The sequence below is a fragment of the Panthera pardus genome, unplaced genomic scaffold, assembly GCF_024362965.1.
Source record: "Panthera pardus isolate Hobbes unplaced genomic scaffold, ASM2436296v1 HiC_scaffold_18, whole genome shotgun sequence".
NCBI lineage: Eukaryota > Metazoa > Chordata > Mammalia > Carnivora > Felidae > Panthera > Panthera pardus.
The window spans coordinates 28,588,906-28,870,836 of NW_026526743.1; the positions used below are offsets into that span (position 1 = coordinate 28,588,906).

General features: G+C 47.9%; 3 protein-coding genes across 11 annotated transcripts; 2 read left to right on the top strand and 1 right to left on the bottom strand.

The window, feature by feature from the left end:
• Positions 1-4,965: 4,965 nt before the first annotated feature.
• SNX20 (sorting nexin 20) lies at positions 4,966-14,602 on the bottom strand. 4 transcript variants are annotated; one of them, XM_053906088.1, is made up of 5 exons: positions 14,480-14,602; positions 10,698-10,838; positions 9,817-9,896; positions 9,111-9,262; positions 4,966-7,030 (listed from the first exon to the last, which is right to left on the bottom strand). In XM_053906088.1, the coding sequence occupies exons 2-5, from the start codon at positions 10,826-10,828 to the stop codon at positions 6,362-6,364; spliced, it is 1,032 nt and encodes a 343-aa protein (XP_053762063.1). In that variant the 5' UTR covers positions 10,829-10,838; positions 14,480-14,602; the 3' UTR covers positions 4,966-6,361. The 4 variants fall into 4 exon arrangements, with proteins under 4 accessions (XP_053762063.1, XP_053762064.1, XP_053762065.1 ...); XM_053906089.1 differs by having other exon boundaries at positions 10,698-10,841; positions 14,480-14,598; XM_053906090.1 differs by lacking the exon at positions 9,817-9,896 and having other exon boundaries at positions 10,699-10,838.
• Positions 14,603-27,701: 13,099 nt separating this feature from the next.
• NOD2 (nucleotide binding oligomerization domain containing 2) lies at positions 27,702-59,986 on the top strand. The gene is given in 17 exon segments (XM_019455970.2): positions 27,702-28,769; positions 30,081-30,547; positions 36,353-36,458; positions 39,776-40,521; positions 40,524-40,640; positions 40,642-41,085; positions 41,087-41,248; positions 41,250-41,312; positions 41,314-41,600; positions 45,572-45,655; positions 45,866-45,949; positions 48,412-48,495; positions 50,359-50,442; positions 51,184-51,267; positions 53,470-53,553; positions 56,900-56,983; positions 58,654-59,986. Coding segments are annotated over 17 exon segments (3,063 nt in total). The 5' UTR covers positions 27,702-28,759; the 3' UTR covers positions 58,727-59,986.
• Positions 59,987-67,697: 7,711 nt separating this feature from the next.
• Positions 67,698-136,751, top strand: CYLD (CYLD lysine 63 deubiquitinase). 6 transcript variants are annotated; one of them, XM_053906093.1, is made up of 18 exons: positions 67,698-67,747; positions 68,395-68,472; positions 74,028-74,679; positions 75,901-76,203; positions 77,392-77,510; positions 104,843-104,937; positions 106,518-106,634; positions 113,761-114,140; positions 115,028-115,193; positions 116,575-116,716; positions 117,973-118,095; positions 120,844-120,935; positions 121,817-121,883; positions 126,675-126,807; positions 128,031-128,139; positions 129,619-129,737; positions 130,010-130,226; positions 131,507-136,751. In XM_053906093.1, the coding sequence occupies exons 3-18, from the start codon at positions 74,176-74,178 to the stop codon at positions 131,689-131,691; spliced, it is 2,871 nt and encodes a 956-aa protein (XP_053762068.1). In that variant the 5' UTR covers positions 67,698-67,747; positions 68,395-68,472; positions 74,028-74,175; the 3' UTR covers positions 131,692-136,751. The 6 variants fall into 6 exon arrangements, with proteins under 6 accessions (XP_053762068.1, XP_053762067.1, XP_019311509.1 ...); XM_053906092.1 differs by having other exon boundaries at positions 67,728-67,839; XM_019455964.2 differs by having other exon boundaries at positions 67,728-67,839; positions 77,392-77,497; positions 104,839-104,937.
• Positions 136,752-281,931: the final 145,180 nt, after the last annotated feature.

Here is a 281,931-nt window from a genome sequence, read left to right on the forward strand (position 1 = left end):
CCCTGGGGGTACCTGCGCCCCCTCCCTCGATACTTGTGAAAGGGCCCTGCCCCCATACCGAGGGAGACTGACTCCAGCCCCCTCTCCCTCAGAAGCCAGCAGGTTAAAGGTCCGACCACAGGAGGCAGGACCCTGGGCCCGCCAGCTCCTGGAGCTTCTTCATGCCCGCCCTTTATTTCGTGCGCCTTATTTTGTTTGCAGTTACTGTGTTTGCCTGCTTCCTTCTGATAGCCCCTGGAGGTGGGGGGTGGGGGGTGGGGGGATGTGGCTACAAGTAGACCTCCTTCCGCCCCTATGCGTCTCGGTGCTGCGGGAAGAGGATGCGGGAACAGAAACGAGAAGTGAGGTCCTGAACTCCAAGTGGGGGGCCCCTCGGGGGACCCCCCAACAAACATCGGCAGAGCGGGGCAGGGGGGGGGGCAGTAAAGGAGGCAGCGAAACGTCGGCGCCTTCCCAGCACACCACTTGCTTAGCATTATTTCAAGCCCCTTTGAACAGTTTTTCAAAGTTTTTTTTTTTCTTTTTTCTTTTTGGAGAAATGCTCAATTTCTCTTTGGTTTCATTCCTCTTCTCCAGCACCGCGCGGAAGCTCTCGGAGCTGTCAGGGTGGCAGCGCCATCTGCCGGCCGCTTTGTAAATTGCGGGATTCGGTCCCGCCTCCCTCCGGAAGGGTGTGATGCAAAGCGGGGGAAAGAACATTTCAATAACCTCCAGTACAATACGAGTGACCAATAAGCCCATGAAAAGTGTTCATACTTACTAAGAACAATTAAGCCACGGATACCACTTCTCATCTTTCACACCGGAAATAGTTTAAAACTGCTAACGTCCCAACGCTGTGCGGAGTGCGTTAGCACAGACTCCCTGGAGGGAATGTACTATTATCAAAACCATTAAAAGTGCTTATGATTCAGAAACGCCAGAGTCAGAAATTGCCTTAGGAGCGTACAAATACGAAAAGACATTGGACCCGGGCACTTGCTGCAGTATTGCCTTTAGTGAGGAAAATTTGGAACATTACAAGATGGTTAAAATAAATTAAAAATAACATGGAAGAATATGATATATTACAGGAAAATGCTCATGATAGATCGACAAAATTTAATCATACTGCAATCATGCTTTAATTTTATTACACTCGGTATGATACTCTAATGGTAGATACATGTCCATGGTGGTTACATTTGTCTCACCCCCTAGAAAGCGCAACACCAAGAGTGAGCCCTGACGAAAACTGTGGGCTCTGGGTGATCATGATGTGTTCATGCAGGTTCATCAGTTGTCACACATGTACCACCCTGGTGAAGGATGTGACCACGGGGGAGGCTCTGCGTGTGTGGGGACAGGGGCTCTATGGAAAATCTCTGTATCTGCCACTCAGTTTTGCTGTGAAAAGAAAACTGATCTAAAAAAAAACAAAGTCTATTTTAAATTTTGGAAAACAGATTACAAAACAATATGTTAAGACTTATTTCTGTTGAAGGCTGGGCAAGCTAATTGTGGTCGCGGCACTTGGGGACAGGATCTGCCCTGCCTGGCTCCTCAGGAAAGGACATGTGGGTGTTTCGTCCATATCCTACCAGCCAGGGACTTCACAAGGCCCTGGAGGGGGATCCACTGGGATTGCCCAGAGGGAAGCATATGAGCCTGGTGTGGCTCCAGCCATCCTGTCACCAGGAGGAGAGCCCGAGGGAGAGGCAAAGCAGGGGAAGCAGAAGGAAGAGAGACAGAAAGTGAAAGTTAGAGAGAGACCAGATGACGAGGTTTGATTGTTGGGATCCAACTTGGCTTGAAGCTAGTCTATTCCTGGATTTTTTGGATAATAAATTCCTCCCCTGCTAAATTACCCAGGGTTTCTGTTGCTTGTAACCAAAAGGGTCTGTGCGTCCTAAACACAAGCTCCCAGCTTGTCCACTTTGCAATGAGCCAGTCACTGGAGGTGGATAATGGCACAGATGTGGCTTGCCAGGCATATTTGTCAGCACTTGGAGCCCTTCCTCGAAGTGGGTACCACCAGGGTGGTGCATCGGGGAAAGGGCATCTCGGGCCCTTTCTGGGCCCAGGCCTCAACCAAGGGTCCCCAGGGATGGAGTTTCCTGCCTCGAGAGTGCTTCTGCTTTTCTTCTGCCTAAAATTCTCCCCTCCCTACCCTGTAGTGCCTCCTTAGCTTCTCCTGTGGCTCCCTTAAATACCTCTTCCTCTGAGAAGCCTTCCCTGACTAGCTGGCTGAGGGAGACTATTTGGTCTCAGGCTCCATTTGCTCTGTGAGTGACTCCCTTCTAACCTCAGTGTGCTCAGAGACTGGGGCTGTGCCCTTCACTGCTGTGTCCCCAGGTCTCGGCAGGGTCTGGCAAATAGTGGGAGCATTGTCAATCGCTGTTTACTGAGAAAATGAGAATGTGCACAGATAGATGGATAAGGCTGGTAGGAACCTATTCTGGGAGCAGACGATGAGGCCAGGGCTCTGTGCAGGGCCTCTTTGGGGGAACAGCATTTTCTTGCTCATACTGGGGGGCAGGGCACAGCGACACGAACCAGAGGACGTGTTGCAGATCTGAGTTTTGACCGAGCTAGAATTTTCCTTCCAATTGAGGGTCTTACCTGAAATCAGGTATGAAGCCAGGACCTGGAGCCTAGCTACCACCTCCCAAGTGGGGTGTTGAAAGCCAAGGATGTCAACCAAAGTCAAAACCAGGCCCACGACTGAGTTGCTGGGGAGCCAGCAGGGCTGAATACAGGGCTGAGGGTGGGGGACCAAGGCCATGGGCCAGGCAGCGGGGAGTAGGATCCCAGATGGTAGGGGACCATGCACAGACAACGTCGAACGATCCAGCCTACGTGGTCGGAAACTTATTTCCGTTGGCAGGATTTTCCAGTCCTTCTGAGTAAATCGAAGAGAAGTCTCAACTTGGTGTCTCTGTCTCTTTTCACAAAGAGCCTCTGGCGGCCTCACATTCAAGGCCTGTCTCAGACAAAGGCCTGTGAAGTGTATTAACAGCAATAGGTTTCACTGTGTTTATTTTTACGCTACCTTTCTAATTATAGCAAGCGATTCTGATTTTCCATTTATAGCGGTAATAAGAAGTTTCTTTTTCAGGCAAATTTACATAAGTAAAAGGAGACTGCTAAAAGGAAAATGGTAAGTGAATGTTAGAACAGGTGGTGGCATTGTGGGGCCCCAAAGAGGGGGGTGTGTGGGGCCGAGCAGGAGGATTCTGGGAAGGCAGCTCTTTGCAGTTGCTGCAGGAAGGACAGGAAGCATCTGGAGAGCCCCTGAGCAGGTGCCCCTCCCCCACCAGCAGGTGGCATGGGAACTGGCCTTGCAGCTCCAGGACAGAGTTGCAGCCAAGGGGACATCCAGAGCCAAGGCCACGTGGACCAGAGCCTACTCTGACCTGAGCCTCCCGGCCGGCCGGCCCCCGGCCCAAGCCTCAAGACTGGCCCTGCGCCCCCAGGTTCAGCTGGGTGTCCCCCAAGGGCCTCTTCGAAGGGATCATTCTCTCTGCCCTGCCTGCCAGACCATAGGACTTTGATGTGGACACCCCAGGTCTGGTCCCGGAGCTATCTCTGTCTCACTGTGTGACCTTGAGTGAGTTTCTTCTCCAGGTTGTGTCCCACCTAGAAACAGAGGTGAGTGAAATGACCTTTAAGGGTCCTTAAGGATAAGAGGACCAGGGACATATCCCTACAGTCTCTTCTCACTGCTCCCCTCTGAAGTAGGGCTCAGTGGGGAACAGGTCTGAGTTTCATTTCCTGCTGTGCCTGTCATTAGTGGTGGGACCTTGGGCAAGTCACTTAAGCTATGTGTCTGTGTGCTTATGTGTAAAATGGGATAAGAATATCTCCGGGGCAGAGCTGGACCGGCAGTGCTGAGGAAAGCCCTGGACACACAGTCGGGCTCCAAAAATGCTCTGGTTTTTAGCCCACAGGCAGCCATTAGAGATGCCATCTTCCCAGCCTGGCTTGGGGCAGGGTAAGACACCTGCTGCCTTCCTAAGCAGCCTGACCCCTGCGGATGGGAGGGAGGGGCTGCTGGAGCAGGCTTCCGTGGGAATGAGCCCCCAGCCCACTCAGGCTTAGGGGCCGAGTGCCCAGAATGGGTTCCTGGGTGTGGGTGAGGCTGGCATGATGCTCCCACCGGGAGCTCCTTGAGTCTTGGGACTGTGTCCAGGGGGAAGACAGGTGGGGTTCATGGTCTTGTAAGTTCCTTCCACCCCATATAGGCTTTAGAAAAATTTGCGGGGCACCTGGGTGGCTCAGTCGGTGAAGGGTCCGACTTCAGCTCTGGTCACGATCTCACGGTTCGTGGGTTCGAGTCCCACGTCGGGCTCTGTGCTGACAGCTCGGAGCCTGGAGCCTGCTTCGGATTCTGCATCTCCCTCTCTCTCTCTGCCCCTCCCCCATTGCTCTCTGTCTCTCTCTGTCTCTCAAATATAAATAAAACGTTAAAAAAATTTTTTTTAATTTCTCCGTCTATACTACACACATATATATGTGATTTTGAGACACATTCTGCCCCCCATCCCACATTTCAGCACCTCTGGTCAATGGCGCCTTACACTCTCTGTTGGCCTGACTCGATGTTGACTTCCCTCAGAGAGAACCTGCTTTCTGAGGTGTCAGGGACCCAGAGCACCTGCCTCTGAGGCCACTTCACGGTGACCTCTCTGCATGAAGTATTTTGGACCACACTGTATGCGTTCAGACCCTAACGCTCACAGTTCAAGTTCTAGGAGGAAGACTGCCACCCCCCACCTGGTGCCAAATTTGATTCTCGCATTTCCTGATCGTCCTTTCTCCCTAGCAGGTTTCTTACCTTGGGAGCTAAGTCTTTGCTCTCCCAGCTTCTTGCTGGAAACTCCTATCACACTCCCTGTGTTGGCCATATTTTCCTTCTGAGTGAATACCTGGTGCACCTTATAGTTGATGGCATTTCCCATTGGACGAAGTGACTCACGACCTCGGTACGGTCTTCTTCACCATGACAAGTAGAGTCACGGCCCTTTGTATTTCCACTTAACACTGTAATTTCCCACACGCCCAGGTTTTCAAGAAGCCCGGCATCTCCCATTCAAAGTGTCCTCCCTGCGTAAATTGAGGGGCTTGAAGCTTTCTCTGTCCCAAGGTATCATCAGATGTTTCTAGCCTCGAGGCCAGAGCCTGAGCGGGCCGCTACAGCTGCCGCCACACGGTGTCGCGGTTGAACACATTCCGGTGCAGCTTGGCGGATGCCCGTCCACGGCCACTGTGATCCCCGTGCTGAGCCAGATCCTCGCACAGGCCAGGCTGGTGCCCCACATTACGGGTCCAGGTTACGGCCTCTTTATTTTGCTCTGATAAGTTCAAGCAGATGGTTTAGGTCTCCAGGGACTTCTAGCCTCAAACACACATTGGCCCAAACCAGCCTGTACTATCAGCTTCAGGACCAGTGTCGAGCCTGGGTTATGGGTCCAGACTCCCCTCCACTCTGGGCTCTCGGTGTCCTTTCCTGAAAGCAGACTTCAGCCAAGGGCATCCCCATCCGGCACAGAGGTTCCAAGAACATTGTTCCTCAATGGGGAGGTGTTAAGCATTCAATCAGTGTCCTACTCAGAGGTCCCACTGTGTATCACCCCACCTCCCTTCAGGGCTGTGTCTACGTAACTCAGGGAGCCTATTTGGGGGCCAGTTGCCCATAAATGAAAACCCGACCTGGCAATGAGTTGCGTAATCCTAACCAGAGAATCGTGGGCAACTTCCCTTCCTAAAAATGCCTCGTTTCACAGAATCTTATGACATGATTATGTTCTAGCCCAGTGTCCCTCCGCCCTTCAAAGGCTCCCATACACCCCATCTTAGGGACAAAGTTGGCCTTGAGGAGCAGTGGATGAGCTTTTGTTTTGCCGAGTCAGGTTTACACGCTAAGAGGGAAGAGCTGGAATATTTAGGATAACGGTGGGGATATTTGCAGGCAAGGTCAAGGGAGAAGGAGCAGAGAGGAAAGAGGACAGCTGGAGAGAGCTGTCTGTACGAGATGGGTTAAGCTTTGTCCGTGGCGTGCAATGTCAACCTCCCCTCCAGCTACCTGCAAAAGCACCAGAAAGATGGATCTCACTCTCTGGCATTTTGGCAGTTGGGTTCATGGTTTTGAGATGAGGTGAACCTGGCATCGAAGGGACACAGGACTCGAGCGGAGGCTCCCAAGGATGCCCCGAGGGACCTCTGTTCAACAGAGATGGGGAAACGGAGGGCCAGAGGAAGGACTTGTCCAAGGTCACCCAGCAACCTAGGGTCCAACGTGGCTCTGCCCACTAAACGTGAACCCCAAACCACCCACCGAGCAGCGGTGACCCCAAGTCTCCAGCCCGCCTGCCAGAGGGGCTCAGTACAGATATTCCCGCACGGTGAGTTCCTTCAGGGTAAGGCCCCAGGGGGTGGGCTTCCGGAGCTGGCTCTCCTGCAGCCTTTTCTGCAGCGAAATGAAGTCTCTGCCCAGCGTGTAGGCCAGGCGGATCATGGCGTCCAGCAGGGGGGCGTAGTAGCGATGGCCCTCCCGGGCTTGCAGGCACTGGAGGGCCCTCTCACCCACCGCAAAGGCTTCAGCAGGGCGTTCAAGGTCACGGTGGCACACCAGCATGGCACAGAGGGTGGGGACCACCATTACGGGGCAGTGGGCCGTCAGTTTCTCCTGCAGGGGCACCACGCGCACCAGGATGTCCAGGGCCCTGGTGTACTGGCCGCCTCGCAGGCAGCCAAAGGCCTCCCTGAGCTCCGGCCGGGTTAGGAAATCGATGAACTCGCGGGACCGCCGCACACAGCGGATGGCGTAGAGCAGGCTCAGGTACTCCTTGAAGGCCAACTTGCGCTCGGAGATCATCTCCTCCGTGAAGTTGCCCATCAGGTGCTTCTTGGGGAAGACGACATCCTCGATCTCTTCCCTGAACGTCTTGAGGAGGTTTTTCTGGAGCGTCTCAAAGTCTGAATAGCGCCGCTCCAGCACGGCTTTGTTGCTGTCAAAACTCCCTGTCTGGATGACGACGATTTGGTACATCTACGGCGCAAAGAGAGAGAGCGTTTGACTACCTCCGAACAGGAGGTTTTAACTGACAGAGTGAGCCCCGGCAAATAAAAAATAATGATGATCACAATTTCAAGCATACCCTGAAAATGGGTTATCGTTATACGCAATTCTGTTTTAAATTGCCATCAGCATCTGCTGAGCTATAAAAGCGAATCATGACAAGAGTCAACCCGAGAATAACAAACACGGCAGCATGGAGGCGTCTCGTGGGACAAAGAGCACAGGAAACGGGGGGGTGGGGGGGACAGGGAGCCTGGGGGTGCTCCCCACCCATATCGTCAAAACCCGGCCCCGGGTTCCTAAACTGGGGAGCCTGGATTAGATCCACTTGAGCGGTGGTTCCAGGTGGTATGCTGGCGGTGACGTTATATGGTAAGAAAATTACTGCTTCTCGATTCTTGTTCAGCTAGAGCATACTGATTAAGGGCACAGGCTGCCTGGGTTGCAAATCCAGCTCCACCGCGCTCTAGCTGTGTGGTCTTAGGTAGGTACTTGACCTTCTCTCTCCAAGCCTCAGTTTTCCCGTGCATGAAACGAGGATGGTGGTAGCGCCTCCCTCGCTGGGTGAGGATGAAATGAGTTAATGCACTGCAGGGACGGGGGACTGTGTTCAACACGCGGTCAGCGCTCAGTGTCCCCGTTGTTATTATCCCAGTCCCAATTAAGGGGGCAAGGCAGGGAGAAGGGTTGAATATGGCTCCTACTTGGACACTAACGTAGCCCCCAACACAGGCTAAAACTCCATTTTATTTATTTATTTATTTATTTATCTATTAAAACATTTTTTTCTTAATGTTTATTCATCTTTTGCCAGACAGAGAGAGACAGAGCGAGAGTGGGGGAGGGGCAGAGAGAGAGGGAGACACAGAATCCGAAGCAGGCTCCAGGCTCTGAGCCGTCGGCACAGAGCCTGATGTGGGTCTCAAACTCGTGAACCGTGAGATCATGACCTGAGCCAAAGTCGGACGCTTAACCAACTGAGCCACCCAGGCGCCCCTTATTTATCTAGTTTAATGTTTTATTTTATTTTTGAGAGAGAGAGACAGAGTGTGTGTGTGTGTGTGTGTGTGTGTGTGTAGGTGCAAATGGGGGAGGGGCAGAAAGAGGGGGGCAGAGGATCCCAAGCAGGCTCTGTACTGACAGCAGTGAACCTGATGTGGGAGTCGAACTCAGCAACCTTGAGATCGTGACCCGAGCTAAAGTCGGACACTTAACCGACTGAGCCACCCAGGCGCCCCTAAAATTCCATTTTAACAAAAAGAGCAACAACCCCTAACCCCAGAGCCTCCCGCCAGCCATGGCATGACCAGCTAGAATCTAATAATAGCACTTAGCTCTCCTTGTAATTACTTTTATAATTATCTTTTCTTTATGCTATGTGATATTGGTTCCCCTTTGAAAGCTATTTAGTGGTTTTTTTAAAAAAATTAAATTTATTTTAGAGAGAGAGAGAGAGAGAGAGAGCAAGCGCAAGCAGAGAAGGGCAGAGAGAGAAGGAGGGAGAGAATCCCAAGCAGGTTCCACACTCAGTGCAGAGCCCTACGGGGGGGCTTGATCCCAGAACTCTGGATCATGATCTGAGCTGCAATCAAGAGCCGGGCCACCCAGGCGCCCCTTGTTTAGTGTTTTTAAAAAGTAATCTAATTTAAAGAAAATAGAGTAATTATGATGATGATATATCATTATTTTATAGGATATATAATTATTAAGAATACGCCTAGTTATTAATAATAACATAAGTGACGGGGGTGGGGAGCAAAAACTGTGGCCAAGAGACACAGGTGGTTAGTTGTGGGCGACACGGCCTTTATCTGGGCCAGTTCCTCCTCAGGATCAGGAACCGTGACTCACACAGCTACAGTTCTCACAGTTCTGAGCACCATGCTGAGCGCAAGATCTGGCTTTTTGCCCCCCCTTAGAACCCTGTGAGGCAAAGTGCGCGGGCCCATCTCATCCTTGGGAGAGTTGAGGCCCCACCGACTTGCGCGGGGGCCGGGAAGGAGGTGGTGAAAGGCGGGCCGTCGCTGCCGGATCTCGGAGGCCCACTTACCACGAACTTGGAGACTTTTCTCTCCTCGATGCGGGCCGACGCGACCTCAAAGAGCAGCTTGACGCGCCTCCAGCCGCGCTTCTCCTTCCGCCAGTACTCCTGCAGCTCCCCGGTGGTCATGCTGGAGTTGGGGCTGGGGCCGCCAGGGTTGCCTGGAGGGACGGCACCCTTAAGCACTTGCACCGGCTCGGTGCACTGTGGGGAGATGGCTGGGTCTGTCTGGGGTGGGATGTCCGAATCCGGAAGAGCCCTGCGCATCCCCCTCCCCGCCCCCACCCTGCCCAGACTCCGGGCCCACCCGGGCCGCGTCCAGCCCGCCCCCCCCCCCCACGACAGCCTGACATGGCACCCCTCCTCCTCCCCCCACCCGCACCGCCAGCTGGTGTCTCCGTTGTGAAACGCTTCCGTTGCACCATCCACTTCCAGCCTGCAGGTTGGCCACGGGCGCCCGAGGCCCATGCTCCTGACAAGCAGGGACGGTGGCTTGTTGGCTTCTGCACTCCCTACAGCGCTGACGCCCGTGCGGTTGCCCCGGCCCCTGAGCTCACACTGGGCGACCAGCGGAGGGAGCGATTGAGGATGCCGGGCTCCGGGCTCAGCCCGGTGGGCCGCTCCAGACTCTTCCCTCTCTGGCTTCCCACATTCCCCGCCTTTGCTTGCACCGGCCACTCCTTCCGCCTGACATGCAACCCTCCTGTTTGCCTACCTGCAAACCGAACGGTGTGTCTTCGACCTCCCTTGGGCGGTGAGCCCTTCTGAGGATCTCGGGAACGATGAGAATCCTTCCCCGCGGAGATGCACAGACCGCTGTGCATTTTATTTCAAGGGATATGGGGCTCCGGTGCCCTTCAAGACCCAGCCCAGGTGTCACTTCAACTGTCCCCTTGCATCAGAGTAAGAGCCTCCCACCTCGTCCCTACAGCCTATTTTGGTGACATCTCAAATTATTTTTCACAGATCTGTTTCCCTACCACACTGGAGGGCCTGCGGTGCTTGATTTGCTCTTGTTTTCCCCAGGGCCCGGCACAAGGCCAAGGACAGAGCAGACGGTCCATAGGCGCATACTGAAGGAATGCACGAATGAGTAAATAAATTCGCTCCAGGACATGACACTATAGCAGACACTGTCAGTGCTGGGCACTCACTGTTCTGGAATGTCCCACTGGCTTCTACTGGAAGCACCTAGGACTCTCACACTGAGGGCTTCCTTGAGCTAAAGCGGTATGTTCTGGAACTTTCCTTGGCTGATGAAGGATGGGACTGGTCCCCTCACCTCTTGGATGGGATGACTCTGAGATGTGTTCCTTATGTCTTGCAGAGGACCTCCTCTGGGACTGAGCCCAGTTGCCTCCAGCAGTAATCTCTCCATCAACATCCTGTCCTGGCTTCCTGCCCTTCCTTTCCTCGATTTACCACTCCCCTGCTATGACTCCTGGAACCTTCTCCCAGAAAGATGACTGGCACCTAATTCTTGTGTCAACCTAGGACAGCTGCCCCCTCTCCCGCGGCATCTGTTGAAGGGCCCACATTTGTATTTCAGATGTCTTCAGACCTCTATCTCTGATCAAGCCCCAAGCCTCAAGCTCACCTAAGTGTTCATCGGGTCCTGGACATGGGAGGTCTGGGCCGGTGGCTGCTGCTTCCTGCTTGGTCCCTGTCGCGCACTGGGCAATGGGTCCCATCCATCCAGGGCTTCCAGGGTGCTCAGGACTGGCCATGACTCCGAGGCTGCTAGGGGGACAAAGAGGGCAGTGAGTTCCCACTTGTGTTGGGGTTCCTAGTGGGCCCCAGGGTGCTACGGGGTGCCCCTAGTGGGCCCCGGGGTTCCTAGCGCACCCCCGGGGTGCAGTGGCATAGTCCCCACTGCCCACCCAGCTGTCCCCCCAGCTGCCACATGCAAGGCCTGGGTCTGCCCCTTTGCTGAACTGATCGGTCCAAGCCCTCTCTTGTTGTCACGATGCTTCCATTATCGAGTTGCTCTGAATCTGATTTCAAGCAAAGTCAGGATTACTTGGGAGCAAGATGCTGTCTTGTCCGGAAGCACATCCCCATACTCCATTTTCTGTTCATTTGTAAATAGAATTGCAGCGTCCAAAGCAGGGATACTGGTATGTATCCCTCCCATCTCTCTCTCCCTCCGTCTCTAGACAGACACTTAGGACTTACGGAACACGCTTCGTATGCTCCTGACTTCTTCACATCCACTTATTTAACGCCCACAAAAATCTGTCGTGACTCCCAGTAACAGAAGAGGAAACTGAGGTTTAGCCCAAGGTTCTGCGGCTGGTGAGCGTACCCAACGAGCAAAGCTGAATGTTTTGTGACGTGCCAGGTCGAGTGCTCTGTGCTCAACACCCACTCTCTCACTTAACTGATTCTGTGTGCAGAAGGAGTTTAAGCTGCATTTTCTGATAAAGGAACTGAGAGAGTTGCCTACGATCAAGGCTAGTATGTGGTGGGCAGGACCCAGATGCCTCTCCACCTTCCTCAGGGTGTGGGGGCGGGCAGACAGTGGGAGTGCTGGGGGCTAGTTTACGCAGTAAGATCTGTGACTCAGATCAGTGAACAAGATGACCTCGTGCCTGGACTTCTCTGTGCCTCAGTTTCCTATAAATCGGGTATAAGAACGGAGCTTGGCTTCACGATGCTGGTGTGAGGGTTAAGTCAACAGCTCAGGGCTCCCCACATACCTGGCCCTGTATAATAGTCCCTGTTATTTATTATTATTATCATTTTAGAGTTTATTTATTTGAGAGAGAGAGAGAGCACACATGTGAGCAGGGGAGGGGCAGAGAGAGGGAGAGAGGGAATCCTAAGCAGGCTCCGCACGGTCCGTGCAGATGCGGGGCTCCAGCTCACAAACCGTGAGATCATGACCTGAGCCAAAACCAAGAGTCAGCCGCTCAACCACCTGAGCCATCCAGGTGCCCCTATTTTTTTAAAGATTAAAAAAAATTTTTTTTTAACATTTATTTATTTTTGAGAGACAGAGACAGAGCATGAGTGGAGGAGGGGCAGAGAGAGAGGGAACCACAATCCGAAGCAGGCTCCAGGCTCTGAGCTGTCAGCACAGACGGGGGGCCTGAACTCACGAACTGTGAGCCGAAGTCAGACGCTTAACTGAGCCCCCCAGGTGCCCCTGAAGATTTTATTTTTAAGTAATCTCTACATCCAACATGGGGCTCGAACTCATGACCCTGAGATCAAGAGACATACGCTGTACCAACTGAGCCAGCCAGGCACCCAAGTCCCTGTTATTAATATCTGACACATGATAATACTTTGAAAAATGTTTGGAAAGTCAATGACTCTAAATTGAAGTATAAGTTGGAATAGAATTTAACATGTCTGAGACAAATTAGAAAAAAGATGACTGAAACATTAGCTCAGATGGAGCGAGGAGCTGGGCCGCCACTTTGGCACAGAGATCCAAAATCAGAAGGGTGCAAGTAACCTTACCTCCTTCTTCCCAAGATCTGAGGGAGCTGTAAGGGGCACATGGGGACGAGACTCTAGTCTGCGTTCCGGGCCCTGTGTCTGAATCCTCACACAGATTATGGCCTAGAGAGGGGTGGGGTTACAGCTTTTTCCCCCGCAAGTGGCCAGAGCCCATCCTGACTCCAGGGCTGAAGGCCTTCTGGAAAGGCCTGGCCTGGGGAGACCTGAGGTCATCTGGGGCCGGGGTGGGGGGCCCTCCTTCGGGGGGCAGCTCTTCTCCAGTTAGATGGAAGGAATTCTGGTCCATTCTCCAGGTGGCTCTGTGCAGTTGCCCAGTGAATGTCTCCCCAAGACCCTCTGTCCAACCTTACCTTATATGGTGGGAAACTGAGGCACAGAGCAAGGGCATGGCTTGAGTCTGCCAGAGCCTGCACACCTCATTTTCCTCTTCTCCCCTTAAGGAGACAGGCCTTCTATCCTGACCAATTGTGGGTCTGAATGCAAATTGTTTAGTATCTCTAGGCCTCAGTTTCCCCACCTCAGAAGTGTGGCCACAAGGCCTGTCCTGCTGACAAGAACACCAATGGTGAAGGACAGACTCTCTATATTCTGGCAGGTGCCCGGGCAAGGTGGTGAGTGGTCTCCATGTTTTCTTAGTGGACTCTGGGTCCACCCTGGGAAGCCCAGTGTTTCCTGTGGGCGCTCCTACGTACCTGCCTCAGCTCCTCTGTAAAGCGGGTGATGGCAAGCCTCAATGGCTCCAGCCCTTCCAGCCCTGCTGTCCTGATCAGGCAGCTGGCACCAGGTCAAAAGCAGGACACGATTTGCCCAGAGACCCTGTGAGAGCCCAGAAATAATGGCCTTGGCTGAACACGTCAATGAAGACCCGGGAAAGCTGAGCATGAACCCAGGGCTTTGAATAAAAATCAAATTCAGCAGGCAAAGCCAGTTCCCTTATGTTTTCTCTTATAGGGTTGGCTGGGAGTCACTATGAGAGGAGTGAGAAGGAGAAAGTCAGGCATTGGTGCATGTGCAAGGAGTCTTGGACAGCTTCCCGGTTCCTCTCCAGGCCTCAGTTTCCTCATCTGTGAAATGGGGAAAGCAGCCTGTCACTCCCAAAGCTCTGTGGGGACAACCACGCATGGGGTTCTCTGGGGGCTTCTCTCCCGTCCCCATCCCCTGTCTAGCAAAGATTTCTCGATTTTATAAGAAACCCTTGCAAATGCTGATGCCGGTGGCTTGGGGTCCTGTGCTTGGCTGAGGGGAGCAGAACAGCTTCCAAGCCCCCGCCCCGTCCAGCTGTGTGTGCAGCCATTCTCCTGCATCCCTCCCAGGCGCTGAGTACCACTCCTCCCTCCGAGGGCTGCCCCGTCCTATCCAGGCCTTCTTTTGCTGGCTACAGTGGGCCACCTTCAGAGCCCGTGCTGCCTCCCTGAGGAGCTGCAGAGGACTTTCCATCGGACTGAGGCTCCAATACAGCAGGGTAAAGCCCGACCCAGGGGACAGAAGGTCCTGGACGTTGGGTGGGCACACTCACTTTTGGCAATCTCCCAGGGGGACGGGTGGGGGTCCAGGGAGCCTGTAACAGCAGGTTTCCTGGTTCTTCCCATCAGAGAGTCCCTTCCGGCAGGCTTGGCGGTAGGCCCTGGCTTCTGCATTTTGCCCCAGTCCCCAAGGTCGCCTGGCACCACTTTCTGTGTGGTGACTTATTCTCCAGGCTCAAGACGGGCTGTAGAGGTACCTCAAAAGAATGGGGGTGATGGAGGGCTGGGGATCTGCTTCCTGTTCTACCCCAATGAGCTAAGGGGAGCCCCACACGTAGAGGCTCTGCCCCACACTGCCCCCAGCAGGTACTGGGGGAGGCCCATAGGAGGAGGGGGCTCAGGCCACAGGAGGGCAGAGCCCCACCGAGGTGGGGATCAAGCACTCACCTGAGGCCTCTGGTTCCTGTGTGGCTCCAGGGGGGGGGCCAGGAGGAGTGTCACATGGTCCCCTTCAGCTCTCCTCTGTTCTGGGCTCTAGCGAGGCTGCCGCATCTGAGTTCCCCCTTAGAAAACAGGAAATAGGCTGTGTGACCTACTCCTGGTAGCCCCAGCCCATTGGCTGATGACAGATAGTGTATTGAACCCCGCTGACAGGCAGCCCGGCGGGGAAGGGGCGAGCAGGACAAGGCGAGGCAGGGCCAGCCCTGAGGGCTCTACTTCTGAGGGATCTCGCTGGGCCTCACACAGCCTGCAGCGGGCTGGGCTGTCCCTCAGAGCCCCAGATAATCTCTGGCATTCAAGCAGCACTTCCCAATTAACATTCCTTGTTCTAGCCTATGAGCCAGGCCTGGTGGGGGCCACTGTGCCCCATTAACAGGTGGGGAAAGTGAGGCTTGGAGCACAGAGCTGGTGGGATGCAGGGCCAATGCCTGACATGGAAGGGAAATGGGGTAAACTCACAGTTCCGTCTGGGGCCTTCCTCTGGGCAAAGCTGCATCCGACACTCCCGACAGAAAGTACGGGGGAAGGCAGACCTGTGGCTGTGATGTGATTCATGGCCACTAGCACTTGTGGCCTCGAGGGCAAGAGACGGGGACAAAACCAAGAGAATAGAGCCTCACCAGTCCCCAAGGAGGCCACCACGTGTCTCTTCCCAGCTACGATCCCCTCCTTCCCCATTAGAAATCGTCACACTCCTAATTCTGAGGAGGGTCACTTCTTTGCTTTTCTTTGCAAATTTAGCACCTATGAATAGACCCCAAGACAATAGAGCTTCATTTTACCTACTTTGGAATTTTATGTAAATCGAGCCATGCGCCGCGCAGTTTGTCTGCTTTGGTGTTTTGCTTCCTTTATTCAACATGTCTGTGTATCGCAGTCATCCATTTGTGTGTGTGTAGCTGCAGCCTTTTCATTTTTTGTTGTTGTGTCGCTACATTATTTGAATAGCTCATTGTTTCTCTCTCTCTCTCTCTCTTTTTTATCTGTCAACACACATTGAGGGTTGTTTCTAGTTTGGGCCACTGTGGCCCGTGCGGCTGGGCATATTCTTGCACATTCACCCAAGTGCACACGCGCACGTGAGATGAAATCCCCGGGTTTTAGAGAACGAACAGCCGAAGAGCTTCATCTGGGCTGGATTATAGCAAACATGCCCCCAGTGGCTGTGTCTCTTTGTGCCCCCACCCGCCACCCGCAGGGCGCGCGAGTCCTAGGTCCATTGTCGCTCACTTCATGCGGTTGGTATATTTTTATTGCCATCATTCCAGTGGGTGGGGAGCGGGCTCTCATGGTTTTACAATGCATTTCCTAAGGAGAAGTGATGTGGAGCATCTTTTCATGGGATGATTTTCTACCCGTATAGCCTCCGTTCAAGTCCATTGCTTGTTTTTTTGTTTGTTTGTTTTTTTGTTTATTTTTTTGATTGGCTTATTTTCTGAGTGGTTTGTAGGTGTTCTTCATGAGTTCGTTTGGGTCTTTGTGCTTTCCAATATTCTTTCCCACCCTGCGGTTTGCATTGTACTCCCTAAAAATAGGGTGTTCGGGGGGGCGCTGGGGTCTCTCAGTCGGTTAAGTGCCCGACTTCAGCTTAGGACATGATCTTGCAGTCCGTGAGTTCAAGCCTCGCATCGGGCTCTGTGCTGATGGCTCAGAACCTGGAGCCTGCTTGAGATTCTATGTCTCCCTCTGTCTCTCTGCCCCTCCTCTGCTCATGCTCCGTCTCTCTGAAAAGTAAATAAACTTTAAAAAAATTAAAAAAAATAAAAATAGGGTGCTTGGATGAATAGAAGTTGCCAAGCTTAAAGTAGTCAACCCTATCAATCTTGGTTTTCACAGCCCATGTCGTACCTTAAGACCACAGAGATTTCTCTGTTACTGTTCTTTCTCGCTGCTTCTGCAACAACTTTGCCGGCCACTGTGAGGCTGAAACTGAGTTAACATGTGCAAAACACGTAGAACAGCGCTGGTCCCTCATAAGCACTGCACAAGTGCTGGCAGTTCCCACTGTTCTCAACACCTTTCCAGTTTGCCATTCTTCTCTGGGATTCTCTAATGCCCTTACAGTCGATTTTCACATATGGTGTGAGGTAGGGGACCCGGTGTTTTCTCCCTAAGTGTCTGCCTACTGGCCTTGTTTATTGAAGTGGTCATCCAATGCCACGGCACAGTCATGCTGTCATCGTTAAAAGAGAATGTCAGGGTCTTGGGACCTTGAGGGGAACACCCCAAACAGTGTGCTTCTGGCCTGCCGGCCGGTGAGAACCCATAACCCATTCACCTCCACCCCACACTGCCCTGCAGAGGGCCTGGCATGGCTGGAGATGCTGGCTCTATGTTGAGCGAGGCTGGAAGTCCCCCTCCCATCCTTTCCCTAGGTCCCTTCTGCAGCTTTCCAGTTTTCTCCCTGTCTCTATCTAGGCCTGGAGTCTTTGAGACACCGGTGTAGACTCTATGCCTCTCACCCAGCAGCCAGCGCATGGGGGGGATGGGTACGTGGAAGCTACTGCTTCCTCTTCTGGGGGTAGGAGGTGATCTTTGGAAACCCCCGATCATGCAGGGGTGTCTAGCTGGTGTGGGAAGGACCTAGATGGACCAGAGTGGCTATGGATGGCCACCTGCCAGGGCTTGGCTTTTCTTCGCAGCACAGAGCTGTGTATGGTAGGAGAGAACAGGCGAGGACAGGCAAGGCCCCGCTGACACGGGAGGCACAGGCTGGGTGTCCCTATGTTGCCAGGCTGAAACCACAGGGTGAGCGGTGGGCACCAAGAGGCCTCGGAGAGTCAGAAAGGGAAATGTTGGCATCTTTGAGTCTGGGTGTCTGTTCTAGAATTCAAATGGCTGGGACCTTTCAGTGACTTCCTCCTTCTCCTCCTGCCCCCAGCACAGTCAGAGTAAGTCCAGACTCCCTCGGGAGGCCTCCTGTCCAGCCGCCAGCTGCCTCCCTCACCTCACTCTTGGACTCGCCCGCCAGCCTGGGCTGCTTTCTATGCCTCCGCCTGCCTCACGGCCTGTGCTCACAGTCTCTTCAACCAGCAACGCCCTTCCCTTGGTTCTTTCCACAACTGGCTCTCTCTCATCCTGCAGCTTGGCTATCTGTGCTCGGTGTGGCCCTCCCCGGCCCCTCTGTTGACACCTATCATGGTTTTGCTTACTTGTTTACTTGTTCGCTGCCAGTCTCAAATGCCGCCACGACAGGGACCTTGCCTGGGTCAGCATTCTGTCCCCGTTGCCTACCACCGTACCTGCCCCAGAGCGGGTGCTCGGCAATCGTGTGGTGCGCTAGTGAGGGGATGAACGCAGAAGAAGTGCCGATTGGGCCCACGACTCACTGTGTGACCTGGGCAGGCCGCCGCCCCTCTCTGAATCTTGGTTTCCCCAATTGCAACATGAGACTAAGTCAAGGATCCTCCGAGCACCCCCAGGCAAATAGCTGAACGCTGCAAACGACCGCTCACCGCCACTCTGGGTGTCTTTCAAGCCTGAGACTCCAACGCTGCCACACTTCCTGTGTTACATTCAAGAATTGATCACTCACAGGTATGTCGCCACAAGGGTGGCAAAGAAAACCCAAACTGGCGAGGTGTGTTTGATCGTAGGTGATGCAAAACCTGGCCGTTGTCGATCTTGTTTTTCCACAGCTGGGGGTACACACATAAACCTTTTAAAACTCTCAAAGGTCCTGCTATGGTATGATCTAGCAAGCCCACTCCTGGGTATTTATCTGAAGACAGTGCAAACACGGGCTTGAAAAAATATTTGAACCCCCGTGTTCACCGCAGCATTAACTACAATGCCCGAGACATGGAAACAGCCTAGGTACCCACGATGGATGAATGTAAAGGAAATGTGATGTCTAGGTAGGATGGACTACTACTCAGCCACAAAAAAAGAATGACATCTTGCCATTTGCGACAATACGGGTGGACCTTTCACATGCCGCGTGAAATAAGCCAGACAACACTGCGCGAGCTCGCTTATATGTGGAATTAACAAGGGAAAAAAAAAAAAAGCTCCTGGATACAGACAATGGATTGGTGGTTACCAGAGCCGGGGGTTGGGAGGGTGGGTGAAATGAGTGAAGGGGGCCAGAAGGTACAAACTTCCAGTTATAACACAAATAAATCATGAGGTTGTAACGTACAGCCTGGCGACTGCAGGTAATAATACTGTAGTGTATATTTGAAAGTGGCTAAGAGAGTAGATCTTAAAAGTTTCTCATCACAAGAAAAACAAGTCTTTGTGTTCTGTGACTATTGTGTTCTGTGACTGGTCTTATTGGGGTATATATTATATATATGTATATATTATATATATATTATATATATATAAATATTATATTATTTCATAATATATACAAGCATTGAATCATTATGTTGCACACCTGAAACTAATCTTGATATAAAAAATTAAAAAAAAAACTCCCGAAGTTTCTTATTGGGATTTTAAAGTTTATTTATTTTTTTAGTAATCTCTACATCCACTGTGGGGCTTGAACTCATGACTAGGAGATCAGGAGTCACATGCTCCTCTGACTGAGCCCGCCAGGCACCCCAATACTGTGGGATTTAAAAAAAAAATTTTTTTAATGTTTATTTTTTTTTGAGACAGAGAGAGACAGAGCATGAACAGGGGAGGAGCAGAGAGCGAGGGAGACACAGAATCAGAAGCAGGCTCCAGGCTCTGAGCCATCAGCTCAGAGCCTGACGCGGGGCTCGAACTCACGGGCTGCGAGATTGTGACCTGAGCTGAAGTCGGACGCTTAACCGACTGAGCCACCCAGGCGCCACTGTGGGATTTTAAAACTGGGGCCACAGACAGAATACGCTGAGGGCACTGCTGTGGTTGTACAGAGATATAACAGATCATGAAGATTCACGCCTATACTTGCAAGAGATTTATATTTTAGGTCTTATTTTTAGGTCTTTGATCCATTTTGAATTAATTTTTGTATATATGAGGGAGGGTACCAAATTTATTCTTTTGCACGTGGCTATCCAATTTTCCCAGCGCCATTTGGTGAAAAGACATTTCCCCCTTAACTTGTCTTGGCATTCTTGTTGAAAGGCAACCTACTTTTGAAATTTAGCCATATGTTACGGGGTCTTACCAGGCTAAAAAGCATACCTCTGGAGCATCTTTTAAAAATAAATTTCTAGGGACGCCTGGGTGGCTCAGTCGGTTAAGCGGCTGACTTCGGCTCAGGTCATGATCTCACGGTCCGTGAGTTCGAGCCCCGCATCAGGCTCTGTGCTGACAGCTCAGAGCCTGGAGCCTGTTTCAGATTCTGTGTCTCCCTCTCTCTCTGCCCCTCCCCTGTTCATGCTCTGTCTCTGTCTGTCTCAAAAATAAATAAACGTTAAAAAAAAAATTTCTATTGATAATATAACAAGCGTAAAGGAAAATGCAAATATCATAGGTGTTTAGTTTGATCAGTTTTCACAGAGTATTCACACCCATGTAACCACCACTCAGATAAAAAATTAGAACATTACTAGCACCCTAGAAATCCCCTTTGTCCCCTGTCCAGGTCACAACCTCCAACCTCTTTCCCAGTTGTAACCTCTATCCTGGCTCCTATCACTGGCACTTAAGTTTTTCCTGCTTTTGAACTTTATACAAATGACATCAGACAGTATTAAGCTTTTGTATCCGGATTCTTTCACCCAACACGATGTTTATGAGACTGTGATTCTTGTGGACTATGGTAGTTCATTCATTTTCCTTGCTTATTAGAATTATGGTGTCATTTTTGGTACACTCACTTGACAAATATTTATTGCATTTTGGGTCCCGTTCTAGGCCCTGGGATAAGACAGGAGCCAAGACAGGTTTCTGTTGCCTTGGAGCTTGTGTTCTTTGGGGTGAGAGACTGACATCAAAGACAATAAATAAGGAAATATATACAGTACGTGGTATACAGGTAAGTGCACTCTAGAAAAATACAAAATAAAACAGGGAAAAGGATGCCGGGGGAGGGGCACAGTTGTACATAGGATGGTCAGGGAAGGCCTCACTGAGAAAGTCCCATTTAAATTAAAAAATTTTTCTTTAAATGTTTTATTTATTTCTGAGAGACAGAGACTGAACGTGAGCGAGGGAGGGGCAGAGAGAGAGGGAGACCCAGAATCCGAAGCAGGCTCCAGGCTCTGAGCTGTCAGCACAGAGCCTGACAAGGGGCTCGAACTCACAAGCAGTTGAGATCATGACCCGTGTCGAAGTCAGTCGCTTAACTGACTGAACCACCCAGGTGCCCCCTCTGAACATTTTTTTTAATGTTTATTTACTGTTCAGAGAGACAGGGTGCGAATGGGGGAGGGGAAGACAGAGACAGAGACATAGAATCTGAAGCAGGCTCCACGCTCTGAGCTGTCAGCATAGAGCCCGACCCAGGGCCCCAACTCACGGACCGTGAGATCATGACCTGAGCCGAAGTCGGACGCTCAACTGACTGAACCACCCAGGTGCCCCGGTAAGTTTCATTTAAGCAAAGGCCAATGGATAAAGAAATTGTGGTTTATATACACAATGGAGTACTACATGGCAATGAGGAAGAATGAAATATGGCCTTTTGTAGCAACATGGATGGAACTGGAGAGGGTTATGCTAAGTGAAATAAGCCATACAAAGACAGATACCATATGTTTTCACTCTTATGTGGATCCTGAGAAACTTAACAGAAGACCATGGGGGAGGGGAAGGGAGAGAAAAAAAAAAAAAAGAGGTTGGAGAGGGAGGGAGCCAAAACATAAGAGACTCCTAAAAACTGAGAACAAACTGAGGGTTGATGGGGGGTGTGGGGGGGGTGATGGGTACTGAGGAGGGCACCTGTTGGGATGAGCACTGGGTGTTGTATGGAAACCAATTTGACAATAAATTTCATATTTTTTTTTCAACGTTTTTTTTTTTTTTTATTTTTATTTTTGGGACAGAGAGAGACAGAGCATGAACGGGGGAGGGGCAGAGAGAGAGGGAGACACAGAATCAGAAACAGGCTCCAGGCTCCGAGCCATCAGCCCAGAGCCCGACGCGGGGCTCGAACTCACGGACCGCGAGATCGTGACCTGGCTGAAGTCAGCCGCTTAACCGACTGCGCCACCCAGGCGCCCCAATAAATTTCATATTTAAAAAAAGTAATAAAAAATAAAAATAAAAAAATAAGCAAAGGCCTGAAAGAGGTGAAGGAGGGAGCCATGTAGATTTCTAGAGGAAAAGCATTCCAGGTGGAAGGAATAGCAAATGCAAAGGCTGCAGGCCTTGCATATTCCAGGAACAGCCAGGAGACCAGTGTGGTCAGTGCAGAATGAATGAGGGGATAGCTTGGAGAGGGCACTGGGTGCAAACAGCATTTGTAAGGGCCTCCTGGCTCTTACTCTGAAATGGGCCTCATTGCGGGGGTTTTAGCAGAGAAGTGATATAATTGGACTCTAAAAATTTTTTTAGTTTATTTTTTATTTTTTTTTAACAGACTCGCTGCTGTTGCCGTGTTGAAGACTGTAGCTGGAAAATCATGGAGAAAGGCTGGGAGCTGTTGCCATAACCCAGGTGAGACACGATGGTGATTTGGACCTGGGTGGTCATGGTGGATATGGTAAGAAGTGGCTGCATTCTGAATATATTTTGAAGGTCAAGCTGGAAAGTTTGCTCCCAGGTTGGATATGGGGTATGAGAGAAGATGAGTCCGTTCAGTTTTTCAAGTTCAGTTGCTCTGTCAGTTTTCTCAAGTAATCTGCTATTACGGGGCATTAGGAAGCTTCCAGCTTTTCACTCTTACAGAGAAAATGGTGGCCAACCTTCCTCTAGATAGATCTGTGCCCCATCTGGAATGATTTCCCTGGGGTAGAGGCAGTCTGTCTAATAACTCAGCATCGCAGGTATTTACCTGGAGGCAGTGTGGTCCAGTGGGTAGAGCCACAACTTTGGTGCCAGACGCCTGGGGGGCAAATCTTGGTTCTTCTGTCACTGCTTGGATAGGTTAGTTAACGTTTCTGTGCCTCAGTTTCTCCCCCTATAAATTGGAAATCATAACCAATACCCAATAGCTGGGATGACTTGGGTTAATGTGTGTAAAGCCTGGCACACAGTAAGCGCCATGTGAATGTCCGTTATTTTCTTTTACGTTAAAAAATGTCCAAATACCAGTGTTTTAAAAGGAACGTTTATATTAATACCTTCAATGGAAAACCAGTGTCACCTGCTCAGACGAATAGGAAACCATACAGTAAAATAAATTTACTGTACTGGAAACAACAACAGTACCGTTAAATTCTGGTTAGGTATGGTGGCAGAACCAAGTAGAGCGGGCAGTGTTAGAGAGGCTCAAGCCCCATTAGTACCAAACAGAGCCGGCTTGCCTCAACTGAAACGGAAGGCTGGCAAGACAAAGGAAAAAGAGGAATTTAAATGCCCTGTCCACGCTCACCTGACAGGTAACCCATCACACTCTGGAAAACACTCTTCTGGGACTTCTCAATATTAAGGCCTTAGATGACTGTGGACACAAAGGGCGCATACCGGCTGAGACAGCTTTCTTAGCTTTTCCTGCCGCAGGATATCTGGGGCGGTGTGTCTGGAGGGGGCCTTGTCCTGAGAGCTCTCTGGTTCCCTGTTGTAGAAAGTTGGTTCACTGGGCACTTGCGGGGATGAGCACTGGGTGTGACACATAAGTGATGAATCACTAAATTCTACTCCTGAAACCATTATTACACTATGTGTTAACTAACTTGGATTTAAATTGAAAATTTTAAAAAAAGGAAAAAAAAAAAGAAAGAAAGACGGCTCACTCAGTAGGAGACACTTGGCGGGGGTCCCGTTCCTGCCCGCCCACCTGCCCAGTCCCGGTAGAGCTCTGAGCGCTCCGAGGTGGGAGCCGGCGGGAGGGTGGTGGGGGGGCGAGAGCCTGGACCGGAGGGGCGGGGCCCACCAGGCAGGGTGGGTGGGCAGGGCGCAGGGGCGGGGCGTCCGGACCGGAGGGGCGGGGCCCACCAGGCAGGGTGGGTGGGCAGGGCGCAGGGGCGGGGCGTCCGGACCGGAGGGGCGGGGCCCACCAGGCAGGGTGGGTGGGCAGGGCGCAGGGGCGGAGCGTCCCGGCTGGAGGGGCGGGGCCCGCCGGGTAGGGTGGTGAGGGAGAGTGCGGGGGGGTGGGGCACCCGGACCGGAGGGACGGGGCGAGCGGAAGGGGTGTACGAGTCAGAGCCTGGAGTTTTGGGCCAGACCGCGGGGAGGAACTGGGGCGCAGGTGACTGCGCGGTGAGTGTTCCCCGATCCGGCACCTGAGCGCGGGGAGGGGCTGGACGCCCAGAGTCCGGTCCCTCGGACTCGGACATCTGGCTTCCCAGCCGGACTTGGGGAGGCCTTGCCCTGGTTTTCCGCTCGGGTGTCCCGGCCACTAAATAGGAGGTAGAAGGAAAGGGGGCTTCTGGAGGTAGGGGAGCCCCCTGGCGGGCAGTGTCTACAGAGGATAGGGAGGTTTGGGGGGCGTGAGCAGAACTTCCGGGCCCCGGGCCCAGGAGCCTTTGCTGTCTGGAGAGAAGTTGTGTCTGGCCTTCCTGGTGGGTGTGGAGGGAGAACTTGCAGGATGAGAAGTCCTGAGGCGCAGGGCTGGCCTGGGAATTAGGAGGCCAGATTTCGGGTCTTAAAGGAGGCTACCCTCTCTCCGGGCCTCAGTTTCCCCGTCTTCAGCATGCCTGTGAGGGGGTGGGTGTAGGTGAGAGAGGGCCGGGGTGATCTCTAACCCTGCTTGGGGACTTGAAACTCTTAGGGGAGCCTTCTGCCTCCTCCCCTCCCTTGGTGGGTGTGGAGACCCCTGCTCATCCCCAGCCCTTCCCACCCAGGCCCCCACACCAGGGCCTGCCCAGCCTTACATCCTGTGTGCCTTCCGCCTTCTCCTTTAGTCCTCATGTTGGGGAGCAGCCATCTGGTCCTACTTGCTTTTGAGCAAACTAAAAAGCCTCCCCAAATCTTCTCTGGGAGGGCCTCCCCCATCTGGACCCCAGGCTGTGTGTCAGCTCTTGGCTTCTTCCCCTCTTTCTGAGCCCTTAGGCTTGTCCCTCTTGTGGCCTCCGTCTCCCCATGGGCTGGTCTTGTCTGCCTAGTCCTGTCCCCTTGGTAAAGACCAGAGTGACATTCCCATTGCCTCTGCTCTCAGATTCTCTTTGCCAATTTGGGATCTGAGGCTGGGAGGGACCCCTATCTGGCCCAGCCACCTCCCACTGAGTGCAAGATCCCTCTGCTGGGTACGCCCAGTGACAGTGACTTACGAGGTGCCCGTTCAGTGTCCTACGGCTCTTGTTCCAATTAGCTAAAATCTATGACTTGCAGATTTCCCCTGCTTGGTTCCACTTCTGCCTCCTGGAACCATGCAGAGTAAATGCATTCTTTTTTATTTTGAAAGAGAGAGAGAGGGAGAGAGAGAGAGAGAGAGAGAGAGAGAGAGAGAGAGAGACAGCGTGAGTTGGGGAGGGGCAGAGAGCGAGGGAAAGAGAGAATCCCAAGCAGACTCTGCCCTGTCAGCGCAGAGCCCTGTGCGGGGCTTGAACCCATGAACCACGAGATCATGACCTGAGCCGAAATCAAGAGTTGGATGCTTAACCAACTAAGCCACCCAGGCGCCCCAGAGTAAATTCATTCTTTTCTCCCTGCCCTCATGGAGTTGGTATTCTAGAAAGGAGGAGGACAGCAATCAAATAAGTACATACGTGATATGTCAGGCGGTGAGAGGTGCTGCGGAGAAAAACAAAGCAGGCATGGGGGATGAGGGCTGGGGTTGGGTATTGCAATTTTATATAGCATAATCAGGGAGGGCCTCCCTGAGGTGGTGACAATTGAGCAAAGCCTTGAAGGAGGTGAAGGGTGAGCTATGTGAATATCTGACGGGAAGGACAGTTCACCTATAGAGGGAAGAGCATGTGCAAAGGCCCTCAGGTAGAGGCATGCCTGGTGGGAGCAGGTCCAGCTTGTTCTGGGAACAAGGAAGAAGTCTGTGTGGCTGGAGCAGGGTGGGTGAGGTGCCCGTGGGGGATTAGTAGGACATGAGTACAGAGAGGTAAGGGGTGAGGAGGTGGGTGTCTGTTGCATGGGGCCTTGAAGGCCACTGTGAGGACTCTGGTTTTTACTCTGAGTGCATTGGGATCCACTGGAGGACTTTGAAGGCAGGAGTCACCTGCTCTGACTCAGGAGTTAGCAGACTAAGTCAGACTGTAGAGAGGTGAGGGCAGAAAGCGTGGAGTGGGGGGACGGCGAGGGGACCACTGTTGTCATTCTGGGAAGAGGCCCTGGGGGCTTGTACCCATGATATAGAGGCCGTGGGGAAATACCAGATTTTCCAATTTGAGGTATAGTTTGAAGGTAGAGTCAGGGAGATCTGGATGGGAGCGAAAGGTAGAGTCAAGGATGGGTCGGAGGTTTTTGGCTGGTGAGTCTGGAAATTTGGCCCTGCTGTCACCCGAGATGGGGGCTGTTTAGGGGATCTGGAGTGTTATGCTTTTTAAGTGTGAGATGCCCATTAGGCAGTCAGATAAGTTTAGTGGGGAGGTTGGAGCCAGGAAGAAAGTTGGGGGCTGGCATTTCAAGTCAGAAGAGCAGGTGAGCTCACCTAGGGAGGGAGACGCAACTCTGGGGCTCCCAGCATCAGGAACTAGCCAAGGAGACAGAAGGAGCAGCCGGTAGGATGGGAGGAGAAGTCAGAGTTGGGGGAGTGTTTCAAGGAGAGAGAGAGAGAGAGAGCATTCTGATAGATGCCTTTGCAGAGCTAGCCAGTCCAGAGCTGAGAGCCCAGCAATGTGCACGTCACTGGTGGCCATCTGGGGGGCCCAGGAGGACATGCCCAGAGGGCATGGGAGGGGAGGACTGGAGGAGAGCAGTACAGGCAAGAGACAAGGGCTCCTGCTTTGAAGGGAGTCACAGAATTGGGGTGGGAGCCGGCAGAGGAAGAGAAGGCTCTTATTCTCCTGATGGAGAGACTGCAGTCTGTGTGCGGGAGGGAAATGGTCTCCCAGAGAGAAGCTCGGGGAAGGGGGCAGAATACAAGAGGGTTGCAGGAGGGGCGGGGCTGGGTCCAAGGCCCCAGGGAAGGCCTGGGCCCCCCTGAGATAAAGGAGCCAAGGTTCCCTGGGCCTCCCTCCTTCTCTGGCCTGCATGGGCCCAGGGGGCTGAAATTTCAGCCCTTAAGCAAATCAGCGGGCTCAGAGGTCTGGAGAAAGTCGGCTGGCTGTGGTCTCAGGAAGGAAGGAGGTGTCAGGGCCTGGGCCTGGGCCCCGGGCCGGAGGGTCAGGGGAGGCCCACGTGGGTTGCCCCTTTTACTTGACTCTGTTTCATGCCTCTTTCTTTTCATGGGCCTCACCTTCCTCAAGAGAAGACTGTGAAGGACTCCAAACTTGCAGTAACTCAAGTAGAGAAGAAAAGACAGTAGAGAGTCTGAAGGGGAAGTCTGAACAGGTGATAAGGAGGCAAGAAGCTGGATTTTTGGGACGGTTTTTATGAAATAAGGGTTGACTGGTCATCTGTTTTCTCTTGCTCCCAATTTAAGCTAAAGCAGGAGAAACTTAAGTTGGACATGATGAAGAAATTCCTGAGCTGGCAGCAAGGCCAGGTTTTCCCCCCGGATATTTACAAGGATGTTACGAGAACAATGCCTGCTCAGAGGCAGGGGTCTGACCAAATTGGTCCTTGGGGATTCCGCCTGCTCTGAGGTTTCTGGAAGGAGGCCAGGGAAGAGTTGGGACTTTCCAGCTGCTGGTGGGGGACCAGAGCCCCAACCCTTAGGGCTGGGGCCTGTCTCTCCCTGCAGGTGTCCACAAATCCTTGATATCACCAGTTGGGTGTGTGTGGCTCAAGCATTGTTGGTATGTTTGGGAAGGGCCCCTGCTTGTCCCCTTGTGGGTGAGCACAGTTGTGGGTGTGTCTCAGGTCGGGGGGAGGGGGTCTGTCAGTGCAGGTCATGGTGGACGCACAGGGCTTTCCACCAGGATGGATGAAAATTACCTACTTCTGCACAGTGGCTTGGCCAGCTCTGGCCTCCAGACAATCCTTTCAGGATTTCCCCGGGAGCTGGGGTCTGTGGGGAAATCTAGACCCGCCGGTCCTGTGTCACTCAGCCTTTGCCTTCATGCCCAAGGCCTGCCCCCAGGGGACTTGGCCATGCCCACCAAGCCTAATGATCTCTGCAGGGGGAGAGGGTGACCCAGGCTCTCCCGAAGCAGAGAAGTGGGCTGCTGTTCATTCCCACGCATCCTCTGGGTAAGAGGATGTCAGCAAGGAATGTCAGGTCTCCTGTTTTCGATTCCTGGCTGCACACATACCCGCCAGGCATTGGGTCAGAGGGAGAGCGCCCACCCCATCTCTGGGCTGTTCCCAGAGGGAGGTGGTTCTTTGCCCCAGGTCCTGGACAGGTGTGGCGGCGGGTCTGGCGTTTCTACAGCTGAGAGCTGTGCCAGGGCCAAGCCCAGACCTCTTCCTACCTGTCCTGTTCTCTCCTTTCCCCGCGCCCCATCTCTACCCTCCTGACTCCTCTGCTTGGCAGTGGACACAGGGCGGAGGCCTGCTTGTCCAGAGAGATCTATTTCAGCTCCTGACTTACAGCAGCCGCTGCACGGGGGATGCCCTCGCAAGCTGCCAGAACTGCAGGTAACCTTGCTGCCTCAGTTTCCTCATGTGGAGCCCAAGGATTTCCATCCTAAGTGTTGGCAGCAGTCTGGGTTGGAGACGTCTCCTGTCCCTTCCTTTGGCTGGCATATGTGGACCGGCGTAGAATGTTCCAGCCCCTCCCCTTCCTCGGTGGAGTTTTGATTCATAAGCATTCCCCCCACCGTCCCCCGCGCCTCCCCGGGGCTCAGCCCTGTGCCAAGCTTATGGATGCCAGGATGAGTAAGACCCAGGCTTCTGCTTGGGCCAAGAAGGACGGGAGACACATAAACAGTAACGAGGAAAGTTGCAAAATCTCTAGGCACCTTGGCATCTGCTCCCTTGAGTATCTCAGAATGTCTCTGTTTTGTAAAAACAAGGAGGTGTTGCCCTTCCTTTTCCCTTTCCCTTTCCCTTTCACTTTCTCTGGGCACTGTACCAGTCCGCGTCCCTGGTCCCTGTGACAGTCGCACAATGGAGCCCGCTGAGAGATTTTCTCTGCTGCTTGGGGACCCTCCCAGGGCTTGGAGCTCAGAGAAATCTCTTCCCCTCAGATTCCCAGAACCCAGAGTCTGAAGGCGGAGCCCAGAGCAAGCCACTGACAGAGGCATGACAGCATGTAATGTGTGGTGCGGTGGCGGGAGTGAAAGGGAAGGGAGGGCCTGGGGGCAGTTGGGAAGGAGGCGGTGGTAAGTGGGGTCCGTGCTCTCCTAGGCTTTGAAATGACTTAGTTTGCGCTATGATTTTTGCTTCACCTGGGGCTGAGATTTTTTTTTAATGTTTGTTTATTTTTTAGAGAGAAAGAGAGACAGAGTGCTAGTGGGGGAGGGGCAGAGAGAGAGGGGGACACAGAATCTGAAGCAGGTTCCAGGCTCCGAGCTGTCAGCACAGAGCCTGATGCGGGGCTTGAACTTATCATAAATGGTGTGAGATAATGACCTGAGCTGAAGTCGGACACTTAACCACCTGAGCCACCCAGGTGCCCCTGAGATTGTTTTTTAAGTTTATTTATTTTGAAAGAGACAGACAGAGTAAGCACGCATGCGTGAGCAGGGGAGGGGCAGAGAGAGAGGGAGTCCCGAGCAGGCTCCGCTCTGTCAGCACAGAGCTCGATGCCAGGCTTGAACTCACGAACCCATGAGATCATGACCTGAGCCGAAATCGAGTAGGACATTTAACCGACTGAGCCACCCAGGTGTCCCTGGGTTGGGATCTTTATAGCAGTATTCTGTTCTGTCCCTTGGAATCGCAGTGGGTTACCTACCAGGCATGGGCTCGGGCCCCTGTGTGGAACCCAAATATGGAGGGGATTGAAGGCATGCTTTCTGGAATTGCACTGCTTACGTTCAAACCCCAGCCCCACCTCATCTGTCTGAATTCTTGTATAAGTCACTTGGCCTTCCCGCACCTCAATTTCTTCATCTGTAAAACGGGGCCGACATAGCATCTACTTCAGAGTGCTGACGAATTCACATGTGAAAGCATTTAGTATGGTGCCAGCATTTTGCCTGTGCTTAGTAGCTATTAGCTGTCATTGGAGAGAGTGCTGCTGTCCGCCTGAATCCAGCCGGCAGGGCATAGCCCTCTCCTAAGATCTCAAAGAGTGTTCATTTCCAGGTTCCTTGGGAACATTGCTCATAATATCAGCGCAAGCCTTACTAAACTTCTTAAGGCAGGGAGGAAGGCAGATGTGGAAACCAGGGGTCTTGATTTAACTCCTGGCTGCTTCGAACTCTCTGTGGGACCTTGGACCAATTTTTTGCCTTCTCTGGGCCCCAGTCTGTACATCTGTATAATGGAGAGTGTGGACTGGGTGATATCCGAGTAGATCTGTGGCCTCTCCGGACTTCGGGTGGGGCCGAATTGCCCCCTCCACTGCCCCCTGCCTGCCTCCAGAGGAGTCCTGTGCTGATCTCACTCTCCTTCCCAGGTTATGAGATGTGCACACAGGAGGCTCTCCAGGCGCAGAGGAGCCAGCTGGTGGAGCTGCTGGTCTCGGGGTCCCTGGAGGGCTTCGAGAGCATCCTGGACTGGCTGCTTTCCTGGGAAGTCCTCTCCTGGGAAGACTACGAGGGCCTCAGCCTCCTGGGCCAACCCCTCTCCCAGTTGGCCAGGCGCCTCCTGGACACTGTCTGGAATAAGGGTGCTTGGGGCTGTGAACAGCTCATTGCAGCTGTCCGGGAGGCCCAGACCGGCTGTCAGGCTCCGGAGCTTTCCTGCCGCTGGGATCCCCACTCACCCCACCCAGCGCATGACCTGCAGAGTCACCGGCCCGCCATCGTCAGGAGACTCTACAGCCACGTGGAGGGCGTGCTGGACCTGGCACAGGAGCGGGGTTTCATCAGCCGGTATGAATGTGATGAAATCAGGCTGCCTGTTTTCACGTCATCCCAGCGGGTAAGGCACTTCCGTTTTGGGCGATCAGAATTCATAGGAAAAGAGTGTTTAGTCACCGAGACTAAGTTGCCTTTGTGGAGTCAGCCCTCTGGGGAGAAAGGTGATGGGATGCTCCCTAACAAGGCAGCCAGGCAGGTAAAAGTTGTTCAGGGCCTGCTTTGTGCGACTTTGGGCTTCTCTCTGGGGACTCTCCATCCTTAATCTCCCCTGTCTCCTTTCCTCATCTGTAAAGCATCAGTAAAGCTCTCGGGAGAAGTCACTGAGTTCATGTGCATGATGCTTAGAACGGTGTCTACCAGATTCACTGCTCGTTTCCATTGGCTGCTCTCAGCTCTGTTCTCAATGCTATTCTGTACTCGTATGCTTTTTGGCTCTCTTGAATTAACAGCTCAACAGATCATGAAAATTCGTTGGATTGTATCTGTATTTAATAATTTTTACGTTGCACTTAGTACATCATTTAACTTAATAGTTAATCGTTAATTATTAGTAAGAGCCTGCTATGGACTAATGTAGCCTAAATGTCCACATTGGATTTCTGATATGGACTTGCATTGGCTCGTGGACCTTCAGAGCTGGGGTGCAACTCCCTCCGAGGATGCCATTCCACGAGACCAGAAAAGTGTCTTGGAAACTCTTTATTCACTTTTCCCCAGACAGTGACCCTCAGGGCTCTTGTGATACAGATGGAACAGTAGCTGACATCCCATTTTATATATTGGAAAATTGATGCCCAGAAAAGGGGTTTGGTGGCATGAGAGTGCCATGTTGGACCAAGTAACTTGACTCGTTTGTTCATTGTTAATTTATTCATTCATTTATTTGGCCAGAATATAGGTAGATGCCTATTATGTGCCAGATTCTTGAATCTTATTGGGCTCGATAAGCAGGCATTCAATAAATACTTGTTGACGAAGCACATGGATTATTGAATGAATTACAGCTAAATTGCAGCATTAGGATGGGCTGAATTGGGGGACTTTCTAGTTTTTATTTGACTATTTAAAAAAGTGTATTTGGCATTTAGGTAAGTGGTTGAGACTGATAGGATAAGCCAGTCTGTCCTCAAGACTGTTTTAAAGCTAGCTCAAGGTGGCTGAGTATTTACAGAGCAGATGTGATGTGGTCCCCTCTCGTTACTCCTTAGTTCACATGAAACCTACAATTGTCCCCTGAGTACTAGCTCCTTGATCCTGGCCCTGTGGGGATTACAGAAGACATGTTAGTTGTTGCACCTACCTTGGTGTCTTTTGTGATCTGTTGAGGGGATCAAATCAGCCCACACGGGAAGTTAAAGAATTGTGTCTTGTCATTTTTGATGGCGTGTTCAACAATGTGGTCTGGTCTGGATGCTCTGATGGGTTTAGTGAAGGTGGCCTCGGGTCTAGAGAAAACAGGGCACTAAGAGAGGAGGTAATTGGGTTGATGAAAAAAGAAAATAGGAGAACTCATGGGCCAAAGAAGAAATCATAATGGAAATCAGAAAATATTCGGAACCAAACAATAATGAGAACCTGGTTTATAAACATTTATGGGGGACAGTGAAAGCAGAACATTGAAGGAAATTTGTAACCTTAAATACCGATATTAGGAAAGAAGAAAGGCTGCATTTTAACAAGCCAAGAATCCATCTGAAGAAAGGGCTCTGTGGGCAGCAGAAGCAGGGAGGGCTGGGACTGAGCTGAGTAGCTGACAAGAGATCTGCAGGTGGTAGGAGTTTACAAAGGGACTGGGCTGCCTGAGGTTGAAGTTTTTAGAATCCAGTTCTCTCTGAGCCTGTTTTGAGCTCTGGAATGCTATTGTTCTCGAACTTGGTGGCTTTCCTCCAGTGGCTGCATTTCTGACAAGTGTGGGTGGCTCTTGTGGTGTGTCCCACTAACCTTATCTTCCCAATCCAGGACTGCCTTGTATACTCTCATATACTGACCTTATAATTTCCTGTAAAGAGGTGGTTGTCATAGATTGCAGGTTGGGGGCTGAAAAATGCTATGGAACAAATCAAAATGTAAGGTAAAGAACCATATCCTTAAATACCCAATGCTACTATTCACCGAGTGCCTACCATGTGCCGGGCACTGTCCTTAGCCTCTATATTTATTGTCTCTAAGCCACACTGCTACCTTCCAAGGGTGTAGTGTTGGCTATACTGTTTCTTAACAGTGAACACTACTACCCAAACTACCCATTTGAGAAGTGGCCCAGCTAGAGTTCAAATCCAGGCCTGACTGTCTCCAGAGCTTATGATCTTTACTCTCTGACATGAAATATGGGGCTTCGTGGTGTGAACTCGCACAGGTGAGCATAACAGTTGCTAGCAAACCTGAGGCTGTAATACCAGCTGTCCATCTGACTCGTGCACCTGCTAAGGTGGCTAGGGCCAGGGTGTCAGACTGAATCGCTTGACTCTTTTACAATATTAACTCCAACACCTTTAACTTGGGAAATGTAGCATGCCAACAGAGAAACGTATAATGCCCTATATGGTGGTATAAACATGTTCCCATTCACCCATGCGAAGGCATAGAATGTTACTAGTACTTTCCTCGATCGCAACCGCTAGCCTGACTTCTGTGTTAAATCAATTCTTTGCTTTTCTTTATAGTTTTAATACCTTATGCAATGATTCTCCGAGCAATGTGTTTTGTTTTGAAAAACACGTAGCAAGCACAAGCATAGCGGTGTCTGGAAAGGGTAGTGCTGCCTCACTTTCTTGGATGCAGGCTCCCAGGAGCAGGGATGCTGAACAGGGTCTCAGGGACATGGTCTGGCTTCACCTTCTCAAGTTTGTATGGGCTCCTGCTGAGAAGTCAGTGGGCAAAGTCATGAGTGAGTCCTGAGAAATATAGGATTCACTACAGCTGGAGGATCTGGTAGGGCAGATATGAGTCAGGGGCCGGATGTCCAGCAGGAATATGGTCAGAGGAAGTGGGCTCTCTGTGTGTTCGGTTGTAAGCTTGTCAACGGCTCTTCCAGCTCCCAGGAATAGGGCCAGGCCAAACACTTCTGTGGGGTGAAATGGGTGTCCTCAGCTGACCCAGGCAACAGAGGGCGAGAGAAAGAATGACATTAGCCTGTGGCGCAGACACACCAAATATAGACAAGGATTAGAGCCAGGCCTACCTGGACATTTAGGATATAATTACCCTCAACACATCTGAGTCTTGAGTCACACTGCTCCAATCTTCCTCGACTAGTGGTCTTCTGCTTGCAGTGCGGAGCCGTCATCCCAAGATTTCCCTTTATGGTCCTCTTGTGTTGGTTTTCCTAAATCCTGATTACTATGTCTTCCTTTTCATGGTTTGTTCTATTCTGGGAGATCAGGTCTCACCTCTGCTTTAAAATGAGTATATAGGAGTTAAATTTTAAGCTCTTCTATATCGCAGACTTTCCTCGTATTTGGTCAGTAATTTGGCTGGGTATAGAATTCTGGGTTGGTCATCATTTTTCTTCAGAATTTGAAGATGATCACTCCCTTATCTGCTGTCTTCCAGAGAAGAATTGCTAGAATTCCAAAACTATTTTATAGCTCGTTCTGGAAGCATGTAAAATTTTCTTTTGGCCCTTAACATTCTGAAATTTCACAATGATGTGCCTTAGTGTTTTTCCATTGTGCTGGACACTCAAGGGGCACTTTGAACCGAAAACTCATGTCTTTATTGTCTGGAAAATTTTCTTGGTTACTTCATTGGTGATTTCTTTCTGTTTTCTCTCTTCTCTCTTTATGGAACTACTATTTGAATTTTAGGACTCCTGGACTGATCCCCTAATTTTCTTCTCCTTCTTTTCTGTTTTCCATCTCTGTGTCCTTTTGTACTGCTTCCCCTATGATATCTTCAACTTATCTTTAAAACCTTGCATTTTTCATTTTTGCTATCACTTTTAATTTCCAAGAGCTATTTAAAAATGTTTCTTATTATAGCATCCTGTTTTTGTTTTACGGATGCAATTTCTTGTCTTACTTAAGGATCATGATGATACGGTGTGGGTTTTTTGGTGTTGTTGTTACTGTCATTGTTTGTTTGTTTTGTGGGGGGGGGGGGCAGATTTTATTTTTTCACCCTGCATCACCTTTTTATCCTACAAGTTGCTTTTCCCTTCTCCACTTATTTGGGCTCAGTCTCCCATAGTAGATGCTTTCTTTGGGCATATGATGATCCTTAGTTGTCTTCTCATGACTGAAATAGACTCTCTAAAACTTACTGGAAACTCAGAGGCTGCAGGTGATACTTGTCTACCTTGAGTTTCACTGTAGACATTTTGGGAAGTGGTTCTTTTTGTATCTTGAGACCTTTCCTAGGCTGGTCAAGTTACCAGTGTAGACGTCACAGACCTCCTGCCTGGAAGTAAAGGTCTGACCGCCAGAGTTGTGGGAACCCAGTGAGTAAGAGGGCTGAGGGCTGGGTGGTTATAGTGTTGGGGAGAGGTATCAGCATTCAATACTCATTTTGCACGTGGTCATTTAAACCTTCTTTTAGGGTATGACACCCACTTCCATTATTGTACCTGGTGCCTCCCAGTCCAGGGACCCTGTTTGAGCCTTTCCAGAATGCAAATCTCCGCACTTTGCCATGGCAGGGCAGGGACGGTTGCTGTTGACTTGGAGTGGGTAAAGGAAACTGGAGATCTATTTTATAAACAACTTTGACTTAGCCCTCCTTAATTTGACCATTTCCTTTGGTTCTCAAGGTACCTGATGCTTTTTTTTTTTTTTTTTACATGAAAAGATTTTTTAAAGTTCGTCATTTCTTTCTTTTTATTTATTTTTTTTGACAGAGAGATAGCAAGCAGGGAAGGGGCAGAGAGAGAGGGAGAAAAAGTCCCAAGCAGGCCCCACCCTGCCAGTGCAGAGCCCTATGCGGGGCTGGAACTCACGAACTGCAAGATCACGACCTGATCCAAAATCAAAAGTCAGATGCTTAACCGACTGAGCCACCCAAGTGTCCCTGTACCTGATGCTTTTAATTCCAGAGACCTTTATAGATTCTGAGATGTACATTGTGTGCTTTTCAACCTGCCCATTGTTGGATGAGGATTTGGCCTTCGGGGCTCTTCTAAGTCTATTACTATTTATTCATTTGGCAAGTCCTTAAGTTCATGCTCTGTGCCAGGCACTGTTCTAGGTGTTGAGGATATATCGGTGAACAAAACAGACAAAAACCCTTGTCCTGGAAATACTCACATTCCAGTGCAGGGAGACGGGCAATAAGCAAAAGGAGGAAATGGCAGAACATCCTGGGAGGTGATATGTGCTGTGGAAGAGAAGTAGAATGTGTCTGAGGGTTCAGAGTTACAGAGTTGCACCTGTAGGTGTGGGGGTGGGTGTAGATTAGGGGTTTTGTTTTGGGTATCTTAAGCCGGAGGTGTTTACGGAACATGTAAGTGGAGACAGCAGGGAGGTAGTTTGAGATGTGCCCAGCGAAGGTTCAGGGGAGCAGTTCGGGTTGGCGATGAAAATGTGGGAGGTCGTACTCAGAGATGGGATTTCAAGCCTCAGGGCTCCATGAAATCACCTCTCTTCCAAATGATTTGCAGCTTCCAGAACTGTTTTTCCTATCCTTGCAGGTTTATAGATTTATATCTTTTTTTTTTCTTTCCTTTTTTTATGTTATTCACTCTTACTCGGGGCCAGATTGGCTGTGTGTTCACTCTGCCACGTAATACCATGTCTTGCTGTTGTGGCTGTTTTACTGGCGTTTTATTGGGGTGGGGGGAGAGACGTCTATGAAATTGGAGTAATCCGCGGAAACCTTCACACACCCGTCCGTCGGCTTTCTGGAAAGACACCGACTTTTGCTTTCCCCACAGGCAAGAAGGCTGCTGGATCTTGCGACCGTGAAGGCGAATGGGTTGGCCGCCTTCCTTCTACGACATGTTCAGGAATTGCCAGTCCCGGTGGCCCTGCCTTTCAGTGGTATGTATATGTTCTTCTCAGTTCATCAGAAAGGGAAAGAAAGGCTGTACAGATTGAAGGTTAAGAGCGAAACTCCAGAGCGAGACATCCGTTAGATTTCTCCTCACTGGCTGTGCAGGCCTCCCTCAGGCTCAGTTTCCTGATTTCAAGGATAACACCACCACCGACTCACTGGGCTAGTGGGAAGATCGAAAGGGTTCCCATGTGTAATATTAGGGTTAGCTTTTATTCGTGAGCTGCACCATGAAAACTGGAGCTACCACGCGTTGACGCTAAAAACAGGTGTCCCATACTGGCCAAACTCTGATTATCTGCACAGAAAAGGAGACACTTTTGAGATAGGGCTGTTATCTCTTGATTTCTGCAGTCACTATCAGAAACCCCAGGACCGAGTGGACTTAGATAATGTGGTATCTCTCATTGCACACGTTCACCGACCCATCTCTGGAACGGGAGGGGGCTCGGATAACTCAGCTGCAACAGCTCAGGCGTCCTCCCGGGTGCTCTGTTTGCGACAGTCTTAAGAAATGGCTGTTATTTTTTCCACTTTACAGAGGTGAAAACTGGGGCAGGGAGGGCGAGTGACGGGCTGGGGAGCACAGTGCTCCGATTGGCCCTTGGTTAATGTGTGCCATTGACATCATCAAGCACAGCTGGCTTTCATGCGTTTTACCACTATGACATGGTGCAAGATCCCCCAGGGTGACAATTCCGAAGTTGATGATGGACATGTATTTGGGTTTAAAATGAGAGAGGGGAGCCTGGGTGGCTCAGTCGGTTAAGCGTCCGACTTCAGCTCAGGTCACGATCTCGCGGTCCGTGAGTTCGAGCCCCGCGTCGGGCTCTGGGCTGACGGCTCAGAGCCTGGAGCCTGCTTCCAATTCTGTGTCTCCCTCTCTCTCTGCCCCTCCCCCGTTCATGCTCTGTCTCTCTCTGTCTCAAAAATAAAATAAACGTTAAAAAAATTTTTTTAAATGAGAGATACCTTTTTTTTTTTTTTTTCCTTTCTCCCCCTGGAGAATTTTATATTGTTGGTGGCTGGAAAACCTGCCTTAGAAATCAGGGTATTAGAGGGGCGCCTGGGTGGCTCAGTCGGTTGAGCGTCTGACTTCGGCTCAGGTCACGATCTCACAGTTCTTGGGTTCGAGCCCCGCGTCGGGCTCTGTGCTGACAGCTCAGAGCCTGGAGCCTGCTTTAGGTTCTGGGTCTCCTCTTCCTCTGACCCTCCCCTGTTTGCGCTCTGTCTCTCTCTCTTTCAAAAATAAACATTAAAAAAAAAAAAAAAACGAAATCAGGATATTAGAGAAAAAGGTGTATATCTTCTGGTATTCGTTCAGGGCTCCTGGTATATCCAGAGGGCATTAAGAGCGGTGATAATCATCAGCTCTGGGAGCAGAAGAGGAGACACAAACACAGGGCATCTCCTTCGGATGCATAAATACAGCTTTGGTATTCCAAGGGTGCTCTGTGAGAATTTCTTGTTCCCTTCTGAGTTGAGAACAAATGGGCCAGTATTTGGTTGGGAGCAGTGAGGCCATGATGCTCTAAGGTCCCCCAACCCTGGGGCCTCTGGACCAGCACTTCCTCATTCCCTAAAAGGGAACTACCCCCTGACACAGGAAGTGGTTTGTTCGCATTGGCTACTGGGCTAATAAAGGAAAAGCAGCAGTCCTGTGGGCACACCCTGTGTTGCAGAGGGCCGGCGAAGAAGATGGGGAAGTGAGTCTTGATTAAAGAATCTCGTCCACATGCTTGACCCAGGCACCCTAGTGACGCTGAGACCATTCAGTGTCAGGTCCACTTAGATCATCCAGGATAATCTCCCCATCTCGGTGTCTTTAGTTCAGTCACATTTATCGAGTCCTTCTTAAATTTAATTTGATTTGTTTTAATTTATGTTTTTATTTGAGAGAGAGAGAGAGAGTGGGGGAGAGAGAGAATATCTCAGGCAGGCTCCATGCTTAGCAGGGCTCCATCCCATGACTCTGGGATCATGATCCGAGCTGAAATCAAGAGTTGGACGCTCAACCAACTGAGCCACCGAGGCACCCCCGGCTAGTCCCTTTTTTTTATTATTAAAAAAAAAAATTAGGGGTGCCTGGGTGGCTCAGTCGGTTAAGCGTCCGACTTCAGCTCAGGTCATGATCTCGCGGTCCGTGGGTTCGAGCCCCACGTCGGGCTCTGTGCTGACAGCTCAGAGCCTGGAGCCTGTTTCAGATTCTGTGTCTCCCTCTTTCTCTGACCCTCCCCTGTTCATACTCTCTCTTTCTCTCTGTCTCAACAATAAATAAATGTTAAAAAAAATGTTTAAAAAATTAATGTTTATTTATTTTTGAGAGAGAGAGAGAGATACAGAGCATGATGGGGGGGGGGGGTGGCGAGCAGAGAAAGAGGGAGACCCAGAATCTGAAGAAAGCTTCAGGCTCTGAGCTGTCAGCACAGATCCCGATGTGGGGCTCAAACCCCACGAACCGTGAGACCGTGACCCGAGCTGAAGGCGGACGCCCAACCGACTGAGCCACCCAGGTGCCCCTCTGGCTAGTCCCTTTTTAGCAAGTCCAGTAACGTGTTCGTAGATCATACGGATTAGGACATGGGTGCTGCTGGTGTGCCTACCAAATCCTTTAGTAATAATGATAATAAATACCATCTTCTGAGAATTTGTCATATGTCAGACATTCTTCCAAACTATTTTATCTCATTTCCTCCTGTAACAATCCTTCAAGGTGTGGATTGTCCCTAATTCTGGGGATAAGTATACTGAGGCCAGAAAGGTTGAGTGGCTTGTGCAAGCTAATGGTGGACCCAGCTTTCAAAGTCAGGTGTATCTGACTTTAGAAACTGCGCTCCTAGGCTCTTACACCGTTTGTCTTTAGAAAGACACAACCGAGGTTGAGTGGTGAAGGCTACCTGACCAGTATGGCGGGACAGGCATTGGAATGCCGGTCTTCTGATCCCAGCCCAATGCTCCTTCTAATCTACAGATCTTCCCGATGTCAGTAATAATAATACCACTCGCTAATATCCTTTGAGCATTTTGTGTTGGGCACTGAATGGAAGCACTTGACTTGAATTATCTTAATTGGTCCGTGTAAACCCTATAAGGTAGGGACCACCATTTTCCCCCTTCACAGGGGAGGAGACCCAGGTTAAGGAAGGTTACGTGACTATCATCAAAGCCCGTAGCTTGCAAGGGGACAGCCAGGACTGGCCCGCGCCGGCTAGTGTCTCCACACAGAACATCACATTCTCCCATGCACCTGCTCTGTCAGATGGCGTCTTCCCCACGATCCTGCCTCATTTGCCTCTTCTTCCAGATGCTGCGTGTGAGAAGTACATGTCCAAGCTGAGGACCACGCTATCTGCTCAGTCTCGTTTCCTGAGCACCTATGATGGGGCAGACAATCTTTGCCTGGAGGAAGTGTACACAGAGAATGTTCTGGAAATCCGGACAGAGCTGGGCGTGGCCGGCCCCCCACCGAAAAGCCCCGCCACCCTGGGCCTGGAGGAACTCTTCAGCACCTGTGGCCACCTCAACGACGACGCTGACACCGTGCTGGTGGTGGGCGAGGCGGGCAGCGGCAAGAGCACTTTGCTGCAGCGGGTGCACTTGCTGTGGGCCACGGGGCGCCACTTCCGGGAATTCCTCTTCGTCTTCCCATTCAGCTGCCGGCAGCTGCAGCGTGTGGCAAAGCCGCTGTCCGTGCAGACGCTGCTCTTTGAACACTGCTGTTGGCCCGACGTCGGCCGCCAGGACGTCTTCCAGTTCCTCCTTGACCACCCCAACCGCGTCCTCTTAACCTTCGACGGCTTCGACGAGTTCAGGTTCAGGTTCACGGATCGCGGCGAGCGCCACTGCTCTCCGACCGACCCCACGTCGGTCCAGAATCTGCTGTTCAACCTACTGCAGGGCAACCTGCTGAAGAACGCCCGCAAGGTGTTGACCAGCCGTCCGGACGCGGTGTCGGCTTTCCTCAGGAAGTACCTGCGCGTGGAACTCAACCTGAAGGGCTTCTCGGAAGAGGGCATCGAACTGTACCTGAGGAAGCGCCACCGCGAGCCGGGGGGGTGGCCGACCGCCTCATCCGCATGCTCCGAGCGACCTCAGCCCTGCACGGCTTGTGCCACCTTCCCGTCATCACGTGGATGGTGTCCAAATGCCACCAGGAACTGTTGCTGCAGGGCGGGGGGGTCCCCAAGGACCACCACGGATATGTACGTGCTGATCGTGCAGCATTTTCTGCTGCGCGCCTCCCCGCCCGACGCGGCCCCCCGCAGCCCGGGGTCCGGGCTGCTTCGAGGCAGGCTCCCCGCCCTTCTGCACCTCGGCTGGCTGGCCCTCTGGGGCCTGGGCATGTGCTGCTACGTGTTCTCCTCCAGGCAGCTCCAGGCGGCACACGTCGACGGCGACGACGTCTCTCTCGGCTTCCTGGTGCGCGCCAAGAGCGTCGCGCCCGGGAGCGTCGCCCCCCTGGAATTCCTGCACATCACCTTCCAGTGCTTCTTCGCCGCCTTCTACCTCGTGCTCAGCGCCGACGTGCCACCGTCCTCGCTCAGACGCCTCTTCCGCTGTCACACGCCGGGCGGCTCGCTCCTGGCCAGGCTGCTGCCCGCGGCGTGCGTGCGGCGCCCGGGGCGCGAGGAGGGGCGGCGTGGCGGCGTTGCTCCAGGAGGCCGAGCCGCACAACCTCCAGATCACGGCGGCCTTCCTGGCGGGGCTGCTGTCCCGGGAGCACAGGGGCCTGCTGGCCGAGGGCCAGGCGTCTGAGAAGGCCCTGCTCCGGCGCCGGGGTCTGCGCCCGGTGGTGTCTGTCGCGCAGCCTCCACAAGCACTTTCACGCCATCCCCCCGGCCGTGCCCGGGGGAGGCCAAGAGCATGCACGCCATGCCCGGGTTCGTCTGGCTCAGCCGGAGCCTGTACGAGATGCAGGAGGAGCGACTGGCGCGGGAGGCCGTGCGAGGCCTGAAGGTCGGGCACCTCAAGCTGACCTTTTGCGGCGTGGGCCCCGCGGAATGTGCCGCCCTGGCGTTTGTGCTGCGGCACCTGCGGCGGCCCGTGGCCCTGCAGCTGGACCACAACTCTGTAGGTGACGTTGGTGTGGAGCAGCTGCTGCCTTGTCTCGACGTGTGCAAGGCTCTTTAGTGAGTGTTGCTGGGCGCTGCCCGCTGTGCACGGGTTGGCGGGGGGGGGGGGGGGGGGGGGGGGGGCGGGGGGGGAGGGATGCCACCCCGGAGATGCCGGTGTGGGGAGCACCAGGCTGGGACCCAGGAGTCGGGGCCCAGCGCCAGCTCCGCCACGCCTTCTGTGCAACCCCCAGCCCAGCCCCTTCCTGGTCCGAGCCTTCGTTACAACGTAGGAGAATGACAGCCGTGCTTATTGAATGTCCTGGGTGTCAGGCACTGTGTTACACGCTTCCTGGAATTAATTCCTTTAATCTCCGTGACCACCCTGGGCTGTAGGCAGGGACGTTATTATTCCCCTTATCCTCAAAATTTTTTAATGTTTACTAATTTTTGAGAGAGAGAGAGAGAGAGAGCATGAGCGGGGGACTGATAGAGGGTCTGAAGCAGGCTGTGTGATCCAAGACTCAGCTCACGAACTGTGAGATCGTGACCTAAGCTGAAGTTGGACGCTCAACCCCCTGAGCCACCCAGACGCTCCCCATTATCCTCAAATCGAGGCTCAGAGAAGCAAAGTGACTGGTCTCGAGTGACCCAGGAAATGGTAGAGCTGGGGTTCACAGATCACACCTTTCCGGGGACAGGTCTGTGCTCCCCACAAGCAGCCTATCTATGGACAGCGTTCAGGGGCTCCATGAGAACCTTGAAGTGATGTGCAAAGTTTTGTGTGCTAAGTGTCTGTATTAGGAACGAGCCGAAATTTAGAAGTGACTTGTGCCCCATGAGAGATTTTAAAATCCCAATGAGATGAGGATTTCATGATCCGAGAGCTGGAAAGTGGCCACGGACTGCCACCTGCCCTCGTAGCCCGCATGCTGTGCAGGGTCCAGATGAGATTTTCGCCACCACCCGTACTGCTCCCAGCACCCTCCCCCCGCCCCCTCTGAGGGCGGGAGCTTTCCCCCTTGGGAATGTCTGTTCCAGCACCCGTGGGCCAGGTGAGAGCAGAGGGCATGCCCAGGTCTCGTGGCCAGCGTTCTGCAGACTCCCCAACTTCTCTTCCGTCCTTGAAAGGGGATATCCTGTGCCCTGTTTAAAACCGCTGAAAAAGCAGAAGGTAGCTTCAAGTTAAAAATCGACTCACGGCCTTCCAGGGCTTTTGGTCTATCCCAGGTGACTTTATTTGCCCCGAAGCAAGGGACAAGCCTCTCCTTGAATATATTATGATGGCCTACTTCCTCTGGGCTACAGCATTAAGACTTTTTTTTTCTCTTTGGAGCAAACATATGGATATCTCTTAGAAATTGTAGGGTGGCCTGTGTTATCCTTTCCATAGGGACCATGGTCATAAGTTTGTTCGCATAATGTAATAATAATATAACGTTAGCATATTTTATGCAGCTCACGTGTGCATTATAGGTAATGTATGTTGTGAATATATCAGGAGGAAACAGATGACACATTGAAATTGGGTGGTTTGCGGACTGTTTAGAAGGGACTGGGCAGCAGTTAGGAAGAGCGAGAAGGGAAAGTGCAGGGTCCTGGGGCCAGTGACTGTGGCGGTGGGGGTGGGGACGGGGCTGTCACCGTCCTCAAGCCTGGAGGGGCAGGGCTGGGGGAGAGGTGTGGAGAAGGCTGCCTGATAGAAACTGAGGCTACAGAAAGCTGGAAGGGTGGGGTCTGGGGGAATAAACCCTGGCTCTTCCTCCCCTTCTTGCTCTTGCCTTGACCCCCAGACAGAAAGCCAACACAGGGTGCCTGCTGCTGTAGTCCATGGGCATCAGCCCCTCAGGACCGAGAGCCAGGTAGAAAGAGGAAAGCGGATCTGGCCAGGGAAATGGAAAGATGGCCAGCACAATACTCGATCTCCCCAGGAAGGAGGAACCGCCATATTTTCACTCAAGAAGTCCGAGACCTATCTGTGGGAGTCATTTACCTGATAGAATTATGAGTCCATTCTTGTGGATACTGAGCCCATAGTTCTCAAAGGGGTCCTCGAGCCCTGGGAGGTCAGGAACCGCTGGCTGGGATGATCCTTCTAGACCAGTCCATCCCTAGAATGAATGGATCCTCTCTCCTCAGGAAAGCCTTGCCACTCCCAGGATGTGTCCAAGGGCTGAGGGGGGGGCTAGAGGTCTCTCTCCGTTTTCGGAGGAAGATGAGGATGCTCATCTTCCATGCTCAGCCTAGAGGTGCAGAGAAGCATGTAGAAATGCAGATTCGGAAGCCTACCCCCAGCGATTCTCGCTCCCTCGGTCGGGGCGGGGGGGGGGGTGCGTCCAGGGATCGATGTTTTCTAACTGACATCCCTGGTGATACTGCTCCAAGGAGTCCAGAGCCACCCTGTGAAAACAGCTGGTCTGTGGGAACCAGCTTGATTTTCCATGAGCAATAAAAGACCTTGACTAAGTTCTACTGCTCTTTACTCTCCACACAGAAATTGCCAGCATTATGTGGGAGGGGAAATGATCTGGAGGTCAGGTATTTCCTGTGTGTGTGTGTGTGTGTGTGTGTGTGTGTGTGTGAGAGAGAGAGAGAGAGAGAGAGAGAGAGAGAGAGACAGAGAGACAGAGAGACAGAGACAGACAGAGAGAGACAGAGGCTGGCGAGGTGCTCCTCTCCCCCAGAGCCATACTGTATCTCTCCCACTTGAAATGTTTCCATGCCAACAGAAACAAACCCTCAGCCTCCAGGAAGCCTGTCTACAAAGTGCCCCCATATAGCTTTCTTTAGGCCCTGGATCTGACTCTAGGGTTCTGGCTTTCAAAATTTTTTGGCTGCAGGGGGCCTTGGGACAGAGGCGTACAAGGTCATGCTTAACGGTGGGCTTTAAAGAGCCAGACCGCCTGGGGCCCAGATCCTTTAGGTGCTGTGCAGCCTTGGCAAAGTCACTTCACTTGTCTGTGCCTCAACTGCCTTCCCTCTAACGGACATCATAATGGTACCTACGTCGTGGGCTTTTGTGAGGATTAAACACCTTTACTATTGGGAAGCGCTTGGGTCGGTGCTGGCACATCAGATGCCCCATGTGTGCGAGCAGCCGTGATTACAGCTACCTTCTGCCTGCGCCAGGCACTCACAGGGCTTTGTGTGTGCTGTCTCTTTAAATCCTCTCTCAGCCAGGTGAGGCTGGGAATACCATCTTCCCCCCCCCCTTTTTTTTTTACAGCAAATAGCTAGTAAGTGGCTGCTGAGGATGAGAGTTTCCACGGAGGGAAGATTCCAGATCCCCAAGCTGTTAGCCTTTAAGTCAGGGTCTCCCAGATCTGCCCGAGGATGAAGAATCCTAGGCACGGTTGTTAATATACACAGATCCCTGGGCCCCAACCCCGCACCCCACCCCCACTCCCAGAATTGCCAGCTCCAGGGGAGGGGCCCCAGAGTCTGTATTTTAGGGATGCTTTCTGAAGATCTTGTGATCAGGTGAGTTTGGGGGCGCCACCCCGAGAGGAGTGTCAGAGGGGGCTTTCTGGGCAGGGTCTGACGACAGGAGTGATGTCACTGGGGTGAAGTGCTGGACGGCAGGGCCTCCCTGACCACGGCTCACTTGCTGGTGTTCCAGAGTCTTGGCCACTCTTGTCTGACTGGTCTGCCGTCTGGTACCCACCGTCACCCCCAGGGTGGCCTGGCTAGTTCCCGACACACCCTCCCAGCTAGGAACCTTCTGTGAGGCTGCTATGGTGATCATTTCTGTTTTACAACATGGAAACAGTGCCTCAGCCTAGGACTCCAGTGACCCGCCGGGACTCCAGCGTTCTTTAGCAGGAACTCTGGGGCCCCACCTCCTGAGCGGTCCCCCACATGGTGCATGACGTCAGCACCCTGACCAGGGATGGGGGCGTCTCCTCTTTCTTGGGGTGCTCAGCCCTTGCGGTGTTTCCCAGAAACACAGATGCTGGCACTTTGGGCACGAGCAGAAGTCTCTTTTGGGGTCTTGTTTATTTCTCTTTTCTCAGCTCCATTTTCCAAATCTATTTGTCTTTTTTTCTTAGCTTGCGAGATAACAATATCTCAGACCGAGGCATCTGCAAGCTCGTCGAACATGCTCTTCACTGTGAGCAGCTGCAGAAGTTAGCGTAAGTCGGGCTCGAGTGGTGGACATCGTGTCCCCGGCCACGCTCTGGGTCCTGCCGTTTGGGCAGCAGCCGTGAGCTGCGGCGAGGGTGTTGGCATATTTGGAGGGTGCAGGTGACTCCTGGGTCGCGGGAACGGGCTACCCTGGGCTTGGGGTGGTCCCTGACTGCTGTGCTAGGTCTCCATGTCTCCTCTCCTTTGGAACGTTCCAGTCTCTTCAACAACAAACTGACCGATGGCTGTGCACACTCCGTGGCGAGGCTCCTTGCGTGCAGGCAGAACTTCTTGGCTTTGAGGTGAGCCCAGGGCTTTCCTATTCTGTGGAAATTGTTTTTCTTCTTCAGAGCTGAGTCAGTTCGGTCTGGTCCTGGCCCTGGTTCGGCCCCTACTGGGCTCGTGATCTGCTGACTGAATCAGGGGCAGTGTCTCCTTTGAGCAGGGTTTCGCTAATGCTGTGACCTCCCCAGCAAACCCAAGATTGGCTCTGCTGAGGGCTGCCTGCCCTTTGACCTTTGGGCCCCAGGGCTGAAGATGGTTTCTGGGACCCTTTCCTTCCCTGTGTCTAAGAGTGTCACAAGCTGGGGTTACCGGGTTCCCTAGTGTTCATTGAGCACGTGTTGCGGGGGGAGGCACGTGGAGTCACCTGCCACCACAGCTGTGACAGCCAGTTGCTGAAAAGCTCTCAGAAGGTCCTTGCCCAGCTCGGTGGGTGCCGGCTTTGCACTCCAGTCTTTGATGTCTGCCTTTCTGCTGCTCCTGACCTTCCTGGCTCAGTGGGGGTCTCTCTCCCATCTGACGCCATTCAGTCACCTGTCCTGCTGGCCCCCGGGTCAGCCTGGCTTCTCTTTCTCCCTGGGGTCTTCTTGCTTCCTGGATTTATGTGACAGTAAAAGAAGACAGAGTAAACCATCGCTTTTGTCCATTCTTCGTACCTGCTGGGCTGGGTTTGGGGTTCGAAGCCGCCATGTTAAAATTACTAACCATGTGGCCCAGTCTCAGGCAGGGCTGCTGAAGCCAGCCCCAGTGGCGCTGTTCTGTACAAAGGACTCTCTTCTTCTTTTTGTTTTAACTTTTTAAAACTTAATTCCTTTTGAGAGAAAGAGAGCGAGCAGGGGAGGGGCAGAGAGAGAGGGAGACAGAATCCCAAGCAGGTTCCGCGCTGTCAGCACAGAGCCTGATACGGGGCTTGAACTCACGAACTGCGAGATCATGGCCTGAGCCCAAGTCAAGATTTGGTCGCCCGGGCTCCCCACAAAGGACTCTCTTCTGTTGCTACCACCTGCTCCCCCAGACTCAGGATGCTGAGAGTGGCTGTGGCCAGAGCGGGGGGCTGGCCTATCCCCCAGGGAAGGCTGTGGGGTAGTATGCTCAGAATTTGAAGCCTGGGTTTTGGGCTGGTATAGCAGAATAGTTGAGAGAGCATGGGGTTCTGGGGCCAGACCAACTGAGGTTTGGATCTAGGATCCCTGAGATTTGAATCCTCATTTGCTATGTGACCTTGGGTCAGCCCAATGTCTCTGTGACTCTGTTTCCCCTTCTGTAAAATGTAGATAATAATTACAGCTTCCTCCTAGGTTGTTGTAACGGTTAAATGAGTTAGGATACATAGAAAGCTGGCGCGATATGGTCAGTGCTTTATGGAGGGAGCTTAGTGGCTAAAAGGTGGTGGGTAATCATGTAAATTCTCAGCGTGTTTATCTGTTTATCCTAGGTAGTTCAGCCCTCCCAGAAGGGATTAGATGCGGAACTATTTGTTGGGGAAAATGCCTCCGAGGGGAAACGGGGAAGGGGGCTGGAGGAGGCTGGGAGAGTCAGCTCACTACAGCGCAAGTCTGACCCTGAGAGACGGGAGAGGGAAGGAAGGAAGGCTGGGAGGAAGCCTCTAGACCTTGGGGCAGTTCTGAGAGCACAGAAGGCTGTGGGGGAGTCCTCCAGCCAGATTTGCCCAGCAGAGTCTTGTGTTTCCCAGTCACTGGCTGGGAGCAGCCTGTGGGAAGCGACCTTGAATTTCCCGGCACAGCAGCCTGTGGTCAGAGGTGTGGGAGGGCACCCTGCCCCTTCTCAAAGAGGATAATAGTGCCTGCTTTGCAGGGTAGTTGTCAGCCAGAGTGGCTTCAAGGGCGTGAAAGTTCTCTAAAAAGAGGAAAAGTGTGTTATTAATTCCAGGAAGCCTGGGGTCGTGAGTAAGAGTTCTGGGGACCTCTCCAAAGTTCTCTGAGGTATCTGGATACGGCTGAACCCTCCCTCCTCCAACCTCCCAACCCCCCTGCAGAATCCCTTGCCCTTTCCCAGCAGCTTTGGCGGAACAGGTGAAAGCCACCTGCAGCAACGAGGGACCCAGGAAAGCTGCAGGGGGCACGGAGTCTGGCACCAGCTGGTGGCTGAGACAGGAGGAAAAGGTGTGACAGTGGGTCACCCTCCCTCCCCTGGGGAAACCACCTCGTAGGACAGCTGACAATAGTGCCTCCTGCCCATACCTGTCACACTGCTTTGCAAAACAAGTTTCTCCCCACTTTTTCCCCTTTGCAGCTGGAGAATGAACTAGCGGGAGTCACGGTTGAGTAAGGTTGGCCAAGCAGGAATAGACTAGCACCCGGGCAGTCTGCTTGACAGGCAGGAAGAAGTCGGGCTGCCTCAAAGCTTTTCTCCACGTTTCTGTGTCTGGGACACACTTCCTCCACCAGCCCCGGGTGCTTCTGGGCACTAACACCCCCACGTCCGTCCCACACTCCTTCAGCCTCCCTGCCTTCTTTTCCAGGCTGGGCAATAACCACATCACTGCCTCGGGAGCCCAGGTGCTGGCTGAGGGGCTCAGAGCCAACGCCTCCTTGCAGTTCTTGGGGTAGGTTGGATTCTGGGGCAGAGGGGCCCCCGTGGGGGCGGGTTGGGGGACTTAGCAGGTGCAATTTTTCAGCTGGAAGGCCCCAGAGGCAGCGGGAGAGAGCGGGTGGCCCCTGGCTGCCTCAGTACTTGCCTTTCACTCAATAAACAGGAAGTTCAGGATGTGGGGGGTGGGCAGTGCCCCTGAGTGGGTGGCAGGAAGCCCTCTGGTCCTCACTGGTGCTAGGGCTGTGCCTCTCACCTTTGGGAGCTTCTGAAGAGTGCCATTGCCTGGGCCCCACCCAAGGGGTGAGAATCAAGGGAAGAGAAGTAAGTGGACCAGGCTGGAGACGGGACCCAGGACAGGAGGGGGCTTTGCCGGGTCCTTCTGAGCGTTTGCGGCTGCAGGGTCATGCCGAGCCTTCCAGTGAGGGGAGAGGAGTCAGGCACAGGCTGGGAGGGCAGTCCCACAGACCACAGGTCCCCAGAGTATGTGTGTGTGGGGGAGGGGCTTCCTCTGGTGGCTGAGTGACTACCCCCCCCCACCCCCGCCCCTAAAGTTGCAACCGGGCAGTGCCCTGTAGCCCTGCTGCTGTCCTGCCTTACCTGGTGTGAGCTGGCATCCATTTGATGAGAAATGGGAGTCTGAGAACCCAAGACTGTAGGAAGGGACACTAATCTTAGGGCCCAACCCATTTCCTCGGCCGGCAAGCTGCCCACAAGCTCAGCCGGAGCTAAGGGCGGAACCGGGTTGCTTGAGAGATCAGCACCTTTTCCACGCTGCATTACCAGGAGCACAGAGTCCAGTACAAGGGTGGCCCCAGCCCCACCAAGCTCTCTCCTGCTCGAGGTCACAACCAGCGTATGCGGGCTGTTCTCTTTCAACACCTCTTTGTTAAGGCACCTGTCTGCACCAAGCACTGTGCTAACCCCCCTGCCCGCCCCCCCCCCACCAGATACTATCATATGACACAAACCGTTCTGAATATTGGTTTTTGGTTTTTTTGTGTGTTTTTTTTTGCCTGCTTAACAACATATCTTTTGTACCATAACGACTTCATTTTTAAAACACTAGCTGGTTGGTATTCCACTGGCTGGATGCCTGTAATCTATGTAACTGGCCCCATGTTGGTGCGCCCTTACGTTATTCCAGGTTTTTCGCTATGACGTAGTTTTTTGCTCTCTCCCCAGGGGCGCAGAGCAGTGCTGGCACACAGCCAGAGCTCAATAAATATTAACCAGATGAATGAAAGCGTGGTGAACATCCTAGCTCGGCTAGCTTTGCTCACATGTGCACAGACAGGTCTGGGCTAGCTTCCCATATGTAAAACAGCCAAGTCATAAGGAACGAGTTGGGCTCCACCTTTGAAAAGGGAAGTTTCTCAATTTCTGTGGGCCTGAGGGGGATGACCCAGGAGGTGAAGGAGTATGACACCGTGAGGAAATGGGGGACATTAGGGAAGAACAAGAGAGAGAGCTGGCTTGCGGGAGAAGAGTGAGATTTGTTTTGGGTGCTCCCAGAGGGTAGTTGAGGACCTGTGGGTGGCAGGCACCAGGAAGCAGATCTGACCTACATATCAGGAAAAATGTCGCCATGCTATGAATTGACTTTGAGAGTGAGTGACTGAGTTCCTTATCCCTGAGGACGTGTGCTGGGTGGGCCTCTACTATTCTGTAAGTCTGACTGAAAAATGAATTCAGTTTCACCATCCCTCCCAAAAGGTGGAGGCAGATCCACTTTGCTGGGGCCTAGGAGCCCCTCTCAGATCTTTCTGGAAGGTCCCAGAGAGGCAGAACCATGGAGAGGAAGGACACTGTTCACGCATGTCTAGAACACATAGTAGTTACTCCCTGACCAAATGACAAAATCTGTTGGCCTTTTTAGGTTCTGGGGCAACAAGGTGGGTGACGAAGGGGCCCAGGCCTTGGCTGAAGCCTTGGGTGATCACCAGAGCTTGAGGTGGCTCAGGTAAGCTTTGGGGTCTGCATGGTCACAGGGAGCCAGAATGAGGAAGGGAGGGGCCTGGGCCAGTTTTGAGGGTCCTTCATTTGATTGAACTTTGTTCTTAGCCCCCTGTGTTAGGCAGTGAGATGCGAAGAAAAGACCCTTGGGTTTGGAGTCAGGACACTTGAGTCTTTCTGGGTGACTTTGGAGGTGTTCCTTCTCCCCTTAAGGGTCTTGATTCCTATCTGTTAATTGAAGGTTTGGGGCTGAATCAGATATATTTAAAAATTTCTTTTTAGGTTTATTTTGAGAGAGAGAGAGAGTGTGTGTGCATACACGTGCGCATGAGCAGGGGAAGGGGAGAGAGGGAGGGAGGGAGAATTCCGAGCAGGCTGCACGCTTACACAGCGCAGAGCCCCCCATCACAGGGCTTGAACCCACGAACTGTGAGATCGTGACCTGAGCCGAAATCAAGTCTGATGTCCCAATGACTGAGCCACCAAGGCGCCCCTGGATCAGATATATTTTATCTCAAGGACCAACTGCAGTCCATGAGTAATGGCTACCCAGGACATCACGTTGGAAAGAGTTCTAAGGCTGCTTCTTAGCTTAATGAAAATGAGCACTGTAGTCAGTTGGTAATGTCTGAACAAAGCAGACCAGGATGTGGGGCTATGTGCGTCGTGCATTTTGCCCTTCCTGGGTTACCTTATCTCTGAGGTCCCTCCCTGCTCTGATGTGTTTTTGTTCCTTGATTCCGTCCAGCCTGGTGGGAAACAACATCGGCAGTGTGGGGGCTCAAGCCTTAGCCTTAATGTTGGAAAAGAACGTGACACTGGAAGAACTCTGGTGAGTTGAGGGGTTCCCTGCTTTGAGGAGGCCTCATTCATTCCCTGGCCTCCTCCATGGAAGTCGGTAAAACAGAGGTGGATAACCGAGTGGTTGGGCTGTTGGGTTTGTCCTTCTATGTGCTGGGTGCGTGAAGCTGATAGAGCCTGGCACGTAGGTGCTTTCTTTTAATGGAATTATATTTCCTGGTTTGTCGGCTTGTATACTGCCTCCGTGTGGCCTAATGGTTGAGGCCCGAGACTCTGGAGTCAAGCAGACTGAGCTTCAAGGCCTGCTGTGATCTCAGGCAAGTTAAATAATAAGCTCTGAATCCCAGGTTTCTTACCTGGAAAATGAGGGGCTGACTGCTTCCAACTGTGAAGCGTATATGGTTATATGCATAAAGTCTTTTTTAAACACAGGTGTTCCTTTCCCAGGTTGTATTTTATTTTTAAAAAATGTTTATTTTTGAGAGAGAGAGCGCGTGCGCGGGAGAGGGGCAGAGGGAGGGAGACAGAGGCTCGGGAGCGGGCTGTGCACAGTGCAGAGCCCGACGTGGGGCGTGAACTCACAAACCTCGAGATCGTGCCTTGAGCCAAAGTCAGAAGCTTAACCAAATGAGCCACCGAGGCACCCCACGTTTTGTGGATTCTAAGGGAGGCTGAGTGCCTAAGAACGCGGGAGAAGTAGAGTAAAGGTCTCCCTGGAAGGTGGAGTGGGGTTTGGGGCAAGTTAAAACGTGAGCCATAAACTGTGCTCACACTGTTGACCTGAAGCTGATTCTAAGTCTCCCGTCCTTTAGATGCCACTAGCTTGGACTTCTTATGACATGTTCTGGGCAGTTCCCAATTCTATCAGGGAGATAAATATGCTGATTTCTCCAGGAAGCAGAAGGCCTTTGAAACCCATGATCACCGTCACAAAGTGGATATTGTGGTGGGATAGCTCTGCCGGTGTCCCATTGATTATATCCTGAGTGGACTTTGCCACTTGGAAATTCTTGTTAGAGGCATGCCTCGCCATTGAGTGTATCAGTTATGACTACACTAGGCTGCAAGTGAGGGAAGAACTCTAGGTACAGTGGCTCAAACCAGTAAAGGGTTTCTTTATTCCGTGTCCAACCGGTCTGGAGGTAGGTGGCGTAGGGCTGGTGTAATGGCTCCATGAGGCCAGCAGGGGTCCCCAGTCGGTGGCTTCGCCTGAAGCCGTGGTTGGTTGCCTCATGGTCAGCAGATGGCTGCTGTACCTGCGACACTGCTTCCGTGTCCCCAGATTCAGTCTGTGTATCCAGGAAGGGCAGGAGGCCCAGGCCACCTCTCCCTTTTATTTTATTTTTACTTTTGTTGTTGTTTTTATTTTTAAAGTTTATTTTGAGAGAGAGAGAACACAAGCAGGGGAGGGGCAGGGTGAGCGGGAGAGAGAGAATCCCAAGCAGGCTTCGCACTGTCAGCACACAGCCCGACGCAGGGCTCAAACCCAAGAACCGTGACATCATGACCCGAGCTGAAACCAAGAGTCGGATGCTTCACCGACTGAGTCACCCAGGTGCCCCAAGCTCTCCATTTTAAAGAGAATTTCCTGGAGCCCCATCTGTCAACCTCCCCTTATGTGTTCATGGCCGTGTGGATGTCACTGGCTGTAGTGGAGAGTCAAAATGTAGTTTTTTCACCAAGCGCATGCACATGGTTGCCCAAACCGAAGGAGGCTTCCATTAATAAGAAAGGGAAAAGGATATTAGATCACTGGGGCATGAGGGTACCTTTTATATAGAGGAGCCCTGGGGTGAATTCTCTCCCAGAGACATCCCTGGAGTTGAAAACCCTCATACTCTTACTATATCTTTTCTTACTTCATCTGCTAAATATAGATTTTCAGATGTCGGATTTTTTTTTCAAAGTTTTTTTTTTAATGTTTTAATTTCTTTATTATTTTTTTGAGACAGAAACAGTATGAGCAGGGGAGGGGCGGAGAGAGAGGGAGACACAGAATCCGAAGCAGGCTCCAGGCTCTGAGCTATCAGCACAGAGCCTGACGCGGGGCTCAAACCCACGGACCGCGAGATCATGACCTGAGCCGAAGTCGGAGGCTTAACCGACTGAGCCACCCAGGCGCCCCAGATGTTGGATTTTCTAACTGGGGGGCAAGCAGGCTAATCCTTATCGACATCGTCTTCCGTAACAAATGTTACCATATGAACAGGATTTTCTCTCTTTTTCTTGCCAGCCTGGAGGAGAACCATCTCCAGGATGAAGGTGTGTGTTCTCTTGCCAAAGGACTTCAGAGGAATTCAAGTTTGAAAGTCCTAAAGTAAGGAACCTGTAAGGAGCCGGGATGATAATGACAGGCCTTATAGGGGGCAGCGTCGGGGGAGAGGGGGGACAAGGGGTGGACATGGGCAGCTTCCCACCTCTCTAACTCATGCAAACGTGGCCTGGCAGAAAACGGCTGGTAGAGTCAGGGTTCCCCCAAACACAGACTGGGATCCCAGGGCAAGTTGTTTACTTGGGAGGTGGTTCCAGCAAACCCTGGTGAGGGGTCAGGGAAATGAAGCAGGGGAGGGAAGGGAACCCATGGCAAGTGGCCAAGCCTGTTATGGCCCTGGTCGTCCCCGAGGGCAACCGCCTCAGACTTGCTGTGGGGCTCCAGGAGCCCCTACCCAACAGAGAAGCGAGGCAGCAGGGGTATTTATCTGCCAACTGCCTGTCCTTCATTTGCGTGCTTGTGGGGATATTAATTTTCCGGCACTTCTGGCTTGCCCTGCGCGAGGACCCTCCTGGGGTCAGGAGAAAGGCCTCAGGCAGAGAGGGGAGGTCTTCCCAGCAGGCAGCCCTCAGAGTTAGAGGTGAAAGCTGAGGGCGTTTGGGTGGGTTGCCGACAGCATCCCTCTCGCGGGGCCATCTTTGGCTCAGGCAGGAGCCAAAGGGAGACCTGTTCTAACGGTCATCGTTAGTGGTTTCTCTTGGGTTATGCAGGCAGGCGTGCTTGCATTTATTCATGTGTGCATTCATTCATTTCGTTGTTGTGCATTCATGCATATATTCACCCACTTATGTATCGATGCAAGAAATATTTCTGGAGCACCTGCTGTGCCAAGTGCTGTTGGAGGCTAGAGGATAGAGCGGTGGAAAGAACAGAGCAGGCCTCAGCCCCCTTAGCTCTTGGATTCTAATGGGAGAGGCATATAATGAACAAGCAGTCCAATACACAAGATTATATATAATAAAGGCTCTAAAGAGTATTCAAGAGGAGATGTGCCAAGGAGTGGCTGGAGAGGGCAGGGTCGCAGCTGCCTGGGGAGAGCCTCTCTGAGAAGGTGGCATTGGAGCTGAAACCTGGATAATGAGGAAGGTTACTGTTCTTGCAGTGCTGAGGTCTCAGGAATGCACATTCCAAGAAGACCGAACAGCAAGTGCAAAGGCCCTGTGGCAGAAACAAGCTCGGTTGTTTTGAGAACAGAGGGCAGGGCCAGCGTGGTTGGACTGTAGGGGAAGGTACAGGGGGAAAGAGGCAGGGTGAGGGGGCCACGTAGGTCTCAGAGCCATGGGGAGGATTTAGGGCTTTATTCTAGGGGCAATGAGAAACCTTTGGAGGAGTTTAATTAGGACAGTAACATCTGATTTACATCATAACAAGATTGTGCCGGCTGCTCTGTGCGGAACAGATGGAAGACGGGTCAGGGGGAATTAAGGTCCTGCTGTCTTCCAGGTGGGAGATGGAGGGGTCCTGGATCAGGCCGATGGCAGTGGAGAAGGCGGGTGAAAGCGAGCAGGCAGTGGTGGAGGTCCTGCGGAGCATCCAGGACCTGGAGGGCTGGACAGCAGCAGTGGTGGGTGGCTGGAGGCGATGGGGACCACTGGTGGCGGGCTCGGCGGGCAGGCTCCCACTCTGCGTGGACAGGGAGAGTGGATGCGAGCAGGAGCCCAGCTCGCGATCATCACGACCCTGTGCCGGTGCTCTCCGAGGCTGGTGCCGCGCTGCCGGGGGGCGCCAGAGGTCTCACTGGAGAGGGACGTCCGGGCATCATCAGATGGCTCCTTGTGCTACAGGACGGGGTGGCATCCGCCCTGGCAAATGTGGCCCGTGGAAAACACTCGCCTTCAGAGGCAGGCAGACAGCTGCCTTCGGGAGAGTGTGTGCTTCGCTGCCAGCCCGCCATCCACTCTGGCAACACTTGTTTGTGTTGCTTTGCAGGGGCGAGCAAGTTGCCAAATGTTTGGGGGAAACACTTCCACTCGTCACTTGGGTGAAACCGGGCTGGGAGGCCCCGGTGATGCCTGGGTGGTCTAAGCTGGGACGCCAGGCTTTGCACGGTACCTGGTTTCGCATTAACCGGGTGTGGCTGTGGCACATTTGTCCCCCCTCGTTGTCATGCATTTACCCCAGCCAACCCCAGGGGCTGCAGGGGTTTGTCCCACGCTGCCTCGGCGAGTCTTATAGTTAAGTGCCACCGATCTACATCATCCCTCACTGTTTCCCCATAAAAAGCGAGCTTCTTATGTATCTTTTTAAAAAAAGCTAGCATCCTTCTTTTTCTGGGCATAGTGACTGCCAAATGCTGCTTCAGTGTGTGGGCTCAGGCACCTGACAGCCTAGGTTTGGACCCCAGTTCCACCGTTACCCGCCGTTTCTCCTTGGCTTTGGGCTCCTGTAGCCTTGGGTGTAAACAGGGGTACGAGGCGGACCCCCTCTCAGGGCCATGAGCATTACTGGCGTGATGGAGGTGTTGAGCAGGCTCATGGTAAGAGCCCAGCAGATACTGGCCGTTGTTATCACTGGCACTGCCTTAGGGTCGGCTTCCTGGATGTTCCTTACTCCGTGGAGGTGGCAGACAGGTGGTGATGTCTCGAAGGCCATGCTGTGAGCAAAAGAGCAGCATGGGCCGGTGGCTCTTTCCCTGCTGTCCCTGACGGTGTGAGTTCTCCCCTCTCAATTCCCAACCTTGTATTTTCTCGATTCCACGCCCCTCCCCTGCCCACCGCCATACGAAAATATTACTGTTCGTTGATTATTTCCTATCAGTTGGGTATGGTGCCAACTGCACCACAGAATATGCCATTCTTTTCATTCTTATGTTTCATGAGGCAGGTGCTCTTTTAGGTCTGCCTTTACAGATGAGGAAATTGGGACTGATTTGCCCGAGATTAAAACGGAAGTGGTGTAAGCTGGATTGGGACCCAGGAAGTAAAATGTACATACTTAAAAAAAAAATTTTTTTTTAATGCTTATTTATTCTTGAGAGAGAAGGGGGGGGGTGGGCAGAGAGGGAGGGAGGCACAGAATCCAAAGCAGGCTCCAGACTCTGAGCTGTCAGCACAGAGCCCGATGCGAGCCTTGAACTCCCGAACTGTGAGATCGTGACCTGAGTTGAAGTCGGACGCCTAACCGACTGAGCCACCCAGGTGCCCCTAAAATGCACATACTTAACCACCATGCGATATCGCCTTCGTAAGGGAGTAGCTGCTTCATTACACAAACACATCTGGTGAACAGAGGAGAGAGGGGTGCCTTTCTCTTTAGGCACTGAGGCTCACTGGGAATCGCAGACAAGAGAGGGACATGTCGAGGGGGCCAACTCCCAAAGCCTCTTTTCATTGGACAGGCCCGAGAGGAGAACCAACATTCCTGAAGCTCACCTTTCTGTCTTCCTCTCCAGGCTGTCCAACAACCACATCACCTACCTTGGAGCTGAAGTCCTTCTGCAGGCCCTGGAAAGGAATGATACCATCCTGGAAGTCTGGTAAGGCCCCCTCGGTGGGCCTCGTTATGTCTCTGAGCCTCACTTGTCCAATCTGTAAAATGGGGCCCAGAGGGAGGGGAACTGGGTAATTTTTCCTCCTGGCTCTGACGTTCAGTGGCATTCTGTCTACAGTGGATCTGATTTCTCTCTGGGAAAGATGTTTTCACGTCTCCAAGCATGGACCAAGTCATTCATTTTTAAATCCCGGGTATTCAGAAAGGTCTTAGTTTCAGGTAATAGTGTAGGAGGATGAAGAATGAAATACACACAAGAACTCAGGGGCCTTACACCTGCCTTCCCAGGTCGAGGATGTTATATCAGAGCCTCTGGGTGGAGGCTACATTGGCGGTGGGGGGGTGGGTACTGTTGCCTAGTGTTTCCAGACCTTTATAATTAAAAGCCACATTCCTTCATGTTTTGTAAAAAGCATCGAGTCACAACTACAGAGATTTATCCTCCTTCTTTCCAGGGATGTATTTATAACTCATATAATAAGTACAAAAGCTTCCCCTGACTTTACACGTCATGAGTGAATGTCACTATAGTGTTTCAGGCACTGGTCTAGAAGCCAATCTTTATCTGTCTATCTATCTATCTATCTATCTATCTATCTATCTATCTATCTATTGCACAAGCAGGGGAGGGGCAGAGTAAGAGAGAGAGAAAGAATCCCAAGCAGGCTCTGCTCTGTCAGTGCACAGTCCCATGCAGGGCTCGATCTCATGAACCATGAGATCATAACTTGAGCTGAAATCAAGAGTTGGATGCTTAACTGACTGAGCCATCCAGGTGCCCTGAAGCCAATCTTTTAAAACTAGCAGATCCCCCCATGAAAATCTATATTTCCAAGTTTTCTACCGAAACTTCCCTCTCTGGGCCCCCCCACACAAAATGCCAGGAAGTAAGCAGAGTAGAGAAGGGCTGATCGCACTCTCTGTCAGCTGGGCGGATGGGCTCAGGCTGACTGCACCCCCTGCCCCAAGCCTGCTGTTTTGGACCAGGCCCCCTGTCTCACCCCTGCAAACTTGTGGCCCCTGCTTTACATACGCAAACTGACTGGTTACGCCCTCAAAAATCATATCAAGGCAGCAGCACTAATACATATCCAATGATGAGGTTTAAAATAAAGATGTCTAGGAATCTGTCCTGTGATGAAGAGCTTTTCCTTTCTGTATGGTTGTGTAATCCCTATAGGCAGTGAGATCCTCAGGCCCCTGGCAGAGTGTGAGTTTTTGTTTTAAACCCTTACACGGTCAGAGGAAATGTCACATTCTGTGTCCGGGAGGAGGAGGCCAGCATCAGGTTGATATTTTAAGGGTTCTGATGTTATTTGCCGCCCGTTGGCAGGACTTGGGAGGGTATCAGGGCTTGCTCATTGCATTCTTGACAGATTCTGCTGTTGCCTTAAAAAGAATCGCCTGCCTTGGGGAGTCAGGGCTGGCTGGGTCCGGTGTGGATTCTCTCTGCAGAGTCACGGAGGCTTGCTTTGTCACACACAGTGACTCATGAGCTGCCCTGGTGGACAGAGGCTAACACCAGCACAGGAGGGCTGCAGCGGGGCCTTGGGGCCAGGCCGTTTAGGCGCAGGTTTGGAAAGGAGCAGCCTCCAGTTAAAAGCACCGCTCTGGCTCAGCGTTCGCCCAGACCTCTCTTTGCTTTATCCCCTTTAGGCTCCGAGGCAACACTCTCTCTCCAGAGGAGACTGAGAGGCTCAGCCAGAGGGACACCAGACTCTTGCTCTGAAGCCCGGAGGCCAACGTTCATCTCAGTTTGTTTGTGAACAGACCGTGGGTTTGGATCCCAGAAGCTGGATTCCATCTGGCAGCAGTCCATTCACCCAGAGCCGAGTCCTGCCCGGGACAAGCACAATAGGTCACCTTTGTTCTGGTAGAAGAAGGAGCAACCGTGCCCTTTAGAGTAACTCTTCTGCAGCCTGTTTTGCATCCCGTTCTTCCCAAGAGTCGATCTGTGGAACGTAGAAGAGGAGCAGCTCCCCGCCGCCTCTGGCTGATCCGACGTGGGTCAGTGGGGCCCATGGAGGTTACTGCGTGCCTGGTGCTGTAGAGACCTGGACCCACAGGAGCGGCCCCCCTTCCCACCTGCCTCACAGTGAGGAGGGGGGATTCAGGGAGCAGCTTTCTGCCATGTTTTAACTCACGGGTTGTCGCCCATCCAGAAGTTCCCCACATCTGGTCCCTCCCCCCATCCTGGATCCTTGCACGTGGCACTTCCTCTGAGGGTAAAGTTTCAGAATACAGTTGTTCTCAGCTTTGGTATTCATAGCCTCCCCCCCCCTCCCCCCCCAACAAGCCCAGGGTGGGAAGGGCTGCAATTCACCTGCTCTCCTTCCTGATACTTAACACATGATCGAAAGGGGACACATGACAGCCGTTCGTTCCCTAAGATGGGCTAGATTTTCCAAAAAATAAGACGACACTACGGCAAATATCACACGCACCATTTTTTTTTTTTTTTTTCAGCAAAGTCAATTACTCTTCAGTTAAGCCTTTGGAAACAACTCCCCACCCAAATGCAGCTTTTTAGAATCAGAATTTTGAATAGTCCCACCAGGTCTCTGGTTGATGCCTGTGAGTTGTGACAGCAGACCCCCGACATGGTTCAGTGTTACGTGATACAGAGTTATGGATCAAAAGTTTACAGGGGCAAAATCAAAGACTTTTCCTTATAAGGCAGATGTTTTTCTGGATTTTTCAAAATGATGCATTGTTGAAGCCTCCTTAAACCATCAGGTGCTGGTCCAAGTGTTATTACTTAAATGTTACTTTTTGTGCAAACTGGTTACTATTTATAAACCACTTGGTTTGATTCTCTCCAGTTTGTTTTTGTAAAAAACACGACCATGAATTTTATGCTGTAAATAGTCACAGGGAAGGAGAACTGTTGAGTCCTCAAAGCTGTGGGGGTCTCAATAGATGGTGACCAGAATGTTTAAAAGATATTCGTGAATGTTGTCAAATATTAAAGCACAATTTTCTACTTGGAGGGGCAAAAATGATGTTTTGACTAGATAATTTATTGTTTAGGGCAAAAGCAATTCATAGAAATAGGCTTGCAATCAAAGCCCTTTGGGCTTTGGTTTACAAAGGTCTAACCAGCGTGAAGTTTTTTTTTTTTTAATTTTTATTTTTTTTACATTTATTCATTTTTGAGAGAGAGAGAGACAGAGCACAAGCAGGGGAGGGGCAGAGGGAGACCCAGAGTCTGAAGCAGGCTCCAGGCTCTGAGCTGTCAGCACAGAGCCTAACACAGGGCTCCAACTCAAAAACCGCGAGATCATGACCTGAGCCGAAGTTGGACGCTTAACCGACTGAGCCACCCAGGCTCCCCACCCAATGTGAAGTTTTAAGCTGTGTTGGCGCCTCCTGGTGCCCCTCGTGGCTGAAAGGCAAATGTGAGGAGGCCCCTGGGCCTCCCTTGATTCTCTCCCAGTGGCTCCAGGAGTCTTTACCAGGAAAAGGATGGAGAAGGTTCGGGAACAGCTCTCCTCAGCAAGCAGCCTCCTTGTTGAAATCCTCCTCAGCGGCATTTAATGAACAAGGGCTCAGGTGCTTCCTCACCGAAGTGACATCCGCCTCCTTGAAATGTTTTGTGTGGGCCTGGCTCGCTAAATGCTGCGGCCTCTCCGTGGGCTCCTGTCTGTGAGCGTGCTCGTGGGCTCTCCGTTGGTGGCGTTAGGTTCTGTCCAGACCACTGTTCTGATACAGAAGATCAGGAGGAGAGTGGACACCGATGGGCCTGCTTTCTCTGAGGCGTAAACATGGCAATGCATTTGTGTGGCGGCGTCTTGGATTGGAAAAATCAGAAAATTTCATTTTCCTTAAACCCATTCGGCGATTATTTACCAGCCAGATACGTTAGGACAATCGGTGGATGAACAAAACACACACGATCCTTGTCGTCAGGGCAGTTGGGTTGAGGGGGCAGGAGAGGTGGGCAGAAAACTAGTGAACTGGAAGTTATATAAAAATAGAGCCCACTGTAGTAAGCGCTAGGAAGGAAGTAAAGGTTCAGGATGGGGGGGGGACCTTCAGATTGGTCAGAGATGGAGAGGCTGGGACCCCAAGAATGAGAGGGGGCTTATTCACAGAGAACAAGTTGTCTGAAGACCCTGTCATGGGAAAGGGCTTGGTGCGTGTAGTGGGCTGAATAATGGCCCCAAATACTTAGCTCCTAATTCCTTGAGCCTGTGAATATTGCCTTATGTGGCAAAAGGGACTGAATTTAAGTGATTATGATGAGGATCTTGGGTTGGGGAGATGGTCCTCGATTAGCTAGCTAGGCCCTAATCACAACCATGCGTGTCTTTGTAGGAGCGAGGCTGAGGGAGGCTTGACACAGGAGAAGGTGTGACCACTGAAGTAAGATACTAGATTCCTGGCTTTGGAGGTGGAGGAAAGGGCCCCGTGGGTCCAGGAGTGCAGCTCTGGAAGCTGGAAAAAGCCAGGGCACAGATTTTCCCCGAGAACCTCTGGAAGGAGCACAGGTCTGCTCCTGCTTTGGTTGCAGCCCATTTTGGAATCTGGCCTCCTGGCCTCCAGGACCGTAGGAGAATTAATTGGTGTCATTTAAGCTATGAAGACTGTGGTGATTTGTCACAGCAGCCGCAGAAAACAAATATGGTATGTTGAGGGCAAGCTAAGAGGAGAGCATCACCACGTGGGTTTACGGAGGTAGGTAGGGTCAGGTCACGAAGGACCTAGTGGACCGTGGTCAAGGGTTTGGGTTTGATCTTGGAATAATAGCAAGCCAGAGGAGAGTTTTCCAGAAACATTCTAGGAGTCGATTCCCGAAGGTTTAAAATGGAATGGATGAGAGAAGAGGGGGAGGGAAGACTCAAGGCTGGCTCCTCGAATTTTGGCTGGGACATGCCATCCTGGAGCTCAGGTGGGAAGACAGGTGGGAAACAAGTTTGGAAGCAGGAGGGACCTTGTTTTGGATTGTCACGTTTGGGACACCTAAGTGAAGTCAAGGGAAGACGTCAAGTTATGCCGTGAGTCTAACTTTCCAAAGTCTAGCAGATCCACCAAAAACATTCTAAGCCGGGGCAGGTAACTTGCGAACAAGTCCGCAGACTTCCAGAAATCACTTTGCAGATTTCAGAAGTCGCTTCTAGAATAGGAGCAGACAAGATCTCAGATTTGTGGCCAAGAATACCTAATTTTTATATGCAGAAAGAAAAAAAGAGGGGGGTACCAGAGCAAGAGAATTTTTTTTAAAGAGCTGTAGTCTTTCATTATATTCAGCATCATCCTAGAAGGGGAAAAAAAATGTCAATCTGAGTGTTCCCCCCACCCCTACCCCCCCCCCGCCGCCGCCGCCACCCCCCCCTCCCACCCCCAGCCGCCGCCCCACAATTGCGCCCAAACCAGATACTGGAATGAATACACCTCGCAGAAGTGTGGGAGGTGGAATCACATTCTAAGCAGGCTGAGTTGAGACTACATACAGCATCATTTCATTATTGTGCCAACACACCTTCACGCTTCCATCCCACCCAGGAGACCGGTGCAGCCCAGGGGTGACGCACACAGCAGTGGGGGGTGCACACTCTGGCAAGGCCCACACGCCAGGGAACATAGGCTCGGGCCCTGGGGGGCAGGTTTTAGGTGAAGAGCAAGGTCACGAACGACATCGGGACCATCCTGAGCCATTCCCCTTGGAGAATGACATCGGGAGAGACTGCAGCTGTACAGGCTGACAATCCAAGATTTTTGGAGTCCCCAAGATTCCTTTTTCTTGCTCTAAATTTTTTAAATATTTTTTTAAGCTTATTTAATTTGAGAGAGAGAGAGAGAGAGAGATAGAGAATCCCAAGCAGGTTCCATGCTGTCAGTGCAGGGCTTGATGGCAGGCTCGAACTCACAAACCATGAGATCAAGAGTCAGACGTTTAACTGACTGAGCCACCCAGGCGCCCCTTTTTGCTCTAAATTTAATCTCATGTATCATTGCTTCTGGAATAGTCCACAAACCCAATCTCCTAAGTATCACCCTTCCCTTATCAATCACCCTGAAAATCCCTGGTCTCCCTTTTTCACTTGGAACAATTTCTTTCTTGACATCTTCCGTTCCACATCCTCCTCCCCCTCCCCCGCTCTCCCCTGTGCCTTCCGGGAAACAAGGGCCTCCTTAGGGGCCCACCCTTGCCCGGATTACCTCACCAGGGGGATAGCCGGCCCCCCTGCTTCTGCCCTTGACTCATGGTGTGAGCCTGTTAAAAGGGAAGTCAGGTGAGCTGTGCTCTGATCGAAATTCTCCAGAACTTCTCAATCTAATGCAGAGTGAAAGTCAAGGTCTGCTCCCGACCCGGCCCACCCCTGTGTTTTCACTGGCCTCCCCTTTGCCACTCATACTCCCATTCGCTGCCCTCCAGCCACACCGCTTCTTGGCCGTTCCTTGACAATGCTAACTGCTTCCAGGAGGAAATGCCTATTTCCTCCTCCAGGAACACTCTTCCCTAGGCAGTGGCATGGCTGGCTTCCTCATTTATTGCAGGTCTTTGTTCAGGTGTCAGCTCATCAAGGGCGTCCTTCCTGAACAATCCACCCAAAATAGCAGTCCCCAACCACTCTCTTCTCCGCTGCCGTGCTTAATATTGGCTTCTCAGCACATACCGCCTGATGTACGTGTGTTTCTTCCTTTCCCTAGAATGCCAGCTCCATGAGAACAAGAGCCATGCTCGCTGTAGAGTCCACGGAGTCTAGAATGGTACCTAGCGCATAGCAGATGTTCAAATACTTGTTAAATGAATGGAGAATCTACCTGCCTAAAGGAGGCAGAATATAGAAGTTGCGGAAGATTATCAAAACGAATCACCTTTTTCCTCTCACCATTAGTGTCTCCTCCCTAAGGGAGGGAGGTTTCCTGCATCATGGGATCATTTCTTGAAAAAAAAAAACCAATTTTTTTAAGGTTTATTCATTTTTCAGAGACAGAAAGACAGAGCGTGAGCGGGGGAGGGGCAGAGAGCGAGGGAGACACAGAATCCAAAACAGGCTCCAGGTTCCGAGCTGTCAGCACACAGCCCGATGAGGGACCTGAACTCATGGACGGCGAGATCATGACCTGAGCTGAAGCCGGACGCTTCACCGACTGAACCTACCCAGGCGCCCCATCATGGGATCATTTCTAATGTATTTACTGCCCCAAATAGGATTCCAGATGTAGCGCAAAGGCCCCAATGAAGAGCATGAGACCCCCTCTCTCTGTGGGTGTGTTTTTCAAATCACACAGAAATCATTTGTCATTGATAACAGCAAATAGCTCAAACAGGAGAGCATGGGCTTATAGTTCAGCAGGATTAGGATAAAGATGATTAATGTAATCCCTTTTATTTTATCAAAAAGAGCTTTTGGGTGACCAGGGTAAAAGCCCTCAGACAGAATGTTCCAGTGGCATCTGGAATTTTCCCTCGCTAAGAGATAAGCACATCCCCGGTGTGGTCGTCTCTCCACTCATCCATTGATTGGAATACCACGCTGGGCTATCGTGGAGAAAGCGCCCACACAATACCCTTGCCCGTAGGGGCACCTGCTCCAGTTAGCCCCATGGTTTAGAGCTTATTCTGCACGCCCCCGACTCACAGGAGTGGTGGGGGAATGGCTGGACGCTTGGGAGGCTGGGTGAACCACCGCCAGTTGCCATTTCCTGAGATGGGGGCACGGGAGGACTGCGGTAGGAGTGGAGGAGGGTCAGGAGCTCGCCTTTGGCTGTGTGGGGTGGAGACGCTGAGTAGGCAGGAGGCTATAAAATACCGAATTTGGTGAGGCGGGAAGTAGGAGGGGGTCTGTGATAGCCATTTGGGGAGCACGGGGCAGGGGCTGAGAAATGACCACGACTAGGAGGTGTCACTCTAAGGCACAGGCCCCTGCCAGGTGACCAGGTTTCCAGCCCCTGGGGGAGAGAGATCCATTTAATCCACCGGCCTTTTGCTGGTTTTCTGCTGTGTACAATGAGAGAGCTAAGCGGGACAGTTTAGAATCATCGTTAACTACTCTGTTAAAAGCTTTCAGCGGGATCCCACTGCTCTTAAGCTGAAGACCAGAGCTTGGCCCTGGCTCACAAGGTCCTGCCTGAACGGCTCTGTCGTGCCCACATTTACTGTGCTCTGTCTCTTTCGGTTCCTTCCACATGTCACGCACAGTCCTGTTCCCGTTGCCTGAAGGGCTCCCTTCACCCTCATCCACTAGCCATGCTTACTACCTCATCTTACAGGTGACTTCCTCAAACGGGCCTCCCCTGAGTGCCCGACCACCTGGTATGTGTGCTCAGAACGGTTCTCCTTCCGGGGCTTACTCCAACCTGCACTTCCCCGCCGGATGGCAAGGGTGACATCTCTCTCGGACACTGCCATTGCTTGCTACCTGCTCAGTACTGCAACCAGCAGTTGTGTGTATCCAGGCCAGGCTGAGTGGAACAGGCGGAGGTGGTGAATAGAGGAGGTCAAGCAGGGCCCGGAGCCGTCTGCAAAGACCCTTGGAAGAGGGAGGACTTTGGTTGGGCCTTAAACAAAGGGAGGATTGGACAGCAGAGAGGACAGGCCGTTTCAGTCGGGGAATCTGTCTAAACACACCTGGGAAGAGCCCTGACCTGAGATCAGGAGAATCAGGGTCTCAGCTCAACTCCTGGGTGACCTGGGACAGGTTATTTGCCCTCTCTGGACCCTAATCTCCTGTCTGTAAAATGAGAGGCTGGCTTATCAGGGACTGCAGATAATAGCATCATGACACTATTCCCCCATCTCATCCGCTGGCAGACATCTCTTTGCCCCGAGAGCCTGAATACAGCTTTACAATTGTTTTTGACACAGTGTTCTAGGGAGTCATTACCAATGGATAGGAGATGGTAATTGAGATCAGCCCTGTGTATCGGGCCTGGCTTGGAAGACAATCTCTTGGATGAAGTCAGGCTATGACATTGTCTGATTCAGGGAATGGGTCGCGGGAGGACTGAGCAAGGGTTCTGACAGCTGCGGGTAGGGCAGAAAGCCCTACTGAGGGAAAGGGCTCAGCAGCACCGGATGCCATCATCAGAAAGGACTTGAAGATGTTCTGGCACCGTGGTGGCAAGCTGACTTTCAGGGGCCAGTAGATAACGTTAAAGGAGAGAAATGTGCCAGGAGAATAAAATGGGGAATGGTAAGGAGTGTGGTAAAATGGGGAAAGGGAGACCACGTGCCCTGTCTCAAAGGATTCTTTCTCTCTCACTCTATTTCCTCTTCTCATGCTTCCTCCTCACTGCACAGATCAAACAAGAACAATCTTCGGGATGAATTTCTTGCCCGGACAGCCAGAACGTGACCTCTGAGTCCTCATGACTTTATTGGAGAATCTAGATCTGGGAGGTAACAGTGTCATCTAAGGCCACACTATGGGCCAGATCTGTTGATTTCCATTTTAGTGCTTTTTACTGCAGTGTGGTCATGAGGCTTGGGACACAGGCTAAGGATGCACTAAGGAGAGACAGGAGTGGACTAAGGATTTCAACAGATGTCCATTTCGTCCTGGGTGCTTATGGCAAGGGAGATGGGTGGCCTGTTTCCCAGTGCTGTTAGTAACCACTCATGTGACTTCTTTTATGTAGTTACTGGTTTAAACTCCCCAGATCTTCAGAAGTGTCACTTTCCACTGGGGAAATTTTCCCTCTCATGATTAAACACAGCCCCCCCCCCTCCTTTCCTTAGTATTAATCACCTTCTCCTATAATTGGTACTTAAAATGTCAAAGGAGAAGGAATTAATTAACAGGAGTATCCAGTGCAGCAAGGCATGGTATGCTGCAAGGCTCTGGGACTGATTATAAAAAGCACTTCCTTAAATATTTTGAGCACTTTGGGGAATCAGAAACCTCCCTTCTAATTGAAAGATCCTTAACTACACCCCAAGTCCTGGCTGGTGGCCAGGGGTGCAGAGCTGAGTGAGGCGGCGTGTGGAAATCCCTTCTTCGCCACTCTAGGGAGACGTCCCTCCAAACTGGGATAGGTGGCAACAGAGGTTCAGAAACGGCAGAGGTCCCGGGCCCAATCTGAGGGAGAAGAAATTTAACATGACTGAGCTCCTGCTATGTGTCAGGAACTTCACCTACGGTGCTTCTGTAGGACAGGTCATAACGATGATCTCCATTTTACAGATTAGGATATTGAGGCTTAGCATGGTGGTGAGATCCTCAAGTCGCGCGGCTACTAATTGAAAGAGCAAAGGATTCAAATTTAGGTCTGATTCTAAAGCTTTGCTTTTTCATGGGATCCTGAAATCCTAGTCCCACCTCGCGTCTGGACTGCTCTCCACCCTGGCCCCAAACTCCCTGCAGGAGTTTTGACAGCTAAGCCCCGAGCCAAGACCCCGGCCTGGGAGGTGGAGCAGGGCGCAGCACAAGAGCCCCGCCCCGGCTCGGGTGTCAGCCAATGGTAACGCGGCACCCAGTCTTTTGCCCAATCAGCCAGAGCTCTCCGTCCCCCCTCCCCTGCTCCTCTGCCCCTCCCCTCCGCTTTCCCTTTGGCTCGACCGAGCTTGACGGAGCGGAAAGTCCCTTCAGCCGACTCCGGGCCGGCAGCCATTGGAGGAAGGTCTGTCACTGGGCCGCCCAATCAGCGCGTGCACAGAAACGCATCTCGGGCTGTGATTGGTTAGCGCGGCGGTTGCCCCCTCGCCCCCGCTCGCTCTCACCCCCCTGGGCGGCTCGGAGGCGGGGCAGGTGGGGGCGGGCCCAGGTAGCAGGTTCGGCTGCGCCGGGGCCGCGCGTCGGAGGTAAATATTAAGGCGGTGGGTGTGGGGCGCCGGGGCCGAACCGGGACGCGGGCTAGCCGAGCTGGGGAAGGGGCGACGCCCCGCCGCCCGAGGTGAGTGAGAGAACGGGCGGTTGAGCCGGCGAGCGGCTGGCGCCTGGGTCCCCTCGGGCGTCCCTGCCCGGCCTCCGGATGCCTCCAGCCGCCGCCGCGGTCGTCGGGCCCTAGGCGCCGGCCCGTTAGTTGCCCTGGCCCGGAGCCGGCCAGGCCCGCGGGGTGTTGAGCCCGCTGACGTCAGCCCGGGCTTCCTCACCCCCGGGGCTTCCCCCACCCTTCCCCCCGGCTTCCTGAGAGGGCTCCCGAGCCGTGGGAGCCTGGTCGCCGCCGCCGGGACCTCCGGGGGAGCGAGGACTTGGGGTGAGAGCCGCGCAGGAAACCGTCTCCGCCTGCGGTCTCCCCCATTTACAGACGGGGAAACCGAGGCACGGGCCGCTGGCCGGCTCCCGACGGTCGCTGTTGGCTTCGGGAGCCCTGGGCTGTATTATCTCCTCTCGGAGTCGAGGGGGGCGTATCGTTCCGTCGGTTTGGGGGTGTTGGTGGCCCCTGTCCAGGAAGAGCAGCAGTCGGGGTTCTGGCCTCGTTAATGGCGTGTTCTGCTTTTTCTTTCAGTTTCCCCCTTTCCAGGGTGAGGATGGTTTTGTACAACCTGGAGTTCATTAGTTGAAAGGTGCGCTCTGTCGAGACAAGGTATTCTTTTCCTTCTTTTTGTTTTTCTTTACGATCGTATTAACGATCTGTGGGGGAAATCGGGAAGTCTTGACAGAAGATCGTGTTCCTGGATTTGGTTCTCAGCTGGGTCAGCTGCCCGGTTATTCATGTACTTGGCATCTTTTCTATTCCACCCTGTGGCATTTGCATGTTTTAGGGTGGTTGTCATCTTCCAGCCACCCAGCCTTGCAGTGTCTCTCAGCCCCCAACATCCCTGCCCCCATCCTCTCCCCAGTCTCCCTGAGTTGTAGCCTCAGCTGGGCTGAGGATCATTCCTTACCTTGCTTTTGAACTGGGGCTAATAGAGATCTTAATAAGATTGTTCCTTTTGCAGTCATTGGCTCGCTGGAGAAGAATCCAGGCCTTGAGGGAGGTTGTTCATTCAAGTGCTGGTTTTCTGCACACCCCCTCACGCCCCAAGTAGACTGAATGGCCCTGAGGATTTAGCCTGCCAATTCCCCACTGGGTAGTGGGTGGATTTGAACTAGAACAGTATTAGGAGAAAATGATTTGCTGGGGGTTCTTGTGGAAGTTCATGTACTGCGAATGTTGATATCACCCAGAACATTCTCTAATGTTCTGCTGCAAAATGTTACAGTATTGCCCTGAAGAAGCCTTCCTCTGGATGGTAACTTTTGCGAAGAGCCGATAAGACCAAGGCACTGTTACACACAACGAGCCCGCAGCAGCAGTGATTTCTTGTGGTCTGGCATGCCTAAACTGTAATTTTGCCTGATTTGTGGAAGTCTTTAACTCTAACCCAAGAAGAGACAAAGGGGTCATCACCCTCTTCATGAAACGATTAATATTTTGTTCCTGATTTCCACACTCTGGTCTTAAATTTGTCAAGGTACTTTGATTGGTTACACAGCACTTACAGGCATCAGACATGGTGTGACGATCTAGGAAACCAATTTCAGATGAACCTCAGAACTTGTTTTTGCAATTGTGAAAGATTTCTTGTTTGTTTCTCTCGTGTAGCAATGTAGGGGGGTTAACACTGACCATGACTTCATTCATTCTGAGGTGTGGTAAAGTGTACTTTTTGTTTGTTTCCCTTTTAACCTGGAAGAGGCTTTTAATCACTTAACCAGTGAAGATGAGGAAATGGAATTTTGGCTTTCGCTTTTGCACCTGAGTTAACCAAATCGTCTGTTCATTTCACATCTACGGAATGCCCATGACGTGCCAGGCACTGGCTCGGGAGCTAGAAATCCGAAGATACAGGACTTGGGGAATTCACAGTTGGGAAGTGTCGTGGCCAGGTTTAACTCTAGTGCGACCGCAGGGTTCCTTGTTCATATAAATACAGATGCAGGAGCCAGGCCATTTTTTAACTTTGTAAGTCCTGCCTGCTTTACAGACTGAATCCTTGTGTGCTTGGGTCACAAGTTAGTATGTGAAGAAGAATAAAACTGACTCTCTTTTCTGCTCATGGAATCTCTGTTTTCCAGCCGTTTAGTAGTATAACACTTACAAACTTGTTCTTTTAGTGAGAGATATCCTTTCTTAAAATGGTGATTATTCTAGCTATCTGGAAGCTTTTGGAAGAAGTCCTGTGTGTCTTCTTACTTTGGTATTCATGCTGACCTTCCTGTCCCTGCCATTCATAATTAGGGGCAGTATTTTAGTATTGTCAAGTTTTTTTCTGATTTACACAGTCTCCTTTGGTTTCTGGAACAAGTCAGGACATTTGAGAAGATGTGAAACGTTCTTGAATTAGATCTGTCTCTGTTTTCTTCAGTGAGGTTCTTTGAACGGTATAACCTGATAGCTTGGGAATCAAAAAGACATTGTGTTTTCTAGACAACCGTTGTCAGTTGTATGCAGCTGATTATGTTCATTTGTACCACATGTTGTCTTTTAGAACGTGGTAATTGTGACCTTTAATATTTTCCTATAAAATGTATTTCTTGACCAGCGTTTCATTGCATTGATAGGAAGCTGGTAGTTATTTGTATCTTTCAACCCTCATCTTGATTTAGTGACTTTATTTTAGTGCCATTAGACTCTCATTGATTCAGAATCCAGACCCTCAACAAGCTCAGGTAACCAGACACATTTTCAAATCTTTGTGACCCTGAACCATTCCCTCATCTGGAATGTTGTTAAAGGAAAGGCCTTCTTCTGTTCGATACGGTTTAGAGTTAAATACATCATTGCATTCCGCCTCTTTGGTAATCTTCATTCAGCACTTAGAGTAATTATCAGGATATTCATAATCACTCCATTTCCCAGCCTGAAATAAGTACGATGGCATTTAGATGAATCATTTGTGATATATTTACACTCACAGTGAAGTATACGATTAGAGGCAATTTTAAACCAATTAGACCTGAAAGGTAGTAAGAGAACACAAAGTAGGGCAGTTATCATATCTTAAATCTGCCATATTTCCCAGTATCTAACACTGTGCTGAGTGCACAGAAATACTCAACACACCAGCAAACCTTGATTGATAACTCATCGACGGTGTCTTTTATGTCTTTCCCGTTGCAGTCTTTAGTTTTTACGGCTTGGGTGCTTAAGACTTAATTTAACTATTGTGCATGTCCCAGGGAAAGAAGAATGTTGTCATAATATTCATTTCTACGGTGGAGGAAAGTCTCTTGATTAACCTATATCTGCTGCAGTGCCAGTGTATGGAGATATTAACAATCATGAAATTTATTATCTTGTATCGTTGTAGAGTCATCAAGTTCCCCATTCACCTTTCTCTGTCAGTTGCAATGAAGAGAATCTGTGTTTAATGTAGTTGCAAACCTATTCTTTCTTAATGTGTACTTCCCGAAAGAGGAAAGGCCACCGCCTTTTTATTTTTGGGTAATGCTTTTTCAATATTTTATGAACTTTTGTTCTGTCCGTTCTAGTTGTCTAACGTGATCCCTGCTTTTATCGACTTTAAGCTCACTGCCACTTGTGCTAACTCAGGTTAGAGAAGAGCTCTCCTTGTGTGCTCACTGTAAAATACAGTTCTTAATAACTGTTGTTAAATTGCCTTCCACTTTTTTATAAACCAAAGTAGTTATATTAAATTTTACTGTGGACTGGCTCTTAAATGACTTGCATAAAACACTTCTGTAATCAAATTCATTTAAAACATAGTGTCCTAATGCATTACGTATAGCAATTTAGTTTTGTCTTGGTAATATTTCATGACCCACTGGTGGGTTTTATTTTAAATCATGACATGATGTAGTAATCTAGAGAGCCAACAGGGTAGGAATTGTGGGTATACAATATTAAGATTCAAGGACGTTCTTAATTTTAATATTTGAGGGTGTAATTTTTAGGAATTTTAAGAAGTCATTCCTTTTCTAAATAGAATTACCATACTTTCAAAAGCAATTTTGGCCATAAATATTTAAATACATTTATAAGGAGAACAAAACAACACACTTTTTTAGAAGTTGCTCTTTGAGTCTCTCCTCCTTCCGGGAAGTAACCCAAACGGGGTCAGTGCAGTAAAGCCTCTGTGCTTTACTCCTAAAAGGCTGTTCAGAATTTATGTATACCTCTTTTAGTTACTGTTGTTTGTTTTTTTTTTAAACACACAAACGTATTTCACCCTCTGGCTTCTCAGAACCGATTAGAAGCAGTAAGTTGGAAAGCAACAAGGCCATAAAATGAGCCAAATACACATTGCGGGAAACCACAGAAAATGGCTGATTGCAAGGGAAAATCAAGGACTGTAAATCTACAGAAAGCAGACCCAAGAACTCGCAAAGCCTTTCAACAAAGTAACAAACATCTTTGTATATTGAGAGTCAGGTGACAACTTTATATTCATATTGATAACTCAGTGATTCAGAAAAGGCTATTTCCCTGTTGATTTTTGAGAAGAATTTTAGTCAGAAACAACAAATACTTCATTTTGGTACCTTAAAGGAATGCAGCCAAAGTAAGGATTTGGGTTGCTGTTTGAGTAGCCTTCATGAGGGGTTTTGCTCATAATGGTGCCAAGATAGGGGTTTCCACAGGTGTCTTATGTAAGTGGCAAATATAAATTGATTCTATTCCTGCCGAAGTAGACAGTGCCCTCAAGTGGAATTAAGACAAACACATTATAAAAAAAAGAAAAAAAAAAAAAAAAAAAAAGAGAGAGACAGAGAGAGAACCACTTTAAGCCAGCTCTACCCCTGCTTTTTACTAAATGTTGCACAGGTATTTCAAGAGTATTGGTTTAAAGGGATGCCAAACTCTTTATCTGGTCTTGGGTAATTTACATGTCTCGTTCTGGGTTGTAGTGGGACAGACTTTTAAAAAACCTCACCATTAGAGAGCACTTCATTATCTAATGATGCATTCTTTGTATAGACTTGACTGATTATTTAATCATTAAGTTAAATTATTAAACTGAAAATTTGGTTCTTTTCTTTTTGGAGTATTTATTTTTAAATTCCAAGAGGAAACTAGAGAAATATGATAGTCCAATCAACTGTTGCTGTTACTCAGAATGGTGGATAAATCTACCTCAAAGAAGGAGGGAAGAAGTAACTGTGTTTAGAAACCAAATAGCCGCACTCGTGTCCCAGAGAATACATAAGGACTATTTGTTTTCAGTAAGATAATTAATTAAAATAATGAATTCTGAATTTGATTTAGTGAAATCGCATAGTGTTTAACCCCCAGTTAAGGTAGGGTTGCGAAGGCTGTTTTAATTGTGCAAGACTAGTACTGTAAAAATTTTCAGTGAAGATTTGAAACTGGAAATAGTCTTTTTATGTTTTTCTTTCTAGCAAAACATAGTTAAAATTGTGGTGTTTGTTACTGTACTACAGTTATGTTCTTTGTTATGTAGTCCAAGTTTTAATGGCTACAAAATTGATTTTTAACATCTTTACTATCATCAGATTTACAATACCTGATATTTGAGATTATGAGAAATTAAATGATGGGTCCGATTAATATGGTTAACATTTGCCTGTCTAAGGACAAAATGTACATGATGAAAGGAATGAAACTGAATCAGAGATCAAGTAAATGATCCATTATCAAAATAGGGAGCACAGATAAATGAATCGTGGTTACAGTTTCAGAATATGATTTATGTTTTTTTGATAAAAGATGTTCAGCATAATAATTATGATGGGTAACTTTTCACTTAAACCACGTGTACAGAAACAATAGCCTCTTTGACTGATGTCTGTTTTGCTGAAATGCAGCAACTTACTCATTTAGGTTAGGTCTGATCTATTAAAAACGCTACTTTTTAAAGCTTAAAAATGCATATATATGTTTAAATCTGTATAGAATGTTATCTTTTACTAGAATTTGATTTTATACATTGCATTGCCATGGAAACAAACATTATTGTATTGTGTTTGAAGCTACTTTACAACTGGATCTCCTTAATTAAAGATGCAACGTTACAGTAGGTACAAGTGATGCATGTCTTTTAGCCTTTTTAGGTAATTTTGGAAGTATTTCATTTATGTGTGTGCTTTTACTAATCAAATGAGATCTTAAGTCTTTAACCTTGATATTAGCTCATGTAGAATAAAGTGTAAAGTTTCTTTTTGCTTGTCCTCCAGGCATTTTGCTTTGCTGTCTTGTTACAGCATGGACACCAAATTGCTAAAAACGTGCTTTGGGACTGCCAGTGAATTTATCTTTTGTGGTTTTCCTACAAACTTAGTAGTTCCCTTTTTTTTGAGTTAATATTTCGGAGTTAATGTCACCATGAGTTCAGGCTTATGGAGCCAAGAAAAAGTTACTTCACCCTACTGGGAAGAGCGGATTTTTTATTTGCTTCTTCAAGAATGCAGTGTTACAGACAAACAAACGCAAAAGCTCCTTAAAGTACCAAAGGGGAGTATAGGACAGTATATCCAAGATCGTTCTATGGGGCACTCGAGGATTCCGTCTGCAAAAGGCAAGAAAAATCAGATTGGATTAAAAATCCTAGAGCAACCACACGCAGTTCTCTTTGTTGATGAAAAGGATGTTGTAGAAATAAATGAAAAATTCACAGAGTTGCTTTTGGCAATTACCAATTGTGAAGAGAGGTTCAGCCTGTTTAAAAACAGAAACAGACTGAGTAAAGGCCTCCAGATAGATGTGGGCTGCCCTGTGAAAGTACAGCTGAGATCCGGGGAAGAAAAATTTCCTGGAGTTGTGCGCTTCAGAGGACCCTTATTAGCAGAGAGGACAGTATCGGGAATATTCTTTGGAGTAGAACTACTGGTAAGTTTGATAAACCTTTTTAGTGAGCTTGTGCGTGTGTGTGTTTCTTTCTGTGTATATTTGTATGCACACATGTTTTGTTTTTTTTTTAACCCCTTTAAATTAAATACAACAGAAGTTTTTCCAGAAATCTCCCATAGTTGTTAATATTCACAATTCTTAGGATTTACTTTTTAATGATAAATTGAGATAACGTAAAGATGATACATTGAAAACTTTTTAAAACTACCTAATGTAGTAGGAAATACACATAGATCATGTAATTGTTGAAGGGTTTCCAATATTAGAAATTTTAACATTGTCTGTGTTAAAAGTGAGCTCTGCCAATTATAATTGAATTAATCATCTCACAAAATTATGAATTACCTTGTGACCATAGTAACTGTAGATCTTTCAGTTTTTCTTAGGGTGTGCTATTAAGTTCATGAAACTTAGATATAAGATTTTCAAAAAATAAGGTGCGGCAATTTAAAATGGCTTATAGTTGTCCCTGATAATATATGTGAAAATGACCCAGGAACTCATTTCTCCTGAAGGGAGAACCAACAACTCCGTGATTCATTTCCAAAGTTAATATTCTCAAGAGCTTAAATGTCAGTTACATTTTTTACATTCTTGCATATAGAATTTCATGATCAAAAAGTTTCTAAAGCAGCCAATTGTAAACCAAGTAAGAGATCTGAATCCCAGCTATACTGTTTACTAGTTGGGCTGCCAGGTTACTTAACCCAAGCTACTTCTCCTAAAGCTGCTTCCTCATCTGTAAAATAATGAAACCAGCACACAGCTTGAAGCGTTTTTTTGTGATACATTGATTCAAGAGTCAGTGTGGTGGCTGGCACATAGTAAGTACTCAGTAAATGGAGCTAATGTTATCGTGGTGTTAAAGTAAATTTTTCTTTTTATGACAAAGTTATTGTTCGTATTGAAATGTAGAATCTAGCCCGGCTCTCTCACAGTGGAATTATGACTTTTAATTAATTAATTAATTAATTAATTATATTTCAGCATCAGATACAGCTTCTTTTTTCCTTTTTTTTAGACACTCAAAATTCACCAGCAACTGCTAATAATTATATTTCTTATCTCTGTCGTTCGGAATTTTCCCAGTGATTTCTCTGAAATCCCCGGAGTGGATCTTTGTTTCTTATGGGTCATCTTACTTCCTTTCTTCTCTACCTATCAGTCATTTTTTTCCCCCCCCTCTCACTTGAAAACTAGGAAGAAGGCCGTGGCCAAGGTTTTACTGACGGGATATATCAAGGGAAACAGCTTTTCCAGTGTGATGAAGACTGTGGAGTGTTTGTTGCGTTGGACAAGCTAGAAATCCTGGAAGATGATGACAATGGATTGGAAAGTGATTATGCAGGTCCAGGGGACACCGTGCAGATGGAACTTCCGCCCCTGGAGATAAACTCCAGAGTTTCTTTGAAGCTCGGAGAAACCACAGAGTCCGGCACGGTTATATTCTGCGACGTCTTGCCTGGGAAAGAAAGCTTAGGATATTTTGTCGGTGTGGACATGGTAAGAAACTTTTGGAATAGATTATCTTTGTGGGTGTATCTATTAGTTTCATGACCAGTTTAGGTACAAATTGAGCACTTTGAATATTTAAAAGGGTAACGTAAAAAACATCTTCTAATTTATCTTTGGTAGAGGAACATTGACGTGGGACAGGAGTCTAGATATGGAGTTACATTTACTCTTTTTCCAGTTTGAATAAACTGGAGTAATGTTTCAATCCTTCAATTTGCTCTATGATGGCTGACCAAGAAACAGGAAAAAAAAAGCCCCACCCAGAGATGTTCCATGATATCTTGTTTTTCTTTATCTTGAAAAGATTCCCCCCGCCCCCCCTTCTCTTTATAATATTTTGCTAATATGGATGGCAGTCTGAGGATCCTCTTGGCAGGCTACCTGGAGTTTTGCCCCACTGGCTTTTCCCCACCTCTGTCTGCCCTTTAGTTGGCCTGTGCGAGTGTGCATTCCAAACCCCTCTAGTGCGCTCCTGGAAAGGAAAGTTCTGGCAAACACAGTATTCCTCATCTATTTCCAACGACAGCATGTTGTACACATTGGTGCTCAGGGCAGTTGTCTGACTGGCTTGTCTCTTAATCTGACTCCATGAACAGCACTATACTCCTTGGTGCTATGTTGGAATATAAAATAATTAAATCTAGAAGTCTATTTTGGAGGGAACTCTTACATATCCATAAGATGTCAAAAGAACAATAACAAATAGATCTTCTGTGTACAGAAATGCACACAGGGGTTCAAATAGAATATTTAAGTGCTCAGGGAATGTAAAAGTAATTAGAACAAGGTAGGCTTAACTAGGGGCCGATTTCTGGGTGAAACAATGTATTATTAATGAATCTTCCTATGCAGATGGGTGTTATGTAGACTAGCATTTGTTGTCCAGTAAAGTAGGAGGAATCCTTTCAATTCCTTGCTTGTCTGTGGGCTTACTGTACCTTGATTATTCTTGGATCTCATTTTTACCAACACAAAACCAAAAAACAAATAAGCAAAAACATACCAAAAGCTTTATTAGCGTGGCAGTTGTTTCTGATATGTTCTTTTTTTCTTTAGGAAAAATAGTTAAAATTTGCCAGCATAAAATCTTGTGGAAGATCCTTTTCTGGAAAATACAGATTTTTGTATTCATGTTTTATTGAGACAGGTTTTAAAACTGTATTGCTTACTTTCTAGGATAATCCTATTGGCAACTGGGATGGAAGATTTGATGGGGTGCAACTTTGTAGTTTTGCAAGTGTTGAAAGTACAATTCTCTTGCATATCAATGATATCATCCCAGGTATGTTTTCTTCGTGTTTTTATGTATTAATAAGGCAGGGTTCCTAAGATGTGTTTTGTTATGTAAATATAAGCTTCAAGATGCATTTTTGGAAGTTGACTTCTTGTCCTATGGAATTGTTATCAAATAGAATATCCTGTCTTATCATACTCCAAATGAGAATAATACTTACAGACTTTTTATTTCCAAAAGCATATGAGCGTGGGGTGGCATTTATACATTATCGTTAACTTTTCATTACCTGTTGATTCTAAGTGGGGGAAAAAGCCCTTTCTGATCATTGGAAGAGTTAGAAAATAAATCACCTGCTACCTGTTTGAGTAAGAGCCTGGTTTAAACTAGAAGCCTGTAAGCAGAAGTTGGTCACGTCATGTGACATAATATACTGTGGAGAGGATTCTTCCTGCGTGCCCTTTGAGATTTCTTCCAGTTTTGAGCTGCTGTAATTGATCAGGATTCATGACTCTCGAGTCAGATCACCCAACTTTACACCTTAGGAAAACAAAACAAAACAAAACAAAAAAACATTAAGCCGCCTTTTATTTCCTGTAAACAAGTAGCACCTAATGGCCTCTGTCAACTAACTGATAAATTCCCATTGATGGCAAAAATCGACAGCATCTCCCTCCCCCCCCCCAACCTTAGCAGAGTTCCAGTTACAGGCTAGTTGGCTGATAGTATGTTAATCATGAAACTGACAGAGGCATTCATAGGTGGTGCTTTTAATTGATCATTATGCAACCATGAATAAATGTCAGAAAGCCTACATTCAGTAGCCACCAATGTATGCATCCATGAATTAGATGACTTACACTTCTTCACATTCTTGACAAGTTTATAAGGTCATTTTTTTTTTAACTTAAAAAAATATTTATTTATTTTTGAGAGAGAGAGAGACAGAGAGAGAGAGACAGAGAGAGAGGGAGACACAGAATCCGAAGCAGGCTCCAGGCTCTGAGCTGTCAGCACAGAGCCCTATACGGGGCTCGAGCTCACAAACCGTGAGATCATGCCCTGAGCTGAAGTCGGAGGCTTCACGGACTGAGTCACCCAGGCGTCCCCCCAATTTTAAGGTCTTAATTATTGCCTGTTTTGCCGATAAAAACTGGGGCTTAGCTAGTGCTGAGGTTGGCTAGGATCAAGTAGGTGGTAGAGCCAGAATTCAAATCCAGACCTGTCTGATTGAAAGGCTCTGCTCTTTTCAGTCCCTCCTCACCCTTTGTGTATACACTTTGGATGTGAAGACTTGCATAGAAAAGCATCCTTCTCAGCCTCAGATGGATACTTGGGAATATTGTTTCCATGGAAATGGGTTTTGTCTCTAATTCTATAAAAGCTGAATTTCACTGAAGCAGGGATCATAACCGAACAAGATGATTTTTTCCGCTCCGGTATTTTTTTTCCCTTCTTCCTCATTTTGATGCAGAACACTTTGGAGTTTCCCACAGGTCATTTCAGGTCCTCAGTAACTTTTTTTTTTTTTTTTTTTTTTTGTAAAAATGAAGGGGCTATTACTAGATGATCCTTAGGATTCCTTCTAGCCTGCACTGTTTGCCCTTCTCCTGTTCCTTGTTGGCTTGGCAAGTAATAAATGCTTGTTTTGCTGAGTTACAGAATGCTTTCTACTTTGGCTTTTAGCTTTATAGCAAGAGTACATTAATTGGAGGTATGGGGTTCAAATAAGGGCTTGGTTTCGATTTTACTTTGTAAAAGTCTGACAAACTCGGCTTTTCTTGAATTTTAGGGTAAATCCTATACCTACCGCCTACCTAGACTCTCCAAGGAACATTTTTACTGTGCTTGCTTTTTCAGGTATCCATTCCTGTATCTGTTCACTAACCCATGTTATTTCTGTATGCATTTCAGAGTACGTCGCAGACACCAGCACACATATAATTAACCAGAGAGAAGTTTAGGGTTTTTTTCTTCCTTTTGAGTTAAGACAGACACGTAACAAAATACATGTTGTGTCATTTGAGTTTTGACTAATGCATATACCCTTGAATTGGAAACCCTTATGAAGTTACTAAAATAACTTCTAATAAGAAAAATATTTGCATATCTCAAATCAAAATAACAAAAAAAGCACAGTAAAACATCTCATTTCCATTCTTATCTCCTCCACTTCCGGTACCTCCTCATTCCATCCCTTGCCTCCCACTGCTAACTATTTTTATTAGTTTCTTGTATATCTTTCCAGAACTTCTTTATACAGTATAAGCACATATTCTCCCTTCCCTTTTTAAATAAAAAACATACTATTTATACTATTCTGCACCTTGTCTTATTCTCTTAAATCTATATCTTGGAGCTGTTGGTATACTTTTCCACTGCATTTATTTAACCAGATTCCTACCGACGTATATTTGGATTGTTTCTAACTTTTTACTATCACAAAGTAATAGTATCCCACATGTGCTAGCAAATCTATAGGATAAATTCTGAGAAGTGGGGTCATTTGGTGAAAAGATCCATGAACTTGTATTGTTCTAGATATTACTACATTGCCTTCAGCAGTGTATATAACAGTTACCAGCAGAATATGAGGGTGACTTTTTTTTATGGACTTTCCATGAGAGTATGTTGTTGAATTTTCTCCCAGTCTGCAAGGTGAAAAATCTATTTCAGTATAGTTTTAATTTCCATTTCTCTTTTGAATGAGGTTAAGCATCTTTTCCTATGATTAAGGGCAATTTGTGTATTTCTTTCTGTGACCTGTATATTCATACCTTGTTTATTTTTTTAAATTGGATTATTGGCCTTTTTTCTTACCAGTTTCTTTTTTATGTGTTAGGAAAGCCAACTGTTTTATGATATGGGGTGTAAATGTTTCCTACTTGCCAACTCTCATTTGTAACTCGTCCTTTTTTATCTGGTTGTCCTCATTTTTGAAAATTATGGTAAGATAAATGTAACAATATTTACCATTTTAACCATTTGTCAGTGTGCAATTCAGTGACATTACATACATTTACTGTGATGTGAAACCATCACCTCTATCTATTTCCAGACTTTTTTCATCATCTCAAACAGAAACTATATGCATTATGAAATAACTCCCCTTTCCTCCCTTCCCTCAGCCTCTGGTAACTTCTGTTCTCTACTTTCTGTCTTTATGAATTTGCCTATTCTAGATACTTCATACAAGTGGAATCTTCCAGTATTTGGTCCTTTGTAAATGGCTTGTCTCACTTAGTGTCATGTCTTTTGACTTTGCTTTAGGTGTTTTTAGCCGTGCAGAATTTTAAAATTTTTATGTAGTTGAATTATGAGTTACTCCAAGGTTTTATAGGCATTTCCCCATGTTTTCTTACATGGCTCTTGTGGTTTTATTGTATATACATCTTTGATCCATTTTTATTTTATGTGATATATAATGTGATATATGGATCTAGTTTGGGTCCCCCTCCCCAGATAGCTGCCCAGTTGTCGCAACATCTTTGATTAAAAGTTCACCTTTTTCCTGCTCCTTTGAGATGCCACTTTTCCCATACTCAGTTCCCATATAGACTTTGGCATATTTCTGGACTTTCTCTTCTGCCTGCTCATGCTTCAGTACCACACTGTTTTTAACGATTCTTTATAGTATGTTTTAATAGGAGCACTAGTCTTGCCTCATTGCTCTTCTGAATTTTCCCGCCATTCCACATTGTCTTCAAAAAGGGTAATAGACACATTTAAGTCTACAATCCATCTAGATTTAATTTTGTGTAGGAGATGAGGTACACATACCCAATTTGATCTACCAGGCTCGCTGCGTATAAATCAAGCTTCGACACGGGTATATATGGACCTCTTCCTGGGCTCTACTCTTTCCTTACACTAAGACGTCTAGGCCTTCATTATCATAGCTTTACAAGAAGCTTTATAGCTGGAGAGTACACTTCCCCGTTTGTTCTTGGCTATTGTTGGCCTTTGCCTCTTCGTTGTAAATTTAACAGTCGGCTTCTCCGACATTACAGGAGAGTTCCGTTGGGATTTTGGTTGGAACTGTAGTCAACCTGTAGAGTAATTTGAGGAGACGTTTTCATTATACTGAAATTTCTAATACGTGAACATCGCATTACCTTTCATTTATTTAATCTCTTTTTAGTAAAATTTTATACATTTCTCCATTTCTTGCATGCATTCTGATACATTATAAAGTAAAACATGTTTTCTAACAGTTTTCTGTGATCTATAGAAATACAGTCGACTCGTAGAGAACAGTTGTATTGAAACCTAATTCACATACCATATATCTCCCTCATTTAAGCTGTTCCATTCAGTGTATTTTAGTATATTTACAGATACGTGCAGTCATCACTATAGCCAGTTGTAGAACATTTTCATCACCTCGCAAAGAAACCCTGTACCTTTTAGCTATTACTGTCCTATCTCTTCCTCCTCCTTAGTCCTAACCAACCACTAATCCACTCTCTGTCTCTGGATGTTTGTCCATTCTGCACGTTTCATATAAATAGAATCACTTAACATGTGGTCTTTTGTGACTGGTTCCTTCGTGTAGCAGAATGTTCTCAAGGTTCATCCATGGTGTAGCATGTATCCTTATTTTATTCCTTTTTATGCCCAGATAATATGCCGTAGTATGGATGTACCCCATTTCGTTTATTCATTTGTTGAAGGACACTTGAGTTCCTTCCATCTTTTGCTGTACATAATGCTGCTATCACATTTGTGTACAAGTTTTTGTGTGGACGTATGCTTTCCTTTTTCTGGGTACATACCTAGGAGTGGAACTGCTGGGTCACTTGATAAGTGGGTTTAAGCATTTGTGGAACTGTCAGACTGTTTTCCAAAGCGGCTGCACCATTTTGCATTCCTACCAGCATTGTATAAAGGTTCTGATTTCTTCACACCCTTGCCAACATTTATTATTATCTGAGTTTTTGATTCTAGCCAGCCTAGTGGGTAAGTGTTATCTCAGTTGACTTTTGTGGGCTGAGTTTTGTTGCAGACAGTCTTTTTAAAATCTTTTTTTAAATTATTTTTTAAATATTTATTTATTTTTGAGAGAGAGAGAAAGTGAGCATGAGTAGGGGAGGGGCAGAGAGAGAGGAAGACACAGAATCTGAAGCAGGCTCCAGGCTCTGAGCTGTCAGCACAGAGCCTGACGCGGGACTCAAACCCTCTGACCGCGAGGTCACGATCTGAGCCGAAGTCAGATACTCAACTAACCTAACCACCTGGGGGCCCTTAAAATCTTTTATTCTCAGTGTATCCATAGATTACTTTTTTAGTAACTAGTCATTATCATCTGCAAATACTAATAGTTTAATTCTTCTTTCTAATCCTTGTATGTTTTATTTTTAAAATATGGTTTCTTATTGTCTTGGCTCTATGAACTTTTAAATGCACGTCGAATAGAAGTGGAGGTGGTATCAGCCATCTTGATCTTGCTCTTGATCTATTAAGTATGATCTTTGCCATAGGATATTATTGTGGCGGCCGTCATTTATCAGGGTTGAGAAGTTATCTACTGCTCCCTGTTTGCTAAGAGTTTTATCATGAATGGATGTTGAAGTTTATCAAACTTTTCTGTCTATTTACATAACCCCGTATTTCTTGTCTTTTAATCCAATTTCCTAATAGTAAATAAGCCCTCACATTTTTTTAAAATTTAATTCTTATTTTTTGACAGAGAGAGAGAGAGCAGGGGAGGGGCAGAGAGAGAGAGAGGAGGAGAGAGAATCCCAAGCAGGCTCCACACCAAGAGCACAGGGCCCGATGCGGGGCTTGAACTCACGAACCGTGAGATCATGACCTGAGCTAAAATTCAAGAGTTGGCCACTTAACCGATTGAGCCACCCAGACGCCCCAGCCCTCACATTTCTTTCTTTTTTTTTTTTTTTTTTAATTTTTTTTAACATTTATTTATTTTTGAGACAGAGAGAGACAGAGCATGAACGGGGGAGGGGCAGAGAGAGAGGGAGACACAGAATCGGAAGCAGGCTCCAGGCTCCGAGCCATCAGCCCAGAGCCTGACGCGGGGCTCGAACTCACGGACTGCAAGATCGTGACCTGAGCTGAAGTCGGACGCTCAACCGACTGAGCCACCCAGGCGCCCCTAGCCCTCACATTTCTGATATAAATCTAATTTCATCATGATTCATACGTTGCTAGGTCCAGTTTGCTAATCAGTGCATGTTTTAAAATAAAAAAAAAAATTACATGTTTAAAATATTTAAAAAAAGTTTAAAAATTACATGTATTTAAATTAAAAATTTTTTTTATAGTGGTAACATGCACATAACATTTACCATCGTAACCATTTGTAACTATACAGTTCAGTGGCATTAACTAAATTCACATTTTTATGGAGCCATCACTACCATTCATCTTTGTAACAGTTTTCATCTTGTAAAATTGAAACTCTATACCCATTAAACAGTAACTCGCCAAACCCCACCCCCAGCCTCTGGCAACCACTCTTCTAATTTCTGCCTCTGTGCTTTTAACTCCTCTGAGTACCTCATGTAAGTGGAATCATGCAGTGTTTGCCTTTTTATGACTGGCTTATTTCCCTTAGCGTAATGTCCCCAAGGTTGATCCATGTTGTAACATGTGTCAGAATTCCCTGTATTTTTTTTTAAACTGATTTTTTTAAGTGTCTTTATTTTGAGAGAGAAGGGGAGAGGCAGAGAGAGAGGGAGAGAGAAAATCCCAAGCAGGCTCTGCACTGTCAGAGCAGAGCCCAACGTGGGGGGCTCAGTCTCTTGAGCCATGAAATCATGACCTGAGCTGAAATGAAGAGTTGGATGTTTAACCTACTGAGCCACCCAGTGGCCCCAGAATTCCCTTCATTTTTAAGACTACATAATATTCCATTATATGTGTATACCACATTTGTTTATGTGTTTATCTATTGATGGACGCTTGAGTTGCTGCTGTGTTTTAGCTATTGAGTATTGAGAATATCGCCGCTATGAACCTGGGTGTAAAAATATCTCTTTGAGACCCTGCCTTCAGTTCTTTTGGGGATATATGCAGACGTGGAATTGCTAGGTTATATGGTAATTCTGCTCTTAATTTTTTGAGGAACCACCATAAAGTTTTCCACAGTGGCTGAATGATTTTGCATTCCCACCAACAATGCACAAGATTTCCAATTTCTCCATATCTTTGCTAACATTTATTTTCTGTTTTCCTGATAGAAGCCATTTAATGGGTGTGAAATGGTATCTCATTGTAATTTAGATTTGCATTTTCCTAATGATTAGTGATGTTGAGTATCTTTCCATGTGTTTATTGGCCATTTGTATATCTTCTTTGCAGATATGTCTATTCAAGTCCTTTGCCTATTTTTTAATTAGGTTGTTTGGGGTTTTTTTGCTGTTGTTTTAGGAGTTCTTTATATATTCTGTATATTAATACATTGTCAGATATATGATTTTCAAGTATTTTCTCCCATATTTTGGGTTTCCTTTTTGTTCATAGTACTCTCTTATAATCCTTTTTATTCTGGTAGAATTAGTAGTGATGTTCCTACGTTCGTTTCTAATTTTAGTAATGTGAGTCAACTCTCTTTTTCTTAGTCCATCTAGCTAAAGTTTTCTCAATTTTGTTGATCATTTCAAAAATCCAACTTTTGATTTCATTGCTTTTCTCTGTTGTTTATTTTGTATTTTGTTAATCTCTGATCTAATCTTATTTTCTTCCTTCTGCTAGCTCTGGGTTTAGTTTGTTCTCCTTTTTCTAGTCCCTTAAATGGTAAAGATAGGTTGTTGCTTTGAGATCTCTTTTGTTTTTCAATGTAAGCATTTATAGCTATAAATTTCCCTCTTAATACTGCTTTCACTGCCTCCCCTAGATTCTAAAATGCTGTGTTTTTGTTTTCATTTGCTTCTAAGAATTTTCCAATTTTCTTGTGATTTCTTCTTTGATTCATTGGTGGTTTAAAGTGTATTACGTAATTCCCACATGTTGGTGAGTTTTCCAGTTTTACTTCTGTTGTTTGATAATTTCATCCTGTTACGGTCAGAGAAGATACTACATACGGTATCTGTTTTTTTAAATCTATTGAGAGTTTGTGGCATAACATATGCTCTATCCTGAAAACATTCCATGTAAACTTGAGTAGAATGTGTATACGGGTGCTGGGCAGAGTGTTTTGTGTTTGTTGTTGTATCTAGTTGTTTTATTGTGTTTAAGTCCTCCATCTGCTTACTTCTGTCTGGTTCTATCCATTATTGAGAGTGGGGGATTGAAGTCTCCAACTGGTGTTTGTGGAACTATTTTTTTCTCTTCAACTCTCTGTTTTTGCTTCATATATTTTGCTGATGTGTTATTAGTATGTAAATGTTTAAAATTGTTATATCTTCGTGTTGCATTGAACCTTTCATTAACATATAAATGTTCTTTGTCTCTTGTAATCTTTTTTGATTTGAAGTCTCTTTTGTCTGATGTTAGTATAGCCATCACTGCTCTCCTTTGCTTATTATTTGCTTTGGATATCTATTTCTGACCTTTCGCTTTAAATTTCTATGCCTTTGGAGCTAAAGTGAGTCTCTTATAGACAATATATAGTTGGATCATGTGTTTATCCATTCTTCAAATTTCTGTCTTTTGATTGGAGAGTTTAATCAATTTACACTTAAAGTAATTACTGATAAAGAGGAACTTATTTCCATCATTTTGCTATTTGTTTTTTATAGTTTTTTTTTTACCTTTATTTCCTGCATTAATATTGTCTTTTGTGTATAGTTGATTTTTGTAGTGAAATGTTCCTTTTTCATTTCTTTTTGCACATATTATAGCTATTTTCTTTGTGTTCACCACAAGAATTACATTTAACATCACAAATTTTAGTGATCTAGTTTGAATTTATAATAGCTTAACTTCAACAACATAAAAAAACCCTCTTCTTTATAGCTCTACCCCACCCCTTTCAGTTCTTGGTATTACAAAATTACATCTTTATACATTGTACACCCTAAAGCATAAACTAGTTAAGTGTTATAAATGCATTGGTTTCCTAAATTATGTAGAAAACAAAAATGTACAGTTACCAACCAGAGTTACAGTGATACTAGCTTTTAGGCTAATTGTTTTTTTAAAAAACGTGTTAGTCTCTTAAAGCATGTCAAAAACAGAGTAGTATTACAAACTGTTGTTACCGTAATACTGGCTTTTGTAATTGCCAATGTATTTACCTTTATCGAGATCTTTATTTCTTCCTGTGCTTGCAGGTTACTGTCTGGTGTCGTTTGATTTCACCCTGCAGGTGCTCCCTTGGGTGTTTCTTTTAGGACAGATCTAATGGAAACAAACTCCCTCGGTTTTTCTTTATCTGGGACTATCTTAATTTCTCCCTTACTTCTGAAAGACATTTTTTCAGATACAGGATTCTTGGTTCACATTAGTTTTCTTTTAGCACTTTGAATACATTGGCCCACTGTCTCCTGACCTCCAAAGTTTTTGATGAGAAATCTGCCTATGTCTTTATGGAGGATCCCTTGTATGTGACAAGTTGATTCTCTCTTGCTGCTTTCAAGGTTCTTTGTCTTTTGAAAGTTTGATTCTAATGTGTTGGTGTGGGGGTCTCTTTTACTTCACCTTACTTGGTGTTTGTTGAGCATCTTGGACATTTATGTTCATTGCTTTCATCAAATTTGGGAAGGTTTCACCCCGTAGTTCTTCAGACATTCTGTCTCTTTCTCTCTCTCTTCTTCTGAGACTCCCACAGTGTGCATGTTGATTTGCCGTGGTGTTCCACAGGTCCCTTGGGTGTGAGTTTGCATTTCTCTGATAATTATTGATGTTGAACACCTTTTCATATCACCTGTTGGCCATTTGTATGTATTTTGAAAACTGTTCAGTTCTACTGCCCATTTTTAGTATATGTGCTGCCGAAGCGAGCACTCTTATGCCCATTTTTAAATCATGTGTTAATTTCTTTGCTGTCGAGTTGTATGAAATCTTACATATTTTGGATATTAACTCCTTGGTAGTTATATTATTTGCAAGTGTTTTCTCCCATTCTGTCGGTTGCCTTTTTATTGATTGATTCTTTTGGTGGGCAGGAGCATTTTAGTTTGGTGTGGTCTCATTTATTTATTTTTGCGTTTGTAGCTTGTGCTTCTCTTGTCCTGTTCATGAAATCACTGCCAAGGCCAATGCCAAAGGACTTTTCCTGTGTTTTCTTCTGGGAGTTTTACAGTTTTGGGTCTCACACTTAAGTCTGATTTATTTCAAGTTCATTTATGTGAGGGGGTGTAAGACAGGGATGCGGTTTCATTCTTCTGCATGTGGTTTTCCAGTTTCCCCACCACCACTTATTGAAGAGACTACTACCCTTTTGCTGTTGAGTATTCTTGGCTCTTGTCAAGTATTAGTTGACCATATATACATAGGTTTATTTCTGGGCTCCCATTTTTATTCTCTTGGTCTTTGTGTTGATTTTTATGCTAGTACCATATTGTTTTGATTACTATAGCCTTGTAGTATAGTTTGCAATCAGGGAGTGTAATGCTTCTGCCTTTACTCTTTCTCAGGATTGCTTTGGCTATTCGGGGTCTTTTATGAAAGTGTTATTTTTTAATGAATTTTTCCATTTAATCTTTGTTTCTAAAGTTTTTAGCGTAGCATTATTCTTAAGATCTTGTATTTTCTGTTAAATCTCAGCAGCATCTGCAGATGTGTCCTTGTTTTCATCCAAAAAAATTGTGTCTGTTTTCTTCTAACAGCTTTTTACTAAGGTTTCTTGCTTTCATTTATTCAAAAAAACTTATCTTTTGGCTTTCTTAATCTTAGCTAGGTATTTGTTTTCTATTTTAGTAATTTCCGTTTTTTATTATTTTCTTTTTGGCTTTTTTTGGATTTATTGTTTTTCTTTCTAACTCTTTAAATGGTTAGTTTAATAATTTTTAGTTTTTCTAATGTGAAGCATGTAAGGGTATAAACTCTATGTACCTATTTACCTACATTCCACAAAATTTGTTATGTAGTTGTCTTGTTACCATTAAATTTGAAACATTTTGTAATTTCCTTCATGATTTTATTTTTTTTAATCCATTTGCTTTATGGTCCAAGAATATGATACTAATCCTTTGACGTTTGTTGAGGCCAACCTTATGGCCTCATATGTGATCAGTTTACAGAGATATTCTGTGTATGCTTGAAAAGAATATGTTCGCCCCAATTGTAGCTGTGTGCATCGCATGTGTATTTTACATGTCCCTTAGATCAAGCTAATTTATTATGCTATACAAATTTTATGTATCATTACTGAATTAATTGCTGGATCTATCAGTTACTGAACAAGATATATTAAAAATTTCTAACACAATAATGGGTTTCTTAATTCTGTGTTTGCTTTAATTTTGAACTAATTACTTGCTGCATATAAGTTCAGAATTTTTGAGTACTTAGAGTTTGAAATTGTTGTATCTTCCAGGTGATTTGAACTATTTGTCATTATATAGTAGCTGTCTTCATTGCTAGTAACTCTTTTGTCTTAAATTCTGTTTTGTATGGTGTGGATAGATTGTGTTTGGTTAGTATTTTCCAGGTATTTCTCTTTTTCAGTCAGTTATGTTTGAGGCATGCTCTTTTATAGCAGTATATGGTGGGAAATCTTTTTTTCTTCATCTAGTTTGGCAATTTGGGTACTTTAACTGAAGGGTTAATCTGTTAATAGTTATTACTAATAATTAGATTTATTTCTATTGCCTCATGTGTTTTCTATTTGTCCTTCTTTTCTGCTTTACCCCCACTGTGCTATTGGATTGAGATGTTTTCCCTCCCTTTACTCATTTCATTTTCCTACTCTCTCTCCTGCTTGTTTTCAGATGGCATATAATTTGAAGAATCTATTCTGATGATCTTTGTCTTTTCATTGTTGTGTAACCTGGTAGCATTTAATGTCATAATTGGTATTATTATTGAGTTTAGAACTATAATTTTATTATCTATTCTTTATTTGTCCCTTTTTCCTTCCTCTTATACTTTTTTCTACTTTTTTGAAGATTATTTGAAAAATTTTAAGAAGTATATGTTACTCTGTTGACTTTCTAGCTGCGTTCCATCGTTATATTGCTTTTAGTGCTTTCTCCAGGGATGAAGTATATATCCTTAACATTTTAGTGTAGTGGGGGGTTAATATTGTACTACTTTACACAAAATGTAGTTGCCTTGCTACCATGGAAGTCTAGTTACCCCTTCCCCTCCTTGATACTATTAAGTGTCATGTATGTTACATCTACGTACATTAAAAACTCACAAGAATATGTCGTATTTCTTGCCGAAATAGTCATATATATTTTAGAAATGAAAAGATCCAAGTATCGGGGCGCCTGGGTGGCTCAGTCGGTTAAGTGTGCGACTTTGGCTCAAGTCATGATCTCGCCGTTTGTGGGTTCGAGCCCCATGTCGGGCTCTGTGCTGACAGCTCAGAGCCTGGAGTCTGCTTCAGATTCAGTGTCTCCCTCTCTCTCTGCCCCTCCCCCACTCTCAATCTGCCTCCATCTCAAAAATAAATAAATATTTTAAAAAATTAAAAAAAAAAAAAAAAGATCCAAGTATCCACTCGTTAACATTTCCCTTCATCCTGAAAAACTTTTGTTGTTGACTGAGGATGCAGTTCTTCTAGAAATGAATTTCTTTTAATTTTAATTAACTTTAATTAATTCATAATTTTCTTTTATCTGAAATGTATTTATTTTGCCTTCATATTTGAAGGATATTTGGGGTGTGTATAGAATTCCCTGTTTGGTATTTGTGTTCTTTTTTGTTCTGCTTTCCAGGGGTTTTCTTCTATTTCCTGACCTCCGTATTTTCTGGTGAACATCAGCAGTCATTTAAATCATTGCCCCTCTGTATGTAATGTAATATGTGGTTTTTCTCTGGGAACTTTGATGATTTCTCCTTATGTTTGACTTACAACAGTTTATGATGTCCCTCGCATTGTTTTCTTCATGTTTATCCTGCTTGGAGGTCACCGAGCTTCTTGGATTTGTAAATTTGTGTCTTTTAACAAAGTAGGAAACATTCTGACCATTATTTCTTCAAGTGCTTTCTTTGTCCCTTTCAGTCTTTCCTCTCTCTGTGACATCAGATAGATACATGTCGAGAGTTTTTGGTATTGTGCCTGAAGTCCTTGAGACTTAATTTTTTTTCCTCATACTTTTATGTATCTGTTCTTTAGATAATTTCGACTGTTCTGTCTTGAATTTTACTGATTTCCCCCTCTCTCGTCCGCATCGTGTTTTTAGGGCTTAAATTCATTCATCCAACGAATTATTCTTTTCAGAAATTGCCTTTTTAAGGTTTTAGAAATATTTTAAGACTTCCATCTTGTTCTTTTTTGTTTGTTTCTTTAAATAGTTTTTATTTCTCTGGTAAGATAATTGCTATCTTCTCCTTCACTGTGAGCATATTTTCTTTTACCTCATTAAGGATAGTTCTAAGTCCTCTTTTAAAATTCTTTTCTGCCAGTTCCAACATCAAAATAGTCTATGGCTCGGTGTGCATTGTGGTTTTTTCTTTTGAGAATGGGTCACAGTTTCCTTTTTTCCCCCCTCTTTTCTCTTTTAGTGTGTGGAGCAGTTTTGGATTATAACCTTGTATTGTTCCTTTCCACTGAATTTTGAGTCTCCTTCATAATCTGCCTGTTTTTTTTTTTTTTTTTCCTCCTTCACTCTCCAGTGCCTGCTGGCAAAAGTTGTTTTTTATATTTTTTCAGAGTTTAAATCTATTTTTTTCAGGAAAAGCGGTCTGATATGAGCTTACTCCATCATAACAGCTGTATTTTTAATATGTATTTTGGAATGTGGAGAGCATTTATTCAAGAAAAAGGGGGATTTCTCTGGGCAGGCATGATGGATTTTATGATGAGATTTTGTTTTATAGTTTTCACCCCCCCCCCCTTATTTTCAAGTTTTTATTTAAAGTCCATATATACAGTGTAAATATGTAAATTCCATACAGAACATTCGGTGTAATGTTAGTTTTAGGAGTAGAATTTAGTGATTCATCACTTAACATACAACACCCTGTGTTCATCACAAGTGCCCTCCCTAATCCCCATCACCATATAAGTTTTTGATTGTCTGAAATACAGTATTGTTTTACTATTGAATTTCCAAGTTTAAAAAAAAAATTGTTTTTAAGCGTTAATACAAAACCTTTATAAGAAGGTCATTTTATTTCTAAGCCAGGTAGTTCTGAACCTTGGGTGATACTGAGCCCAGGGAACATTTTGTAATGAATGTCTGGAGACATTTTTGATCATCACATCTGGGGTGGGAGTACTACTTGAATCTAGTGGGTAAAGACAGAGATACTGCTAAATAAACATCCTGCAATGCAGAGAGCAGCTCCCGCAACAGAAAATGATCTGGTCCAAAATGGCAGTATTGCTGAGGTTGAGATATCCTGTCCTAAGCAAATTACGTGACTTACGCTACGTTTATAATGTTAACTTGCTGGATGGCTAAGGGGAATACCTTGTAAAATAAAATTTCTTTCATTATTAAGGTATTCTTACAGGGGTAGCTAGTTCTGTGCTAATGTTGTTTTTCCAGAATCACATGGATAAATGTAATTTAACTTGTCTTACCAAATCAGATATGTTTGTGGGTTTCCATAAAACAGACCCTTAACTGAGAGATGCTGTGGGGCGGGGTTTGAATGGGTGATGGGGATTAAGGAGGGTACTTGTGATAAACACTGGGCGTTCATAGCATGTAAGTGATGAATCACTCAATTATATTGTATGTTAACTAACTGGAATTGAAATAATATCTTGAAACTGTGAAAAAAAAAATCCAGAGGGTGCTTTTGAAAGCCCCAAGCCTTTTTGGTATAACCATCCTTTTTACCTACCTTCACTGAATTTTGAGTTTTGCATTTTACCAGTAAATGTAATTCATTATGTCAAGTAAGTTGGGAGACTAGGGAAATCGTTAGTTTAGTGTTAAAATTTAAGGAAAGAAAAGATATCTGAAATATAGAGTTGGCTTGTGTATAATTGATTTTGTTTTTCTTAGTCTGCAGTAGGATAAAGATTTTGAAATGCCTCCCCCCGCCACCCCCCCAAACTCTAGCTAGAGCTGTATTTCCTTCTGTATATTTTTTCCATCTCTCAGTTAGGTTTGAAATGTAAATGATGTTGGGTTCTACAGTAGCACTTAAAAAGAAAATGAAAGGAAAAGCTACCATTTCTGTTTTTCCTGTGGTGGAATTATACATAACCTGACAAAGGCATTCTGTAATAGTATTTATCTTCAAAAACACTTACAATTCTATTTTATTCAAATAGTGATGTAGGATTAAAATAATAAAAATTAGTTACATGAATCTCTTGGGAATCACTTGTCAGGCACACTTTGATCTTCTAGATCAGTGGCTCTCACTGTCATTATTCCCGGCTCGCAGAGCAGTGACAAGAAAGGAAAATAATGCTTTTTCTTTTTTCTTTTAAAGCTTGATTTCATACACCGTGAACAGAAGATAATTAAGAACGATCCCAGCTTTTATAGTGTAACCCACAAATAGTACTTTTCGCCAACAAAATAAAGCTCACAAATAGATTTAAAAAGTAAAGTTGTCTAAATGAAAATTAGTTTCTTTGAATGGGTCTCCGTCTCTATTTCATGTCATCATTAACACCCTTTCCTGGAGAGAGAAAACGAGTCCTGGTGTCTCCTTTAGTTCCTGAGGTTTTTTCTGGCCCAGTTGCCTTCATTTGTAGGACAAAATTAATACTCCCGGCATTTAAAACTGTTTTGAAGCAGTTTAACAGCTGGTGAGGTTAGGAAAGAATTCATCTCCGTCAATTGCTTGTTACGGTGGTCTTCTGAAGAACACCTTTGACGAAAAGAGTCCTCGGTCTGCTTTTCAATTCCCTCCCCCCCTTCATTTCTGCTTTTCAAATGTTAAAAGCTCCAACATAGCTAATTTGACACGTTCACGTTCTTAAAGCTGTTGTGTTGGAGCATATCATTGAGTGCCACCCCTAAATTACACACTTCTGCTTTTTCTGGTCCAGCTTGTGTCTTCTTTTTTTAGTGTTGGAGGTTGGGAATGTAATGCTAATTTTGCCTTGTAGATTACGCCTTGCATGCACATTGGCACAGAATTTATAAGGGTCTCTGAGATCTTTCCCTCCCAACAGTGACCTCCGACTACCTGCTCTCCTTTTGCATCTTTGTTTTTTTAAAGTTTTTATCTAAATTCCAGTTAGTTAACATACAGTGTAATATTAGTTTCAGGCGTGCAATGTAGTGATTCAACACTTACAACCACACCCAGTGCTCATCACAACAAATGCTCTCTTTAATCCCCATCCCCTGTTTTCCCGATGCCCCCACCAACCTCCCCTCTGGTAACCATCAGTTTGTTCTCTGTAGTGAAGAGTCTGTTTCCTGGTTTGCCTCTTTCTTTTTTTTCTTTTTCCTTTTTGCTCTTTTTTTTTTTTTTCCTTAAATTCACCACAATCAAGATAGCATCCCTGTCACCTACAAAGGAGATGTCCTTTGTGATCACTTCCTCCCACTTCTGTCTGCCCTGTCCCCCCCAAAATCCAGGCAACCACCGATTGATCATCTTTGTGTCAGTATACATTTGCTCATTTTTGGGAATTTTATATATGTGGAGTAACTCAAGACGTGCTCTTTTTTTGTCTGCCTTATTTCAGTCAATATAATTCGTTTTTGACTCATTCATGTTTTTTTTTTAATTGCTGAGAACTCCATTCTGTGGTAGGCTGTAATTATATATATTTTATAAGTATATTAACATTTAGTGTAAATAATTTATGTATTACTTAATACGTATTAGTATATTACAACTATAAAACATAGTTTACATATATCATCGATTCTTGCTGATATTTAGTCTTTGACCCGGATTCCTGACACAGAGCTCCTAAATCCCTTGGAATTTCCTAGGTGATGGGAGCGTCTTCTGTTCTAACGAGGTGACGACTCCTGGTGGGCTGCTGGATGGGGACTGGTCCCTGGCAAGACCAAGCTTGAACTTCCAGCTCCAAGCACCATCCTCTGGAAAGGGGGGAGGGGCTGGAAATGGAGTCAGTAATTCATCATGCCTACTTGATGGTCTCCGTAGAAACCCCTAAAGTACAAGGTTTGGAGAGCTTGCAGGTTGCTGAACACCTGGTGGTGCTGGGAGAGTTCTGTGCTGGAGAGGGCAAGAAGGCTTTGTGCCTCTTCCTTATACCTTGCCCTGAGTATCTCTTCATCTGGTTGTTAATCTGTATACTTTATTATATCCTTTATAATAAAATGGTAAATCTGAGCGTTGCCCCTTAGTTCTGTGAGCCATTCTAGCAAATTACGGAACCCAAGGAGGGGGGTCCGGGAACGCTGACAACCTGGAACTTGTGACTGGTGTCAGAAATGAGGGCATTCTTGTGGGACTGAGCCCTTAACTTGTAGGATTTCCTTCTAACTCCAGACAGATAGTGTCAGAATTGAATTGAATTGTAAGACACCCAGGTGGTGCGGGAAAACTCCCCACATATTGGGTGACCAGAAGTGTCAAAAGTGTTGTGTGAGAGTAAAGGAAAATGCACTGTTTGTTTTCCCTGTAAACGTATGGATATACCATTTTATTTAGCCATTCACTTGTTGATGGCCTCTGGGTTGTGTCTAGTTTTTGGCTCTTAGAATAATGCTGCGATGACAACTCGTGTGAGGTCTTTGTATGGTCAGAGGCCTTGGTTTCTCTTGGGTAGATCCCTAGATGTGGCATGGCTGGTGATTGTTTACCTTGAAGCAAAAACGAACATGCTAGACCTGCCAAACGATCTTTCCAAAGTGGTTGTAGTATTTACATTCTGTGTAGCAGTGCGTGCAAATTCCACTTCTTCCCCTTCCTTGCCAACACTGCGTGTGGTCAGTCGTACAGACTAGCTCTTCTGTTGGTGGTAGCTAATTCTGGTTTAACTCACATTTCCCTGTGACCCCTTTTCATGTGCTCATCTGTCATCTTGTGTATCCTCCTTGGTGGAGTATCTGTGCACATCTTTTGCTAGATTAAAAAAACTTTTTTATTATTGAATTTTGAGAATTCTTTACAAATTCTGATGATAAGCCCTGTAACAGATATACGATTTGAAAATATTTGAGATTATAAAGATTTGCATGCAGTTGTAAGAAAGAATACAGAGAGATCCTGTGTATCCTTTTCCCCAGCAGTAACATCTTGTAAAACTAGAGTACAGCGTCACGGCCAGGGTGTGGACAAGACGCAGGACATTCCCATTGCCACAAGGATCCTTCCTGTTGTCCTTTTTTCACCATGGTCCTTCCCTCCTTAACCTCTGGCAGCCACTAATGTGTTTTCCACTTAGGTAATTCTGTTATTTCAAGAATGTTATACAGATGGAATTGTACAGCGTGTAAGCTTTTGAAATTGGCTTTTTTTCTCATTCTCTGGAGACTCGTCAGTGTGTGCGTATCCCTGGTTTATTCTTTCCTAATGCTGAGTAATAGTCCCTGTCATGGATGTACCACTGTTCTATCACTTACCCATCAAAGGACATCTGGTTTATTTCCAGTTGTGGGCTATTATAAATAATGCTCTCATAAACACTTGTGTACAGTGAACAAGTAAACGTAAGTCTTCATTTCTCTAGCATAAATGTCCAGGTTTGCAATTGCCAGTTGTATGGTATTTGTATGTTTAGTTTTTTAAACAACTGCCAAACAGTTTTCCAGAGCGGTTGTACCATTTTATCTCACCACCTGCAATATATGAGTGATCCACTTTTTCCACATCTTCACCGGCGTTTGGTGTTGTCACTATTTTTTTATTTTAGTAGTAATATCTCATTGTGTTTTTTTATTTTAAGTTTTACTTATTTTTGAGAGCGAGAGCACGTGTGCTAGTGGAGGACGGGCAGAGCGAGGGACAGAGAGAATCCTAAGCAGGCTCCGTGTTCTTAGCACAGAACCCGACGTGGGGCTGGAGCCCACAGACCCTGAGGTCATGACCCGAGCTGAAATCAAGAGTCAGCCGCTTAACCAGCTGAGCCACCCAGGCACCCCTCAGTGTGGTTTTAATTTGATTTTCCCTGATGGCTCACGATGTTGAACATCTTTCATGTACCTGTGGCCATCCATCTTCTTTACTGAAATGTCTCTTCATCTCTTTTGCCCATATTTTATTTGGATTCTTGCTTTTTTACGGTTGAGTTTGGGGATTCTTTATATATTCTAGATACTAGTCCTTTGTTGGATGTGTGGTTTGTGAATATTTTATCTCAGTGTGTGGCTTGTCTTTTCCTCCTTTTAACAGGGTCTTTCACAAAACAAAGGATTTTGATTTTTATTAAGTCAAAGATACAATTTTTTTTTAATGGAACATGATTTTGGTATTAGGTCTAGCAATTTTTTTTGCCTAGCTTTAGATAGTGAAGATTTCCTCCTAAGTTTTTTAAAAATCAAAATATAATTCACACGGCAGAATATTCACTCCTTTTAAAATGTACAATTCAGTAACATTAAGAAGGTTCACAGTGTTGTGCAACCATCACTGCTGTCTAGTTCCAGAACTTTTTTATCACCCCAAACGGAAACTCTACATTCATTAAGCAGTCACTCACTCCCCTCAGTCCCTAGCAAACACAGATCTGCTCTCTGTTTCTGTGATTGCCCTGTGGACATATGGACCATTCACTATATGGACATTTCATATAAGTGAACTAAAAAACATGGCCTTTTTTGTCTGGCTTCTTTCACGTAAGCATAATCTTTTTAAGGTTCACCCATGTTGTAGAATAAATCAGTACTTCAGTCCTTCTCATGGGAAACAATATTCTATTATATAGATATAGTACACAGTTGACCCTTGATCAATGTTATGGGTTTGCACTGTGTGCATCAGTGGATTTTTTTATAGTACAGTAGTGTAAATGTATTTTCTCTTCCTTATGATTTTCTTTTTAAATTTTTTTTTAACGTTTATTTATTTTTGAGACAGAGAGAGACAGAGCATGAACAGGGAGAGGCAGAGAGAGAGGGAGACAGAGAATCTGAAACAGGCTCCAGGCTCTGAGCTGTCAGCACAGAGCCCAACACGGGGCTTGAACTCACGGACCGTGAGATCATGACCTGAGCCGAAGTCGGACGCTTAACCGACCAAGCCACCCAGGCGCCCCCTTATGATTTTCTTAATATCTGTTTCCTTTCTCTAGCTTGCTTTATTGTAAGAATACAGTATGTAATACATATAATATACAAAATATGCATTATGTTGTTAACATTGACTACCTTATGCGTAAGGCTTCTGGTCAACAGTAGGCTATTGATAAGTTTTTGGGGAGTCAAAAGTTATCTGCAGATTTTCAGCTGCATGGGAGTCAGTGCCTCAAACCCTCCTGGTGTTCAAAGGTCAACTGTATTTTCTTTACCAATTCATCATCAGTTGGTGGCCGTTTGTATTTCCAGTTTTTGACATTTATGAAAAGGATGCTATGAACATTTGTGTATAAGTTTTTGTGTGGACCAACTTTCAATTATCTTGGGCATGTGCCTAGAAATGGAATTTCTGGGTCAAGTGGTAACTGTATATTTAATCATTTCTAGAACTCCAGGTTGTTTTCTAAAGTGGCTACATATTTTACATACCTACCTCCAGTGTGTGAGAATTCTGATTTCTTCACATCCTTGTTCTTTCTTTTTAAAGTTTTACAGTTTTTCATTTACATTTGAGTTCTTGATTCGTTTTGAGTTAATTTTTTATGAGGTGTAAGACTTAGAGCTGGTTTTGGTTTTTTTTTTTTTTCCGTTTTAATGTCAAATTGTCCCACCACCATTTGTTGAAAAGACCTCTTTCTTCCATTGAATTGCTTTTGTACCTTTGTCAAAGATCAGTTGGGTATATTTGTATGGGACTATTTTTTGATCATTTTTTTCTTTTGAGAACTTCTTTTAGATCTGCTGGTGACAAATGATCTTTGTTTCTCCTCATCTGGAATGTCTTGCCTTCCCCATCACTCCTGGAGGATACTTTCACTGGTTATAAGATTCTGGGTCAAGAATTCTTTTCTCTCAGCACCTGGAAAATATTGTGCTACTTCTTTTGGGCCTCCCTGCTCTCATTTGAATTGCTTTTTTTTTCCCCTGTAGGTTTTGTTTTTCTCTGGCTGCTTTCAGGAATTTCTCTTTGACTTTAGCTTTCTAAACTTTAATTATGATGTGTCTTGGCATAGAATTTCTTTGGGTTCATCTGTTTGGTGTTTGCTCAGCTTCTTGAATTGGTAAATTTGTGGTCTCTTGCTACATTTTGTCAGTTTCAGCCTTTCCTTCTTTGAGTACGTTTTCAGCCCTAGCCCCGTCTTTCTCCTCTCCTTTAAGATTCTGATGAAATAAATGTTAGATCTTTTGTGAAGTCCCACAGGTCCCTGGGTCTCTGTTCTTTTTCTTTTGTTCTTTTGTGTGTGTTTTTTTTTTTTTTTGATTCAATTTTCCCTGTGTTGTTCATACTGGATAATTTGTATTATTCTGTCTTTAAGTTCACCCATGACTTCCTGTGTTTCCTCCATTTTGCCATTGAGCCCATCCACTGAGCTTTTTATTTTCGTTGTTATTTCATTTTCACTCCTTTATATCTTCCGTTTCTTTGCTGAGACTTTCTGTTTCTTTGATGAGGTTTCTGTGCTGTCGTTTTGTTCCAAGTATGTTTATAATTGCTTATTGAAGCGTTTTTATCAGGGTTGTTTAAAATCTTTGTCAGATAATTCTAACCTCTCTGTCATCTCGGTGTGGGCATTTATTGACTGTCTTTAAACATTCTTAGGAACTTCCTGGTTCTTGGTATAATGAGTGATTTTTGTTTGAAACCTGGACAGTTGGGTATTAGGTTTTGAGACTCTAGATGTTACTAGATCTAGAGCCAGCTTTTAGCCAGCTTTCTTCGACCCTGCTATGGCCGGGGAAGAGGAGGGGAGATGCCACCTAATTATTGCCACGTGGAGATAGAAGTCTTCTTCCCTCGGCCTCCTCATTCCTGCTGGGGAGCAGTGGATGTTGTGGCTCTTCACATGGTCTCCAGTGACATTGTGATGAATGTGCCCTTATTGCTGGTGGGTTACGGTGAAAGTCCTGACTCTCCACTAGACCTCTTCTGATACCAACCGCCCCAGCAGGTAAGGCAGAGATGGAAGTCTGGGCTCTCCATGTGGTCTCCACTGACACCATGGAGGTGGGAGAACTTGTCATCAGGTGGTGGCTCCCGACTTGGCTTTCTCTGATATCACACAACTGGGGCGTTGGAGCACTTTGTAACAGCCTCACATGAGTGGAAGTCTGGGCTCCCCACTTGGTCTTTTTGGAGCGGGTAGGGCCAGTGTTTTTTTCCTGTGGTGTTTGGCTGGTGTTGAGTGATTACTGTCTAACATTTTTCGGTCTTACTAGGTTTCCTCTTTTCTCATCCTTTGACGAGAGAGCGCTGACTTGTTGGGGCTTTCTTTGGTCTGTGCCCATTAATGGCTCCAGATTGCTGGCTTCTTCAGCGCTAAGTCTGGGATACATAAGGCAAGAAGAAAACCCAGGGAATTCGCTGCCGTGTTGTTCTTTACGTCCAGAACTCCTTAGCTGGTCTGCCTTCTCCTCTCCACCTTGTTAGAATCTTCTCATTTTGTATGTTGTGTCCTGAGTTTTTAGTTGTACTTATCATGAGGCATAGGAAAGGTATGTCTACTCATTTCCCCAGGAGTGGAAGTTGCCTCTGTTATTGTAAGTTAACAGCAGATCTGGGGCATCATTTCCTATTAGTACGTGTATTGCATACTTAATCTTTTGTTTAAATTATGCATTGTATTTCATTTTATGAACGTGCCATGATTTTTTTACCAGTCCCCTGCTGATGGACGTTTCGGTTCTTTTTAATCTTTTGCTCTTACAAGCAGTGCTTTAGTGAATAACTCCATGTATATGCATCAGTTTGCATGTGTTCCAGTGTAGCTAAAAGATAACTTCCTGTCTTATCATCTGGATCTTCTTAGACAAGATAGAAGAGTCAGTGTCTCCTAAAGTAAATCAGGAGAATTTCATTTTAGACAGATATCCTTGTGAAAAAGTCACTCCTTGTACGATGTGTGCTTAGAGCTACTTTCCCACAGTTGACACACTGATTCTAGTTCTGAGCTGGTGGTGGACACAGGACAGAGGCAGCTCCTTTTCCTTACAGCAGCGCTCAGATATTCAAAGCTGAGTGTCTCTGGGACCTTCATCTTCTGTGCTCCAGCCTAAAAACTTTGTGTCATTTTAGCCATTTGGCTGTGGTATGATACTCTGAGTGAGACCTGGTTTGTTGAAGATGGTTTTTTTTTTTTTTTCTTAACACTTGAGCATCTAAAGGGAAATGGAATACTGTAATCCATTATGCGGGCTAGTGGTTGCTATCGACAAACTGACAAAAAAAAAAAATTGGGGGAAAGCCCTGTTACCGTCTGAGTTGTATTCCCAGCGACCCCTGTAATGCCTTCCTTGCATTACAGATGGATGAGTGCATTTATAAATCAGTGAATTAACGAATACTGAGCTGACTCTTGAATGAAACCCCCAATTTTCTTTCATGCACCCTTCTACTTCTAATTCTATGCTTGTATGGTTGATTTGGAGGACAGCAGCAGGACCTTGCTTTTGTCCCTGTTACACTTGATGTCGTCAGTGCCCTTCAGTCTTCTAACATTTTCAGATCGTTCTGGATACTAAGTGTGTCTTTGCATGTATTGTTTCTCCCTCAACACCACGCCATCTGTACTCATCTGAGTATTTAAATTGGATATATGGTGCTCACATTCATGTAAGATATTCATAAGATATTTTTTTGAAAAGGTAACTTCCTGGAGGTAGAGTTGCTGGGTCAAAGGGTAGGTGTATTTTCTATTCTGATAGATAATGCTCTATGGGCTTCCACAAAGATTGTCTGCGTGAATCACCTTAAGTGTCGTCTATGTAGACAGCACTCCTGCTCGTACGAGACAGAGCCCAAAAGAAGGTTAATTTGAAGCACTAGACCTGCATATGCAACTCTGATGTCCTCTGATGGGACCTTCCGGTTTTGTGTTCAAAGAATTTTCATGTAAAATGATCTAAAATAGGAGGAAAACACTTATTTGGATCAGTAATCCTGCCTCATAGAGGTCTTTGTGTAGTTGCTGTGTATATAGTATTTTCGGTATCTGGTTTTATAATACCTCATTTTACCCAAGTAAACTTATATTTTCTCCAGTAGCTTTCTCCGTGGATATTAAACTCTCATTTGGGTCTGAATTATGCTCTTGTGGCTGATGATGTTAAGCAGCACATCAATTAAGGGATTTCTCTCAATTTAATGGGTCATTCAAATTCACAGGCATCTCTCCTGCTTTGATTGTTACTGTTAACTAGTTTATTGTTATGATTTTCAACCCAACATTCTCGAAGGGATTTTTTTTGTATTTCTGATTAAATTAACAAGAGTGATGGATGAACTGCTACTTTTATAATTTTTTACTGAATCATAATTGACAGAGAATACTACATTAGTTTCAGTTAGACAAGATAGTGATTCAGTATTTTTATACAGGACAAAAAAAATGAATGCCATGATAGGTCTAGTCACCATCTGTCACCATACAAAGTTATTGCAATATTATTGACTGTATTCCCTATGCTGTACCTTACATCTCTGTGATTTTTTTTTTTTTTTTTACTACAAAGAAGTTTGTACCCCTTGATCTAACCCTTCACCCATTTGCCTGCCCACCTCCCCCTGCCCCTCCCAGCAACTGCCAGTTGTATCTAGGATTCTGTTTCTGTTTGGCTTTATTTGTTTTGTTTTTTTTTAGATTCTCCACATAAGTGAAATCATACAGCATTTGTCTTTGTCTGACTGATTTAACTTAGCGTAATACCCTCCAGGTCCATCGATGTTGTGTGTGTGGCAAGATCTCATTCTTTTTTATGGCCGAGTAATATTCACGTGTGCGTATCACATCTTCTTTATCCATTCGTCTGTTGGTGGACACTTAGGTTGCTTCCATATCTTGGCTACTGTAGGGATACACATGTACTTTTATCATTTTGGATGTCGTCCTGCTGTGTGCAGGTAATGGATACTCTTCATCTGGTTTCTTTTACTCAACACAACGTCCATGTTGTGTATATCAGTAGTTTATTCTTTTTTTTTTTTTTTTTTTTTTTATTGCTGTGCGGTGTTGTATAGTACGAGCAGGTCACAACTTGTTGAGCTACTTTGCTGTGGAATGGATTGTCTCAGCTTTTGGTTATTCTGAATAAGGATGCTAGGCACATTTTTGTGCATGCCATTTGGTGAACATAGCATGCTGTCTCTTTTAATAGCAAGCAGAATTGTTTTAATCTCACAAAACTGTCTGCCGAATTTATTCCTTATCTTGCTTACTTTCCCATACTTACCTTTCCCTGAGGTGGCAAGCTCTGAAAATCCATTCGAGGCAGAAGGCGTTGGTTTGGGATCATGAGCATAGTGGTGGCAAGGAAACCATATTTGGTATGTCACTGCTGGAGGGCAGGTTAGATGTGGCATGCGACCCCTCCTCTGCATACAATTCGGTAGGAATATCTGTTCCTCAGAATCGGTATCTGACCTACTCTCGGACAAAGTCTAAGTCTGTCTCCTAAGGTAAATCAGGAGATTTCATTTTGGGCAGATGTCACTGTGACACGGCGGAAGATAACTACTGTTTCCAACTCCAGTGCTTGTCGTATTCCCGGTCTTTGAAGCCCTCCCCTAATCACCAGCAGGAGGGTCCCAGTCCCCAGTGGCTCGTCCATGTGGCCTGTTACCGCCAGGCTGCCTCACTTAAGACCATTTGCTGCCTTTGTTAGAATTACCACTAACCGTATCATGCATGTAGGGTACAGTATGCACGTGCGTATCTTTTGAACACAGACTTATGTGTAGTAATTACAGTTAATAGTGAGAATTCGTTTTCTTTAGTCAATTTATATGCTGTAATTTGGGAACTGTTGCTAGTGACTAAGAAATTTTACCTTCCATGGTAGCTTTCATCTGTGATATTTGGAGATATTTGAATGGCTAATCATCAAAGTATCAGTAAATAGCTTTTACTATATCACCTGGTTGAAACCATGGTTATTTAGTATAATTTTTGAATTAAAATAATTTTTCATTTGATCATATTCTGAGACCCTCAAGATATAGATTAACACTGCAATCTCCCCCCCTCCACCGTGATTTATATATATTACCAAACATGATTTATATGTAATTCATTCAGTATTATTTCCTTTTTTCTAACAAAATGGCCTTTTCCTTGTGTTTAAAATGTAAAAAATTATCCTATTTTTTTCTTTCTGTTCTCAAAAATCCACTGTGGGTGCTATCGCTTTTGCTGATACACAGCTTTATCAGGTATGACTCCTAAGTGTCATGTTGGACTCTACAGATATGTTGTTGAAATTTCCAGGGGAAAAACTGCAGATTGACTTTTCTACGTTCGTTTGATCAGTATTTCTGAATATCTCATGAAAATTACTGGCCTTTTAAGGTTTAGAGTCGGCTACGTATCAGAAACAACTTTGCCAAATTTATCACACCTAATATTCCAAAAAGGAGTTTCAAGTGTTTTCTTCAAAAATATTGTTGATATTTTTCTCTGGCTTTCTTCATCATTAATCTGTGTAGGCTTTTTTGAGTTTTTCTTGTTTATATGTCGTATATGTTTGTATACTTGTCAGTGTTATTCTTAACATATATGATTTTTACAACTGATACATATTTCTAACCAGATTTTTTCCAAACTGTGTTCCATGAAATACATTAATCTGAGATGCTAAGTAGACTGGGACAAAAAATATTATAAGATACGTTTATTCTATCCCTCTTTGAAAGATTCACAGTACACATCAGCATATTAAAGGTTCTGGTGTTATGCGGTAAAGAAATGTGCTTCCCTTTGTTTATCTCAGCATCTTCTAGAAATACTTGAGTGTGGAGCACTTCCTAACACACTGGGTATTCTGGGGACACCTGGGGACCTCCTGCAAAGAACTTAGTGGAGCTGTCTGTCCCCGTAGTGTTTTAACACATCAAACGATAGTGACTAAATTGATTAGATTTCCAAGACATTAGAGCACTTAGCTGAATTGTATTTGGGTCATATTTTGTAGAAATTACGTTTTGAAGTACAGCATTGATTTTTTTTCCCCCCGTATCCTCTTTCAGTACTTTTGTCGACCTTTAAAAATTTGTAAAACTGCTGTTGGAAATGCTGCCTTTTTGTAGGAAAGAGGTATTTTTTGGCTGCTGTTGTCATTGCTTGCTTAATTGTTTCTCTTCTGTAAGAATTTGCTTGTATCCTTAAAAAAACACGTTTACCATTTCAGATAGCGTGACACAGGAAAGGAGGCCTCCCAAACTTGCCTTTATGTCAAGAGGTGTTGCGGACAAAGGTTCATCCAGTCATAATAAACCAAAGGCTACAGGTATGGATCAGTAGGCTACGGTTCTTAGATATTTACACGCTATCTGATCTGCCATAGCATTGAAAAAAGGTTAAAAGGTTTTACTCCTCGGTGTACACGTAGGCTCTCTTCTTCCCAACGTGTTTAGTATTTTACCAAAAATTGTTTATAGACGCTCTTGCTAAAGCCAAGAGTTCCCAGCCTTTTTTTAGGCGATGAAAAGTTTTCCGGGAGGACCTTGTTGTCTTTTGTTGGTTTCTGTCAGCTGGTTTTTGGAAGCCCCTACTTGTAACATTTGAACCTCGAGTTTAGAGTCGCAACTGTACAGAAGAACCGTATCTGGATAATGTTAGATGGGATAAAGCATATCGGGAGTAATTATGTGGATTTTGCTAACAAAATGTGGCACAAGTTAAATTCCAAACTGCTAAGCAAGAATTTTTGTCTCTCTTCCAGAAACTCCCTCACAATGCATGTGGAGTTCTTTGCGTTTTTCTTTGGCTTCCACATATTTTATAGTTTTAAAGGATGGTAGTTCTACAAGCGAAACAGCTCATTTAAAAAGCTGTGAGAATGTTTGTTAACTCAGATGTGGGTTAGGAGAAGAATATTGTTCCCTCAGTTATCTGGTGAACAAAACTTGTCTTGGCCCGTTTTAAAGGAAATTGTATTTTAGGAAGTATTTTATGTGACCCTGGACCTGGGGCGACTTAGGATTAAATAGGACACACACGTAATAGTTATCTTCTAAGTCAACCTGTAGATCTAGATAGGATCGCTCACACGTGTTATTCTCACTTAAGTATAAATAGCCTACAGATTTTCTGAAGACATGTGGTTACTTGTGTTGTAGCAGATCTTAGTTATAAGCATAAAGTATAGAGCTATCTGCTTTAAATTGAAAAGTTAAAATCAGATTTTTTATGGTTTCTGGAGACCCCCCTGGTCGCACTTACAGCATTTCTTCTTAGTACTGAGGCAGGGTAATGCCTTGAAAGGTCTGTAATGTGGCCACACTCACTCTTTCTTACGTTAATAAATCTAATCTAGAAAAAAATAATTCTGCTTCCTGTTTTCAGAGACGTGAAGCAGTGAAGCAAGGAATTTGATGACCGAGAATTCCCAACTGTTTAAACTTTATATTTTTTCAACTTAATTTGTGCATTGATTTAGGTCTACAACATTTAAAGATCGCTTTCTTCCGAAAGGAACTGTTTTAAATTAACAGGTTAAATTTGGGAACTAACAGGTTCATCAGGGGAAATTGGGGAATGGTGCTGTTGACATTTGGAAATAAACCATAGTACATGAAGTAATTTTTAAAAGCAGTTGGTCTTAAAAAAAAAAATAGCAGGCTTTTCTTTTAAACTTATTCCTGTTCCCCTCCTATATTGATTCTTGGGTGGAAGAGTTTTTTGACACTGCCAAAATGGTTCCCAAATTTTTAAAAGTTGAAGACGCTAATAAAATACATTGCGTTTGTATACATCTATTGCTTTCTTAAGCAATTGTTAACATCATATGTGTGTTAATTTCTCTCAGGGAAAAACTTTCACACCATATTGACTTTATTTTTAAAAGAAACTTTTCTTGATCCATAGGACCTACCTCAGACCCTGGAAATAGAAACAGATCTGAATTATTTTATACCTTAAATGGATCTTCTGTTGACTCACAACCACAATCCAAATCAAAAAACACATGGTACATTGATGAAGGTAATCTGTAGTTTTAGTGTTCTTTATTATATTGATCCTGTCCGTTTAGCTCGTCAGAAAAAAATGGCTTTTTCACCAGTGTATATAGTTTTGGAAACAGAATGAGTAGAACATTCTTTATTAATATGGCTGAACTAAAATATTGTACACAATTTGAACTGCACTGCTGTTAAGACTAATACATCATTCAGAAAATGTATTAGTAGCTCGTTCTCTTCCCTTACCTGATCTTTAGGGTGGATTTCTAGAATCAGTGGAATCCTTTAAAAACTTTTCTGTCTCGTCTTTCTGTGTCTCTTTTAAAAACACTCCCTTTTTGCCTTCCCTTGGTTCAGGGACATCATTTTTTTTCGGGTTTATTATTTACTTAGTTCTTCCCGTCAACAAATATTTATTGAGTGCCTGCTATGTGCCAGACACTCTTCTAGGCACAGAGGCTATAACGGTGAGGGAGGAATAGACATACATGGTCCTTGCCCATTTGGAATTTATGATCAAGTTGTTGAAATAGGCATTAATCAGACCATCACAGAAACAGAGCCTTGCAATCATGATGAGGGCAGTGAAGGTACTTGATACTGTGAGAGTCTATTAAAGGTGGATTTTACTTATAGGGACTCAGAGATGTTTCTCTGAGGAAGCAGCATGAGCTTAAGTTTACCAGAGGAGTGGGAGATAACACAGCGAAAGGGGACAAAGAACCTTTTCGGCGGAGAGGATGGCGTATGGAAATGCGTCATGGAAAAATGGAGCCTGTGTTTGCTGAAGGCTAAAAAGAGTCAGAGTAGCTAGACCAAAGAGAGAGGCAGAACATTTTATGAGAAAGGCAAACAGGGCCAGGGCATGTGGAGCCTGGTGTGCTCTATTTAAAGGAAAAGAGGAAGCCACGGAAGGATTTTCAGCAAGGGGTGACATGACCAAGTTTGCCTTTTGAAAATCATTCTGGCTGCAGGGTAGACAGTGGCTCGAAGCGGGGACCATGTGGCTACAAGGGCACCGCTGAAGGTTGTTGCAGGGCTCAGAAATAGATTCCAGCAGCTAGGGCGAGACTTGTTGGGGGAAGGGATGGCGGGGGGGGGGGGGGGGGAGGGGATGGTGTAGGAGATATTTAGGAAGTGACTTGAGGAGACTCACAGATGCACTGAGAATGAGAGCTGGGGAATAAGAGGTGTCAGAGATACCCCTGGTTTCCCGGCTTGCAGGCTTCTCGAATTGTAGAGGAAGGTGATGAATTTGATTTTGAGTATGTTGAGCCCCAGGGGCCCCTTAAACTTCCCAGACGTGATTTGTCAAAGAGACAGTTGGATATATAGGTCTGTGGCTGAGAAGAAAGTTAAGAGCTCTCTGGAGACGTACATCTGCAGGTTGCCCTCACATATTTGGTGATTAAAGTTTTGTGAATAGTGTCACCTGAGGGGAGGGTGTGGGGTAAGACTGAGCCCTGAGGAATGTAGTGGCTGGGAGGAGGAGAAGTCTTCAAAGGAGACAGAAAAAGCCACCAGAGGGAGGTGAGGAAAATCAGGAAGTTGTTGGGTCAAGAAGTCACGGAGCTGGCAGCCTTGAATGCTCCTGAGAGGGCAAGTAAGGCGAAGATCACACAAATACCTGCTGCATTTAGCCAACGGAAGCCATGATGACCTCAGTTACGCTTCTGTGGAGTGAGGAAGTGGAGACGTGAAGTTTGGGCCTCATCCTGGACTCTGCTCTCTCACGAGTCACATCCAGCCGTCACGGAGTTTTCTGGATCTCCTCCTCTTCGGTATCAATAGACTCTTTCCCTTTTCTTCATTTCTGCAGCCACTGCCTCCGTTCAAATCCTTTTTTGCTGTCTAGTTAATAGAACGGCCTTCCACCTGGTTTGTCTACCTCAGCCTTGTTCCTTCTGAATCGATTCTGAACAATAATAATCCTCCTCGCCACCGTCTTTGTGGTCACTACCACCGTCATCACTGCGGCCGACGTTTCTTGACGACTTATTACGCCAGGCATTGTGTTACACCCTTTAGATGCATTATTTTGTCCTCATAACAACGTTATGAGGTAGGTGTTTTTACTTTCTCTTTTGTTACAGTGGCTAAATATCTTGCCCAAGGCCACACAGCTAGTGTTAGTGGCGCCGGTCTTCCAACCCAAGTCTGTGTCACACCTGGCGCTTTTGATCACTACACTGTGTTTCTCTTCACATTGCTCTTCGACTGCTTTTTCTGAAGATGTCTCTGCTCATGTCTCTCCTTTGGTTCATGTCTGTTAATTTTTCCCTAGCCCTTGGGAGGTAAAAACGCGGATTCCTTAGTTTGGCCTGCCCGGACCCTTCACGGCATAACGTCTTAGTCGTCTCTCATTTGTCGTGCACTCCTGCTCCCGCCATGCTTGGAGTGGGGCCATTTTGGAATGTGCCATACTTTCTCTTTTCTTGGCGCCTGTTGTTCCTCTTGCCTGGAAATCCTTCTTCCTATTCCTCCCACTCCATGCTTTGGCTTACTTCTGTCCATCTGTTCAATCTCAGCTTGGGTATTATTTTCTCCTGGAAGCCTTTCCTGTCTCTCCTAGGTTAGGTGAGGTGCCATCGTAACTGTTTGTCGCCTGTCTCCTCTGCCAGACTGGAGTTCCAAGTGCCTCGCACGGGGCTTGGCACGCGGTACGTCTAGGAACTATGTGCAAACGAAATGAAAATAAGAATTTAAGAGTACTGTAGAACTCTGTAGTGACTTTTTAGCTATCGTATGGATTATCCACAAATGTAACAGTCCAAGCCCACTGTCAACATCACTTGGGCTTAGATACTCACACGGGAAATGACTTCAGTGAGCTCTTAGATTTTGTCTTCTCCGTGCCTTCATTTCTACCTGAGTAGGGTGTTGTGAAGCTAGGCAATCACAGGGCCTCATCAATCCCCAGGACTTCTTCCTAGCCACAGAGCAGGAATCTTCCTTAAATGATGCCTCCCCAGGAGATTGTCTCTTGATAGACTGCTTTTGTTAAGGTCTGGCCCTTTTGTTAACAGTTGTTAGCTCTCTCAAAAACCTTGGGAGTGCCCAAACAACAAGGGTCTTACTGGCAGCGTCTTAGGGTGAGTCACAGCCCTGCTGGCTTCTGCACGTGCATGGCCCATCCAGAGTGGTTAGGGCACAGCCCGGCTCTCTCACGCTGTTGTTTCTCGTAGCCTCGTGAATGCTTTTCCTACGAGCTTGTTTCTTTCTAGGGAACGGAAACTGGTACAAGCTGGGGTTTGTCATAATCTAGGTAACATTGATTCTTCAGGTTTATGCTATAATTGTATCCTTAGACAGTTTCTGTGGTGTAAGAGAATATTTTTAACTTCTTGATTCTAGTCTAACATTGTATAATAAGTTTATATAAGAATATTGATCCTAAGTGGGATATGTAAAGTGATGAAATCTACATGGAGTAGGCCTTCATCCTTAAATTAGAAAATAGAAGTGATTTCAGTGTGAAAGAATATTTCTTTTCTATCATTAATTTCACTTGTACATTTAAAAAGCTTTTTTTTCAGGGCACCTGGGTGGCTCAGTCGGTTAACTATCCGACTTTGGTCAGGTCACGATCTCGCAGTTTGTGGGTTCGAGCCCCGCATCAGGCTCTGTGCTGACAGCTCAGAGCCTGGCGCCCACCACTTCGGATTTGGTGTCTCCCTCTCTCTGCCCCTCCGCCACTTGTGCTCTGTCTGTCCGTCTCTCAAAAAACAAACATTTAAAAAAATAAATAGAGGGGCGCCTGGGTGGCTCAGTCGGTTAAGCCGCCAACTTCAGCTCAGGTCATGATCTCGCGGTCTGTGGGTTCGAGCCCCGCGTTGGGCTCTGTGCTGACAGCTCAGAGCCTGGAGCCTGTTTCAGATTCTGTGTCTCCCTCTCTCTGACCCTCCCCCATTCATGCTCTGTCTCTCTCTGCCTCAAAAATAAATAAATGTTAAAAAAATTTTTTTTTTTTAAATAAACAGAAAGCTTTTTTTCTATAACATTTGATTTATGCATTCAGTTTTTTCTTAAAACAAATATCGAGTCTTTTCTTGTGTTAGTGGCTATACCAAATGCTATGGATTCAACCACAAATCCACATGAAAAACCATAACAAAATTCCTGTTCTATGGAGCTGGTTGGTATTCTGGTTGGTATGACACATAGTGAACATTTAGAAAGACAAGGTAATCATCAATTGTGACATGTGCAGTGAAGGAAATGAGCAAGGCATGACAGCAGCTGGTGGGGAGCCAGCCACCATGGAGTGTTTTGGAAAAGTCTCTTTGAGGAAAGGGTATTTGGGTTTGAGGTCTGGATGATGTGAATGAACCTGTCAGAGAAAGAGCTTGGGAAGAACATTCTAGGCAGAAGAGATAGTAAAGGCAAAGGCCTGAGGTGAGAAAGAGCATTCGAGGAACAAGTAGTAGGCCAGAGTGGCTGCCGCATGGGAAGCAAGGAGAATAGGTGTGTAGAGTGAGTTCGGATAGGTGGGTGGGAGCTAGGTCATCCAGGACCTTGCAGGTCTCAGTGAGCAATTTAGTTGCCTGTTACAAGAATGCTGGAAAGCCACTGAAAGGTTTTAAATGGGGGGATGACATAAGATCATGTAAGATCTTTAAATTTTAAAAAGATCTCTCTTAGAGTTGTGTGGTGAATAGTTTGGCCAAGAAGGGGGACGGACCAGGAAAGAGACTGGTTACAGGGCAAAAGATGATGCCCTGTGGCTTAGATTAGGGAGATGATAGGGGTGAAGGGAAGAGGATGAATTTGAAATATATTTTGGAAACAGACCCAAATACTTGATGGATTTGGCTTTTGGGCTGGAGGGGTTGAGGGTTTGAGAAAGAAAAGAATGACTTTTAAAAGTCCTATATTTAATATCATTACTAAAGAATCTTAAATGGATAAGGTATAAAGAACAATGAGAAAAGAAGTACATTGAACACCCATGTAGTCACTACTCACTGTAAGAAAAACATGATCATTGCCCTTGAAATTCCTTGGTGCCTCTTCCTAGAGCCCTCTTTTCACGCTCTCCTCTGAGCTTCCATCATCTTTAATTTATTCTCCTGGTTTTCATGATAACTTTCTACGTTTGTGTATCTAAACAGCATAGTGTTAGTTTAGCATGTTTCTGAGTTTTATACAAACGAATCAGCCTGTGTGTGTGTATGCTATGTAGTTTCCCCCTCAATATTATGTTCCAAGGTGCACCACAGTGGTTTATGTGATTATAATTTTTTTTCATTGCTGTATAGCATTCCACTCCATTTCATTCCATTGCTGCAAGATATATAAATATACCACAGTATTCGTCCCCATTCGACCATTGATGGACATTTGAATTGTGTTTATTTTCCTGCTATGATTAACAGCTTAGCCGTTAACCTTCTTACACATGTTGAGGCTATATAACCAGGAATGGAATTATTGGGTCATGTGATATGCACATCTTTCCTTTACTAAATCATGCCACGCTGTTCCCAGAGTAGTTATACCAGTTGACGCTTCCGTCAGCATTTTGGGAGGGTATCGTTTTTCCTCATTCTTACCAACAGTTAATATGCTAAAAACTTTAACTTTTGAAATGGCATCTCACATTGCTTGTGACTTTCTTTTATCTACTTTATTGTGAGGACAAGAATCTTTTCATTGATTCGTTGGTGGTTTGGGTATCTTCTTCTGAATTGCCTTTTTAAGCCTTTTGTCCATTTCTTCTTAGTTGTGGTTTTTTTTTGGGGGGGGTCTTTTTTATATTGGTTTATAGACCTTTATCAAATTTGAATCCTTTGTCAAATATATGTATTTTAAGTGTTTTCTCCTGTTTGGCTGATATTTTCATTCTTGCTATGATGCCTTTTAATAAGTAGCTCAGTTTCACTGTGATCATATTTGTCAGTCTTTTTCTTTGTGATTTGTATACTTATGTTCAAGAAATTTCTCTCTGCTGTAAAATCATGAAGAACATTCTTCTGTATTGTCTTCCAGAAGTTTATGGTCTTGCCTTTCACATTTGTCTTTAAGCTACCTGGAAATGATTTTCGTGTAGAATATATTCAGTACAAGTCCAATTTAATTTTTTTTTTTAATGTACGGGTAATTGATGATCTCAATATTATTTATTGAGAAATTCATTCTTTCCCCACTTATCTGCAGTGCCTGGCTGGCAACTGTAATAGTTCTTTTAAGAAAATAACTTTTGGTTTTGCTTCTCTTTTTATGTGTTTGTTTTCTCTTAAATTATTTTCTGCTTTTGTATTTATTCTGGCTTTGATCCTCTTTAGTGTACATTTGTTTTCTCTTCCATTAATTTCTGTTTTGTGTTTATTCTTTCCTCGTGACTGACTTTTTGGGCAGTTAATCTGTTCTTTTAACTTCCTAAGTTGTATTCTGAGTTCATTGCTATTCTTTTTTTTCCCTGAAATAAACTATTCAGTTTATAAATTTCTTTTGTAAATACTGTGTTAACTGTGTTCCACGAGTGTTTGTTGCTTTTTTCTTTTTCTCTTTTTTCTTTATTTTAAAAATTTACATAGTCATTTCTTTTTTAATCCTTTAGCTATTTAAGAAGCATCTTTTGGGGTGCCTGGCTGGCTCAGTCTGTTAAGCATCAGACTATTGGTCTCCACTGAGGTCATGATCTCGCGGTTTGTGGGATCTGGTCCTGTGTTTAGCTCTGCGCTGGCAATGTGGAGCCTGCTTGGGATTCTCTCTCTCTCCCTCTCTTTCTGCCCCTGCCCTGCTCTTGTGTGCGCATGCTCTCTCTCTCTCTCTCTCTCAAAATAAATAAATAAACTTGAAAAAAAAAAGCATATTTCTAAATTTTTGGTATTTTTTTTGGTACCCTTTTCTAAATTATATTATAGACAAAGAATAGAACCTGTTTAATACTAACCAATAATGGATTTTTTTTCTTTTTTTTTTAGTTTGAGCCATTGGGTGCCATTTACCTAGGTAGAAAAATTTGGAGGTGGGAAGAGAATGTGGAACACTGTTTTGGAGAGATTAAGTGTGCAGTGCTTACAAGAATCCTACTAGAGTCAAATGGGCACTTAACACTAGTCGTGTATATTGATTTTCTTTAGAGATGTGGGCATTTTTAATACTCTCGAATATGTTTCTCTAAATAAGAACACTTTTTTTTATAGTTGCTGAAGACCCCGCAAAGTCGCTTACAGAGATATCTCCAGACTTTGGACATGCTTCACCACCACTGCAACCTCCTTCCATGAACTCATTATCTACCGAGAACAGATTTCACTCTTTACCATTCAGTCTGACCAAGATGCCCAATGCCAATGGAAGCATTGGCCACAGCCCGCTTTCTCTGTCAGTTCAGTCCGTAATGGGAGAGCTAAACAATGCCCCTGTCCAGGAGAGTCCACCCTTGGCCATGGCTTCTGGGAACTCCCATGGTCTGGAAGTGGGCTCACTGGCTGAAGTTAAAGAGAATCCTCCTTTCTATGGGGTAATTCGTTGGATCGGTCAGCCGCCAGGACTCAACGAAGTGCTAGCTGGACTGGAACTGGTAATTGAATTTGACTTAAACATTGCAGCTCTTCTCTCTCTGGAGTTTTGTGCAGTTTTTTCCCACTTATGCTTTTTTTGTGTCCAAATGTTCTATTCGTCAAAAAAGCCGTCACTAGAGAAAAATTTTATTACTGTGTTGCCTGGCTTCTTTGGCACCCATGAAGCATCCGGTCCGTTTGTTCCTGATGTCAGTTGATCTGTGTTCAAGGAATGAAAATAGATTTTGAGGCTAATGTGTTTAGACTCATTATATTAAGCAACATGGAGTAAGGAAAGCAAATCTGTTATCAGCTTTCTTTTTCTTCCTCAGTCTCCCTCCCCGACTCAGTTCTAATATTTATATCATACATTGTAAGATTAATTGCCGTTTTTAGAGATTTTTTGAGATCTTAGTAGAGGGAAAGGTTTTCCGTTTGGAGATTAGGAAAGCATATTGTTTGGCATTTCACGATCTGGAGAGGATACTTTGAGTACCCCTAGCTTTTATTTATAAGATGTAAAATACTAAAAATTTAAATGTTTGCATGCTAGTGAATGCTACTTTGGGGGAGGTTGTTAAAATAAACAGCCTCCGCCCCTTAGTTCCAGTACATGTGGAGTTGATGTGGGGAAGTCACACCTTTTAACCAGGGAAGGTCTAAGCATACATTCTGGAAGGAAGCGCAGTGAGGACTTCATGCTGGAGTCAGGAATTTCTTAAATGATCAGTTGTGGGCAGAAGCGCTGCTTAGCCCACCCTTTTCCTGATGGAGTTCTCGGGACAGGATTCCGTGACGACGGAATTCTGAGAAAGGGTGAACCAGAAACCAATTGTAGAAACCATAATGCTGCGTATGCTGTGCCGCACGGTGCAGAATAACGTATAGCGAAGCATTTCTTTTTCAGGAAGATGAATGTGCGGGCTGTACAGACGGAACCTTTAGGGGCACACGGTACTTCACTTGTGCCCTGAAGAAGGCGCTGTTTGTTAAGCTGAAGAGCTGCAGGCCCGACTCGAGATTTGCATCCCTGCAGCCAGTTTCCAATCAGATCGAACGCTGTAACTCGCTGGGTATTTGATGCCTTTCATTTCCTTACAAATCTGCAATGACTCTGGTTCTGATCTCAGGCCATTTTGCAGTAGGCCACAGTGACAGCGTTTCAATATATTTCTGGCCAACGTTCATCAGGCTTGTAAATCAGTTAAGATTGCTGCTTGGTGTCTGAGAGAGTGACAATGGTCCCAAGAGGGGACTTTTGAAAAAAGTATTAGTCAGGAAAACAGTTTTCTCTTCCTGTTGGTTTCTGGCATTTAATTAAAAAAAAAAAATTTTTTTTTAATGTTTATTTATTTTTGAGAGAAAGAGAGAGTACAAGCAGGGGAGGGGTCGAGAGAGAGGGAAACACAGAATCGAAGCAGGGTTCAGGCTCTGAGCCGTCAGCACAAAGCCGGATGCAGGGCTCGAACTATGCTCTGCGAGATCATGACCTGAGCCGAAGTCAGACACTTAACCGATAGAGCCACCCACGCGCCCCTGCCGGCATTTAATTTTTAAAAACACAGAGGTAGAAATTGAAATGTGGCCTTCTTTTGGCCCTGACTACCTTCCCGATGTATCATAAAAGCATATCAATAACCATATCTGATTAAGAAGGTCAGCATTATTATATGAAGCAGTTTTAGATTGATTGATAAAGGACAGATCCCCTTCATCACTTGTAATGGGTGACAGTTTCTTGATGTTTTCCCTTTCCAGTTTTGGGTAATGGTCGTGAAGCATCTTGAGGGTTAAGTGACTATCAGTAGGAAAGCCATCTTTATGAAGAACATTTTTCCTTACAGTTGAAGTACATTTTTTTCCAAAACTTTGGAAATTTTTGTTTTCTGACTTGAAGACGAAGCATCTCAGACCAATAAAACATTTGGGGAACAAAATATTTTACTTGGCACATGTTGTTTATACACTACTGAGTACTCTAAGGTGTTTTTTAAATGGTGGAGGAAGTGGGGCGCCTGGGTGGCTCAGTCGGTTAAGTGTCCGGCTTCGGCTCAGGTCGTGATCTCGCGGTTTGTGGGTTCGAGCCCCGCATCGGGCTCTGTGCTGACAGCTTGGAGCCTGGAGCCTGCTTCGGATTCTGTGTCTCCCTCTCTCTCTCCGCCCCTCCCTCACTCACACTCTGTCTCTCTCTCTCTCTCTCTCAAAAATAAATAAACATTAAAAAAAACTAAAAAAATTTAAGCGGTGGAAGAAGTGAGATTGAAAATGAACAACACCATTGTCACTGGCCACGCTGAAGAACCATGAAACCAAACCCACCTTTAGCTTAGTTTTAAGTTGGGAAACAGATTTTGCCTCACGATACAAAAATGTATCTTAAAACGAAGAAGTCTATCAGAGTACATGGTGTAGTAGTCGAAAGGATGCTTTTCATTTTCATTTTTATGTTGGCAGCATTCGGAGGCTACTTGAGTGAAGTAGTGGAAGAAAATACCCCACCCAAAATGGAAAAAGAAGGTTTAGAGATAATGATTGGAAAGAAGAAGGGTATCCAGGGTCATTACAATTCGTGTTACTTAGACTCAACCTTATTCTGGTAAGTTTAAAATTAGCACGGAGACACGTGTGCACGTGCGTGTGCGTGAGAGGAGCCGCTAACTGCCTCTGAGTAAAGAAACTGGGTGGCTGGGGAACAGGGAAAAAGGGAGGTTTACATTTCACTGTATACCCTTGGAAACTACTGAACATCGTCTCAGGGTGCTTGTATTAACAAATTAATATAAAAGTAATGTGGCGAATGATCAGTAAGAACGATAGTGTTATAGGTGGGACAGATATTCTGAGGGTGTCTGTGAAACCGTGTAACTGAAGACAGTAAGTACAGTATCTTTGTCACGTATCAAACAACATGACTTGATAAGTCATTGGCTGCTTATGTGTTTGCGTAAGGAGGAAGTGTTTGCTTCCTTCGCTAGGTGGAGGCAATCGTAAGGCAGCTTTATGTTAAAGAATTACTTTCAGTAGAAGCACAGATGCCCTCGTATACGTAGTTGATTCCAAAGTCCAACGACTTAACGCGACAAGAATTTTTACGCTGAGATCGAACCACGTACGTTGCCAGTTTAGTTGAGCATAAGTGGCCAGGTCTATACAGCCACATTGTAAGAATTAGGAAGTTAATTGGGGTGTTAACATTTTAAAAGTGGGAAGAAGAATCAACACGGTGGGCTATTGGGCAGGATACTGTCCGTCTCTTCAGTGTGTGGACAAAACAAGCCTTACGGAATTGATGCAGTCCTTTTTAGATTTCGTGATACAAATCAGCCAAATTTCCGTTTTCTTTGGTCCCAGCAAGTCACTGCTGTTAGTCGCTCACAAGTGATTTTGGCATTCAAAGAAATTTATATTTCTGCAAAGGGCTGCAGGGAGAGAGTAGTGTGATATCTAGTGTAGGTTGTCATTGTATGTGTGCGTGCCTTGAGAAGTAGTTCCCGACTTCCTCCTCTGTTGGGTGTCGACTTTGACTCAGATTTGTAGGCCCCCTTTTCAGCTTTTGCAAAGAAGTTCTCTTAATATTCTTGAGGCCTATTTTTATCCTTTAACACGGTCAGTCTATATTGTGCTTTCTCAAGATTGGTGTTTTTAACATGGAAGGATCTCTAGCCCCTGTTGATTGAACCACAGGAACCTTAGCAGGTGTCTTTGGTACCTGTGTTAACGAAAAGCACGAATTTGTAAGGTTCCTTGTTCTCCAGACTTGGTTGTTTTTTCTCTCGTTACATTCTTTTTAGTATCTGTGTCCCCAAACGTAACGTGTACAGAATAAGGAAAACTATTCCTTTTATTTTACAGCTTGTTTGCTTTTAGTTCTGTCCTGGACACTGTGCTACTTAGACCTAAAGAAAAGAATGATGTAGAATATTATAGTGAAACGCAAGAGCTACTGAGGACGGAAATCGTGAATCCTCTGAGAATGTAAGCAGAAGACCCAGAATTGTTTTGCCTTTCGATGGTGTCCAGTGCTCTGTTGTTTGGTACAATAAGTAATTCACACCTGCTTTCATTTATTAGGGGATGGGTGGAAATTCGTTCTCTCGATAAAGCATTTACAGTTTTTTAACCTTTACTGTCTTATTTAATTTCTCCCATCTGGTCACGGTGTAGCACATAGTGTTTGCCATTAAATGATGAAAGCATTTTGGTACAGTATAGTACAATTTAGTAATTGCAGTAGGTTCGAAAAGCTGATAAGAAGTACTTGTCTTCTGCTCTAGCTTATTCCAGCCGTGTGCCTAACAGTACACCCTCTGGTCTAATTCGCATGTCTGGCTTCTTAAACTTAATTTTATCTGGGAAAAAAAGGAGCAAGGGAAATTTTTATTTAATTTTTTATTTTATTTTAGAGAGAGAGAGAGAGGCAGGGCTTGAGCAGGGGAGAGGGGCAGAGAGGGAGAGAGAGAATCGGCGTGGAGCCTGACATGGGGCTTGGTTCCATGACCCTGATCCTGACCTGAGCCAAAATCAGCAGTCAGACGCTCAAGTGACGGCCAGATGCCCCATAGAAAATTTTAATTTATAGAATAGCTAGTGTTGAATACTCTTGTGTTGGAAACAGATGAGGTGTATTTTATTAACACATTTCTTGGTTAAAGGAATCCATTTAGGCCTCCCTGTACATCGCTTAAAAAAATGATGTTTTTGGTCATTTCCTAGTTTGTGAATTATAAATATGTCTTTGGTCACTGAAAGCAATTTGTAGTGATACAAGCACAAGTAATAAGACATTAAGTAAAGACTTTTCATAAGTGGTGGTAGCAGGGATACATGATAATGCCACATTATAAAATTTAAACTATGAAGTTAGGGCCATACATTATAAAAGACATCTGTTCACTCAGGAATATAGAGAGCCACCTATGGAATTTAAAGTCCATATTAAGATGAATTTTTAAGTCTTGTGGCACATTTTTATTTAACAATTAAAATTTAAAAGAGTTTGAGGGGTGCATGGGTGGCTCAGTCACTTAAGTGTCTGACCCTTGAGTTTGGCTCAGGTCATGATCTCACGGTTCGTGGGTTTGAGCCCCACATTGGTCTCTGAGCTGGCAGCATGGAGCCTGCCTATGATTCTCTTCCCTCTCCCTCTCTCATGCTCACTTGCTATCTCTCTCAAATAAATAAAACTTAAAGAATTGTTTGATACAAGATTTTGATGAAAACATGCAAAATACTGAACTATAAAGAGCATTCAGAATGGCCTACTATGTAACATGGCGAAGAAAGTAAATTATAAGGGAATAAATTTCTCTACTTCTGTCTTTTGTTTTCTTTACATTCTGTAATGGTGAAAATAACTGTTTTTTGTTTTTTTTTTTTACCCTTTAAGATAATTATGAGGCTTGATTTTTACATCAGTTATTTTATCTTATGCAAATTTTTAAATATACCCTCCGTTTCTTCCCCCAAGTAATTGATAATGGAACAAGACAGATCAAATCCAAAACTCTGAGTCATGTTACCACTTCCTTCCTTCCGTCCCAGACACCCTAAGTCCATCAATAGACATTACTTGGATACTGTTGTCCATCCAGTTGAGAATCATGATTAACCAGACTCTGTCGCCCTGTCCACAGCAAGGACCTTGTTGTGATCGAGATTCCCTGTGTCTGCAGTGTTCGTACCTGTATTATAGCTGACTGGTTTTATTTGGAACTGAAACCCCTGCTTTCTCTATTTCAAGCTTCTCAAAGGCAGAGATCCTTTTTTTCCACCTTACTCTTTTCGTATTCCCAGAGGCTGACAGGTTAGATTACTGTGTAAGTGGTGGGTGCCCAGTATATGTTGGTTGCAAAGGGTTAATGAGTGAGTGAAGAATGAATATACAAAATGGATATAAGATTAGCTAGTCCCCATTTTTCTCGTTAAACATGTGGTGGCCTCTGAGGTTTCTTCTGAAGGCGTTTTTAGCATAGAATTTTGTCAGGGATTAACCTGAATGTATTAAATGTGTCCTGTATTCAGACAAAGATGAGAGAAAACGTCATGCACTCATGCACGTGATGACCGGGTTGATGGCACACCTTCAATAGTTTCTTATCAGTGCCCTTTGCCATTCCCTTTGGTGGCTTTTTTGGCCTTTAGTATTGAAAGGACTCTCTCTTTAAGTTGTTTTTTTAAAGTAAATGCTTTGCTTTCTTAAGCAAATAGTATTAAAAGACCAGTCTTGGGCAGGGGGCAGCGCCTGGATGGCTCAGTCTGACTTCAGCTCAGGTCATGATCTCACAATTCATGGGTTCAAGCCCCGCATAGGGCTCTGTGCTGACAGCTCAGCGACTGGAGCCTGCTTCGGATTCTGTGTCACCCTCTCTCTCCACCCCTCCCCCACTCATGCTCGCTCACTCTCTCTCTCTCAAATAAATAAACATTAAAAAAATTAAAAAAAATAATCAATAAAAGACCAATCATTGTACTTTAAAAATGCTTTTTCTGTATTAGTATATGACAGCTGTTTTTAAGGCGTAGTAGTTAGTGTCTGGGATAATTCTGATGCTAGATTTTTAACTTGCAAGCGTCAAGAAGTAGCCTGTAATTGTGATTTTCAAAATAATTGTCTAGCCTATTAATTTATGTATGACATGTTGGGATTATAGAAGAATGTGATTATCAAAAGTGCTATACTAATTTAATGTATATGCCAGTACTAATTGTTTGTTATCCACGTAGATACGGATATGTGTGTGCAACAAAGATTATGAAACTGAGGAAAATACTTGAAAAAGTTGAGGCTGCATCAGGATTTACCTCGGAAGAAAAAGGTGACTCTTAATTTATAGGATATGCATTCAAAATAACTTGAAAGCATATGCTAAATTATTGGTGGAAATGTGTGTCTCTGTAACTTTGGGGGTTTTATTTTTAAACTAGAAATTCCTTTCCATGTGATGTGCGTTTTTTAAAAAGTTTTTACCTAAATTCCAGTTAGTTAACGTACAGTGTAATATTAGTTTCTCTGGGCTGTGCAGTTTTGTCCCCTTTTTGTAAAATGCTTTACCTCTTCTAAAAGTGAGTGATACGTGGGAAGCTGTCTAGTTGCAGGACCTTAAGGGAAGAAATAGGTTTTTTCTTTCCTTTCAGTGTGATATTGGCATTGTTTCCCTTTCTGTGCTGAAGGGTTGCATTGGGTCTGTCCCCAGTTTTCCAGGTAGCTTTTCTTGTTATAAAGGGAGTCAAAAAATGGCAAACTGGAATGAAGCTTATGGTCAGAGACCATATTTTAATCTATTCTGAGCTAATGGATTTGCTCAGAAATTCAGCTCCTGACTGTGAACATGTAAGCAGCACACTGTCACCAGCTGTCATGTTAAGAGACTTGATAATTCGTTAACTCACAGGAAAAAAACAAAGTTACATTTCCAGTTTTATTCTACTTACCCCCTCAGGAGAAATTAAGGTGATCTCATTATACATGAATTATTATACCTTTTCATATGCAGTAAAGTTATAACAAAATTAGACTGTCGTACTTTATCATAATTATTTAAATACCCTTTATATTTTTCATAGGCAGGAAAACTTGAGAACTGTGCTTTTAGTTAAAACAAATTGATTATGAAAATGAAGTCAGAATAAGAATATAACATTATAAAAGAATAATTTAAAAATTTTGTCTGTGACTTGAGTTTTTATTTTCTTCTAGATCCTGAAGAGTTCTTGAATATCCTGTTTCATCATATTTTAAGGGTAGAACCATTGTTAAAAATAAGGTAACTTTTAAATTATTACGGAAGCATTGGAAAAAATAGACAGTCTTCATTTTCTCTGCTGTCCTTCCATAGAAATGATTTCTTTAGTGATTACATAATATTGTATTTGTTTAGGAATCTTAATATGCTAGGTTCCTACAATGCAAATTAATTTAACTATTTAATTAATTTGATCATTGTCCTCGCCATAGTATCATACTTAACTGGAAGAATGAATCCAGCGTAAATTTGTGCTTTTAATTTTAACCCTAGTAATAAATATCATTGCAAATCATTGTCTTATAAATCTGAATGTATCTTATAATTTAATCAATGAAAGGTTCTAAGGGAAATTAAAGATTCTAAGGGAAATTAAAGATTCTAAGAGAATCTTATTCTCCCATCCAAGTACTAACCAGCCCCGACCCTGCTTAGCTTCCGAGATAAGACGAGATCGGGCGCGTTCAGGGTGGTACGTCCGTAGACAAGAGAGAATCTTATTCTAACCCAATGAGATACCACGAGAATATGGTTTTGACTATCCGTCACTCAGAGAATTAATTTAGCCTCATAGTAGCTCTCTTGTTCCCTGTTTTGTAACTTACCTTTTTTCTCCTCTGTCTTGAATGACAGTCTTGAATCTGATGCACCCAGGTTCTTAGTGAGATATTCTAAATGGATGAACTTTGTGGATGGTTTAATGTTCACAGTCTATGTGCTGGACCCTTTTACAGTGTAGCTTGGGTTTCTCTGTTGAAAATCTTGCTCATTGGGGCGCCTGGGTTGCTCAGTCGGTTGAGTGTCCGACTTCAGCTCAGGTCATGATCTCACTGTTAGTGAGTTTGAGACCCATGTTGGGCTCACCGAAGCCTAGAGCCCGTTTGATCCTCTGTCCTGCCCCTCTCTCTGCCCTTCCCCTGCTCATGCTCTCCCTCTCAAAAATGAATAAACATTTCAAAAAAAAAAAAAAAAGTCTTGCTGATTTACTATTTACTTCCCTAAGAGCTAATCACAGACAAATACTCTTACTTATCTTTGGGTCCTAAGTGATGTTGTTTGATGCTAGTGTTGAATTGATGGATGAGAAGGAAGGGAAGGAGGACAATACCACAGTTACAGTTTGATATTGTTTTGGAAGTTCTAACTAATGAAATAAGACATGATACATAAACGTCAATAATACATATTTGTTAATCTATTCAAAGGTGGTAATAGCTATATGAACACCTAGAAAATCCTAGAGAATTGTTCAGAAACTGCTAGAATTGACAAAAGACCTTGTAATTTGACCATGTAGAGAGTAATCATGGCGAAATCAATAGCACTTCAATATGTCTTCTAGCAAATATGAAAAAGGGACACTTTCATACTTCATAAAAGTACAAAATGCCGAGAAATCAATTTTATTGAGATGGGTTTTTTAAAACCCATCACAGAGCTAAAAAGTGATTTGATTAATTAGGGAAAAAAGATTGTATTCCAGGTAAAAATATTAAATTACTTAAAGATGTTAATTTTTGTAGAATCACTTGCACATAAGCAAGATCTTAACTTTTTTTTTTGAACTCAGTGAAGTGACTTTAGAGTTCTTTACAGGATGAAATGGGTGAAAACATTGAAGTTTGAAGGTTTTTTAAAAAAGAGTTCTATTAAAAGCACTAAGGCAAAGCAATAGACATTAAACAGTGTGATACTATATAAAAGTAGAAATGTGGATCAACAGACCTGAATAGAAAGCTCAAAAATAGAATTTCAGTATAAGTCAGCTTTCAAACACAAATGAGGAAAGAAAGCTGTGTTTGATACATGATATAGGAAATCTAACAGGCAATTTGGGAGAAAAAAGTCACTTTTTCTTCTTGAAGAAATAAATTTCAGATGATCAAAACAGTTTTTTTGTTTTTTTTTTTTTGTAGCCTAACACACCCTAGGTATGTAATAGACTCTGGTAATAACCTAGGATGAAGACAGCTATGATTCTCAGGGGGTAAGGAGGGCCAGACACATGTAGGAGTGCATCTCAGTGCTTGAAGGTCTTGTGCAGTTTGAAGAGGGCTCTGGAAAGTTCTGACACCCCTTGAAGGGGTCACTGTTCCCCTTCCCCTTCAGCAGCCTCTTCATGTGGAGAATCACTGGTTTAAAGATCATAAGAAGATATAAAAAGATGCTTTAAATGTTAGCCCTTCTTTTCCAAGTGTCATTCTTCACCTGTGTACCCCTTTCTGGTGGGGAGTCAGCTGATGTAACAAATAAGGGGAGGAGTACTGTAAAATCTGAAATAGTGGAACAGTCTGAGAGGCTGCATGGTAGTCTTAGAGGACTGAAGTGGCAAAGGACTTAGCTACCCAGGGGGATAAATGCGGATTTGATAACCAACATAATCAAATAAACAAAAATAGAATTCCCAGAAATAGAGCTTTAAAAATGTCTATCTCCACATATATACCTTTATGGCCGGGAGGTGGGTACGTCACTGAATGCAGTATGTACAGCTGAAGAAAGAATTGCTCATTTGGAAGATCAATCTGAAGAAAGTACCTGTAATGTAGCCCAAAGGGAAAAGAAGTTGGCAAACGAGAGAGGATAAAAGAAATGGAAGACAGATTCTTAGTGCAGTTCTAGAAGGAGACGTGAGAGAGAATGGGGAAGAAGAAGTAGTTTGATAGTTACTAACTGAAGGTTTCCCAGAATTGGGGGCAGACTTAAGTTCTAAGAAGAAAGATGCACAGAATTCCTGAGCTAGAAGAACCAGGACTGAATTGTCTAACTCAGTGACTTATCACAGGATGTACTGTAGTAAGTCCAAGCTGAATTTAGAATAAAGGAGTAGTATGCAAGAAACAAGGACGAGCCAAGGTCGTAAATGTGGGTAAACTAAGCCTTCATACTCAAAAAACAATGGTAATGATAGTAGGGGTAATGGTGACTCATTCTGTGTGGGGTGTTAAAGAGAAGGTGAAACTAAAATCATAGCCACCAATGAGAGGATAGGGCACGGAGGTGAAGTGTGCCAAGAAAAGTAATGGAATCAAATCGGCAACAAGAAGGGAAGATACAGGACAATTGTCAGGTTGTGTTACCGAGTACTTCTCATTATAGAACATGGTCTGGGTATTCTTATTACACAGATATATTCTATTCCACAGTGCAAGATAACCCAGAACCTGTAAAGAATTTTAGTGGCTACCCATTAAGGTCTGTGTTGTGAAGGTAGACAGACCGATATCCTACAATTCCACAAATGTTTTTATCTTCTCCGTCGATGTCTGTTTTATTCTAAGGCTATTGTAACCTTTGTACCCTTCTGCTTCTAGATTTTCTTAGTGGAAAACAAGCAATCTAAATTTGCAGTGTTGTACAATAGCACCAGCTTTCTTGTCATTCTTGTATTTGTGTGTCTTAATGACCAGCTAATTACTCTAGGGTTTTAGCCTTCTAAAACTACAGTAATGAGACTTGAGTGCTTGCTGGGTTTTTTTTTTTTTCCCTTCCCCAGCCTCCACCCAGGCTCCTAATCCTTCTGCTTCAATATCACAAAGCTGTTGGTCTTACAGAGTCACTTCTGGCTCTCTTCTCTCAACGTGGGTTCCCATCAACCACGATTCTCCTTCCTTGTCACCGTTACTATTTCGAATTCTCACGACCACTGACCTCTGCTGCTTTATGCTTTCTTAGTTTCCTGTCTTATTTTTTTTCCTGTTCCCTGTAAAATTTTTTTATGCTTTTGGCTTTCACAGAAAAATGCTGGTCTCCTACAGTCATCAACAACCAATTAAAATACCGATAACAGCATAACCTTCAGGTTTTTTGATTATCATTTGTGTTTATTTGTGGTGGGTTCTCATGAATCTCCTGGATTTGTTAACAAATAAGTTTTGTTTATTTCAGGTGTAAGTTGCTTTGGAAAACTGAGGGTTTCTGAAGGTTTGTCTCTGAATAGCTGTTTCATTATGAAAACCATGTTAGTAATTTTCTATGAAAACTTGAAATCTAGCTATAAGTAGGCTAATTCTGTACCCAGAAATTCTGCTGAAAAGATGAATCATACACTTAAAGATAATTAATCCTTTTGGTAGAGTTCATTTTAAAGGCTAATGGCATTCTCTAGTAAAATATGTAAAAGCAAAATGTTTAATATAATGGTAACACTGTGACTGGCGCATGGAAGGAGCTTACTTGGCCTTTGTTGAATAAATGAGCGACCATCTAAAGAGACAGCATGCTTTCGTGGAAGGAATGATAAGTGGTTGGTAGGGCACCTGGTTGCCACACGTAGTGCTGCTTTAAGTTGCCGGGAAGCAATGATTATTTTTCCCTAGATCTCCAGGCCTTCATTTCAGAAATGAAAAGTTTGGTCTAGAAGGACTTCAAGGGTCTGCCCCATTCAGATATATAAGAGTTTGTTTTCCTGTTTCAAGCATTAAATGCAGTTTAACTTTTAAACACTCAGTCAATAGTTTAATGGATTGTCGATTAAAAATGATTTTTAGATGTGGACAGATACATTGAAACCAAGTTACCTTCTGGTTATTAGTGTTCATACAGTGCTTCTTTGACTGCAGATGGTATTCCCTTATTTTTCTGCTGATCACTACGGGAACTTTTGAATATGAAAACTGAAATAAGAACTCACTTTTAAGGTTTTATGCAAAGTACACTTAATCTAAATTACTGTCTTTCACCTGGTGTTCCGCCTACCCAGGATTACACCTGCAACCTCATACGTTCTCTGTCCTCAAATGCTGCTGGGACAGCTTCACATTCTCATTTAAGCATTTTGTAAATAAATGGTTTTTTCCTGTGTGTTTTTAGATCAGCAGGTCAAAAAGTGCAAGATTGTTACTTCTATCAAATTTTCATGGAAAAAAATGAGAAAGTTGGAGTGCCTACAATTCAGCAATTGTTAGAATGGTCTTTTATCAACAGTAACCTGAAGTTTGCAGAGGTTAGTGATGATTGTATTTTATGTGACAGTCCTTGGTATTTTTAAGACTACTACTAGATTCGATAACTGTTAATCTTGCCCCATTGAGAACACACAAACGGTTAGCAAAACACAAATTAAAAAAAAAAAAGTTCAGAGTTTCAGTTGTGTCCTTGTAGAAAACGTCTTAGAATTAAGATTGAACTTTTTGGATTTGTGGTGCCAAAGAAAATATAAAACTAATTTGTAACTTGAAAACTTTTAAGTAGTATTTAAAGCAAAGGGAAGACTTACGATTTTTTAAAAATTCTCATTAGTTTTACCCAGCTTAATATTTAACGTAAACATATCAGCCAAGTATATCAAAAAAGAATGTTTACTTTTCCTTCAACAAGAGACAAATTCACTTATATTGGTCTGTTAATGAACAAGTGATAGAAATTATTTTTCTTCTGCTGTTTACTGAATATCTTCATGATCTTAGTAGTACATGCTTGTGGTTCACTTTTATTGTATTTGTTTCTGAAAGAATGTTCTGGTAAAGCTTTGAACAGTTACAGTTATCTGTTGAAATACAAGGAATGGTGTCCTTCGGTGACAACATGTTCTTTATTGTACTTGTCAAAACAAGTTTTCTTTCTTTCTTTCTTTCTTTCTTTCTTTCTTTCTTTCTTTCTTTCTTTCTTTCTTTCTTTCTCTCTCTCTCTCTCTCTCTCTCTCTCTCTTTCTTTCTTTCTTTCTAGGTTTATTTATTTTTGAGACAGAGAGACAGAGCCTGAGTGAGGGAGGGGCAGAGAGAGAGGGAGACATAGAATCCGAAGCAGGCTCCAGGCCCTGAGATGTCAGCATAGAGCCCGACGCGGGGCTCAAACTCACGAACCGGGAGATCATGACCTGAGCCGCAGTCGGATGCTGAGACACCCAGGCGCCCCTCAAAACAAGTTTTCTAGAACGTTGATTTTAAATATAAACCCACAGTAGAATGTTAGATTGTCATCTTACTCTTAGTGATCCAGGGTTGTGGAACTGCCTGACCTCTGGGTGTCCGTGGAAGGGATCCTGAAAATATGCAGCTCATTGGTGCCCTGCCCTGACGCTCCACTTTCAGGCTCGGATCCCGTTCGCAGGCCATCGATGTCATGGCGGCACCACACCCTGGGGTGCCAGCCATGGCTGCTTCAGTTTCATAGGGAACATTTTTTTTCAGCACTTTGATTCTAAAAATATATATATCTTGTTTTTAGGCACCATCATGTCTCATTATTCAGATGCCTCGATTTGGAAAAGACTTTAAACTGTTTAAAAAAATTTTTCCTTCCCTGGAATTAAATATAACTGATTTACTTGAAGACAGTAAGTATAAGATTTTTTGTTTGTTTTTCAAAAAAATTTTTTAACGTTTATTTTTGAGAGAGAGAAAGCACGCGCGCATGCATGAGCAAGTGAGGGAGGGGCAGAGAGAGAGAGGGAGATACAGAATCCGAAGCAGGTTCCAGGCTCTGAGCTGTCCGCACAGAGCCTGATGTGGGGCTGGAACCCACAGACTGCGAGATGAAGACCTGGGCCAAAGTCGGACGCTTAACCGACTGAACCACCCAGGGACCCCAGTTTTGTTTGTTTTTCAGAAATAGGCCAGTCTCACTAATTATGAGTAAGAGTCTTACAGGACGCAGTTCTTCTGAAAGGCAATTCAGTATCTTAAGAGCCTGGAAATATTAAGCTAGTACTTTCGGTCCTAGATATTCTGAGAAAATAATCAGAGACGGAAGTAAATATTCTCTATGCAAATGTATTTATTGTCACACGATTAAGAAATCAGAAACAATAGGAGAGGAGAGTAGTTAAATGAATTTTCGTGACTCTGTACAATGGAGTACTGCCATTATAATTCATGTTTGTGAAGACCAGAATGTAAGAAGGTGGTTATGATGTAAAGCTAAGTGAAAAGGTAAGTATGTTGATACTTCCTATAAGAGGAGACACGCACACGCACGCTCACACACGGTTTATGTAAATATGGAGGTATAAGTCAGTCATCGGAGAAAACTCACAGTAGTGTGGACAGTGGTTGCCTCTTGCTAACTGAGATTGTAGATGCTTGTAGTTTTCTTTTTGTACTTTGCTGTATCTTTGAATTTTCATCAGTAGGCATTTTTTAATCATGTGAAAACACCCTAGAATATACTATTTTTAATTTTTTAAAACATTTATTTATTTATTTTGAGAGAGTGTGAGCAGGGGAGGGGTAGAGAGAGAGGAGAGAAAGAACCCCAAGCAGGCTCCACACTGTCAGCACAGAGCCCGACATGGGGCTTAATCCCACGAAGCGTGAGATCATGACCTGAGCTGAAACCAAGAGTTGGACACTTAACTGACTGAGCCATCTAGGTGCCCCTGCACTCACTTGAGGGGCGCCTGGATGGCTCAGTTGGTTGAGCATCTGACTTCAGCTCAGGTCATGATCTCACGGTTTGTGAGTTCGAGCCCCGCGTCAGGCTCTATGCTGATGGCTCAGAACCTGGAGCCAGCTTCAGATTCTGTGTCTCCTTCTCTCTCTGTCCCTCCCCGACTTGTGCTCTGTCTCTATCAAAAATAAATAAATGTAATAAAACAAATTTTTTTTTAAATAAAAAATGGTCACTTGATCAGAGAAAATGTCTTTAAAGATATCCTGTGTCCAAGGAAATACAGTAACATTTATGGGGACCGGGAAGGACAGACCTGTTTGAATCTAAGTCCTTAATAAAGCTTAAACTTTTCCTTTTAACCCTTTTAATGGGAGAATACGTGTTTAAAGGCCCCCTGACCCCTCTCTCGCCCCTACCGCTTTAGCCCCCAGGCAGTGCCGGATCTGCGGGGGGCTCGCCATGTACGAGTGTAGAGAGTGTTATGATGATCCCGACATCTCAGCCGGAAACATCAAGCAGTTTTGTAAAACCTGCAACACCCAAGTAAGTGTGACTTCACTCAATGGATGTTCTCTTCTGAAATCGGAGATTATTGGAAGTTGGAAACATGTCAGGTTTTTGGAAAGTTTTCAGAGTCCTTATTAACTTGAATTCATAATCCAGTGGGATTGTTTATGTGTCTTCTGTTTACTTGGTGGACTTTTTACAAGTACTCGGTTGCTGTTTGCAGGGGTGGATTCAGTTAGGGTGAGTGGAGCCCCGTCGCCGGACTGAGTCCGGCCCGTGAGCGACATTCCCTTCCTGTTCCGTTTCAGGTCCACCTTCATCCCAAGAGACTGAACCATAAATATAACCCAGTGTCACTTCCCAAAGATTTACCCGACTGGGACTGGAGGCACGGCTGCATCCCCTGCCAGAAGATGGAACTGTTTGCTGTTCTCTGCATAGAAACAAGCCACTATGTTGCTTTTGTGAAGTACGGGAAGGACGACTCTGCCTGGCTCTTCTTTGACAGCATGGCCGATCGAGATGGTAGCTGAAATACCTTTCTTCTCCCTGTGGCCCTTTTCTCCTTTGCGCTGGCATAGTTCGTGGTGGGTCGTCTGTGCTGAGTAGTAGAAGAGTGTGTGCGAAAAGCCTTCGAGAAGTGTCTTGGGGACACAGGCTGACAGTCTCGAAATGCATAGACAGCATTACTAAACTAAGGAATAATATCGTTGTGATATTTTGACACACAGGTGATTTTTGTAAAAAGAATCCTAGAATTCTCATTTTAGGGCTGAGAGGTTTTACTTTCGGCTTTGTCTTCTTTTACTTTCGCGCTCCTCCCATTTTCTGTTCAAGCCATGGTCACCGTTTATCGGGCGCCCATGTGCCGAGCTCTCTGGGAAGCACACTGAGTCTCCCACAAAATCCCTGCAGATGGGGATCACTCCTCTTTCTCTGTTGTTGAGGCTGAAGCTAAGGTGCCTAAGGTCACATAGTTTGTATTTAACGCCGTCTTTCTGACCTCGGTGCTTATGTTTTTTATACTGAACTACGTTGTCCTCTAAATGGCAAAGCAAAGACTAGAATAAATGTCTTCTTTGGAAAAATCAGCCTATTCTGCAGGTAACGTGTTTCTTCCCCAAATGGGGAGCATGCTACCCCTTCTAGGCCCTTCTCTGGGATGCGTAGGCATTATTTAACAGATGCGTTAACGAGCCCACGTACAGTACCAGGGGCTCTACTGTAACTGACAAGCATCCCGATGTGAGACGTTGGGAAAGGCCATTGGGAGGGTAGGCCGGGAGAGGCTTTCGGGGGGCGCCTAGCACCACACCCCCCGGCGTTCTCATTCACTCTAATGACGTGTGAAGCAAAAGGTTTAAAATTTTTGGAAGTGCAATAGTATTCATTTTGCTAGATCTGCTCTAAACTGGATGATCGCATGGTGAGACGTGTGGGGGTGCTTCTGTCTGGGAAGGGACAGGGATGCGAGGAGGTGGATGCGTGCTTACGTGCACGCGGCACTGTTCCCTAACTGAATACAGACAAACCTACAAAGCAGGTTTAGAACTTTGCTCACGATCTGCCTCCTTTTACCAGCTTTATTCTGTTGGCCCCAGAATCCTCTCCAAGCCCAAGAAATGAGAACCGTCAAGAGTTAAAAAGAGGCTTTAGCGTTTAAAAATCAGGAGTGAAACCAGGTCCTTCTGATCTGGAAAGTTAGCTTCCCTAAATTTAGAATTGTAAAATTGCTTTGGTAGGTCAGGACAGCAGAAGGTTTAGAACTTTACTGCCCTAAATAGAGCTCTTCCTCTTTTCCGTAGGTGGTCAGAATGGCTTCAACATTCCTCAGGTTACCCCATGCCCGGAAGTAGGAGAGTACTTGAAAATGTCTCCGGAAGACCTACACTCCTTGGACTCCAGAAGAATCCAAGGCTGTGCGCGAAGACTTCTCTGTGATGCGTACATGTGCATGTACCAGAGTCCAACAATGAGTCTGTACAAATAAGTGGGGTCATCTGGGCAGGGGCGGAAACTGAATGCGAGGCTTTAGTGTTGCATTTTACCTGAGCTGGCAGTCTTGTTCAGCATCCATTGCCGGCAATGGATGCCTTTGTGGTGATGATCCTTCAGAAAAGGATTCCCGTGTTTAAAAAACAAATTGCTTTTGTGTTACTGAAGTATTTAATAAGAAGCCTTTTGCACTCTAGAAAGTATGTTTGTGTTGGTTTTTTAAGAAGTCTAAATGAAGTTATTAATCCCTGAAGCTTTAAGTTAAGTGCATTGATCATATGATATTTTTGGAAGCATAAAATTTTAATTGTGACAGTTTAAAACCTCTTTTAGTCCATTGAGAATGTAAATAAATGTGTCTTCTTTATGGACCAAGGATATGAAATCATTTTTCCTTTTAGCTAACGGTTGCCTTGAGGAAGAAATATTTTGGTTTTATTAAGTGTCTGCTTTCAATCCAGTTATTAAAATCGTACTGAGTTTGATTTGTTAATTCTTTCCTGTATACTGCTGGTTTCTGCATGTCAGCAATCTGCCGAGTTTCTGTGTTTCTGCAGTAGTGGTCAGAAAAATACTTAAATTCCATTCATGGTGTTGTTTTCTATTTGTTCTGCTTTTGAGATAGATCTAAGTGATCTTGTCATAAAACGTCTATTTTTGATGTAATTTTCCTGGGGATTAGACTGCACAGCAACTGAAGCTCTTCATTCATAGTTGTAACTGTCAGCTAAGAGGTTTTGGGGTTCTTTGTTTTTTGGTTTTTTGTTTTGTTTTTTTGGGGGGGGTTGTTAAGGAACTCTATTTTATGGAACCGGGCACAATGCATTTTATTAAAGGATTGGGGTGATAAATATATTTCTACACAAATATATGGTCCATCAGAAAATAAATTTGAATATAGACTACTCATTAAAACCTCCCTGAAGAGATGTGTTGTCTGTGTAAACCTCTCCTGTTGTAAGACCGTCCAGAACTTCAGTGAGCTCAGCCAGTCTGCTCACTAAATGCGGTTTGATTGCGCAGGAGATAATGGCAGTTACGATATTTTATGAAAATGTTGGCAGCAGCTTTATCCTCCTTCTGATTACGTAGAAAATGGATGTTTTCTCAGCTAATGTCCACAGTGTATGTCTAGACCCCAAGTGGATGTCGTAGACTAGAACCACAGATTATAAATGTTAGTGCTGTGGAATGTGCTATGGTCTGTGTTTTCTTCGAGTGTCGTTTTGTGGCGTTGTTGTCCTTCTGGAAAGACTTCCTAACCATGCAGAAAGACAGAAAAGTTGTCATGTGTATATAGCATATGACTTTATAAAACATTTAACGTCAAAACAAAGTGGAAAGCATCTTTATAAACCCTGCAATTACTTTTTTTTTTTTTTAAAGTCTCGTTTAGCTTTGGTTCTCTCATTCCATTTTGCTAATATTCATTAGCTTTATAAATTGTAGTAAGGTACAAAAACTCATTTTGTAAGTTTTTTCATTTTTGAAATGAAAAAGTACATACATTTTGCATGCGGTTTTGCTAAATGCTTGGGTGGGGTGGGGAGGTGGCTACTGAATCAGGGGTTTGGGGGTGAGGAGCCCAGACTGTGGGGCTGGCTCTGCCCCTGCCCCGCCCCCCCCCCCCTCCGGGTACTAAGGGAAGGGCCTGGGGTGACGATGTCTGAGGCTCTGATCTTCTGTAAGTCCAGTCACCCGTTAGTAAATAGGTGTTGAGTGAATAAATGGATGAATGAGCGTATCAATGTGATTTTTGAAAAAATTATTTGGAGGAATGACTAGGAATCTCTACCTAGGCAAGATGAATTGAACAGTTAAAAAAGAAGAGAAAGTTCCTTGTCCGTAAAAATTAAAATGAAAGTTCAAGAAGGTATGTCCTGCCCAGCCTCTTGTGGCGGAAGACTTGAAGAAGAGCCGTCCGGGGCTCCCCATCTCCCTCCACCCCCCACCCCGTATGGAGGCTCTTTCCAGGGGGCAGGGCCACATCTGTCAGTTATCTCTAAGGACATTTCCTTCAGGTAGACCCGTACGTCTGTTTAGTGTTGCCTGGGGCAGGAGGCACTCGGGATGCCAGGGCCGGCCGTAGTGCTCCGTGTGGAGGGCTGGGCTCTCCCCCTGGTCCTGGACGGTCCCTCTGGGCGGCCCCTCCTTGTCCCTGCCCCGGCACAGCTGCGTGGGAAGTGGGCGCCATCAGGGCTGGGCTGTGTGGTACCAGTGGTTCATGCATCTGCGGATTTATTTACATTTTAGCCCTAGATGTTCTCTAACATGTTCCCGTTGGCTTTTAAAATGCGTTGGTGATCTCATTTTCCTTATCATATCCAAAATCAAGATGGCAATATAGTAGAATTATTTATAACATGGTTTGTGATTCATAGCTACAAATAGAAAATATGACGAGTCCTGGTCCCCCACCTCCAACTAAATTCACACTTGTAAGAGTGTATGTGTGTGTGTGTGTGTGTGTGTGTGTGTGTGTATTACCCCCAATATATATGTATACATTTGGGGGGAGAGAGGGAGAGAGGAACCCTGTTGTGATGTAGAGGCTAAATGTATTTCGTCCCTCCCAGTCAGCTTTATAAAGGAGTTATAGTTTGACTCCGTCCGGGAAGAATGTTTTGTAAGACTGAGAAAACACACTGAAAACCAAGAGAAACAGTAACAAAATTCAGCAACATATAGTTGTTACAATTGCTGAGGATTACCTCCTTAGAATAGTTTAGGATCTTTATGATTCACGTTTGCCAAATGTTATAGGTAAATGGCTTCTTTCTATCCCTTGGATCCATTTATTTTTTCACCTAACATAATTCAGGAACAAGGGGAAGACAGAGTAATTCATCTTATGCAGCTTGTATTGTCATTCAAAGTCCCGTTGTTTGAACTTGGCGTCTTCATACGTTCAGGCTTCACTCCCCTCCTCTAGCTGGATATCCAGCTAGATAATTCTGCACCTGCTTGGGTGATGGCAGACAGAGATGTGAGCCACTGGACATTTAGGACTGTGTCGGAAGGAATAGGAGACGTGGTCCTTGCCTTGAAACAGCTTAACGCCTACTTCTGACCACAGGATCCCTACAGATGTTGGTGACGTGTGAGGGCGACAGGTCTCGGGGAAAGCGCTGGGACACAAACAGCAACAGAAAAACTAACGGACTGGGGGACAAGAGACCTGGTTCCACCCTTTTCTCTGGCCCTTGCTCTGTTAGCCTGAGAGGACTTCTTGACCTCTTTAGACCTTAGTGTCCTCTGTATAACAAGGGCGTTGGAATATCGAATTTCATGGGGAAAAAAATACAAACTTCTAGGTCCCGGGCATGCCCGTTGGGTCTGACTCTTCATGCGTGGAGCCTAGGAAATTTGTTAGTAAGAGACCCCGCGAGGGGAGCCTGACCGCTGGCCAGATTTGAAAACGACTGAGCTAAAAGGTCTCAAAATTTAGTTTTCTTTTTGCGATTGTGCGGTCATGTAATGTTATCACAGTAATTACAGAAATGGGGGCAGTTGGATGTTTGTCACATTGTTTGTCTGGGTTTACATTTGAATTTACGTAAGAAATGCATTTTAGTATACATATACCTCAACCCCCTGTTTCCTAGAGGCTTTAGCGGTCTTTGGAGCACACACAGATCTTCAGAGGATATCCGATGTTATTTGCCTGAACACTTGTCTTCCATTTTATTTCTTTAGGGGGAAACCGAGGCTCGCTCTGGGTACCAAAGAAACGGGAAAAACAAAACTGTGGCATGAAAGTAAAGAAAAGAATCGTTTCTCACTATCTGCTACTTTAGGATGCAACTTTTAACATTTATATGAGAAGACTTTCCTCTGGGCTAATGGGGCCCCTTATCATGAAGCCAAAAATGTCCTTGTTAAAGTAGGTGGAGTGTGATGCTTAACGTTAAATAGAAGTCCTCCTTCTCTGGCAGTGAGTGATGTTAGCCACGCACCCACGACCCCCCTTCAGCGAGAGGAACGCTTGGACCCCCCGAGGCGGGTGGGGCGTGTGGAGGAGGAGAGCGTGTGAACGTGGAAGCCGGTGCACAGAGGGGAGGGGGGGAGGACAGAAGGTCAACCCCTTCCCGCATGGGGGTGCACGGGGCTGGCGGAAGACAGAGCTCCTGTGCGCCTCCTGGGGCGGGGACAGGTTGCTCACCGCTCAGAGAGACCAGGGCTGTAGAGGGCGAGGCTGCCTGTGAGGAGCGGACGCTGCACCAGTCTGTTCTGCTTCCAGAAGTTTCACCGGAGGGAAAAAGAGGAAAGGGGGCCCTTCGTCTTATTCTACATGCTGGGGCAGCTGCAGGGTGTCTCCGGAGTCAGAAAGCAGTGGTCAACAGCCAACCAGCACCGGACCCAAGGGTAGTGGGGATGCGGGGAAGGGGGTGCTCCCTCCCGACCGCAGTAGGGCTGGCATTTGCAGGCCACTCCAGAGCCCGCGTGGTTTCCGGACCTTCGGTCTTGGCCGTCTTCGTTTGACCACACGGTATGTTAGTCTCCCTGTCACTAGGTCAGGGGAAGGGCCAGTTAGGGAGGAGGGCTGTCCTTCCAAGCACCCCAGGCCTCACATCTCTCTTGCACGTTTAAGTACTGTCCGCTTTTGCTTGGTACTTTTTCTGGAGAGAGGAGGTGGGGGACTTGACCGTCACTGGTTCCGTTTTGTAAAATGGCCCTCAGTACCGTTGAGTTTTAACTCCAGAGAGTCTTAGTGTCCTGTCACAAGCATTTTTTTCTTTTTTAAGCCCGTTTGGAACTTCCCAGGGAAGTCGAGGTTATTCGTAAATGGGTGTAAAGGAGCACATTTGTACCGCATTTCGCATATCTGGTGTCTTGTTCAACCATTGTTTTTTTCTTTTTGGCTTGAAGAATATGCCGTATTTATGAAGACATTTCTTTAAAAATAACACCACATAAACTATCCCTTTACGATCAGATTGCTCTGATTTAGCCTTAATTTTGTTAAACTTTTTAGAGATGAATGAAGTGCTCTGCTGTGGAAAGAAATGTACTATATACTATTTCTGTATCATTAAAACTAAATTTTTATGGTTCCTTTTCCTTGATTTCTTTGGGGAAGGGTTTCGGGTTACGGGACAGCGGGGGTTGAGCACAACCTCTTAACGTTGTTGCGGGTGCCAGGATGGAAGGTTCCTTTGGGGGAAGAGCTCTCCCTGGGAGCGCACACCCTTGTCCGGCCTCTGGCCTCGTTACGACTGCTTTGGAAAACCTGTCAGACTTCCCCTGCTCTGGGCGACGGACCGACGGTCTCTGGGTTACCTCATGGCAGCATGGTGCCCTGTCGTTTCTTGGAGTAACTGGGCATTTCCAAGCTCTGGTCCCGATTAAAGCTCAGTTCTAAACCACTCCAGTGAGAGGTTGCCCTCCTGCGCTTCCTCACCTCTAAACAAGGGCACAAGGCTGTTGACGAGAAGAATCGTGGGTCCCTGTCCCCCACAGCCACAAGGAGGTGGTTAGATGCTTTACTCTTCTGTGTAATCCAGAGAAGGGATTATATGCTACCACACGATGGACCCTTTTATCCACTCTTAGGTACTGATGAAACAAGCCTTCCTTGGGACGCCTGGGTGGCTCAGTCGGTTGGGCGTCCAACTCTGGCTCAGGTCATGGTCTCGTGGTACATGGGTTTGAGCCCCACATCGGGCTCTGTGATGACAGCTCGGAGCCTGGAGCCTGCTTCGGATTCTGTGTCTTCCTTTCTCTGCCCCTCCCCCACTCAGCATGGGTGCGCTCTCTATCTTGGTAGTAAATAAACATTAAAAAAAAAAAAAAAAAAGTCTTCCTCAAGAATGACTTGGAGTTTAGTCACTTTATGCCAAGGTAGGAAAGCCCGACGGTCTGAGTGATGCTGGTAATAATAGTACATTCAAGAATTTCCTTTTTCCTTCCTCCCTGTCTTTCAATTTTTTTTTAATTTATTTTGAGAGAAAGACAGCCTGAGTGGGGGAGGGGCAGTGAGAGACAGAATCCCAAGCAGGCTCCATGCTGTCAGTGTGGAGCCGGATGTGGGGCTCGATCCCACGAACCTTGAGATCCTGACTGGGCTGAAGCCTGATCCTTAACTGACTGAGCCCCCCAGGCACCCACTTTGCCATTTTAACATCCTTTGGCCTTTAGTCCGGGGTTTGCATACTTTCTCATAGATGCCATTCTTTGTGACTTGGGGTATGTTAGTGTGACAGTGAGGGCTTCTGTTCTTGTGCCCACCGGTAGATGGGGGCCACCAAGAGAAAACGAGTCCCGGTCAGAGGAGAGCTGACCGGCTGGCAGGGAAAAACCACCGGCCCGGCTCGGCGCTCTTCTCCTGACTGTCCGCATGTCGTTCCATATTAAGGTCCGCATGGTGGATGCACTGCCTAGAACAGCCCTTCCCAGTCCTGGCTGCACACCGAATTCAAGTACGGGGACCCCAAAGTAATGCCTATGCTGCCCAAGCTATTAGAATCTGCAGACGGGGCCGTCCAGGCACTTGAGATTCCTCGAAGCTCTTTACATCTGTCCCGTTGTCCCGTGTGCGGCAAGATTGGGAACCACTTGTCAGGAGCGATGGAGTTTTTTGAGACCCGTAATCTACTCGTCCATCAATCTCTGGTAGAACTGTCTGCTCCTGTAAAAGTCCAAGATCATGGACTTGGACGAGCTCCCAAGGGGAAGTAGAAAAAATGTAGAGCTTCTGGCCCAAGCTCTTGGGAAACAGCCTCGGAAATCTGTGTGGGACACGTTCTGGAGGTAGGAGAAAGCATTTGGAAGCAGGATGAATTTCACTACTTACGAAGAGGAGTTGAATAAAAACACCCTTAAAGGGGCACAATGCAGATGCTCTTTTTTTCCCTTCAGAGAACATTCCAAAGGGTATGTAAACGTAGATGCCCCACCAGGCTGATTAGGTGAGCAGTAGAGGAAGTCTCAGGAAGAGACGTGGTTTTGGAGGGGGTGACATCACACAGAACTGTGGACGGTCACATCTGTGTGAACTGCCAGCTTTGGAGGACTGTTCTGCAGTGCCAAGTGTCACTGGAGGGGGAGGTGGCTTCTGAGGGGTTAGCAAAGAGGCGTGCGAACCCTCACTGGACAGCATGAGAAGAGAGTCATCGGTCCAGCGGTGACTTTCATCACAGACGTGCAACTGAAATTTGCAAGTTGCCCGCTGCTTTCGCCTCTGCTTCCCTAAGAACTCAGGAAGGCTCTTAAATTTCATGCATCAAACCACTCCCTTACAAATAACCCCCGAGTCTGTTTTAAATACTGCCTTTGAAAGGAGCTTGTGGTTGCACTCGGGTTTGAAGAGTCGGGTCGGAAGCTGACTTTGGGCTGTCTTTTGAGCGCCTCCCCCGATTCCTCCCCACTTTGTGAGGTGTTTGAATGGGACCTCGGAGGGCTAGCCTTGCGGGTGCCAGCTGGTGGCAGGCAGAGCCTCAGCAGCCTGTGGAATACGTGAGGTCAGGCCTTGGACCCTGATGCGAGGCTTCGTAGCTGTCCAATTGTAAGTAGCTAAGGGGAGGCGGGGCTGCTCCCTGGAGCGTGGCACGGTGGGGTCATCATCTTGCAATCTCTATATTTGAAACAAGCGCTTGACTCTTTCCGGCCATCTCTGCAAACTTTAGGCTGTTTGGTTCAGATGTATTTCAAAACTGTGCCCTGTAGGTCGCCCCTTGTGGGTGGGAGGGGCCGCTGCGCGGTAGAAAGATGAAGCACGGTTTCAGGTCTCTGTTCAGAGGTCAGAGGTCACCCCCTCCAAGAGGCCTCCTTCACAGACCACATTAACCCGTGGCGTGCTGGCAAATGTTTAACAGCCAGCTCTCCAGGGAGAGAACAAGCCCTGATGTGTAGCGTTTGCCGATTTTGTGGTGGGAATACTCTCACCGTGGCCGATCGCGTGCTACCCGTGGCGCCATCTCTACAGGCGGGTTTGGGAAGACGTGCAAGCAGGATTGCGTGGAAGTACGTAGCATTCCCACCATCCATATATGAGAGACATAAACACCCGAGCACAGACCGGGGTCGGCATCTGCGGCTGTTAGACCAAACCCACCTCACCGCTGCCTGTTTTTGTAAGTATCATTTTACTGGAACACGGTCTTCTCCCTTCCCATTACACATCTACGGCTGCTTTTGCATCCCCGCGGGGGAGCTGAGGGCTTACGACAGAAAACTGTATGCCCCGTTCAGCCTAAAAGATTTACTATCCCGTCCTTGACAGAAAAAGCTTGCTTCCCCCCAGCATAGATAGTTGTCAAATGTAAAGTCATTACGAAGTGATGAGTTTTTAAATAGAACTTACTTAATTAAACTTCTTTTTTCCCCGAGTATAGGTGATTAAACGTAATAACTTTTAAATGTAACTTATTAGCTGTAAGTTTATATAATTTAACTTTAATAATAGGTGTATTTAAGAATTGGCTCACAAAATTCCCGACAACTTAGCAATTGGCTCCGAAGAGCCAGCGTCAGTTTACTGCTGACGTCACCCAAGATGCACCTGCCGGCACCGCGTGGCCCTGGCCCTCTTCATATTCTGCAGGGCACCTTTTGCCCAGGCCTAATGGGTTCTTGTGGTCTCTCTGCACTAGAAGCAGGGACTTTCTGTGGGTCCTTCAGTTCCCTTTCCTTAGCACTGTGAACAGTTCCCTGGCACAAAGTAGGTGCTCAAACATTTGCCGAGGAGAAAGAAGAAAATTTCAGCCTTTGACGCATGAAAGCCGCCCCATTCACTATCGTCTATGTGGCCCGAATTAGATCACGGCCCTCATTTCTTTTGAAATAATACAAGAGGTCCTGGCCTCCGGTTCTCCACATAATGCTTCCGCGGGGACGTGGAGACATCACAGAACTTCCCTCATAAGGCTTCATGAACCTGAAATGAACCCACGCACGTACAGCGCTTCTCACAGCGGGGTGGGTACTCAGCGACCCCTCGGTAAACGGTCACCTCTAGCAGCAGCAAGCGGCTAATATAATCATGCATTTGAGAGACAGATTGCAAGTCTAATCGACACATCGCTCTCCAGGTCGCTTCTCCCTCCCGGGTCTTATTTTCTTTCAGGTCACACTCAAGTCTCCGGATTGCTTTTTCAGATTGAGAGGTTTCTAAGCAAACGTGTCCTCTTGGCGCAGCACCGCCATCTTGTGGCCATAGTGGGTTATGGCAACGTCCTGGATCTTCGCTCCCAGCTAGCTGCCAGCCGCCAGGTCCCCGGTTTGGGAAGCAGCAGGTGATTTACGAAAGCAAATGTGGCAACGAGTCAGGGCTACGCACACCAGGCCACAAAGTACATCCAGGAGGGTTTAGGCTCCCTCTGCGTCATTTCAGGACAGCTGGCTAGTGTGGGACATTTCTGCTTGGGACTGTCCTCTCCCACTGTCTCCGCCTTGTCCTTGTCTCTCTGGCTACCTCCAGCTTTCAGGTGTACTTCTGCTAACTTCAGACGAGTTAGTGCCACCTACTGGACGAGGACCGTAAGGTCCGATGTGAGGTCTTCGCTAGGGGAGCTGCATTGGAACGGAGTACAAACCCGTGGCTTGGTGGGAAGAACAAAGGCCAATAATAGGATCCTGATGTCAAGCCCCTAAGTCGGCGCACATTTCTCTCTTCACTGGAAACATTCTTCGGTGAGGGAACGGGGCACAGGACTGTCGGTGTGAGCCAGTGGCTACTGTGTTAAGGTTAGTACAGCTACAGTTGTCAGGGTCTCTGTATGACAACCCGTCACACGCTCATCGATTTTTCAGAGCTGCCCCGCCCCCCCCCCCCCCCCCACCCCTCATAGAATTAAACTCTCCAATCCGGGCTCTGGAATCTGCATTGTGAGCACCTCCCCCTTTCCCCACTGAGTGAATCCTACCTGCACTGAAGTTTCAGAACCACTGCCCCAGACCCTCCCTTTGTAGAAAAGACTTTTCTTTTGGCAAAATCCGGAAAGAATTCACACTCGGATTAAGGCTTTAATAAACTACTTTTTGTGCTTAGGCACAGCAGGCATTTCTCTCTCTCTCTCTTTTTCTTTATTTTGAGAGAGAGAGAGAGAGAATCCCGAGCAGGTCAGCGCAGAGCCCAACGTGGGGCTCGATCTCACGAACCATGAGATCATGACCTGAGCCGAAATCAAGATCTGGACGCTTCACGGACTGAGCCGCCCAGGCGCCCTGAGAGCCGGCATCTCTTACAAAGCCACGGCTCCCACCCTCACTCATTTTGTGTGGCGGATTGAAAATAGACCCCAAGCCTCGGTCACACCTGGCCCGTCCCAGGTACTCATACTGCCGGCCGTGTCTCACCCACCCTCTCTGCCCTGGTTGGCAGGATGAGGCCAGGCCACACGCCTGCACCCAGGCTCAGCACAGGGCCATGTTGCAAATACCCCAGAACTGGCGGTCCCCCCCTTCCTGGGTGGCTTCTCTCTGTGAGCCTCAGTTTCTCCATCCCTAATACAAGGGGATTCGACTGTAGTCTACACTGTCCTACCTAGCTGTGACATCCTGGGGGTCTGGAGCTCTATAAGCCCCTTTAACATGTTGCACTTCTAATGGTATTTGGTCTTCTGTGTGTACAACCCCCTCCTCAGACTACTGACTTCTCCCGTTAGGTTCTTCCTCAGCCCCCAACCCGAAACAGTTACGCACGAACTGTGAGTCACGTGGGTGTTCAAAAGACATATGCTTATTTTTTAAAAAGCCTTCATATCTTGTATGCCTTACACTCAGCAACTCTATTGCTAGGACATTTTCCTGAGGACATGATGCTCACAGAGGTGCCCAAAATTAGCCATATGCGTATAGGCAACGTCATTTTTTTCTAATTTTTTAACGTTTATTTATTTTTTAGAGAGAGAGAGACAGAGTGCGAGTGGGAGAGGGGCAGAGAGAGAAGGGGACACAGAATCCGAGCCGAGCTGTCAGCACAGAGCCCGACGCGGGGCTCGAACCCACGAACCGCGAAATCATGACCTGAGCCGAGGCCGGACACTTTGCGCCACCCAGGGCCCCGTCGGCAACATCATTTATAATTGGCAAACTTAAGTGTGCAGGACCTTGATCAATCCATGGTCCAGCTGGACTGTGTATGCAGTACTCTGCAGCCATCGGAGATGCTTCTAGAACATTTTTTTCTGACATGAGCAAAGGCCTATAATGTATTAGTTGAAGAAAAAGTGGGTTATAAAAATTCTTATTAGTGGGGAGATGCTTCTAGAACATTTTTTTCTGACATGAGCAAAGGCCTATAATGTATTAGTTGGAGGAAAAGTGGGTTATAAACATTCTCGTTAGTGGGAGTGCAGGTGAGTTTTACGGTTTCGTGTTTCGCCTTGTCGGTAGGAGCCCAGCGGAGGCCTGTGGCTGACCGAGTGGCAGGCCATGCCGGCTGTGTAACCGGGCAGGGGCCCAGGTCGGAGATCATGGATGTGGGAAGGCATGGGGGCTGTGGCTCAAACGTCCTTTGGGAGTTTGGAGTAGTCCTTTGGGAGGTCATTTAGCACGGTAACGACCCAGGTGCTGTTTTGCAAACAGATGACGCCCACCTCCGGGCAGTGGGTGGGAGACAGGAAGGGAGGCTGGAAGGGCCCATGGGAATCAGAGGGCTTTTCGGACCCCAGGGAGGGAGGGGACGGCAGCTGGCACGGGAGGGTGAGGCCACCGAGACCTCACCACATCAGAGGTGTGGATGGGGGGCCCTGGGGGTGCTGCCAATGGCTGGATCAAGACAGAAGCTCCCAGATCAGGAAGACTGTGCGTGGGGGTCTTGAAGGGGCAGCATAAACCTCCAGGATCACTCTGGGGAGACTGAGGCAGCTGAGCAGCCTTATGGCAGGGAAAGAACAGATCTAATGGTACGCTGTGTTCTGATGTAATGTAGACTCCAGCGCATCCCCTCTGGCCTCATCTCCGCTGTCTGCTGGGTGTTCCGTCCTCTCTGTGGCCGCCTACAAAACACCCTCGTGGCTTCCCTCCCCCTCTGAGTGGCCAGAACAGAGAGGTTCATTTTATGGGCAGAGAAACTGAGGCCGAAGGAGCTAGACGATTTGGCCAGAGTTCCCAGTCAACCACATCCACCGTGATGCTCGCTGGCCGGCCACACGGTCTCTGGAAGTGGGAGCCAGACTCTCCCGGGGCCCTGCCTGCTTCACCGCCTCGTGTGCTCGGGGTTCTGGGCAGGGGGCCCCCCCGGAGCCAGGAGGCCTGGCAGGGGCTGTGAAAGATGACGCGTGTTGGGCTAACACGAAGGGCAGCAGTGGGCAGGACTGTGCGTCTCGGGGACCCAGAGCAGGGGCCCGGAAGGAAGTGTGGCATCGCCCGCATTCCTGTTGTTGGCCGAGTGGCCTGGGGAGGGGGTGGAAGAGGGGGGAGTTGGGACAGCAGCTGGGGTGCAGGGGGAGTTGCACAGAACTCTGTAGCCGTGGGTCCTAATGGGGAAACAAAAGCACGGCTCTACCCTGAGGGAGGCGCGTCTGCGCCCTGGGCCTTGGTTTTCCCACTTGGTGAGCATCAGGCCCTGGGGTGGGTGCTCCCATGTGTGTTCTCTCATGCTTCCAAGAGCCTCCTCCCTGGTTCCCAGATGAGGGACCCGTCGAGGCCTGGGCAGAGGCAATGGGACTCGAGCTTGGGTCCTTCCTGCTTCTGCGGTATGCCTGCAGGACTGTGCTCCGTCCAGGTCCTCTCCAGTGGGGAGCCCCTGCCTGCCAGCTGAAGGCCCAACCTGATGCTCCATGGGTGCGGCCTGGCATTTGGAACCATCCTCCGGGCCGCGGTGCGGACTTGTCACCACCCTCCCGGGGACGGGCACGGCAGCGCTGAGCTGGGATGGTATTTAGGGATCCCCCAGGCCACCTGGTGCAGGCACAGCTCTGTGTGGCCTCCGGGGGCAGGAACCTGGGCCCCCAGACCTGTGCCGGACCCCGGGGTCACTCCGCTGCCCGCCATGCCAGCTGGGCGCATCCGCACGGGCTCCGTGAATATCCCATGCCCGTGCGCCCTTCCTGTCAACCTCAGGGACCCTTCCAGCACCGGGCGGCCTCCCTCTGCTCTGCCCGGTTTTGTCTCCTGCCCCCATGGCTTCATTTTGCCAGGTTTGGGGCTTCGTGTAAAGGGGGACACGGCTCCCGCACGGTTAACGCAAGGTCTGTGGTTTGCATTCATTCGTGTGCACCAGAGGGCGTATTTCAGGGCTCTGTCGTGTAAATATCCCATAGTTTGTTTACCAAGGCTCCTGCTGGTGGACAGGTGCGCTGTTTCCAGTTTGGGGCTATGAGCGCTATGGTGCCAGGAACCTTCCCGAGCATGTTTTGGGGGGCGGCACTCGCACAAGCCTTTCCCGTGAACGCCAGCCCCGCAGTGGATCTGCTGGTCACAGGAGACGGGTGCGTGTCGAGCAGCGGACCCTGCCACACCGTTTCCCAAGGCGATTTTCCAATTTGCACGCCCTCCTTTCCTGATTTTTCTTAGCTGGCGTTGTAGTAGTGAAACCGGAAAGGCTCTGAGGGCTGGCAGCCTCATTGAGCGAGCCAGAGCCTGAGCCGGAGACCATGCGCTGGGCCTCGAGAAAATGAGACGATTTTAAGACCCACTGATCACAGCCAGCCAGTGAGGCGCCCCCAAACGAGGCAACTGCCTCAGCGAAGCCCTCAGCCAGACACATCGGGTCCCCGCTCTGCCTCTGCGGCCGTGTCTCCCGAATCCTCTCTCCTAGGTCGGAGTGCCTCTAGCCGCTTTGGGTTTGGTGTTTCCTGCCTGATCCCAATTGCTGGAGGCTCAAATAAACTCTTCAAAAAAAAAAAAAAAATTGTAATGTGCCTCAGTTTCCCCTCCCCTTCCCACCCCGACCCCCACGCCAACTTCACTGAGCTATAATTTACGTACAGTGTTTTAAGGAAACACGAGTTTTGACGAACTTTCTCTTTGTGTTCAAGTTCAGTCTTTGTTCTGTTACCTCCAGCTCATAGGGTGTGTGTGTGTGTGTGTGTGTGTGCTTCTCCCCTGCCCTCTCTTTTCAACCCAGGCCCAGCACAGAATGAGAGAACTCTCCAGAAGGCGAATTGGCAAGCGGGCTTTGTCTGCCGTGCCGTTAGCGTCAGGGGACTGGGCCTGTGGAGCCGCTGAGGTTGGGTCCAACCCTTCGTTTTAAAGTTGGGGAGACTACAGCCCACACCATTGCGGGGACCGCAATGTTCCCTGGGATATCCACTTCAGGTGGCGAATCAGAGATTCGCCTGGGGTGTTGTTTGCGCCCAGCCGTGGGACGGCCCTGAGTGGGGCTGGTGCTCGATCCTGAGCCCTGCAGGCTTTCGGACGCGACCGGCTCCTGGATGTGAGCTGGGCTTCCCTAAATGCAGCGGGTGCGGCGTCCCAAATGCTGGCCTTCCCCGGGGTTCTTGGGCCATCAGGATTCCCAGTGACCGGGGGGCCTCAGATGCTGCCTGTGCAGCCGGCCAGGTTGTCTCAAGCTCCTGGTTTGATCATGACATCTGTAGCTCTCTGGCACCCTCCGTGTGACAAGGCCTTCCGGGCGTCAGACCAGCCCCATCCCTACGCCTCCCTCCTCACCAGGTTGCTGCTTCCTGCTTCAGGCTAAGACGGGTAGGAAGGACTCAAGACCCTTCTGGAAAAGATATCATTCTCGCTTTCTTGAGCATAGAGGAGGCTCCAGGCTCATCTGAAGGCTTTCCGTGTTCTCCCTTTACCCCCAAGGTGACGACTCCAATCCCCAGACACCCCCAGACTCCTTGGGGGCTGCCACAATGCTTTATACTCATCTGCCCGCTGCGGTAGTGAGGCCACCAGAAGGCAAAAGCCACGTTGTCCCCGTCCCCCGAGCACCCCTCACGGGACGCCCCAAGTGGGGGTGTCCCATGTTAGCTGGAGGACTGAGTGATTCACACGCAGGGACATTTCCCAGCTGAAGGTTCTTCTGTGCCGCTGCTAATCTGCTTGTCCAGATGTCCCTCCCTGGTCCCCCTTCATCCATACGCCTCAGAGGCCCATGGCAAGAATCTTCCCCACCCTTCTCCAGCCCAACCCGAAAATCTGGGGTTAGCAGGACACAGCCTGCTGTTTGCAACTGCGAACACCCAACACAGGGGTGTGGGTCCATCATCGCCCCAGTGTTTCAGGGCCTCACGAGACGTGGTTCGTCGCCCACAGTCTCCTCCTGCCAGACTTCACCCGCCGGTAGCAGGGAGAACGCTCTTTTGTGGACGGGCCACCTCCCTGGGGGCCCCCAACTCGGCTTAGATGCTCTGTGAAACCAGCCACCCTCGCACTGCTTGGAGCTGGCTCACTGTCTGCTCCCTGATGAGACTGGGCCTCAGTGTCCCCACCTATACAATGAGGAGGTGTCCTAGACCAAGGCTCCTCAGGGACCAGGCAGGTAACAGAGAGAAAAGAAGTGGGTTCGTGCCTCATAGAGACTGGGGGCGGGGGAGCAGACCAGGGTATATTTCAAACAAAGTCAGGAATTTCCAAAAGAAGTGAGGGTTCCCCATTTGTAAAATGCTGGCAAACATTGAGTTTCTGGGCATTGTTTTGATGGTTTTTAATGTTTTATTTACTTTTGAGAGTGAGTGAGCCAGCAGGGGAGGGGCGGAGAGAGAGAGGGGGGCAGAGGCTCCGAAGGGGGCTTTGCGCCGACAGCTGCGAGCCCGACGCGGGGCTCGAACTCACGAACCCGCGAGATGGTGACCCGAGCCGAAGTCGGACGTTGAGCTGACTGAGCCACCCAGGCGTCCCTGGTTTGTTTTTTAAACACAACGTGGGCCACCGATTGATGAGCGCTGGCCCCAGCCCCTCTGGGTCCACATTCCTCCCTTACAGGGCACCGGCTGGCAGGGGCAGGCTGCACGACCCAGAAACGGGGGACTTGGATTCTGACCGCATCCTCCCCTCTCCCCGGGACAGCAGCTGTCACATCACATCGTCTCCGTGGCGGGATCACCTTCCTTTTGGGGCACCGGGGCTGGAGTGCGAAGTTTTGATCAGATTGCCTTTTGAATGAGTTGACTGTCATGAATGGGCAAAGGGCACCAGCATTGTGTCTTAACTATAACTGTTCCAATTAATTATGGGTTTAATTAGCATACATCGAGAACAGCCCTGGAAAATAATACTTCATGGGTTACAGATGCCCTGGCAGCTGTTACATGAAGTGTGATACCGGGCTGGGGTAGAGATAGTTATTAATAAATTACTCCCATTGTCAGACACCCTTATTTATACAAATTAGCAGGGGATACATAATCAACTTTAACTGTATAATTTATAATAATTGATTTCATTTTGACTGACCACTAGTCGGTTACCAAATACCCTCGGAAGAAAAATTGCCCTATTAGGGTAAGTTTAATCCTAAACATAGCTAATGAATCCTATTACTTTAAGGTCATATTTGAAGCTTTTGTTAATTGTCAGAACCATTTTAAATTGATTAGAGTTAAATTAAATCAATGTAATGTTTAGAAAAACAATATTTCTAATGGATGAGGCCAGGCTGACCTCAAATAAACATATTTATCAACCGATTCCCGGTGACGAGAAAGGGAACAGCTGGGCCCATAATTCACATTTGTCTATAATATGGGAAATGTCACCAGGCAATTAGTTATGTCAGGTAATGAATAGGGAGCATGGGGACTCCCCTCTGGCAGCTGGGGTGGATGGGGGTAGAATGTTCCGGACACAAGCGGCTGCTCACCTCCTGATGGCTTTCCTGTCCCCCAACCTCAGCTCAGTGCTTCCCAGCTCCCTCGATGGCCCGTTCCCCGGAAGTTGCCTGCCCCGGGGGCCACTCCATGCCCTACCTCCCAGTCTGCACTCTGGTCTTCCTCCGGGAGCTGGGATGCTGCCCTTGGCCTGGACCGCACCTCTCTCCCCTCCTCACCCCTCCGGGTTCACCTCAGCATCATTGCCACGGGGAAGGCTCACTTGACCCCACGGCCTCCATCAAGTCCCCCAGGTATGGGCTCTCAGGACAGCATGGGTGCCCGTTCCCAGCTGTCATCTCACAGCCGTGTGACGATGGGACCATCCGCCGGCCGTCTGGCTCCCGCACCAGGTTGCAAACCCCACAGGACCCGCCGTGTGGCTTTACTCAGCACCGGGCTCCCATCTGCTGACTGCTAGCAGGTTCTCCGTGAAGGCTTGCTGAATGATTGAAGGGACGAACAATACAGGACACAGGACGATATCACGCCGCTCGGCGTGTCCTGGCCGGAAGGCGAAGAGTACCATTCACCACTCTCTGAACACTTACCAAGGCCAAGGGCTTTGCAGGCACGCAGCTGGCTTTTGTGGCATTGCCACCAGGTGGGCATCGGTACCCTCACTGTACAAAGTAGGTTAGTCACCCAAGTTGTCTCAGCCGGAACTCGAACTCAGGTCCAAGAGAACCCAGAGCCCTTTCTGGGGCCTCGGTCAGTAGGGCTGCCTGCAGGAGGGGCTGCTGGGGAGCCTTGAGGGAAGGTTTGGGTTTCCCGCAGGGGCAGGGAGGATGCTCGAGGCTCATTCTGGCGGCCGCCTGCTGGCCCAGCCCAGAGGGGTGGTGTCTGTGGGGACCGGTGGGCAGGCTGGGGTTCCTAGGCGGTGTCTCGACCTGGGGTGAGTCCCTGAGCAGAAACTTATTCACGGTGTTAACTCGGGCGGTTCACCCTGGCCTCGATTTCCAGGGCTGTGAAATGGGCCCCCAGCCACTCGCTGCTCAGAGGAAGGGCCTGGAGCACAGCCCTGCCTCCGCCACACCTGGTCCCACAGGCCGAGGGGATTAGTTTTGAGGGTGGGGATCTCCCACTTCCTCCAGCTTCTGCTTGAGACCCTGGGGCAGGGTGCAGGAGGTGGGCCGGCTGGGGTCTTTCGAGCCTGCTGAAGTGCGAAAGAGACCAGAGAGCCCTGAACGCACAGGGGTGCCCAGGATAGGAAAAGCATCCGGACTCCCTGCCTGGGGTTAATATCACGGGGGGCAGGGGGCAGGTGGCAGGGCTCGCGTGTTCCCCGCATGGTGTGATGGGAAGGGCACGCTGCCTCTGTGTTCTTTCCCCAAGCCTGTAGCTTCGTCTAATCATGAGAGGACATCAGACACTCAGACACCTGACTGCTACTCTTCTAAAGTCACGCAGACCAAGGAGAGTCTGAGAAACTGTCACGCGCCTAGGAGACGTGCTGATCCAGCGCAACGGGGGGGGGGGGGGGATCCTGGCGGGGGGCGGGGGGTAGCCCGGAAGAGAAAGAGGGCATTTGTGTAAAACCTGGTGCTGTCTGGAGAAAGTCCCAAGCTGATTTAATAGGGCCGTGCCAGTGTTAAGTTTCTCGCTTTGACAAACGTCAGTTACGCTGACATCGGGAGATGAGACGAAGGGTACATGTGACTAGATTATCTCTGCAAATCTGTTGTGAATCTAAAAATATTCCCAAACAAAAAAAAGTTCCTTAAGAAATTACTGATGTGACCATGTGGTTAAAAAAGAGGTCCAACAGTATGAGAGTGGCAAGAAGGTTCCCTCCCGTCTATGCGTCTCCGTTCCAGAGTCCCTTCCCTGGGGTTGAACATCTTTACCAGTTCCTTAGTTCCTTCCAGAAATCTTCTTTTCATGAACAGACACGGGCAAATTACTATCCGCCTCCATCCCAAGTGGGCTCTGTGCTGGGAGCAGAGAGCCTGACGCGGGGCCTGAACCCACGAACTGGGAGATCAAGACCTTGGCCGAAGTTGGACCCTTAACCCACTAGGCCACCCAGGCGCCCCAAGACTGGTCTTATTTTAAGCGGAAAGAAATCCCACCACCTCACGTGCAGAAGAAAGAAGGACGCAGAGAAGTGACATTTCCTGGGTACTGACTCTGTGACGGGCGCCATACAAGGCGCTTCATAGACATACAACTGATTCTCCTAACGGCCCCATTGGGTTCTAGTTCCATTTTACAGATGGGAAAACAAAGGCTCCGAGAGGTGAAGACCGTACCTAACTCGGACAGGGGGCACAGTGTCTGGCCCTAGGCGGGTCTTCGGGAAGCGCTTCTCAGGATGAGCGAACGAATGAGTATTCGCATGAATTGTGTGCCAGTTGGACACGTCTCGTCCTGTCGCCTTCCCTGGGTGCGTGTCTGCCTCTGTGTGCAAATGTCCGCTTTTTGTAAAGATGCCCGTCGTGCTGGATTAGGCCCACCCTCACCTGATGACCTCTGGAAAGTTTCCATCTCCAAATAGGGTCACATTCTAAGGTGCTAGGTAGGGGTTAGGACTCTCCCAAATCGTTTTTTGGAAGACACAATTCCACTCCCAACAGGTGGCTTTAGGACTCAACTTCATTTGGCTAAATGTGTTGCCATCACCTGGCTTTCTCCTCAGTGTCACGTGATTCTGTTGACACCCTAGGTCAGGGATGACTTCTGTATCACTGACCCCCTTCCCTGATCTGCTGATCAGGGGACTTTTTAAATACTTTTTTTTTTTTTTCCTGAGACAGAGAGAGATGGAGCATGAGCAGGGGAGGGGCAGAGAGAGGGGAGACACAGAATCTGAAACAGGCTCCAGGCTCCGAGCTGTCAGCACAGAGCCCGACGTGGGGCTCGAACTCACGGACCGTGAGATCGTGACCTGAGCCAAAGTCGGACGCTTAACCGACTGAGCCACCCAGGAGCCCCTGATCAAAGAAATTCTTAAGAAAAATTTTATTATTTGTTTTGAGAGAGAAAGAGAGAGCGAGGGGCAGAGAGAGAGAGAGAGAGAGAGGGAGAGAGGATCCCAAGCAGGCTCCACGATGTCAGCACAGAGCCTGACACAGGGCTCGAACTCACATACAGTGAGGTCATGACCTGAGCTGAAATCAAGAGTCGGTCATTTAACCGACTGAGCCACCCCGGTGCCCGATTAGAAGACTTTTTACGGAGCCTGGCCGTGGTCTCAGAATCCTAGGCACAGTTCTGCCGGGACCTACTTCTGCTCTGTTCATCACGTCTGACCTAGACCTTCATTCTGCTTGGCTCGGTCCCGTTCCCCCTGTTTGGAGCCCCTCAAAGCCCGGTGCAGGGGTCTGCTTTCTGTCCCTGTGAAGCATTTCCCGATCATCCACACAAAGAGTATTTTCCCTGTAGGAAGGGCTCTTGTTGGAAGGACGGGACCTGGGGATGTATTTGTACAAACTTTGCCCAAGAGTCAGAGAAGCTCGATGGTTTACCTCAACGTAAGGGAAGGGGGCTGATAGAACTGCAGGGAGGGCACGTGCCCCTCATTCCCATGTCACCCCTGTGCTTGTACTCGGTTACTCCCCTCATTTACCTCATTTGTTGTGCCCTGACAATGATCTCTTTGCCAGGGTAGTTGATGAGAGCCTCCATCAGATAGAAAATGGCGGGCCAGCCTCTTTGCCTTTGAAGGAAGCCTGTGTGGCCTCTTCCTGGGGGTGGGCTGAGGGGAGGGTGGGCCTTGCCCGGGGCTGGGGGGAAACAGCCCCTTCTACTGCAGGAATTGCAGACCCCTCCAGACGTATTTTTTAAGACCTGGTGCTCCCTGCTCTGAAGAAATCTGGGGACCTTAGTTTTGGCTTGCTCATGATTTGGGCTCTAGATTTTGGTATCGCATGGAGATTCTTCCTGAATGGCTATGCGGAGGAGGGGTGGGAAGCAGGACGGAGGGGGCAGAGCCCTCCAGGCTCATTCACCAAAAGTAGAGGCTGGACATAATGAGCTCAGTAGTGGCTCCCCAAAAAGCTTTTTCACCCCGGCCCTCGGAATGTGGCCTCAGTTGGAAAAAGTGTCTTTGTAGATGTAGTCAAGGCAAGGATTTTGAGATGAGATTATCTGGGATTAGAGAGGGGCCTAAATCCGGTGAGGAGGGCCCTTGAGAGAGACAGAGACGAGGAAGACACACAGAGTGACACAGGAGAGGCCATGTGAAGACAGAAGCAAAGGTGAGAGTAAGGCGTCCAGCAGCCAAGGGGCGCTGACTGCCGGCAGATGCTGGAAAACACGGGAGAACATTCTCCTTCAGCCCCAGAAGGAGCGTGGCCCTGCTGAGGCCTCCATTAGGACTTCTGGCCTCCAGGACGGCAAGAGAATACACTTCTGCTGCTCTAAGACACTCAGTCTGTGGCAATTTTTGCAGCTCTAGGAAACAAAGACGCTGGCAACCATTTCTGTTGCCCTGACAGTTGTGCAGATGAGGACAGGAAGACTTCCCATGAGGCAGGATGTGAGGTTCACAGAAGACTCTGTAAAGGGCGGTGGCTTTTTGTGGGCCCCTTCACAGCTTCCCCAGAAGACCTAGAACCCGCCTTCTACCGAGCTTTCTCTGGGTCTGCCCTCCACCATGTCAGACCCTGGCGTGGCCTCAGTCTGAGGACCCTCGTGAGAGAACACAAAAGAACCCCTTTGGTGGGAGGCTGTGGGGTGTGGGGCAGTTCGGGGAGTTGGCGGGAAGCAGTGGCATGGTGGTTGGGAAGAAAGAGAAAAATACCTGGAGCTCTGAAACCTGGGGCCCCCCAAAGCCAGGCTGCCATGCTTGTCGGGCGGGGTGTCGGGCCAAGAGAGGGTCTGGGAAGGGTGTTGTTTGGAGGCCGGTTGGATCGGGAGCTCCTCTGGGTCAACCACAGACCCTGAAATCCCACTAGTGAATGCTCGGAACAGCTGGGAGGGGCGATGCCTACAGCAGTCACACCCCAGGTCTTGTCTTCCTTCTATAAACTGAGATTCTGCCTTTCTGCCCGCCTCCCCACAGGCACGCTGACCCTGCTGACCTGGGGGGGCCAAGCAAAGAGAGCATCTCCGCCCCGGTCGACAGTCACTACCTTCCGAGGTACAGAGGGAGAGCTTCCGTGCACCAGCTGATAGAGGCGGCCAGGACTGCCGTGCGGAGCTGGTTTCTGCATTCCGACGCTTTCCCCGGCCGCCGTGTCCACTTCCGGTCTGGCAACCACGCGGAACAGATTGCCAAGGGACCCTGAGCTTCGTGGGAACAGCGTCAGCTCAGTGCTGAGCGTGTACTTGGAGATCCTGAAATGTTTTCTTTTGGTCAGGCTTATTGAGGTATAACATACAGTAGAAACCAATTCACAGAGCGAACGCTCTCATGAGTAGTGTTGACCGTATGCAGTCATGTATCAGCCACCATCGGGATACGGAACATTGCTTGCAGCCCCCAAGCTTCCCTCACGCCCCTTGGAGTCACTTGCCTCCCCACCGCTAGTCCCTGGCAACCGCTGCTCTGATTTCTGTTCTCACGCGTTCGCCTTTTCTTGAAAATCATGTAAATAAAATCATACAAATTGAGTCTGGCTTCTTTCACCAACCGTCACGCTTTCGAGATTCGTTCATATTATTGCCAAGGTCAGTGGTTCATTCTTTTTATTGCTGAGCAGTATTCCATCACATCCACTCATTGGTTAGTAGATTTGGGGGGTGTTCCTAGTTTAGGCCAATTTAAGTAATGCGGCCACAAAGCATTTGGATGTAGGACTTTGTGTGGACGTGTTTTCATCTCTGCCAGGCACGAAAATGCTGGATCATAATGTAAGGGTACATATTAGGACTTTATCAAAGATGGGCAACAGGTTTTCCAAGAGAGTTCGGTTGCTTCACATTTTTACCAGCAAGCACAGGGATTATCAGCCTCTTAAATTTTAGCCATTCGACAGGGGTGTAGAAGTATCTTAATGTGCATTTCTTCTTTTTTTTTAATTGTTTTTTTAAACCTTTATTTATTTTTGAGACAGAGAGAGACAGAGCATGAACGGGGGAGGGTCAGAGAGAGAGGGAGGCACAGAATTGAAACAGGCTCCACCCAGGCTCTGAGCTGTCAGCCTGACGCGGGGCTCGAACTCACGGACCGCGAGATCATGACCTGAGCTGAAGTCCGATGCTTAACCGACGGAGCCACCCAGGCGCCCCAATGTGCATTTCTTTAATGAGTAATAATGTTGAATATCTTTTCAAGAGCTTATTTGCCATCCATATCTTTATCTTGGTGTAGTATCTGTTCTGGTTTTTGCCCAATTTTTTTCTTGGATTTTTTGCCTTATTATTGCGTTATAAGAGAGTTCTCTATGTATTCTAGATTCAAATGTTTTGCCCAGTGTTTCTCGGTATATTTTAATATTACCCACCTCTTCATTCCCCAGGACCTTCTTAGATGTTTTTTCCTAATGTCCTGCCATGAAGTTTACTGCCATGGACATATGCATTATTTCTATCTGGAGGGCCACACAATGCTTGTGATATTTAAGCATTTTTTAGTCCCCAAAGAAGTAATTTTTGCCCCCCCAGGGGTCAATCACCTCCATTGAGAATGCATGCTTTAATCAGATACAAGTTTTGCAAATATTTTCTCTCAGTCTGTGGCTTGTATTTTTATTTTCTTAACACCATCTTTGGAAGGGCAGAATTTTAAATTTTGATGAACTCCAATTATTTCTTTATATGATTTGAACTTTTTGTTTTCTATCTAAAATGATTTGTCTAAACCCAGGTCACAAACTTTTCTTTTATGTTTTTTTCTGGAAGTTTTATATTTTTAGCCCTTACATCTAGGTTTATGATCTATTTCAAATTACTTTTGGTATGTGGTACAATATAATGGTTGAGTTTTTTTTTTCTTTTGAAAGGAATGCTCAGTTTTCTTTCTGTTTTTCAAATGTTTATTTATTTTTGAGAGAGAGAGAGAGAGAGAGAGAGAGAGAGAGAGAAACAGAGTGTGAGCAGGGGAGGGGCAGAAAGAGAGAGACACAGAATCCAAAGCAGTCGTCAGGCTCAGAGCTTTCAGCAAAGAGCACAATGTGAGGTTTGAACTCATAATCCATGAGATCATGGCCTGAGCTGAAGTTGGGTAATTAACCAACTGAACCACCCAGGCACTCCAGGAATGCTCAACTTCCTAGCACCATTTATTAAAAATACTATCATTTCCCCATCCCATTACCTCTGGCATGTTGCCAAAAATAAATTGATCCCTATGCAGGTCTATTCTGGACTCTCATTCCATTGATTTATCTGTCATTATGCAAATACTGCACCATCTTCAGAATAACAGGTAGTCTTATAGTGAGTCTGAAATTAGTATGATTCCTCCAAAGATGAAAAAATTCGATCTTTTTTCAAAGTTGTTTTGGGTATTCTTATCTTCCATGTAAAAATAGAATAAGCTTGGCAATTTCCACCAAAAGCCTGCTGGAGTTTTGATTGGGATTGAATTGGATGTCTAGACATATTTGAAAGAGAACCAACATTTTAACAACGTTGCGTCTTCTGATCCATGAACATGGTATGTCTTTGCGTTTATTTTGGTCCTAAATGTTTTTTCTTTCAGTCATGTTTTATAGTTTTCAGCACACAAATCCTGCACATATATTATTAGGTTGATCCATAACTATTTCATAGTTTTTGAAATTATTATAAATGGTATTTTAAAATGTCAATTTCCAATTGTTCATTTCCAGCACACAGAAATATAAATGATTTTTGGTATATTTATTTTGTATCCCTTGACCATGCTAAACTCACATAATAATTCCAACAGCTTTCTGGTAGATTTTATGGTAGAAAAAACTCTATGGTAGTTTTTTTGTTTTAATGTAGATGATCATATTGAATGTGAAAAAGATGACTTTTATTTCTTTTGCTTTCCTTACTGCACTGACTAGGCCCTCCAATACAATGTGGAATAGAAGTGGTGTGGATCTCTGTTATTAGATCTATTGACACTTTCATTTTTCTTTCCTCAGTCTGTTGCTGTGGTGAATTTACACATTTTTGAGTGCTAATCAATTTTTCATTTCTGGGGTAAAACCCAGTTAGTCATGATAGAATAGTCTACTTATTGCTGAATTATACTTGCTCATTTTTTAAAAAAAAAATGTTTATTTTTGAGAGAGAGAGAGACAGAGAGATGGAGTGCAAGCAGGGAGGGGCAGAGAGAGAGAGGCAGACACAGAATCCGAAGCAGGCTCCAGGTTCTGAGCTGTCAACACAGAGCCCCATCTGGGGCTCAAACTCATGAATGGTGAGATTGTGACCAGAGCCAAAGTCGGAACCTTAACCGAATGAGCCACCCAGGCACCCCTGCTCATTTTTAAAAAGTATTTTCAAGTCTATGTTTATGAGGGACATTTATCTCTAGTTTTCTTTTCTTGCCATGTCTTTGTATGGTTTTGGTATCAGGACAATGCTGGCTTCATAAAATGAGTTAGGAAGTATTATTTCTTATTCAATTTTCTGGAGGAGTGTTATTTCTTCCTTAAATGTTCAGTAGAATTTACCAGTGAAACCATCTGGGCCTGTTGTTTACGAGAGGATTTTAACTACGAATCACATTTCTTTATGGAAAGTTATCTGTTTCATTTCAAACAGGCTTTGATAGATTTTTTAAGGTATTTGTCCATTTCATCTATGTTATCAATTTTATTGGTATTAAGTCACTCTTAATATGTTTATCATTTTAATTTCTGTAGAATATGTAGTTCTATCCCTGCTTTCTTTCCTAATCCTGTCAGTTTGTAGTTTTTTTCTTTTTCTTTGATCATTCTGCCCAGAGATTTACTGGTTTTATGGGTTTTTTCAAAGAACCATAGTTTTTGTTCTCTTGATTTTTTTCTTATTGTTTTTCTGTTTTCTATTGCATGAGTTTCTGTCTTAATCTTTGTTTTTTCATTTCCTTCTTTTTGGTTTAACTTTCTCTTTTTTTTCTAGTTCTTTAAGATGGATTGGGGTCATTAATCAGAGACCATGCTCCGTTTCTTTTTTTTTAAATTTTTTTAATGTTTATTTATTTTTGAGAGAGAGAGATAGAACATGAGCGAGGGAGGGGCAGAAAGAGAGGGAGACACAGAATCCGAAGCAGGCTCCAGGCTCTGAGCTGTCAGCACAGACCCCGACGTGGGGCTTGAACCCATAAGCCATGATCTCATGACCTGAGCTGAAGTCGAAGGCTTAACCGACTGAGCCACCCAGGCACCCCAGGCATGCTTCTTTTCTAATGTCAGCACGAAGGGGCCTACCGAATCATATGGCTCCTGATGCAGAGCTTATAACACAGCCTGGACTTGGCAGTAAAGCCCTTTCTTGCTTCAGGTCTCACTTAAGACCCGCAACCTTCCACATAACTCAAAGAATGGGCAGGAGCGGTCCTCCCAAATGTGGCAGTGTGCTGCCTCCACAATCCAAATGGGTCCAGCAAGCACTGGGCTTCCTTCTTAGTGGTAGGGTGTGCACAGTACAGTCCTTTGTGCTTTATTTTGGGGGGGACGTTCCACGGTTCCAGATAACTGGATCCTTAAAAGCTTTGCTGTGCCTACCTCTGAAGCACTTACAGCCCTTTGGGGAGCATGGGCTACAGTCCTTTGGGGAGCATGGATCTTACCTAGGCATCTAGAGGATTCACCTCTTTTTGCTCATTTGGTCCGGTTAACATGACGTCATCGAGACGGAGAACGGATGGCAGGTTCTGTAAAGTGTCCACATGGCCCAGGTCACTTCAGATTATATCAGGATATAAATCAATATTACTACGTTCCAGGGATGGTTGTAAATGGATGCTATTTTTCATTGGATGTAAACGCAAACAGCTTGTGATCCTCATTCACGATGGGCAGGTGTAGTGGGTTGGATGGTGGGGTCCCCCCAGCCCCAAAGATATATCCATCTGGAACCTATAAGTGTGACCTTCTTTGGAATAAGGGTCTTTGAAGATGTAATTAAGTTAAGGAATCCAAGCTAAGATCATTTGGGTTAGGGTAGGCCCTAAATCCGATGATCAGTGACCTTAGAAAGGAAGGGAAGGTGACACACGGGGACAAAAGCACGCAAAGATGGAGGCAGAAGCTGGAGGGATGTGACCACGAGCCCAGGATGGCCAGCAGCCACTGAAAGTTGAAGAGGCAGGGGAGGATTCCCCACTAGAGTCTTCAGAGGCAGCTTGGCCCCCCAGGCACCTTGATTTCCGACTTCTGGCCTCCAGAGCCGTGAGAGAATACGTTTCTATTGTTACAAGCCATCCGGTTTGTGGTCATTCATCACCGCAGCCTCAGGAAACTAACACGGTGCGGAAAAAGACACCGCTGCCAGATCAGAAATTGCAAACCACATGCCTGAGCCTGTGCCGCTCTAGTAAACGCACCACACTTGGCGCAGGGACCGCGATTCGGCCACCACTTGGTTGAATTTTCCTCCGCCCCCTGCAGTGATAGCTCTGGCGTCTCTACTCCATTTCTAAGCGAGCAATCGCTTTTTCCAAGCTGGTTGCAGCCATCCCAGCTGTGTATTAGACCCACTTCCTGGGTGTTCAAACCTGTGTCAAGGGAGAGCACTCCCTGGTGCCGGGGTGGCTCAGTTGGTTAAGCGTCCGACTCTTGATTTCGACTCAGGTCATGATCTCACAGTTCGTGGGATCAGAGTCCGTCATTGGGCTCCTTGCGCTGACAGTGTGGAGCCTGCTTCCTTGGGATTCTCTCCCTCTGTCTCTCTGCCCCTCCCTCATTCATGTTGTTTTCCTCTCTCTCTCTTTCTCTCAAAATAAATAAACTTAAAAAAATATATTTTTTTGTTTTTAAAAAGGAGAGGCCTCCCTTGTCAACTAGTGTTCCCTTCTCCAGCACTTTATTCTGTCCACCTCGGCCCAGCACCTTCAGGATTCATCCCTGCGCACTCTCCCAGTCCTGCTGGCTTGTGTTCATCAGTTCCTACAGCTCCTGTGGCTTATAAACCCCCCGGCCCCTTCGCAGGCCAGCCCAGCTGACCCCCACTGACATTTGAAATTTTTCCAGTGGCCAGGAGGAGAGGTGACAGTAGCCCCTGAGGAAGGGCCACCAGTGTCTCACAAGCCAAGGCAGGGGGAAGGCTGCATCTGCAGACCCAGAGGATACAGGGTTCTCAAGTTCATGTGCTCGCCTGGCTCTATCTCAAAGTTCAGACTCCTAGGCCCTCCTTGCCGGGGTCCTGACGCGGGTATAGAAAACTTGCCCAGGCCAAGAAGTCAGATTTCTCTGCAGTTCTGTTCCCGGCGGTCAGCTCAAATGTCGGAGCTCTGGCACAAGGCCTCCACCTGTCCCCCACACCGCAGGGGTGCCACAGGCAGAGGTCTCAGCAACCGCACACGTTTCTCCATTTCTCCGCTACCAACAGTGATGGGTTCTCATTTCCAGCCGGCTAGCGACTTCAGAATCCCATCCCCTGCATCTGCTTCCTAGGACCACTCCTGGTACCAGCGAGATTCGCTCAGGCTCCCTAGAGGCAGAGGAGTGTACGTCCTAGAAAATACCAGAAACAGCTGGAAAAAAAAAAATTCATGATCAACATGGAGTGGTGCATTCCAATGACACCACAGTTAGTCTTGAATTATGTTAGCTTTGAATTAATAGGGGGACTTTTTGGATGCTGTTGGCCCCTCCCAGTGTTCCTTTCTGGACCGCTCTTGTGCGGTAGGCCAGTAGTGGCCTCCAGGGGCCCCTTCTCTGGAGCAGTGCCTGAGGTTGGTACTTCACCCTGAGAGTTAAACCCCAGCACACAGCCAGGGCAGCCCGCAGCTAATGGCGGGCCAATCAGGGGTCCACGGGACTCTGGCCTCAAGGGGGACAGCTGCCATGTGATTTATGCTCCAGGGCTCTCTACCGTTGCCAGGGCCCAGACAGAACCGGCTTCCGCTCAGGTTACAGTCATGCGCTGTTCTTTTGTCTCTCTTATCCTGCTTGATTCTCTCCCTTACAGGCTTCCCCCGAAGAGAACCTTCTAGGGTCATCGTGTGCTCCTGACGCACATCATGGTGGCTGTTCGGTCTTCTTCAAAATAACTTTATCCCCTCCATTCTCTAGTGCAGAGTTACTGATGTGTAGGTGTGTGTGTGTGTGTGTGTGTGTGTGTGTGTGTGTGTGAACACAGCTTCTACCACTACTACCACCTTGTAATACATGCTTGTGTGAGGTTGTGAAAGGATTAAGAGATATTTTGAACCATAAGATCAGGTAACGATAATGCATATCAGTCGCGAAACTTGCTGTCAGAAGCTGTGATGGAGGAAGCCGCGTGGGTGACTCACTCGGTAATGACAAAGGATGGCAGGTCTTTCTTTCCACGGGCTGAAGAGGCATCGCCGTGCCTCAGGAACAGAAATGGAGCCTCAGCTCACATGGGCCACTAGCTTTGACATTGCACAATTCCCGAGGAGTTGTTTTACTGTGAGGGGGCTTTCAAATTTTGCATGTCACGTGGAGACATTGTCGTTCTTGTATTACATGATTTCAAAATCACTTCATTCAATTTCACATCCGATAGAACACTTGGCACCTAATACTCTTCTAGACTCGCCTTTTATATTTAGCTTCTTGATCAGGTGGGCATTTATTTTTATACATGATGTGAGGTAGGGATTGAATTCTTTTTTTTTTTTTTTTTTCCAACGGAGGGCCCAATGTCACCACCTCATGTATCGAAAACTGCATCATTTCCCTGATTTTTCTTACAGATACATGTCTATTTCTGGACTTTCTATTCTGCTTCTTCGTTTTTTTTGTTTTTGTTTTTGTCTAATCCCATACACTTCACGTGATTTTCAATACTCTGTGGCCCGTTTCAATATTTGGTGGAACAGATGCCCAAATAATTTTCTTTTCAATTTTTTTTTCTTGGCTATTCTCTTGCATTTTCTCTTTCAAATAATATTTGGCATTGTCTTGTCTGGTTCCATAAAAAATCCTGTAGGGACAGTGATTGGGGTGGTAGTGAATTTATAGTTTAACTTGAGGAGATTTGACATCTTTATAATATTGAGTGTTTCCATCCAGGTCTATGGTTGTGCCTTTCCATCTATTCAGATCTTCTTTTATGCCCCACTGTAAATTTTTATAGTTTTCTTCTCATAGATCCTGAGCATTTCTTGGTAGGTTTATTCCCAGGTATTGTGTGTATATATATATATACACACACATATACATATATATGTCTATATATATATACACACACATATATATGTGTATATATGCATATATGCGTATACACATATATATAGACATACATATATATATATATTTGTTTGTTTGTTTTTGTTTTTGTTTTCTGTTTTCATTGTGAGTGAGCCTGGAGGGTTTCTGGGATTGTACTTACATCACATAGGCTCCTTTAGGCTTGCATGAAAAGATATGTTCCCAGCTCCTGAGTGGGGGAGGCTGTACCTGCACTTGATAAATCAGAGGTGAAATTGACCACAGAGGTGGGTTTGCTTTCTTCAGCCTGCCGTCCTTGGGGTTTTGATTTGGGTTTGGATCCTACTGCAGCCTCCTGTCTGGTGGATGGAGGGCAGGTGGGCTCCCTAGGTGCCAGTGAAGATGGATGCTGAACAAGGTAATTTTCCTGATCCCTCGGCCAGACGCTCCCCCACCCCACCCCGTATTTGTTTCCTCTGAACACAAGGCTACTTCGGGTCTTCTCTTCCTTTTCTCGGTAGCTCTGGCTCCGGTGGTTTTCACTGTGATTTCCTCTGCTCTTGCCAACCCCTTCCCATCTGTCCCTTCCCTGTCTTCCAGGAAGTGTGGACAACTTCTCCAGCGTGATTATAGATTCACTCTGTCTCTGTCTCCTTTAAATATGGCTTCCCTTTCCAGGCGGCTGGGGGCAGGAGGACGGGGAGATGGGGATACCTGGAAGTGTTTTGTGTGCTCATTTTTCTGAAGTCGGGAGAACCTTAGGTACGTTTTCACGACGGTGCAGAGAAAGTTGACGATGCAGGAAAGAGATGCTAACCGATGCCGGGCGGTCCCTTGAGGAGCAGGTAAAGTCCCTTGACTTTAGACAGGCAGCCCAGGTCAAGGGCAGGGGCAGTTCACGTTCATGAACTGGGTTCCCGTTTGTGCCTTCTTGTGCTCTTGGTGAGATAGGACAGGTGGGAGGTTATCATGCATTTCTGTTCGAGGCGGGGAGGGTTCTCCCCACAGGCTGACCAGACAACCACCGAGGCCACTTGGCCCCCGCTAGGTGGGTGCCTGTGCGTCAGTGGAAGCGTGCCCTGTGCACCCACCTGACAGGCTGTGGCTGGGTGTGCACCTCACCGTTAGAACAGCGGTGGTTGTAACCGGCAGGCGAGCCAGGGGTTCGGACGGCGCAATCCGCAGCTTCTGTCGCTGGCTCTGAGCTGGTGCTGTTTGCACCGAGCCGGACCCCAGGGTGGGACTCCCGGGAGCGTCCCACGAAAGCAGAGGCTTCAGCAGAGAAGTGACAGAACCCTGTACCCAGTGCGGACAAGTTGGAGAACTTCAGTGGGTGACTCATTCTTTCCCCAAATTCCTCTTTCCCCCTCATTTAATTTTTTTTTTCAGAAAACGTGTGATTTTATATGCTTTTCTCTGCATGTATTAAACAAATTGCACAGCTGAATAGCTTTTCTTAAAACCTGGACATTCACCAAAAAGAAGTTTGCCAGCACAGACAATTAAGCTTTCTTCTTTGAACAATGGAGTGACTGACTGGCACATTTGAAATGCAAGCGTGTTTTTTTATCCCACTGTTCATCCTTCAAGCTGATAAACAGCAACAATGGGAAACAGCTGGGACAGGAAAACATTTGAGTTTGTATTTTCAAAGCAAGCAAGAAAGAAACCCGTCAGTGTGGGCCAGATCCCGTCTTCCGCCTGAGGGCGAGCCGGCATTTGGGGAGGGAAAAATACTATACATATTTCTAATCAAACATTACATATTTATTAATGTGCAGCTGGTGTATTGTATTCCGAGGGTTGGGGGGGTGTCTTCCCCCACCCCCACGCCACCCGCCTTGTTCTTATAATGTGTCTTGTCTGGCAGGCTGGTATTGTTCGATAACTGACGTTACTTTATAAGAACCCAGAGCCGCGTACATTTAATAGGAGTCATGGAGACAATTGCTCTCTGAGCACTTCGGGGCCCTGTGACGTAGGTGCCATCTGAACCTCAGCTTCCATTCTGAGCGCAGGGCGGCTGGACAATGGAGGTATTCTGGGAACAGGTGCACTGGGGGCACTGTATCTGGGGAAGTGCCCAGCACCTTTGCTGCCGCCCCCGCACCACACGCTGGGGTCCCTTCGATGAGGGACGCGCCTCCTGTCCGTGCGTCCATGCCCTTTCTAAACGTGGGAGCAAATTTATCTTGATGCTTATTGAGATTAAACTCGCCGTGCGTTTCGTTGGGAGCAAGGGTTGCATCTGGTCATTAGGTGGGGAGGCTCACCTTGTCAATTTCCATCGAGCGCTGGCACGAGCGATCACTTTATCATCATTTGTCAGCAGCCCGGACAGGTTTTACTCAGCTTTGATTCCTCCCGGGCCCTGCTGTCATAACTTCATTGGCTTTATGGTAGCAGCTGAGCTCCCTGGTGCAATTGTCTAATACATCTACTTTACCTTAATATTGGTGATATGTTAAATGTAAGCGAACGCGGAAGAGACTAAAATATTAAGCTTCAGACAAGCCACACGCTCCTGCGACAGCCCCAGGCCCGCCCTCACCCCGTGTCCCCATCCGTCTTTGGAAATCCCATTGTACTGGGCGAGGGAGGGAGTCCGCGTCTCTTAGAACATACTTTCCCTTTCCATCTGCTTGCTGAGGGGAGCGGGGGAGCGGGCAGGAGGTCAAGGCCTTCACACTCAGCTTCCCACTGGGGCCAGGCCGCCAGTGGAACGAGCAAGGCCTTCGGCAGGCAGGCGGTAAGGCACCACCACGGCTCACACGCGCCGAATGCTGCCACTTGGTGAATGCCTGCCCGGCAGACCCAGAGGTTTGGATTTTTTTTTTTTTTTCAAAGAGAAACTGGAATTCTGAATTTTTATGTCCACTGTTGTAATTTTTAGTGTTGGCACTGAATTCAATGTAAAACCCCACTCTGTGGATAACATGTCTGGTGGCTTTGATTATTACCATGATGATGATGATGATGATCATGACGAATGGCATCTAGCTCGAGATAACACTGAGTGCTTGTCACCTGCCAGACACTGTTTGGGGAAGGTTTTATCCTCACAGCGATGCTCTACGACAGGGAGCGATGTTATCCTTGTTTTACAGGTAAAGAAGTGGAAGAGCCAAAAGTAACTTGCCCAAGGTCCCATCCTCGCTGTTCTGCTGATCGGGTAATTTGCTTCTAGAACCTTGGAGATCTACTGACAAGGGACTCTGGGCCTGTGTGGGAAACGCGGCTCGCGTCTGAGGATAGACTTCTCGGCAAAGGCCGACTTCTTTCACCCTTGCATTTCAGAAGAAAATCTATGCGGCCCTTAAAAAAATACCTGTTTTCTGGAATCTTCCGCCTCTGTGGTATTGCTGTCCTTCAAAATCCTGGGTTTTCCTTAGGTAGCAGGAAATAACCATGTTCACGTCTAAGTTATAGGGCAGAGGTAAAGGATGTGGCTTGGGATTTCCTGACTTTTTCACAACATACTTTCCTTGATACGTAGCCTAGCGCTTTGTGGTAGGTTTCACGAACTGTGTGAAAACTCAAGCTTTGTTCTCTGCTCCCCACAACTTAGCTCTCAGACCTCCAGCCTCGACATGTACCTGAAACTTATTTGATCCTTAATAAACATTTGTGAAATGAATGGTGAATTAAAAATTTGAGACTAGGGTGTTATGAACAAGGATTCCTCCCTCCCTCCTTCCCTCCTTTCCTTCCTTCCTTCCTTCCTTCCTTCCTTCCTTTCCCTTCAATGTGCTTAATTTTTTCCTCTCATTATCTCTGGTTGTCATTGTTTGCACAGACTCTCACAGACCAACACATACACGTGCATACACTTTTTTTTTTTAATGTTTATTTATTTTTGAGAGACAGAGAGAGACAGAGCATGAGCAGGGAAGGGGCAGAGAGAGGGAGACACAGAATCCGAAGCAGGCTCCAGGCTCTGAGCTGTCAGCACAGAGCCCAACTCGGGGTTCAAACTCACTAACCGTGAGATCATGACCTGAGCCGAAGTTGGATGCTTAACCGACTGAGCCACCCAGGTGCCCCACACGTACATACACTTACCTGCGGCACCTGGGTGGCTCAGTCGGTTAAGCATCACACTTCCACGTGCCTCGACGTACGCATGCGTGCACGCTTTGTGTGGTCCAGATACTCCTACAGGGTGGGAATTTCATGGTATCCTCGAGTGATCCTGAATCTCGCCCAGGCTTAGAAGTGACAAAATAGGTTTCTTGGGCTCCAGCCTCGGGGAGAAGGATGAGGATCCGTTCCTCTTTCTCACGTGAGTCGCGATCTGCTAATGCCCCAGAGAGACATTGGCTGATACCCAACATTCTCGGGAGGTAACGGACAATGTTCACTGGTCAGTGTAACATTCCCCAGAGAGTCTTTTGGCTGTGCCCATTCCACCCAGTGAGTCCATCAGGGAAGACCTGTCCTGACGTTGCAGGTGCGGTGACAAAGGAGGGTGGCTTTCTGGGGTGTTATGCACAGTGAGTGTCCTTTGTGCGTGTGCACGGATTGCAGTGGGTGCTCACACATGTGTGCAGGCTATTATGGGATGCCTCAGGAAGGAAGGGCCCCTCTCTCGCACCTGTCCGGGTGCAATGTGCCCTCTGCTGGCTGGACCAGGCAACAGCGGCAGCCTCCTGCGGAAGTGGGTCCCTTCTGTTGCCATCAGCTCTGAGAGGAATACCTTCTTTCCCTGGGGGAGGTGGGAGGCCCGGGGTGGTCAGAGGCTTGTGGAATGGACCGGGACTCGCATTTCATTCCACGGACTTTGTGGAGGACTTGTCCGATTGTAGAGAAGTGATGAATATTCAAGCAGGTGGCGGGAGACTGGGCCAGCAAGGCCATGCCAGCTGACGGGGTGGGGGATGGAGGGGACTCTCCCCCATCCCTCTAAACCCACTTCAGATGCAAGGATGGAGAAATGGAAGGGGAGAATGGTCGGTACGGAGAGCCATTGAGGGTAGTAATAATGCAAGCTGAGCACTTCCTATAGACCCATGTCTGTTCTCAGTGCTTTTCATAGTTAATTTCTGATCCTGACAATGACTCTGTGGGTTGATAGCTTTACTATCCAGGCCCATTCCTCAGAAGTTGAAACTGAGGCTCAGAGATGCTAAATGAATCCATGCGAATTTACATAGCATGTTCACGCAGAGTGGCTTACAAACTCAGGACTGAGTGATCCAAAGCCCCTTTTCTGTCCCCAGAAGAGCACCACCTCCCAGTCTCCCCACCCCTGAAGGCTGGAGCCTTCCCTCCAGCGCCTGCCACTGCTGTTTCCTGGTTTTTCCCAAGGCCGGTGGAAAAGAAACCTTAGCTCAGTCACCAGGCTGGCCAGCTCGGGACCCCACCAGCCGAGAGCGGTCCCTCCACCGTTTGGGGAGGGCGAGCCCAACCTTTCCCAGCGCTCTGTCACTTCTGGGAGAAGAGAAGTTGGGAGCCGGCCTCTGCCTACCTTCCTGCGTTCAAGGTTATCCAGATAGCGCTGTGGGCCTCATTTGCATGGCGGTGCGGTGGGAATGCCCAAGCAGCGCCGGCCGGCGGGGCGCGCAGATAAGGTCTGGAGGCCCAAGTTTCGGGGTTGTACTTGTATTATCACGGGCTTCCTTAAGCTCGGATGAATATGTAAATCTCTCACCGCCGCCTCCCTGTTCCGCAGTAATGGGGGCCCGCCTCCGCCCGAGCAATTCCGAGGGTAAAATTGATTAATATTTGTTTTCAAAATGACACGCGGTGATGTATGGGCCCTTTTACAACTTAAATTAATACTTTAAAGAGATGAATGGTCTCTACAGAGGGTGTTAAAGTTCAAGCCCAGGGAATTTGCATATTTATATTACAGCCAACTGATAGTAATTGTGGGAACGGACTGTAATGCTGTTCGTTTGTCATTTTCAGCAGGGCGTGCTTCAGCCTGGGACCTCATTAACTCTGGGAGCCTCAGCCCCTCCGCCCCCGGGGACATGGGCTGCCGCCCGTCACCAAGGGCCTGTGTCCTGGCCACAGTTCTGCCTCTTAGTCCCCAGGAGGCTGAACCCCCTCAGGCCTGGGCACCTGTTTTGGGCAAGGGTGCAAAGACATGTGGGCAGGGGTGAAGACTGATGCCTGGACCTTAGAGACCCAACATTCTGTTTGTCCTAAACCCCTCTCCCTTGTAGCCAGAATCAGACCCCTTCTTACCATCTGGGATGCCCCTCCCGGCCATCTCCCACTCTCACTAGGGTCTTGCCATCCTTCTGCCTTCCCGAAGGTTCTCCCAGAAGCACATCTGAGAGAAGTGTTTGAGGGCAAATGGTTTCTTTTAGGAAGAGGTCGCAGGAAGCAGTGATAGAGAAGGAACGGAAGACCGGAGAGGTACATCATGGAGCGGGGAACCTCCATGGGCTCGGGGGCTCAGTCCTGCCGGGCACCTGGGGCAATGCCATAGGGCACACTTTGGGATTGTTCTACCCAAAGGTGAGGAAGCCGCAATAGTTCAGCTTCGTTTGTCATTGGCTCAGGGCTGCCCCTTGGGTACTGGTCACCTGCTCCTAATGCTGGCTGCAGAAACCCACTGGCAAGAGTCACAGCTGTGGCCATGGGGCCGGGTGGCCTGGGCTAGAATGGTGAGTGGTGCGGGGAGGCCAGCGTCTCCTAACCCACCTCCCTGTTTCTGCCCTTCCCTCCCCAACCTCCATCTACCCTCCACTCAGCAGCCAGACCAATCCTTTTGACACATAAGTCAGGTCAGGTCATTCCTCTGCTCAAACCCGGGCCTTGGCTCCTCCCATCTCTTTGGAGGGAGCCAGAACCAACAAGGCCAGAACCAACAAGGCCTTGCCCACGTGACCCGCCTCCTGATCTCTCCCCCTGGCCCACAAAAGGCAGCGACAACAGCTTCCTGTTGTTCTGTGAATTCACCAGCCACGCTCCCGCCTCAGGGCCTTTGCACTCACTGCCCTCCTTCCCTGGAATGTCCACATCCCCACGCTCTGGGCATGGCTCAGTCCCTCACCTCTTCAGATCCTTCATCAAATGTCACCTCCTCAGTGAAGCTTTCTCTGCCCAATCTAATTATTATTATGCCTTCTTACCAAGTGCATGAGTAGGGGAGGGGCAGAGAGAGAGGGAGAGACAGAGAATCCTAAGCAGTTTCTGCACATCAGTGCAGAGCCTGACGTGGGGCTCCAACCCGCGAACCGCGAGATCATGATCTGAGCCGAAACCAAGAGTTGGACGTTTTAACCAACTGAGCCTCCGGGGTGCCCCTGATTCTCTCTATAGCTCTGCTCACTGTCTGACGTACGGCTTACTTATCTTGCTTATTGCTTGTCTTTCGCTCTGGAACGTATGCTCCGTGAGATCAGGGACTTGTCTGCTCCCTGCTCCATCCCCAGCACTTGGACCCATCATTCAGGTGTAGTAGACACACAATAAATCCATACTGAACGAAGGAATGAAGGCGGGCCCAGCAGTGGCCGTGTGTGGCTTTCACTGTCCCGGTGGCATAGCTGGGATCAGTCCAGGTGGGCAGATCGGGCAGACAAAACTAGCTTCATGAGTCTGGGGCCTGTTCAGGACCCCAGGCTCTGCCGGGCTCCACGCCTGGTCTCATGCTCTGCTGTCGCTGTCCTGGAAGTTTTAATAACCTTAGAAAAATGGAGCCTGCATTTTCATTTTGCACTGGGTCCCGTGAACTAGGGAGCCCACTCCCTAGAGTTTACCAGAGTTTAATTGATTCTATGGGTGCCAGGCACGGGGGTCTGTGCAGGGACTGTGCTTGGAGTTTTTGGGCGATAACCCGCCCCCCACCCCCCGCCCCGGTGATGGTGCCGTGGCTCTAAGTGGTGTTGGGGAGGACAGAGGGCCCGGCGTTAACTATCCCTGAGTGAAAGAAGCCTGCTATGTGGTAAAAACGGAGTTTCCTTATTCTCATTGCATGCACCTCCCACAAGCCCATGTGTTCAGACAGGCACATATGGATAGACCCAGGGATACGCGTTTTAATATAGATGTATTTTTTAAATAATCTACAGTTTTTGGTAGAGTACTTGCAAAGGTGGCCCAGTTCTCCTCCCCTCCCTGGATCCAGGGCAGTGTGAGTTTGCAGCCCTTCCTATGACAGAGTGGAGTCTATTCCCCCACCCTTTGAACTTGTGAGTTGCATGCAGTGGAAGCGACCTGCGTCTGTTGGGACTCTCTCTCCTTCCTGGGTGTCGTTTCCACAGGAGAACAACTGGGGCTGGCAGGCTGGAAGGGGAGGGGCCACACGGACCACAGACGTGTCCGTGAGTCCTGCCGGGCCTGGCTACCATGGGAGAAAACCGCCCTTTCGACCTGTAGAATCGTGAACAGTAATAAACGTCTGTTAGATAAGCCTCTGCCTTTTGGGGTAGTTTGTTGTAAATCGGTATTGTGACATGTGTAATCGACACACGACTCGTAATTAACTAGGCAATTGGTTGCACAGGAGCAAACGGCCACGTATTTGCTCGTCCTTCCTCAACCATCTCAGACCCCGGGTGGTTGGTGCGAGCAGAGGAAGGGGCCGGAGGAGCAGGGGGAGGCTGGATCTCACCCTGAGCTTGCTCTCCTAAGGGGAAGAGACTGGGCCGCTTCCTGCCTGAGGGTTTGGAAATTCCTGTTCACCCGGGGAGGGAGGGGCGGGAGGGTGCGTGGCACTCTGGGGGCAGCGGTGCTGATGGAGGGGCTCCACATGCCCCCCCTTCCCAATTCTAGGAGAGGAAAGACGGGTTTGGAGAAGCCGGTGGCAAGCAGGCAGGAGGAGGCAGGAGAAGAGTGTGGGGCCGAAACCCGGAGCAGTTTCACGGAGGGGGGAGAGGTTGCGATACGTGACAAGGTCAGAGCGACACCCACAGCCCTGTGCACCTGCTGGTTGGGACTGAGCCAGCCCTCAAAGGAGTGGCTGCTAGGTGAGGACTGCTCAGGTCACCAACCGGGTGGTGGACACACACATACACACACACACACACACACACACACACACACACACAGACATCACGACACTTCTCACACCAGCGTATTTCAGGGAGATCGCAAAACAGGCATTTTCCCTTATATGCTGAAGTATAACAATCATATTTAGGAAAGTTAACGCTGATATAACACCGTTATCTAATAGTCCTACGTTCAAGGTTAACCAATTGCCTCAGGAAAGGCCCTTAAAGCACCCCCGCCCCTGCCCACTCAACCTGGCACACAAAGATAGTACAGAGCTGAGAATTAAGGGCTACCTTGCCATGGCCTGTCCCCTTTAATCAGGGACAGTGCCTCAGCCCCCTGCCCTGCCCCCCTTTTGTCCTTTATAACACTGATGCCCTTCAGGGCAGTTTTGGACAGTGGCCCTCCATTTGGCTTTGAATGTCAGTTTCCCCCTGGTTATGTTTAGGTTTTAAGGTGACACCCTGGCATCATTTAAGATTACAGAACGTATGTCTGGACAACAGAGGTAAGGCTTTGGACCACCAGCCCAAACGTCACCCCTCCAGCATGCCCTCCGGCCCCCAGGTCCCCTAGAGGATTTCTTCCTTTGATATCATTCAGTGGAGAGATGTGATTAAGAGACCAGATTCCAGAGCCAGAGTCCTGGGCTCAAACTCCAGCTCCAACACTTACTCTGTGACCTTGGGTACGTCATTCAACCTCTCTGGGCCTCACTTTTCTCCAGTTATATATATAACAGGGATAATAGTTCCCACCTCCTACGGTTGTTTTCTGAACTAACAAGCAAATGTATGTAAGGCATTTGGATAGTACCTGGAATAGAGTTTGTGGCAGTTGTGGACGCAGTTTAGTAAATATTTTTGGCCCTCTGCCTTGCAGAAGACTAGTGGAATTGTGTGTCCTGCCCTCTTGAAGGTGGGTGCATGCAATTAGCCGTGGCCAATGAAATATTTGCAGAAATTATGGGTGTCACTTCCTGGGCCAGAAAGGACTGCAGGTGTGAGACTCCCCTGAATGCTCTCTCTGGCACGGGGGCAGGGGGGTGCCAAATTTTGCGACTCTGGCTGCTTCACTTGCTGGGGTCTCCCCCTCCCCCCTCCATGCCCACCTGCCACGAAGAGTAGCGTGCTCAGGCAATCAACCTTGGCTGTTTTAAGCCATCGAGATTGTGAACTTGTTTGTTATTGCAGCATAACCTGGTTTATCCTGACTCGTGCATTGGCGTATGAATGTTGGACATCATCACCGTCATTGGCGTTCTTAATATCATCGTTATTATTTCTTGTGTGCCTCTCCTTCAAAGCTTTTCTATTATGTTGCGACGACCTGTTTACATTCTAGCTCTCTCTTCTCCCCCGACTGTGAGTTTCTTGAGCACGGTCTTCATATCTTTCTACCTCTGGGACCCTAAAATCCCAGCCCAGGGCCAGTCACAGACTTGGGGCTCAGCATTCAACGAGTGATTGTTTAAATGTCACTGGAGAAATCTGAGTTCTACGTAGCCTTCAACAACTCGGCTTTGATTTCAGCGCACACACAATTAATTGCACACACAATATTGTAGCACAGCCATAAAAATAAAAGGCAAAAAAAAAAAAAAAAGTCATTTTCAGTCCCTCTAAATTTAAGGGCTCGTCCATGCTTCTCTCGTCTGTCCTCATGAGTGTATGGGTTTTGCAGTGGCATTTTCAGCCAGATAGCATTTGTGTGCTGTGTTTTCCCCTCACTTAAAATCCTACTGCCAGGGGGACACATTTCCACAGAGTTTACGAGACCTTTATTCTAGAAGTTGCATGCGTTCCATGGCGGGGGACGAACCCCTGTGGCTACTCAGGAGGGCTTTGATTTTCTTGGGCGTTGAAGGATTTTCCAACACTTTGCTGTTTCGGCCAATGCTGTCGCGACTGTCTTGTCCATGGCGCTGTCCCCTCTTTCCCGCTACAGCTCTAGGAAGGAGGTACCTCAAGATCCTCTTAGATCCCCCAGTTTGAGCATATTATGCTGCCCCCCTCCACCACAATAAGAGAAACAGAAAATAGAGAGCCGGGGCCTTTAAGCGACACCTGTTGCTAAACAACCGAACGATATGAAAATGAGTGCTGCCATTTTTAAACTTTGCCTAGTCTTTCTTCTCTGATGAGCCATCTCTCCATCTTTTGAGCCCTTCATCAAATCAGTCTTGTGATTTGCTTTTCCTTTTTCCCACTTGGAGCAATGGGGGCCTCCATGCTGCTTCCTGCCCAGACTAAGGTCACGTGGTGCCTTCCAACTTACCCCATTCTCTGCTTTCTTAAACGCCCTCTCTCTCCAGCACTAGCATGGGCTCCTTTCCTTGGGACTCTTTGTGATGGAGAAACACGCTTTTATCTTTTCGGGGCATTATCTTCAGGGTAAATGGTGAGTGTCCTGGGGGTGCCCGCTGCTCACTCTGCCCCCCCCCCCCCGCCTCTTGCTCTGCCTGCTGGGTGACACAGGAGGCCGCTTTGTGACCCATCCAAATGGCAGATCGGCTGCTTCATGGCTCCTCGCCGGTCACCCCAATGGCAGGTGGTGTTGTCTTTAAGCTGGGAGCAGAGAGTGCATTGTAGTGGGGGGGGGGGGGGGAAGGCGAGGCCCGCGCGACTGTGAGTGTTCTGAGCACAGGACCTGTGTCTGTCCTGCTCTCTGCCCCACCCTCAGCACCCAGCTCCTCACCTGGCCTAGAGCAGAGGCTCAAAGACGGATGGTTGAGCGGATCCTTGAATAATACGAGAAAGCTTCTGGAAAGAGGGGGCTTGTGCACCGTGGTCCGGTCAGGGGGACTCTGTGGCACAGGGCGAGGAGGATGAAGAGAAAAAGGGATTGTCAGTAGGAGCTTGGTTGAGCCCCCAGTAGAGATGGGTGAGCGTCTTGGTTGCAGTCCCACATGGGGTTGGAGAGACAGAGGGATCGATCATTCATTCATTCATTCATTCACTCATTCACTCAGCACATATCACCGAAGTGGCTAATACGTACTGGGCTCTATCCTAGGCAAACATTCCAGCCCCCGAGAGGCTGACGTTCTCGTGGGGGACAGACGACAGCTAAGGCAAGAAAAAAGGGCGCGAAGGAAATGAAGCAGGCACCGGCCACGCTCCCACTCATTTGTTTTCTTCCTTTCATTTTCGACGGTTTAAAAAAAATTATACAGGAAAAGACAAGACTCCGTTTGCACCGTAAGGAATGCATACGATCCGGAAACGTTACAGGAAAGCCCCTTCACCGTCCCTGCTCCAGAGTTTAGGTGGCTATCTTTCCAGATCTTTCTCTGGGCATTTATTTATTTATATATTTATTTATTTTTGAGTTTTCATTTAAATTCCAGTTAGCTAACATCCAGTGTTATATCAGCAACAGGGGTGCAATGCAATGATTTAACACTTCTGTAATCACCCGGTGCTCATCCCGACAAGTGCCCTCCTTAATCCCCATCCCCTATTTCCCCCGTCCCCCCACCCCTCCCCCCACCCCTCCCCCCCCACCAGTTTGTTCTCTATTCTCTGCGCATTTATATCCAATCTATACCTCTATTATCTCTCTCTCATCTGTACACACGTCCCTATTCTTCCCACACAAATGTGATTATGCCATGTGTATTGTTCTGGCTTTTTTTTTTTTAACTCCACAATACTTTGAGGACCTCCTTTCAGGACATACAAACCCACCCCTTTCTTGTGAAATGCCGCAGAGGGTCTCAGAGTGGGGTGTTCTGTAACGGATTTAACCACCTCCGCGCCGAGGGCCCTCTAGTGTGTGTTCGGCTTGTCGAGATTGCGGATGGTGAGCGCTGTGGTGAACACGTTGGCTCCGTCTTGGTGGGCATGTGAGAGCGTTTCGGCAGGATGGGTAAGTGGGTCTCACATTTTGATACCTGCTACAAAACTACTCCAAATGACCTGCTCTAATTTCCACCCGGGGGACCTGTTTGCCCAAACCCTCCCCCAGCCTGGGCCTCTCCATTCCCACTGGGTGGTTCTGCCCGCTCGGCTTTGTTCCTCATAGGACAGCGTCAAGGTGAGACAGTGATGCTAACCGGGACTGCTGTGTCCTCAACAGCTCACGTGGGCTTGTAAGTACCTCCCAGAAGGTCAGAGTTGGAAAGGCCCTGTGAGATCATCCAGTCCAACCTGCTCACTGTTCCGGGATGGGGAAACTGAGTTCCAGCGAGGAGACAGGACTTCCTCTGAATCCACAGGATGTTAAGGGCAGCCTGGGACCGGAACCCAGATTCATTCTCTTTGCTCAGAGGATCCTTGATTCCTCATAGGGCAAATGTAGAGTATAATGATTGAGAGCATGGGCTCCAGATGGAGATGGCTGGAGTCAAATTCCAGCTGTCATTTAGAGCTGTGCATCTCAGGGCAAGTTACTGAACTCCCCTGAACCTCAGTATTCTCATCTGTGAAATGGGTCCAACAGGAGCACCTATCTCAGGGGCTGTTGTGTTGTGCCAAGTTCATACGTGCAGATCACAGGTTGGGGCAGGGAGATGTACACTGTAGGTTCTATTCATTAATCTTCCTCCTAGAAGGAAAATTCTGTTCATTCAACATTAATTCCCTTGGTATTTAGCCCATGTCATGTACTGTGCTGGGGCACAATCATAAGAAATAGAGAGATAGGGAGAAAGATCAGGAAGCGACAAATCCTAGGTTATAAGTATTTGCCTCTTATTTTCTTCCTTTCTTTTCTTTTTTTTAAAATTTTTTTTAACGTTTATTTATTTTTGAGACAGAGAGAGATAGAGCATGAATGGGGGAGGGACAGAGAGAGAGGGAGACACAGAATTGGAAGCAGGCTCCAGGCTCTGTGCCGTCAGCCCAGAGCCCGACGCGGGGCTCGAACTCACGGACCGCGAGATCATGACTTGAGCCGAAGTCGGACGCTTAACCGACTGAGACACCCAGGCGCCCCCTCTCTTTTTTTTAAATTCATTTTTATTTATTTTGAGAGAGGAGAGAGTGCAAGTAGTGGAGGGGCAGAGAGAGAATTCCAAGCAGGCTCCGTGCTGTCAGCGCAGAGCCTGGAGCAGGGCTCAATCCCATGGGCCTTGAGATCATGACCTGAGCCGAAACCAAGAGTCGGACTCTTAACCGACTAAGCCACCCAGGTGTCCCACTGTTTGTTTTCTTCAAAGAGTTTTATAGTGTCAGTGTCTTACATTGGGGTCTTTGATCCATTTTGAATTAATTTTTGTACATAGCATGAGGTAAAGGTCCAACTTCATTCTTTTGCACGTGGCTATGTAGTTGGCCAGCACCATTTATTGAAAAGACTACTCTTGGGGCGCCTGGGTGGCTCAGTCGGTTAAGCGTCCGACTTCGGCTCAGGTCATGATCTCATGGTCAGTGAGTTCAAGCCCCGCGTCGGGCTCTGTGCTGACAGCTCAGAGCCTGGAGCCTGCTTCAGATTCTGTGTCTCCCTCTCTCTCTGACCCTCCCCCGTTCATGCTCTGTCTCTGTCTCAAAAGTAAATAAACATTAAAAAAAAAAAAATTAAAAAAAAAAAAAAAGAAAAAACTACTCTTTTCCCACTAGATGGTCTTGGCACCCTTGTTAAAAATCGGTTGACCATTGGGGGACCTGGGTGGCTCAGTCGGTTGAGCATCTGACTTCAGCTCAGGTCATGATCTCGCAGTTGACGAGTTCAGGCCCTGCATCGGGCTTTGTGCTGACAGCTTGGAGCCTGGAGCCTGCTTCGGATTCTGTGTCTCCCTCTCTCTCTGCCTCTCCCCCACTCATGCTCTGTCTCTGTCTCAAATATAAACATTAAAAAAATTTTTTTTAAAAATCGGTCGACCATAGATATGTAGGTTTGTTTCTGGACTCTCAATTCTAGTCCATTGATTTGTATGTCTATCCTTGTGCCAATACCACACTATCTGGATTGAAGTTGCTTTGTACTAAGTTTGAAATAAGGAAATGTGAGTCCTCCTCCTTTGTTCTTCTTTTTCAAGATTGTTTTGGCTATACACCTTGGTGTCTTAAAATTCTATATGAATTTTAGAAGCAGTTCATTAATTTCTATAAAGGAGTCACCTGGAATTCTGATGGGGAGTACACTGAATCTATAGATGAGTTTGGGGACTATTGCCATCTTAGCAATGCTATATCTTCCAATCCATGAACATGGGATATTTCCCCAATTATGTAGATTTTTTAAAATTCCTTTCAACATAGTTTGTAGTTTTCAATGTGCATGTCTTACACTTCTTTTGTTAAATTTATTCCTATTTTATTCTTCTTAGTGCCATGATTAATATAATTGTTCTTAAAATTTCATTTTCAGATTGCTCATTGCAAGCATATAGCAGTACAATTGATATTTATATATTGATCTTGTCTCCTGAAACCTTGCTGAACTTGATTAGTTCTAAGCTTTTAAGTGTATTCCTTAATATTTTCTATGTGCAAGATCATGTCATCTGTGAATAGAAATCATTTTACTTCTTTCTTTCTAGTCTGAACGCTTTTTTTGTTTTGTTTTGTTTTTCTTGCCTAATTACCCTGGCTAGAACCTCTGGTACCATGTTGAATAGAAGTGGTGAAAACAGATGTCTTTGTTTTGTTTCTGATCTTAGGGGGAACATATCCGATCTTTCACCGTTTTAAGTATGTTTTTAACCGTTGTGTTCTAACGCCATTTTTGTTTTATTTTATTTTATTTTATTTTATTTTATTTGTAAGTTTATTTCTTTCTTGTGTGTGTGTGTGTGAAAGAGAGAGAGAGAGAGAGAGAAAGAATGAATGAGCAGAGGAGGGGCAGAGAGAAAGGAAGAGAGAGAATCCCAAGCAGACTCTGCACTGGCAACACAGAGCCCAACATGGGTCTTGAACCCATGAACTGTGAGATCATGACCTGAGCTGAAATCAAGAGTCAGATGCTTACTTAACCTACTGAGCCATGCGGGCGTCCCTCTAACACCATTTTTAGATGTTAACAGTGGAGTGTTTGTAGATACCCCTTAGCAGATTGTAGAAGTTCTCTTCTATCCTTAGTTTGTTGAGTGTTTGTATCATGAAAGGGTGTTGGATTTTGTCAAATGCTTATTCTGTGTCAATTGAGATGATTATGTGATTTTCTTTTTTATTCTATGGAGATGATGTATGACATTGATTGATTTTCAGATGCCGACCCAACCATGCATTCTCGGGATAAATCCCACTTGGCCATGCTGTAAAATTCTTTTTATATGTTGCTGTGTTCAGTTTGTTAATATTTTTGCTGAGGAATTTTACATCTATTCTTTTTTTTTTTTTTGATGTTTATTTATTTTTGAGAGAGACAGAGACAGAATGAGAGTGGGTTAGGGGCAGAGAGAGAGGGAGACACAGAATCCAAAGCAGGCTCCATGCTCCGAGCTGTCAGTACAGAACCCGACATGGGGCTTGAACTCGCAAGCTGTGAGATCATGACCTGAGCCGAAGTCGGACGCCTAACCGACTGAGCCACCCAGACGCCCCAGAATTTTACATCTATTCTTAAGAGATATTGGTTTGCAGTTTTCTTTTCTTGTGATGTTCTCTCTGCCTCTAGCCTTCTGAAGATGTCCCAGAGTTTGGATCAGCCATGAACTCTCCCGTGCCGATGCCAAATTATCGGCTACCCCTGCGAAGGGCACCAAAGCATGTTGGCAAACATCCACACAAAGGCCTGGCGAGATAGAACCCACTGACATTGGCTGAGTGCTGAGCCCTTGGACCCATATTCTCTCCTTTGACCCTCTCAACAAAATGTTGTGAGTGTTATCATTTACACCCATGGTACAGATGGGGGCCTGTGCCTGGTAGATCTATGGGCCTGGCTTCCCCCAGAACAGATGCTTTTGACGACATCTCGTTGCCTCATCGATGTGCAATGGACTGAATGTTTATGTCCTCCTGCAAATCCATGTGTTGGAATTCTAACTCCCAAGGGGATGATATAAGGAGGTGGGGCCTTTGGGCGTGATTAGGTCATGAAGCGGGGAGCCCTCAGGAATGGGATTATAAAAGAATTCTCTCAGACGGCTTCCTTGCCCCTTCTGTCACGTGAAGTCCCAGTGCACAGCGGTCAATGAACCGGGAAGCGGACTCTTCTCCCGGCACTGAATCTGCTGGGGACTTGATCTTGGACTTCAACCCCCAGAACCGTGAGAAATAAGTTTCTGTGGTTTGAGCCACATTCTGTATTCCGTTGTATCAGCCTGAATGGACTAAATAGTCAGATTTAATTCGCTCTCTTGTTTTTATTTCAAAGAAGAATGTCACAAACACCCTTAGTCCCTGCTCGGTGGTTGCTGTTTTTCGTATTTGCTTCCAGTTTGTTTTTCCGCAAAGAAATAAGGCATCAGAAATAAAACTCCAGCCCAACAGTTCCTCCCCAACTCTACAGAGACCACCCTAGCTTTGGTGGGAAATCTTTTAGAGAGACCAATTTAACACTTCTTTATATGTAAACGTGTATCTAGAAGTTGCATGCATTTTTTTTTTTTGCGTGTATGTTTTTACTATTTTTATTTCACACATTCAGATGTGTACATAGCTGCATGAATTTGGAGTTTTGGGGTTATTTGTTTTACAAAAGTGGGATCATTTTATACATACTTTCCTGCTTTCTGTTTTATTTACACATCGTCATCTCAAGGAAATCCCTCTAATTCTGGCATGGCTTTAATTCATTCTTTTGAATGGCTCCGTAACATGGATATTATCCCTCCATTTGCCTTTAATGGGCATCTAGTGTCCTGTCACGGTGAACGCCTGAGCGACAAGAACGTATGTATTCTTAGGTGACAATGTTTTTATTTTTGTTAAGATACATTTCCGGGAGAGAGAGTGCCAGGTCGAAGACTATACATGTACATTTTTATATTACACGGACTGTTTCTGGAACGCACCCCAGAAAGCCTGGAATAATTCCCATTTCTTTTAGATTCGAACAAGAGTAACCACTTCCCCACATCTTCCCTGGCAGCAGGTATCACCTCACTCCTAATTTTTCCAAGTTTGACAATGGAAAAATATCTCATTGTTATTTCGGTTTGCATAGCCCTGGGTCTGAACATCTTTTCATATGTTGATTGGATTTGCTCTTCTGTGGTTTGCTTATTCATGTCTTATCCCGATTCAAAATTACAAAATAATTTCTTCTATTTTTAACAGCTCATTAGTATATTGTAAATACTAACCTTCTATTCTCTGTATTGCAAATATTTCCCTAAATCTATTACTTGCCTAAATTGATTGTGTTACCTGAGCCAAAAAAACTTTTAATTTTTCTATCATCCCAAAGTTTTTGATGATAAAAATTTAGTTTTCTTTAATGGCTTTGGGGCTTTTCGAATAAAAAAAAATCACCTATACTTATGTTTGCCGTGGTTAAGAAGCCCAAAAGAGTAGTGCACGGCTGGTTTTGTGATATAAAATTGTCAACAGTTCCCTATCCATTTTGATGCGTTAGGGTCAATTCAAAAATAACAATAATAACAACAGCACTGATAATTCCTTCAATAAATATTCATTCGCACCTTACTATTTACCGGAGTCCTACATGCATTATTTCACCGACCCTTTAAAACGCTCTGTGAGGTGGGTGCCATTTTCATTTCCATTTTATAGCTAAAGAAACCGAGGTACAGAGGGGTGAGGTAGCTTTCCCAAGATTGCAAAGCAGGTGCATGGCAGAGCTGGCTTCCGGATCCTTGCCCCCCTACTCTGGAGCCCATGTTCTGGACCACCAGGCATGTTGCTGCAGAGGGAAGTTGGGTTTGCACAGGCCCCGACATAGCCTCTGGTAGAAAACAGTTTTTTCATGGGCACCGGTACCCAGAGGATGGCCCGTGTGGGCTCATCAAGAAGACTGCCCTTCCTGAGGAGGCAAGCTGTACTTAGGATGGGTACAGCTAAGCTCAGAAAGGCACTTACCCCTTGATGTGGGACACAGAGGTAGGGGTGGTGGTTGGGGGCACTCCACTTGAGGCCTGGGCCCGTGTCCATACAGACACGTATGGGACAGATGACATTAACATTTTAATTGGTTAGAGTATAGCAGATTGCCCCCTGTAATGTGGGTGGGCCACATTCAATCAGTTGAAGGCCTCAACAAAATAAAAAGTCTTTCCTTCTGGGGCACGTGGCTGGCTCAGTCGCTTGAGCATCTGACTTCAGCTCAGGTCATGATCTCACAGTTGGTGAGTTTGAGCCCCACATCCTGCTCTGTGCTGACACCTCAGAGCCTGGAACCTGCTTCAGATTCTGTGTCTCCCTCTCTCTCTGCCCTCCCCCTGCTCACACTCTCTCTCTCTCTCTCTCAAAAATAAGTAAACATTAAAAAAATTTTTTTAGAACACACACACACGTGGGGCACCTGAGCGCCTCAGTTGGTTAAGCAGCCGACTTCAGTCAGGTCATGATCTCACGGTTTGTGGGTTCGAGCCCCACGTCGGGTTCTGTGCTGACAGCTCAGAGACCGGAGCCTGCTTCGGATTCTGTGTCTCCCTCTCTCTCTGCCCCTTCCCTACTCATGCTTGCTCTCTCTCTCTCTCTCTCAAAAATAAACATTAAAAAAATTTTTTTTTAAGTCTCTAGTTTTAAGGGGAGGGCATGTGTAAAGTTTCTTCTCTGCTGGGCAGAGGCTCCTGGTTTATACGGGCAAAGACTTTTTCTCTGACGGCCGCGTGGGAGATTTGGACTAGATGTGTGAAGAACTTCCAGAAGGTGAAATGTGCTGAGACCTATTCAAGGAGAAGGGCAAAAGGAGTTCTGTTTCCTTGAGGATATGGTCACTGAGACCACAGGGCAGATGAAAGGCCTTTCCAGAGATTTCCGGGGTCTTTGAGAACGACCCAGAAGGTACAATTGTTGTCCCCTAAAAATGTGGCCACCTAGAAAGCATCATGTTTTCTTCCCAATGCTCAAGACTGAACACTCTTGCTAAATTCCAGAAATGGTGAGGGGTTCCCAGGGTGAGGCTGGATGAGATCACCAGGCGTCAGTGGGTTTCCTGGGGTGGACCCTTCCTCGATCTTTGGCTGCGATGGCCAGTGGGTGAGAGGGACAGGCAGGGGGCTACGTAGGACCTGTGTCTTTCGTCTCCAATATCAAGCCTCTGGTAGGCTGTTCTTTGGTGTTTAGCCCTCTTGTCCTCAGGACAAGGATAAGAGAGGGAAGGGACTTTACGTTCCTCGAATGTTCTAGGCCCAAGAGAGGTACTTTTCCTATAGGGAGGCTGGTAATCTTCACGATTTTTGCGGTAGGTCTTCCATCCCCACTTAGAAAACACACACTTGTTTGTATCATTATTGCAAATTCCCTGCTGTTCTTTGTGATTGTTAAACAACACATGGGTATATAAAGTAAAAGGTGAGCCCCCCCCACCCTGCCCTGGTCCTGATCCGTCCTGTATCCCCCTCCTTGACAATGTAGAAGGCATCCTTTTAAACTTTCTGTAATACAGGTACGAACAACCACGCACACATAGGCCTCAAAAATTTTTTTGTTAGAATACGTCGAACATAAGATGTACCCTCTTACCCCCTTTTAGGTGGACAGTCACTGGCATTAAGGACATTCACGCCATCGTGCAACCACCACGCCTACCCATATCCAGAACATTTTCCTCTTTCCAGACTGGAGCTCTGACCCCATCACACACTCTCCTTCCCCCCTGACCCCCGCGCCCTTTCACTTGCTGTCTCCAGGATGGAGATTTGACTCCTCTAAGAACCTCGCCTAAGTGGAATCCCTCAGTATCTGGCTTTGTGACTGGCTTACCTCGCGGAGCGTAATGGCTTCCAGATTCATCCGTGATGTGGCAAGTGTCAGAATGTGCTTCCTTTTGAAGGGCTGAAGAATATCCCCTTGTGCGGACAGACCACATTTCGTGTATCCATTCGTCCGTGGGTGGACACTTGAGCTGCTTCTCAGTTTTAGCTATGGCGAGTAATGGTGCCCTGAGCACGGGTCTACACCTCTCTGTTCCAATCCCCGCTTTCATTTCTTTGGCGCATATACCCGGAAGAGGAATTGATGAGTCACACGGCAGTTCTATGTTTCAAGGGTGAGGAACTCCCATCTTCCCATTGCATTATGGAACTTACGAGGTTTTCATTTCATAAAAGAGATACCTCACGATGCCAATCGGTCGTCAGATTTTCACTTCAAACAGCACAGTACCTTTTATGGAGTGCACGCCAGTTGCTTCCTTCATGGTGTCACTATTCTGAGGTCACAGACGAAGACGCCGCCGCTTGGCGAGTTCACAGAGGACTGCAGATTCCTCTGGGAAGGGACTGGGGAGGCCTCCCGTCCCAGTTACGTGACCGCAGAGTAATAAACTCCCCAACGTAGTGACGTGGAACCATGATTCTCTCCCAGATTCTGTGGATCAGGAATTGGTGGTGGGGGAGGGGGGTGGGGGGGACACTTTGTCTCTGCTCCGTGACATCTGGGGCTTCAGAGAGACAACTTGAAGGCTGCTGTATTTTCTGCTGCCGCTGTCACCAATGATCACAAACGTCAAGGCTTAAAATCACACGCACTTCCTACCTTCCAGTTCTTACAGGTCAGGAGTCCAGCAGCTTGACTGGGGCTGTGCTTAGAGCGTCACGAGGCTGGAACCAAGGGAAGGCCGAGGCCGTCTGTGATCTTCCTGGGTACTCCAGGGAAGAATCCGTTTTCTTGCTCGTTCAGGTGGCTGGCAGAATTCAGTTCCTTGCGATCGTAGGACTGCAGCCACCCTTCCTTGCTGGGGTCCTCAGCTTCTCGAGGCAGCCTGCGTCCCTTGGCTTGGTCATTTCCAAAGCTAGCAACGTGCTTGAAATCTCTCCTGCCTCTCCCCCTGCCGTGGCTCTCTGACTCTCCGTCCGATACCTCTGCAGCCGCTGGGGAAAGTTCTTTGCGTGTACAGGTGCATGTGATTGGAGTGGACCCGCCTGCACCATCCACGATGCTGTCCTGTCTCAGGGTCTGCACCCTGAGTTCCATCTGTGGTCCTTTTCACCGTGCGATGGGACATTTTACAGGCTCCGGGGATTCGCACGTGAAGATCTTTGGGGGCCATTATTCTGCTGGGGACTGGACTCGCTGGAAGGTTCACCCACACGTCTGCTGTGATGTTGGCCGTTGACAGAGACCTTCCTGGGGCAGTCAGCTGGGACACCCCACATGGTCCCTCATGCGACCTGGGCATCCTGACAGCATGGTGTCCCCAAGGCGAGTGAGGAGAGAGAGAAAAATGTGGGGAGGAGGGAGAGAGAGAGAGAGGCCATATTTTGGAAAATCCAGTCTGCCATAGTCTCCTGTTAGCAGCAGTAGCAATGACGATAATAACATAATAATAATAAAAATAATAACAATAATAAAAATAATACCAGTAATGGTAGTATCTATTGAGTTCTTACAGAGTGCTGGGCTGTGTTCTAAGCATCTTAGCTGCATAATCTCACTTTAATCCTCACAAGCACCGTATGACATGCCTACTTTCATTATTCACTTTTGCAGATGGAAGCTGCCGTGGGACCTCAGTGGAAACTGATGCGCAGACGGGGACCTCGAGAGAGCTCAGGTAACGGACAGGTTTGGGGAACGGCTCTCCGAAGGGGTAGAACGGGTGCTAGAAGCCGGGCTCGGGGAATGTAGAGGGAAGAAAACACGCTGGGGGGTCTGGGGCGAGAGCACCGGGTCAGTCCCCTGGCGGCCCCACACCTGGGCCGGCTCTCGAAGGACGGGGTCAGGTCTGCGGCTATAGTGAGGGTGGGAAGGATGCTCTATGTTTGGGGCACGGGCTAAGCAGAGGCCCGGAAGCCAGGCATCCCGTGGTGACAGGGGAGGTGTGGGTTCTTCTGCCCGGAACAGAGGCGGCGATGGGACGCTGGGGAGAGGCGCGGGGACGTGAAGTCGGCTGGGACATGCAGATTTCTGCTGGAGACTGGGGAGCTATGGTAGGTGTGAGAGCAGGGAGGTTGGCAGGAAAGGCTTTTCTGTTCCGCAGGGCAGTCTTAGGAGAAGGGACAGTGGCTCATTGGACCCGGCTAGCCTGAAGTCTTGTCTTTATCTCCAAGCAACTCCCCCCTCCCCACTCTCTTCTCCTCTGTCCCAGGGGGAGGAAAGGGCTGTAGAACTTCGGAGGTCCCCGCGGCGACCTTAGGCCAGCGGGGAAGGCACAGTGAGCTGGGCTGCTGAGACCCGAGCCTTGGGTTTCCTCCCTCCCCTGCTCAGCCGGGAGACGCCTGCATCGCTGGCTCTGGGGGTGACAGCCGGGCTCTGTGGGTCCACCCAGGTCCCCGTGTGGTTCTCTCTCTCTCTCTCTCTGTGAGTCTCTCTGGCTCTGAGCCTCTGTTTCCTTATCTGTAAAATGGGAGTAACAAATTATCTATCTCGTGGGATTGTGCCAGGGTTAAATGGGATGGTGCACGTAGAGTGAGTGTGCCGGTGAGTTCCTGACCCCTAGTAAGCGCTACGTAAATATATGCCCCAAACTGAATTTTTTATTTTTAACATTTCTTTTTGAGAGAGAGAGAGAGAGCGAGCACGTGCTCGCACAGACGGGGGAGTGGCAGAGGGGGAAGACAGAAGATGCGAAGCGGGCCCCACACTGTCAGCACAGAGCCCGAAGTGGGCTGGAACTCACGAACCTGTGAGATCATGACATGAGCCGAAATCAAGAGTTGGCTGCTTAACTGACTGAGTCATGGAGGCACTCTAAATAAATGAGTTTTTTAATCCACCGCAGAGCCTGGTGATTACAAGGCAGGATTTAGAGTTTGAGGTAGGTGCACTCACCCACTTCCCAGCTGTGTGATCCCAGGGAGTTATTTAACCTCTCGGAGCCTCGGTTTCCTTATCTGCAAAACAGGGGTAAATCAGAGTCGGGATAAGGATCAAATGAGACTATGCAGCTAAAGCAGCCAGCAGACAGCGAGCGTTCAATAAACAAGCCCACTGGGATCCTCTTCCGCTCAGAGTCAAGGGCAGGAGGAGCTCTAGCCCCTTTGCCCCTTGGTCAGCTGAGGCCAGGGTGGTGGGAACAGTCCTGTTGAAGCATCAGGGATGGCCTTGCCCTCTTTCCCCAAACTTCACCCCCAGGTTTAAGAACCTCAGCACACCGCACGTGGCCCTTGGGCCGCTCACTGGCCCCTGCCCTTCCCTCCTTGGGGGATTGTTCCTTCCTTCCTCCACGGGATTCTGGTGGGACCGCCAATCAAGGATCCTGCCTGGCTGACCTAGGGCAGGTCATGTGACTTGAACCGGCTAATCAGGAGACCTCACCTGCCTGGAAACAGTGATTGGTCCAGAACTGAGCATGTGATTCCAGGAGGACCAATCAGAGTTCCTTGAGGGGGGGGGGCGGTGCAGAGCTGAGACCTGGAGAGTCCTCACTAACCTAGAGTTACACTTTCACACTTGGTGTCCCTTCCTCCCCCATCCGAGGGCCCATCAGCTCCTGGCCAGCTCGCTGCCCAACAGGGGTCACCAAGAGTGTGTGCGCGTGTGTGTGGTGGGGGAGAAGAGGAGGGAAAGGAAGCCACAGTGGAAGGAGGCAATGGAACAGGGAGGCGAAGATGCGCCATTCCAGCCCCGGGGGAGCCTGAGAGCTGAGGCTCTGACCGAAGTCATCCCACGGATTTCCACAGCCTGCTTCGCCCACCGCCGCTCACGCCTGTTGTCCTCCACGAGGTCCCCAGGGTGGCTCTGCCGTTAGCCCGTTTATTTTATTAGAACTTTTTTTAAAGTTTACTTATTTTGAGAGAGAAAGAGAGCGAGCGAGCAAGTGTGCAAGCAGGGGAGAGGCAGAGAGAGGGAGAGAGAGAGAGAATCCCAAGCAGACTCCGCACTGTCAGCACAAAGCCCAACGTGGGGCTCGATCCCACGAACCGTGAGATCACGACCTGAGCTGAAGTCAAGAGTCGGAGGCTCAACCAACGGAGCCACCCAGGCGCTCTGTAGCCTATTAGCCTATTTATTATTATTAGCCTCTCTGTTTTAGAGAGGGGGGGGGGTGGGTACTGAAGCAGACAGGGCAAGTGACTTGTTCAAGGTCACACAGCCAGGAAGTGGTAGCACCAGGACTAGAATAGAAGTCTTTTGGCTTTAAGCTTCATCGTCACCAAAGCTCACAGGCCAGAAGGGAAAGGCCCTCACCCAGGCTTCCAGGTATGCACATAAGAGAACCGGGGGCCCAGACAGGAGAGGCGCTGGGCCCTCGCCGCCCCAGCAGAGCGGTGGGTTAGGGGACGCGCGGCACAGGTGCACGTGCGCGCTCCCGCACAGCCAACATCCTTCTCGTGTGTGCTCACGGAGTGACTCAACCCACTCCGGGCGATGGGGATGCGTAAAGCAGGGGCATGAGCAGAAGCATAAACAGCAGCCCCTCAAGAAAGCATTTACCACAAGAAAACGGCGCTGGGTGGCTTCCCCTGTGCCGCCCGGCCTCCTTCGCTGCCCCTCAGAGTCCCCACCCAGTCCCCTGACCACTGCCCGCATCTCTAAGTAATGCGCGTCTGCCAGTATTTCCTGATTCATCAGTTTTAGACATTATCTATTGACTCTCTGCTGTGATAGATGAGGCTCCCCCTCAACACTCACACCCCTGCACTCACCGCCCACCTCCCCCCCCCCCATGCTCAGTACAACTGCTGGTTCCTTCTCCAACTTTGAGGACTCCCCCTCCCCCTCTGTTTCTTGGTCCCATCATGCTGGCCGCCCCTCTTGAGACTCCTGAAGCCCCTTCTTGGTCAGGTGAGGCTCTCCAGGACCCTGCCTCCCCTGCAGCTCCACAGACCCCCCTCTCCTGATGTCCCAGGCGCATGCCTCCAGGGACCTGTGGGTCAAGGATGTCAGAGGATCCTGGGTCTTGGGTTCTTTTTCCCATAACTCCGTTTTTCCTCTTGTGTTCTGTCCCTCAGCCCAGGCTTTGCCACAGTGCCCTGTGTGTGTGTGTGTGTGTTGGGGGTGGGGGGTGGTTTTCAGCCTGGCCAGTAGTTCTGCAGCCTTCCTGTGGACATTCAGTTTCTTGGGGTCCTGTGGCTGACCGTCTCTGACACCGCCCCCCCCCCTCCCATATTCCCCATCAGCACTTTGAAACAAATGAGGGTCTTGGGGAAGGGGTCTCTCTTATTATGAAATTATCTGGCTTCATTATCTCATTAGAAAAAGAGAGGGCAAAAACACACTAGTGACAGACGGGCAAATGACAAGCGTCAGCAGCCCGAGCATGCTCTCTGAGTTTGCAGTAGCTTAGCACGTACTCCATACCTTTAAACTATGAACAATGGGGACTTTTGTGGGGGTTGTCGCTTCTGCTGGGCCCTTCTGAGTCACTGCATATTTTTATGTGTTCAGTAATATCCAGGGTGAGTCATTCTCGAGCTTGGGGGTATTTTGGGACTTGTGTTGTTTTCCTTACAATTGCAGAAAAATCAAATATTACAGAGGTGATAAAAAATACAGCAAATTCATATGACCCAACTCAGTATGCGTACAACCCGGGGCTGGGAAGGGAGCTGCGGTGTGAAGTCGATGCGAAGCGTTCTTTGGGGAGGGCGGGTAAGATTGAAGACCGAGCGTGACCCCTTTTTGCTGAAGTCAGATAAGGAGCTGAGTATGATCCCGTAAGAAATCTTCTTATGCCAAAGACGGAGGTGCCGGCCTCTTGATCCAATTCCTGAGGTTCTGGGGAGGAGCGTTCTTCTCTTAATGGGGGCTGTGGCTTCAAAATTCTCTAGTCTTTAGACGGGTGTGTTGGGGTGGGCAGGGGTTGGATGGAGGGGTGGAGGGGGCTGAGCTGGGCTCTGCTTCCTTCAATGGGCCAGCGCAGTGTGCCTTGACCGAGTCCACTTCTCCAGGAGCTGGGGACTAACGTTGCTGGTGCATTTGGCTGGAAAAGATTTATGAGGACACGTAGCACATGCCGACTGGACCCACGGGCCGCTGCAATAACGGAGAAACTGAGTCATGGTGTGCGAGGCTCCTGAGGTGTCCTGGGGCCAGCCCCTAAAACAGGGAGGAGCCTCACCTCCTTCCACCTGCACGTCTTCCCTGCTGCCATACTGCCTCTTTCGTGCCGCTGACCTTGAATACATCACTTCTCCTCGGTGGGCCTCAGTCTCCCCATCTGTAACCCCAGACTCAAGAGGATTCGCGAAGGCTGATCTGCCCGGATGCTCTGCTTCTTTGAGGGGCTTCTGCTTATCCAGTCCGGACCACCGAGGTCAGGGCCCCTGTCCTCCGGGAGTGCAAATGTGCAGGGCGTCCCCGGGGGAGGGGGAGGGTAGGTCCTCGGGAGCCAGGTGTGGCCCAGGTACCAGGGGTTCCCGCATTAATTGCATTCTGAGCACACGTCTACCTCTCCGAGCTGCGGGGCCTGTCTCTTTCTATTAGTTTAACAAGCCCCGGTATTAATGAGATTGCTCTATAATTGAACCTTTTCACGGGTCCCTCGGTAATGAAATTATGCTAATTTGCATTCAGCACCACCAGGCATCCATCACGCGGGATCAAGCCGGGAGCGGCCGGCGAGGCGGCGGGAAGGCACCGCTAATGATCACCGAAATGAACAAACCCCGCACTATTCTTATTTCATCTTCTGCCCCTTCCTTCCTCTCTGCCCACCTCCCCGGGCCCCATCCGCAGTTTTGTCCTTTCCTGCACACGTGACTGCCGGGCCGGGTGGGGCGGGCGGGGGGGGGGGGGGCGGGAGGGGGCGCCGGGGACGACGCCGCGTCTCCACTGTGTGGCAGCATGGGCCCGGAAACGGCTCGGGCTGCTGTGTGCGTGTATGTGTGTGTGTGTGTGTGTGTGTGCGCACGTGCGTGGCAGAGCACGCTGTTTCTCGGCCTGTGCGGCGCTCGCGTCTGGGTGTGCGAGCACATCTGCACGTGCGCGGGGGCCGGGGGTGGGGGCGGGTGTGAACCCGTGTGCCTGATGCGAGGGAACGCCGGTCTCCGCAGGTCCGGCTGCTTGTGGCAAGAGCGCGTGCGCCTGTGTCAGCGTTGTGGCCAAGGGCGACGGTGCCCGGCTTTGGGGTCTGTGTACGGGCATGTCTTTGCTTAGGAGCGTACGTGTCTGGGTGGGAACCTCACCGAATGTCCGTGCCCCGTCATCGCGTGGGAGCGTGTGGTGTAGACCTCAGCACATTTGTCTGTGGGTCCGCGTGTGTCAGTGTGTGGCCGTAGATGTGTGTCTGGGAGGTGTGTGGCGTGTCTCTAATGTGCAGGGAGTCTTGTGTCGGGTGAATGGGGCAGCCCTGTGTGTCTCTCTCTGCGCCTCTGTCACAGTGTCCATTTCTGGGACTGTCTAGATGGGTGTGAACATGGGCATGTGTGCCTGGGAGCTTCCAGCTTTTCTGGGAACCCCAGGGACCCGGGAATGGTGGCTCATTGAAGGATGCTGTGCTCGGAGGGGCTCCCAGTGAAGGTACAGGGAAACCAGGAGGGTACAGGCTCCCTCTCCCCCTTTCCTCCGTTCATTCTTGGGTGGATCCAGAATGGCTGAGACTGATTTCCTGGCCAGGCCTCTTGGATGGCCGCTTGGAGGAGGAGTTTGATTTGATTCAGGGAAAAGAAATTGGTGTTCCTTGCTAACCTGAGTCTGTACAGTAAGACTCCATCTGGCTTCCTCCTGAAGTATTTCTCAAGTGTTTCTCTGCACCACCCCCCTCCCCCCGGGCCGGTGCTTGGGAGCGAGGGGGCTGGGAGGGAGGGAGGCTGCTGAGACCCTCCCTGCCCTACCAGGGCGGGACACGTTCCGGCTGTGCCACCAATTGGTTATCCACTTTGCGTCAGAATCTCCCTTCTCTAAGACTCAGTTTTCCCTGCTCTAAAATGGGAGTGAGAGAGACTTTGGCAACTGTAATTTCTGGGATCCTTTCTAGCAATGGAATGCCATGGCCCTAAGAGATTATGAACTCTGTTTCACAGCAGAGTGCTGTTACTGCCTGATGGATAAGAGTCTGGGCTTTGGAGACAGTCACCTCTGAACTTGAGCAGGTTACTTGACTTTTCTGAGCTGCTTTTTCCTTTCCCGGAAAAACGATGTAATAATATTTCCATCTTGTGTGCTTGCATTGAGGCTCAATGAGATCAGTAATGTGCTGGGAAGTGTTTAACAACTAGCTTGATGAAAAATATTTTCTTTTTTTAATGTTTATTTATTTTTGAGAGAGAGAGACAGAGACAGAGTGTGAGTGGGGAGGGGCAGAGAGAGAGAGGGAGACACAGAATCCGAAGCAGGCTCCAGGCTCTGAGCTGTGAGCACAGAGCCTGATATGGGGCTCGAACTCACGAACTGTGAGAGCATGCCCTGAGCCGAAGTCAGAGGCTTACCCAACTGAGTCATCCAGGCACCCCATTGATGAAATATATTTGTGTGTGTGTGTGTGTGTGTGTGTGTGTATCTTCATACATACGTAACATAAAATTTACTTCTATGAAGGTCTGCAGCACACAATTTACAAGCAATAATAAAACATATGGTACCTTTTTATTGTAAATCCCTGGTAATCTACTGATTCTCCCAGAATGCTTTTGTCGGTTTTTGCCAAACTCTCCCATTCATAACTACCTCGCGGTTGCAATGGACAAATGAGTGTTGTTCTGGAAGGTTGCAACAAGTAACATGTGTATGAAAGCTTTCCTCCTCTGTCAGTGACACGAGTGACTGCTTGCTGAGTTGCGTAACAGCTTTCGAATATGGGAAGAATATGCAGTGTTTTGTGCTACGGGAAATATCGTGGCTACGGCCGTGGCACACTTTTAAACTTAATGTGCATCAGTAACATCTTCAGCAGTTCCTGAGGTTTAGACAATCAACAAATGACCGATCAGCCCTGCTTTGAGTGTTTGCCAATTCCCATGGTGTAGATACTCCCACCACGGCCAATTTCAAGCTACCGACGGGATGTTACCGAGCTGGCCTTGGGAAGAGATGTGGGTACGGTAGCACCCTCCTATGCAGTGTTTTCACCATAAAGGTTATTTACAGTAAATGTAAATAACCTCAAAAGCACAGACAAAACTAAAACCATTAGAAAGTGATCAATTTGGAGTATTAGTATCTTTTCAAAATTGTGTGTATACTAAATATCATTTAAGATAGTTTATATTTTAATATATTTAATGTAGCGTAAGTTTTAAAATTGTAGATGATATTAATTTCATTGTCATCATGACCGTGTCTGACGATCTGCTCACAATTTTGGGGTGGGGGGATGTCATCTGTGACTCTTGCAAGGTAGGATGAGCCAGCTCCAGCATGGGTAGTGAATGAAATAAAACAACGCACAGATGGATGCCTTTTATTTTATTTTATTTTTTAAAAATTTTTTTAACGTTTATTTATTTTTGAGACAGAGAGAGACAGAGCATGAACGGGGGAGGGTCAGAGAGAGGGAGGCACAGAATCTGAAACAGGCTCCAGGCTCTGAGCTGGCAGCACAGAGCCCGACGTGGGGCTCGAACTCACGGACCTCGAGATCATGACCTGAGCCGAAGTCGGCCGCCCAACCGACTGAGCCACCTAGGCGCCCCCAGATGGATGCCTTTTAATCACTTCCCGTAAAGCAGCCAGCTCTTACTGTTAGTATCGCTGCTGTTCACTGCTGTTTGTTACTGACCCTCAGATACCTGCACGGTCGCATGCTGGTGCCACCCGAAGTTCTTCATTTGTGAAACAGAGTTCATGATCTCTTGTCTATTTCCTAGAAGCCTGAGTGAAATCTGTGGATTCTATAGGTTTTGGAAACTGGGTAGGACCAGGTAGGGCCACAGAGAGGCAGAGAGGGTAGCAAGCATACCGAGCTTATACCCCTGTGTGTGTGTGTGTGTGTGTGTGTGTGTGTGTGTGTGTGTCTGTGTTTAATACATGCTTTCAAAACATTGGCAGAGGGGACCCTGGGTGGCTCAATTGGTTAAGCGTCTCACTTCGGCTCAGGTCATGATCTCACAGTTAATGGGTTGGAGCCCCGCATCAGGCTCTGCGCTGACGGCTCGGAGCCTGGAGCCTGCTTCGGATTCTGTGTCTCCCTCCTCTCTCTGCCCCTCCCCTGCTCATGCTCTGTCTCTGTCTCTTTCTCTCTCTCTCTCTCTCAAAAATAAATAAACATAAAAAAAGAGTTAAAAAAATAAACCATTGGCAGGAATTCTCATTGGTATCAACACCGATTTGGTTTGCCTGTTTTTGAACTTTCTATAAAGGCAATCACGTGCATATATAGTCTTTCGTATCTGGCCTTCTTTGCCCAGCACCATTTTGTTTGCGATCCATCCATGTTTAGTAACAGTGTTTTCTAAGCTTGACTTGCTGCATATCCCACAATATGTCTATAATTCACCTGTTAATGGACATTTACATGGTTTCCGATGTGGGGCTATTATGACTAAGACTTCTACGAACATTCTTGTATATGTGTTTTTGGGGTACATATCTTCATCTACCTTGGTTAAATACTCCCTTGAGTGGAAGTTCTTGGTCATTATGTAGGATGTACTTCAGACATTTATCTAGAATGGTTGTACCAATTTACACTCCCCACCAACAATGTGAGAGACTTCTAGTTGTGGCAGATTTTTACCAGTATTTGGTGTTGTCAATCTTTAATTTTAGCCATTATGATGGGAGTATAGTGGTATCTCATTGTGCTTTTAATTTGTATTTCCTGTAGGTCAGTGATGTTGAGCACTTTTTTGGATGCTTCTTGTCCATACGTATATGATCTTTTGCAAAGTATCTATTCAAATCTTGTGTCCATTGTTTACTGGGTTGTTTGTATTTTTATTATTGAGTTGTAGTTCTTTCTATATCGTGGCTACCAGTCCTTCATCAGGTATGTTTTCCAAATATTGTTTCCCACGTCCATGATCACCTATTAATATTCTTTTTTTAAATTAGTTTTTTTTTGAGAAAGAGAGAATGGGGAGGGACAGAAGGAGAGACAGAGAGAGAGAGAGAGAGAGAATCTTAAGCAGGCTCTGCATTGAGCCCAGGTGGGGCTTCATCCCATGACCCTGGGAGTATAACCTGAGCTGAAATCAGAACCTGGATACTTGGGTCATCGGGGTGGCTCAGTCGGTTAAGTGTCCGACTTTTCCTTTTGGCTCAGCTCATGATTTCACAGTTTGTGGGATCCAGTCCCATGTCAGGCTCCGCACTGAGAATGCAGCCTGCCTAAGATTCTCTTTCTCCTTCTCTCTCTGTGCCCCTCCCCTGCTCCCTCTTTCTCAAAACAAATAAATAAACTTAAAAAAAGTTGGACACTCAACCGACTGAGCCACCTAGGCACCCCAATATTCTTAATGATGCCTTTTGATGACCGTTTTTTTTTATCTGATGGAATCTAAGTTATTATTCCTTTCTTCTATTGCTATTACTTTCTGGGTCTTGTCCAATAAAACTTCACTCACCCTAAGATAGTGAAGATATTCTCCTATGCTTTCTTCTACATAATTACAGTTTTAGCTTTTATATTTAGCACTAGGCTCTGTCTCATTTTTTTTGCATATGGTCTATATGGTGGGAAGTAAGGGTTGAAGTTCCTAAGTTCCTTTTGTTTGTTTGTTTGTTGTTTTGAGAGACAGAGAGAGAGAGAGAGAGAGAGAGAGAGAGAGAGCACACACACACAAGTGGGGGAGGGGCAGAGGGAGAAGGAGAGAGAGAATCTTAAACAGGCTCTATGCTCAGCACGGAGCCCAGCATGGGGCTTGATCTCACCACCGTAAGATCATGACCTGAGTCGAAATCCAAAGTCAGATGCTGAACTCACTGAGCCACCCGGGGGCCCTTTGAAGTTCCTTTTATCCAGTTATGTCAGCACTATTTGTTGAAAACATTTTCCTTTCTTCATTGAACTGCCTTGATGACTTTATTGAGAATGAAACGATAGTATATGTGTGAGGTTTTGTGCTCTCTAGTCTATTCCATTGATCTATTTGGATAATGACCATACTGTCTTGATTACTATAGATTTATGGTAAATCTTGAAATGAAATGGTATGAGTTCTTCACTTTTGGTCATTTTCCCTCAAGATTGCTTTGGCTATTCAAGGTCCTTTGAATTTCCATTTAATTTCAGAATCAACTCATACATTTAATGTTTTTTTTTTAAATTTATTTTTGAAAGAGACAGAGAGAGAGACAGAGAATGAGCGGGGGAGGAGCAGAGAGAGAGGGAGACACAGAATTCGAAGCAGGCTCCAGACTCCATGTTGTCAGCACAGAGCCCGACGCGGGGCTCGAACTCAAGAACCATGAGATTGTGACCTGAGCAGAAGTTGGACGCTCAACTGACTGAGCCACCCAGTAGCCCCTCAACTCATACATTTATACAAAAATAAACTGCCTACAATTTTGATTCATATTGTGTTGAATCTTTATATTAATTTGGGGGATAGTAAACATCTTAGCATCATTGATTTTCCACTTCATTTATTTAAGTTTTCTTTCATTGCTGTCAACATTTTTGAGTTTTTTAGTTCAGAGTTTTTGTCCATATTTTGTTACATTTATTTCTAATTGTATTATGTTTTCATATTATTGCAAATAGTATATGATTTAAAATTTTATTTTATGGCCGCAGTATTTTATTTACTACTATAGTAAAATATAATTGGTTTTTATATATTGATCTTAACGTGTGCAGGATTACTAAATTCCCTTATTAGTTCTAATGGAGATTTTGTTAGGTTCCTCAGGATTTTTCTGTATGAACTCTTACGTAATCTGTATATAAATGTAGTTTTTCATTTTCAGTATATATGCCCTGCAATTCTTTTTCTTACCCTATTGCACTGACTAGGATCTCCAATACAATGGTGAATAGAAATGCTGAGAGCAGACATGCTTGCCTTATTCTGATCTGAGGGAGAAAGTAGTCAATATTTCATTATTAAGTATGACAAATGTAGATTTTTTTAAAGTTTCCCTTTAGTAGAGGACATTATTTTTGTAGTTTGCTGCAAGCTTTTGAGTGGTATTAGACTTTTTCAGGTGCTTCTTGTGAGTCTATGGTTTTTCTCCTTTATTTTGTTAATGTGATGTACCTTTCAAATATTAAATCAATCTGGTATGCAGAGATGAATCTCACTTTTTTGCCATGATGTGTTGCCTTTTTAAAATATTGCTGAATTCTATTTGCTAGCATCTTGTTAATTATTTCAGTGTATAAAAGGGGATTGTAATATTGCACATTTTTCTTTTATTGTAATATCTGTGTCTGTGGGTTTTTTAGTGGTATCTTATCTTTTTGATTATTAAAATATACATAATGTAAATTTCACCATTTTAACCATTAAGAGAATTTTTTTAATGTTTATTTATCTTCAAGAGAGAGAGAGAGAGACAGAGCATGAGCGGGAGAGGGGCAGACAGAGAGGGAGACACAGAATCCGAAGCACGCTCCAGGCTCCAAGCTGTCAGCCCATAGACTGACGTGGGGCCCAAACCATGAGATCATGACCTGAGCCAAAGTTGGACACTTAACGGACTGAGCCACCCAGGTGCCCCACCATTTTAAAGTACAATTCAATGTCATCTAGTGCGTACACAATGTTGTGTGACCATCACAACTATCTAGTTCCAAAGTATTTTCGTTACCCCAAAAGAAAATTTCATATCCATCAAGCAGCCCTTCCTATCCCCTCAGCCCCCTGGCCCCTGGCAACCAGTAATCCATTTTAGGTCTCTGTGGGTTTGCCTGTTCTGGATATTTCATATACATTAATTAAACAATATGTGACCTTTTGTGCCTGGCTTTTCCTACTTGGCATAACATTTTTAAAGTTCAGCTATATTGTAGTGAGATGAAGAGCTTCCTTCTTCGTTATGGCTGAATGATACCCCGTTGTATGGATATACTATATTTTGTTTATCTATTCATTAGTTGATGGACATTTGGCTATTTCTACACTTTGGGGATCATGAACAGTGCTGCTAGAACATACAGGTACAAGCTTTTGTGACAAAGCCTGTTTTCAGTTTTCTTACTGTACACTTAGGAATGGGATTTCGGCATCATATGGTAGTTTTACGTTTAACTTATCGAGGAACTGCCAAACTTTCCAAAATGAGGGCCTTCCAAAGTGGCCCTCATTATCCTCTCGCTTGCAATGTGTGAAGGCTCCAGATATTCTACATCATCGCCATCTCTCGTTATTTTCCAGTTAAAAAAAAAAAAGTCATAGTCCAGCTAGTGGGTATGAAGTGCCATCTTACTGTGATTTTGACTTGCGTTTCCCTTAGACTAATGACACTGAGCTTAATTTCATGTGATTGTTGGCAATTTTCATACCTTCTTTGGAGAAATGTCCATCTGAGTCTTTGTCCACATTGTGATTGGATTGTTTACCTTTTGGTTGTTGCGTTGTAAGATAATAGGTATTGGATACCAGATCCTTAACAGATATATAATTTGTAAATATTGTCTCTTATTTTGTAAGTTGTCTTTTTCACTCTCTCGATAGTGTTCTTTGATGCATAAAAGTTTCTAATATTTGTAATGGATCCTTTAGAGTTTTCTATAGATTGAATCTTCTCATCTGTAAATAGATATAGTTTTACTTCTTCTTTCCAGTTTTGAACGCTTTATCTCTTTTTCTTGTCTAATTGCTCTGGCTAGAACTATTTCAGTGTTGAATAGAAGTGGTGAAAGCAGAATCCTTGCCTTATTCCTTAGGGGAAAAGCTTTCAGTCTTTCACCATTGATTATGATGTTAGCTGTGGGTTTTTCATGAATGCCCTTTACCATGTTGATGAAGTTCCCTTTTCATTTTAGCTTGTATCATGAGAGCGTGTTGGAGTGTGTCCAATACACTTTTCTGTATCATTCTATTAATGTGGTGCATTGTATCCATTAATTTTTGAAGGGTGAATCGTCCTTGCATTCCTGTTAAATTTTACACAGTCATGGTGTATAATCCTTTAAATATGCTCCTGGGTTTGATTTGCTAGTAGCTTATTAAGGATTTTTACGTCTATATTCATAAGGGATGTTAGTCTAGAGTTTCTTGGATTGTTTTGTCTAGCTTTGGTATCAGGGTAACACTGACTTCATAAAATGCATAAGGACTTCTGGAAGAATTTCAGAAGATTGGTATTAATTATTCTTTGTTTTGTATATTTTACCAGTGAATCTATCTGATACAGGCTATTCTTTGTCCAGAGGTTTTAATTCTTGATTCACTATGTTTACGTATATATAATCTTATAGCTTTATAAATCTTAAATCTTATAGTCTTATCTTTACATATAGACTTATAGTCTATTGAGATTTCTATTTCTTCTTGAGTCAGTTTACATATTTTGTATGTTTCTGAAGATTTTCCCATTTCATCTAGATTTGTTGGTGTGTAATTGTTCTTAGTATTTTCTTTTAATTCTTTTCATTTCTGTAAGTAATAATTTTCAGTAGTAATGTCCCAACTTTCATTTATAGTCTTAATTATTTATATTTTCTCTCTCTTTCTTTTTCTATTATTCTAGCTAAAAGTTTGTCAATTTTGTTGATCTTTTCAAAGAACCAGCTTCTGTTCTTACTGATTCTATTGTATTTTTATTTCATATTTTATTTTGCTGCTCTAATTTTTATTATTTTCTTTCCTCAGCTAGCTTTGGTTTTAGTTTCCCCTTTTCCCCCTATCTTAATGTGTCAGGTTAAGTTTTGATTTTGGATCTTTCTCCTTTTTAAATATGGGCATTGAAAACTATATATTTCCTTTGAGGCTGCTTTTGCCACATATGATAATTTTTTGTATGCTGTGTTTTCATTTTCTTGTGTCTCAAAATATTTTCTAATCTCCCTTGTGATTTACTTTTTGATCTATTCGTTATTTGAGTGTGCTGTTTCATTGTGAGATGTTTGTGGATTTTACACTTTTCCTTTGTTACTGACTTGTAGTTTCCTTCTTATTAATGGATGGAGCCTTTTACTAAAGTCTTTATTTGTCTCATGTAAAGAATTTTGACTTTAAGTCTATTTTGTCTGATACTAGTTTGGTCATCTCAGCTCTCTTTTGGTTATTATTTCCATAGGTAATCTTTTATCATCCTTTCATTTTCCCTTATTTGAGCCTTTGTACCTAAAGTCAGGGTCATGTACATGGCGTTTAGTTGGATCATGTTTTCTTAATTGATTGTGTCAATCTCTTCCTTCTAATGGAAGGATTTAATCCACTTACATTTACAGTGATTGCTGATAAGAAAGGACTTACTTCCACCCACTTGCTATTTGATTTCTGTGTATTTCTTTTTTCTTCCTCAATTCCTCCTTAATACCTTCCTTTGTGTTTGTTTATTTATTTTTCTGGTGTATTCCTTTGATTCTCTTCTCATTCCCTTTGCTGTAGCTTTTACAGCTTATTTTCTTAGTGGTTACCGTGGGGATTACAATGAACATCCTAAACTTATAACAATCTAACTTGAATAAATACCAACCCAGCTTCCATGGTGTATAAATCTCTGCTCTTATACAGCTCCATCACTTCCCTCCTGTATGCTGTTATTGTCAGAAATATATCTTTATGCATCATGTTTCTATTACCATCAATTAATAGTTGTTTCATATATTTATGTTTTAAGTCACATAGGAAAGAAAAAGAAAAAAAAAAGAAGAGGCGCAAGCCAAATATACAATAATATTGGCTTTTATATTTTCCTATGTAGTTACCGTTACTGGTGTTCCTCATTTTTTTTCAAATGGCTTCAGGTTACCGTCTAGTGTCCTTTCATTTCAAACCGAACAAATCACTTTCAGATTTCTTGTCGGGAAGGTTTACATATGACAAGCTCCATTAGCTTTTGTTTATCTGAGAATAACTTCATTTCTATTTTATTTTTGAAGGGTACCTTTGCCAGATTTCTTGGTTGACAGGTTTTTACTTTCTTTCAGCACTTCAAATATGTTGTCCCATTGCCTTCAGACCTTCATTGTTTCTGAAAGAAATCTGCTGTTAACCTCGTTGAGGATCTTTTGTATGCTATAGGTCACTTCTCTCTTACTGCTTTTGAATCTTTTAATCTTTTGGCAGTTTGATTATGTCTTGATAGATCGCTTGGAGTTTATCCTACTTGGGCTTTGTTAAGATTCTTGGATTTGTGGATTCAGGTAGGGTCATCAAATTTGGGACGTTTGGACCCATTACTTCTTCAAACGTTCCTTCTGCTCCTTTCTCTCTTCTTCTGAAACCCCTGTTATGTATATGTTGGTGTGCTTGGTGGGGTCCCACAGGCCTCTCAGTCCCCATCATTTTTCTTCATTCTTTTCTCTTTCTGCCCCTCAGACTGGATAATCTCGTTCAACCTCTCTTCAAGTTCACTGAATTTTTGTTTTTGTTTTTGCCCACCCAAACCTGTTATTGAACCCCTCTAGTGAACTTTTCCTTTCAGTTGTACTTTTCAACTTCAGAGTTTCTCTATGGTTCCTTTTTCAATCATTGTAATCTCTTTATTGATATATGTTAAAACATTATTCTCTTGATTTCCTTTAGCTCTTTGATTATATATAAGACAACTGATTTAAAGTCTTTGTCTAGTAGGCCTATGTCTGTTCTTCCTCAGGGAGAATTTCTACAAATTTCTCTTTTTCTGTGAATCAGCCAGACATTCTTGTTTCTTTGCATCTATATTTTGTTGTTTTTGAAATTGGACATTTTGAACATTAAAATGCATACCTCTGGGGGTGCCTGGGTGGCTCCGTTGGTTAAACACTGACTTCAGCTCAGGTCATGATCTCATGGCTCATGAGTTCCAGCCTCACATCGGACTCTGTGCTGACAGCTCAGAGCCTGGAGCATGCTTCGGATTCTGTGTCTCCCTCTCTCGCTGCTCCTTCCCCACTCCTGCTCTGTCTCTCAAAAATAAATAAACGTTAAAAAAATGCATACCTCTGGAAATCAGATCCTCCTGTTCTCTTAAGTTCATTGTTGCTGCTTGTGGTTGTAGTTGTTTGTTTAAAGACTTTTCTCAACAAAGATTATATTCCTTGTCCTCTGTGGTCGCTGGAATCTTTGTTCTGTTAGATTAGTAGTCAGGTAGTGATTTGACAGAGATTTCCTTAAATGCCTGGAATAAATACACACACACACACACACACACACACACACACACTACAAAAACCAAACCAAACCTCTCCCTGTCTTCACAGATGGATGCTGTGTTGGGGCATTTCTTCATTGCTTAGTCATGTCTTTTCCTCTCTGTCTGTCCATTTCTAACTCTGCTGTAGCCTTCACTTTAGGCTTCGATGGAGCCTAAATGTCAGCTAGAATTAAAAGCATAGAGTCTTAGCAGGTCTTTTCTAACATTTATCCAGTCCAGCCCTGGGCCTTATGTACAGACTTCTAAATGCCTCAGTATAAAGCTTTTATTCCCGCATGTATATCCTTCCTCAACTTCTTTGTTCCTAGGCTATTTGGTCTGTCACTTTCCCTGTCTGTTACCCTTTGCTCTAGGTGGCTGCATGCAATGTATTTGCCTTTAAATGTTTTTGATAGTGCCACCTGAGAAAATTTTGAGTTGGGCATAACAAAGGCAAGCTCCTGAACTGATCCCTCAGTGATTCACCGGATAGGTCAACACACATAACAATTCTCTGAAAACAAGGTCTGTATTTCCCTCTCTGGTACCAGAAAGCCACATCAGAGTGTGGGCGGAGGTCCTCATGGCCACTGCCATGTTAATTTAGTGAGTTGAGGGGAGTAGGTTGGTAAGTGAAACTGCCATAATGTCTCTTATCAAAATTTAGAAGTTGACTTCTTCATTAAGGATTCCCTTGCTTAAGTTTTGGATTTCAGAATTCCAAGAAAGTTGATTATGGAGATTTTGCCAGGTCAATTGTTGCTTTAGCAGAAGGTTGGAATTTTGGAATTCCCTACCCTACCGTTTTCAATTATGTCACTCCTTTTATGTCTGGTTTTGATATTATGATCATCTTGGCCTCAAAAAACATGTTGGGAAGTATTTATCTATATTCTGGAAGATTTTGTGTAATATTGGCATACCCCCCCCCCACCCCAGTTATCATTGATGTCATCTAGGCTTAGAGTTTTCTTTGTGGAAAGGTTTTGGTAATGAATTAATAGATAAAAAGCTATTTGCATTTTTTTTTCTATTTCATTTTGTGTCCATTTGGACACGTTTTATTTCTTCGTTATTCTTTTAATGTCGATGGGATTTGTGGTAATATTGCCTTTTCACTCCTGGTATTCATTATTTTTATTTTATTTCTTTTTTCCCCTTAATCATTCTTGCTAGGGTTTATCAATTATATTGTTAATCTTTTCAAAGTACCACGTTTTTGTTTTGCTTTTTCTTTTTCACTAACTTCCGTTCTCATTTCTATTATTTCCTACCTTCTACTTATTGTAGGCTTAATTTGCTCTTATCTACCTATCTTCTACATATGTGATGAACTCCACAAAATACTGTTATCATTTTTCTATTGAATAGTCAATTGTCCATTATGAAGCCAAAGAGAAGAATAATGTGATCTTTTATATTTACTCATATGTTTACCATTTCCAGTTTTACCTGAAAGTGTCTTTTTCACCCTCCTTTTTTCAAGGATCTTTGTGCTAGATACATAATTCTGGATTGATAAGTGTTTTTTCTTTCATCATCTTAAAGACATCATTCCTTTTTTTTCATCTCCGTACTTTCTGATATCAGCCATCAATTATAACATTATTCCCTTGCATACATTGTGTCTTTGTCTCTGATAACTTTTAGATCTTTTATTTTTTAAAAGCATTTTGACTATGAAATGCCTAGATGTGGTTTTCTTTATATTCGTCATGTTTATCTTGGTGTCTGCTGAGCAACATGGATCCCTCAGCTGGTGCTTTTCATCACATTTTGGAAATATTCCTTCAAATATCTTTTCCTGCCCCATTCTCTCTTTCTTAGCTCTCTGAGACTCGAGTAGCACACGTTGTAGATCACTCAATACTCTTCCAGAGTTGCTCAGGCTCTGTACATTTTTTGTCTTCTTTCCCCTATGTTCTTAGAACCGGGTAATTTCTACTGATCTGTGTCCAAGTTCACTGGCTTTCTTCTACTGCCTCTGATCCAATTTTAAGGCCATCTAGAAAATGTTTGATTTCAGTTTTGATAGTTTTCAGTTCCAGAATCTCCATTTGTTTCTTTGTGTGTGTGTGTGTGTGTGTGTGTGTGTGTGGTTTGTATTTGGAAGTGTCCATTTTTTTACTCCCCATGTTCATGTTTGCCCGTAAGTTCTTTAACATATTTATGAAAGCTGTTTTCAGTCCTCCACTACTAATTTCAACAGCTTGAGGTCTGTTGCCATCGTCTGCATTTCCCCTCGATTCTGAGATGCCTTTTCGTGGGTTCTGTTGTTGTTGTTTGTTTGTTTTCGCTTATGAATTTTTTTTTAATTGTATTCTAGATATTCTGGATTTTGCAGTCTTCTTTTAAGTGGTGTTGAGTTTTTTCTGGCAGGCAGTTTGATTACTGGCAAATTCTCTTGATTCTACTAGGCTGGATTGTGTTTTTTTTTTTTTTGTTAAAGTTGGTTTATTGAGGTCTTAGGACACGACCCCCACTCTAGATTGTGGTCCTTTCTTCTAATGCCTAAGCTTTCTTTTTTTCTCGGTTGAATGCCTGAGGTACTCAGTGTGGGTCTGTTCATTCTGGCTGGGCCAGAACTCCCTACATAGTATAACTTCTGTTATTCAGCAATCAACCTTCAGCAGCAGCCCTCAATTAGCCTTGCAGAATCCTGCTGTGCACATGAAGAGCACATCAATTGGCCAAAGGTCTTCAGGGGATCCCAACAGAATTTGCTGGGCCCCAGCTTTTTAGCAAGCCCTTCTACGATAGTACCCTTCCTTGAAAACATGGAGGAGTTCAGACTGGTAAAGTGCAAAAGGGAAGAACTTGGGAAAAGACTGCTACAACGTGTTCCTTACTACTTTCAGCTGTGTGATCAGGGCAACACGCTTAATATCTACTTGCCTCCATTCCATCATCTGCAAAATGGGCATAATAGCAGTTCCTAACCAATCGAGTTATATTGAGGATTACATGAGGTAATACATGTAAAGTGCTTAACACAATGCCTGGTATATGGTGGGTTTATATGAGAATTATCTGCTACTTTTCCTCCTACCTCCACAGAGCTGGCATGTGGCCCATGCCGAGGGTGGCAACACTTGGAAGATGGGGTTTCATGGTGAGAAAGGCTCATTCTGGGCCCTTTTCCCAGTGAGCAGGTTAGTCACATTCTAGAAGAATCCTGCTGCATAGATGCCTTCCTCCGAGGAACCGGCTAGGGGACTGCCTTTTAGAGAGAAATGCCACCATTTGCAAACACTCTACTCCCTGACACCACCTCTGTGAAGCCCTCTGTGATTTCTTCAACCCAGGAATGACTTGGGATGTGTGGTGGCTACCCAGCGTGGAGAGGTGACGAGTCTAGGTGCTTTGGGGTACTTGGCAGCTACCGCTGCCTCAAGGTCTCCCTCCTCATGAGAGGCGACACAAATAACTGACCTCTCACAGCAAAGCAAGAGCTGTCAACTCCCCATCCCTTCTCAAAGGGGGTAGAGTAGGAGCTGCTGTTTGAATCCCGTCTGGATCACCTTCTCTTCCGGCTGCCTCCACGCTTTGCATCATGTGGTCCGGACTTTGCTGGTGTGTCCCATCCCTCCAGTCCCTGAAACGCACCCACGGTTTCTCTTCGTTTCTTGCTGGACCACCTGAGAACATTGCCTTTCCCGAAGTCAAAAGCAGACAAATCCATGGCAACTTCACAAATGTTCTGCTAAGAGCGGCTCAAAGTTGGGCCGCTACTCCCTCGACCTCATTAATGAGGTGTCTGTGTCTGTATCTTGTCGATTCCACTCTGTGCTTATTCGACCGCTAGTTCCAAAGACGCTTAGTGGAGTTCTGTGGTGAAAGGAGCTTGGGAATTGTAGGTTAAACAGAGCAAAACAGGATTAGGTATTACAGGGATTATTTATTATAGGATGATTGTTCCTTTGCTCACTTGCACAGTGACTCTCCAAAATGCAGGAATCGGGGTTCCCTGGAGTGTCCGTATTTTCACCAAGCATCTTCTCATGGAATTAGTGTTCTGCTCAAGCCACCTGGAAAAATGCTGGATTAAAGCACAACAGTGACCAGAGCTGCCACTTACCTTTGGGGAAGCTGAACACTGATGGCTTCTGTGTGTGTGTGTGTGTGTGTTGCTGTTAAACCCTTTTATTTTCAATAAATGGTTCCCTGTTGGTTCCTAAAGTACTTTGAGGGCAAGGAGCAGTTGTCTTTCTTCTTATGCTTTTTATTCGGCAGCACTGGGGCCAGGCCTGAGCACATAGGAGCGGATACAGGCATCATTTGGCAGAGAAAAAAAGGGTATAAGCAGCCTCGTTTTCCCTTGTGCTTCAGACACTGTCAGCGTGCCAAGGTCTGGAGTGATTCCAGTCCAAAGGAAACAGAGGACTGGGAGGTCCTTGGAGGCCATTGCTCACGATACTTTCGGTTTGGAAAATGGGGAGACTGAGGTCCAGAGAGGGGACGCCCTTGTACAGAGCTGGGCAGAAGCCCATATAGGGGAGGGCTTCTCAAATGTTGCTACGCTTCATCATCATCTGGGGAAATTCAAAAAATCCTGGGGTCCAGGCGACATCCTGGGCCAACGAAACCAGAACCTTTGGAGTAGGACTCTGGCATCAGCGGTTTTTAACTCTCCCCAGTGAGCCACGCCTGGGTGGGCCAGTCGGTGAAGTGTCCACAGTGAAGTCTCACGGTTTGTGAGATCGAGCCCCGCGTCAGGCTCTGCGCTGACAGCGTGGAGCCTATTTGGGATTCTCTCTCTCTCTCCCCCTCTCTCTTCCTCTCTCAAAATGAATAAATAAACATTAAAAAAAATCTCCCCGGGGCGCCCGGGTGGCTCAGTCGGTTGAGCGGCCGACTTCGGCTCAGGTCATGATCTCACAGTCCGTGAGTTCGAGCCCCGCGTCGGGTTCTGTGCTGACAGCTCGGAGCCTGGAGCCTGTTTCAGATTCTGTGCCTCTTTCTCTCTCTGACCCTCCCCTGTTCATGCTCTGTCTCTGTCTCAAAAATAAACATTAAAAAAAAAAAAATCTCCCCAGTGAATCCAATGCAGGGCCGAACTTGAGACACAACCAGGAAACATAAGGGTTCACAGAGGTATCTCAGAAGGTGCTGGAGATGTGGGATAGGGCAGGGGGGGTCTTCAGACTGTCTTGTTTTGTTTTTCTCTTTCATTTACTGCTCCCCGATAAAATAGCACTTGAAGGAAAGCCCCCACAGCCCTTCTCCAAGTGAACCCTTCCAACTCCACGGATGGGGAAGGAGGTGAGCTGCTAATCGCGGCAAGCCCTTGACATAACCAGGATCCGTACCCCCATCCCCTGACGCCCAGCCCCAGATCGTCAGCAGCCCTGTGCCCTCAAATTCTTTTTAAATGATTCAACACCCTCCAAGTTGTCCTCCAAGCGTCCACATGTTTCCTCTTAATCCGGAGACACAGCCACACTCGCCTGCGGACCAACTCTTTTGTTTTGGGTTCTGCCGATTAATCAAGGGTGGCCGGTGGTCACGGGGTACAGGCCGCTGTGAGTTGGAGCGGGGCGGGGGGGGGGTAGCATCTGACATCAAATTAGCCTTCATTTTAAGTCTCGATGCAGCAATTATGACTTTTGAATAGCAGTGGTTGTTACTGAGGATGGTCGCCTAAGCAGTGCACATAATTATTATAATTACTGTGTACCTAATGACGCCTAATAAGAAGCAACATCACAGAGAGAGGCGCTGCGCAGCCTGGTGGTCTGGGCTCCGGAGGGGGGCGGCTGGGGTTCTGACGCCTGCGAGGGGCTGTGTCGCAGGGACGCCAGGCTGCCCGTCTCCTGGCGACCAGGTGCTGCAGAGTGTGCAGGAAGAGAAAACTCCCAGAAAAGAATGTGCTAGCATCAGCTCAGAGGCAACGAGTGTGGAAGTGGCTAATCTGGAGCCTTCCATCGTCAGCCCTTGGCTTCACGGTCTCAGGTTCATGCCAACGCCAGGCCCTACGGGGAGCTGGGTCCCGGAAGGCAGAAACGGGGAGCGCTTCCCGGACTGGCCGTGTGTATGTGTCTCGTGCGTGTGTTTAGAAGACAATAATCACTAATTTTTACAGAGGGCTTTGTGCCAAGCAATTTCTATTCATGATCTCGTGTAATTCCCGCAACAACACTGTGCAGGCAGAGAAACTGAGGCCCCGCGGTCACCCCAAAGTTAAGCATACCTCCTGAATATTAAGCACTTTGATATCTGCCCATTATTACACGTGGATTATCTCACCAGAGCCCCCCCGCCCACAACAATCTCATCAGGTTGGTATTATTATTATTATGGTTTTCCTATTTATTTCTATTCCGCAGATGAGAATTTGAGATGCGCTGGGGAGCCCGGGGAGGGTTTTGAGCACAGGCGGGGACTCGATTTTGGTTTTGTTTGGTTGCTCTGTGTGGAGAAAGGACTGCGAGGGCCCCAGAGGCAGCGGTGGCTTCCCACAAGGGGAGAACAGAGCAGTGGTGACAAGTAACCGGATTCTCCGTGGATTTTGAAAGCGGGGCCACTCTGTTCACAGTGTGGGGCGCGGGGATGCGTGAGAGACAAGGAGAGAAGCCTCAGCGATTCCCGGTTGGGTTCCGGAGATCTTGAGAGTGGGATCCCGGTGCAAGCGGTTTATTTGAGAGGTGCCCCCGGGAAGCACCCACGAGGGAGAGAAGGGAGCCGAGGAAGTGGAGGCGGCCGATAAAGGTGCAGCACAGAGAAGTGACTGCTGCTGCGGGCGTCTCGAATTTACTCCTGCTGGGGACTGCGGGGGGGTGGGGGGACGGGGTGCGGATAAGGTAGAGCACACATCCCAGCTCTGAAGGACGAGGGAGCCAGGCCCCCAGCTGTCACCACTGCGTAGGGCAGAGCGGTGGGGGACTGTAGTAGGTGGCTTCCAGGGCTAGAGGCCAAGGCCAAGGGAGAGGGGCTGCCTGGTCGGCCACACCAGCCTCTGGCCAGACCGCTGGGTAAATGACCCTGCCGTCTCCCGAGACACAGGGTCTTGAGCTTTGGGCCAATGCTGTGCCCTGCGCCCCAGGCTTTGTGTGAATCAGGGGTCAGCAAACTAGAGCCCGCGGGCCAAATTCTGCCTTCTGTGCACTTGGGTATTTAAAGCTTGATTGGACCCCGTCACGCTCCTTCATCTCCGTATTGTCAACAGCTGGTTTCCCGCTGCAAGGGCAGAGTCCCGCCGTGGGGACGCAGACCGTGCGGCCCTCAGAACCCAAAACCTTTACTCTCACGCCCTTTACAGGAAAAGCTTGCCGGCTTCAGATTTAGACGCAGAGAACAAAACCGCATTGAATTCCGAGACTCAGGGACTAAGGCGCTGGGAGGACCCGTGGTTGCGAGACCAGCTCGGGCTGCAGGGCCGTGGGGCCCGGTCAACGGCGCCCTGCCTCTAAGTAGACCGGGTGCCTCTGGAAGTTTGCAGGGTTTGACCTTTCCTCGCTTCCGACTGCCCTTGCTTTTGACCACCACATCAGACCAGGACGCAGCTCCCCAAAGACAGGCTCACGGCTCTCTGACCTCACACTTTCTGTCCTAATTTCCAGTTCCTGGGAGAGTTCTTCGGTCAGACCCTCTCCGTGTCCAATCAGTGGTGGCCAGGGTGGACCCTCGAGGTAAGTGAGCCGCAGAAGCTGGAAGGAGGGGCGTGGCCGGGGTTCCCTCAGGTTCTTCATGGGGCTGGGACCCCCTGAGGTTACCGAGTCCCCATCTGGTACTCACTGTGCTTGGCTCAGGGTAGGTACTTAGTGAGAACCATACTCCAGATAATCTGGGTTCTTCCCTCTGCTTCCCCATCTACCACCTGGGTGACCTTGGGCAGAGATCCCTAGATTTCTCTTAGCCTCGGTTGCCACCTCTGTGATGGGAGAACAGTCGACGATGCGACTGAAGTTGGCGGGGGAAGGCATCTCATCGGGGACACGAGTAGAGAAAGCAAGAATCCCCACGTACTAGATCTCCACGTGCTCCATGTAGAGGGAGATGCTTATATTCGTGTTGTCTTAATTATAACAATTAGTGCCAGGGACCCCCCACCCCCATCCCAGGACTGCTCTGGCCCCACCCTGTTTCCCCGGCTCCCTCGCTCTGCGGGGGGTGGGGGACCCTGTTACTGGTGTTTTGTCCCCGCCGGGGGAGAACAAGGCGAGCTCAGCTGGCCTTCGTCACAGGTCAATGGCTTCATGCAAATCCGCAGGGACTCACGGTCGCGCGGACGGGGGCGGGGTGCGTGAGGGCTCCACTTCAGGCGTGGACGCAGCTCCAGGTGCTGGAGGTTGCAAAGGGGGGGCACCACCCAGGCGTGATTGGCGCAGTCCTAGGAGTCAAAGCACCTGGAGCCGCAGGTGTCTCCCGAAAGCATGGCTTCTCCCCCTCTGCACCGTGGACATCGCGAGCCAGATAAGTCTTCACGGGTGGGGGTGTCCTACGCATTGTGGGGAGTGTAGCGTCCTCCCTGGCCTCTACCCACTAGATGACGGTAGAGCACCCCGTCCCCAACTCCCGTTGCGACAACCAGTAACGTCTCCGGGCAATACCAGATGCTTCCGGGGGCTGGGGGGGAGGATGGGGGGGGGCAAAATCACGGCCACTTGAGGACCACTGTCCTATCAGACAGCCAGGAAGCATACCCGGGCAAGGTTATGAAAAAAAAAAGAGGGCTTGGGCCTAACCAAAGAGCACCCCACTACTGGGCAGAGGCGGGGAGCCCCCCCAAAGTGGTAAGGGGCAGCCACTGTGAATGCCGGACCGTGGCTGCATGGGAGGTGATGCAGGCTCCCTCTGTGCCCAGGGCTTCCTGGAGGAGGTGGGCAGCGGGCTGGCCCAGGCTGGTTTGTGGGGGTGGGGTGGTGGTGGTGGTGATTGTACTGGGGGGCCCACTAGGTGGATGCGGACAGCTTGAGCAAGGGTCCTGGGGCACGTGTGAAGACAAGCCTGGGCAGACTGGGGCAGTAAACAGCTACCTCGTTCTGGAGTCCTGTCCCTGGGCCAGATGTTCCCTGAGCCCTTTACTCGGATGGTCTCACTGGACCCTCAAATAATCTCTATCAGGTGGATTTGATGACTGTTCTCATCTCCTAGGTGAGGAAACCAAGGCGCCAGATGCTGTGGGGTTTGCCAAGGCCACACGGCGCAGGAAGGCAGGTTCGGACTTCAAGCCCAGGCTGTCGATGACCTGGCCTCACTCAGCTCGGTTCTCTGCCCTCAGAGCTGCCACCACGCTGGGCAGGGGCGGGAGGTGAACACAGAAGGCTTCCCCTGACTCCCCAAAGGTGGAACCAGGGCTGTGCCACCAAGGGAATGAGGGGCACATGGGTAAATAAATGAATGAACAGAGTCAGGGTCTGGTCCACTCAGGCAGAAACCGCCTTCCCACCTGGCTCCTGGCTCCTATCCGCCACCCCCCACCTCCCCCTTAGCTTTGGGGGCGTCATGTGGCACGGCTCTTGCTTGGAGGTACTCTGGCTTGCCATGCTGGTAGTCTTTTCCTCCTTGGCCAGAACATGTTCGAGGGAAGGAGAGGAAAACCAGGAAGAACTTCCAAGAGTTATGAGACTGGGGGGCCCCGAACGAGCGGCTGGATGCCTGGGAGGCCTGGAGCCGGGGGTGTGGGGCCAGAGCTTTGCCACACCTTCTAATCACACCTGTCCCTCGCTGGGCCCAGGTCCCTCAGCCCCAGGACAGGCCCCACGGACACCTTTCCTCGGCTCAGAGGCTCAGGGACAGCCGTGCAGGGGGGCATGAGCTGCTCCTGTCTCCTTTCCAGTAAACCTAGTGTCTCCCTTTTTCTTTTTAAATTTATTTATTTACTTTTGAGAGAGACAGAGACGGTGTGAGCAGGAGAGAGGCAGAGAGAGAAAGAGACAGAGCAAGCAGGCTCCGTGCTGCAGGCACAGAGCCCGACTCGGGGCTCGAACTCATGAAACCGTGAGGTCATCACCTGAGCCGAAACCAAGAGTCGGACGCTTGAGATGCCCAGGGGGGCCCCTCTTTTCTCCTAATTTATCAGCACTGCCGTGTGCGCTCGGCCCCTCAGGTGCAAAGTGCCTTCGGCGTAAATGCACCGTGTTCTCCCTACCTCTTCTGGAGATTCCTGCCCGGTGCCTCATTTGGGTCTCCAGGGAACTTTCTCATTCAGGTTCCATTTGATTCAAATTCTGAGAGTGTGTCTGGCCAGGACCCTGGGCTGTAGTCCTGTTATGCTTAGAAGCCAGGAAGTTGGGGGGGGGGAGCACCCGGGAAGCCCCAGGGGTCTCATTCGGTGACAGCTGCCACCACTGGTCCCTGCCGTGTGCCACACTTCCTATTCCAAGCCACACGAGAGCTTTCAGCCAGAGTCTTTCCAGGCCGAGCCGTGCATCTGGCACCATCTTGGATCTGAGCTTCCATGGGCCCCGTCTGTCCTCGGTTTCCCCATCTGCAGAATGGAACTCACAATAGTTATTTCTCGGGGATGAAGAGATGCTTTCATGTGTTTCTGGGATTTTGGTCTATGGTCTGCATCTTTTTGACTTTTACTATGGCCGCTATCTGTACCGTAGTTATTTAGCATCGATTATTACGTATACAATCCTTTTTTATAAAACTTGTCTATTCTGTTTTAATAAAAAATTATTTATCTGGTTGTTTAAAGTCACCAACTTGTGAAAAGCCCTAGATGGATCTATTTCAAAAGGGTATCGGAGCGCCTGGGTGGCTCGTTTGGTGAAGCGTCCGACTCTTCAGCTCAGGTCGTGATCTCAGGGTCCGTGAGTTCCAGTCCTGCCTGAGGCTCTGTGCTGCCAGCGTGGAGCCTGCTTGGGATTCTCTCTCGCTCCCTCTCTCTCTGCCCCTCCCCTACTTGCTGTCTATTTCTCTAAATAAATAAAAAAAATCAACTTTAAAAAAAGTAAAAGGGGATTTTTATGTTATTCGCACAAGAGGAAAACTGATGATCACGTATCACGAAAGGAAAGGAGTAAGATCAAACCAAAAAGGCCATAGAATATTCCTACACATATCAGCTAAAATCCTTGCGACTCTAGAGCTCTGTGGTCAGTCATTGCGGTAAATTGCAAGGTGGCAACAATCCTTGACTCCTCCCCGTAAGACATGGGGTCTATTTCCTGCCTCTTAAATCTGCACTGGCCTTGTGATCCGCTTTGGCCAGGGGCGTGTGGCAAGTGTGGTGGCATGCCAGCGCCAAATGCAAGCTTAGAGGAGGACGTGTGCCAAGAAGCCTTGCATCTTCCATTGTCTTGGGTCTTGGTATGCCAGGCCTTCCACAGGGTCTCCATACATTCACAGGGTTGGAATCATGCCACCGCCCTGTGGACAAGACTGGGCCAGCCAAGGGGAGGGTGAGAGACCTCACAGAGCAGGGCCACGGTGTCCCAGTCAAGGTCATCTCAGAGCCACCGGCAACGTGCCACGTGACCCCAGACGCGTGAGTGAGCCCGGCCCAGGCAGAGCTGTCCGGCTGACCCGGTGATCCGTGAGGTATAACAAGCAGTGTTTTGAGCCTCCTCGGCGTTGGGGGCGGTGGTGGGGGGAGGGTGTTAGTCAGCGACAGCACACTTTCCTGTTCTGACCCATCTGTTGGGGAATCCACACCCATGCGATGCTCAGGCAACAGAAGTTCTATTAATTCTTGGGTTCAGTTTATCTTGTTTTCTCTCCTTTCTTTCTAAAAAAAATTTTTTTTAACATTTATTTGTTATTGAGACACAGAGCGTGAGCAGGGGAGGGGCAGAGAGAGGGGGAGACACAGAATCCGAAGCAGGTTCCGGGCTCTGAGCTGTCAGCACACAGCCCGACGCGGGGCTCGAACCCACGGACCGCGAGATCATGGCCTGAGCTGAAGTCGGTCGCTTACCCGACTGAGCCACCCAGGCGCCCCTGTCTTGTTTTCTCTTCTTGCCTTTTCACTCCTTTGTGTGTGTGTGTGTGTGTGTGTGTGCATACCCATGCATTTTTCAAAGATAACTCTGGGAAAGGGGCAGGGAGGAGATAGCAAGTTACAAATGCAGCAGAGACTTGGCCGGAGCGTCCCTTAAATTCTTGAGGACGGCCCAAGGGGCTCGAGGAAACAGAGAAGGTGCCGAACAACGGAGCCGCTAGCGGTAAAGGCGGCCAGGGCTCTGCCGTGCTCCTCTTTGCTCACATCCGGTTTTGTGTCCACGAGGATCCTCTGAGCTGGGCACTGTTCTCAGCCTTATTCTTCAGGGTGAAGACACCAAGCCTCAGAGAAGGTAAGTGACTCTCTCGGGGTCACACAGCGGGTCAGGGCGAGAGCCAGGACGTGGAAGCAGGTGAGGGATTCTTGCAATCTCCAATTCTCCAATCTCATGCTTGCCCTACCACGTGACCCTGCCAGCGACAGCAATGGGCAGGGGTGAAGTTGGGGTGGCTTGTGGGGTAGCGGCATGGGGTGACAGGGTGGGGTTGGCTCCCAGTGATAGTCAGGCGCTATTCCCTGGGCACAAATCGGTACCCAGACCAAGACTCAGATGCCCCTATCTCGGAAATTTACCCACTTTTCTTTCCTGCGGCAGCTCAGGCCCAAACCTCGGGGTTTTTTGTCCCGCGTCCCGCAACCAACCTGTCGGTGAATCTCTTGGCTGCACGTCTCATCACCTCCTCCATCTCTGTTCCTGTTGCTTCTGGGAGGCTGATGTTCCCTGCGTGGTGGCCCTGCTTCTGCCCTTGCCTCCCTGGGTGGGGGGCCCTCCCGGGGCTCTGAGGTTGGCCAAGGAAAAGCCCAGGTCCCTTGCTATGTCTTGCCAGTTTCCACATCGGGGGGACTCGGGCATTTCGGTCTTCTTTTTCTTTTTGGAATCACGCATAGATGGAAATGCTCTACCCACTGCGCTGAAATGAAATTCGTAGATGATACAGCCTCTCTATACACGTAATTTAAATCACTCCCTATCATATAATGTCCTAACTATACCCCAGAGGAGGGTGAAAAGGAAACTGATTCGTGATAGGTTCGGTTGGCTGAGTATGTAAGTACCCCAGCCCGACTCTTCCCACAAGACCCAGTGAGGGTCAGAGCTTGCACGCTGGCAGGTGGCCGCTGTGAATGTGAGGCTGCAGGTGTGGACAGGGCAGGGCTTTCAGGGGTGCAGCCCCCCAGACGTGACCGACTCCCGCTGAAACACCCAGCAGAAAAGAGCAGAACCTCCCCTTGATTTGTACACAAGCGGCAATCCTAGAAAATTCAGCATTTCATAAAATTGCGCAAAAAATAAAATAAAATAAGACCCCTCTGTGCTAAATATTGAAATAGGGTTAGGTTTTAGGCTCCAAACATTGTAACTAGGTTTTCACGTTGGTGTTTGGTAGTTGTGTGAGGGGCTGTCCGCACACTGCCAGGGGTCTGTCGTGCTGGGCCCTTACTCACTCAATGCCATTCGCAACCCCTCCCCCCCCAATCTTTGTGGTGAGCGAAAATGTTTCTGTGCAGTTGTAACCTCCTGTCTCCCCAGCTGGTTGCTCTGTGGTCCTAACTTCCTTCTCTGCCATATCTTTATTTCAGCCACACTGGCCTCCCTGGGAGAAGAATGGTCCAGGCAGAGGGAATGGCCAGTGCAAACGTCCTGGGGCAGGAGCGTGTCTGGCACGGTCCCCAAACAGTAAAGAGACCAGTGTGGCCGGAGCAGGATGAGTGAAAGGTAGAGAAGTAAGAGACGAAATCAGGGGCAGCGGAGACCAGAAAGTAGGACCCTTGTTTGAGGTCACTGAAAAGACCAACATTTTAAATCTCAGACAATGGTTTCTTTTGAAATGTCAGAAGATTTGGCAAAACCGGGCCTCCATTCCTGCATTTTGAATAGTAGCCATTGGTTAGGTTTATTCCCTGTGTGTGTGTGCGGGGTGGCGGGGGGGGGGGGGGACATTTGTTCCTTAGTTTGCCACAAGCCCCACCCATCCTTATTGCCTCGAACAGCCACCTGTGTTGCTCGCTTACATTGCCCATCTGCTTCTACAGGCATTTGAGCACATAAACCCCTGTGGAGAGAGGGTGCTGGGAAGACAGTGGCGGTGGGGATGGAGGGAGAAAGTAGTTTCCCCTCCCCCCTCCAGAGAAGACGACCCCAGGCTTCTCCAGGAAGGGCCCTCGGGGGCTGTGGGTGAGGTTCCCTCCCACCCCTGCTCCTCAAGCTCTACTCCCAGGCCACCCGCTGAGAAGGCATCTCAGCAGGGGAGGCCAAGGCAGGGGCACCCGGGGGGACGCCTCGAAGGAAGAGTGAAAATATTTTCCCCGGCAAAGCCAACACTGTTATTTGTTTTCGTTGCTTAAATTATACGTGTTATTTATTGTTTATGTGGTCTGTCATTATTGGTGAATGGGGAAGGCACCCGGCCTCACAATGCAACCAAAATTTTAGATATTGCTATGTAGTTATTAACAAATGGGCTTTTCATCTTTGGAAAATGCGCTGTATGCGAAGCCCTCAGGGGCTGGGTTTCTTGATATTGGGTAATTACAGCCCATGGGTGGGTGGGGGGGTGCTGGGTCTTGGGAAGCAGACAGGGTGGGACTTTTCAGGACCCCCGCATCTTGGCTCATCCAGCCGTTTGTGTATTTACTCAAAAATATGTATTGGGTTCCTGCTATGCAGAAGGAGCTGTTCCAGATGCCAAGAACAAAGCCACGAATGATCATATTAATACAAAGCCCGTCACGTATATGGTACCTACTATGGTCCCGTCACCGTTCTGAATGATGTGTTCTACGGATGTCAGCTAATTTAATCCTCCTAACAGTCTTATGAGGGAAAATTATCCCGATTTACAGATGTGGAAACTGAGGCACAGAGAGGAACAAGAGACGCGGGCTTCCTTTAGAAGAGAGAGACAATGTACAGGAAAACTTGGGCTATGAAAAACAGCAGAGGTGTGTGACGGAAGGGGCCTGAGAGGTGTCACCTGCAGACAGGACGGTCAGAGGAGGTGGTCGTTGGAAGGAGGCAACTTCTGAAGGAGCTCGGGAGGAGAAAAGCATGTGCCAAGGCCCTGGGGTGGGAATAAGCTTGGCATGAATGAAGAAGCAGAAAGAAGGGGGCTGGCAGAGGGAATGTGGCTTTGCTGCCACTCCCTCACCCTGGGCTTTCCAACGGGCCCCGTGATGGTCCTGGGTTGGGGGCCTCAGCTACCCTGGCAGGAGGCAGGAAGGCGGCTGGAGGCGGGGGTCTCCCAGGGTGCAGGGAGAACACGTGGGTATTTGAATCGACCCTCACATTGAGTGTCTGGCCAAGTTGGTGTTGGGACCTCAGGCTGTGTTTCTCAAAGGACAGTGGAGGGACCTCTCTCCCTGCACCCCAACATTTTCCATTTAGAAGTCTCCTGCTGCTCCTCTTATGGATGCAGATCCCTGGGTTCACCATGACCTCCAAAAGCCGAATGTCTGGATGTTGGAGCCCGGGAACCTGCACGTCTGACCTAGAGAATTCTGGAGCACACAGAGTTCGGGATCCGTGTAGCCCAGAATTCTTGATTGGAGACGGACTATCCAGGAAGGGTGGAGACGATGTTCTGCCACCGTCAGCTTGCGCTGGGGCTCCTGCTATCAGGGGCTGCTATTGGGGGAACCTTTCACATGCTGGGGAGACAGCGGAGGAAGAAGACGGGAGTGGAGGGGGCTCCTTAGCTCGTGGCCCAGGAGTCACAGGTAAGGGCCTTTTTAGGCTGGAGGCCGGAAGCTGGGGTGGGTTGCAGAGTGTTTCTCCCTGGAGGAAAGATGACTCTGGCAGAGAGGCCCCTTAGGCTAGAACCTGGATTGAGGGGCACCAAGTCCAGGAGGAAGGTTTTGGTTTCTCAGTGAAGAACTTAGTAGTGGCTGGAGCTGTCCAACAGCTGGAGACGCAGACTCCAGGGTCAGACAGACCGGGGTAGAGCCTTGGTTCTGTCGCCTCTCGGTGGTCAGGCCTTGGGCCACAGACTTAAACTCCTGAAGTCGAAAATGGGGCTTATTTATCTTTCATAAAATGGGGACACCCCTGAACATGAAATAAGTTAATATATGGACTGTGCTTAGAACACTGCACTCAGCAAGCACTCAATAAATGCTGTTGTGTTGGCTTTGTGGGCTGGCCAACCTCCTGCGATAACAGAGGTGGACCGTAATACTCCTGTGATTTGGGGGCATCTGGAAGACGCTTCTGCCCTGAAAAAATTTCCACCGGCCTGCTGTTGTCACGGGTCAAAATGGCAATGGCTTTCGCCTCCTGACCCTGGCTTCTCTCTGGGATGCCCCCCAGGGAGCTGGGGGAATAAACAGAGAGAGTCGGTATTTAGGCCCAGCCTGGCCACAGCAGCGGGGGGGGGGGGGGGGGCTGTCTCACCGTCAGGTTGCCATTGGTCAGGCAGTGTTCCCCCCCCCCCCCCATCACTTAGATGTCACCAAGTCACCTGGAACTCTTAGGCTTTTGAGACAGAATGGGGCATTTGGGTGGGGGGCGTGGCTTGTATTGGGCCTCGCAATGTCTCTCTGGAGGAATCCAAGCCTGGGGACTGCATTGGCTCCCCCAGGAGGCTCTTCCACACCTTCCCTCCAGGACCGAGTTCTGTTCGGGGGAGAATCTGTAAGAGGCTGAGAAGGCAGGGCAGGACCTGAGAGTGATCACAAAACTGAAGAAGGAGGAGGAGAAGGAGAGGATAACGAAGAAGACACTGTCACCACTGTTGCCGCCAAGCCTTGGGGTTAGTGCTGTACCCCTGCTTTACCTGTAAGGGAGCTGAGGCTTAAGGGCTGAAGCTCCATTTTCAAGGCGACCAGACCACCAGGATGTAGAGCCAGGATTCGAGTTTCGTTCTGGGTCCCCATGCCCTTAACCACTGGGCAATACCGCCGAGATGAGCCACCCCAGTGACCTGGGTCCATTGGGCAGGTAGGACTGGCTCGTTGATCGAGAAGGACGGGTATGGGGCTCACGCGTGGTGCCAACGGAGTGAGGCGGAGAGAGAGGCCACGGGGCGCGAAGGGAAAGCCTTCCTCAAGGGCGAGGCCCCCTCCCTCTTCAGGATCGGGCCGAACTACACCCTTGGCATGTCACAGTCCCTCGGTATGGCAAGACAAGGCAGTGGTAACCACCCGATTTCAACGGAAATCACTTGTTTTCCCCCCTTCCCGACGGGGCTCTCCCCTGAGACCCAGGTGTTAATGAAATCAAACAAAACGAAAACGGGTACATTATTGCGAAGCTCTGAACACCTCCGCAGGGCCACGCCTCACTAGTTTCCAATACCACCTCATTCGGGAGGCTGCCGGAGAAGCCGAAGCAATTTTGTCCCATGGGCGAGGCGGTGGAAGAGAGGGACAAAAGAGACAAGATATTGCAATCAGCAGGTCGCTGACCCAGGCTTTTGTATAATTATAGAATTTCATTGCGGGCCAACTGGACTGACGGCTGAGCTTGTTGGCAAATTAGTGGCGAGAAATAAAGCAATTTTTAGCATCCTCGAAAGAGTCGCCACTCCAAGGGGGTGTCAGGGGCCCTGGGTGGGGGAGGAAGGCATGGATGGGGAAGAGAGGCCCAGGTGGGAAGCCCCTAGGCGTTTGGACTCACAAGGCAGATACGTTTCAATTCGGGACCCGGGAGAACGAACGTGTTCCAGCGCTGCCCTAGCGGGGATGAGCCTGGCAAACTTTGGGGTTTGTCACGCTGCCCTCGTCCTAGCACGATTCTCCCAGAATCAGAGGGGAGGGGGTTCCCTTTTTCTAAATAGTGCCCAGGCCAGTGTGACTTCTATTCCTGCCGTAACCTCAGTTATTTCTTTCCTTATAAAATGGGCGGGGGGGGGGGGGGGGGGGCCCGGAACATTCACCGCGTAAGGTTTACAGCCTTAGATGGGTGTGTAACCTGCACATGACATTGAGATGTGGTATTGCTTGCTATTATGCTCTCCATGCTTTTATCATGAAGCTTGCTTTTCAATTTCGGTAAATGCGTTCGGTACTGATGACTGCTCCTCGTCCTTAACACCTATCGCCTTATTATTAGTAGTGTTTTTTTGCTACCTTTGCCCAGGTACCAAATGTACAGTTATTTTGTTGACATTCTCTGGATTGCCTTACTTTTAAATTTTGTACTTAAATACTCTTGTTAGTTTCATGCTAATTCAAAATATCCGCAAACTCATAGGTCTGATGGGCCGGAGATTTATTTTCCAAAAACAGGTAAAAGTAAGTATGATCATTCAAAAAAAACCTCCTCGTGTCTCTCAAATCCACATACCAGCGCTGGTCAAACTCTCTGTGTTGGGGACCAGTTTTCCTTCTTCTCTCCAGGTCACCTTGGGCGGATGTCTGGCCTATTTCACGAGCCTTCCACCCGGCTCCCACCCCATGCTACTGGACCCCCCCCAGATGGCGTGTATCTGTTCCTACACTTGGATATTGTGGCAATTCCAAAGTTGTTGGCAACTCCAGTAACGTTTTCTAAACATTTACCCTCAATGTCTATACTTGGTGTCAATCCGTGAGAAGCAGTTCATGGACCAGCCCCGTCCACGGGCCACGTCTGGAGCAGCCCAAGCGTGTGGACACTGCGGAGCACCATGACCTTGCAGAATGAGCATAAAAACAAGAATCGGCAGATTCTGTCACTGGGGACTTACGATCTCTTGGCTTTAGTTTACTGATCTGTAAAATGGGTCAGGGTGGTCCCTCACGCTCCTCCCAGCCCACTGACATTCCTTGTCCTCCATCAAAGGACTTCACGCATCCTGGCAAGCATCCCTGCTTCGGGCCCATGGTAGGGGAGCAAATGAAACCTTATGTGAAGCCCAGTGGATTAAAGAGACGCGCGTGAAAATTTAGGAGGTAACCGCACAGTTTCTCTGGCCGCTCAAGAGGCAGTGGGAAGCCCAGAGCTTTCTTTCAGCTCGCGGCAACCTAGGGGTGCCTCTGACAAACCCCGGGGCTCCTTGAAACCGCAGGGCAAGTGGAGAGATATTCGAAGGTCTTCCCCGGCTCCAGCACACAAAAGGAACAGGTGGGGGGTGTGGCGTGTGTAGAATTCCCATTCTACTCACTTATTTGGAAATACTGAGTTGTCGCTGAGTCTCGGAGGGTCTCCTGGGGTGGGATGGCAGAGGGCTCCTTCTTTTACCTGGGCGCCAGGTGAGAGGTCCGTGTGCTCTGACCCCAGCTCCTGCTGGGGTTGCGACTGAGGCAGACCTACCCGCACGGTCTCCCTTTTGGAGGTGCTTGGCATGGCGTGGTAAGAGCGTGCAAGGGTGAGGGAAGCTTGGTTTTGCTAAGTCTGGGTGGAGGTTTGGTGTTCCTGCAAAAGGGTCGAGTAGAAGGGGCTGAGAGCCTCAGCATGTGTATAGGACTTCAGTCTACAGACCCCCGTCCCATCAGGCATCTTCCTTGAGCCTCAAAATTCCACTCATCTTGCAGGGTTATAAAGCCCTCATCTTGAAGTGAACGTTCCTAACGTGCATCTGGCCTTGGGAGGAGGGAGAGACTGCACAGTTGGAGTAATCTGGGAGGACTCCCTGGAGGAGGTGAGACTTGCTCAGGGCCCCAGAGGAGAATCCGTTAGCCACAACTCTCAGCTGCAAATCTCAGAGAGCTCGTCTCAACCTGGTTAAAGCAAAGTAAAAAGAAAAAAAAATTGTAGGGGTGGGGGGCTCATATAACCAAGAAGTTCAGGGTAAAGCACAGGCGCCCAAGTTGTGGGTCCAAGCTGTTTCCATCTGCCCTCTACAGGGGACTGCAAAGGTGCCCCCCACCCCCCTGCACAGGGGAGTCGTTCATTATCTCTAGGAATTAGCCAGCCCAGGGAGGGCCATCTGCCCCCAGTCAGGGAGGGACAAATGCCAGAGCAGCAAGGACACAAGAAATGGTTACCACAGTGTTGTATTAGTTTCAGGCGAACGGTGTAGTGATTCAACACCTCCAGACATCACCCGGCGCTCATCACAAGGGCGCTCCTTAATCCCCACCCTCTATTTCCCTCGTCCTCCCGCCCTCCTCCCCTCCGGTAACCATCAGTGTAGAGTCTGTGTCTTGTTCTCTCTCTCTCTCTCTCTCTGCTCCTCCCCTGCTCTCGCTCTGTCTCTCTCTCAAAAATAAATGAAGATTAAAAAAATAACAAAAAATAAATAAAAAAAGAAAACACAACAGAACACCCGGGGAGAAGCTCTCTTCTGGTAGCTCAGGGCGGTGAGCTGTGACCAGTCAGGCCTGGAAGATGTGTCTGTCCCCCCCCCCCCACCCCGGGAGGCTTGGTGAGCCCCATCCAGAGCACAGGATCTGGCTGCTGGGATCCCGTCCCCAGAGGAAGGACTTCCAGCTGGAAAACCCATATCTGGTGGAGAGGAAAGTTCCGTCTTGGGTGCCTGGAGGGGCAGGGGCATCCCAGACGCCAGGATGGAGAAGCAGGGTCACTGCGTTACGGGCTTACGAAGCAGGGTTCCCCCACCGCCGCTCTCCGAGTCTGGTGTATCTCCCTTCCCTCGTCAGTAGGTGGTTTTGCTCGCCTGTCGGCTTTTGTAATTAAGACTCCTTTTCAGGTATGAAACTGTCCAGCCCTGTTTCTGTGCAATTTAACCTCACTGCCCAGGCCAAACTTCCTCCCTGACCGGGGCTAGAAACCCCGTTGTAGGGAAGGATGGAGGGGGGCAGCGTCCATCTGGAACTCTCTGCCCCTTGCGTGCTGCTTTGGGCGTCCCATCCGCTGGCCCGTGTGGGGCCCTGGAGTGGGAGGACAGATGTCCTACTCCATGGGCTGTTGTGAGGCAGTCACCAATGCCATCAAGGGGGAGGCACCTAGGGTGGGCCTTCATGGGGCAGCATGGCTTCCTCAGAAGGGATCGCAGCGCGAGGAAGCTTCTGGAGGTGGGCTGCCAGCTCTCTGACTGGCCTCCTCACCCGGTCTCCTCTCTCCTCACCGTGCGGTTGAGGCCCGCCCCAGCCTGCCGCCACCTTCAGACTTTCTCAGGGTAAGAAGCAGACCCGAGGGGCCCCTGGGCGCCTCAGTCAGTTAAGCATCCACTCTTGATTTCGACTCTGGTCATGATCTCATGGTTCGTGGGTTCGAGCCCCGTGTTGGGCTCTGTGCTCGACAGTGTGGAGCCTGGTTGAGCTTCTCTCTCTCCCTCCCTCTCAGCCCCTTCCCCCCTCATATACAAGTAAATAAACAGTAAAAAAAAGCGCAGACCTGAGCCTCTGGGCACATGCTGCAGCCTTGCTGGAACCTCCCTGAGGCTACGGGCCAGCACCTTCGACAGAGGGCTTTCTCTGATGCTGGTGGTGTGGCTCAGTGTGCCAGGGGAATCCACACCCCTGGGGGCAGACCTCAACCAAAGACAAAGAGGAGATCAATCTCCCAGCTTCCTTGTCCTCAGGTGGGAAAGGGGTGCACGTGAAGTGGTCCTCAATGCCACTGAGCTCGGTGCCCACGGCAGTCACCTGCTCACTGATGTAGCTTTGCTGGTTGCCCTCCCATCCCTCTCTCATTTCCCCACTCCCCTCCAGTGCTTCCCGGGATCACTTCTCAGACTGCTTCTGGGGGGACCCAGCCTGTCACATGTATGACTAAACTCCCAAGTACACACTCTCAGGCTGGATCTGACGATGGATCGTCTTATCCCACCCAGCAGGAGGCTAACAGGGGCTCCCAGACTCCGTGGCTCAGCCAGCAGTCAGCCAGGGGTGGCAGACTGGTCCCTACACCCAATCCCCTGAGCGAACTCCCCCTGGTTTGGGGGCTGGTGGGTGTTCCATGTCCCATCCCTTTCTTTCCCTCCTCAGGAGTCAAAGCTGTGATTTTCCTACACCTGCATAACCCTCTCGAATGGTTACTCTTCTCACGCAGGCTGGACCGGGTGATGGTATTGAATATGGGGACACTTGTCACCTATTGTATGATAGCTTCACTCTGGGAGAAAAGTCCCATTCGCTCTCTTGTTTCAAAAGTATAGTTGACAATTGATGGGCATACATCTTCCCCATGATCTGGGAATTCCACTCCTGGGGAGGCACCTAGCAGAAATGTGCTCATGGGTTCACCAAAAGGCACGTACGAGAATGTTCATGACAACACTATTTGTACCGGGCCCAAACCAGAAAGAAACAGTGTCCATGAGCAGTAAAAGAGATAATGACCTCGTGATACAATCGTATCATGGAGTATTACACCGCCCCCATGTAAATGAGTGAATTACAACCTCACTTAGCAACATGGATGAAATTCACATAGTGTTGAGACGAAGAAGTCAGGCATGGGGAGGACATCCCTCATGACGTCCACTGGTACCATGTCCAAAACCAGACCAGATTAATCCATGCTGCAGAACTCAGGTCTGCGCTTGTCTTCCAGAGGCTGGCAGTGACTGGAACACACCAGAAGGGGATCCTGGAGAGCTGGTCATGTTCTCCTCCTTGAGCTGGGTGCTGGTTGGCTGTGGGTGTTCACCCCATGACAATTAATCCATCTGTACACTCGGGATTTGCGCACCTCTATTATGTATGATAGGCCTCAATTTCTGTAGAAATCTATTGACATCATCCCAATAAAAACCTGCTGGGGACATGCTGGGCCTGATAAGAGAGGGAAAAGATTGCGTTCTGAAGGAGCTGCATGAATTAGCAAGCATTTACTGGCAGGAGTTAGGAGGGTACCCCTGCGATAGGATTTCTGGAGAGTTTGATCAAGGGGATCAGAGATGTAAGACAGAATAAGCAAGAATTCATTGACTTAGGGGCATTTTCTTGGGACATAGGATTTAATGTCCTGGCTGGGGCCCCAGGAGGTGGGGCAAACTCACTGCTAAGGAGGCTCTTACAAACCTTGGGAAAGGAATGGCCCGTATCGAGGTGAAGTAGAAATACTGAGTTGCTCTGGTAGATGGCAGAGAAAGGAAAAGGTTGAGGGAAATGAACATGTAGTATTGTACGAGGCCAGAAGAATACTCACCAGAGAATGATATTGCATGGCGGGGGGGGGGGGGGTCCCAGAGGATACATCATTGAATCAGGAATGCACTCCCAAGGACATCAGGAAGGAACTCCCAAGAAAGAGAAAGAAGGACATCACTCAGAAACTCCGTGACGGTTCTTCTCTGCAGACCCACATTACTGGCAGAAGTGGCTGCAGAACTAGGCTAACAGCCCCGGGAGTGGTGAATTTCTGAAGTATCAGAATCCAGGGTCTGCCAGGATCATAATGACTGGGAAGGTGAGAAGTAACAAAGCCATGGTGGCTTATCTCTGCAGGGAAGTGTGAAGATGAAAAACAGAGCATGATGTCCTTAGAGGTGAAATAGGCAGCCAATAAGGCTGCTGCTTCACATCGACAAGTAGAAGGAGGTATGTATAAAGGAACAGGTCTAGAAAACGTCTGCATCCTGCTTCCAGCCAAGATGGAGTAGCAAGTCTCAGATCTGCTCTTGTGCCCGAAATAGTCAACAATGGACAAGGATGTGAAACAATAATTTGCAAGGCGCTGGACATCAGGCAATGTAGAAGAGCAAGCCTTGAGAAATGGGAGTCAAATGAGGTGAGCGCTGTGGATGTCCCAGCTTACTGCCTTCAGAGAATTTCCAGCCCTTGGCCCAGGAAGGGGGAAGGTGGGCAGACCCCTATGTGGAGAAGAGAGAGTTGAGAGTCTGGGGAGACCAAGGCGGTTGGGGTTTACAGGGCCGAGTCCTTGAGAGGAGAGAGCTGCACAGAGGGAAAAACACCAGAGATCTGAAGTGGACCCCTCGAGGATTCAGCGTAGAAGTCATTAGCACTTGTGTATGATGAAAGTGCCCGAAGCAGGGGATGGAACCATCTGATGGGATTGTAGTGGGTAGACCTCCATACTCACACAGCTCTGGAGATAGTGCCTGCTCCCACTAGTCAGAATGGAAAACCTCAAGACTCATGGCACATTGGTAGAATGCATAGAAGGGTCTTGAGTTAGTAGTGTGGAGTAATCACCCCTGGGCAAGCATTGTTCTGGCTCTATCAAGTCTTTTTTTTTTTTTTTAATTTTTTTTTTTTAACGTTTATTTATTTTTGAGACAGGGAGAGACAGAGCCTGAACAGGGGAGGGTCAGAGAGAGGGAGACACAGAATCTGAAGCAGGCCCCAGGCTCTGAGCTGTCAACACAGAGCCCGACGTGGGGCTAGAACTCACGGACTGCGAGATCATGACCTGAGCTGAAGTCGGCCGCTTAACCGATGGAGCCACCCAGTCTTTTTTTTTTTTTTAAAGATAGCTTATTTATCTTGAGAGAGAGAGAGAGAGAGAGAGGGAGTGCTTTTGAGTAGGAGAGGGGTAGAGACAGTGGGAGAGAGAGAGAGAATCCCAAGCTCCACACTGTCAACACAGAGCCCCTTGTGGGGCTTGAACTGGTGAACAGTGGGACCATGACCTGAGCCAAAATCAAGAGTTGGACACTTAACTGACTGAGCCACCCAGGGGCCCCCACTTATCAAATCTTAAAAGCAAGACCCAAAAGGATTGGACTATTTCCAAGTAACTTAACTGTATCCCAAACAAAACTCAAAAATATTTTTTAGGAACACAAAAACATCCAGTATACAATAAAGTCAAATTCATAATGTTTGTTATCCAATCAAAGATGACCAGGCACGCCAAAAAAACAAAAAAACAAAAGGCATGAAAGAAATCCCCCAAATGAGGAGATTAATTAATCAAAAGAAATTTACCTCAAGTGACATGAAAGTTAAAATGAGCAGACAAGGACATTAACGTAGTTAATATAACAACATTCCATATATTGAAAAAGTTAAGTAGTGATATGGAAAATCTAAAAAAAGACCCAAACTAAACACCAAAGTGTGTGAGATAAAAGGCACATTTGATAAGGTAATGACAGATTATTTATTACAGAAGAAAAAATGAGAGGCACACCAATAGAAGTAATCTAAATTGGATCACAATGGGGAAAGACAACGACAACAAAAGGAACAGAATATCAGTAGGCTGTTGGACAACTTCACGTGGCCCAATACATGCAGTGTCCTCAGAAGAGGGAGAAGATAAAATTTTTTTGAAGAAATAATGGCTAAAACATTTTCCAAATTACAGTTTTAAAACCACAAATCTACCAATCTGTGAAACTCAGTAAGACTGAAGCACAGGAAACATGATGAAAAGCACACCAAGGCACATCGAAATCAAACTACTTGAATTCAGCTATAAAAAGAAAATCTCAAAAGCAACCCGTGTCAGGGGAGACATGTTATGTACAGAAGAAGATGAGATCATATTTATGTTGAAAACATTGCAAATGGGAAGACAGTAGAGCAACAATATTTTTAAAAGACCAAAAGCCAAAAAAAAAAAAAAAAGCTATTGATTTAGAATTCTATACCCTGCAAAATTATCCATCAAAGGGAGGAGACACGGCCTGAGTTGAGAATATATAAACATTCTTGGACAGAGGCCAATGGCCTGACTGATTGGTCAGGGTTCTGGAAGGAAAAGGCCACTAGGATTGGAAAGGAGGATGTTTGGGGTGGAGGCATATGGATGGACATACGTGAGTGGGCATGAACCCTGAGGGTTTTTATACTGAATATTAACTCCCAGCAGAAGCTACCACCATAGAGGAAGCACTGAATAACCAAGGAGACAAAATGGCTCAGCCAGTTGAGTTTAACCACACTTCGTCATTGGCCATCCCAGAACTGGCACTCTGGGCAATGCATAGAATGGCCAAAATGGTAGAGTTGAAGGTTCATATGAGCGAACACCACAGACTCTCACTTAGGGAGGCTGACAAAGTTAATGCTGCCACTGAATGTCTAACTTGCAGCACCATAGACGAACGCTGGGTCCCTTGATATGGAAATATTTCTCAAAGAGACCAAGAAGCCACTTGGTAGCAAGTTGACTACATTGGGCCCCTTCTATCCTGGAAGGACAGGTGGTTCATGTTATAAGAACCATATTCTCATGGTTCTTATGGAATACCTATTCCAGGGGTGCCTGGGTGGCTTGGTCTGTTAAGCATCTGACTCTTGGTTTTGGCGCGGGTCATGATCTCACAGTTTATGAGTTTGGGCCCCATGTCAGGCTCTGTGCTGACAGTGTGGAGCCTGCTTGAAATTCTTTCTCTTTCTCTTTCTGCATCTCCCCTTCTCTCTCTCTCTCTGTCTCAAAAATAAATGAATAAACATTAAAAAAAAGAATATCTATTCCAGTTATGAGTCTGCCTTTTCTGCCTGCAGAGCCTCAGCCAGCACAACTATCCAGGGGCTTAAGACAGATTGATCCACAGCCATGGAATCCCAGATAACACAGCATCTGCCCAGGGGACCTACTTCCTAGTGAAGGAGGGGTGAGATTGTGCCCATGACCATAGGACCCACTGGTTGTATCATATACCATATCATCCAGAAATAGCTGCCTTATAGATTGTTAGAATGGCCATCTAAATGCACGTCCGAGGACCAGATTGGGGGCGAGGGTCAGGTGCCATCTTTCAGAATGTAATATATACTGTGTAGAGATCTCTATCTGGCACTGGGTCCCTGGTAGGAGAAACACATGACCCAGGAACCACGGAGAGGAAGCAAGAGTAGACTCCATTTACCATGACTCCCAGTGACCCTCTGGGGGACTTCGTGCTTCCCATCCTCCCAACTCTGGGCTTTGCTGGGGTAATATTTCCTGTTTCCCAAAAGGATACACTCTCACGAGGGGACAATAAGAGTTCCACTGAATTATAAGCTACAGCTGCCAAAAGGATGCTTTGGACACCTTGTGTCCAGGAACCAGCAGATTAGCTGACCCATCACCAGGATGGTCAGGGCGTGCTATTGCTTAGTGGGGACCCAGGTGACCCACTGAACAGCCTGTGACTACTTCCTGCCCCATTGTAACTGCAAGCAGACACATTCAGCAAGCCCTGCGTGAGACATGTATGGTTCCCAAGGACCTAAGCTCCTTAGCAGTGACAGGTAGAGTGACACCCCCTAGCAAGGGGTTAAGACCTGCCGAGGATGGAAGGAATTTTGAAAGGAGAGGGTGGTCACCGCTGTCACCACTGAGACCTACTGCAGTCATGAGGGCTGTAATTCTTTCCACGACCTTCCCCCTTGTAAGTGTCCCCTCAGGAAGAGAGGCCCAGGGGACCTATGGTTGCTGCTTCACCCGCCGTCATGGAGAAATGGATCTGTGTGGCCAGTGGGAGAACTGTGGTGGCCTTGGAAGTGCCTCCATCAGCTATCTCTTCAAGGGGACTTCTAGCTGCCACACACACGGAGCCACCTTGGCATTCTTGTTGAACCCATGCCTCCCTGGGGTTACTCAGAGCCTGTGACTGGAGTCAGGGGTAAGGGATGGTGGTTTCCCAGGGCTGGACCATTCCCACCCCGTGTGCATCCTGCAGTTAACCTGAATGGGACTTTCTCAGAACTCCATAGCAGGCGGGGACGCGTCCGATGCATTGCCTCCTTCTCGCTCTGCTTTCCCAGAGTCAGACCCACAGCACAGTCTGAAGGTTCTCCCCTCCTCCTCCTGCTCCTTCCTCCTCTATGCTTCACGGGCACTTTGCCCAGTAAATCTCCCACACACCCGCTCCTGTGTAGACACCTGCTTCTCGGGAGACCTAACTGGCGTGCCTTCTCCTCCCGTCTCGCCTTACACACGTTCCTGTCTCTGTTCCTCCACCCCAACCTTCTCTTTTTGCCCTTTCACGGCTCTGATCTGACTTTGTGATTGTTTTATATTTGAAATTTTTTTTAACATTTATTCATGTTTGAGAGACAGAGACAGAGTGCGAGTGGGGGAGGGGCAGAGAGAGGGAGACACAGAATCCAAAGCAGGCTCCAGGCTCTGAGCTGTCAGCACAGAGCCCCACACGGGGCTCGAACCCACAAACGGCGAGATCGTGGCCTGAGCCGAAGTCGGACACTTAACCCACGGAGCTACCCAGGTGCCCCGATTGTTTTATATTTGATTTGACTGTTCATGGTCTGCCACTCCCTCTGGACCGGGAAATTCATGCAGGTTGGGTGCTGTGAAGGGTCCCAGTAGAGTTTGCTGCTGTGCCCTAGGGCCTGGCACATGACGGATATTCTAAGTGGTGGGGAAATTGGGCAAGCATATAACACATGAAAATGCTTTGAGAAACACCAAATAGTCCACTTCTCAGAAGTGCCTCCTTATGACCTGGTGTCATGTCCAGTGCTGGTCACTGGGGACTCTGTCCGTAGCTGTTGGGAGCACACGCCCGGTCCCAGCAAAGGCACGCAGACACTGAGGCATCCTGGCCACATCCCACTGGAAGCCAGGCACAAGTTCCTCAGTTGGGCACGATGAGCCACCACGTCACTGGGGTGCGCATTCTAGAAACATTACTCCTTGAAAAGCATCTCGCTGGGATAAATACTGAACAGGATGTTTATCTTCAAAACGTGAAATGTACGAAGTGCTGTAATTAAACCAGCAGGGGTGGGGACTGAGCGCTAGCTCCAAACGGTTCCTTTGAAGATGAAAGTCATTAGATTTCAATGAAAATCTAGGATACAACATCCCACCGACACAAGAATATTTAACCTACATCCTAGAGCGGGGCAAGCAGTTGATGGTATGATTGATAATAACTTGATTGCAGTAATTGTGAAGGGGAATTTGAAAATGGTGAAGATTAGCAGGAAGCCGGCAATGAGTCGATGGTGCCTTTGTTGAGCCAAATTTTCTTAGAATGCTGAAGTTTCTCCCATTCTTTCTTTCTTCCTATTTTTTTCTTTGCCAGGAAAATGCTGAAATTGCTCTGTGAGTAGGCAATCCAGGAGCCAGAGTCATAAACAAACCGTCCAGAGAAAACATAGCCGGGGCGTCCTTTTGGTAAACCTCTGTGATTGGGGATACCCAACCACCTGGTAAATAACTTTGCTACGCCAAGAACTGATTCTTCACCGCGGCAGCTGAGTCGGTCAGCACTGCCGACCCCCGCAGTGGATTGCACAGTGCGCACCACCAGCTTCCCCCTCGGGTGCTCCTCTGCCTGTCCAGCAGACTTTCTCAGCTGACCACAGGGCCGGCCAGAAGTGCCATAGAGTCCCCAACAGCCCTCTACCAATGACACAGGGGAGCCAGTGGGTAAATTCTCAGCTTCCTCCGCCGTCAGGTCTGAGGAGCACTCCCTGCAGTCTCTTGGGAGTCCCCAGGAGCGTGCACGTCTGCTCGTTAACATGCCGTGAAGTTCCTTCCTTGCCCCCTAAGATCATATGCAAAACAAATGACCTGCGCCAGAATCCGGGTCTTAGGGTCTGCTTCCGGGGGAACGCAAAGCAAGACAGCCACGGAGTGTTTTCAGGGGTGAAATGCAAAGTATTGACAACTAATTGTGTGTGTGTGCACGTGCGTGTGGCAGGGAAGGCAGGCGGGCAGCTGAGAATCACCCTCAAGCGTTCGGCTGGGCCACTGTCCAGTCAGAAGGGATGCCAACCGCAGGGGCAGGTCTTCCCCCCTCTTGCTGCATTGCTCCGTGTGTGTGTGTGTGTGTGTGCGCGTGTGTTAGTGACCCCTGACTCGCACCATTGGGGGGCCAGGAAGTACAGATACCACGAGAGGTTGGGCATCTGTGGAGGTACTCAGGGGCTCAGGGCAGTGATAATGAACAAAGCGGTACTGAATTATTCCCATATTTCATCTGACCGAGCTACCCCAGTGACTCCTCACTGTATATCAACTCGGACAATATTTGGAATTGGTAAAATTTCTGCCAATAGCTTTAGAGATCGGGGAGGTGATGTTGAGGGAGGGAAAGAGGCCAAATGCGAGAAAAGCATGCAGCCACACGGATCTCTATTTTCCCTTTTGATAGGCAGGGGCAGAGAGGAACCTTTCTTTCCGGTAAAAAAACCAAAACCCCTGCGTGCAAGCATGAAGGCCAATGGCGGCAGTGTTGGCGTGTCGGGAGCCAGTCAGATGGCAAGATGGAAACAGGTGCACTCCCTTGTGGGGTGCGGGCCCAGGGACACCGGCCCTTTGTTACGAGATGCGGAAAATGTGGATTCTTATGTGACACGCTCCAGTTCAAATCATTTATGGCCACCGTGTGGGCCAAATGAAATAAAGCCATTCGTGGGCTGGGCACAGCGAGGAGCCGGCCGGCTGGTGACCCCGGTCCTAAGGAGTGGGCTTTAATTCCAAGTGGCCTCTAACTGGCCGGCTGCTCGGCTTGGGTGGCGGGGCCGACTTTGACTTCGTCCCTCCCGCCGCTGAACTTCTTCCTACGTTCTCTTCATCTGACCCCTCATACTTTTCCGATGTGGCCACGTGGCTTGCAAAGGGCTGGGGGCTGCTTTTCCTGGGTTATCTGTTCGTGTCCCTGCTGACCTCGGCTCGCTACATCCAAAGGGCCTCACGTCCAGGAGGCCTGAGGACAGACTTCCTGAAAACAATCATGTGGAGGGTGGAAGGAATGAGGAGGGGGCTCAGGCCATGGCTGAGGGAGCCTTGGGGTTTCACTTGGAGGACACTCTGTGTGCACGCACGTGTGTATGTGCGTGTGTGTGCCTGTGTATGTGTGCGTGCCGGTGTATGCAAGCATGCGTGTGCATGCCTGTGTGTGTATGTGCGTGTGTGTGCCTGTGTGTGTATGTGCGTGTGTGTGCCTGTGTGTGTATGTGCATGTGTGTGCCTGTGTGTGTGCATGCGTGCTTGTGTGTGCATGCCTGTGTGTGCATGCGTGTGTGCGTGTGCCTGTGTTCGCCTGTGTGTGTGTGTGCCTGTGTGTGTGTGCGCGCGTGTGTGTGCCTGTGTGTGCATGTGCATGTGTGTGCCTGTGTGTGTGTGCGTGCCTGTGTGTATATGCACGCATGTGTGTGCCCGTGTGTGTATGTGCATGTGTGTGCCTGTGTGTGTGCGTGCATGCCTGTGTGTGCGTGCCTGTGTGTGCATGCGTGTGTGCGTGTGCCTGTGTTCGCCCGTGTGTGTGTGCATGTGTGCATGACTGTGTGTGTATATGCACGTGTGCACATGGAAGGGGAAGGCAGGCAGCTGAGAGTTACAACCCTCAAATGTCCAAAAGGAGAAGAGGGTACCTTCTTTCCAGAACCCAAAACTAAGACTAAGGGTATGGAACATGCCGCTTTGTTCTAAATATTTTTTCCTTCTGAGCTAGCCTGGACTCTCACAGTTACAAGTGACAGATGCTCAGCTCAAGTTGACCTAAGCAGTAAAGGGAGTTTATTGGTTTAGGTACTTACAGGGGAACGTGGACTTCAGGAATGGCTGGATATAAGTGCTCAATGGTATTAATGTTCTCTCTGTCTCCCTCGGTCCCTTCATCGCCCCGCTCTATTTTCCTCTTTTCCATCTTCAGTTTGGGGCGCTTTCTCCTCTTGAGGTGATCACATGGATTTTGGTAGCCCTGGACGCTTTTCCTCTCAACCTTCCTCTCTTTCCTAATGGTTCCAGAGGTCTCAGAAGTGAATCTACCCATAAACCAATATCCCTGGGGTGCTTGGGGCAGGTGCCCACCCCTGGAACTAGTGGCAGTGAGCTAAGCCCCACCAAACTAGTCGGGGTGAGAATAACCAAGACGCCTTTACCAGAAGAAGGGGGGCACGGCCGACAGATTGGCAGAAACCACAGGAATCCCCTACAACTATCAGGCCAGTGACGTGACATTACAGAAAACTTGGAAAAGGAAACACAAACATATTCACCTCTCACCTTACTATTGGGCTTCAATGTGGGATAATATATTTAAACTTTTTAAATGTTTATTTGTTTTTGAGAGACAGAGACAGAGAGCCAGCAGGGGAGGGCCAGAGAGAGAGGGAGACACAGAATCTGAAACAGGCTCCAGGCTCTGAGCTGTCAGCACAGAGCCTGATGCGGGGCTCGAACTCACGGACCGCGAGATCATGACCTGAGCCCAGGTCAGGCGCTTAAAAAACTGAGCCACCCAGGCGCCCCAACGATGGATAATGTTTTAAATTAAATTCCGCCCACACTTTCTCCCTTTGTAGTGCGTTTTCAACTTACATATAAGCACAGTGACATACATAATTAACTTGATTGTGGCAATCGCTTCACAACATATACACGTATCACAACACCATACTGTACACCTTAAATACACACAATTTTCTTTGTCAATTGTACCTCTGTGAAGGTGGAGGTGGTGGTGGAAAAAACCCACAGTGACGTACGTTTGATGTCTTACTCTTTAAAATTTTTCTAAATTTATTTATTTTTTAAATTCCAATATAGTTAACATACAGTGTTCCCTTAGTTTTGGATGTAAAATACAATGATTGAACAATTCTATACATTACTCAGTGCCCATGGCGGTAAGTGTGCTCTTAATCCCCCCTCACCTGTCTCCCCCTCCCCCCAGCCCCTCTGGCAACCATCATTTTGTTCTCTCTACTTCAGAGCCTGCTTCTTTGTTTGTCTCTTTTTTCCTTTGATCATTTGTTCTGTTTCTTAAATTCCAGATATGAGTGAAATCACATGGTGTTTGTCTTTCTCTGACTGACATCTTGCCTTTTTTTTTAATCAAAACTTTTTTAAATGTTTATTTATTTTTGAGAGAGAGAGAGAGAAAGAGAGAGAACCAGGGAGGGGCAGAGGGACAGGGAGACACAGAATCCAAGGCAGGCTCCAGGCTCCGAGCTGTCAGCACAGAGCCCGACGCGGGGCTCGAACTCACCAACTGTGAGCTCATGACCTGAGCTGAAACCAAGAGTCAGATGCTTCACTGACTGAGCCACCCGGGCGCCCCACTTAATACTATTCTTAAAACTGGCTTTTTATTTTGTAAGTTTCCTTTTTTACATAAACTACTTTAAAAAAGAAGTTTCCTACAATTACTTTGTAAAAGAAATCTGCGTCCCTCGCATTAACTCTAAGTAACTGTAGAAGAGATTACATACGTAACTATAAATGTAAAAGATGTTAGACTACACATTCAGAATTTAAAAATAAGGCTTTAGGGGCGCCTGGGTGTCTCAGTCGGTTAAGCGTCTGACTTTGGCTCAGAAGTTTGTGGGTTCCAGCCCTGTGTGCTGACAGCTCGGAGCCTGGAGCCTGCGTCGGACTCTGGGTCTCCCTCTCTCTCTGCCCCTCCCCCACTCATGCTCTCTCTGTCTCTCAAAAGGGAACAAACATTAAAAAAATTTTTTTTAATATTAAAAAGAAATAAGACTTGGGCATCAAAACTGCCTCGTTGGAAAGGAAGGAGGCACTCTCCATTTTCTCGACACATCAAAGCCATAAACTTTCTCTTATGCGTGGTTGCATCTAACGCCCCTTGAGGTCGGCAGGGTGGAGGAGGCTGCTGGGACCTCAGGAAGTGGGGGTGAGGTCCTGTGAAACTCGTGGGCTTTGAAATCATACATTAGCAAACTGTCCAAGAGCCTGTTTGAGAGGGCCCCGGGAGCACAGGAGAGGGCTCGTCCTTTCGTGAGGCTGGAACTTTCTTTCCGCGCATACCGACCGTGTGGTGCGGGGTTAGGGCCAAGGGTCTGATTTCTTGGCCCTGACCCTACCCAGCTGCCCCCCATCGTATGGTAGAGCTGTACCGTGTTCGGTCTAGAGTGTTAAGGCCCTGGCGGTTCTGGTCAGCCGCCGCGCTAGACTGGCCGCTCTGCCTGGGCACCGGCTCTGTGCCACACTGGTGTGAACTTGGAGACGTCACACGGCCTCCCTCATCACGTTGCCCTCTCTGGCACCTGGAAGTCAGGGGAGAGCCCCCCTCACAAGTCAGGTGTGCAGATGCAGGGCTATCCGGACTTTCACAGGAGCCGGGCCGCCCGGCGCGCCCTCTCCTCCCCACGCTCCCCCCCCCCCCACACCTGCTGTTTCATTTTTGGTGGATTATCGGAAGAACCCAGTCTCGAAGTTAATTCCTTAATGAATTGTAAATAACCAAGCCAGTATGGAAAATGCTAACGATCCCCCTTTGAAATTCTAGGCATGTCTGGTTCCAGTTTACAGGCAATTCTCTGAAGAGGTTAGGGGTTGTGGCCGTCACTGGCTTCTGGGAGGTGCTCTGCTCTGCACCGGCCAGCTGCGGGCCCGCAGCCGGGGCTCGGAGAGCTCTGCTCAGGGCCTGGCAGGGGTCGGGTGTGCGTGTCCAGGTGGCAGAACCGCCAGGCTGGTCTGGTCCGGCAGATGGACCAGCCCACCCTGCCTCTCCCGCACTCCGCACTCCCCTCGGTCTCCACCCACAATTTTGTCTGGGATGGCTTTGGTTTCGAGCCTGCCATTAATCGGTCTGAATGTGGGCAGGTCGTTTTCTTGCTGCAAGCCTCAGTTTCCCTATCTGTGAAACGCATTCGAGCAGGGTTGTAATCGCAGCAGCAGAAGAGCTGGGCAGGTGACCCAAAGTGCTTAGAGCAAAGACTGGGCAGCGGCCCTTCTGAATTAAAAAAAAAAAAAAAATTTTTTTTTAAATGTTTATTTATTTTCGAGAGAGAGACAGAGCGTGAGTGAGGGAGAGGCAGAGAGCGAAGGAGACACAAGAATCCGAAGCAGGCTCCGGTCTCTGAGCTGTCAGCCCAGCCCCCTCGCCCTGCGGAATCTTTTAAAGAGAGATTGCGATTTTTTTTTTTTTTTAATGCGAAATCTCCCCACTTAAAAATATTGACAACCGGTTTTTAAAGATTTCAACGCTGCGTGGCTGTGGACCGGATGCTGCCCACAGCCCTCCAGTTTGAGACCCTGGCCCTGCAGCCCTGCCCGTTAGAGGTCTCAGGACTCCTTCCAGAGCCAGGGGCCTCACTTAGGTCATTGCTCTTCCGTCATTAAGGTTGATCGCAGGTGGGTGGTTTCTCCTCCCGTCTTCCTGAAGTCGGGTGTGGTCATGTGACTTCCTTTGGCCAATGAAATGGGGGCGCATAGAACACATGGGCGGAAGCCGGGAGAGCCCGCACAAGCTTCACCAGGCTTATTTTGTTTCGTCTGCCACGGTGACTGGCATCGTTTCGGATGCCAGCTGCCCCACCTGCCGGGCTCCTGGAGGGCACCAGTGCAGAACAGAGCTCTCTGCTGCCTTGCAATGGGGGGGTGCACAGTGAGTGAGCATTCACGTGTGCTTGTTACAGAAGCATAACTTAGCTGACCCTGACCGTTACTAGTACCCGTTTACCCACAGTTATGGGGTTATGGGTCAGCCTTCCGGAGCCCAGAGAGACGGCTGAGTCGCAGGAGCAGATGTTCCCTGCTGTGTCTGCAGTGTAAAGCACAGCATCGGGCACATAGTAGGCGCTCAGTAAATACTCGTTAAATGAGTGAATGTGTTGGCACATAGGAGGGTTTTAACCACCAGGGTGGGTGGCCCTGAGGCCCGAGAGAGGCTGCAATTAATTGTCGCGTGTGGTGGCGGTTGGCTGGGTCCCTGAACAGTCTTCCCTTGGTTACAAATGACGCCCAAAGTTCTAGGGGAGAATCAGGCCCTGATTGCAGATCTGACGTTCTCAAACCCGATGCTCTGGGAAAACCAGAAAGTTCCTGAATGTGGCTCGGGGGCAGCTCTGGGCTTTGCAAGCCATGAGGCTTTGGGTAAGACCCCTCTGGTCTCTGCTTCCTTATCCCAAGTGAAACTCACTCTGGTGCTGCCTTCACCCCGTTTCTTCTGTACGTGTGTGTCACCGGAGTGGGGATTTACTTAATGCCTTCTGCTTTCTTGACCTTCATGCTTTATCTTCATCCGAAGCATTATTTCTAGTCCATATTGAAATAACTCACTTTCACATCATTCTGGAACCCTCTGTCTCCCTTTATGCCACGCTCAATCTCAGCGTTCTGCCAACACCACTTCAGAGACACGTCCCGTCCCTGCTCTCCTCCAGCCCCTCGGTCCCTGCCGCGTCAGGTCCCCAACTGCAGCCACCCTGGCCTTCTTTCTGCAACACAAGCTGGCCAAGCCTGGTCCTGCTGTCCTGTCTTTGCACGAGTGTTCTCTCCAGCCATGCATGACAGCCGTTCCCAGATCTTCTCAGGGCGGGATCCTTAGTATTTTGGCCTCACAGTAAATGTCGTCTGGTCTCTATCTCATTGCCCTGTTTTATTTTCCTATTGCCTTTATTACTGCCTGCTATTTTCCTGTCCAGTTACAGGTCAATTATCTCTTTCCACGAGATCGGGGTTTCTCACTATCGGCTATATTGACATTTGGGGCCAGATAATTCTGTGCTGTGGGAGACCGTCCTGTGCAGCAGACAACGTTTAGCAGCCTCCCTGGCCTCCACCCACGAGATGCCAGTCGTGACAACCAAAAATATTCCAGGCAAGGGGGTGGGCAACATCGCCCCCGTTTGTTGAGAATCACCGCTCGCGAACGTGAGCATCGTAAGGACGAGGCAGTTCCCTTCTATGCTCATCTCTGTGCGCCCAGCAACCTGCACGTGGCTCAGCAAGGAACAGTGGGGGCCGAACGCACAGGAGAGAGGATCACTAAAATCGGGATTTTGTGTCGCTCTCGAAGTCTTCTCTACGCCCTCCGAGTCCCGCAGGCTGCGTTTTGGGAAGCGCGGACGGAGCGGTGTCTGAGGCCATCCCTGGCTTCAACAAGAGCTGCCCCCTTCTCTGCCCCGGGGCAGGGGTGCCCGTCGGGGCCGGCGAGCCCGGGAGGGGAGGCTCTCCTGCATCCCGGCCGGCTGTCAGCTTCTTAATGCAAAACTGAAGGAAAAGTTTGTAGCCACGACACGGCGCAATCCGAAGAAGATAAATCACAGTTACTTGCGGCCGGCTGACAGCAGTTTAAGCCGCCGCAATCATCGGGCTCCAAGGGAGAAGCTTCTTTTATCTTACTAAATGCAAAAAGTAGAGCTGAAATTGGCAATATCGCGGGCCCTCTCCACGGCCGGGCTTTTTACATAAATATCAGCAAGCAGTAAGTAAATTCTGTTGACGAAATGTAATAAAACAAAGACTGTTTCAAATATGACCATTCCCCGATGCATTCCGAGGCCTCGTCCCACTCACTTATTACTGGCTGCTGAGATTATAAGGTTTGCTTTTATCTGTCAGAAATCAATATTTCAAACATCGGATAAAAGAGGAAATTGAACTGGGAATAGGCTGAAGTGCTGTAAAAACTACAAAGCACAATTATCAAAAAGCACTTAAAGTGCTTAATAGGACAGACATATAAAAATGCTCAAATTAATGTCAGGGAGCCATAATGAGAACTTTTCCTATGCTTTTTCATCCCCGTGCAGTGTAATTTGAAGGCTGGCCAGTCCATCAATACGATTTTCAATTTCTACGATGCCCTGAGGACCCTGAGCTGGGCGTTTGGTAGAAATGAACCATTACATATGATTGGTTAATATTTCAGTTTATTGAAGATGCATTATTTTGTATGGAGTGTTTAAGTTGCCCAGGCTTTTAACCATTACAAACAGTTATGACAAAAATAGATCTTGGGATAAACAGCCTTCACAGTCATGCTTTTAATAAGCGCGGCTATAACTAGGAAATTGGATTTCTGGGAGCTGGGGGCTCGGAGGGCAAAGTCGTGGGGACACATGGCATGAGGTGGGTGGGGGCCTGGAGTCTTCTCTGCACCCATAATACGTATGGGTAAGTTGCCGGGTGTGTCCTTTCTTATCCATATATCGTGTGGTTATTTTATGGTTTTCCTCCTGAAAGAGCAGAACATTCCTCCCGTCTTGCGCCGATAAACCTAGTTGCCTTTTGCTAGAGACGAACCGCCTTATCTGGCATCATGCTAGGCCAGGGATCAGGAAACTTTGCCGGAAAGAGCCAGATAGTCACTATTTTAGGCTTTGCAAGTCAAGAGGCAACGTCAAGGGTGCTATGTAGGCACTTGCGCGAGAATCATTAAAAATGTAAAAGCCATTCGTAGCCCACGGGCTGGACAGAACCAGGTGGTGACCCGTGTTTGTTTGCGGATCCCTTTTCTAGGAGGAAGCGTGTGTTCACATAACTTTTATGAACGGCGTGCGACATTGTCAGGGCAGAAGCATAGGATAAAATGCACAGCCTCTTGGTCTGGCCTGTGAGGCCCCGTGACCTGTGACCTGTGACCTGCCCTGCCAGCCTCCCTCCCTTTGCTCCCACGCTCCCCTCCCCACGCCACCCTGCTCCAGACACATAGCTTTCTGTCTGCTGTTTCCCTTCTCCCAACTTTGACTGGCTCTTCCTTCTGCCTCTAATATTCTCTCCCCTACCTGCTCAGGGGTGCTGGGCTGCTTTGCAAACTTCAGATCTTGGTCCAGATGCCCCCAGAGAGGCCTTTTCTGGCCACCTGGGCCCTCCCTCCAGCACACTCCAGCATGAATTCCTATTTGGGTTTTTTTTGTTTGTTTGTGTATTGGTTTGTTTCTTGTCTCCTGCCTTTCCCCTCTGAGGGCAGGGTCTGCGTCTGACCTGTTGGCCTTTGTACCCTTAATACCAAGAACAAAGCAATTCTGAATAATTTTCAATTTCTGTCTCAGTGGTTTCGGATATAGTTTGACCAGGCTCAATAAATATGTGCTGAATGAATGAATGAATGAATGAATGAATGAAATAATGAACAATCATTCATTAGCTCTCCTGGGTAGTTGGCCCCAGTATGCTAGCAAGAAACACTTCAGTCTTGAGACATTTTAGTTCCTGGACCCAGCGTCTCTCAAAAGAAGGATGATGTCCTCGTTTTTGCTCACGGTGTTCCTTGGGTCTCTGTTCACTTTCCCCTCATCTCCCACCTCAGCTATGAATATCCAAATCCTCCTTACCTCTTTTGTCTGGCCATGAGATGACCACTCCTTCAGGAAGCCCTCCTTGACCCTTTTGGGGGGCCCTTCATGTGTCAGTGCCTCCCAGGCATGCCCACCAGATACCTATGGGGCCTGGTTAATCCCAGTTGCTGAGTAGCCAGTGGTGATAACGCCAACTTCCAGAATTGGAACCTGAACTGAGAACTGTCCCCAAAGCACACAGCCTTTATATTAGTACACAAACCAAAATTGGTCCCGTAGCCCAAACCACACACTGGGCATCGGTGGGTGGCCTTTGGGGCCCTGTGGTCCTGTTCAAGGTGTGTACAAGGTTCTCCACAAGGTTCCCGATGGGAAAGAGGAGACAGGCGGCCACACAGATATATGGAAGGGAGGTGGGAAGTTAAGGGGGGGCCTGCCTGTCTATGGTTGATGCCTGGCCACCTGTCAGCTGGGCCTTCTCTTTGCTCACCGCTCTGTGAACATGCTTCATTTCAGTTGTATGTCCTTGGATTTGAAGGTGTCCCTCTTAGCACGGGGAAGGAAGAGGCTCTCTAGCTGCTGGAATGAAGAAATATGGACCTGCATGCCCTTGGGGTCCGCGTCTTCTCCGCAGGGAGGTTGCTGTGGCTGGGAGAGACAACGCAGCCATCCAGAGGGCGAGTGCCCTCACAGCGAGCACAGGATGGGGAGAGATGTCGTGTGCGGCAAGGGGCGTGCGTCAGGCTGGGGCAGCCTGAGCCTTCCTCGGGATGCCAAGAGTTCTCGGCAAGGCCCTGGCAAGTCCTGTATCACTTTTGTTTTCCTGAGGTTGGGGAAGCGGAGGGTGGACCAGATGCTCAGGCGATACCCTCCGCCCCTGCCCTGGGGCACATCTACAGGCGTGGGGCTGGGGGGGTGGTGCCCGCAGTTGTGATATCGGAGCTCTGCAGGTGGGTTGCAGGGGGTGGAAACTGAGGTCAAAGCAGCGGAAGCCCAGAGCAGCTGAATCTGAGAAGGGCAGGACCGTCAAGGACTTGGAAGGGCAGAGCTACATCTGCCTCCGGCAAATGGAACCTGGGGCTCACGCTGTCTGTGTTCCATTACTCCAATGATGCAGCCAACACTTGTTGGGTGCCTACTATGTGCCGGGTGTCCTGCCAGGGTCTGCGTAGGTAGGAGTGGACAGAACCAGCGTGGCCCCTGCCCGGGTGGGCTGATAACCAGGCTTCTCTGTTGCTACTTGCTTCTTTCTTGTTCTACCCTTCCTGGTCAGCTTTCTGCACCTGGAGAAGGCCAGACTGCCGGCCGCGTGGGACCTCTCCCAGCTGCACGGGGCCCTCTTAGTCCAAGTGCAAACGTCCAGAGGAAAGGAGCCATGTGCCTATTCCTGGAACAATCGGGAGGTAGAGTCCCCTTGTACGAACAGGGTGGCGGCGGGGGGGGGGGGGGCGCGCTGCGCCGTGCATGGTGGTTAGCATCTCCTTTGCAAAGGTAGGGAAATTAAGGCGCGGAGAAGATGATTAATTTGCCAAAGAGCACCAACCAGTGGGTGGGAGAGGAGAGATTTGAACTCAAGTCAGTCTGATTGCATAGCCTTTGCCGTCTCCTCAATAACATAATGGAGAATGTTTGATGCTGTGAGTCCATGGGGGGGCATGGGCTTTGGGGCGGACAGGAGGGGACCGCCGTGGAGTCCTCTGAGATAGCTCCCCAGGCACCATGCAGGGCGGGGAGGAGAGTGCCAAGTGAGGCCAGCAGGTGCATTTTAGCCCAGATGGGGAGGGGCAGGATAAGGATGTTCCGGGGACCCATGGGGCCAGTGGCTCCTCCAAGTATGTGGCTTCTTGCAGCATCGTGCTCACCCAGACAAGGACCCTGGGGATGCTGGTCGGAGCCACGAGCCCCTTCCAAAGTTGCCGTGGCCCTCCGGAGGGCGAGACAGACCGTCCTGCCCGGGCCATTGAATTCTGCACTTTTCAAAGCAGCAAAGTGCCTCTCCAAGTGGAGATAACGAGAGAAAGGAGATGTCTGCTCCCACAAAGGGGGAAGATTACTCTAAGTAGAAGATTTTGTAATTATATTCATTTGAAATAATCAAGCATTTCCACCTATTACGGGGGCTCGGAAAGGAGGTGCCGGAGAAGTGATCCAGCCATTTCCCGGGGCCGTTCCTCATTGTTCGTGTGGAGAAAAGGAGCTGCAAACGTAGATTAGTCTCGTCTGTGAAAGGAGGCGGGTGCCCCCGGTGGAGCAGAGCAGGAGGGCCCCGCCCTGGGTCACTGCGCCCTGGCAGCTCGTGAGCCTGCCAGAGCTGCTGAGTTGAAGGGGACAGTCGGGCCCTGTGGCGGGGCCAGAGGGGTCGGTGGGGAAGCAGCGCTGTCCTGGAAAGCTTCACCCAGCGGTGGGTGTCCTCTCCAACACCGCGCCATCCGGCGCAGTAGCCACAGGCCGTGAGCGCTTTGGAGCACTTCAGATGTGGCTAGTGTGGCTGAGAAACCGAAATCTTAAATTCTGTTTGCTTTTAAGTAACCTAAATGTGAATTCAAATAGCCACATGTGGCTAGTTGCCTTATGCTGGCCAGTACTGAGGCATAGAGTGTCCCAGATGGTGGGTTCTGGAAGGCCAGGCCTGCAGGGTCCGGACAGGGGCCGTCCAAATCAATGAGATTACCAGGTAAACGAATCGAGAATCAAAAATGCAAAAATCTTGCATTTCTCTTGTAACATGCTTCCCTCCTGGCCCGTCTTTGCTTTTCCTGCTTTTGAGAGAAGGCAGACAAACCATCGCCCCGGATCTCTGAGTGAACCCTCAGGGCTGTTTCGGAGAGTGACTTTCCTGCCTCCGCTTTCTGCTTAAATCAGCCAGTCCATTTCTGTTGATTGCAACTGAGATTCTAAGGGTTCCGCTTTCCTTCCAGGTGTAATCCAAGCAACTTTGTCCCGGAAGTTTAGGAAACGGGTCCATGGGAGTCTCTGTCGATTGCTTCCTCCGCCGGGACCCCCCACTGTTGTGAGGCTGCATAGATAAGCTGGCCTGGCTAGAGCACAGGGAGCGCTTTTGTAAAAATAGTGTCCCCGGAAAGCCCCTCCCTCTCATTGCTAGTGACGCCTCTATTTGTGGCAAACACTCAACATTAAAAGGTTAACTGATTGCAAACAGAAACCGCCGATCTTCCCAAAGATGCAGGATTTCATAAAGTCTGCGGAGGTGACGTCCGAGAGCCGCTGGGCCCCCAACGCCACGCCACTGGCAAACGTCGACCCGCGGGCAAGAGAAGACGACCATCAGGGAGCTAGGTGTCTCGGTATTTGACGCTCCATAACTGATAGGTGCTTTAAGTGGCAGAGGTGAGGAACGGACTTCAAACGACGGATGCAGCCTTTGAATGGTTTTGCCCGAATTGCTCTCTTTCCACCTGTGCTATGAAAATCTATCACGAGGGGAAGGATCTTATATTGTTTCTATTAAATACTTTTGACTAAAAACTAATCCCCCAAAATCAATACTGCGTCATCCGTTATTCTAAGAATTAACACTATATTATATAATTGCCTATTTTTTTTTCATAGAACATAAAGGGGGGGTTGTGTTTATAACTTTCGGTTCTGGTTTTCAGGATAAGGCCCCGTTCACACCTTCTGTCCACTGATGACGAAGGAATGTCGGTCTCCATTTTAAATAGGAACTGGTTCCTTTGGGCCCATCACCATATTTGGGAGCAGCATCTGTTCTTTGTCCAGCCCTCTGCCGGGTGCCCGGGCCAGCCCACATCCCTGCGGGTCACAGAGCCCCCAACAATTTGGTCTCTGGTGCACCTTCCCCAGGGACATCCCAGCCCGGCTCAGTGCCCCACAGGGTCGTGGGCTGTGAAAACCAGACTGCTTGGGTCTCTGGCCCCCTCGGCAACGTCACCTTCCTGCCCGGCTCCCCCAAAGCAGGCGAGAGCTGGGTAGGATGGTCACAGCTGCTCAGCAGCCCGGGGTCACCCAGGGATTCTGGTCACTGCAGTGGCTCTAATTGCTTTTTCCTTCTGCCTCCTTCTTGGGCACTCTGCATGCTGATGGTGCAGAGCCCGGTCTCCACTGGGTTGGAGTGGTATTTTTTTAGCGTCTCAACCAGTGTCCGGTTGACGGAGACATTTCGGGGACGAAGCAGGTGCATTTACTTTTCAAGTATTATTTTACTAATCAATTGAAAAATTACCTTCATGAATGACAGAAGTGCAGACCTTTGGAGTATTTCATTAAAGGGAGCAAACATTAATTACAAATCCAGCCCAACCTTGCACAGACATAAATTATGGGCCTGATCTATTTTCTCTGTGCTTAATTGCAAGCAGTGACTAGTTCTTTAAATTATTATCTGCTAGGCCTCCAATGAAAAGAGAATTTATGGAGTGCTACCCCGAGGCCTTACTGGTACTATGCTGCTCTGTGGGGATAGATGGAGACGAAGGCCCCATCGGAGGACCCTGGGTGGCAGGGGGGACCCTGGGGAATGAGTCTCATCTGTTCAAAGAATGAAGGAAGGACCAGTGTCCACCTCCAGAACTTCTGACAGCCTTTCTGGTCCGGGGTCGCAGGAGTCGACTGAGGTCCCACTGAAATGGGTGCATAGACACAGGCACCTGGTCCTCGGTTCACGTACCGCCGTCTGCCAGGATATGGTCACAAAAGCTCGGCCAAGCCAGGGTGACTGTGTGGGGAACCATGCCCCCTGCCGTTGCTCGAGGCCACTTGCATAGCCATACGTGGCGGCCCTCAGAAGGTGTCGGTCATCAAAATGAGGTCTTTCAGATTCATTTGTCATCCTTGCTTCATCGACACCACAAGTGGGTAAAAATCCCTGAGCGGGTGGATGTTCAGGCTTTACCCCGGAACTCACGGCCTCTCTCTAGGGCTGTGACTGAAATCAGAAGGGCCTCAAAGTGTTACGGGAGTGCCCACTTGGAGGCGGGGCCTGGCCCCAGGGGCCTCCATCCGGGATTTCTTCTCTAGAAGCTAGTAGTCCCCGGTCCGGCACCCTAGAGGGTACCGTGGAGGCTCAGGACAGTCCCCAGGAACGAATACTCCCAGGAGACACTCCGGGAAGAGCTGCAGGCATAGTAGGAAGGACACCTGGCCTTTGCTGGGGAGGCGATTCTGGAGGCTGTACTGTAAGCCCGGAGTAGGCATATTTGTGTCTTAAAAAACAGACCCTGTGGGGCGCCTGGGTGACTCGTCAGTTAAGCGTCAGGCTTCGGCTCAAGTCATGATCTCACGGTTCGTGAGTTCGAGCCCCGCGCTGGGCTCTGTGCTGACAGTTCCGAGCCCGGAGCCTGCTTCGGATTCTGTGACTCCCTCTCTCTCTGCCCCTCCCCTGTTCATGCTCTGCTTCTGTCTCTCTCAAAAATAAATAAATGTTAAAAAAAATTCGAAAAAAAAAAAACAAAACAGGCACGAAAGGGGCGCCTGGGTGACTCAGTCGGTTAGGCATCTGGCTCTTGATTTCAGCTCAGGTCATGATGTTATGGTTCATGAGTTTGAGCCCCATATCAGGCTCTGCACTGGCAGCTGGAAGCCTCCGTCTCTCTCTCTCTCTCTCTCAAAATAAATAAACTTAAAAAAAATAAAATCGGCCCAACAAATGTGAGTTTATGGATTTGAAAGCACATTCAAAACCCCTTCTCCTTGACTGGGGTGGGAGGTAATGAGTGGTCCCAGGCTGCTGTCCCCACCGCCTGCCCTGCACAGCCTGGGGTCCCTGAGCCACTTGGACACTCCAGAGAGGGTCTCACGCTGCTGAGCTGCTGGTGGGGACCAGGGTGGGATCAGAGGCTGCCTGTTGCTTTGTCCTGCCTGGGCCATTTGCAACTGGGTCGGATGAGGGTCAAATAAGGGTCTTAGTGGGAGGGGGATGGCCAATGGGAGAAACATGGGTGACCCTCTTCTATGTGGGTATTTGGACATCTGTAGCCCCCGGTATATCGCAAAGCCCTTTTCAAACCCAAATCTATCACTGGTCAGCCCAGCCCTGCGCATCATCTTGGTGCCTTTAAGAACTTGGCATTCTGACTATTTCTGAGCCCTTGGAGTGTCTTGCATAACATCTTCCCCCAGCCATTAGTAGGAACTCCCTGGTTTACGACATTCTCCCCAACAGTGACAGATCTGAGGCCAACTGGATGGGGCTCCAAAGTAAAAGAACACTGTGACAATATCACCAGATGCTATGAAAATGCCCCCAACATTGTGGTGCAGGCACATCTGGCTGTCTGGAAAAGAAAAGAAAAAGAAAGAATGATGGAAAATTCAATATGATATTGCCTCTTGAAATCATGAAGCAGACTATCTTGCAGTGGAATCCAAGTTTCTTTATATCAGTCAGGGTCCTGGCTGGAGATAGATGGCACTCTCAAAGTGGGGATCTCGAGGAAAGTTGGATTCTGGGGCTCTTTACAAAGGTTTGAGCAGGTTGTAGGAATCCCATCCGACATGGAGCAGCCCATGGGGCTAGGAACACTGGTGACCAGAAACTCCTCTAGACCTAGAGCAGCATAGGATGGGGACAATGAATAAACCTGGAGACAGCGGGCTGTATGCAGAGGGCCACGTGGCAAGAACTGTGACCTTGGAGGGCTGGGGAGGTGGAGGAGGCTATCAGTCATGGCGACTCCGGGGGTTTGAGGGAGATCGGCTGGTGCCTCCCACTGGTTGAGCCCAACCAGAAGCCAAAAGACAAGGGAGCCTGGTTCTCTGTTGCATACATCTCAGTCCAAGGGGCCTGAGTGATTGGTTCAGGGAAGGACATGTGATTCAAGCTGGTCCAATAAGAATCAGCCCTGGGATTTTGGCTGTGGAGATGTGGAGAGAGGATTTGGAGCACCAGAGAGAAGGCACTCAGCACCTTTGCCCTTGTCTTAGCCTGTGGCTAGCCCTGAAGCTCCCACTGACCTTGAGGGGTCAAGTTCCACTGTGTTGCTCCCACTGGCTACCCCAAAACTTCCTGGCTTCTGGAAATCTTTCCCTATCCACTTACTTTGGAAAATTCTCAGAGGAAGCCTTAGTGTCTCACAAACAAGTTTTCTCCAGAACTCTGCGTGTGAGCGCCTCTGTGGTCACCACCGCCAACGCATCGGAGTCTAATGGTACAAAGCCGCACGGCGGTCTGCAGAGAAGCAGGGGGAAGTCCCCGCATCCCAGGCTACCCCCACCAGAGGAGTGATGTGGCCTCGACGTCTTGGGTGAACTTCTGAGTGAAATACCCTTTTCAGTTTTTAGTTCGGCTCTCATGATCTCAGGACCCAAGGCTGACCCAACTCAAGAATGGTCTGTTCGCCTGTCACATCCAGAACCCCAATTCCTCCCCCAACACCTCACAGCCATGTTGTCTTCCTTGGTCAGGCTGTCCAGATCTGGACTTCTGCTGGAGGATAAGCATTCTCAGGAGGTTCTAGAGTCTCAGCCATGACGGGCACCCAGCCGGTCCTGCAGCTTCCCACGAGCGTCCGGAATGTCAGCAGACAAGGTGAGGTATTGGCATCCACTGGTGTCCTGCCCCGTCTCCAGTTCCGTGCCACGAATTTGGGCGTTGTTCTGAGGAGCATGCCCCCCCGCCCCCCCCCTCCCCCCCCCCCCCCCCCCCGCATCCCGCATCTCTTGCTGTCAGGGAGTGTCTGTGAACAGCTATCATTCTCTTCATGCATTCCTTCTTGGCTTAAGTTAACCAGAGTCGATGTCTACTGTTTATGACTAAGAACTCGGATTGAAGCGCTAGGTGGATGAAGGAAGGGAAGGTAGCTGTCATTACAAAGAAGCCCAAGGATTTCGGTGGCTTAACACAGGGGAAGCCTCAGCCCACCTGGCAATGGGTGAGGCAGCACGCTCCTCCATACGGTCATTCGGGGACCCTGCCCAATGCCATTTTCAATATATGGCTCCCAAAGGCTTCCTGGGTATTTTGACCTTTAGCCAGCAGATGGAAAAAAGAGAGTGTGAAAGGTGGTATGGAAGGTGCTTGGGGCAGTGGTGTTCTTCACTTCTGCCTCCAATTTGATCGTCCAGAACTCAACTGCATGGAGCTTGTAAAATAGTCTGCCTGGGTAATGGCTTCCCAGCAAAAACTCCACAAATCTCTGGTAGCATCTATGTCAGACTGAGTTAACCAGTTACGAGGAATTCCCTGCCTCCCGTAACTGCAAAGTCAAGAGTATCTTGTCTCAGGAACAGCTGCATCCAGGAGTCCAAAATAATATATACATCATCAAGAATCAGTTTCTCTTCACCTTTTGGTCCCCCCCCCCACACACACACACCATTGTGTTGACTCATTTACAAAAAGGCTCTCCATCCTGCTTTGATGCAAGAGAATAACCTCATACCAGCTTAGCATAACCAATGGAAAGACAATGCCTCTTGCTCAATAGTTCCAGCCAAAATCCCAGGGCTGATTCTTATTGGACCCCCTTGAATCACATGTCCTTCCCTGAACCAATCACTGTGTTCACGGGGATGGAAGAAGCTGATTGGCCAGGCCTGAGACCTGTGCCAACCTCCCCCTGGACGCAGACGAACAACGGTACCTAAGTCTCACAGGCCGACATTAGGAAAGGAGACAGTGGCCTCCCCAAAGAAAAATGTGGGTGTTTTAACCAGGACAGAAAACAGCGAAAGCTATCAGTGTCTACCAAACATATGTGGACATTTACTCTTGGCTGTGGCCTGTGGAGAAATGATCCTGGGAACTGGGTAGTGGTTCTGCGGTAGAGCATTAATTATTGCAGGGAGGACGTTCCTAACGCCCAGATTTTCCACACACAGAGTAACAGCTCCTGGCATCTGGGGACCCGAGATACACCCAGTTGTAGGTTATTCTGCCATCTATTCAGTTATCCTGAGACTCAGGAAGCCTGGGTCCAGCCCTGGCTCTGCCACTTTTCCTACGTGTGACCTGGAATAATCTTTTTCCTCTCTGGGCCTCAGTTTCCCATTCTGTGAAGTCAAGGGCAGGTACAGACTAGGTGATCCTTGGGTCCTCTGGCCCTGACGTTCCAGAGATGCGTAGAAGGCAGTCTTTCAGCTGCTCCTCCTTCAGAACTGGCAGACCCAGCCTGCGTCTTGCCAGCAATACCGGGAAAGCTGGGTGAACACTGGGTTGGTGTTGGGGGTTCCTCTTAACCCTTGCTTTATTCTTGTGGCATCGTTCCATTCAGCAATCCAATCCTACAAATATTTATTGAGTGTCTATCAGAGTCAGGATAAGCCCGGTATTGGGAGAATTACTTTTATGTTTGCACAATCCACTCCTCGTTAACATCCTGTGTGAGCGTGCAGGGGGGAAGAGGAGGGAGGGCAAGTCAGGAGCCCCCATTTTACAGATGAGGCCACTGCGCGATGTTGAATTCCCCTGATCCAGCCTCTCGTGTTCCTCTCCTGGCCACGGCTGTCCTTTCACATTTAGGCGTGTGATTATTTGCTTAATGCTGGTCTTTCCCACTAGGGCGTTTGCGGCTGGGGAGGGATCGGGTCTGTTTCTGCGCCTTACCCAGTGCCTGGCACATAGCAGGCACTCGACAAATGTTTCCTGAGTGAATGCATGAATGCGGGGAGGGAAAGAGGAAAGGAGAGAAGGAAGGCAGGCAGGCACGGAGGGAGAGAGGGAGCAAGCAAGACGCCGTTGAAAGATCTGCTTCTAACTTTTTGCAGGATCTTGGCCAAGACCCTTGTTCTCTCTGGGCTGAATCTCCTCCTCTGGCAAACGAGGGGGTTGTCAATAAAGTGATTTCCCGGCAGGACTTGCGTCAGTATCATGCCCGGCACTGAACAGCCATACGGTCATCCTGGCTGCACCCCCAAATTTTTTTTATCACTGTTGATCTTTGGATGATATGGGGGTTGGGGCGCCAGCCCGTTGCACAGTCAAAAATCCATGTATAACTTCTGACTCCCCCCAGACTTTACTACTAATATCCTGTTGTTGACAAGAAGCCTTACCAGTAATATAGTCACTTAACACACATTGTGTACCTTATAGGTATTACATACTGTATTCTTACAATAAAGTAAGCTAGAGAAAAGAAAACCGCATTGGGAAAATTAAAAGGAAAGCACACGTATAGTAAGTGTACTTCTTGGAAAAAAAAATCCACATGTAAGTGAAGCCGCGCAGTTCGAACCTGTGCTGTTTGAAGGTCAACTGCACATGAGTTTCAGGTGCACGATGTAATTTTTTCTTTTTCTTTTTTTAAGTTTATTTATGTATCTCTTTCTTTAACGTTTATTTATTTTTGAGACAGAGAGAGACAGAGCATGAACGGGGGAGGGGCAGAGAGCAAGGGAGACACAGAATCCGAAACAGGCTCCAGGCTCCGAGCTGTCAGCACAGAGCCCCACGCGGGGCTGGAACCCATGAACTGTGAGATCACGACCTGAGCCGAAGTCGGGCGCTCAACCGACTAAGCCACCCAGGCGCCCCCATTTGGGTATCTTGGGAGAGAGACAGAGCGCTCGAGCATGAGAGGGGCAGAGCAGAGAGGGAGAGAGAGAATCGCATGCCGTCTTCTCACTGTCGATGCAGAGCCTGACTCGGGGCTTGATCTCATGAACCGCGAGACCATGACCTGAGCCGAGATCAAGAGTCAGACGCTTAACCGACGGAGCCACCCAGGTGCCACCCCCCCCCCCACCCCCCCATTGCCTGCATTTTTAGCCAGCTTCCAGGTTATCCCCTGGGTGCCTGGAACTTGCAAGTGTCAGGCAGGAAAACGTCTGGGACCCGTCCGGCTCTGATGCCCTCGCCCGGTCTGTGTCAGCTCCCCTCCCCCAGGCCCCCGCCCTCCCCCGAGGCTGGCCACTCTGCCGCACCGACAGGGCACCCACCATAAGTGCCCTGGCAGCTCCCACTGCCTCGTTCCACTCCACTGAGCACCAGGTAATTTGTGTCACGTTTTATTCTCATCTCCCTACCTTTCCCTTCCATCTCTGGGTTTTTTTAGGGGGCAGACTCCTGAATTTTCCGTTGGATCACAGGACTCCCATGCTGTGCAAATTACACGGGGGGTGTGCCCACGCCAGACAGCCCTCTGCGTAGAGCTGCTCGCTCTGATCAGGGCGCACGGTAGAGCTCAGCCGTGTCCCCGGCTGGGGGGAGAAGATGGCGCCGATGGATGACAGGCCACAAACCCCAGCGAAGGGACAAGGCGCTCAGGCATCACGGCGAGAGCAAAGGCCCTACTTGCCAAGCCCAAAGTCTCCCACTTTGGACAGACAAACAGCCCTGGTTGTTTCACTCGTGAAATACCAGGTGCCCTTGGGGAGCACGGGGCGCCCTGCCAGGCTGCTTTGAAGGTGGCGGTGGGGAACAGAAAAGAGGCGTGCGGGAGCGTTGTTCCACATTTTGGGCCTCAACTGGCCCATTTACAAAATGAGGTTGCACCCCTTGACCTGTCTACGTCATGGGACGCCTGGGAAGAGCAAAGGAGAAAAAAAAACTGGGACCGAGCAGTCTACAACTGGACATCGTTCATGCTCCCTTAACTCAACCCCCTGTCTCCCAGATGAGGCCGTGCCTCCATGGGCCACAGCCTATCGTTGTCAACAGATGGCTGTTTGCACGGGTCCTTGGGCCCTTGATATTTCTACCCCAGTGGAGCACATACCTCGCAAGGCCTGGTCTTCACTTTTGTCGTCTGTGTTCTCCACCAATACATCGGGCAATGCTGGAAAAGTCCCTGAGGACAAGGCCCTTCCATGCCGCCAAGCGGTGGTCCAGCCAGCGTTTATTTAGCATGAGAGACCGTGGTTCCAAAGCCCCTCGTCTCACTGTTGGCACGCGGGAAGCAGGCATCCATGGATTCGAGGAAAATTGACTTTGGATTGAGTTCATAGAACACCAGAGAGTCCGGAGAACTCTTTCTCGGAACTCAAATGAAAACACATAATGTGGTTAATATTAAATAAAGGGATTGGGCAACCCTTCCCCCTTTTCCTTTTCATGGTTTGCGCTGATGTGTCCTTGATCGGGGCCTGTGTTGCTTATGGTCAATAAATGACTCACCTTGGCTGCCTTCTGTTTATTCCATACACACTATGAGTTTGAAGAGAGCACATCGAACTTGGCGCCTAAAGGGAACGCTCAGGGATTTGGGGGGAAATGTGGATAGCCCAGGAGCCTTTCAAGGGTAAACGGATGCCAGCCTGCAAGGTCCCAAAGCAGGATCTGTGGGTCTGAAGTCATCCCTAAACCATGTATTCATCAAGAATTCCCAGTAACATTCGGTCCTCGCTGAAGGCTTGAGAGAAATGAACGCCATTGCTTCCAACATGCACATGCAAGTTGGGGACGTTGTATCTCGAGTCTTTGTTCTGCCAGTTTCCTGGGTGAGCTCAATGGGCTTCTTCCCCTCTGTGGGCCTCACTTTTTCCGCCTGTCTAATGGAGTTTTCTCTGAGGTCCTTCCAGCTCTGCTACGTCCAGATTTCCAGAGCTCTTGGAAACAGACGGTGTCTCATCCTTGCCCGGCTCATGGTGAATCTGCTGATTAAATGACAAAGAAACACAGGATGATGGTTCGAGTGTGGGCAGAACTGGGTTCTCATTTGTTTCTCCCCACGTGACCCTGTGTGGGCCCCGCCTCTCCCCGAGGGTCAGAATTTCTACTAGGACAATCAGAAAATTGGATTCGATGGGCACCAGACAGAGCCTGGCCCACCAGGGGCTTTGTACTTGGGGCAGCGTTACAGGTGATGGCGACCAAATGCTTTTGGGCAGAGCATCTGCCCTCCCGGGGAGTCCGCTGGCCAACCCCGTGCTGGAGGCACACACCTGGTGTGGTTACCCACGGTGGCATCCTGCCTGGTCCTTCGTGCGTGACCCCCCCAGGTAGCCGCCCCTCTGAGTCCTCCTGGCTCTGATGTTTTGTGGTTCTAAGAGGGTGTAGGGAGGGGGTACAGATCTGGCAGTGCCTGTCGTGCCACATAGCAAAGGTCTGGATTCTTGGGAAAGGCCCCTGTGATGGTGCATTTTATGTGTCAACTTGCTGGGATACGGGGTGCCAGATGAAACGGTATTTCTGGGGGAGTCTGGAGGGTGTTTCCAGATGAGATTAGCGTTTGAATCAGCAGGCTGAGTAAGCCTATTGCCCTCCCCAGCATGGGCGGACGGGTGTCCACTGAATAGAACAAAATGTGGAGGAAGGGGTGACTTGCCCTCTCTGCCCGCCTACTTTGAGCTGGGACACCCGTTTTCTGTCCTCAGATGGGACCTGCACCATCACCCTTTATCGCTCTCTCTTTGTTTCTGTTTATATCTATTCTATTGGCTATATTTGTGTATATCCAATTAGCTCCAGAGAACCCGAATACAGTCCCACACCTTCTCAACACCTCTTTAGCTGTCGGGCCCTCCTGTTGCTGACCCCCAAAGTCCAGGGGTGTTCAGCAGCCCCCAGAGGCCTTGCTCCTCTGACCCCTCAGCCGACTCAGACTGAATGCACCATCAGGGGATGTGGAGAAAAACCCCTGGTTCCAAATGAAAAGTATGCAGTCATCCCTGCCCATCAAATGGGCCCTCGCGCTGGCCTCCCGAGGGCAGGCCGGGCGCAGGGACCCCAGAAGCCTGATGCAGGTGTGCGGTAGGGCCGGAACCAGCCTCCAGAAACAGTGTCAGAACATGGCCCTTCCGACTGGGGTCCGGAGTCCAGGCGCCGTTTGATCTTGAGTTTGCCTCAGAGCCTCCGTCTTCCCTTATGCTGTAAGAGGGGCTTAAAATCAACCATTCATTCATTCATTCATTCATTCACCGGATAACCCCCAAATCCCCATGTGAGACTAGGAAGGAACTTGAAGGTCCTTTGGCCCAAATATTCTTTTGCTTGAAGGCCTTCCACAAGCACCACTGCTGAGTGTTTGAACCACTCCAGGTTATTTATTAAGCACCTACTGTGTACCAGGCATTTGCAAAAACACTTGAACCGTGAATTTCCTGCCCCGAGGGTGTTAATTGCGTGAAGAAGCAGGCAAATTATTCCTGAAGGTAATATCTGTGTGATACCAGGGGGAGACGTCCTATATGCCACCGCTGCTTCAGAGAAGAAAAAAAATTCATCTGGCTGGCACACCAAGGGTGTGGCACTTGAGCGATGGGGTTCCTGGTATAGGGGACAGTCTGAATAAATGTGCGGAGGCAGCCCTGGGCCAGATGTTTGCCTGGAAGGGTGAAGAGCTCAGTCCTATTGGAACCCAGCGCATTCGGGAAAGCTGCTAGAGGCCCCTGGAAGGTAATGGGGGTGCTGAGGGCTTGAACAATAATCTGCTGAATCCATATCACACATTCCAGTTCTCCAAGCTCTTCGCCAACATTCTCTCAACGATCTTTGAGGCAAGGCTGTAGAGCTGGGAGCTGGGCTGGCTCCCCAATGGGAAGGGATTCTCCGGAACCACGCGGCCCATCATTCCTGGATCCAGGCTGGCATTGGCCTGCTCAGACCCTGTGTTAGTTTCCTAGGGCGGCCGGAGCAAAGTGCCACAGAAGCGTGGCTTAAAACAACAGAAACTCGGCCCGCCTGGGTGGGTCAGTCGGGTAAGCTTCTGACTTCAGCTCAGGTCATGATCTCACGGTTCGTGAGTTCGAGCCCCTTGCTGGGCTCTGTGCTGACAGCTCGGAGCCTGGAGCCCGTTTCGGATTCTGTCTCCCTCTCTCTCTGCCCCTCCCCCGCTCACACTCTGTATCTCGCTCTCAAAAATAAATAAACATTAAAAAATTTAAACACACACACACACACACACACAATGGAAATGCACTCTCTCACAGTTCTGGATGTCAGAAGTCTGAAATCGAGGTGTTGCAGGACCATGTTCCCTCTGAAATCTCTAGAGAAGAATCTGTCCTGGCCTCAGTTTGTGATGGCTGCTGGGCAGGCCTCAGCGCTGTGCGGCTTCACTCTGTCCCTGCCTTTAAGGAGCCTCTTCCCTCTGTCTGTCTCTGTGTGTCCTCTCTTTTTCTTAGAAGGGCGGTAGTCATACTGCATTTAGGGCTCACCCTGACCCAGTATGAACTCATCTGAACTACAGCAGATCGTCTTTATTTGTGGACTCTATATTTGCTAATTCGCCTGCATGCTAAAATGTATTTGTAACCTCCAAATCAATACACGTGGTCATTTACAGACACGCACAGCACAGTGAACAATATGAATTGCCCAACACGCACATTCCCCACTGATGTAGGATATCTTTGTCTTCTTGTTTCAGCTTTCATAAGGAAGTTCGTTCGTTCGTTTGTTCGTTTGTTCCTTCCTCCCTCCCTCCCTTCCTTCTTTCCTTCCTTCCCTCTTCCTTCCTTCCTTCCTTCCTTCCTTCCTTCCTTCCTTCCTTCCTTCTTTCCTTCCTTCTTTCTTTCCTTCCTTCCTTCCTTCTTTCCTGTTTATTTACTACTACATTTTTCTCAACTTTGTGCTTTTTGTGGGTGATTTTGCTACTTAAAATGGCCCCCAGTGCTGAAATGTCCAGTTCCTATGAGCAAGAAAGCTGTGATGTGCCTAATGGAGAAAATACATGCATTAGATTAGATTCGTTCAGGCATGAGTTACAGTGCTGTTGGCCATGAGTTCAAGGTTAATGAATCAATAATATATAGTAAAGAAGATGTCTTTTTTTTAATTAGAAAAAAAATTTAATGTTTATTTTTGAGAGAGAGAGAGAGAGAGAGAGACAGAGCATGAGCCGGGGAGAGAAAGAGGGAGACACAGAATCTGAAGCAGGCTCCAGGCTCCGAGCTGTCAGCACAGAGCCTGATGTGGGGCTTGAACTCATGAATCGTGAGATCATGACCTGAGCCAAAGTCAGACGCTTAAGTGACTGAGCCACCCAGGTGCCTTAAACACACTTAAATACACTTAAAACATGCTAAAAATGTACATGATTGGTTGATGAAAATATTGTGACCAGAGGCTCCCAGGAACCTAACCCTGTATTTCTCCTATGGGCAATGGGTTCTGTATTCACTATTTCAGGGTTTGCAGTGGCTTTATAGAACGTAACTATTGTGTCGGGCTCCTGGGTGGCTCAGTGGGTTAAGCACTTGACTCTTGATCTCAGCTCAGGTCATGATCTCATAGTTTGTGGGCTCAAGCCCTGAGTTGGGCTCTGTGCTGACAGCACAGAGCCTGCTTCGGATCCTCTGTCTCCCTCTCTCTCTGCCCCTCCCCTGCTTGTTCTCATGCTCTTTTTTTTCTCTCTCTCTCTCTCAAAATAAGTAAACTTTTTAAAAAAGAACATAACTACTGTGAGTAACGAGAATTGATTGCAATTACATTTACAGAGGCTCTATTTCCAGAGACCACAGTCTGAAGTTCTGGATGGTCATAAATTTTGGGGGGACACTAGTCCAGCCAGTATAGACCCCAGAGGTGGTCTCTCTCCCACACCAGTAATTTCCCAAACTGGCCAATCACCTCATTCTTCCTGGGGACCTTGTTAAGAATGCATATTTTAGGTCCTGCCCCAGAGACTATAATCCAAGATCTGAGAGGGGCCCAGGAATCTGCATTTTCAGAAGGGCCAGGTCAACATGATGATTGCTCCCATGACGACTCAATGCAGTGAACGGAGATCTTTATTCTCTCGAAACTGGCATCTATTTCCATAAAATGGGCATTTTTGCCTTAGAGGGTTATGTGAGGATTAACTAAAATGTGGTCACATTGACTAGGCACCTTAGGAAGTTGGCAATAAGTGGTAAGCACTAAGAACTGTAGCGTATTCTGAATGTCTATGTCTTCAAGCTGATACATTTTCCCCAATATACTGTTGTATTTATTCTCTTACTTGGTTCTCTTAACTCTGTAAGATAGGCAAGATGGTACTCGCTTGTGTCCTTGAGGACGGCAGTGAGAAAGGACAACCTATCATGAGGAAGGAGGCAAACTAAGTTTCCAGAAGAAGACAAAGTAACTCAAGAATTACTTTGGGGATATTTTGTTTACGGTATCTAGCTGCAACTTGTTGGTAGCCACAGGGCTTCACCGGAAATTTTCTCTAATGATGAGTATAGTGGGAAGAGTATAAGCTTTACAGTGGGCTTACCTTTACAGCCCTGTGATCTTAGGTTAGGCAACCTCACAGAGTCTCTGTTTTTCCATCTGTACAGTGCAATAATAGCATCCATAAGGCAGAGTTGGATGATCAGAGATAATGATGTTTGTAAAGCATCTGTCGCAGTGTCAAGGCACTAACATTTTACAATGATGCGTTATGTTAATATAATACTTCACAATTTCTGAAGTATTTCCACTCTTTCATTTGCTCCTCATGGTAACTTTCCATCCATCCTTCCATCCATCTATCCTTCCTTCTTACCTTCCTTCCTTCCTTCTATCCAACTTTCCCTTCCCTTCCCTTCCCTTCCCTTCCCTTCCCTTCCCTTCCCTTCCCTTCCCTTCCCTCCCCTCCCCTCCCCTCCCCTCCCCTTCCTTTTCCTTCCTTCCTTCCTTCCTTCCTTCCTTCCTTCCTTCCTTCCTTCCATCTAGTCATCTATCTATGCAACCATCCAACCATCCATCCATCCATCCATCCATCTATCCATCCGTCCATCCTGTGATTGGCACCAGTTAGTTAAGCTGTAGTGAGCAAAACATACAAAGAATCCTCACCCTTAAGAGCTTAGAGACTGGTAGGAAAGACAGATGACAGACAAGTGATGAGGCAACAAATAGCCATGGTTAAATACACATTTTATGATGGACATGAACAGGATACTGAGAGAGAACGATGGGGAAGCCCTAGTTAGAATGGCCAGAGATGGCTTCCTTGACTGGCTAACGAGAAAAGACATTCATGAGAGGACTCAAGGGAAGGCATTTCAGGCAAACGGAACATACCCAATGGCCCTGCAGTCGGGTCAGCTTGGATTATTGCATTCATTCATTATCCACTCTTTTGGAATCCCTGGAGGCATGCATAGCTACTCTGAAGTTTAGCTTTTCTTTTGTCTCTGAGGAACCCAAAGGGTTAAATGTGAGCTCAAGTTTCCAGGCCAGGAAAGTATCTGAGTCCCATTTCCCACTGCTGTACTGGCCACTGACAAGACATCAGGACTGGCTTCCATGGCTCCAAGATGCCTTGCACAACACTGTAAGAGATTTCCATTACTTTGGCCAGAAATCAATGAGTTTGGGCACCTCTTGGGGATAAGAGACTCCTTGTTTCGAATAGCATGGAAGGGAGTGAATGCCTTCCTCCCTAGTCATCATGCCCTGTAGGTGATGTATCCTTTTACACCTAGCCCCCTGTAGGTAGAGAGGAAGCCAAGGCCAAGAGAGACAAAGAAACTTGGCTCAATCACTTGGAGAGTTTAGGATGGCGTCCAACCAGCTATGTGCCCTCTTGGCTGCCCCCGCCCAGAGCTGCTCCCTCCACTACTCAAGCCACAGCTCACCTGCCCCATTTACAGGAACCCCCAAAGGCTAGCCCGCGTTGTCTCCTATCCTGAGCCAGGGAAGCTTTTACCACTCACTCTTTTGTTGGTTTCTCCAACCCTGACCGATCAGGCCTTTTTGATGTTGGTGTTACCAAATCCAGAGCCCACATCCACGTCCTTTCTTCCAAAAACAATGCAATCTGCAATTATTGATACGCCTCGTTGTGGTTTCTGACTTTCTGCCAAATTTGTCTGGAACGTTTGGGCTTTGATCACTAATCTGTGACCAAGCATTGCCCTGATGATTTGGGAAAGCAACCAAACTTACTATCCGAGTAAGGGGCTAATGATAAAGCCACCTGTCACAGTGTCACCTTCTTGGCCTACCGGTGGATGTCAGCTCCTCACAGTTGCCTCTTCTGGCATTTCCTGAGACCCTTCCTTCTCAAGAAGAGAGTCCACAGGGGTGATGATGTAGAAAAGGAAACCATGGTAATGACCCCCATCTATCTCAGTCAGTTTCAATCCTGGGAGCAGGGAGAAAGCCAAACTTTGTATGTTTCCAGCATGCACAGCCAAGTTCCAGGGCAAGAGAGCAATGACGTCCTGACTTGTGGCCTGGTGGCATGTGCATAGGCTTGACATGCCATGGTCTGGCTGTTGCCCCTCTGTCAGAGTAGCTGCCCAGGGTCCGTGGCCACGAGCTGGAGGCCCCTCTCCCTCCTCTCTGACCAGGGGCTTGCATTCTAGAAGGTGAGGGGAATGTGTAACTCTGGCGTTAACCCTCTGCAGGGCTCAGATGGGTGCTGACTATGGCCCATGGGAAGTTGAGGTGCTCACATAATTAAACTCAGGTCTATGACCTTAATTGAGCAAACACCTTGGGCTCCTGGCCGGGTCCACTCATGATGGTTTCTGAAGCCCTTCTGCAGGGGAGCCTTGTCCACAGCTGCTCAGAGCCTTGCTCCAGATTCAGATAAACTGAGTGTGCTCTCTCTACTGTGTGAGGCTCTCTCTCCTGGTGCCTCAGTTATGTCTCAAGTGGGGAACTCATGGTATCTGCTGCTCAGGATTTCTGTGAGGAAGTGATGAGAGAACATGCCCTTTAGCAGGTGTACTAAGCAATGAAGATTGTTACTAAAGGATGGATTCCCCTGACACCCGAGCTGTAAACATGGGCCTTGAAAGGGGTGATGATGAAGCTGGCAGGGGAGGTGGGGAGGGCCGGTTGACCTTGCTGCTGTCCAGCAGTCCATGCCCTGGTGGAATGGATCTTCCCCGAGGACACACGGTGCTGAGTCTCGACCCACAGCATGAGGTACCATATGACCGTCCCCAAGTCGATGACTACAGTGGCTCCCTAGCAGGTTCCATTGATGCCCTGTCCTGTATCCCATTGGCTCACCTGAGTTGACCAGCGTTGCAAGCAGCCTATGACCCCAGCCAACTGCCTCTTTCTCTTTCTCTCTTACTTAGGCACCAAGGGAGCTTGCTTGAGCAAATGCCAGTGCAACCAGGCAGGGTACGTGTGTCTGTGTGCGTGCATATAAGTTCGGCCGATGGAGATGACAGTGAGTGGATAAATGGCCCAGCCCCCTGTCCTCCAGGTGATTATTTCAAGGTGTCTTCTGCACAGTTTCTTAGGGAGCCCAAGTGGGATTGAGCCTGTTGTCCGCGGCCATCCCAGGTTATTGACAAACACTGTGTTGACTTTCCTTCCTTCCCTGACTCGCTCTCTCCACTGCCTCCCTTATTTCCTGGGATCAGGGCCCTGATGAACCACTGTATCCAGCCAGGATCTGCCTCCAGGGAGACCTGAACTAAGACCAGAGATGCCTGGAAACCAAGGTGGCCTGATGCGTCAGCTGAGGCATTTCCGCATTGGTGGCCAGAGGCTTGCTGGCACGCTTTCTTCCCTCTGAGGGGCCCTTAGTGCCTCCCACCCCACCTCCTACCCCTGCACATCATAGGCCCAGGCCCCAGCCACCAGAGCGAGGCCAGTGACTCATCTGTGATTCATCTGAGCACCCCAGCATTGGCACGTGTCTGAAGACACCAAGTGGAAGTTATGTCTTCTGTGCCCTCCTGATGAGGGGTGAAAGCTGAAGGCGCTGGTCCCCGGCCCATCCTCTTCCTCTGTCCATATGTAGATGAGTGTCTTCAGAGGCCTGAATTCCTGTTTTGTTTTATATTTTTTTTTAAGTTTATTTATTTTGAGAGAGAGAGAGACAGAGAGAGAGAATATGAGCTAGGGAGGGGCAGAGAGAGCGGAGACAAAGGATCTGAAGCAGGTTCCACATTATCAGTGCAGAACCCTTTGTGGGGCTCAATCTCATGAGCCTCGAGATCATAACCTGGGCCAAAATCGAGAGTCAGACGCTCAACTGACTGAGCCACCCAGGCGCCCCTGAGTTCCGGGGTTTTGAAATGACTGCCATGGCCCACATGAAGCGTTTTGAATCAGAGCTACGCTCAGTCCAACTGCCTCTTCCTCCTGCCTACATGTCGCAGGGTTCAGGTGTCCCGTTACTTGGGAGGGATTAGCTCAGTGAAATCTAGAGCTAGAGAGGCCCTTGCATTTCAACGCGTGCAGAGACACCCATTACCTATGGCTGTGGCTGCTACTCTCCAAGGCCTTTCTCATGGCCATTGTTGACCACGACCCCCCTCTCCACCATCTTTCCCTCTGAGTCCAAATGTGACATCATGATCACACCAGGCAGAGGATGGGCAGGGCGAGGCCAGGAAGCAAGGCGCAGGACCCTGGGGTGACCGAGATGAACAAGACAGCTGAGCCTCCTGTTCTGGAGAAGGTTGCAGACTAACGAGAGTAGATCATAACAAATACGCAAGATGATTTCAGGTAACAGCAGGTTCCACCAAGAAAATAAACCCATGGTAATGAAGGAGATAGGTGAAGGGGGAAAGCTTTAAAGGGCAGGTCAGCTGAGGCTGGCCTGGGCTCGGTGGGTTCCACATCTGGAAAGTAGGACAGGGAGTCTGGAGGGTGGGAACAAGGGGTCCTGGCAAGATGTGGTGTCAGGACAGCAGGGCAAGGCGTCTGGGGCCGCGATTGGGGGTTCCACAGCCCCATGTAAGGACGAGAAGATGTTACTGCCAGATTTTCAGTGGGGATATGACATGATCTCATTTATGTTATTTTCTTTTTTCAGTAAAAAATTGAGGTATTAGGGAGCCTGGGTGGCTCAGTCGGTCAAGCACCTGACTTCAGCTCAGGTCAGGATCTCGCGGTTTACGGGTTCGAGCCCTGGTTCGGGCTCTGTGAGCCCAAGGCTCAGAGTCTGGAGCCTTCTTCAGATTCTGTGTCTCCCTGTCTCTCTGCCCCTCCCCTGCTCACGCTGTCTCTCTCACTTTCAAAAACATAAATAAACATTTAAAAAAATCGTTTTAGGTCAAGGTATTAAATAGATTTAGGGGGTGCGTTGGTGCACACATCTTGGGAACGTCTCAATGAATTTTCCCATGTGTTCACCTGTGTTGCACCCACATCAAAACATAGGACAGTTCTGGAACCCCAGGAATTTTTTGTTTCTGAAAGATCCTTCTGGCCGCTCTGTGGAGAATGCAGTGCAGGGAGGTGAGTCCAAACAGGGAGACCCGTCAGAGGCGAGTATGGCCATCCAGGCTTGGATTAGGGTAGATGCGGTGGAAAGAGAAAATGGTGGGTTTGGGAGGCTTTTTGGTTGAAGTGCCAATAAGAGCAACAGAGACATTGAGAAGACATGTCAGATCTTTTGGCTTTGACCATGGCACATTGTAGGGCAATGGGGAACAAGGGAAGGATTGTGCTGGGGAATGGGGTAGGGCAACGTGGGGCAATCCCTTTGACCTGGTAAAGTGAGATGCCATGGCCACCCTCTGCCTCCCCCAGATCCCATATCAGAGCCCCCCAGAAACGAGTCACTGGAATGGTGAGAGCTGATAGCAAGTGTCCCCGACTGGCCTAAGGACAGAAAAGCACCGTCCCCGGCTAGCCCGAGGCCATCAGGAGAGGTAGGGGGAGGGCGGCTTTGGGAGGACAGCGTTCGCTCTCAGCTGTGTCCCTTGGAAAGCTGGGTCACTGGAAGGAGAGGTGCAGAGCAGGGCGTGACGCTGGCTTCTCACTCAGGAGCCATCTGCTCACTAATGCAAACAGCCCCGTCTGTCAGGCCAGGCGAGGAAAAATGACTGGGGCAGCCCCATCGCCGAGCCGAGGGAGAGGGGTCTCTGGACCCATGAGGTAATCCCTCCGGTGATGTATGGCCCAGAGAAGAGCTGGGTTAATGATCTTCTGCAGGACCCGGGAGTAAAACACAGTAATTTCATAATACCGCGTGTGATGGATTAAGGCGTGTTAATACCAGGAGTATACATTAAGGGAAATGATCTTGCTGGCATGCTAAATGGCAAAATAAAAGCACTTTTAGAAACTTCCGTGATTAATTGGTCTGCCCTTTTAGTTCCGTACCATGATAAAGTAAAGCTCACTTCTCCTGGTCGCCTCCCAGGCAATTCCTCTAAATCCCCCAGCCCTCCAAGGACCCCCCGGGAAGGCCAGCCTCGGGGGAGAGCCCAGACCTGCAGCCTGGGACGTGCCCCCACGTCGTCTCCCTTTCCTGCTCTTACTTGACCATTTGAGGTCCCACCGGGGCAGCCGGTTCGCACAGTTCAATGTGCTCGGCAACCCTGCTGTCCAGGTTGGATCCCTGCTCCTCTGCCTGACAGCCTCACATCCTTGGGCGAGCTAAATATAGAACACCTTTAAGTCTCAGTTGTTTCTTCTGTAAAATGGGGACAACAGGAAACCTATCTGCTGAGGTTATAGGGATACGAGGAGCTGATTTATTTAACAAGCGCTCGTATGGCATTTCCTATGTGCTAAGACCCGTGAATGCATGGCCAAGGCTTAGGACGGCACCTGTCATACGGTGAGCGCCCCGTAAATATTAGCTCTTGGTGTGCTGGCTGTATTGATATGGCCCAGTAGCCCCAAGGAGCAGGGGACCATTGATATCCCATTTCACGGGTAGGGAAAGCTGAGGCTCAGAGAGTTATGTAAGTTTCTGGAGTGCCCGGGAAAGGGCAGGGCAAGGAGTAGGCACAGATAGGCCCACCTTTAACCAGTGGGCTTCCAGAACCCCACACCCGGTCTCCTTGGGAGGAAATAGCTGCTCCGGTTCTGTTCACAGGTGATAACTCTAGAGCTGGAAGGAGGAAGAGCCTCTGGACCGGCACCCAGACATTCCCTTGCTGGGTGCTGCCTTTGACCTCAGGAGGCCCCCTCCCCGCCCTCACAGAGCCCCACCTTGGAGGCAGCTGCCGCACTGTGGCAGAGAGGGCCAGGCCAGAGCCAGGAGCCCCGAGGGGAAGGCTCAGCCCTGCTGAGCCCTGCTCAGCGGTGTTATTCACACTGCGACACCGGGCAAGCTGCCCGCCTGAGTCCTCATCCCCCGGCACGGCGGCGAGGCGTTAGAAAGACAAGGCAAGAGGACGTTTTGTAACCTGCAAAACAAAGAACAGATCTGAGGCAGGATGAATCCTCCCTGCCCCGGAAGGCCTTGCGAGAGCCTTGTCCGCAGTCTGGCCGCCCTCCTTCCTGCTGCAGGAGAGCGAAGTGGAGTTCATTCAAGGTGGGCAGGTGGCTTCTGGCCATTTCTACCTCCCGTCGGAGGCCTGCCCGGTCCACCTGCCTGGTGTGCACCGGTATCTTCCCCTGCTGGGTGCTAATGCCGGTTGGATCGTCAGGCTTCTCTCCTGCATCACGCTGGTAACTGCCTGCCTCTTACAGACTCCTTCAGCCTCCATATTTGTCCACCCATTCAACAGTCACTTACAGATGCCTACTCTGCTTGAGCCAGCTGGGATGGCAGCAAGAATACGACAGAACTGACTTTGGACCTTGCAGAGCCTATGTTCGAGTGACAGTAAATGGAGACCAGCCATCCCATTCGGGGCTTACGGCTTTCTATCTCCCACAGATATTTAGTGTGAGGGTGGTAAGCTCCCACTGCCCCCGGTAGGCGGGCAAGTGGCATCGACGGATGAGGCAGGTCAGTGCGACGCAAAGGGAGCGGTGACATCTGAGGTGGCCTGGCCAGCCCCTCCTGTCCATACCAGCCGCGGCCGTTCTGGTCCCACGTGGGAATGTGGACCCAGCGGTCGTGTCTTCTGCTTCTCCTAGAGAATGGGGTAACGCTGGATTTTTTTTTTCCCCTTGAAATTTTCAGCATTAGCCACCAACTCAAAAATGTTTTGACACCACGTAGGTCAAATGAAACCCCTCTGCTAGCCAGATCTGGACCACCGCCTGGCCGTTCACAATCTTCGACTGAGAGCACCGCTGTTAGTTGGTTGACGGAACCCTTTGCTTGTGCATAGCACCCTACACCGTGTATACAACACTTTCCCAGAGAAGACCTCATGTGGTGCTCATCACAGCCCTGGGAGGAGACTGTCACCGAGTGTTCTCTCAACGAACATGATCCGAGACGGGCTAGGAGCCGCTCGTTCTCCCAGGCGAGAGCGTGTGTGAGCAAATGAAGCATCGAAAAACATCGCACAACTCAGACGTGGTGTGGAAAAGAGCTCAGGGACCAGGACTCAGATTCCCTTTGGTGTTCAAAAGGGCTGCTTTCTCTGCGTCTACAAGACTACGGGCACATAAATCCCGTAGTGGCCGGTTGGAGTCAAGGGCTCCAGAACTTGACCAGCGGAGTCCGGATCCTGCCTCTGCTGCACTACCACGGGAATATTGCTCAAATTCTACTCGCCAGCCCGCGCATCTGCCAAATGGGGATGATGACAACTTTGACTACGTCATGGGGCTTTTACCAGGATGCAGTACCAAAATGCCCATAAACTCTTCGTTATAGTCAGCCCTCGATAAATATTGCCACTATCGTGGGGAGTTTGGATCCGTAAAGTCCGTTATTTGGAAAATTTAATGGTATGAGACAATGCTTATTATACAATGTGAAATGAAAAAGTGGGTACCAGACAGGCTAACTTTATCTTTGTATACACGGGCTGAAAGCTGGAAAGAAACAGGGAGGGAGATGCGTCAAAACGGTAGTAATTTTGGGTACCAGGATTATAGGTGATTTTAATTGTCCGCCTTATAATTTGCTGAATTTGTAAAATTTTCTACAGTCGGCATGTATTAATTTAGAAAAATCAAAGCAGGATAATTTATTTCGAAAAAGTAAATTCCCAGTCTTGCAGAAAGGAACTTTAGCCTTAAACTTGTCCTCCCCAACACAGGCAACTGCTTTCCAAGGAAGCCCCTGCACTTGGGGGTCCCCGACTGTCTGGGATTCCCAAGGCTGTCCCAAGAGTCGACCCCCAGGCGTGAGTCTTTTTGGGGATCTCTGAAGAGCAGGGGTCCCCTCACTTCCTGGTCCAGTCCCCAAATCCAATCGCTCTTGCCTTCCACTCCCCCGCCCCCACCGGGCAGAGCTATGTCACAACAAGCCATTCCTGTCCTGAAGAGAGAAGGGAATCATCTTGGGCCCCTCCTGCCCACTGCCCAGGACAGTTGTTGAAGAATTGGCCCGCCTACCCTCATGTCTCAGAAAGTTCTCAGATTATTTGCTGGTATAGGCAGAGTAGTAAAGTTTGATTATTCACTTCCGATTTTTACAAAGCTCCTAAAAGCACCAAGAAAGGAAAGGAGATGAGCAAACCTGAAGCAGCCAACCTACCTTTCCATGTTCAGGTGCACCAATGAATGAATGAGTGAATGAGTGAATGAATGCAAGCTGCTGTGGTGTTTTTGCCATTTTCTATGAAACCACGAGCTCCCCCGAAAGCAAATTCATTTCTGCTAAATCCTAGGCCCGTTGCATTAGAGAAAGAAAAATACCCACCCCCCCCCTAGTTTGAATGCACCTCTCTTAAAAATATGGAAGATGATCATACAATCAGACAAATATAGCTTTTGAAGAGTATGAAGTTCTGGTCTAAAATTACATTTAATTATTGTTACATTTCAGACTTTGTAGGAAATAACAGTGCGGAAGTGTGACTTTCAAATTAGCATTGCAAGTGTCTGTGAGGTAGGTGAGGGTTTTAGCAAACCGCGGGGTTTTGAGCCTAAAATTACATGACATTATTTGCAACCGCAAAATTAGGTTGATTAGTTATTGTTCAAACTCATCTGCGAGAGAGAATGACTAGTAAGTTTTATCCCCACCACACACAAGTTTTCCACGTCCCCTCCCCACCCCACCCCCTGCTCCTTAAAGCCAGGCGAATCTTGAGCTCTCCTGAATGTTTTGACCTAACACTGGTGACGAGGCCCAACCAGAAATGCCAGCCATGAAGGGAGAGTCATTTTGCCTCATTATAGGACAACATCAGTGGCTGTTCTTTGGCCCCTTAATTCATTTCTTATAGTTTTTCTTGTCACATCCACTTGCTTTATAGCTTACTAACTCGCAAGTTATCGTTGTAATTTATGGTCAAAATTGAGTGGTAGCAAATCAAGGAATATTTCCATTGATTACCCTAAATTGTCTAATCTCCTGTATGTTTTTAGAACTTGATTGGGTGGTATTTACTGATTGCCTTCATCTAATTTAAAAATCAATCAATGGCAACAATGAGTGCTGGGGGATAAATTGAGTCTAATGCAGCCTAACCGAGGCAAATATCCATCAGGCCTGTGCACAATCACATCTGTGGGCGGTTTTAATACATAAACCATAACGGCCTGGAGCTGGGCGTCCGGAATGGACGCGCTGAAAATTCCCACTGGCATCTCATGCCTCTTGCATTGTCTATTTAGGGTGATTGCCCTCTGCCAGCATGAACATATTTCACTACAATAAAGCTGGAGCGAAGGAGATAAAAACGGGATCTGATTGTGTTTCAAGGCTTGCCAGTGCATCTTGGTCCCCCACATCCTCTGAGGATATTAACGGAAATTAACATAACGCCAGCCTTTTCTTAACTGCCTGCACGGTCCCAGGGAGAAACATCCGTGAGCTCGCGAACTCATCCCTCTGACACTCATATGCATCTGTTTTTGTTTTCATCATTACTTTCCGGACATTTGCTACGGCCGGTCATGGGGCATGGCATTTTGGTACGTTACACCGTTTACTTACACTTACACGTACGCTCAGAGGTGTGTTGGCTCCATTGTACAGATGGGAAACTGAGGCTTGGGTGAATTTGACAGCTGGTCCCAGATCACGTGGTTGGATGAGCAGGAAAACTGGGTCTTTGGGCTGCGCGCCACATCCAGGAGCTAAATGTCGAGCAACCCAGAGAAGGTAAAGGGGAACAAATCCAAGACCCTGAACAAATTTACTTCTGATTAGGAGTCAAAGATGCACCCAATTCACAATAAGACAGAGCAGGATGAAATAAGGGCTATCGCGGGGCACCTGGGTGGTTCAGTCGGTTAAACATCTGACTCTTGATCTCGGCTTGGGTCACGATCTTGAGGTTTGTGAGTTCGAGCCCCACATCAGACTCTGTGTCGACAGATCTGCCTGGGATTCTCTCTCGCGCTCTCTCTGCCCTTTCCCTGCTTGTGTGCATGTGCACCCTCTCTCAAAATAAATACATAAACTAAAAAAAGAAAAGAAAGAAGGGCCATCACCGTCCTGGAAGCCAGGAGTTATTATGGGGCACAAAGGAGCAGAAAGACTAAGTTTTAACTTAGAGACCAAAGAGTCAGAGATATCACATTTTGGGTTTTTTGGGCTGTCTAGACACAGTTGGGCCCTAGTGGGGGGGGGGGGGCAGGGAAGGGAAATGGTTTCAGGATCCCCAGCAAGGGCAGAGTACATAAGATCTCTACGTGTATGATTTGTATTATGCAGCATGGCAGGGCACCTGACCTGCTCACCAGCCCTGGGCAATGCCTGGCAAGCCCTTTCCTTGAACTCTCTATCTGTGAGCACCTTCAGCCCCAGACCCTGGACTTCTGGAGGAAACTCCTCTGAATTTATAATGAACTTCAGAGGTATTCTGAAGAGGGAAGTTGAGGAAGATTCGAACATGCCCCTTCCTTAAACGAGAAACACCACTTGGCATCACTGGAAGGCTCTATAGATTAAGACGAACAGATAAATATTCCAAAGTGTTGAGTTTGACCCAAAGTAAAACTTTGCCCATCCCTGGAGGCCATTCCAGGTGATCCCCGTCCGTCTGCCTCAGAATTCTCAGAAGCCCTCGAGAACCAGGGAAGCAGTAGGTCAAGATCTCAACCGGAAGAACCCACAACCTCACTAAGAGCGGCTCCCCAAACCCACAAAGCTGGACAGGGGGTTTTCAACCCAAGCAAGCAACTCCATAGGCAGGAAAACTGGACACCAGTGGACAGGGCTGCAAACCAAGAACTGTCCCGGGCTGTAATTCAAAGAGGATTTTGCAGTTCAGCATCTGACCAAACTTAGAGACTGTTTCACGGACCTTGGAATGTGTAGAACCCTCAGCAGGCTCCCACCCTGTCCTGTTGGACTGTCCGGTATCTCGGACACCATGGCCCTTTTTCTCAAACAAAATATTGTAAGATTCTTATCCCGGGGCTGTACAGCTCAGGAGGGCTATGGGCCATTCCCGCTTGGTTCCCCGAGATGCTTAAGGCATCTTTTTTTCCCTTAAAGACTTTAATTGTTGAGAGCATTCTTAGGTTCACAGTAAAATTGAAACAGATATAAACAATACCTCAGGTACCCCTTACCCCCACACATGCATAAACTCTCCCTTGATCAGCAGCTGCCACTGGGATGGTACATTGGTTACAACTGATGAACTTCCACTGACATACCACTGTCACCCAAGTAGTTTACACGAGGGCTCATTCTTGGTGTTGTGCATTCTATGGGTTTGGGCAAATTTCCAATGACAAATCTATCCGCCATTATGCAGCATCATCCAGAGTATTTTCACTGCCTTAAAAATCCTCTGGGTTCCATCTGTTCATCACCCCTGCCTCCGCCCCGACTCCCTGACGACTGCTGATCTTTTCATTGTCTCCATAGTCTAGCCTTTTCCAGCATGTCATACAGTTGAAATCCTACAGCATGTAGCCTTTTCAGATTGGCTTTTCACTTAGTAATACGCATCGAAGATTCCGCCATGGCTTTTCATGGCTTGAAAGCTCATTTCTTCTTAGTGCTGAATAAGATTCCATTGTCTGGATAATACATCTTTTTGAATGAGTGAGTTATTGAACATTTCCCAACCACAAGGCTCTTTTTTTCATAGCTCAGCGACAGTTGGCCAGGCATTTCTTGAGCCTCTCAGTGACAGGGGGATGAGTACTTGAAGTTCCTGCTCCCTGTACTTCCCCCATGCCGTCTCCTTCCTTCTCCGTTATGGCCGTTGGCTGAGACTGCTGGTTGTCCGCCATATCTTGCCTCCCCCTTCCCAAGGTAAGAAAGCTCATATTTTAGCTGGTCACAGAATAAAGCTGACATTTATCAGCTTTCCTCGCAGGTGGGTGTGCACAAGTGACTGTTAACTTGTGGGATATAGGTGAAATTTTGCAGAGCTGTTTCTGAGAACTGTCTTCAAAAGAGTTGGGGGTTGCCGGGGTAGCTCAGTGGGTTAAGCGTCTGACTCTTGGTTACTGCTCCAGTCATGATCTCATGGTTTGTGAGTTTGAGCCCCACATCAGGCTCTGACAGCTCAGAGCCTGCTTGGGATCCCCTTTGTCTCCCTCTCTCTCTCTGCCCCACCCCCTGCTTGCATTCTCTCTCTCTCTCTCAAAATAAGTAAATAAATAAATAAGAGTTGGTATGTTGTACAGCAGAACGGCATGTGAATGTTTGTAACAGCTTTACTGATGATCACTAAAAATGGAGGCAACCAAGATGTTCTCATGATGTGATGACCGTGATACTTTATGTCTGTGATCTTCCTCCCCCAACCCCTAGCCCTAGTTTAATCAGGACAAAGTCACCAGACAGATTCCAAAGGAAGGACATTCTGCAAAATATCCAACCGGTGCTCGTCAAAACTGTCAAGGTCATTAAAAACAAGGAAAGTCTGAGGAATGCGTCAAAGCGAAGAGGGCCCTAAGGCGACATGATGAGTACGCGTAATGTGCTATTTTGGATGAGATCCTGGTACAGAAAAAAGACATTAGGTAAAAATGAAGGAAATCTTACCAAGTATAGACATTAGTCGATATTAACGTATCAGTGTTGGTTCTTTCATTTTAACAAATATGACATACTTAGACAAGATGTGAATAATGGGGAAACTGGAGGTGGGTGCTATGGGAACTCTTTCTTTGTACACTTTTTGTAATTTTTTTGTAACTCTAAAACTGATTTAAAATTTGAAAACTGTTTAATCATAATAATAAAAGAGTTTGTAAGCAGCTTTTGCCCCAATCTATTTTGGTGCTTCCTCCATTTTACTTCCTGGAACGCGGATCTGTGGGCTGCCATCTTGGAACATGAAGACGAGTCAGCCCCTGACCTGGATGGCGGAGCAGCAAGCAGGAAGGAAACTGGGTTCCTGAGCACTTCATGAAGCTGAGCATTCACACCAGGCCCGGACAGTCCACTTCCAGCTTTTACGTGAAAGAAAGGTAAAGTCCGATCCTGTGTAAGTCTTATTATTTGAGGTCTCTCTCAGCCAAATCCAGTTCTAACCAATACTGCCCTTTGCTTTTTATTCGGAACAGAGGTTCCCTGGGTGGAGATCCAGACTGCCCTATGGGGATGGGGGCTCAGGTGCCTGCTCCCTGACCGTTCCCCTCCCCAGAAGCCCTCAAAGCCCTTCTGCGTGAAGCACAGTGTGGAGGCCACTGCTCCATGGCATTGGTGTTATAACTATTCAGTTTTATGGGACTCTACAGGTTACAGTATTTTCCCTCTACGGATGCACAGAATTTGAAAGCTGAGGTACCCTCAGGGCTCCACCTGCCCTCCTTTTGCAACTGGGGTAACCAAGGCCTCTAGGGAGGAGAAGGCCCTTAGTCTTGGAGCTGGCACCGGGAGCCCATTCTTATGCCTTCTGATATCATTATCCACTGACCTAGTAGGTGCTGGACTGGTTCTGGAAAGCCCTCAGGGCTCCCCAGAGATGGGGTCGGGAGGCGGGGGTTAAAGGAGGGGGAAATGGTGAAAGGGGGTGTGGCCAGGGGGCGTGGCCGGGTGGGCAAGGCCTGGTGCTCCAGCCTCAACATTCCCCAGAATATCCTCTTTTGTCTATGTGACATGTTCTGTTTCTCAGATTTTATTTTTCAGAAGAGGGGTCTCATAATGAAAATTACAACATGTCAATAAAAATGTACAACACCCACTGCCCTCCTTACCTCATGTTGATGCTAAAAATAGTAACTAGTGGGCGTATATGATGCTACCAGCACTGTGCTGGACCCTGTCCCTGCACGATTGCAATAAAGTCTCACCACAAACGTGCAAGGGAGCTGTTTGCCTCAGTTTACATGGGGAGAAGAAACTGACGTTGAAAGAGGTGAAGTAACTCTCCAGAGACAACTCCCTGATTGCCCTGACCCAAAGCCGGTCCTAACCACTGAACCACACGGCCCTCCTGACCTTGGGGAGTGCGAAGAGCTGAGGTCCAGGCCAACAGCTGGTTGCCTGTGTGGTCCTCTGCAAGGCCTTGCCTTCGGTGCCCTGTAGAGTCACCTCCTGCAGCCAGAGGACTCGGCATCCACATCCACTAAACCATCACTAAGGGTTTCTGCGGCTGTGGGCACTCCGGCAGTTAGTGACCTGCGACCAGTTCACAGCGGAGCCTGGGGCCTGCCCCCATGTCACCTCGTCTCTCCTGAACCAGCGCCTGTCCAGGCCCCCAGGCCCCCAGGCGCCCTGGGTGGAACCTATTCTTCTGTCTCCCCCAGAGAGGCCTGGGAGAGGCGTCACCTCCCTGCTCCGTTTGAGATGTCACCATCAGGTGTGGACACTGTATGGGGAGCGTCTATTACTGCGACATGTGTCTATTTGTCATCGAGGGGCGCGCCCATCACTTACACAAATCCACCCCCGAGATGTCGGGGCGGGCATCATTTTTAAAAAAATTGAAAGGAGGCCATTACCATCATTAGGCCCACCTGAGAGAGCCTCTCTCGGTGATGGAAGAGGTTTCTGCTCTCTGGCCTCCTCCGTGGCGGGTCATTAGTTAAAGGGAGAGTGTGTGTGGGGTGGGGGATGGGGTGCTGGGGCGGCAGGCCGGGTCCGACCATGGGGCTCCCTTTGGAGAAAGGAGCCAGAGACAAATGATTCCAGTCTGAATTCCATATACACCGGAGATTGCTTATCGACCCACATCAGAATATGCGGGCTGGCCCCGGGGACCGGCCGAGTATTTTCCCAGGGAGTTAATAACGTGGCAGCTGAACTGTCTTGTCCAATTCACTGAAGCCAGGCGTCTAATCAGGACGGAGTTTCTTATTTTGAGGATTCTTGCCACTTCTGTGTGCTGCCTCCCTTCCACTCTGCTGGCCCCCTGTCAGTGATTGAAATGACAGCCCATGGATGGGAGGCTAATCAAATTGTTTATTATCGACCTAAATCAATATGTATAGATTGTCGAAACATCACTGTCACGCCACCAAAAAGTCATACTAATAATTCCCTGGCTGCAGATGTAATCCAGCCGCGATTTCTCCTACTTGAATTACATCTGAGTTTAGGAGAGCGAAAACAATTATAAAGGGGAGGGGGCGAGCAAGGGGGGGGGACCGGGCCCTCTGCTAGGAAGATGTTTACACAACTCGATACAACAGCATTGGGTATTAATGATGGAATGTCACTTTGCCCTGTTTAAATGTGAGTCCTCAGCTGGGGAGAGTGTCGCAAACACACACAGGGGAAGCGAGAGGGAATTGTTCTAAGATCTAAGCTCGGGGGGCGAGGGCTGGGCTCCGCTCATCTCTCACGTCCTGCAGGGACTGGTTGAGGTGGGGGCATGGGGAATCAAGACAGCCCGTGGGCCTGCTGAGCATCTGAGAGGCAGCCCCGGGCCACGCTCTGGGCTATCGACAGGGCTCTACTGGGGTGTCACCCTTGAAGGCCACACCACACCTTTCCCTCCAGATTCAATAGCCAGGCTTGGTTTTGCTCCTTTTCAGATAGTTTGAACAGCTGGAAAGGAGCATCGTAGGGACCAAAAACCATAATACTATTTTTTAATGTTTGTTTGTTTTTGTTATATTCTTTTATTCTGCATCGCACCCACACATTCTGTCTTACTCTGATCATCTCCACAAAAGTCTAATTGCTAAATAGAGCCTAGTCTCTACATATTTTAGAGACAGAGAGAGAGAGAGAGAGAGAGACAGAGTGTGAGCGGGGGAGGGGCGGAGAGAGAGGGAGACACAGAATCTGAAGCAGGCTCGGGGCAGTCGGTTAAGCGTCCGACTTCGGCTCAGGTCATGATCTCACCGTTCGTGGGTTCCAGCCCCGAGTCCGGCTCTGTGCTGACAGCTCAGAGCCTGGAGCCTGCTTTGGATTCTGCGTCCCCCTCTCTCTCTCTGCACCTCCCCCGCTCATGGTCTGTCTCTCTCTGTCTTTCAAAAATGAATAAACATTTAAAAAAAAAAATTCAAAAAAAAAAAAAAAAGAATCCGAAGCAGGCTCTAGGCTCCGAGCTGTCAGCACAGATCTCACGCGTCGTGAGATCGTGACGTGATGCCACAGTTGGACGCTTAACCGGCTGAGCTACCCAGGTGCCCCCAAACCATAATAATAATCATCGAGCACGTTGAATGTGTTGGCATTCTAGAGCCAGGCCCGTGCTAACCAATGCAGATGTTGTTAGGAATTAGAAAAAGGCACCCCTGCAGGTGGCTGAATCAGGAAAGGCACGCTCTCTGGACAGGCACAAGCTCACAGGTGCAAGGCTCAGCTGACCAAATTTTGCTGGAGGCGTCACAGCCCCCTCACCCCTGAACCTGCACCTGGGCACGACACCAACGGGGGGAGTGAATGCAGGAGTCTGTCCGCGCCGCTCTACTGGCTTTCCCTGAATGAGCTCATTTCCTTCTTATAATAACCCACCAGGGAGACGCTCTCCTCCCCAGTTTCCAGATGGGGAAGCTGAGGCACTGTAAAATTAGATGATTTGCCCAAGGTCCTGCTTGCCAGCAGCAGAGCTGGGGTTTGAATTCCGGCAATTGGCTGGCACATTCTAGTGTCTTAATCAGGACACGCGTCAGGGCGGGCTGTGCGTGAACGTGCTCAGGAGGGGACTTTGAGGGTCCGGCCCAGCCAGCTCCGCCCTTGACCCCCTCCCTCCATCCGCCTGCTCTCTGCCTCCCGCGGGTGCTGGGACTCTCCCAGGAGGGTAGCTATGGCTTTAGGCCACTTACCGAAGCTCCCATTTTCCTCTCGGTGAAATGGGAAGCATTGTGCCCCCCCCACCCCCACCCCCACCCCTCCCCCCACCCCCGCCCCGGGCTGCCTCCCAGGGCGGCTGGGACAGTTGAAGGAGATGAGATGAAACCGGCTTTACAGGCTGGAGACCTTAGGGCAGGAGGGGGGCTGTCACCCTCTAGCACCCTGCTCTCTGGGGAAGAGTGAGTCCCCCGGCTGCTCCAGAGGGGAGGAGGGCCAGCCCCCCGGCCGCCTCTCCCGCACCCACATCAGGTGCTTTCTGCACACGGGATGCTCCGGTGCTTCCAGAACTGCCAGTGCCCACACCTGTGTGTGGGGGGGGGGGGGGGGGGGAGGGGGGGAGGGTCATAAACTCTCCATGTCCCCTTTGGAGCATGCCATCTGTTTCCTGCTGGGACCCACCCCGCCCTGGCACACGTGGCATGCCCCCCACGCTCCAATTCCACGGCATCCACCCGAAACCAGGGTTCTGAGATTTCCCAGTGCAGAGATCGGCCCAGCGCCAAATACGGCCGGTGTATTCCGGTCTGCTCCTGCCTTCCTAGAATCTAGACGTGACGTCCAAATGACATCTGTGTCCCCTGGGAGCACCCTCCGGTTGAGCACGCTTTAACTGACAGGCAGGAGCGTGGAGGTGGCCTGTTTTCGGGGGTGCCCAGCCACTGGGCCCCCATCTTTCTGCGAGCTGCGGGGAGACTGTCCTCCCCCTTCCTGCCTTGGCTCCCACGTGCAGCTGGAAGGCGGGAGCAGGCAGGCCAGGATCCCCAGCTCGCTGACATGTCCTGCGGGGTAGACCAGGCCTTCCCACCGTCACCTGAGGCAGGGTCTCTTGGGCCTGCAGTTCGCCTTCGGCGGCCGGGAGAAACACAGGCGACTTCCAGTGACGACACAGCCTGCTTCAGTCTTAAGAAGCAGGTCTGTTCTTGGCTTCCCCAAGCCGGGCTTGAACAGATGCCGTTTGCTGGGAACCAAATGTTTAGTACCCCGTGTGCTTTTGAATGAGATGCGGAAAACCACCTCTCCACTGCCTCCCCGCTTTGCTCGGTGTGGCCGAAAGTAGGGAGCCACTCGAAGGCTCCAGAAAGCCGAGTTCCGTCTGCAGCTCCCCAGCCTTTCAGGTTCAAGCGGTTCTCAACTTGGCAACCACACTGCCCCTGTCCCTAGCAGAAAAAATAAAAACCCACCAGCAAAAAATACATTACGCTGGGCATTATATTTCTGTGACGGAAATAACTCATTTTCATGACACGCTATAATAATAGCAAATTATGGCACACAATGAATCCATTCTCATTAAAGTCTGTATGGAGAAAGCAAAGAATACAAAATGTATACAATTGTTTAAAGGAAAAATGCCATGTAATATAAAAGATACTCTAATCGCTATTTCTAATTGCAAAGAAGAGAAAATCACTAAAAATTTTTTACAGCATCTAATTACCAGGAAAAAAAAAAAAAGGCAGGCCCACACACACAATAACTCTCTATAAAATTAATAATGAAGAAGAACTTCAGATAACTGTAGTTTCTCAAAATTGCTCTCCTTCCAGTCGAAAAATGTAACGGGAACAGTTAGCAAGGCGCTGGGTGACCCTGCTTTCGAGCAGTTCTTGGTGTGAGGTCGTCGCTTCCTGGGGGTCTCGCCCATCGCCTCGTTACATCCTCAGGCAACCCCTCTACCTGGCGCAGTTATCCTTCTTCACCCTGGAGGAAACTGAGGCTCAGGGAGATTTCCTACGTCGGCCAGGATCTAGCGTTACCGTCCATTGTGGTCCGCCCACAGCAGTGCAATCGATACCTATCGCCCTATCGTCCTCATCAACACCGTTACTTCCATCAGCTGGGACAGTCCATTCCATGATCATCCAATCACGGTCCCCAGCCAAGAAGGCCAGGTGTCAGGACTTGAACCTGGGACCCTGGGTTTCAAGGTCCAGGGGTTTTGCACGGCGGACGGGGTCACCGAAGAACTCCCTCTGAACGGCGCGAGGATGTGAAAATACTGCCCCTTTCCTTGAGTGAGTCTCTCTATCTGACACCATCGAGCTGAAGGAAGAGACCCCAAAGGTCCCCTTTTATGTTTAGCAACTGACTCCCCAGTTGCAGGCTGGGCAGTGGCTCAGAAAGGAGCAGGGGGCAGGGAGTCCTTCCAGGAGGCCACCGAGCTCCTCTGTGCAAGAGGAAGGCGGCCAGAACGAGGAAGAAGCCTGCGGCTGCCCGGGGGGTCCGTGCACTTGCACTAAACTGTGCGCGGGGCTCACACTCTGCTCTCTTGCCTCCTCCCAGTCTCAGCTCGGATGTCGCCCCGGCCAGAGACTCCTGCCAGCCACCCTGTCTGCCGCAGCCTGGGGCTCCATTAGCCTCTTGCTTTACTTTCTCCTCTTCCTGCAGCGATGATCATTTTCAAAGCTGTTACCACTGCCTGAAAGCGTATTTTGAGAGTATCAGTCGGTCTGTGCCTTCCCCACTGGACTGTAAGCCAGACCTGGTGTCCAGGGCTGGTTAATGGGGATCCCACGCAACTTCCCATTTAATCCTCCAGTGGACTCCAGGGTCCTAACAAAAGCTAGCGGTTGGGGTGGCTTCCTTGTGTGTCGGGCAGGCAGGGTTCTGAGTGCTTTACATGTGATTAGCTCTCGTAATCCTTACAAGAGCCTTCCTGACGTCCCATTTTATAGATGAGAAAGCCAAAGCACGGAGAGGCTGAGAAAGTTGCCCAAGGTCACACAGTCAGTAGTAGGTGGCAGAGTCAGAATGTGGGCCGAGCCAGCCGTGTGATGGGTGCCTGGCCCTTCATCACAACTCGAGGTTCACTCCAGAACCACGAGGGGCTTGGCTCAATATGTCAGAGCAGCAGAAAAACACCCCCACACTGCCCTCCCTCAAACCCCCAAACAAACCACAACAAAGCGAAATGAAGCCCATGGCATTTTCCGTTGCTCTTTTACTTCCATCCGGGGGGCCTGTGGAGATCCCCCCAGAAAGAGTCCCACAGGGAGTTCTCCAAGGGAATTCCGATGGCCGGGGTTGGTGCTGACGAGTGGCCCGGCTTTATGGCCCCACTGACAGGAGCTGACCTTTGTCTCTCAATCCTCTTCTGGACATTTCCCTCCTCTGCCTTTCCTTCCCCATCTCCAGACTCAGAATCCCTGGCTGATGGAGCTGGAGCTCACGTCCATCAAGATCCCTCCGTTACCAAGAGGAAATTAAAGGCACCCTAGAACCGGTCGCTTTGGGGCTGAGCGTTGTATTGTTCTGTATCTTATTTTTGCTGAAAAGCTCAAGTTGATGGTCTTCTGATGGTGCAACAAGGCTACACGGTGAGCTCAGTTTGGCCATAATCATGTCTGCCTTGTTCTGCATCTGCTTCTCGTGGCTTCCTTTTTAGACTGTAAACTCCCCGCGAGCAGGGGAGGGGTCTTTCCTAGCCTACATCCTCTAATGCACCCCTACGTTAAAGGCAAATTGCATTGCCTCTCTGACTTGGCATTCGTTATTTACAGCCTGAAAACTAGCTCCTCTGGCCAAGCCCCCCTCGCTTGTCCCAAAGACCGTTGAGTCTCTCGGAAGCCCACCGTCTCACCCCACGGCTGCCCCCTCCAACCCTCCCCGCCTCGTGGTGACCTTGCCTCCCTTCACCAACCTGCCAGTGTCTGCAAGACGATACCGTTTCTTGTTGACTGTCTGATGACAAAATATTGTTTTACAGTGATAGGCATCTCGTAAGACAATATTTGGAAAGTTATTATCTCAATGTCTCTGGTTGAGGACACGGAAGGATATCACCTAAAGCCAGATCTGCTCTGTTGGTGGCCAGCAACTGGGGCGGCTGGGGACAGAACACACGAAATATCTGGGGGCTCAATCTTCCAGTGATCTGAATTGATTGGTCCCTACATGGCCGATAAGGTCTAATCTGGATCTGAAGGGGAGGCCGCGGCACTTAGCAATTGAGGGGTGTGGGGATCCGGGGAGGGGGGAAGAATTTGAGTGGGGAAGCATGGGTCATGAGATCCCCAGTGATTAGTGAATTTCTTCAGAAGGCTGTCAGTGTTTACATGGCCGGCCGCTAGGCTGGGGAAGACATTTCTCTTAGCGATCAGGGCCATGGTTTGGGGTTTTTTGTTTTTTGTTTTTTTTTCATCCAAAGGCAACAACTTGTTTGGGCTCGAACTCCAGAGAAAGTCCAGCAATGGGGGTCTGAGACCTTTCCTTGTCGTCTCACGGACCCAAGCAAGAGCAGGGTGCCATCATTTGTGACCTGTCCCTGGTGTCCCCTGACAGCTGGCTCTGTCTAAATCACACACCTCGTAGGGTCGCTCAGACCCAAGCTCTCTTGACATTGGGACAAACGATTCCTCCTTGCGGGGGGCATGTAAGCAGCGTTCCTGGCCTGTACTCACTAGATGGCCATAGCACCTTCCCTCCTCCCCACATTGTGACAGCCCAACATGTTTCCAGACATTGCCAAATGTCCCCTGGGGTGGGGGACAAAAGGACCAACCAGCAATTGAGAACAACTGCTCGAGAGTGACAAAGTATCTTCTCTCCCGGTGTCCCGCCTGAACAGTGCAAAACTCCCGGTAGGTATCTTAAACAAGGATTAGTTTCCTTTTTTAAACAGCGTTCACTGAGGTTCAAAAATGTTGAACTGGGCTTCTCTGGGCCAAACAGGAACTGAGCGGAGAGGCCCAGACACAGGCCTAGGGCTCTTTGGCGTGACTCCCTCTCTTCTTTTAGCAATGGCCCCTCCCTCTCTATCTCACCAACTCACCTTCAGCTCACCTGCCCTCCTGCTCCCTCCCTTCACAGATGTCTACACTGCCCTCTTTCCTGTTTGACATAAGGACATCAGGACACCATAAGCAGGAAACAGGGGGGCGGGGCGTGAACCTCAACCCAGGGAACTGTCTGGAGGCTCCGGCTGGCCTTCAGGTGATGAGGACTCATCAGCTGTTTCTTCCAGAGCCTTGGTTTTTATCCTCACCATCCCTCTCAAAAAAAGGTCTACATCCAAGAAGAGGAAAAAGGCTAGAAATTACTTGGAACTCTGGCTGGTCAACCAAGAAATAGAACAGAAAATAAAAATATATGTTTTACTCTCAGAAATATTTGTGGTAACCAGGAATGTCCTTGTAACTTGAATTGTCCAACTGAGGGAACTGGTAAATGACATCCTTGGCTATCACCTATGTTCTGTTGACTCTTGCTTCTTCCAAGATGCTGATCCCCAGCCCCCCGCGACGCCTCACTCACCCAGGTGTTTCTGGGAGTCCACAGAGAGAGTCTCACCTGTGCTCATGAATGAACCTGTCATTCCTACCTAGCACCACGAACCCGTGTGCTGTTACCATGGCAGACCCCTTGCTACGTCCCTGATCACCATCCCAGGGCCCATGGAGAAGAAGAGGAATCATCTAAAGTGAGTTAGAGGTTGACTGTCTTAAGTATTAATGAGTGTTCAACGGCGTGATTTCCAAATTGGGTTCACGGAAAACCCTCGGAGTCCCTGGAAGTGACTCAGCAGTTACCATTTGGAGCCAGAGCGTAGAGAGGGCGGGGAAGGAGCTGGCCCTGCTCTCCACCTCTGGTGCAACCAAAGCTCTGTTCTTTATCCACAATGCACCCTGGTGTTCCACCAGACATTATCGCTTGAAGGCAGAATTCTGCTGCTTCAGGAAAGGTTGCAAGGCACTGTCCTACGTGATCACATGCAACTATAGACATCGTATAAGCATTTGGATTTAAAATATGATGAGATATGGGTCAGCTGTAAGAGGCTCTGAGCCTCAGGGGGTCCTGCAGTTCATGAAGTCATAACCCTTCGGTGGACAAGATGCTTTGAGTCCGAAAAAACTGAATGCTAACCCCACAAGCTCCCCCTTCCCCCAGGCAGTGTGAACACACACAACAGGTGTTTCAGAATTGTTTTTCCCTCTTCATTTTTCCCTTCCTTCTCTCTCCCTCCCTCCCTTCTTTCCTTCCTTCCTTCCTTTTTTCCTTCTTTCCTTCCTTCTTTCTTCCCTCCGTCCCTCCCTCCCTCCCTTTCTTCCTTCTTTCCTTCCTTCCCTCTTTCTTTCTTGCCTCCCTCCCTCCCTCCCTCCCTCCCTTCCTTCCTTCCTTCCTTCTTTCCTCCCTTCCTTCCTTCCTTCCTTCCTTCTTTCCTTCCTTCTTTCTTTCCTTCCTTCTTTCCTTCCTTCTTTCTTTCTTTCCTTCATTCCTTCTTTCCTTCCTTCCCTCTTTCTTTCTTTCCTCCCTCCCTCCCTTCCTTCCTTCCTTCTTTCCTCCCTCCCTCCCTTCCTTCCTTCTTTCCTTCCTTCTTTCTTTCTTTCCTTCCTTCTTTCCTCCCTCCCTTCCTTCATTCCTTCTTTCCTTCCTTCCTCCTTCCTTCTTTCCTCCCTCCCTTCCTTCCTTCCTTCTTTCCTCCCTTCCTTCCTTCCTTCTTTCCTCCCTCCCTCCTTTCCTTCCTTCCTTCTTTCCTCCCTTCCTCCTTCCTTCTTTCCTCCCTCCCTTCCTTCCTTCCTTCCTTCTTTCCTTCCTTCCTTCCTTCCTTCCTTCCTTCCTTCCTTCTTTCTTCCCTTCCTCCCTTCCTCCTTTCTTTCCTTCCTTCCTATTTCCTTCCTTTTTGTAAGTTTGCTCTCTGGGTGGGTTTCTCTGCTTGCTTTCTCACAGCCTAATTATTACATGAAAAAATAGCGTCTCACACCTGAGAGAGAGGCTCTCTCACTCCAGTAACTAGGAATTTTCAATGGCAGTCACTGAGCAATTACATACTACGATTCCTACTATATCCTCCAGTCTGTTCTTTGACAAAACGCATCCCTATTATTAGTCAGGCAATAATCAAATGCCTAAAATAGGCTTATAAAGATCTCTGAACTGCAGGAATGGGTTGTTACCGGGAGTTATGACTACAGTTTCGGGAGCAGGTTTCCAGAAAAATATGCAACGACATACATGTGTTCTCTTTTTGTGAGGGAGAAGCCACCTGGTGCAGAAAAGGAAAGAGAAGGGCAGGGGACAAGGGGTGGGAAACCACAGATCTATCAAGTTGGAGTTCTTAACTCATGGCAAAGCTTATGGGACCTAACATATTCTCCAGGGGCTTTTATGCAAAAAGACAATTTGTCGGTCACTGGTTTGAACCCCACTGCTCAGGAAACCACTTGAAGGAGTCAGAAATTCTGCTATACCAGACACTTTTAGACATGCCTACAGACCTACAGACTCATTCTTCTTTCTGGGCTATTCTAGGGGCATCCTGATGTATGACCATGTATTCCAAGCTTCAAGTCATTTGTGTGTATGTGTGTGTGTGTGTGTGTGTGTGTGTGTGTAACATGTCACAATTTTCTTTATGTTCATACACCTACTCTATTATATCACTGACTTGTCATTTTTATGTAAAGAGACTTGTTTCAAACCATAAGTAAAGCTTTAGATTCACTTATTGGATTAGGCAATTTTGTAAATCACTGTAAATGGAAAAATCTGTCACTTTCCTCTTGGTTTTTTCGACAGCGTCAGAAAACTTGATTATCATGTTTCTCGTGTTTAAAGCTGGGCCAAGATCTCACCTTTTTAATGCTCTGCACAGACCAAACAACATAAGGCTGGGCTCGGGGCACCTAGGTGGCTCAGTTGGTTAAGCATCCAACTCTCGACTTTAGCTCAGGTCATAGTCTCACGGTCCATGAGTTGGAGCCCTGCATCAGGCTCTCTGCTATCAGCCCAGAGCCTGCTTCAGATCCTCTGTCCCCTTCTCTCTCTCTGCCCCTTCCCCACTCACCCCCCCCCCCCTCAAAAATAAACATTTGAAGATATGGCTGGGCACAATTTACAGATGGTCATGGGTTTGGGCCCAGTGCGTAGTCCCCACGGCTGTGCCAAGGCTGGCTCTCAGCACCCGGCAGGTCCCTGGGGTGGGAGAAGGTGAAGGTGGGCTGCACCAGACAGCCTT

What these genes read in the sequence shown, in the direction of transcription:
- CYLD (XM_053906093.1), top strand. Translation starts at nt 74,176, where the DNA reads ATGAGTTCAGGCTTATGGAGCCAAGAAAAAGTTACTTCACCCTACTGG. An exon ending in ATTTACCTCGGAAGAAAAAG is followed by an intron (nt 120,936 to 121,816) that starts GTGACTCTTAAT and finishes ATTTTCTTCTAG; the next exon opens with ATCCTGAAGAGTTCTTGAAT. An exon ending in GAACCATTGTTAAAAATAAG is followed by an intron (nt 121,884 to 126,674) that starts GTAACTTTTAAA and finishes GTGTGTTTTTAG; the next exon opens with ATCAGCAGGTCAAAAAGTGC.
- SNX20 (XM_053906088.1), bottom strand. Translation starts at nt 10,828, where the DNA reads ATGGCCAGTCCTGAGCACCCTGGAAGCCCTGGATGGATGGGACCCATT. An exon ending in GGACCCGATGAACACTTAGG is followed by an intron (nt 9,897 to 10,697) that starts TGAGCTTGAGGC and finishes CATCTCCGCGGG; the next exon opens with GAAGGATTCTCATCGTTCCC. An exon ending in ACACACCGTTCGGTTTGCAG is followed by an intron (nt 9,263 to 9,816) that starts GTAGGCAAACAG and finishes CCGTCCCTCCAG; the next exon opens with GCAACCCTGGCGGCCCCAGC.